Below are 288,358 nucleotides of genomic sequence, written 5' to 3'. Positions count from 1 at the left end.
ACTTATTTTTTTTTTTTAACTTAAAAAAATGATGAGGCGTAAACGATCGGATTTCCAACTTATTCAACATAGCTATGTTGAATACGTTGGAAATTGCGATTGTTGATCTAAATAAAAATTGAAACCCCTCACCCTCCTTAATCCCCCCCCCCAAGACATACCAAAACTCCCCAAGCTGGCCAAAAGTTCCGTGAGGGTCCGGGAGCGGACGCGTGGGGAATCACGTGACGTCCGCGTCACTCCGACGTGACGCCGACGTCACGTGGTCCATCGCGGTTCCGCTCCCGGACCCCTCGTTGGACCCAAACGGCACTTTTGGCCAGCTTGGGGGGGCCTCCTGACCCCCCCAAGCTGGCCAAAAGTGCCTTTTGAGCCCAACGAGGGGTCCCGGAGCGAACCCAAGGGGAATCACGTGACGCCGCGTCACGCCGACGTCACGCCGACGTCACGAGATTCCCCTCGGGTTCACTCCCGGAACCCTCGTTGGGCCCAAAAGGCACTTTTGGCCAGCTTGCGGGGGTCAGGAGGCCCCCGCAAGCTGGCCAAAAGTTCCTTTTGGGCCCAACGAGGGTTCCGGGAGCGAACCCGAGAGGAATCACGTGACGCCGCGTCACTCCGACGTGAAGCCGACGTCACGTGCTCCTTGCAAAGGAGTTCAGGAATGGCGTCCTGACCCCGCTGGACCACCAGGGAGTTTTGGTAAGTCTTGGGGGGGGGGGGCGGGATTAAGGCGGGTGAGGGGTTTAAATTTTTATTTGCACATATGGACATAGACTCAACTTATGGAATTCTCCATATGTCCATATTGACCGCAAATGGGACCCCCTTTCGACTTATGGACTTATGAACCTAAACTTTTGGTCTGCACATCCCTACACTGTACTGTATCGGCTTGTTATTCTGTATTAGGTAGGGATCAATCTGCATATGTAACTGATGTGCAGAATTTCTATTAGTGTGCAGTTTCTCTGTAGAGATTTGTAGCAGTCCAGCTTTTTCTTTTTCCCCAGTAGGTGGTGTAGTATATTATATTTTATGGCATGGTATAATATTTACATTGCTGTCTTTTCATAGATAAGATTGATGCTGTTTGAGTCCTGAGATTTAGTGCTGTTCTCGTATGGTATGGAAAGATTCTAGATGTCTTTTTTTTTTTTTGCAGTGATTTGTGTTACTTCACAAAGTGTTTAGTTTGCTGTTACTGTTATGAATGTGTATGTGTATGTGAGTGAGTGGGGTGAATGAGAAGAATGAGAGTGAGTGTGTAAGAATGAGCATTATATGTGTGAAAGGGAGTATGAGCGTTAATGTGCAAATGTGTTAGTGTGTCTGTATGTGAGGATATTTGTGTACGTGCTGCTACTGGCACACATGTGTGAGCATGACCCCCCTGCAATCCCCAACAATCTCAGGGTGACAGGAAATCAAAGGTTTCTATGTATAAAGAGGTGAGATTGGGTTTGGTGGGAATGAATATATAGTACCTTTATCACATTGCTTGGTCTTCCTGAGGAAGAAGTGATTAGCAGGTACTGTTTGAGCTCCTGGGCCATCATGGCATTATATAAGAAGCTGAAAGATAAACTGGATCTTGTCACAGGCAAGTTCCATACCATTCCAGGTCTTCTGAAATTGTTGAGCTCATTGCTTTCAAGCTTCTGACTCCTTCCAAACAATGTCAGTAGTTGTAGGGGGCATATCACAAACAAGCTAGGTCCTTCCACCTGGTGCTCCAGAACTTTGCGCTTCCATTTTCGTGATTACATCAGATTTCCCTTATAGAGGCATGAACTACAGACTTGGAAGATGGATTTCTATGCTGTTGCACAGTTTCCAAATATTTTGGGTGTCACTGATTGATTGCACACATGGGGCTCTTATTCCACTTCATGAGAGGGAAAAATCCTACCGCAACTGAAAGTTCATCCACTCTCTCAATATACAAGTTGCGTGTGATGCACTTATGTACTTCTTCAGTGTGGTGGCGAGTTTCCCGGGTACTTATTTATCTGAACTTTGAGGATGGGAATTATGATAATGGTTGGCTACTGGGTAAGAATCTTTAACACTTATTTATTTATTTATTTATTTATTTTATTTATTTATTATTTTTATTATACCGAGTTTCATGATATGAATCACATCAACCCGGTTTACAATTAACAATGTGAATAACTGCAGAGAGTAACATGGTAGAACATTTCCCAATTCAACATCAAAAATAATAAGAAACTTAACAAATAAAAACATTGTAACAATATTTAGGATGTGAGGAAGTTACAAAAAACAAGGAAAAATAACTAGGATCTGAAAGGGGAGGAAATTAAAGAAAGAATATTAACATTTTAGCCAACTGTATCAATTCATAAATATGTATAAAATTATAAAATATAGATGGGTAGGAAAGATTGACCAAATATGAATTGTAGTGAAGTATAATAATATGTTGTTGTCACTGCGTGTGAAGTTAGTGGGTTTTTGTTACAGTTCACTAACTTTTGTGTTTATGCTGATGGGTGGAGAATTTAATCCAGTTCTGGGAATGCTTTTTTAAAAAGCCAAGTTTTTAGTCTTTTCCTAAAAGTTAGAGCGCATGGTTCTTGTCTTAAGTCCGGGGGGATGGAGTTCCAAAGGATTGGACCTGCAGATGAGAGAGCTCTTGAACTGTAGGATTTGTGGTGGTAGGTTTTGGCATGTGGAACCTGTAGTGATTCTTTGTAGTGTTCCCTGATGGGTCTGGCAGATGTGTGTTTTTTAAAAGGGATTTGTAGGTCGAGTTGAGTGTGTTGATGGATGTTTTTGTAGATAATCATGATGGTTTTGTACATAATTCTGAAGTGGATCGGTAACCAATGAAGGTCTTTGAGGATGGGGGAGATGTGGTCAATTTTCCTGGAGTTTGTGAGGATTCTGGCTGCAGTGTTCTGTACCATTTGTAGAGGTTTGGTGTAGGAAACTGGGAGGCCTAGTAGTAAAGAATTGCAATAATCTAGTTTGGATAAGATTATTGCTTGTAGGATTGATCTAAAGTCATGTGCGTGGAAAAGTTGCTTTATTCTTTTCAGAATATGTAATTTGTGGAAGCAGTCTTTGGTAGTTTTGTTAATGAATGGATTGAGGCTAAGACGGTTGTCTAAGATGGCTCCTAGATCTCTTACATGTGTGGTTTGTAGAATGGTTGGAGGCTTTGAAAGTGTGTTGTTGTTTTCAGGTGCTATAAGGAGATATTCCGTTTTTGACGCATTGAGGATTAGGTTAAGGCTGTTAAGGAGGTGTTTGATTTCTACTAGGCAACTATCCCAGTATTCCATTGTTATCTTGATAGATTCTTTTATAGGGATCACAATCTGTACGTCGTCAGCAAAGAGGAAGTGTTTCAGTTTTAATTTTGTTAATAGTTGACAAAGAGGTAGCAGGTATACATTGAATAGAGTGGGTGAAAGGGATGAACCTTGTGGCACCCCTCTGGTGGAGGGGTGATATTGTGATTCTGTATTATGAATTTTAACCCTATATTTTCTGTTTTCCAGGAAGGTTTTGAACCATGTTAGTGAAGTATCTGTAACTCCGATATTAGCTAGTTGTTTTAGAAGGAGGTGATGGTTGACGGTGTCAAAGGCCGCCGAGAAGTCGAGGAGGATTAGTAAAAATGCTTTGCCTTTGTCTATTCCAGCGAGGAGGAAGTCTGAGAGTGAAAGAAGTAATGTTTCTGTGCTTGCAGCTTTGCGAAAGCCATATTGGTTTGGAGATAGAATTCCGTGATCTTCCAAGTAGATGGAGAGTTGTGTATTCACCAATTTTTCCATTATTTTGGCTATGAATGGAAGGTTGGAAATAGGGCGGAAGTTATTGGGATCGCTTGGATTTAGATTCGATTTTTTTAAGAGGGGTTTGATTGAAGCTGTTTTTAGTTCATCTGGGTAGATACCCTGGGACAGTGAACAGTTTATGATTTCGGCTAGTGATTTTGATATAGTATCAGGAATGAGAAGTAGCATTTTGGAAGGAATTTGATCGAAGGGGTGTGATGAAGGTTTCATTTTCTTCAACACCGATTGTATTTCTGTGACAGTGATGGGTTCGAATGCGTTAAGTTGGATATCTTTGTTAGGGAGAATGTGTGTGAAATCTTGAGAGCTAGTGGTTGGTGGCAATTGATTGATGAGGTCAGAGATTTTTTTGCTGAAATGAAGAGCCAGTTCGTCTGCTTTGGTCTGAGAAAGTTCTGGTGGTATATCCGGAGTGATAGGTTTAGTGAGATTAGAGACGAAGGCGAATAAAGCTTTGAGTCAAAGATGAGGTGATGAACCTGACGGGCATAGAAGTCTCTTTTTGTTTTCTGTATACTGTTTTTGTATTGGTGGAGTGTACGTTTGTATTCAGAGACTGAGGCCGGTGAGGGGGCTTTGCGCCATTTTCTTTCTTTCTGCCGAAGTAGTTGTTTGAGATTTCGCAGTTCATCATTAAACCAGGGTTGTCTTTTGGATGCTTTTGTAGAGTGTTTTTTGGTGGTCAATGGGCAAAGAGTGTTTGCTACTGATTTTGTTATTTTGGACCAAGATTGAAGAGCGGAATTCGGTGTAGAAACATCGATGGACGGTAGTTCTGGGGCTAAAACTTTGCTGAGGAGTTCAGAGTTACATGTTTTTCTGTAGAGGAAGGAGGGTCTTGTGTCAGGTTTGAGATCTGGTTGTGGTAGGGAAAAGCTGGTGGAGATTAAGGAGTGGTCTGACCATGGGACTTGTTGACATTCAGGTTGAGTTGTTTGAGAAATGCCGGCGTTTGTAAAGAAGAGATCGAGAGTGTATCCTGCTTTGTGAGTGGGTTTGTTGATTTGTTGTTTGAAACCCATAGCGGACATTGCGGTGAGGAAGGCTTCGCAGTTCGTTGAAAGGGGAACTTTGTCAACATGTAAGTTGAAGTCGCCCAAGATTATAGCTGGGGAGTCAAGGTTTAGGTGTAAAGTTATAGTTTCTAGAATGGGAGAGGTGTCTGATTCTAGAAGGCCTGGAGGGGCGTAGACTAGAAGGATTTGCAGATCTTCTGATTTGAACAATCCTAGTTCTAATTTGGTATTTGTGTTGATAGGATAGAGTGTGAACCTCAGGGATTTTTTGGCAGCTAGAAAGATACCCCCTCCTCTTTTTTTTTGTCTTGGGATAGAGAAGAAGTCGTAGATCTGTGTTGGTAGTTGGTTAATGAGTGCGATGTCAGTGGGTTTGAGCCAAGTTTCTGTTATGGCGCAAAAATCCGGTGTTGAGTCCAGCAGTAGGTCATTAAGTATTAAAGTTTTGTTGGTAAGTGATTGTGCGTTAAATAGGAAGATGGTAAATAAAGTGAGACCTAGAAACTGTGTGGTAGGGGAAATCATGATTGGGATGAGGGATTTGTAGGAGCTTGGGCGGTAGAGCATTGTCGGTTGAATGAAGGCTTGTTATAGATAACAGGGATGTAATGGCAGTATGAATGCTGTTGTGGGTTGGATTGGTGTTGGATTAATGCTGTTGAAGGTCAGATAAGAGTTGGATGTACGTTGTAGTGAGCTGGTTTGGTGCTAGTTGAATGCTGCTGAAGTTTGTCTGCGTGCTGGTTGAATGCTGCTGAAGTTTGTCTGCGTGTTTTGTCTGCATATTTGTCTGTTTGTCTGCGTATTTCTTTGAGTATTCTGTTTTAAGGCTTTCAAGTATATGGCTGGAAGAAAAGTTTGTTAGGATCTGATCAGCTATACGTTTTAGTGCCTACAGATGCTATTTATCTGCATCCCCTTTGCTGCCTATCCCAACTACAGATTAAAGCTCATGAGTGGGCCATTAGAAGCAGCACACAGAGCTGGTCCTAATGTGTTGGGTGCCAGCTGTTCCAGCATGACAACTAAGCTTCCCTCTTACGTTTGCCTCCATAATGTAATTGTTAAAATCTGTAATGCACTGTAGCTGGAGAATCAGTACATGGTAAGCTCATCAGAGATGAAAGAATGAAGATGATTGGCAAAGTAGAAGTTAGGAGTTGAAAAGTTAATGGAAGGTATAGGAACATAGCACATGCAAGGCTTTGCTTTTAAGAGTACCTCGAATGGTAAGACATGCAATGTCTCATTCCAGTCTAAAGTACTCACCACAGCCTTGGAGCTGAAGCAAGTAGGCTATGTAACACAGCTTTCAAGATGCACTCGGTGATGCCCCTTTTTTGTAACCAGTAACTTGTAGGGGATATATTTGGCTTGCTTTGTCACCCCATCACCATTCTAGGTGTTTCAGCTCCAGTTCTGGGGCCTTTATATGTCAACAGTAGCTGTTTTCTTAGTGGCCTAGCTGAGACTTTGACAATCAGAACTCTATATACTGGCATGACACAGTCCAAAATCAGTTGTGGACTCACCTGCAGTAGCCAAGAGGGGAGACAAGACAATCCTGGTGTGCAGAAAAAAGGTTGCATTAGAGAAATATCACCTGCTTTAGTATTGTCTAATCATGCCAAAGCCCTACAGTCATGTGCCACTGACACAAATAATTATTTGCATGGTATGCTTATGTAGAGACACCTTGGTCTCCACTAGTTGGCCCTAATCCCCAGTCCTTATTATAGTCATCAGTGTTACAGGCTATGCCATTCAATACTGCAGGAATAGGCAGTCTGTTAGGCATAAGGGGGTTAGACCATGTGACTAGAAGGCAGTGTAGCTTTGTTTTCAGAGAGAAAAGATGTGCTCAGTGTGCTCTCCAAAGTTAGGCCCCAGCTTAGCAAAGAAGGGAGAGGCACTGTACTGCCAGTCTTGGTGATAGATTAGAGGGAAGAGAGATTTAGAGAGTGTGGTTTTTTTCTGTTTTTATTTATTTATTTATTTAACAGCTTTTATATACCGACGAACATTGGGAACATCTCATCGGTTCACAAAGAACAAAAATTAGCAACAGGCTTTACATCTGGATCTGAGATCTGAGAATTTTACATTTTGGATCTGAGAATTAGGATTTTTGCTATTTTTGACCTATACCTTCTGGGAGGTTGAATTCCCCTCTCCAGGGGTACAAGAAGGATCTGAATACCTCTTTGTCCCAACAAGAGGAGGTTGCAGAGATCTGTAGGAAAGATACAGTATTTATGGCTAGATTAATTTTTTTCATCTTTTGGGAAGGAATAATTTTTCTACCTCTTCCTTGCTCAGATCTGGAGTGTAATAACTTTTCCATAATCGGCCCATCCTCAAGGAAGGTCAAGAGCTATACTTTCAAAGAAGAGTTGGAGAAAAATACCATAAGGAGACCTCCAATCAGAGTTTCCACCCTGGGAGACAGGATATAGACAGGTAAATATCAGGAGTGCTCATCTGGAATTTAAATACTGTGGGGAAGGGGACATCCACCCCAGTTAGAATACCCCAGCCCCTTGGGACATACATTCATACCAAACAATGGATGGAGTACCAGTTCCAAGTTTCACTTTGAAGGGATTCTTCCTCAGAGGGATACATCAGTTAAACTTGTACTACACCAAAGACAAGGAATATGATGCATTTGAAAATTGTATTTATTCACTTTATTGATTTTTCTACAGTCATTACCAGTAAATATTATTCTGAACACCCATCCAGTGAATCCTGCCTGTTTTGTCCAGGTACTTGTCCCAAACAGCAAGAATAACACACAAAAACACACACAAGGTTACAGTGTAATGTCGGGAGGTGGACCCTTGGCCTGGTGCAGGATTGGTAGGCTACCCAGTCAGATCCAGAGAGCGCCTGCCACCAGGAGGTGGACCACAAGGGGAGACAGAGGCTAACTGGAGCTTCACCAACATCAATCCAGGGTTCCCTCAGGTTGAACCCTTGGTTACCCGGGCCGCCTGGTCTTAGGTGGGCCTCGCAGGATCTCCTTGAGAGAAAGTTCAGAGGTGTTCCCACCAGGATCAAGGGTGCGCGGTTGATGTTCAGGCTAGAAGTCCGGGGTGCCAGAGAAGGCCAGAATAAAGTCTCTGAATGTATTAGAGATGAGCTTCGTTTTTCTGGCTCGGGTCGGGTTTTAGTTCGGGCGCTTCGTGGGAAAACTCGTTTTCTCATGGGTCGTTTTTCTGCAAAAATGAAGCTGGAACCTGAACCCGAAACCAGAAAAATGAATTAAAAAAAAAAAACCTGGAGCGGAAAAAAACCCACCCCAACCCTTCAATTTTACTTTCTTACAACCCCCCCACCATCCCGATCACTCCCAAGACTTATTAAAAGCCCTGGTGGTCCAGCAGGGTATCACGAGCGATCTCTCCCCCCGTGCTGTTGGGCTGTAGGGCCTGCTATGAATCAAAATGGCGCCGATGGCCCTTTGCCCTTACAATGTCACAGGGGCTACCAGTGCCATTGGTCAGCCCCTGTCACATGGTAGGAGCAATGGACAGCTGGAATACTGAGTTACTTCTTTTTCAGAGTGGTCCAGAGGAACGACTGGAGTTCTTGGCAATCTTTTCTGTTCCTTCAAATGTAGCTTAGTATGCAGACTCAGGACTTCTTCCTCCTTATAAGCCAGGAGAGACACAAAGCCATTTATGGCCTGCTTGTGTCCCCTTTCGAGCGTCTCGATCTCGGACGTCTTATGTGTCAGTTGTTCCTTCAGATGGTTGAACACTGTTCCCAAGACTTTCTTCTGAAGGGTGGTGGGTCGGGTTTGAGTCTCCTGTGACCTTTTTCCAGGAGGCAGAGACTTTGGAAGAACAGTGGTCATGGTTAAGATCTGGGGTAGTACCAGCTACTTCAAACAAGACTCCGAACATTGCGGACCCCAAAGGAGCGGACTGCCTGTGGTCCAGTCAAAGTATAGTTGATGTCTCTGCAGCCAAGCAAACCCAGGATTACCAGGCTCACTGCTGAAGGTAGAACGTGGAAGGTGTTCATTACCGGAGCGCTGCCATACTCCAGGATTTCAAAGGATGGGGCAGAAAGCCTGACCTTCTGTAATAACTCACAACTTCTTATCTTAATGAATAATCTTTATTAGTAAAATGCAAGAAATGAATATATAATTAATTTGTCTTAGAAGCATAGTGCATCTAACAGCAAAGTACCTAACCTGTCCTGCGTTCTCCTTCTCCTCTGTTTTTAAGTTACACATTACATTATTATATACAGATTTTACTAACAGTGTCTGTTTTTTGTTTTGGAATGACTTCCTTATTTGGACTAAACCTTTTACCTAAACTAATGATGTAAAAGTACCGTTATCTTGGTATGCTAGGCCTTGAGCTGGCTCCACACAAACTGCTTGCGTCTCTCATGCAAAGCTTGTTAAAAACAAATACACATTCCTTCTCTTGTGCAAAACTGTTCCAATTATTTAGTTATTTAATCCAGGTTATCTTCAAAGGAGATACGCTCCGTGTGATCCGGTCCAATTTCATAGTAAGAGGAGTTCTGATCTGAGTCACCAAACCTGGAAGAAGATCTCCATGAACTGAGGAGAGTGTTATTGGAGAAGTCAGTGAACATGTAGGAATTACATATTGATCAACGAGATCCTGCTGGATAAAGTTGGCACCAGTGCCAGAGTCAACTCAGACTTGAGTGGAAAAGCTGGTGGTGGGAAGTTCCAGGGAGGCAAGTAGTTGGCACAAGGATGTTGTCGGTGTAGTAAGGCCAAGCATTATCTTTGTGGGCATTCCCTGAGGCAGTATTCACTCCTTCTCAGAGCACTGGGACAAGAAGTGAGTGGAGTTCCCACAATACAGACACAGACCACCCTGAAGGCAACAGGATCTTTTGGCTGCCTTGAGGCAGCCGTAGTCTAGCTGCATTGGTTCCTCCGAGGCTGAGTTGGTTCCATCCGTCGGGAAGAGTAGCTCCTTGATATGACCCCACTGGGAGGAACCCTTCTCCCTGGCCTGTTCTTGGAGCCGGCGATCAATCTTCCCAGTGAGGTCAATAAGGCCTTCCAGGGAAGTAGGCAGCTCACGAGCTGCTAATTCATCCTTTATTTGAGGCGCAAGTCCCTCCAAAAAAATGACGTGCAAACTGGCCCCCTGCTAGTTTAGCTCTGATGCCAGAGTTTGAAACTCAGTAGCATAGTCATTCAGGGCACGGGATCCTTGCCGCAGGTGAAGGAGGGCAGCACCCATGGTAGGAAGTCTTGCCGGTTCCTCGAAAACTTGCTTGAAGGCGAGTATGAACTATGGAAGGTTTGACAGTAGAGGATCGGAGCGCTCCCACAGGAGGGAGGGCCATGCCAGGGCTTTGCCATCCAATAGAGATAGGATGATGGTCGTCTTGACATAGTCATCAGGAAATAGCGCCGGCTGAAGGGTGAAGTGCATTTGGTATTGGTTGAGAAAGCCCCGACATTGTTTAGAGTTTCCCAAATAGTGAGACGGTGCACGCAAAGGAATGACCGGCCAGGCAGGGCCGGGAACCAGGGGTAGGGAGTCCGCTGATGTAGGTAGTGGGATGTTAAGCCGGTGGAAGAACTCTTGTCAGGTAGCCAGGCAGTTCATGTCTATTACCACCAGTTTCAGAGTTGACTGGAGCTTCTGGATGGTCCCGGGGTAGGAATTCAGTTGACTCTGCAGACGCTCCATGGAGGAGACTAGGCCCTCAAGACATCGCTGTTGCTCCAGTATTTTGGACGCCAAACCAGGAATGGCTTGTAGCGGGGCGGGCTCCGCCGAGTCCATGGCCTTAACAACCTGTTGTGCCGGGAGGTGGACCCTTGGCCTGGTGCAGGATTGGTAAGCTCCCCAGTTGGACCCAGGCAGCGCCTGCCACCAGAAGGTAGAGCACAAGAGGAGACAGAGGCTAGCTGGAGCTTCACCAATAGCAACCCGGGGTTCCCTCAGGTTGAGCCCTTGGTTACCTGGGCCGCCTGGCCTTAGGTGGGTGAGAAAGTTCAGGGGTGTACCCACCACGATCAAGGGTGCATGGTCAATGTTCAGGCTAGAAGTCCGGGGTGCCAGGGAAGGCCAGAATAAAGTCTCTGAATGTAATGGAAGGATCAAGGCCAGAGTCAAGGTAGTGTAGTCAGCCAAAGCAGGGGTCAATACCAGTGGTCAGTCTGAGAATAGTCAGCCAAAGCAGGGGTCAGGTTCCAGGCGGCAGTCAGATGTGGTCAGTGGTCACACAGAGGTCAGTTCCAGGCAGCGTGCAGACGTGGTCAAGTAACAGGCAGAGGTCAAAGCAGGCGGTGGTTGGATGAGGTTGGTGAACGGACAGGGGTCAATACAGGCAGCGATCAGATTCCAGGAAAAAGGCAGATCTGGTCAGTGGACAGACAAGCCGAGGGACAACTAATCCAAAGAAGGGGGAAGTTGTTAAGGTGACTCCTGAGTGCTAGGAGCTGCCTTTAGTAGTATTCCGGGGCTGATGTCATCAGGAGGGGCCTGCAGTTCTGGCGCGTTGCTGGCCCTTTAAAAGGAGTGGAGGAGTGCGCGTGTCCAAGGGCCCTGGGAGAATCGGTGGTGGCGTCTCCGCCGCGAGGTGAAGGCCTGCAGTAGGAGGGCCGTTTGGAAATGCCCGGAGGCTCTCTTGAACGCCTCCCCTGTCCTGCCCCGGAGCAGGGTCAGCTCTGGAATGGCGCGGGAAGGTAGGTAAGATGGACCGGTTGTGGGCCCTGCGACCGGCCGTCGCAACATACAGTGTCTGAAACCAGAAGGATATCCTTCCCCCATAGAGAAGAATCCCCCCCCCCCCCCCCCCCGGAAAACAAAAGACTGAGAAGCTAGCCCACATAAAGAAATCCTTTTATGGCCCTTTGGAATCATCAGTATTCCCCACAAATGTGTTGCACTTATTTGGCCTAAGGCTTGAGAACACAAATTTCTATGTGGGCTTACACAAATTTGTTGTAGTAGGGTGATGAACATACCAACCTTTGTCTATTAGAATGTAGTAAAGGATACAGATACTGTAGATGTCCAGTCTTTAGTCATTTAGCTTCCATTCTGTTATTATATACTTCTTGTTCATAATAGAGAACTATCTTATAAACTGTGATTGGGCATTGCATCACAAGGTAGGGTCTGACTCAGGGAGAATTTAAAGAAAATAGTGACTAGAAATGAAATTTTTATTCACTCAAGTCAGGACTCTGTGCCTAATGCCATGGCTTTCAAGGGAAGGTATTATACAGTGGCAAAGCCTCTGGAGTCAGTCTTGTAATGTACCGTGACTGTTGAACCTACACTTCTAAGGGAAAGATAATTTATGGGCAAAGAGTCAATCCTCTGTCTATGAGCTGTCCATCACATCATATGGTCAGCAGTCACCACTTCACAGGTGCTTTATCTGTTGCTCAGATAATGCAGGACATGGCTGCCAGCTGTGGCTTCTGTATCCTGTAGCTGATCCTGCGTTACCAGCAGAGAGGAGATACAATGAGGCACACTCATCGACTTGCTCTGTAATAGAGCACACATTTGGCTTGTTGTGAAGTATGTAGATTCTGCTACTGCATACTGAGCAATTTTGCAATCAGGTATGGCATCACAGCAAAGACAGACCCTGATCTGGAAGAGGATTCAGTGCCTGCCCCCCCCCCCCCCCCACCCAAGCGTGTCATCAGGAAGTCAGATTCGCAGCTGAATCACTGAGCACTTCTTTTCCTGGAAGTCTTGATCTCACTCATTCAGGAAAGTTTAGATGGTACCCACTGTGTGGGTGTTCCAAAGTGTGGTGCCCTATAGGTATTATGTATAATTTTTTTTTTTTACCTGGACCTTATGTTATTAGGATTACTCATGGAAGGATTGCCTCTATATATATATAACCCACAAAGCTGGTCATACGTTGGACCTCATCTTCATAAATGAGGGAATCGCAACACATACCATCCCAACTTGCCTCCCAGTACCGTGGTCAGACCATTGTATCATATCTTCGGTATTAGATATAAAAAAACTCCCTATGACAGCCACACAACCAATAACTATATCTGTCCGGAAACAGTGCTCAGGAGACCAACTAAGCGAACACCTCGCCAAGGAACTAGTGCACCTAGACCTCTCCAACGCCAACTCTGCAACTTTATCATGGATCAACATCACCAAAAAGGTTGCAGATCAAATATGCCCCATGACGACCAAATATATCAACCCTAACAAAGACAACAGGAAACCCTGGTTCACCCAGGAACTGAAAAAACGTAAACAAGAACTGAGATGCAAGGAACAAAATTGGCGAAAAAACCCATCTTCAACCACTCGCCTCACCTACAAAACGTGCCTCAACTCATACACAAACGACATTAACAAAACCAAAAGAGAATTCTTCTCCAAAAAAATCCACCACCTCATCTTTGATTCAAGGGCACTGTTCTCATATGTTTCAACTCTTACTAAACCCCCTGCGCCTTCCATTCCAGACGATCAAGCTCTCAACAAAGCGAATGAACTAGCTGACTTCTTCGATAACAAAATCACAGCTCTCCTAGCCCCTCTCAAAGGAGCAGCTACTCTCCCAAACCACGTTCAACAATCATCACAATCAACCAGCCAACAATCTTTGCACGCAACAGATCAACAAACCTCGCACTCTACCGTCCAGCAATCTTCACCTTCACACATGCAACAAACATCGCACCCAACCACTTTACAACTTAACACAACTCCAATAAAGCTCGACAAGTTTGAGCCTACATCCACACTAGAAATAGAGAATATCCTCAAGAAGATAAAACCATCCTCTCACCCTGCAGACCATATTCCATCAAACACCCTGAGTCTGATCACCAACACTATAACCAAACCTGTCACAGACATCATTAACTGTTCTCTCATCCAAGGCCATGTACCTAACCAACTCAAGTTAGCCATGCTCAAACCGCTTCTGAAAAAACCCAACCTTCCCACCTCAGACCCAGCTAACTTCAGACCCATAGCAAACCTCCCCATGTTAGCCAAAACCATGGAGAAAGTTGTTAACAAACAACTCACAGAATTTCTTGAAGAAAACAACATCCTCACCCCAAACCAATTTGGTTTTCGCAAGACAAGGAATACCGAATCATTATTAGCCACTCTATCAGACACCATTATCTTTAACCTAGAAAAAGGCCATCCTTGCCTCCTCGCTCTCCTGGATCTCTCATCAGCGTTCGATACTGTTAACCACCAGTGCCTCCTACAACGACTAACGGACATTGGCATTACAGGAGCAGCATTCAACTGGTTCAAATCATTTTTGGAAAACAGATCATATAAGGTCAAGATAAACAACAATGAGTCCCACGCCATCGAATCCAAAAGGGGAGTACCGCAAGGATCATCCCTCTCCCCGACTCTCTTCAATATATATCTTCTCCCACTCTGTCAATTACTCACCAACCTCAAGCTAATTCATTTTCTATATGCGGATGATATACAAATCCTCATCCCTATAGAAGACTCACTACACAAAGCTATTTCACACTGGAATAAATGTCTCTCAGCTATCAACAACCTCCTCACCAGCCTCAACCTAGTCTTAAACACAAAAAAAATTGAAATCCTCATTATAGCGCCGGAAAACTATGTCCCACCCACAACTCTTAATACTAGCCAAAGCCTGGAACACTACAAAAGAATGTTTCTTTAAACTTCAAAACTTAAAGAAACTAAAACCACTCCTGCTATACAGAGACTTCCGCATGGTACTACAGGCCATCATACTCCCAAAACTGGACTACTGCAACTCCCTCCTTCTAGGCCTACCAGCATGCACCACAAAACCACTTCAGATGGTCCTTAATGCCTCAGCAAGAATCCTCTCAAATGCCAAAAAAAGAGATCATATTACACCAATCCTTCTTCATCTCCACTGGCTACCAATTAAATTCAGGATCCAATTCAAATCCTTAATGATGATACATAAAGCCTTGTACAACATCGCGCCTCTCAAGCTAACATTCCAAATTCAACTACACACATCCATGAAACCGACCAGAAGCGCTTATCAGAACAGACTAATCACCCAACCAGCTAAATCCGCGCTGAGAAAACGCACCCTATCCACAGCGGGCCCTTCACTCTGGAACTCACTTCCCACAGACCTTCGCCTTGAACCATGCCACTCCACATTTAAAAAGAAACTTAAGACTTGGTTATTTAAACAAGCATTCCCACAGAGCTAAGAGCAGGTAGAAAGTCAGTCACATATCATCCGTTTACCCCAGCATATTTCACAAAACTTGTTATTTACTGTTATTTTTCATGGATGTTTACTGTTAGTTACTTATTTATTTCTATTTATTTCTATTATTTTATTTATGTATTTATTGTTATTATCTATTTATTATTACTTCTTAATTGTTAACATTATTATATATATTTCCCTGTTATTTGGATTAACCATGTTCATTGTAAGCCTCTAACTTGAAGCGATATTTACTGTTCATTGTAAACCGGGGTGATATATATATTATACAGGAACCTCCGGTATATAAATCCTTTAAATAAATAAATAAATAAATAAATAAATATATTCCTGGTATATTAGAGGGAAAAGTAAAAGGAGGTGAGAGTAATTATACAAGGCGCTTTAGGGGAGAAAGAGGATGCAGCTCTCTGTGTTACCTTAGCATCCTTTATAGGCATAGAATGCCTCTTTCTTAAAAGACCTCCTATAGTTTATATTATCTCCTAGTGCATATTGTGAGGGCAGCTGCCTGCTTTCTATGTGGGGCCCGTACCACATACAGCGTATTTAGCAAAGACAGCTGGCCCACTAGGCAAACAATTGCCATCTGCCCGTTGATATATCCCCTTCTAGGTGACAGGCAAGCATCCAACATTTGCCTGTTACAGACATGGTTATCAGGTTCACAGAAGCCACATTGCAGGCATTGTACATCTGGTGTGTTCTTACTACATGTGGGGGCAGCATTTTAATGGCTGTGGGCCTTCCTGCAGAGGGGTTACAGTAAAGCATAATAATGGCTAGGCAGCCAAAGCAGATCTCTCTGATAATATGTTCTATAGTATTGGGATTGGTCCTAAAGATGAGGTCACATGCAGACACCTTTATTTTAGGGGTGATGTCAAGTAGATTGTTATATGTAACAATGATCCTCTTGCTTCCAGGTGTGTGTCACAATTCCAGAAGGGCCTTTGATTATAATCCAGAGAGTCTTTATATTTCATGATCTCTGTAATGTATGAATGGCCATTTGTACTGAAGATGTGCTGATGCATCCTGACACCATTTAATTTGTAGATCTCAGCATTCTTTGTCTTTTTAGAGCACCCTTGCAAGTGGACAAGATGACACAGCATGTGGTCAGAAATGTCAATCCTGTAGGTCAAAGTATCAGTTGTGCACTAGCAGAGGGTGAATTTGTGGCTATATGTGGTAGAGGTTAAATAACCTTCTATGGATAAGCCCTCAGAATGTCAGTATTAAAAGCCTTGACATTTTCATAGCTGATGCAAAGATTGTAGGAAGATGTTGCCCTGAAAGCATAGGAGGAATTCAAATGTTTGTGATGACATGGCCCATGATTATGAAATAGTATGTTGTTACCCTTGGGTGCATATCCTGAAGGCATATAGTGCCTCTCTACATACAAGCCACTAGAAAAGGTTAGAAAAAAATCTGAAATAGGTAGGATGCTGGACTGGAGCTGAGCCTTTATAGCTGAAGACCTCCTCACTGATCTTGAAGCCTGGTAATATCCAACAGGCAATATATCAGGGGGCATACTCTGCTACCTTCTTCTCAAAGGGAGCCCTCAGTCTCCAGGGCTAAGTAACATCCTTTGTGAAGGTAGCATAGTGCATAATGAAACTGGTCAAGTGTGAAGGGTGGCAAGTGTATGAGCCCTTTGTGTTGCAGAGTAGTTTGACATAGGCTTTAGGGAGAACCCACAAGGCCTATGCCAGCAGCTAGTGAACACGCCCTGTAGCGAGACATTCTGGAGCTCCACGTTTACCAGCCTCCTCCCCTGCAGGTTGAGCCCTTTTCATTCTGGCGGCCATAAGGACTTAGGCAGCTTTCTAGGGCCATGGAGATAACTAATGTCCAAAGGCACACTGGGATCAGGGGCAGGCTAAAGTTAGGGCAGGCTGCTAGCAAGATTGGTCAGGTCAGGTCCAGATGGCAGGCAATCGTGGTCAGGTCCAAACAAGTGATCAAAATCCAAAGAGTCAAGCCAAGGGTGGACAGAGACACACTGAAGACACTGGACAAGACAAGTAGGATAAGTGAGGGTGGGCAAGGTGGGCTGCGTGAGGAGGCCTGAAGAAGACAAGGCTGGACGAAGCAAGGTTGAAAGAAAAGGCACAGGGACCAACACTCAGGAGCAACATGCACTACTTCAGAAGTAGAAGACCCATTGCTGCAGGCCCTTAGCTTATATACGCCAGGAGATTGACATCATCTGGAGGCGCTGCTCCGGGTTTCCCATCACAGTGAACATATTATGCATGCATATGCATGGGTGCCTATGGGGAAGCAGCGGCCTGGCATCAGAGATGGTCGATGATGTTTGGCAATGGCAGGTCACCACTGCAACAGGGGGCCTCTGGCAGCATTGAACAGAGGCAGGGGTAAGTGTGGTGGCTCACAGGAACATCCCGTGAGCCACCAAATGTAACACCAAGTCTTATGGAATGGACATGATTGAGATGTGAGAGTAAAAGCTGAGAAGCAGAGACTCTTTAAAATGTAGGATGCTAAACCACAAACATATAAACATTGACAGCACTTTAGCACCAGACCAGAAATTAGAATTAACAAAATATTGTCTTTTTATTGGCGATCAAATGGTTTTCAAAACAAAGATCTTGGCATTTATTTTTTTCCAAGAACACCATACAAAAAAGGATAAGTAAGTGACAAAAGCCAAGATTTCCTCTATACCTTAGTGGCCCACAGAACAAAGGTTACATTGTAAGCATGTCATCTTATTTTTAAGAACGGAGTGCATTAAGTGAAAGTGGCAACCCAAGCGAAGAGAACAGTAGCCCTATGACTAGATTATGGAACGTGTCAATACATCTGTATAGCAAGGCACTAAAAGGTCCATCTATTTACAGTCCATAGGTACAGGGCAGGCAGCCAAGAGTGAAATACCTCATCATTCACAAAAGATAAAACTTCTCCTTAGCCCCCTGCAATATCACTTACAAAGATGTTGAACAGAACCAGCCCCAGGACTGATCCCTAAGGCACTTTATTAATTGCACTTCTTTCCTCAGAGTGAATTATTTTTATTATTATTATTTTGTTTATCACTCAATCAATTTTTAATCTAGTCTACCACCTTGCGTTCCACTTTCAGGTTGCTCAGTCTGTTAATGAGCCTCCAGTGTCAGACACAAGTGATATCTAAAAGCTCTTTGTTTATTTATCAGGTCTCACCTTTAGTAAAAGATTAAGTTTTGCTATGACTTCTGGTGGACACCAGGAGAACTGCATCTGACTTTTATTTTTTTCAGTATTGCTGTGACCTCTAATGGCAGGATATAATATTGCAGTTTTTATCAGCTCTGTTAGGTTTTCCAGCATCTACTGCCTTTTGAGTAAAATAGTATTTTCTCATCAGACATTATTATCCCAAAGTCTCTCTTTTGGTCAGTGAACAGATTTGACCAAGGGCAGTCTTGTCTCACCAATTTGCTACATTTTTTTGAAGGCATGAATAAATATGTGGATAAAAGTGAGCTAGCTGATATAGTGCAAGGTTGGCCAATTCTGGTACTCGAGAGCCACCAAAAAGCCAGGTTTTCAGGTTATCCACAATGACTATTTGTGGAAACTATTCTAAAGAACAAAATCACAGGAACATATACAAAGACATGGTTTAATAGGACACAGCCAGCATGGATTTACATAAGGGAAATCATGTTTCATCAATCTGCTGCAATTTTAGAAGGGGTTAATAAACATGTGAATAATGGTGAGCCAGTGGATGTAGTGTATTTGGATTCTCAGAAGGCATTTGACAATGTGGCCTATGAGAGATTCCTGAGAAAATTAAAAAATAATGGGATAGGAGGTAATGTACTATTGTGAATTGCAAACTAGTTAAAACATAGGAAGCAAAGAGTAAAACTAAATGCCAGGTTTCTCAGTGGAGAAGGGTAAGTAGTGGAGTGCCACAGGGATCTGTACTGGGACAGGTAAATGATCTGGAAAAAGGTACAATGACTGATATGATCAAATTTTCAGACAATACTAAATAATTCCAAGTTGTTAAATCACAAACGGATTTTGCAAAATTACAGGAGGATGCTGTGAGACTGGAAGACTAGGCATTTAAATGGCAGTTGAAATTTAATATGAACAAGTGCAAAATGATGCACATGGCAAAAATAACCCACAGTGTAGTTACACAATGTTAGGTTCCATATTAGGAGTTACCACCCAGGAAAGGAACCTGGGCATAATAGTGGACAATTCTTTGAAATCATAAGAACATAAGAAATTGCCATGCTGGGTCATACCAAGGGTCCATCAAGCCCAGCATCCTGTTTCCAACAGAGGCCAAACCAGGCCACAAGAACCTGGCAAGTACCCAAACACCAAGAAGATCCCATGCTACTGATGCCAGTAATAGCAGAGGCCATTCCCTAAGTCAACTTGATTAATAGCAATTAATGGACTTCTCATCCAAGAACTTATCCAAACCTTTTTGAACCCAGCTACACTAACTGCACTAACCACATCCTCTGGCAACAAATTCCGGAGCTTAATTTGCATTGAGTGAAAAATAATTTTCTACAATTAGTCTTAAATGTGCTACTTGCTAACTTTAAGGAGTGCCCCCTAGTCCTTCTATTATCTGAAAGTGTAAATAACTGATTCACATCTACTCATTCAAGAACTCTCATGATTTTAAAGACCTCTATCATATCCCCCCTCAGCCATCTCTTCTCCAAGCTGAACAGCCCTAACCTCTTCAACCTTTCCTCATAGGGGAGCTGTTCCATCCCCTTTATCATTTTGGTTGCCCTTCTCTGTACCTTCTTCATCACAACTATATCTTTTTTGAGATGCGGTGACCAGAATTGTACACAGTATTCAAGGTATCGCTCCATGGTGTGACTGCACCTTCAGTTTTGTGTGCAGTTTTGGTCATCATGTTTCAAAAAAGATTTAGTAGAATTAGAAAAAGTACAGAGAAGGGTGACCAAAATGTTAAGGGAATAGAAAGAGTCCTCTATGAGAAAAACTAAAGAGGTTAAGGCACTTGAGCTTGGAGCTGAGTCGAACCAGTAAATACAGATTAGTTGTTTACTCTTTCAAACTGTTCAAAGACAAGGAGACATTCAATGAAGTTACTAGGTGATACATTTTAGATAATAGGAGAAAATATTTTTTTTACTCAATGCAAAATTAAAATCTGCAATTCATTGCCGGAGGATGTGATGAATTTTATAAGTGTAGCTGGGTTTTAAAAGGTTTGCACAAGTTACTGGATGAAAGTCCATAAACCATTATTAATATGAACTTGGGGAAATCCACTGCTTATCCCTGGGATATGCAGCATGGAATATATCGACCTTTTGGGATCCTGCCAGAGACCTGGATTGTCCACTGCTGGAAACAGAATACTGGTTTTGATGGACCTCTAATCTGACCCAGTATGGCAAATCTTATGTTCTTATATTCATGTTCTCTCTGCATCTTCCTCCCTCCAACTTCACATTGTAACCCCTTATCTTGGTTCTAATCTATGGTTCTGCTAATCTCTCTTTGTACGACCCTGAGATGAATCAATTTATCTTCCTATACTTTAATTTTTATTTGGACTCCAGAATTGATGTGGTATTATAATATGAATTAAGACAGTTTATCCCCATTTGTCTCAAGTTACTCATCTATAATTGGGTAATAATGATAATTACACTGTATATTTATTTAACAAATAAATACAACGTATAAGCTCCCATACAGGTAAGACTTCAAAATTAGCAGCCAGATGTTCCACTCAGCTCAGATCATGTTCCACTCCCAGCTCAGATCATGTTTGAATTAAAGCAATATCATTTTCTTTGACCTATGCTTTCTAAAGAAGCACATTGAAAAGTTTATTTCTGCTAAAATCTTCCACTTTCATGTCAGATATTCTTTCAAAATGCCCATTGAGCATGCTAATGAGTTGACTATTTCTTTCTCCTTTCACACATTACATGCAGTCTTCAGCTAAAATACTTTTTAGATTTCTGTTTAGTTTTGCCTTTTGATTTTTGCATCACAGTAAATTGTCATTTTGTTCTGTTTGGCTGACTGCACTTGTGGTACCTTTTATTTCTCAGAAATAATGCCAGCTCTGGGGGATCTAAAAAACACTCCAAGAAATGCCTCCTACACCTTTTTGTATTTTTTAAATAATTCAGTCAGAAGTGAGAACAAAAATACTTACTAAGAATCCCACATTGTGTTCTCGTCTTTACTTCATATCTGAGGAGAAAAGCATGGACATGTGCTTCATTTAACTGCTCCTTTTGTGAGTAAAGTAAGTGAAGTGGACTTCTGCTGTGCTGATTATAATATCTGGTAGGGATGTGAATTGTTTTTCTAACAAATTGAAATATTGAATGATATTTCTAAATTCGTTAATATATCGGGTAAAAACAGAAATGATCACTTTTCCCCTGATTTTTCGTAAAAATCATTTTTCGGGTTAGCGCGCGCTAACAAAAAAACATTTATTTTTGTTATTTTTTTGTTACTTTTTGCTATTTTTGTTAGCGCGCGCTAACCCGAAAAATGATTTTTCACTAAAAAAATACAAAACTGGGATCCGCGGTCAGACGAACCCGAAAGCGGAAACGATTGGGCACCCGATTCACATCCCTAATATCTGGATACCTGGATGCAGCTTCAATTAGAGGTGGGCAAAGAAACCTTAATTAGCAAGCAAAATCTTCTGTGCATAGTCCAGGTATTTACTAGTGGACTGGATTTACGAGCCTGTGAGCAGACATCAGATTATTATCAAGATCTCATATAATAAGGGGAGAAATGATTATCGTCCCCATATTGGGTTTCACATTTCCTTTTTTAAATCATAATTTTGTGAGAACTTAAACATCTGATCTCCAATCATGATGCTGAAAATCCTACCCGCTGCAAAATATCTGTTTTGGGGACAATTTTCAAAAATCCCATCCACTTGTGTATGTATGATGGACATATATATACATGTATGATCAAAACAACGGCAAAAGAACAAAGAATAAAATGTTCAAAAATAAACAAATATCAAGTGCCAATAAAGAAAACTAATGAACCAGTTTTATATTACAATCATTTAAAAAATATGTATTAATTTTATCAAACCTTAAAAAGCTGGTCTTAACCAGATTATTTGAAAAAATTCTAATGTTGTGATAACAAAAAAACCACAAAAAATTGTTTTACAAATTTTACATAAATCATACAAACATTTAAGTTTAGATATTAGAACGTCAATAACAATTTTCAAAAACAGACACAAATGACTGCTAATGACAAAAAACCACAATACACAGGGTAGACAGATTAGACAAAGCAAATTCAATGATGTAATATGTCAAATGTTGACGACAATGAAGAACAATGGTGGTCTGGTTACAAAGACAACCCTAACATGAGACTCAAAGGTACAAATCTTCAAAGGAAACCCCGACAAAGGCCTTTTTGTTTCGCCTGGAGAGGCTTCATCAGGGGGTGAACATTTTGTCAAATTATCCTCTACAAAAAACAAGGAACCTATAAAGACCACGTAGAAAATAATACAGAACTACATAAGAATGAAAATTGTATGTCTCAATTATTTACTTTCAGTGTCGGTGTAACCAGTACATTCAGTTAAAGCAGGTGTCTGTGCAATTTAGCATAGACATTCTTAAATAAATATCTGCAAAAGATGATGGTATTAGGAACATATCTCGACAGAGGTCTTTTATAGCAACAATGAAAGGAAAAAGGAAATTTACTAGAACGGAGCTAACCAGAGCCTTCCTCTCGCTGTCAAACTGCGTGGAAACCCGAACCAGGCTACCTAGGCTGGGGCTGTTGGGTCTTTAAATATCCTAAGGACCCCTTTGTCGGGGTTTCCTTTGAAGATTTGTACCTTTGAGTCTCATGTTACGGTTGTCTTTGAAACCAGACCGCCATTGTTCTTCTTTGTCGTCAATATTTGACATATTACATCATTGGATTTGCTTTGTCTGATCTGTCTACCCTGTGTATTGTGGTTTTTCGTCATTAGCAGTCATTTGTGTCTTATGTTTTTGAAAATTTTATTGAAGTTCTAATATCTAAACATATTTTTGACTGTATGATTTATGCAAAATTTGTAAAACAATTTTATACATATATATATATATCCATCAGACAACCCTAAAATAGGGTGATACCACTAATGTTTTAGATGATTTGAAAGATGCTTAATGTTGCAAGCTTTATTACACAATGGCAAAGAATATCAAAACTATTCAAAAATAATAATAAAAAAAAAAAATTGGCACAATAACACATATATTTATCAATTGCCCTAGTCAATCATTCCTCATTCACATCGCTTCTAAACGCTCAGTAGTATTATGCATTTATAACATGTATAGAAATCGACATAAAACATTGTCAAAATATATACAAAGTGCTTGTAATGAAACAATGACACACTTGCAATAGAGCTGGACTTCAAAAGATATTTTGGGGCAGATTTTAAAACCTGCGCACGGGCGCAGATTTGTTCGCGCAACCCGGCACGAACAAATATATACCCGATTTTATAACATGCGCGCGCAGCCGTGCGCATGTTATAAAATCCAGGGTTGGCGCATGCAAGGGGGTGCACAATTGTGCAACTTGCGCGCGCCGAGCCGTGCAGCCTGCCTCTGTTCCCTCCGAGGCCGCTCCAAAATTGGAGCGGCCTCAGAGGGAACTTTCCTTCCGCCCCCCCCCCCCCCCCCACATTCCCCTCCATTCCCCTATCTAACCCACCCCCCAGCCCTAGAACCCCCCCTTACCTTTGTTGAAGAAGTTACGCCTGCCTCCCTGCAGGCATAACTTACACGCGCAGGCCAACGGCCGGCCCGTGATCCTGAACACAGCAGCAAATGGCCGCTGTGCCTGGAGGCTCATTCCACTCCCCGCCCCAAGACCACCCCAGACTGCCCACGCCCCGCCCCTTTTTGCAAGCCCCGGGACATACGTGCGTCCCAGGGCTCAGCGCGCTCAGGGGCAGGCAAGGGCAGCTTTTTGTGGGTTACGCGCATAACCCTTTGAAAATCTGCCCCTTTGTGAATTGCAAATGGGTCACATGCAAGATACCTTTATTATAAAGGGGATACAGTTGAATCATAATCCACAAGAAAGGATACTTTGCAATTGTTTCACAGGACTGTTGTTCCAATGAGTTTCTGTAGTCTCTGTTCTACTTCTGCTATATCCTGTATTCCCTCGGTCCCTACAAAAGCCTCTGTTTCACTGTCCAGGCTTCCTTAGGGGAAAGTATTGTTCATAACTATTCTTGTGTTGATATTATGGTCTGTAATTAGTGAAGAGGACTTGATCTCTTGTTGATTCTACTAGAGAAATTAAATGTTGTACACAATACTGGTACTAATACCTGTATCCGATTATTGTTGTATAAAAGATTTTTCAAACCAATCTTTTTAAGCAAACATTTGTCTAACCTTTATATCTTGATTTGCCAATTCAGTGTGTTAAGACTTCAACTGTTGTTAATTAGCAGCTTGCTAAATGCAGCATAATCATCTGTGAATTTCCAATGTCTGAAAACAAAAATGTATATCTATTTGTTAATTCTGAAACCTCTGCTTGATTGAACTCTAACTGAGAACCATTAAATGTTTAAAGTACAAGATCATAAATCATGCCTTTCACTTCTTATTGGTAGCCAGTAGCCACAGTGTTGCATTAACTCCTCATCACATTAAATAGACTGTTCTTCATCTGTTTACCAAAGCTATACCTAGCTTGGATGCATGGCTACAGTTTAAACAAGGAGCTATAAAGCAGTGTCTCTCACTCCTTACATAGAGTTGTTACTTTCTTAGCCTGTTGGAAACCTTTTAAAGTTTCTTTGCTGGAATTGTACCTGGAACAGACTTCAATACCTTTTTACAGTACAGATGCTGTGATGTAAGTGTCGCATTGGGCTCTTAGCTGTTTGTATCTGGTAGTCATTTATATAGAACTTTATTGACCCCTGTGGAGAGCTTCAGACACAGGACTCCTCAAGAGCAATTTGTATAAAGCTTTTTTTGACCCCTGTAGAGAGCTACAACCACAGAAATTCTTAAGAGTGCTGTCTTCCATTGTACATTTGTAATTACGCTGATTTGGTTTTCCTATGTTCTAAGAATCTTTTCTTGTCTGCAGGCAAGAATATTTCCCCAGCCATCTATACTGTTCCAATGTGATAACAATGCAGCTTTAGCACTTTAAGCATAATGATGATGAATATGGACTGTTATGGTTCTACTAGCCACTCTCTATTTGGTATGCAATGCTTGTTTGAATGTTTGTTTGATAATTCGGTGAGGGTAACCTCTCTGTAAAAATCTGTTCTTCATGTTGCTTGCTTCAGTGATGTATTCTTCCTTTGAGGAGCATATCCACCGACGGCGGAGGAATTGGCCCATTGGGATGTTCTCTTTCAAATGTGTAGGGTGGTGGCTTTGAAGCGATAAAATTGAATTTCTGTCTCTTTCTTTGTGGTGAATAGTAGTTTGCAATTTGTCTTCCTGTTTGTAAACAATCATGTCCAAAAAATACATTTTTGAAAAATGAAAACTGCAGATTTCCATCTTGCTGGTTCAACCACCCTTTAAACTATAGAAGATGTTTGAATGAAGAGGTCCAAATGAAAATAATGTCATCAATGAATCTGACCCACAACCTAATGTGTTGCCAAAAAGAAGAGTTATAGACAGGTGTTTCCTCAAATTTTGATACATAAAGGTATGCCACCGAAAGGATCATGGTGGCTCCCATTGCTGTGCCTTTGATTTGATAGAATAAACTATTCTGGAATTGAAAAAAGTTTTTTGTTAGGGCTATAGCTGCCAAATGTATCACAAATTGTTGATGGTCAGCTGATAAGTCAGTGTTCTGTAATGACTCTTTGATAATCTGTAGAGATGTGAATCGTGTCCTCGATCGTCTTAACGATCGATTTCAGCTGGGAGGGGGAGGGAATCATATCGTTGCCGTTTGGGTGTGTAAACTATCGTGAAAAATCGTTAAAATCGTGAGCCGGCACACTAAACCCCCCTAAAACCCACCCCGACCCTTTAAATTAAATCCCCCACCCTCCCGAACCCCCCCCCAATGCTTTAAATTACCTGGGGATCCGGCGGTGGTCCAGAACGGCGGCGGTCCGGAACGGCCCCCTCAATAGAATCGTGTTGTCTTCAGCTGGCGCCATTTTTCAAAATGGCTGCCGCAAAATGGCGGCGGCCATAGACAAAAACGATTCGACACAGGAGGTCGTTCCGGACCCCCGCTGGACTTTTGGCAAGTCTTGTGGGGGTCAGGAGGCCCCCCCAAGCTGGCCAAAATTTTCCTGGGAGTCCAGCGGGGTTCCGGGAGCGATTTCTTGCCGCGAATCGTTTTCGTACGGAAAATGGCGCCGGCAGGAGATCGACTGCAGGAGGTCATTCAGCGGGGGTTCCGGACCGCCGCTGAACGACCTCCTGCAGTCGATCTCCTGCCGGCGCCATTTTCCGTACGAAAACGATTCGCGGCAAGAAATCGCTCCCGGAACCCCGCTGGACTCCCAGGAAAATTTTGGCCAGCTTGGGGGGGCCTCCTGACCCCCACAAGACTTGCCAAAAGTCCAGCGGGGGTCCGGAATGACCTCCTGCGTCGAATCGTTTTTGTCTATGGCCGCCGCCATTTTGCGGCGGCCATTTTGAAAAATGGCGCCGGCTGAAGACAACACGATTCTATTGAGGGGGCCGTTCCGGACCGCCACCGTTCTGGACCACCGCCGGATCCCCAGGTAATTTAAAGCATTGGGGGGGGGGTTCGGGAGGGTGGGGGATTTAATTTAAAGGGTCGGGGGTGGGTTTTAGGGGGTTTTAGTGTGCCGGTTTTCCTGCCCTCCCCTTCCCCCGATTTACGATTTTTTAACGATAAATCGGGGGAATTGGTATTGTATCGTGGCCCTAACGATTTTTTGATGATTTAAAATATATCGGACGATATTTTAAATCGTCAAAAAACGATTCACATCCCTAATAATCTGTATGGCTGCCGATTGTGGAATATTTAGTGTACAGTGCTTTTATATCTGCTGTCACCAATCACTCCATTCTGGCACACCCAAAAGGCTCATCAGTTTTCTGAATGAAGTGGTTGGAGTCTATAATTTGTATAGAGGCACCAGGGGATTAAAAAACAAGTCCACATATTTGGATAGTGGTTCGAGTAGTGACTTCATGCCCAATTCAATGGGCCTTCCGGGAGGGTCCTGTAGAGATTTGTGTATCTTGAGTACCAAGTAAAAATTAGGGGTGAGTGGTAGAGATGAGTTTAGTTGTTCTGGGTCGGGTCAGATTTCAGTTTGGGCGCTTCGTGGGAAAACTCGTTTTCCCACAGATTGTTTTATGGCAAAAACTAAGCTGAAACCCAAACCTGAACCCGGAAAAACGAATAAAAAAAAAAAATCTGAATTGGAAAAAAAACCCACCCCAACCGTTCAAATTTACTGTATTACAATCCCCCCACCATCCCGATTCCTCCCCAAGACTTACTAAAAGCCCTAGTGGTCCAGCGGGGTCCCGCGAGTGATCACTCCCTCTGGGCCATCGGGCTGTCGGGCCTGCTACGAATCAAAATGGTGCCAATGGCCCTTTGCCCTTACGATGTCACAGGGGCTACCGGTGCCATTGGTCGGCCCCTGTAACATGGTAGGAGCAATGGATGGCTGGACCACCAGGGACTTTTGGCAAGTCTTGGGGGGTCAGGAGGCCTTTTAGATGAACATTTCTAGGCGGCCCCCCAAGACTTGCCAAAAGTCCCTGGTGGTCCAGCGGGAGTCCTGGAGTGATCTCCTGCACTTGCACCGTCGGCTGCCAGTATTCAAAATGGCGCCGATAGCCTTTGCCTATACTATGTCACAGGGGCTACCAGTGCCATTGGTCGGCCCCTGTGACATCGTAAGGGCAAAGGCCATCGGCACCATTTTGATTCGCAGCAGGCCCGACAGACTGACAGCCCAGAGGGAGAGATTGCTCGCGGGACCCCGCTGGACCACCAGGGCTTTTAGTAAGTCTTGGGGAGGAATCGGGATGGTGGGGGGATTGTAATACAGTAAATTTGAAGGGTTGGGATGTTTTTTGTTTTTTTTTAATAAATGTGCCCCTCCCCCACACACAAACCCAAAAAACGAATTTTCCCGGAAGTTCAGGGAAAATCTGTTTCTTGGTTCTGGTCCCCCAAGCCACCACAAATTATGCAATTTAGTTGAAATTGCCTAATTTGTGATAAACAAATGCACATCTCTAGTGACTGGATGTTTTTGAAGCAGAAACTCAAAATCTTTGTTATTAATAAAACCTTGTTGTTCACCTGATTGTAGCATGACCAAGATGTCTTGGCATAGCTGCTCAGTTGGGTCCTCTGTTAATAGAGTATAGAAACGTTCATCTAAAAGTTGTTGTGGTGCTTCTGCTTCACATCTTTCTTGAAGTACAGCTCCGTTGCAAGTGTATCATTGTTTCATTACAAGCACATTGTATATATTTTGACAATGTTTTATGTTGATATCTATACATGTTATAAGTACATAACACTACAGAGAGTTTAGGAGTGGTGTGAATGAGGAATGATTGACTAGGGCAGTTGATAAATATACGTGTGTGTTATTGTGCCAATTTTTCTTTAAATTATTTTTTGAATAGTTTTGCCATTGTGTAGTAAAGCTTGCAACATTAAGCATCTTTAATTTTTTAAAATTTAATTTAATTTAATTTTAAAAACTCTTCTATACCGTCATTAAGTTAGATAACCATCACAACGGTTTAGATAAAGGCAAGATAAAGAAAAATATGAATGGTATAGATTACAAATTAATCATGCGCCATCATAGTACGGTAACATATTAGTACAAAAACTATTTGTTGAATTTAGTCTTATCTGTTTGGTAGAAAATTGCTAAGCTGTTCAAATTTAACATTAAAATGCACTTATATGTTTAAAAAACAACAACTGTTTGTTCTGTGTGTCCTTATCAATCAATTGTTTTTCTCCTTCTCCTTGTCTTTATAAAAAGCTTGTTTAAAGAGCCAGGTTTTCAGATTAAATTTAAATATTTTCAAATTTCTCTGCAGCCTTAATTCGAGAGGCATGGCGTTCCATAGCACAGGACCAGCCAGTGACAGGGCTCTTTCCCTTACTTGAGTGAGTCATGCTGATTTAACAGAGGGGACAGTTAGTAGAGCCTTATTAGCAGATCTTAGGTTTCTATGCGGGACATGTACGTGCAGTGCTGTGTTAAGCCAGTCGGCTTTTTCATCACGGATTAGCTTATGAATTATACATAGGGCCTTATATTGTATTCTTTGTTCAATTGGGAGCCAGTGTAATTCAGCAAGTGTTCCTGTAATGTGGTCACTTCTTTTTTTGCCAGTCAAAATTCTAGCAGCGGAATTTTGTAGTATTTGCAGTGGCCTTAGCGTAGATTGTGGTAGCCCTTGTAGCAGTGAGTTACAGTAGTCTGTGCTTGCGAATATCATTGCCTGAAGAACTGTGCGAAAATTGTTTAATGTTAGCAGGGATTTCAGTCTTCTCAGGGTCATTAGTTTACCGTATCCTTCTTTTAATTTCTGTGAGATGTGCTGTTTCATATTTAACTCAGGGTCCATTATTACCCCTAGATTCCGTACTTTTATTGCTAATTCCATGACTTGATTATTTTTTATTGTGATTGTAGTTTGTGTAGGGTGTATGTTTTTTCATTCAAGATGTAGGAATTCAGTTCTGTCAATATTAATTACTAGTTCCATCTGGTTTAGGAGCTGTTTGATTATTTCAAGATACATATTGGCTAGTTTCATTGTTTCTTCAATGGAGTTGTATATTGTCTGCATATATGTAATGTGTGATTCCCAGTCCTGCTAGTAAGTGACAGATTGGCAGTAGGTAAATATTAAAGAGTGTTGCAGACAGGGCTGATCCCTGTGGGACACCTGTTAGTAGTTTAATTTTGTCTGAAAGTTTATTTTTGATTTGTTCTTGGAAATATCTATTGTTTAAATATGACTCAAACCAGTTTATTGTTTTATTAGTGAGTCCTATTTCTTTCAGTCTATTGATTAGAATTTTATGATTTACAGTGTCAAAAGCTGCGGAGAGGTCTAATAGAACCAGAATGTAGTGTGTTCCTGTGTCAAAGCCTCTTAAGATAGTATCTGATAGAGCTAATAGAAAAGTCTGTAATGTTTGCGAAATCCATGTTGAGCTGGGTATAATATGGTGTTACTTTCAAGGTGGTTTGACAGTTGTTTTTGTACTGTTTTTTCAATAAGTTTGGCTATTAGAGGTAAGTTGGAGACTGGTCTCTAGTTGTTCAGGTTTAGGGGATCAAAGTTCTTTTTCTTACTGATTGGTTTGATTATAGCTCCTTTCAAGGTATCTGGCATTACTCCTTCATTTAGTGAGAGGTTGATGATGTTGGTTAATGTTGGTGCTACAGTGTTGGCTAGTTTTTTAAATTCTGTAATGGGTATGGTGTCAATTACATGATAGCAGGGTTCATTTGATTTATCATTTTCTCGACTTCATTGCATGATATCTCCTCAAATTCTGACCATTTACTGATGTCCCTAGTTGGCATCTTAATCTCTTGTTTTGTAGTGTTCGGGATTTTTTTTTCTAAGGTTCTCAATTTTATCTTTAAAGAATTGAGCTACATAATTGCATTGGTTCTTTTGTAGGGTTGGTTGATTGTATTGTCATTAGTTAGGGTTTTCACTATGTTAAATAGTGTTCTGGTGTTATTTGCAAATTTTTCTATTTTTGAACTGTAGTATTTTTTTTTGGTGTCTAAAATTGTTTTTTTGTAGTAGGCGAGTTGTTTCCTGTACTTTGTTAGATTATCCTTTTTGTTATTTTTCCATTCTTTTTCTTTCTTTCTAAGGATTCATTTTACTTCTTTAATTCGTTCACAATATCATGGATTATTTAGTTTTGGTTATTTAATGTGGGCTATTTTTAGAGGGTTTAATTCATTAGCTAAAGTGTTGGTTCTGTTTATCCAATCTGTTGTTGCGTTGTGGCTATTTGTGTAATTTATCTGTATTAATTCTTCATTTAATTTGTCTTTAAGAATTTCAGTGTTGAAAGGGGGGCAGTATGTGAAATCATCTGGTTCCATGTTTTGTTTCTTTATTGGTCCTGTGTATTTGATTTGTGAGTTAATAAGAAAGTGGTCTGACCAAGGGATTTGAGTGTATTCGGTTTTAATGTTTTCAAGGAAGTTACTGTTAATAAAGGTAAGATCTAAAGAGTGCCCCGCTTTGTGTGTTGGTTTATCTGTGATAAGTTTGAAACCAAGTGCAGTCATTATGTCAAGTAGTGTTTGGCAGGTGTTAGATAGGGGGTGAACATCCATGTGAAGATTAAAGTCACCTAATATTATGGTGGGTTTAGAAGGGTTAAGATAGGTTGTGAAAAAATTCTATTAGTGGGGAGATGTTAAGTTCAAGGAGACTGGGTGCGCAGTAGACCAGGCAGATTTGAAACTGGTTGGTGTCAAATAGGGCAATTTCGTAATTTGCTGGGGTTGTTATCGAGAGTAATTTAGTTTTAAATAATTTTTCAATAATTAATATTAATCCACCCCCTCTTTTGTTTGTTCACCGGGATCGAGAAGACCTCATAGTTTTTGTTTGGTAGCTGATTTTTCAAAACTGCATCTAATTTTTTTAGCCATGATTCTGTTATTGCTATGAAATTAGGTTTCATGTCATATAGCAGGTCCGTGACCACTTCAGATACTCCAGAACACTGCAGCCAGAATTTTAACAGGAAAAAAAAGAAGGGACCATATAACTGAAACTTTAGCAGAACTACATTGGCTACCAATTGAATACAGAATCAAGTACAAAGTCTTATGCACAATACACAAACTAATATATGATAAAGAAGCTGACTGGCTAACTACAGCTCTAAGAGTCCATGTACCGCAAAGGAACCTTCGTTCGGCTAACAAGGCACTACTAACAATCCCCACAGTAAAATCAGCAAAACTAACCCAAGTAAGAGAAAGGGCTTTATCACTGGCTGGGCCCTTTCTATGGAACACAATGCCCACTGAACTAAGATTAAAGAGTGACATCAAATCTTTTAAAAAAACCTTAAAGACATGGCTCTTTAAGCAAGCCTTTCCAAAAGAAACAGTGGGGTAGAGAGGGAGAGAGAGAACGAAAAATACAGGAAAACGCAGCCAGAATAAATGGCACCACAATATTATAAATACATAGTACAGTAGAGAAATAGACCAAAAGAAAGTACCACAATAAACCTTCCCAGAACTAATTCATCACTACCCAAAAATGTATCTTTATTAATGTTATTGTAACAGTTTTTAGCTGGCACTTGTTAGAATGTACGATACCCACCTATATATACATTATTTGTGCCTATTTGTGAACCGTTGCGATGGTGCATAACTTAGCGACGGTATAGAAAAGTTTTTAAATAAATTTTTAAATAAATAAATAAATGATAGGAAATTTTTTTGTCACTGATTAAGCATTAACTAGAAGAAAAGAGATCATTAGTAAGCTTTTTAATTTGGTACTGATGGTATGTTTTACTGGAATTAGGTTATTTGCAGTTGAATCACTAATTACTTTTTTGCTGTGATGCTTTTTGTAATGTGGTCTCTTTGTGTCATCTGCATACTTACCATATCCTGTGCATGCTTGGATAGTGAATGTAGAATATGAGTTCGTTGGTATGATCCTGTTGCTAGGTGATTGTTGGTCTTTATCCATTCTTGATCTCATGGGGTGTATGAGGGGCTATACAAAGGGGCTTACAAAGGGGCATGCCCCTTTGTTGTGCCCCTTCGGTGCACGCCGCCGGCGCATGGCGCCTTCCGGGTCTTGGGCGCGCTTTTATCCTCGGTGCCCTTCGGTGACATCAGCCGCATCACCGAGGGGGAGGAGCATGGCCCGGATGCCGAGGAGGTCTCAGGAGCACTGTCGGGCCTGTGGAGAGAGCAAAAAAGAGAAGGGGAGACAAAAGGAAGAAGAAAAATCAATTAAAACAGCCTCTGGTGGTTCGGGAGGCAGGTGGGCACGTCGGCTTCCGGGTCTTGAGTGCGCTTTTATCCTCGGCGCCCTTCGGTGATGTCAGCTATGTATTAAATTAAAACAATGTATCTTTCTTGAAGTCTAGCTCTATTGCAAGTGTGTCATTGTTTCATTACAAGCACTTTGAAATATATAATGAAAAAACAGAAGTGATTGTCAGATGCATGGTTGCTAGTGACCGCAAGAGCCTTGGAGAAGCTCCTTGTGGTCCATGTTGAGGAAAGACAACTTCAGAAGGGATAGTGATTGAGAGGGCCAGGAGCAAATAGCTGTTTCAGCTATTTGCTGCTGCTTCTGATCACGCACTCAGTGTTGGGGCTGCAGCAGTGACTTTTAAAGTTCAGTATCACCAGGCATTTGAAAGTAGAGCAGGGAGAGTATAAGGAGGCATCAGGGGCTTTAGGCAAGCCCCCAGTGCATGGGAAGGCCATCAGCAGTGATGTCACTGGGCAGCACCCAAGAAGCACCCCAATGAAACTGGCAACAAAACATTAAAAAACAGATTAAAATGCCCAAATTTATGGAGTTTGCTGGTGGTAGTCAAGTTAGTGGACTCTGTTGACTTGACTACAGCAGGAATTTGGGTTTGAAAGTGTTTATTTTAGCTGGAATTTTACCCACTTTTCTGAAGGGATTCCTAGGATCTAAAAAGTGATTAAACACTTCAGAAAAAATGGATTTGCTGGTGGTGATAATGATTTAAGGAGGCAATAAAAATTCATTTTGGACCATTAGTTTGAATCAAAATAATTTCATGTTTGAATTATGGGCATAGTTGCCTCTGAAGGTGCTTGAAATGTCTTTTATGGGTTTGTGAGAATATAGGACATTTGTAGGTGATGCTTGGATGGTGATGAGTTGATTTGGTATAGTTTTTGAGTTGTTTAAGTGGGCTTTTTTTAGTTTTATTTTATTGGATTTTTCCCATTCATTTTTAATTAACAATACTGGGGTAGCTTAAAAATTTGGTCTGTCAAGTTCATAAAGGTAAAAAAGTTAGAGTTCTTAAGCCATTTCCAAGGTAATGTCATTGCAACTCCATGGTAACCAAGTGCTCACCTGAAGCTGACAGTTAAATTGGTCAGCGTGATAGCACTTTTATATGTTAAAGCACAGTACCAATTAAACAATTTCACTAAAAGGAAATTTTGAGAACAACTAAATTTCTTCTCATCATATTTATTTGTACCATGGGGGGTTTTTTTGGGTTTCTGGGTAATAAGTGGGTTTTTGAGTAAGAAAGGAACTATTCTTTATAGTAATATCAGCAAAGCAGGGCTTTTTTGACAGAATACCAGTGACAGTTTTAGAACTGAAGGAGAGCTGTACTGAGTAGTGACAAGAAAGCAACTGTGTCACTAGTCTCTGTCATAAAGGCCTACTTTTGAACTAAAACCACCTAAAAACAGCTAGAAAACTGCCTAAGGTATGACTGTGTGTTTGTGATATTGTTTAATATAGAAGCCTGGAAAAGAAAAGGTAGAGAGGATAGTCAGATTGAACTTAAAAAAAAGCTGATGTGTGGTATTTATTCAGTTTAATTAGACAGCTGAGAGAAAGAAAAGGAATGCTAGGGCATTAAAGACATTTATTTTAAGAGGAAGCCTGGTATCCAAAATTAGTTAAGTGACATAAGTGCCCCCTGTTTTATCTGAAAACCTTAAATAAGCCTGTAACAATTTAAATATTGTAAAGGCTTATTTATATCAGATCTGGCCATATATAAGAGGGGTTTTGGAAGTCCCAGAGCAAAAAGCCATATCATTCTGGAATAAATCTGAGGCATATTGAAATGGTTAGAGTTATATTAAATTTCCCATGTTTCTAAGTGAGTAATTAGTACCAGTGCTAATATAAAGCATAGTAAAATCAAAGGAATAAACTCTCTCTACATATAAGTAAGGGAACATAAAGAGATAAATCAAATTAAGAAATGGAGAAGTAACTAAAGTGAGTGCATGGATATGTTACAATTTGTGAGAGAACAGTATTCTTGACAGTGATAGTTCATTAAAATATATCACATATTTCATTCCTGATTCTCTTGTTACTATACTTCTTATTGCTTATCCGTTGGTACCACACAGTCATACAGACTCAAGCCTTAAGGCACAAGTGTTAGTTCCCTCCCTGTTTCTTTAGTTAGTGTAATACAATTATTCTTTGCTTTTATTAGTTAGTGTATAAGTTCAACAAGTTGGTGAGACATACATTAGGAGAAATTATAGGCTATGTAAGAATATTAGTGGCAGGAAGTTAGTATTTCTTTTTTTGTTGATGAAAGATAATAGTAGGTAGAAAATTTACTATATTAGAGAGGGAGACAGCATGTCCAAGATAAAGGGTTCCAGACATCACTCACTAGCTGTGATTTCCAGCCCCACTAACAAGCTTCTAAAGCTTCTCAGCTTCCATAGATAACCTGACCCAGTGCTCTCTTTAGTCACTAGTCAGCTCCATTCTCCTGCCACTGTGTTAAGGGAGTCCTAAATGTTCCTAAAAGGATTCACCTGAGAGAAATTATTCATTGCAAACATACCCCCTCATTTATCAAAATGCTATAAGGTTTTTGCATGCGTTAAGGGCTTATCACATGTGAAAAGTGTCGTTAATGCATGCAAAAATGCCTTTAATGCATGCAATAGCACCATATCATATGGAGTGATGCAAATCTGAAAAAGAGGAGGAGTTAGGGGCAGGGTTTACTGTTTTGTGAAGCCCTATCACCATGGCTTTAATTCTGATTTTAGCTACACCTTTTAGTAGTTTGAAGCTCCCAGAACACCAATCTAGGAGAGAGAGAGAGAGAGAGAGAGAGAGAGAGAGGAGACTAGCCATAATGCCACCTTGACATCCAAAGTGAGACATATGAACAGAACAGTGCTCTCTAGTGAAGATTTGATGACCCTCGGAGTGAGGGTCATCAACCTAGCTTGAGAGAACATTGCACAAATCTCATCTTTGGGTGAGTTTCCTCACTCCGAGGGTCATCAAATCTTCACTAGAGAGCACTGTTCTGTTCGTATGTCTCACTTTGAATGTAAACATGGCCCCTAACCCCTACACTAATACCTAAACCTCACCTCGAGTTACTAGGTGGGCCTCCCATAGAGATATAAATACCTATCTAGGGTGAGAGAGCATTGCACAAATCTCATCTTTGGGTGAGTGTCCTCCCTCCAAGGGTCATCAAATCTTCACTAGAGAGCACTGCTCTGGTCATACATCTCACTTTGAGTGTCAACGTAGCCTAACCCCTACACTAATACCTAAACCTCACCTTGAGTTACTAGGTGGGCCTCCCATAGGGATATAAATACCTATCTAGGGTGAGGGCATTATGGCTAGGTGCTCTCTCCCTCCCCCCCCCCCAGTGGTTGCATGTAGGAAATACCACATTCTGGCACTTATCTCAAAGTGCAAAAAAGTTATCACAATTTGCAGTAACTTAGCTCTTCACATAGGTATAATTGCAATAAACTGCCTACTACCATAAAACGCATCCCTTTTTCTATCACAGGTGATATTTAGTGAATTTTGATAAATCCAGGCCATAGCAATGAAAAAAGAAGAGCTAGAAACACTGACAGTGAAAAAAACAAAACAAAATACTTAAAATAGCTACCTGCTGGAAAAATCTTCTTGAAGTTTAACATGATCTTCAGGGGAGGTCTGGAACATATAACAACACAAAAAGGAGTAATTCCTAACATTAAAATTAGAATACACAGAATAACAGAAAAGAAAATAAAGTAACAACATAATGATTACCTGAAAATAACCTTGCTGAAAACTGTCTTTCTTGAAAAATATACCTGAAATTAAACAATAACTGAAGGCTTTGATCAAATTTTAAGTTTGAAACACAGTACTTAATATTGATAGTTTAACTGTATAACAACTTTATGGGCCGGATTTTAAAAGGGTTACGCGCCTAAGGTACACGCGTAACCCTTTTAAAACCCCCCTGCGCACGCCGAGCCTATTTTGCATAGGCTCGGCGGCGCACGCAAGCCCCGGGACGCGCGTAAGTCCTGGGGCTTGCCTGGGGGGGCGTGTTGAGAGTTATGCGGCATTTTCGAGGCATGACAAGGGGCATGTTTCTGGCTCGGGGGCGTTTCGAGGGCGTGGTCGAGTGCCCCGACACAGCGGCCTGTGTTGGGGCCTGCCGCGCCGGCGCGCGTAATTTGCTACTGCCCGGAGGCAGTAGTAACTTTTAAGATAAAGGTAGGGAGGGGGTTTAGATAGGGCCGGGGGGGGGGGGGGTTTAGGTAGGGAAAGGGAGGGGAAGGTGCGGGGGGGGGGGGGTGAATGGAAAGTTCCCTCCGAGGCCGCTCCAATTTCGCCACTCTCCCCAACACTGACAAGGCAACAAAGAGCATTAAATAAAATGGCCCCACCCCTTTTCATAGAAATAAGGACTGACATGGTCCCCCTCCAACCCCCACCTCAATGGTCAAACCAAATCATTGGGGTTATAGGGGCCACACCAATACCTCCCCTCTCCCATCCCAATTGTACCAAAATGACCAAAACTGGTTTCAAGTTGCACCCACACCACCAAATCCCACAAACCCCTGTCCCACAAACCTAAACCTCAAAATGTTGAAAATGATCACACAGTAGGGTCTAGGGAGCCCCCTATTCCTGGTTCTAATTGGCGCCATTTTTTCAAAAAGACGCCAACATGCCCTTCCCCCAGTCACATAAGTCTTATGCAGCTAACTTTAGATCTGCTATTGAACAGGTCTAATTTATCTGGTTAACATAGCTGGATACATTTAAATATCATTATTTACCTGGTTATGGTAACCAGATAAGTAGCTCCTACCCACCACTTAGATGGATAAATACTTATCCAGCTAAGTACTTATCCAGATAAGTGGCGGTCACTAAATACAGCCAGATATTTAGCCTCTGCCCTCTGCCCTTAGCTAGATAAGTCAAGCATTCCCTTAACTTACTTAACTTACTTAACATTCCCTTAACTTACTTAACTTACTTACTTATAGATAGGTCAAGCATTCCCTTAACTTACTTACGGGTCTATCCAGTACCGAGCGGTAGGAAGAGCTGCGTTAGTGCCTACGGCACCCGCGGTTACCGCATGCACAGTGCAGCTCACCTACCGCTCGATCCTGAACTCTAATTTCATGCAAATGTAAACCGCGGCTAAGAAGTGCCCGTGAAGCGTTAGGCCCGCGCAACCCATTTTACTGGATAGAGCGCCTATACAGTATCCTGGGTGCGCGGGCCTAAGGCTTCACGCCACGCTGGTATCTGTCATTTCAAATGTCATTTGAAATGACAGATACCAGGAAGTTGCTTCGCCGCTGTCAGTGTCTGTTCTCCCCTCCTCCCGGAGCAGGGCGCGAAAAGCAGCCTTGCTCCGGGAGGAGGGTAGAATAGACACTGACATCGGCGAAGCAAAAAAAAATAAAACGAAAAAAGCCCCGGCCGCGATCATGGGTGCCGGTCTCCATGGCAGCCCCAGTCCTCTCCCCTACTCCCAAAGCCAAAAAAAAAAAAAAGCGAAAAAAAACGTTGCAGCCCCCCTCCGATGTCCGGACTGGGGCTGCCACGGAGACTGCAACGGCAAAGAAAAAAAAAACCAAAAGCAATTTTGGGTTTTTTTTTTCCAAAAGCGACAATTTTGGTTTTTTTCCAAAAGCGACTTACTTTTGGGATCTGTCAAGATCCCAAAAGTAAGTCGCTTTTGGACGCCTGCAAAACTTACTATTCTGAAGTCATCAGCAGGAAGACATTGCGATCGATTCTCCTCCCGAGGAAGACAAAGATGGCCACCTGCACGGGGGGAAGCTACAATTGGCCGCTCAAGACGTGGCGTCACATCACGTGACGCCAAACGTCGTGACGTCACGTCTTCAGCGGCCAATTGCACGCGCTTTCCCCGTGCAGGCGGCCATCTTCGTCGGGAGGAGCTACGATTGCAATGTCTTCCTGCTGATGGCTTCAGAATAGTAAGTTTTGCAGGCGTCCAAAAGCGACTTACTTTTGGGATCTTGACAGATCCCAAAAGTAAGTCGCTTTTGGAAAAAAAACAAAATTGTCGCTTTTGAAAAAAAAAAAAAAAAATTGCTTTTGGTTTTTTTTTTGCTTCGCCGCTGTGTCCCTCCTTCTCCCGGAGCAAGGCTGCTTTTCGCGCCCTGCTCCAAGAGGAGGGGGGACACAGTGGCGAAGCAAAAAAAAAACCAAAATAGCTTTTGGTTTTTTTTTGCTTCGCCGTTTTTTTTGCTTTGCCGTTGCAGTCTCCGTGGCAGCCCCAGTCTGGACATCGGAGGGGGGCTGCAAGGTTTTTTTCGCTTTTTTTTTTTTTGGCTTCGGGAGCAGGGGAGAGGACTGGAGCTGCCACGGAGACCGGCACCCATGATCGCGGCGAGGGCAGGTGAGCGGGGGCTGGGGGAAAGCTTTCCACCTACCCTTACCCATGCCTCTACCGCCTGGGTCAGGGTAGGCGGTAAGTTTGCAGGTTAAACGCGCGACAAAACGGCAGGGAAAGATAGCGATAGTCGGGGCGCGGGTTATGGGATGCTAGGGAATAGCTAATTCGCTCGTTTGCATGCAATATTGAGCTAATTCGCTCGTTTGCATCCAATATACATGCCGCGGGCGGAAGGGGTTGCCCGGGGAATTTAGGACGCGGTAGGAGTAGGTTAAAGGGGATTCGGGATCACAGGAAGGGCTAACGCGGCCGGAAACGGAGTAAAAAGCAGCTTAGGAGCAGGGTAAACGCGGCCGCACTTTACAGGATAGACCTGTTAGTCTTCCACAGTTCCCATAGACTGTTTTCATACTGTTGACGTCCAGAACCTATGCTCATGTTTTTACTCATCAATAAGAAATTTCTCCTTCCTCCCCCCCTCCACGAACAACCTTCCTTCCCCCTCCCCCCCCCATTAGCAAACCTCCCTCCCCATGCGCTAGTTTCGCTCTAATAGTGCATACTGCTACTGTTCCTAGTTATGTTATGTTATATTATCCAAGTTGTTCACTCCCTTGTTCATTGTATGACATATGTTGTCATTGTTTTCTACTTGTTATAATGTAAACCGGAGTGATAAGTAATTCTGTTACCTGAACTTCGGTATAAAAAAAAGCTATAAATAAATAAATAAATAAGTTTTTATTATCCGGCTAAGTGGCATTGAAAATCGACCTCAGTATGTCTTCCTCTTGTTTTTAGCTTCTGCCTGCAATTAAGAACATAAGAACATTAGCTGAGTCCTTACTCTCCTGGCTGCGTCCAGGAAGTATGGGAGCAGAGCCTGTATGCTGCTATTGATTGAATTTGATCTTTGTGCCTGCCTCAAGATACGAGGGAGTGTAGTTGGAGCCTGCTCTCTTCTGCTTACTTTCTTGTTCCTACTCCTAGCAGGCACTCCTCACAGCCCAGCACCCAGGGGCTTTGACCTCCATGCCCTTCTCCCTTCGGTATGCCAGTGAGGCCCACCAGCCAGATAACCTTTACCCCAGCAGATCGGATGTTCCTGGGCACTATATCAGAGGCTGAAGTATGAAGGTTTGGTCACAGGACACTTCACACCATTGTGATCTAAATATGAAATGATGGTGTATAAAAAAAATGTTTAAAATAAGTAAATACTCTGAAACGAGTCAAGGTGAGAAGTCTTTGTTATAAAGGCATTAAAACACTGCCATGTAGGACCTATTATTGTTATCTATCTATTTATCTATCTATCTATATGTACCCCACTACTTCTGGGCTGTGACTCTCCCACTACAGTGGCTAAGGTGGCTAAGAGTATGGCAGTATGAGGTTTCAGATGTTACTTCAGGAGTCACTATAACTACAAAACAGGGGATAAGAGAGCAAAATTACCCTACTTCCTGTTGGGTCTTCCAAACAAAAGGAACCAAGGGGACTGAAACCCACTCAATGAGTCTCCCAGGGGAAGGGAGGGAAGGCAGGGTTTTAAAGTAGAATGCTCAGATAAATTCAATATTAAATTAAAGAAAACTATTTAACAATGTTGTTCACCAAGCAAGTAGTATAAATCAGCAATTCACATTTTTGGAATTTTTGAAAATAACATTCAAAACAGGAAGTATATTTTCACAATAGCAAATAACATTAAAGAACCTCTTTCTCTATCTCTTTTCTTCCTAGGATTCTTATTTCCCTATCTGGCTATAACAGAACTCTCATCAGATAAGTATGTGTGCTTACTGTATCTCTACAGCTCTGAGAGGTAAAGTGTGTTCCAATTGAAATAATGTGAATGTAAAGCAGATGTTTGTTTTACAAGAGTGTGATTATATTCTTATACACCGTTTCACTGGGTTTCAATGCATTTCCTTGCAGCAGATCACAGTAAGTATGTATTTTGTATATGTTCCTTTCTTTCTTAGCATTTCTCAAGTTTGTCTGAGTTCTTTAACACTGACACTTTGTCCCCACACACTCTTTTGCTTTTACTGTGTGTGTCTCTGTATCTCTTTCTTCCTTGCTCAGTCTAGCTAAACACTTAAAGGTGAATTTTAAAAGACTGGCACTTGCATTATTTGAGGGATATGTGAGTAAGTCAGGCTTATGCGCCCCAACCCTATTTTAAAAAGCGCCCTGATAGGCACATAAAACCCATTGGGGGAAGATTTATAAAGTTATGCGCAGGCGTAGATTTCTTCGTGCAACCCGGTGCGAACAAATCTACGGCCGATTTTATAACATGCACACGCTGCTGTGTGCATGTTATAAAATCCAGGGTCGGCACGCGCAAGGGGGTGCACAATTGTGCAACCTGCACGCGCCGAGCCGAGCAGCCTGCCTCCGTTTCCTCCGAGGCCGCTCCGAGCCGGCACCCCGCCCATGGCCCTGCCCCCGGAATGCCCATTTTTTCAAGCCCCGGGACTTACGCACGTCCCGGGGCTTGCGCACACCGCCGAGCCTATGCAAGATAGGCTCAGCGCGCGCAGGGGGAGGTTTTCCGGGGTTGCGCGCGTATCTTTCCCACTCCTCTAGTTTGCCCAGTGACACACACACACACACACACACACACCCCTCCAGTTAGCCCCACTCAGACCCACTCAGCAGACACACACACATGCTCTCTAAGAAATGCAGTGACATTCACTGTAATGAAACAAGCCTTGGGACAGACAGGACAGATCCACATACAAAACTAAAATGAAACACCAAATAAACTTGTGGACAAGGGCAATGATTTCCCAGTTAGTGTCCTACACCCTCTGCTTCTACTTCTAGCAAGCTGCCCTTTCCATTTCCAGAAAAAGCCCACACACCAACCAAACACCAGGTTCAAAGAAAATAAAAGTTTAAATTTGTGCACTAAGCAGCAGGTGTAAAAGCGAGCATGCATTCTTGATCACATACACATCTATGTTCATTATAGAAATAGCAAAGTTTCATACAAGCATCCAAACTTTGCCCCGACACACCCCAATCCTGCTCACTTTGTAGTGCTTACTTTCCCATGCAAACACATGAGTTTCTGCATACTCTGCTTGTTTTTAAGATTGCTTGTAGGCACGCACACTAAATGTAAATGCGTACAAGACAATATTCCCACCCGAAACCCCTTTGAAAATTTACTCCATCCTTCAAAGTGGAGTAGTAATTTTACACAAGTGAATGTGGTGTGCACTTGGTCAAATACCTATTTCCTAAGTGAACTTAGGTACATAAGTTCATTTTGAAAATATTTTGTAAAGTCTGTGTGTACAATGTATATGCACACTTTACTGCTATATGGGCTGTTTGAAACTTACCCTCACATTGAACAAGACAGACAAGTTAATAAGTTAAGTTGTTAATAGAGTCATGGACAGTTAAGCAGACCATAGAGATGCTGAAGAGTAAAACAGAACTTAGAGATGCCAAAGATCTGAGATTAAGAGCATAAGAAATGCCATGCTGGGTCAGACCAAAGGTTCATCATGCCTAGTTGCCAGCCCGGGTCACAAGTACCCAGCAGATCCAATATAGTTTCATGAAGTGTCCCCTAGTTCTAATTAAGGATGTGCAAAGCCCAAACCTTTTGGTTTGGGCTTCGTTTTTGGCCCACTGTGGGAAATATTGTATTTCCCGCAGTGCGGGTCTTTGAAATTCGGGGGAACCCGAATTTCGGGTTAGTGCGCACTAACCCGAAAATGAATTTTTCCCGAAATTTCGGGAAAAATTTGTTCAGGTTTCGGGGTCCCCAAACCAGGACGAATTAGGCGATTTTGTTGAAATTGCCTAATTCGTTCTAAACGAATGCACATCCCTAGTTCTAATACTATTTGAAAGGGTTAATAATCTTTTCCTAATTACCTGTTCCAATCCATTCATAGAGATGATCTAAACTCAATTAATGCATTCATATAAAATAAAAACTTAAATAACACTGCAAAATTCTGCAAACAAATTTATAGAAGATCAAAACCTGTCTTACTCTCTTCATACTTAAGAAAAGAAAAGGCCTGCGTGAAGAACCAGACTATTAATCCCTTTCAGAAAGAAAGATAAAAATCCAGATTTCTCAGCGCCAGAGGACTAGGCTTCCATAGTGAAGGACCAGCTACACTAAAGACCCTTCCATGCATAACAGTTAGTCTCACATCCTTCATTGATGATTTCAATAAAATAATTCCCTGTGAGTATCTCAAGCATTGCAGAGGAATGTACAGCTGTGGCTTTTGTTTTAGAGTCTCTGTCCCCAATAGGTTTTATACATAAGGTTCAGAAGTTTAAACATCCCCTTATATTCTATGGAAAGCCAATGCAGGTTTTTCCTGACTTAGTTATATGGATCCTTATAATTTGCAAAGCCATTTATGTTTTTAAAACACAGGTTTATGTGGGCAAATAGCTGTTATAAAATTAACTTGTCTTTGTGCACATACAAGTATTGTGAAACCCAATTCCTGGAATACATTTATGCACATAGAAGAGAGGCATTACTGGAAGCAAAGTTTGAATTTATATCTGTAAGTTACATGCACACTTTTTAAAATCAGACATAGCCCTAACAAATTAGGCCCTGCAAAGAGTAGATGTAACTTTGTGAAGGTGAGTTTGTGCATGCTATTTTGGATAATTTTTAAAGCAGACATAAGTGCATAAGTTTGCTTTTAAAATGTGCATAACTTAATGTGCATTTTTGCTGACTTCCTTGTGTGGGCTGTCTGAAAATTACTCTCCTTGAGAACAACTTGTCACAGTTTGGGCAGTAGCATTCTGAATATGTTGGAAACAACAGAGGTATTTTTTGGAATACCCATTAACACCACATTACAGTAGCCTAGGAATGTGGTAATGAGTGAATGGATAGCACTAATCAAATCCTTCTTCAAAAAAGGTTTCATCTGATGAATAAGTTTTAATTGCATACAGCTAACCCAACACACCTGATTGATGTGAGCTTTTTAAGTAACAGATCATAACCCTGAGATTTAACTGCAATTTCTAAATCCTTTTGCATAGAAAGGCAACAGTTGGCATGCCTATCTGATTGCTTGACCTCCAGAACTTATATTTTAGAGTAGTTTAATTTCAGTATATTTGAACCCACCCAGGTCTTGGTCTTGGAAATATATTGTTCAAGTTTTCTTCTAGCCAATGCCCACTCCACCTTATCCAAACAAAATGACAAATACAATTGTATGCCATCTGCAATTTACATTCTCCTGTTAAACCCCACTGGACAGAGATACTGTAAATGTTAAGGAAAATGGGTGAGATCATGGAGCCCTGGCACATTCCCCATTGTAATGTCCATCAATACCAAAGAAACTAATTGCTCCCTATCATTAAGAAAAGAAATAAACCAGTTTAATGCAATATTTCTGATGCACAAAATTTCAATAAGAATAGCATGACCTATGGTGTCACATGCTGTGGCAGGATCAAGTAATACGATCATTGTATTTTGAACTGCCCTGCCAGTATACCTGTTAGAGCAGTTAAAGTGATTTCTGATCCATGCCCTTCTCTGAAACATAATTGGTAACTATCCTAATCTCAGAGCTGTTGAAATATGGCTTCTCTGTTACCATGCTTATTAAAAAGTTATTTGCTACTGAGTGATAATTGTTACAGTTATCAGGATTCAGGTGGGTCTTTTTGTGCAGATGTTAACAAGTCTAGAATTCTACCTGTTCTCTTACCTTCTCCTGATTTCTCAGCTCGCCTTCTCCTTTTACCCCATCCACCCCTCCTCCCCTCCTATACCCCCCACCCCCTCCCCATTCCCCCTCCTCCCTTATAACTCTACACAATCGTATTTCCATGGCATTGCTGTATTTATGAATACTTTGTACATAGTGATACTCTATATATATTTGTAAATTTTGCTCATAAGTTTTGTTTAATTATTTCCCTCCTCTTTTCCCCCTCCTCATTTGTTCATATGTTAAATTCGTTATATCTGTTCGATGTAAACCGCCATCCCAGGCGCCTGTTTCAGTTACACTGTAAACCGATGTGATATCCCGGATGAACGTCGGTATATAAAAATTTTAAATAAATAAATAAATAAATAAATAGGTGTAGACTATATTCAGTGCCCCTATCTTCCTGCGATTATGCAGATTTGGGTGAAGCCGCACAATTAGCTTATTGCCACATATTTCATGATCTGCAACAGAATCAATATTCCTGAAAGCTTTCACACCTCTTAATTCAATCTTTGAGTAAAACTGCAGGGTGCCTGCGTGCCTTCAATCTGTGTTTTAACTGACTATTCTCATTCACTTCCAAATGAGCACTGTTTGTATTTTTAACTACCTCCTGTAGCATAAAAGTCTGGCAAGGTTATTATTATATTTTCTATTCCAGCAATCTCTTATAGGTATTGCTGACAACGGGCATATACTGTCTCTCTTTTTGTGAGAGTGGCAAAGAATGTCAGAGACAAAATGTAGCTGGGTGTTCCTGGTATTATTTTGCTTTTTTGTTTTTTGTTTTTTACCAAGTGTTATCACTCCAACTTGTCATTTCAGTCACTCTCTACTTTGCTAAAGCTGTCTCTAGTCACTGAATGACAGCTCTAGTATTATTTTTAACTACAAAGGCTTTCACCTTACCTTGATACAGTGCTTAAACTAACTCACACACACTGTTCATTCACTTCTATGGGTATATTTTACTATTCTTTCCCTTTAAATTATGATTTTTTTTTTTTACTTTCTAGGGCATTTGGAGAGAGCACTCAGACAGTGCTTCTGCCTTATTCAGCTGCAGCCCCTGATCTCACTGAATTCTAAACTGTCTCTTGCTTTTGCTGTGTTCTTCAAATTCTTGCCCTGTGATGTCCTTAGGTGTTATTTATTTATTTATTTTTTATTAATGCTGAGCAGTCTTACCTTAGCAAGGGTTGATCTACATTTTCCCTACTCTGAGTTGCTTTGCAGGATGTCTAGAATGTTTCCATACTTTTATTTTTACTTAATAATAATTGATGTTTTAAATCCAAATGGTGCTTTGACCTAAGCTAATGGCATTATGCTGACCAGTTTACCCATTGTTAGGGAAGCCCTGGGTACGGTTTTGGAATTTTCCTGGTTACTATAGCAGCCTTTGCTTATTTTGGGATATCTTGACCAGTCACCGGGATTAGAGGTGGATGGACGATACCAATGGTTTTAACTTATTAATTGTAGAGATGTGAATCGTGTGATCGATCGTCTTAACGATCGATTTCGGCTGGGAGGGGGAGGGAATCGGATCGTCGCAGTTTGGGTTTTTTAAATATCGTGTAAATCGTGTAAATCGAAAACCGGCACACTAAAATATCCCTAAAACCCACCCCGACCCTTTAAAATAAATCCCCCACCCTCCCGAACCCCCCCAAAATGCCTTAAATTACCTGGGGTCCAGAGGAAGGGTCCCGGTGTGATCTTTTACTCTCGGACCTCCATGCATTGTAGAAATGGCGCCGGCGCTACCTTTGACCTGTCATATGACCTGTCATATGACAGGGCAAAGGTAGCGCCGGCGCCATTTTGTTTTTTTGTCTCCCGACGGCAGGAGCGTAGGAGATCGCTCCCGGACCCCCGCTGGACCCCCAGGGACTTTTGGCCAGCTTGGGGGGGCCTCCTGACCCCCACAAGGCTTGCCAAAAGTCCAGCAGGGGTCCGGATGGCGCCGGCCGTACGGCAACACGATTCGACTGCAGGAGGTCGTTCCGGACCCCCGCTGGACTTTTGGCAAGTCTTGTGGGGGTCAGGAGGCCCCCCCAAGCTGGCCAAATGTTCCTGGGGGTCCAGCGGGGGTCCGGGAGCAATCTCCTACCGCAAATCGTTTTTCTGTACGGAAAAACGATTCGCGTGCAGGAAGTCGTTCCCGGCCCCCCGCTGGACTTTTGGCAAGTCTTGTGGGGGTCAGGAGGCCCCCCCCCCAAGCTGGCCAAAAGTCCCTGGGGGTCCAGCGGGGGTCCGGGAGCGATCTCCTATGCTCCTGCCATCGGGGGACAAAAAAACAAAATGGCGCCGGCGCTACCTTTGCCCTGTCATATGACAGGGCAAAGGTAGCGCCGGCGCCATTTCTACAATGCACAGAGGTCCGAGAGTAAAAGATCATAACGGGACCCTTCCTCTGGACCCCAGGTAATTTAAGGCATTTTGGGGGGTTTGGGAGGGTGGGGGATTTATTTTAAAGGGTCGGGGTAGGTTTTAGGGTTGTTTTAGTGTGCCGGTTTTCCCGCCCTCCCCCTTCCCCTGCCCCTTCCCCCGATTTACGATTTTTTGACGATAAATCGGGGGAATTGTTATTGTATCGCGGCTCTAACGATTTTTGATGATTTAAAATATATCGGACGATATTTTAAATCGTCAAAAAAACGATTTACATCCCTAATTAATTGTGGTTTTGTTATAGACTTTCAAAAACAATCTTCTCAATATCAAATATATTATTTTGTCCTAATAAAATTTATATATTTATGTTGTTTTCAGTCTTAAGTCATTTTACAGCTGTCCATAAATGTTTATTATTCTCGTTTAAAATTTTTAAATTCTGTCCTTCAAATTTCATCTGGACTGGGGTCTTCAGAATCTCTCCTGCCGCACATAATCAAAATTTCCTGGGTTCTAGGAAATTTTAAGGAGTTTTATCCCCTAATTAGTGAGTTCCCTCACATGGATCCAGCAGTCCCTTCAAAAGTTACCCCAGATGTCAGTAAATAGGGTCCTATATGTGGTCAGAGCCTCCTCTCCTGGCCACCTCTGCTATTTTACCCAAATTTCCATTAATTTTTATTATTTTTTACTAAATTGGATGCCCCCCCTCTTGGAGCAACACCTATCTTGCTGATGACATTGCTGATGTCAGTGTAGCAGGCTTGGCAATCCTAACCGCAACTTTGGGACTCCCTAATACCCCAATGCTGATTCCCATTTTTTTTTTTTAATTCGCAACAGCAATGAATAAAATATCGGGCAACTACCCAATTGCAGCAAAGTCGGTGTCATTGATGTCTGCAAGTCTGCTGGGCTGTTGGCAGGACAAGGAGTTAGGCTCAGGCTGTAAGCCGGCTAATCTTCCCGCACTCTTCCTCTCTTCTTTGGCTACAGCGGCAGTGGGGAACCAGCAAGACAGAAACAAGACCTGCAGGACTGTGCCATGCTGCCTCACACAGGGACCCTCCCTCGGAGTATCCAGCTCCACACAGGCCTCCCACTCAGCTAGGGGGCGTATAAGTATGCCTCACCAACACCTCAGCAACTTCAGCCTTTCCCACCAGCACCGAGGCAATCAAGGCCCAGTTAACTCATTTTTTGTTTTAAACAAATGCAGCAGCAAAGAGAAAAATCGTTAGCAGCCACCAGACCCGTGCCTCAAAACAAAAAGATAACTTGATCTAAAAAACCCCCCACTATCTCTGAAGCCCTGTCGGACCGCACCAGCCGTCACATAAATATTCATTTTATTTATTTATTTACTTAAGGAGATACCTAGATCTCTATTGTATTAGAGAGAAGCCCTTTTATAGAGTTGGCTGGATGAAATCATCAGAAAGGGCTGCAGAGCTTTTCCTGCCATGGGCCCTTTAAATTATGAACAGGGGCTCACGTCTGCCTAGGAGGACGTTGGATGCAGGAGCAGCAACAAGGGCAGGAGCAGTGAAGTGGCAGCGTTTCCAAGCTGCACGAAGAGTTAGCAACGGCAGCATCCAGATCAGGAAGAACACAGCAGCAGCGGTAGCATTCCTCCGCAGCATGATAATAGAGGCGGCGTCTAGGGAAGTGTCGCTCCAGGCCGTGAGGCCATTTTCTCCCTGCCTACACATTAGCATAGCTGTAGCATCTATCGTAAAAGGTGGAAGCACACTATTGTGTGCTAATTGGGTACACTCATAGTGCATGCTCTGGTATATGCATTGCTATGGTAAAGCAGATTACAACGAGCCCAGCATCGCCACCAGACACAGATATAGACAGAGGCTAACACAGCACTTCACTCACCCAGACACACACATCAGTTAGGACATTGTTGTTTACAGTCTACCTATAGAACTTTGATTACCTACTGAGGCTCAGTTTTTCTGTTCCTGAACTGTTCATCATCAGCCATAAATGATGCCTGTGCCAAGCTTTTCCCTACCTGCTAGTGAGGTAGTCATAGTCATTATTCCTCACTGAATATTGTCTATAACTGCAGCCTGACAGGATGTATAGCCAGGCCTCAGGTGCCTATGATTACTTGTCTTTCTACATAACGACACTGAAAGTGCAGAAGATATCATGCCTACCACATGATACCTCTGGAAGCTATTGGCCTATACATTTTACACAGTGGCTTGCTTCTGAAAGAGAATTGTTGTTGGCTCATCTCATGCATAGAGCTTATTATTGAGAGTCTATCAGCACATCTTGGTCTTGGTCTCAGTATCTACAAAGTCAAAATATCTCAAACATCAAAGGACTCCCATCCTATTCGACATAAACTCTGCTATGTTGGCCACAAGTCATGACAGCTATGCAGGCAAGCAAGAACCTCATACCTGAAAAGACCTGAAAGGTCGTGACTCAGTGTGAAAAATTACCATTTTGATAGCTTGTGTCATCATAAAATGACCTTTGCATTTCAAAGGTGACTTTCTACAACATTTGAAGGAATGACACCATCCTATTCTCAATTATGCCTTCAGATAGTCAGACCAACATCCTTGTATGGCCTTCCTGAGCAGCTAACATAACCAGAATGAAAGGCCAAGGGCCAAGGCCTTCACCATCTGTACATGAGAGTTGACTGTTTGCTTAACTTGGTGTATCAAGGCCTAGCTGTGTATGGTCATGTGCTTCCCCTGTGCTTCCCATGTGCTTCCCAAAAGGCTGTAAGTGAAGGCTGTCAGAAACAGCTAAGGCAGTGCTGACAGCTGTGTCTTTGCAGGCCCATACGACAGTTTGCATCCCATGTACATATGGTAGGGATGTGCATTTGTTTTGAATGAATACGTAATCTGCAATGTATAGGTCCCTATTCGTTGCATTCATGGGGTTCCGAAATGTATAGCGAACCCCCACGAATGCAACGTATCACTAGCAAATAAAAACCCCCACCCTCCTGACTCCCCCCCCCCCCAAGACTTGTCAAAAGTCCCTGGTGGTCCAGCGGGGGTCCTGGAGCGATCTCCTGCACTCGGGCTGTCAGTTGCCGGTATTCAAAATGGCGCCGATAGCCTTTGCCCTTACTATGTCACAGAGGCTACCGGTGCTTGGTCAGCCCCTGTCGCATGGTATGAGCACAAGATGGCGCCAGCCATCCATTGCCAACGGCCCGAGTGCAGGAGAATGCTCCAGGACCCCCGCTGGACCACCAGGGACTTTTGGAAGTCTTGGGGGGGGGGGTCAGGAGGGTGGGGTGTTGTAGTTAATTAAATTTAAAGGGTTGGGATGGGGTATTTTTTAACTTTAATGGGAAACGAATATCATACGTAACTAATGAACGAATCGGGGTCCCCCAAAAACGGATGTAATGGATTTGGGTCCTGACGAATACGAATACCGAATCAAACGTATTCGTCCCTGCTGCACATCCCTAACATATGGACGTATTGAGATGCACATGGATGTCATCTACGGAATCTGGCTGTAACATGTCAAGTCTGTGATTGATGATTGTAACTGACAAAGTGTAGCTTCAGGATGAGCCTTAAAGCAGCTGAGCTACTTCTGATTTCTATGTCTTAAAGAGCACTGCTAGTGCTAGTAACATTAGTACTGAGTGATGAAACTTCTTGAAAATTCAGACAGTGCTGCTTGATGTGCTGTGCTTATGTCTGTATATCAGTACCCCATACCATAAAAGTCAGGGCTTGTGTTGGTTGTCGTCTGAATCCAATTCCTCTTGCCCTGACACCGTCAAAAAGGGGTAGTAATCCCCTGACTTCTGTTAAGGGTAGTTAATGCTGCTCTGAGCAGATTATCCACTAGGGGTGTGCATTCGTTTGCAACGATTTGGCAATCCACAAAGTATAGGACCATATTCGTTGTATTCGTGGGGAAGCTAAACATATCGTGATTCCCATGAATACAATGAATCTTCACCAAATTATTCAGCCATCTAAAGGAGTGAATTTAAACAAAACCCCCACCCTCCTGACCTCCCCAAGACTTGCCAAAACTCCCTGGTGGGCCAGTGGGGGTCTGGGAGCCATCTACTGCACTCACGCCGTCGGCGTTGCTCCAGCAAGTTACCCCCATGCACCTTTTCTTCATGTCCATCCTCTAGTCTAAGAATCCATGACTTTTTAGTTTTCTTAGAAGCCTCTCATGCAGGACTTTGTCGAATGCCTTCTGAAAATCCAAATATACCACATCTATTGGTTCACCTTTGTCCACATGTTTATTCACCCTTTCAAAAAAGTATAGGAGATTTGTGAGGCAAGACTTCCCTTGGGTGTGTCGCATCAAATCATGTCTATCTAAATGTTTTGTGATTTTATTCTTTATAACAGTTTCCACGATTTTTCCTGGCACTGAAGTCAGGCTCACCGGCCTATTTATTTATTTATTTATTTTTAGATTTTTATATACCAGTGTTCCTGTAAGAAATACAGATCACATCGGTTTACATTGAAACAGAACATAAATTTCACCTAGAGGCAGTACATGGTTTATCTATAGTTTCCCGGATCACCCCTGGATCCCTTTTTAAATATATGGGTTACATTGGCCATCTTCCAATCTTCAGGTACATTGGATGATTTTAATGATAGGTTACAAATTAATTGAAATAGATCTGAAACTTCTTAGACTTCTGGCATTGGCATATAGACATTTCAAAGTGTGGTTTGTTTGTTTTTTTTTTAATTTAATATTTTTATTGTGATGCAATAAAACAGTACAACAAAACCAGAAATTGAGTGGTACAATTATTGCAGATACCGAAAATACATGCATTAGAAAACCAGACTAGTTACCACTGTCAGAGAAAAGCATCCTATGTCCCTTAGAAAGCAGGCAAAACTTCATATATGAAAATCGCCTAGTATATGTAATGAAAAATGCATCACGTTTAAATAATAATCCCCAAGACCCCCCCAAATCCCTTCCCCTGCTCAGATATACAATGAGCATACAAAAAGAAAATGGTATAATGTATCGGTATCCAATAGGCTGCAGGGTGTTCCCTTGCCAAATGCAAGTATCACATGTCAGGCTGTAACCTTTGCATCACCTACCGTAAGGTGAGTTTTAACAAACATTACGCAGGTACTCCCAATCCCCCACGTATTCTCCAGTTATCATATGGCTCCCACACGGTTTTGAAGGCATGAACCCTTTTATTTTTAAATGCTGTAATTTCGCTCAGTCTATATATTAAAGAGACCTTGGCTTGCACCTCAGACAATTTAGGTATAGTGGATGAGCCCCAATATTTAGCAATAGTACAGCGGGCAGCCACAAAAATATAATAGTCAATACTCATCCTGGGTAAAGATGTTAACGACTCTGATACATTGAGCAAAACTTGGCTAGCAGAAAAGGATACGTTAGAGGAGCTCATCTCCGAGATCCATAAGAAGATCTGCTGCCATAACTGTTGTATATAAGGACAAGTCCACCACATATGCAGGTAAGAGCCCTCCTGTTGGCATTGTTTCCAGCATTTCCCAGATGTACCAGGGTAGAATCTGTGTAGTTGCTGGGGACTATAATGCCAGCGGAATACCATTTTATAGCAATTTTCAATCAATGAGGCAGCTATCAGACCTTTTCCAATTTTTTTATACACTTCTTGCCAGCTCTCCGCGTCACCGGTTAGGCCAAGGCCTGTTCCCAAGATTTAATAAAATGGGGTGTATCCGGCAAATCCGCATTTAAAAACCTATATAACTTGGATATGATTTTTGATATCACATTGGCCCCTTTACACAACCCCTCAAAGAAAGTGGTCCCTTGAATTAGACTGTCACGAATTGGATTAATCGACAGGAAATGCTTTAGTTGTAAATAATGATACAATTCCTGAGGGGGAAGGTCATATGTAGCACTTAAGTCCTCAAAAGAATACATCCCCTGTGGTCCCCACACCTGTGAAATGGTATATATTTGCCTTTCTTTCCAAAGAGAGAAAGCCTGAGAGGGGATCCCCGGGGAGAAGAATTTATTGTGAAATAAATAAGATAGGGTGGAGTAGCTCCTGGAACCCAAGAATCTCCTTCTCCATCTGTCCCAATTCCCAAGGGTGATCTGCGTAGGTAAGGGAATCTTGTGGAGTTCCCGCCATGAGGTTCGTGGCTGCCATATAAGAGCTGAGAGAGGCATCTGTCCCACCATAGCTTGTTCCATTTTCACCCAAACTTTATCAGCCGGCCTTTTATGCCAATCTACTATAGCCCGAAGGTGGGCAGCCGCATGATACCACATCAAATTCGGGACACCAAGACCCCCCTGACCTTTAGATAGATACAGGATTTTCTTAGACACTCTGGGTTTTCTACCTTTCCATATGTATTTCAGAAACCGTCGTTGCCATTTTAGCAAATCCCGGTGGGGTACCAGGAGAGGGAGAGTTTGAAAAAGATACAGCAGGCGAGGAAGAATATTCATTTTCAGTACAGCAATTCTGCCCAGCCACGATATGTGATATCTATCCCATTCTTCTAGTTCTTGAAAGATTTTCGTTAATAATGGGGTATAGTTAAGATGAAAAATATCATCAAGGTTGCCAAGGTATATTCCCAAATATTTAATCTTTTTGGGAGGCCATTTAAACGCATAAGCCGACTTTAGGGCCATCACTCGGTCCGTTGGGACGGACAAATTCAGTATCTCCGACTTATCCCAATTTATTTTAAAGCCGGAGATAGAGCTAAATTTAGAAATTTCCAGGACAATCTCCGGTAAGGTGGTATCGGGTTCAGTTACAGAAAATAAAATATCGTCTGCAAAAAGGGCCATTTTGGCGGACAGATCTCCGATGCACATGCCGTGTATCCTTGGGTTGTTACGTATGCTAATGGCAAAGGGCTCCAAAAATAGTTCAAAAAGTAACGGCGACAGAGGGCACCCTTGTCGTGTACCTCTCTGTACTTGAAATGGAGCTGAATACCCTCCATTCACCTTTAAGCATGCCATTGGGGAAGTGTATAACTTAGAAATCCATTGAATGAAATAAGGACCAAATTGCATGCGCTGCAGCAAATGAAATAGATAAGGCCAGTGCACTAAATCGAATGCCTTTTCAGTGTCGATTGTTAATAATAAAGCAGATACCTTCTCCATTTGAGCCCACCAAATAAAATCGATTGCCTTCCGCACATTATCCGAAGCCATCCGCCCCGGGATGAACCCTGCCTGATCGGGGCAGATGAGATCAGTTACCACTCCCTTCAATCTGTCCGCCAGGATCTTGGCCAGAATTTTTAAATCCAAATTAATAAGGGATATCGGGCGATATGACCCACACAGGGACGGGTCACGTCCCGGTTTAGCCAAGATTGTAATGCCCGCTGTATTAGCCGTCTTAGATATTATACCGCTGTCCCGCAGAGAATTAAACATCCTAGTTAGAGGAATCGTGATGTCATTTACAAAAGTCTTATAAAATTTTGCGGTGAACCCATCTAACCCCGGGGATTTCCCTACCTTAAGATTTTTGATAGCATCCCGGACTTCCAATGAAGAAATTTCCTTATCAAGACCAGAGCGTCTTGACTCAGTCAGCGAGGGGATTACTAGGCCATGTAGATACTCATCTATAGCCTCCTTGTTTATATTACCATCTGCACTATATAAAGCGGCATAGAACTGAAGGAAGCGTTGCCTGATATCCCTGGCCCCAGTCAAAATCACCCCCTTGTCGTCTTTTATTTTGATGATATTATTTTGTGTTTGAAACTTTTTCAGTTTACGGGCAAGAAGCTTCCCGGCTATATTCCCACCTTCGAAAAACTTCTGTCGAAGAATATCTAAGTGAAACGCTATCTCTGCAGAATCTAAATTCGCCAATTTTTCTCTAATATCATTAAGGACCTGCCATTTCGCTCGAGATGGATGTGCTTTGTGTTCCCGTTCCGCCTCCCTCAACTGAGATAATAAGCAATTCCTTTCTTTATCCTTCTGTTTTTTAACAAATGATGCTCGGGCAATGATGTGTCCCCGGGTGACAGCTTTCAGACTATCCCATAGTGTGGATGGAGCCACATCCCCATTATCGTTAAAATGTAGATAATCCTGAATGATGCCTCTTAGATGTGAAACAAAGGTATCATCCCCCAAAAGAGAGTCATTCAGTTTCCAAAATAATTGCCCTCTGTCTAGAAACTGCAGCGAAAGGTCCACCCAAACCGGACCATGGTCCGACCAGGTAATACTCTCTATATCCACCCTCGAAATGTTAGTGATCAGGCCCTTGTCCACCATTAGCATATCTATTCTGGAATAGGTTTCCTGAGCACGGGAATAAAAGCTATAGTTCCTAGATTTAGGAAACCTATTGCGCCACACATCCACCACATTTAAGTCCGCCATCAGGGCTTTTAGCGCTTTTCTGTCTTTACGAGCGGCTACAGCTGACCCCCGAGAGTTGTCCAGTAGTGGGTTCAAAGTAATATTGAAATCTCCCCCTAAAATGAGGTGTCCCTCCCCGTATTGTTGGACAGTCTTCCCTAGATTTTGGAAAAATACCCCCTGATGATGATTAGGAGCGTAGACCGTGATTAGGGTGAACTTGCGCCCATCAATGGCGATGTCCAAAACTAGGTATCTACCGTCCTTGTCTCTGACACACTTGATCTCATCAAATACACAATCTTTCCGGAACAAAATCCCTACCCCAGCGTACTTAGAGCATTTACCCGCTGCGGCCCAGTATTGAATGGGATATTGTGGAGACTTCAGTAAGCCTAAATACCGGGCTGTAAGGTGGGATTCCTGGATCATCGCTATAGCGACCTTTTGACGCTGTAAATCATTGAGGAGCAGTTTACGTTTACGGTGTGAGTTTAGTCCCTTGACATTCAGGGACATTATCTTATATTCCGCCATTCCTAAAACAGAGAGAATATAACACTAGTGCAATAGGCACTCCCCCTAATAACCCAAGAACAATATCCCTGCGAAACATACCATAAAAGCAACCTTCGCCAACCCGTGGAACCTGGCCCCGATTGTCATAGTTACAGATTTTTCCCTTTACAACCACATTTCAAAGTGTGTTTTTTTTGTTTGAATTAACAACCTGGTTTTCAGTTGACAGGGATAATTTGGAATCTTTTATCTCATGTGATTCTTTACTTAAAGTCACATGGACTACTTTTGCTTTTATTGGAACCTCTATTTTGGGATGCCCTAACTCTTCTGCTTTATTAGTATCCTTCAAAGATACCTCCCTCTGAACCATGTGCTGCTGGGCAACTGTCAGCTTTCCCCTGTGTTCTATTTTAAAAGCTGCTCTACCTCCTTTTTAAAGGTTAGTGCTAGCAGCCTGGTTCCACCCTGGTTAAGGTGGAGCCCAGCCCTTTGGAAAAGACTCCTCCTTCCCCAAAAGGTTCCATACTTCCTTACAAAAATAAATCCCTCTTCAATGCACCATTGTCTCATCCACGCATTGAGATTTCCCTGCAAGCAGAACAGGGAGCATTTCAGAGAATGCTACCCTGGAGGTTCTGGATTTCAGCTTTCTACCTAAGGGTCTAAATGTGGCTTCCAGAAACTCCCTCCCACATTTTCTTATGTTGGCTCTTCCCCAGCACTGTCTAAAATCTTATCTAGATGCGTTACGTCGTGCCACCTTCTCACCAAGTAGGTATATTATCAGGTGATCCTTGTGCCCACCAGCCATCCAGATATCTATATTCCTAATAATCAAATTGTCAGTGCCACTGCTCCAAGCCAGTCTTGGTACCTCAGGGTGCTTTTTCCATTGCTCCAGCTGTCTTGGTGTTTTCCAAATTCATTTTCCTCTTGGTAGTTGTCAATTCTTTGTCATACTTTGGTCATTTGATGCTTTATACAGGCCTTACCCACCCAGTTATCTTCAGAAGTTTCATGCCCCCTTGAACATTTTCATCAAACTCCATTCCCTTATAGTTCTTGAAATTATTGGTCTCATCCAGTATTTAACCTTTGATTTTACCACAGTAAAAGTGAGGGCTGCAGAAGTGCATCACCCAGAACCAGGATCATGCTCCTCCATGATTATTGCTTCTGAGCTAATGGAGGTATTATTTATAGAAAATTAATTCAGAAGAAGAATTGGGCCCTGGCTAAATAGTATTAGGTGCCTCTAGTCAGTAGTATCTTAGTCTCTAGTGAAGACCAATTCCAAATCCTCTGGCATCTCCCTACCTGTTGCTTTCTACCAATTTAGTTGGTGCCCTTTGCCAAATCCTCTGGCTTCTCCCTACCTGGGGCTTTCTACCAATTTAGTTGGTGCCCTTTGTCCCTCATTTGAAGCCTTGTGTTCTTGATACTCTGGGTGACAGCTTTGTTGCTCTTATGATGTTTTGAGTCTTCACGCCACTCACTTGCTTTTACCCTTTATCATTGCATTGGGGGTTTTCTGCCTCTTTTGCTGCTTTATTCCCTTTGAGCTATTTATGTCACACTTGGTACCACTTTGTCCCTCCCATACAGCTTAAGGGGCTTCATTTCACTGTTGTTGGTGCTCTTTGCCCCATTTTTACAGCCTTAGGGTAATCTGGTCACTCTTGCTGCTGTTTTGCTCCTAAGATAGTACATTGGAGAACTCCTGCCATTGCTGGTACCATTTTGCTCCATTGAACTCTTCATGCCACTTTTTGTGCCACGTTGACATAGTGTTGGCGCATCGGCATGCCTTTACCTTTCCAATGATGTCTACCCACCAGTTTCATTAGAAATGAATGGAAAATCCTAATCTGGAAACCCAGTATAGCCTGCATTGCTTTCCTCATTGACTATAATGGCAAATGAATGAACAAATAATATGAACAAAAGCATTTTTTTAAAATTTGTAACAAAACAAATAAATGACTGCTAACTATAAAATGAATAAACAAACCAAAACATTTTTTTTTTTACTCTAAACATGCCTAATAAAAATGTTCAGCCAATCAGGTACATCAATCCCTTAAAAATATCCCAGGCAAATAAGTTAATACTCAGCATCTCCCCTCCCATCAGCTATCAGCCTTGTTTTAATTAATATGCATTCTCCCAATTAATTCCTTAAAACAAAATGTATATGCAATTATATGATTTCTGAAACATATTTGTATTATATGAATATGCACAAAACAAAGTTCAATATGTAAAATATGGAATCCAGTTATGTTTTTTTACAGAATTGTTCTAGGGGGGACCTATGGCCTGAAAGTCAATTGAGGGGGGAAGACAGAAGGCTCAAGGTTAACCTAGGGTGCCTAATAACCTTGTACTGGCCCTGTCCATAGCATAAGGTCATTAACACCAAGCTCCTGCCAGCCCATATGGGCCTGAAGAACAAAGCTAATGCTACACTTGAATGTGCCCCTGCAGTCCAAAAGAAGGCAGAGGCATGCTCGTGTCAGCCCACATGTGCCAGAAAGAAGAGGTGGTATGCAGCTGCCCTCCCATCAGCCAGTGCAGAGAAGGAAAGCTGCAGCACTGGGTCATCAGAATAAAATTAATCAGAGAGAGGGAAGGAGGATATGCAGGGGTTACAGATGAGAGGGACGGTGGTGGTCAGTATGGAAAAAATAAAAAGGGGTCCATACACAAAAGTTTGTCCTGTGCCCCTTAAGTGGTTAAAACAATCCTCTTCTTAGTTCCAAGGAAGGAACAAAGAGAGAATGTGCTCATTGTTAATAGAGGGAAACACTATCAGATCTCCAGAGGCTATCTGGATCCCAATGCAGCAGCCAAAAGTTAGGACCAATGGAAATAAAGCATGACTAATGTGCATCATATTTTCAGCATCCAATACAATCCAGTGATGATAAGAGAAGACTTGCCTACAGTCTGTAACGTGAGTGTTATAGCCGCGCTCGCCGGGCCCTTACCTCCTCAGCGGGGTCCGGTGTTCGGCCACGAGTCGCGGGATCCAGGGCCGGCCTGGCCGCATGGTTACGGGCTCTCCGCATGGGAGACGCCGCCGAGCCCCACAGATGACTCCTCCCCCAGGGGGGAACACGCACGCGCGAAGGGCGGGCTTTTGACGGCCCAGCACCCGGATGTGCTGAATCGCCTCCTGTCTGACGTCAGCACCAGCGGGGAATTTAAACCGGCTTCTGTCCTTCCTGCTTTGCCTTGCAACGAGTTCACTTCGGTGGGTTAGTTGCTGCTCCAGGTGCTCCTGTTTCTGCTTGTCAGTCTCAGCATTCCAGTTTCGGATTCCTGTTGCCTGTCTTGATCCCGGATTGTCTTCTCGCTTCTGTTTCCTGCTGCCTGCCTTGACCACGGATTGTCTTCTCGCTCCTGACTCCAGCTGCCTGCCTTGATCACGGTTCGTCTCTCTCTCTCCTGCCTTCACTCCTGTTCCAGTTCCGGTCCGGGTTTTCTTCCACGCCAGTCCTCTCCTAAGTCCCAGCGGTCCGGGTCCCTACGGGCTCCTCCTGGGGGGACCCTCGGACTTCCAGGGTGAAGCTACCTAAGTCCTAGCGACCCGGGCGTTCACAGCTCCTCTGGGGGCGTCACGGGTTTCCAGGCGAAGATCCATCTACGGCTGTGCGTGTCTGCCTCCTGACCGCTTCCCAACAAAGGTCGGCCCAAGGATCCACTTCCGGATCATAACAGTTTGCAAGGCCATGGATCCGGCAGACCTCGCCGGCCTACAGGCCATCCCGGGTCTGGCTCAGCGTCTGGTCCAGCAACAACAAGTGTTAGACTCCCTGGCTGCCACCGTGGAACGCTTGGCTGCGCGCATGGACGCCGAACCTCAGGCTCCGGTTCCGGTACCTGCACCCGCACCAGTTCCAGTGGTAACACTTCATTCGCCTACGCAGCTTCCGGCTCCGTCCCGATACTCCGGAGATGCCAAGGCTTGCCGCGGTTTTTTAAACCAATGTTTCGTGCGTTTTGCTCTCCTGCCCAATCAGTTCCCATCGGATGGCGTCAAGGTGGCCTATATCTTTTCGCTCCTGGATGGGTGGGCATTGAATTGGGCATCTCCCATGTGGGAGAAGAATGATCCGGCATTGAGTAATTTAAATCGATTTGTGGAGGATTTCAAGGCAGCTTTCGATGAACCTGCACGTCTGACGTCTGCGACCTCAGAGCTGCTCCAGCTCCGGCAGGGCTCGCGGCCCCTTGCAGATTATGCTCTGGAGTTTCGCACGCTCGCCCTAGAAGTAGGCTGGCAAGATGATGCTCTCCGAGGCGTGTTCCTGGAGGGTCTGGCAGCCCGGATCAAGGACGAGTTAGCGGCCTGCGACCTCCCGGAGGACCTTAAAGGCCTCATCGACTTGGCAGGACGCATTGACCAGCGGCTTCAACAAAGAGCTAAGGAGGGGCGTCCTCCTCGACGATTGCCCTCATTCTCTTCTGTGCCGTCCAGGTCAGCGAACTCGGGGTCTCGGGGTCCCAACGCTCCGGCTGAAACTTCCACGGAGGAACCCATGCAACTTGGGAGGTCATCTTTGTCGCCCGAGGAGAGGCAGCGTCGTCGCGATCTGAGGCTGGGCCTGTACCATGGCGGTAAAGGTCACTTCCTCGCACAATGTAAGGAACGGGCGGAAAACTCCCGCGCCTAGGTGTTCGAGAGGAGTGTTCCCTAGGCTGCCTCAATGCAGCTCCTCAATGTACTGTACCAGTGACCTTGAGATATCCCGGTGGTTCTTTTCAGACCCAGGCCCTCATCGACTCCGGGGCTGGAGGGAACTTTATTACGAAGGATTTGGTACAACAGCTTCAACTCGCCACACAGCTTCGAGAACCCTCCTTAAGGGTTACTTCGATTCAGGGTACACCCCTGTCTGGCCGTATTTCCACTGTTACCACACCACTTATCCTTCAGACTGGCTTGTTTCACACCGAGAAGATTTCATTCTTGATTCTGGAAAAATCGGTACATCCGGTGGTTCTTGGATTACCCTGGCTTCAGCAACATTCTCCTGAGATCCGCTGGAAGGATTTTCAGATCACCCGATGGAGTCCCAAATGTTTCCACTCTTGCATTCGACCTAAGAAGGGGCAATAGTTTCTGCTGGCAAATACCGGACCCTTATTACCGTCTCCGTATGCAGACTTCGCAGATGTGTTTTCCAAAGAGAAAGCGGAACTGTTACCACAGCATCGACCCTTCGATTGCGCTATCGACCTGCTTCCAGGCTCCACTCCCCCTCGTGGAAGAGTATATCCCTTGTCTCAGCCCGAGACTCGGGCAATGTCGGACTATATTGCTGAAAACCTTGCGAAAGGGTTCATCCGGCCTTCGAAGTCTCCCGCAGGGGCGGGTTTCTTTTTTGTTGCCAAGAAGGATGGTACCTTGAGGCCGTGTATAGATTACCGCGGACTCAATGCCATTACTAAGAAGAATCGCTACCCGCTTCCTTTAATTCCTGAGTTATTAGACAAACTTCAAGGAGCCCGAGTTTTCACTAAGCTAGATCTCCGTGGGGCTTACAATTTGGTCCGTATCCGTCCTGGGGATGAATGGAAGACGGCTTTCAATACCCGGGACGGGCATTATGAATACCTAGTGATGCCATTCGGGTTGTGTAATGCCCCCGCTGTGTTTCAACACTTAATGAATGAGATTCTTCGGGACTTACTGCACTCATGCGTTATTGTGTATTTGGATGACGTCCTCATTCACTCTTCAGACTTGTCCTCCCACCGGCAACACGTTCGACAAGTGCTCCAGATCTTGCGGGACCATCATTTATATGCAAAATTTGAGAAGTGTCTCTTTGAACAAGAGTCGCTGCCCTTTTTAGGGTATATCGTCTCAGCAACCGGATTCCGTATGGACCCCAGCAAAGTGTCCGCCATCCGGAAATGGCCCCGTCCGGTGGGTCTAAAGCCCCTGCAACGCTTTTTGGGGTTTGCAAACTTCTACAGACACTTCATTCCTCAGTATTCCCGATTAGTGGCACCCCTAACCGCTCTGACCAGAAAGGGTGCAGACATTCGAGTATGGCCTCAAGAGGCTTGTAAAGCCTTTGAAGACTTAAAAGAGGCATTCCTCCAGGACACCTGTTTACGACATCCGGACCCAACACGGCCTTTCTTCGTAGAGGTGGATGCCTCTAGTATAGCCGTGGGGGCGGTCCTGTCTCAGAACTCTAGTTCCGGACACCTTCTACCCTGCTCCTACTTCTCCAGGAAGTTCACCCCAGCTGAAGGCAACTATGGAATAGGAGACAAGGAGTTGTTAGCGATTAAATTGGCGCTGGAAGAGTGGAGACAGTGGCTGGAGGGGTCCCTTCATCCAGTGACCATTTACACGGATCACAAAAATTTAGAGTTCCTGAATCAAGCCCAACGGCTTAATCCGAGACAGGCGCGTTGGTCGCTTTTCTTTAACCGGTTTGATTTCGTCTTGAAATATCGTCCAGCTTCAAAGAACGTCCGGGCGGATGCTTTGTCTCGTTACGAAGTACGGGAAGAGAAGGAAGATGTCCTTCAACACATCATCGACCCTGCCAAGATCCAGGTAGCCAGTATCACAGTGTCTGCTCTAGGGCAGGTAGTGGTCGCTCGCAGAGATCGCAAGAAAGTCCTCGCTTGGGCTCACGACTCCCTCTCCAGGGGTCACGCCGGAAGAGAAAGGACACTCGATCTTCTAAACCGCTACTATTGGTGGCCCAAGATACGACAGGATGTGCGCCTGTACGTAGATTCTTGTCCGGTCTGTGCAAGACAAAAACCTCCCAGTGGACGACCTTGGGGTCTTCTACAGCCATTACCCATACCCACCGAGCCATGGACCCACATCGCCACAGATTTTGTAGTGGACCTACCACCTTCTGAGGGTAACTCGGTGATATGGGTCACCGTGGATCGCTTCTCAAAAATGATTCATCTGGTACCACTGCCCAAACTACCTTCGGCGCCTGAGCTAGCGCTACTATTCACGCAGCACATCTTTCGGGCCCATGGTCTTCCGCAAAGCATCGTATCTGACAGAGGACCGCAATTCACCACCCGTTTTTGGCGTGCCCTCTGCAAGAAATTTGGGGTACAGCTGAATTTGTCCACTGCATTTCATCCTCAGAGTAATGGACAAACGGAGCGCACAAATCGATCATTAAAGACTTTCCTCCGAAGTTTCATCTCCGAGAAAGGGACTAACTGGGTTTCCCTGCTTCCCTGGGCCGAGTTCGCCTATAACAATCATACACACTCAGTTACTGGGCAAACACCCTTTCAGATAGTATTCGGTCGCCATCTAAGACCTCCAGTACCTGTTCCTATTACCGTTCCTTCACCAGCTGCATTGATAGTAGCCCATCAGTTCCATCATCTCTGGAAAGTAATCCAACGAAGACTTTCCATGGCCGCGGAAAGAGCTCAACGAAGCGCCAATCGCCACCGACGACCAGCGCCAGTGCTTTTACCTGGTACCAAGGTATGGTTAAGTACCAGAAATCTACAGTTACCTAACCGATCTCGTAAGTTGGCACCGAGATACTGCGGTCCCTTTCCAATAGCAGAACGTATTGGATTGGTCTCCTACAGACTTCGTCTTCCTTCTTCTCTCCGCATACATAACGTGTTCCATGTTTCTCTACTAAAGCCTGTGGTGCTCTCACGGTTCCATCGACCAACTACTGATGCGCTATCTTCTTCTTCCACTGGAGAACCCACGTATCAAGTTCGGGAAGTACTGGATGTACGTTTCCACGCCCGTCGTTGGGAGTACCTTCTAGCTTGGGAAGGTTGCGGCTCCGAGGAGAATTCTTGGGAACCGGCTCGGAACATCTTGGACAAGTCCCTCCTCACTCAATTCCATCAGGACAATCCCGGAAAGCCAGGGCCTCTGCGGAGGGGGCGTAAGAGAGGGGGTACTGTTATAGCCGCGCTCCCCGGGCCCTTACCTCCTCAGCGGGGTCCGGTGTTCGGCCGCGAGTCGCGGGATCCAGGGCCGGCCTGGCCGCATGGCGACGGGCTCTCCGCGTGGGAGACGCTGCCGAGCCCCACAGATGACTCCTCCCCCATGGGGGAACGCGCACGCGCGAAGGGCGGGCTTTTGACGGCCCAGCACCCGGATGTGCTGAACCGCCCCCTGTCTGACGTCAGCACCAGCGGGGAATTTAAACCGGCTTCTGTCCTTCCTGCTTTGCCTTGCAACGAGTTCACTTCGGTGGGTTAGTTGCTGCTCCAGGTGCTCCTGTTTCTGCTTGTCAGTCTCAGCATTCCAGTTTCGGATTCCTGTTGCCTGTCTTGATCCCGGATTGTCTTCTCGCTTCTGTTTCCTGCTGCCTGCCTTGACCACGGATTGTCTTCTCGCTTCTGATTCCTGCTGCCTGCCTTGCCCACGGATTGTCTTCTTGCTCCTGACTCCAGCTGCCTGCCTTGATCACGGTTCGTCTCTCTCTCTCCTGCCTTCACTCCTGTTCCAGTTCCGGTCCGGGTTTTCTTCCACGCCAGTCCTCTCCTAAGTCCCAGCGGTCCGGGTCCCTATGGGCTCCTCCTGGGGGGACCTCGGACTTCCAGGGTGAAGCCACCTAAGTCCTAGCGACCCGGGCGTTCACAGCTCCTCTGGGGGCGTCACGGGTTTCCAGGCGAAGATCCATCTACGGCTGTGCGTGTCTGCCTCCCGACCGCTTCCCAACAAAGGTCGGCCCAAGGATCCACTTCCGGATCATAACAGTGAGAACCAGTTTATCAGCCTGGATCTCCAGGTAGTAGAGTTTTGTAGGAATGGTGACGGAATCCATTATGAAGTTTTTCCAATCAGTCTACCAATTTTGGAAAGAGCAGGAATTACAGAGGCTCCCAGAAACTATCCCTGGGTTCTTGAAAGGTAAGATCATTGATCTGAGAAATTCCAACAGAAGTATCTTGTTGCTTTCTAATTGGAGGAGGTTAAAACAAATAAATCCTCAGGGAGACAAAGTGAATAAGAAAGATGATGCATGGAAGATAATTATTGTTGAAGAAGTTAATTTTCAGAAAAGTATTTTCTTTTGAACAAACATTACTGTGTGGCTTCTGCTATTTTCTCAGTGAAAACCTGTGGGGCCCTGAAACTTAACTTCCCCAATGGGAAAGAATCTCCTTTCTGGTATGGACACAGGAGAAAGGGGGCTATATTGCTAAAGTATGCCAGCACTTTTAGAGCATGTACTTTGCACTAATTTTGAAAGAGAAACCCTATGTACCTGCTCTTTTGTGTGGGCTGTCAAGAGGGATAAAATAACAGATGTAGTTGTGAAAATGCTATGCACATGGGCTGTTTTCCTCCCCCTGACTTAAACACACTTCTGGGATTACTTATTGATAGCCTGGCTAAAAGGAATCACACTATGGATGAATGTGCAGTCTTTTAGTTGGCTAATTTTCAGTCATTTTACCTCGGTAAACATCTTTGAAAATTGCACTATTTATAGGTGGCATTTGACATCCTGGATGATTTCAGTGGAAGAGACAGCAGTGTTGTGATGCACTCAGCAGGTAACTTTCATAAGGATTTATTCACATAAAACTAGGTTTTATGTGCGTAAATAGACTTTTGAAAATTGCTTTGTTCATGCGCAGAACTACTTTGAAAATTCACTCCTCGATCCACAAATTCACAGTTACCAATTGTGACTTTTAAAAGCCTAATTCCTTTGCTTATGATAATAAAACATTTATTTAATGTATAGCCATTATGCATTCTTTATTTTGTGTGCTATTTCTTTCCAGTATTGAAAGGTATTCCTTTGCAAGCATTTATCTAATAATGGAGCCCACCACTGTTGGAGTGGTCATTTGATTACAGGAGGGAATGCTGATGGCGGCTAGTCAGCTGTGAGCACCAGAGAGTCTGCTCTGACAAGAACAATCTGCCAAAACAGCACTGAAAACAAAGACAGAGGAAAAAAAAGCTATTTTTCACTCCTTTTTTATTTTCAGTTCCACTCCATTCCATAAAAGCAATAGCAAATGTCTCACATACATCAACTTAATTTTACAGCAGCAGGGGCATTCTGTCACTTTAATTATTGCAATGGCTAAAACACCCCTTCCTCAGCTGGTATCATGAAACCGTCACCGGGCAGCTTCTTGCAATGTAATGGTGATGGGACTGTTTCAGTATGGGTTAAGGGGGAGCTTTTCCTCATGCTAGACCAGTTTTTTTAAACATTATTTTCTAAAGAATCTAAAAAAGAGAAAGTTATTGAAAGTTATTGTGCTGTCGTGAAATTGCATCATTGTACACAATGACAGTGAGAACTATATATTTGGATAAACACAAGGTCTAATTTCAAGGTAAAAGAACTATATTCTAAAAATTTTCCACATAGTTACAAAATGAGAAAAAACGCTTTAGTACACCCAAAGTGACATATGTATAATGGAAAATAGCAAGTCATTATATGAGGGTTCTACTGCATTTTAAATAGATACTATCATATTCTGAGTCACCCAAATTATATATAAAGCCAACAGCGCCTACTGAATGATTAATGGCCAAAATATATCATGAGTGTAAGAGATTTAGAAAGTGATTTAACCAGCAGACTGCATACAGATGCCTTCATAGAGATGCACTGTGGGCTGCCTTGATGACCCAGCTTCAGTTCCCAGACTTTGTTTATTTAATTTATTTATATTCCACTTTTTCAGGCACTTCAAAGCAGATTACATTCAGGTACTGTAGGTAGTTCCCTATCCCCAGTGGGATAACAATCTAAGGGGGTCATTTTCCAAAGGTATCGCACGCGAAAAGAGACTTTTCGCGTGTGATACCTAGATCGGGGTGGGTTCTGGGTGGCGTCCACACCGGAAGGGGATAAGTCGGGGTGGCACTGGGGCGGACGCCGCAAAGACATTGCTGATGGCGAAAAGGTAAGGAGCCTTATCGCCGTCAGTAGCGCAGACAATAGCATTACCTTTCACGGTGGCGCTATTGGTTTGTGAAAGCCGGCAGCGATAGCACCGTGGTGGTGCAATCGCTGCTGGATTTCGCAGGCCCGCCCCCCGCTTCGTCCCCCCACCCCCCGTTACCACCGGATTTTCTAAGTTCTGCGAACTTAGAAATTCCAGGCCTAAGTTCCCGATTCACTAAGAGTTTTTCCCATAGATACAAAATGGGAGAAAAGCCTTAATGAATCTATCCCTAAGTTTGTACTTGAGGCAATGATGGGTAAAGTGCCTTGCCCAAGGTCATAAGGAGTGGCAGTTGGGATCTGAAAGCTGGTTTCCCTGGTTTGTAGCCCATTGCTATAACCACTAAGCTATTCCTGCACTCGACACATTGAATTATTTGATTGCATTAGGATCACTGTTGTCAAGTTGGCCCGCCACTACTTTTACCTCTCACACCAGGTCCTGTTTTTTTTCACAAAGAATTAGGTCTAAAATGGCTCGCTCTCCCATTGGTTCCAGGACCAGCTGCTCCATGAAGCATTTATTTCATCTAGAAACTTTACCTCCTGATATAACATTTACGCAGTCAATATTTGGGTAATTGAAATCTCCCATTTTTACTATTCTGATAAATATGTTAGCTTCCCTAATTTCTATTAGCATTTCATCATCTATCTGTTCATTTTGGCCATGTGGATGGTAGTATACTCCCACTGGTATACTCTTCATGCAGAGACTGAGAGTCGTTGTAGAGTTATGGCCAGTGTTTTCATGATGGAGTACCTGTTGTCACATAGCAGTGATATTTCTGACCAGCTTAAGGGCTTTGTCACATTTCAGGAAGGTAAGCCCTAGGACCACTGTCAAATTGGTGCAGCCCAGTTCATGCGGACGCAGAATAGACACTGACAGCTGGTACTGGAGCCAATGGTAATGAAGGGGCAGGCGGCACCATGCTCCTGGAAATCTGTAGATCATTCTACAGATTCACGAGCTGAGGCTCCAAGGAGGAAGACTAAGAACCAATGTCAGGAAGAATTTCTTCACGGAGAGAGTGGTGGATGCCTGGAATGCCCTTCCGGAGGAAGTGGTGAAGTCCAAAACTGTGAAGCACTTCAAAGGGGCATGGGATAAATATTGTGGATCCATCAGGTCCAGAGGACGCATAAAATACTGTAAAATACTGCACGGAGCGGCAGTAGCCACAGAGGCATTCACGGAGCGGGATGCCAGTGGCCAGTGGTAGGTGTCCACCTTCATGGAGCGGAAGGATGTAGGGCTGTCATCTCCCAATTAAATAAAAACAAAAACAAAAACAAAACAGGGATGGGATCCATCAGGTCTAGAGGACACATATAAAGAGCGGGTAGTAAAATACTGCACGGAGCGGCAGTAGCCACAGAGGCATTCACGGAGCGGGATGCCAGTGGCCAGTGGTAGGTGTCCATATAAAGAGCAGGTAGTAAAATACTGCACAGAGCGGCAGTAGCCACAGAGGCATTCACGGAGCGGGATGCCAGTGGCCAGTGGTAGGTGTCCACCTTCACGGAGCGGAAGGATGGAGGGCTGTCATCTCCCAATTAAATAAATATAAAAAAACCCAGGGATGGGATCCATCAGTTCTAGAGGACGCATATAAAGAGCAGGTAGTAAAACACTGCATGGAGCGGCAGTAGCCACAGAGGCATTAACGGAGCGGGATGCCAGTGGCCGGTGGTAGGTGTCCACCTTCACAGAGTAGAAGGATGAAGGGCATCCATCTCCCAATTAAAAAAAGAAAAGAAAAAAAGAAAAAAAAACAGGGATGGGTTCATGGGCTTATAGGTATTACCAATTATTAGGCTTTTCAATATTTGATGATAGTTAATGTGACTTTCAAGGCATTCTTCACTTTCGGTGCATGTCCGGCATGACTCCTTGCTTCAATGACAGGGGAAAGAAAAACTGATACTTCACACATTTCCAGCATTGCCCTCTGCTTCATGGCAGAGAGCTATGCTGCCGCTTACCCAACTAATCAAACTTAATATTTCACTTGGAAGCAGCTCCAGCACTGCTCTCTACATTAATGGTGGGGGTGAAAAGGGAATTAGAACATAAGGTTACTAAGAGCCAAGAGAAACAGTTAAGTATGAGAACAAATGTGTGAAGCTTGCTGGGCAGACTGGATGGACCGGTTGGTCTTCTTCTGCCGTCATTTCTATGTTTCTATGTTTCTATGTTTCATTCATGCAGAGCGTCAGATCTTGCAAGAGTCCAGTAATATATTCCAGGTGCCACTGCTGTCATTGGACCATCTGTGCCAGGCCTTGCAAAAACTCAGACAGAGGCACATCAGCAGAGCCCATGGCCTCAGCAAACTGTCACATTTCAGGAAGAAAAAACCCGAGGAATGCTGTCAGATTTAAGCCCAGTTTGTGCAAACATGGACTAGGCCTCAACAAGTGGCAGGCTACAGTTATGACGGCCAATGTCCAGGTGGAAATGGAACGAAAAGGTAAGGGCTGGCAGAGTTCAGGCAGAGATGAAAAGCAGATTAAGTGAATCAACATGAAAGGGATAGGCTGGTTCATGCAGACATATCCCCTCCGACCCCCAACTGCGAAGCCCTCCTTTCCTCCTTCACAGCCATGGGTTTCAAGCAAATCATCAATAAGCCCACCCACAAAGCTGGACACACCCTGGATCTCATTTTCATAAATGCAACCCTCACACTCACTTCCCCTCCCTCCTGCACTCTGATCCCGTGGCCTGACCATTCAATGATCACCACCGAGCTCTCGATTAGGAAAAACCCGACCCCCCCCCCTCCTCAAAACGACCATACACTTCAGAAAACCTTGCTCCAGGGAGGACCTCTGCTCCCATCTCTCTATGGACCTACAAAACCTTGAACTTTCTAAGGCAGACTCTGCCATGACCTCATGGCTCAACATCACTAACTCAGTAGCTAATAAAATTTGTCCCATGACAACTAAAGAAATCAACTCTGCCCTACAAAACAAAAAACCTTGGTTCTCGCTAGAACTGAAGAACCTTAAACAAGAGCTCAGACACAAAGAACAGAGATGGCGCAAGGACCCTACCCCCATTTCACTGTCAGCCTACAAAGCCTCCATGCACTCTTACAGGATCACCATTCTTCTTACTAAGAGAGATTTCAACACCAGCAAAATCCATAACTTCCTCCACGACGCAAAGGCCTTGTTCTCATATGTCTCAGTACTTACTAAATCCTCGCCTCCATCTATCCCAGACGACAAAGCTCAAATTAAGTCTAACGAACTAGCAATGTTCTTCGAGAGGAAAATCACCAACCTTCTAGCCCCACTCTCCCTCTCGAATACCCAGCCTCCTCCCCTCTACACCTCCCCCTACAGCCATAAAGCAAATCTGGATTCCTTCGAACTCACTTCATCCATAGAAATCGAATCTATCCTCAAAAACATGAAACCCTCCTCTCACCCCTCCAACCACATACCCACACAACTCCTACTCACCATTCCCAACTCCATTTCCAAACCTCTGGTGGATATAATAAACTGCTCCCTTTCCCAAGGATCAGTACCAGACCCCCTGAAACTTGCTACACTCAAACCACTACTAAAGAAATCCAACCTGGATCCAGCAGACCCCGCTAACTTCCGTCCCATCGCCAACCTTCCTTTAATCGCTAAGCTAATGGAGAAACTGGTCAACAATCAACTCTCTGACTATCTAGACAGTCATAAGATTCTCTACCCTTCACAGTTCGGATTCCATAAATACCTAAACACCGACTCCCTCCTAATCTCACTCACAGACAGCATCCTACTGGGCTTAGACAAAGGACAATCCTACCTACTGGCCTTGCTTGACATTTTGGCCGCCTTTGACACCGTGAATCATTCCATCCTCATCAACCGCCTGGCCGACATTGGCATCTTGGGCACCACCTTCAGCTGGTTCAAGTCCTTCCTCGGCAACAGGAACTACAAGGTTAGGATAAACAAAGAATCCCTCCCAATCAGCTCTTCTCACGGAGTTCCTCAAGGATCGTCTCTCTCTCTCCCAATCTCTTTAACATATATCTCCTACCCCTCTTCCAGCTCCTCGCAAATCTAAAATTAACACATTTCATTTACACCGACGATGTACAGATATTGATACCCATTACAGAACCCATCTCCAAAACCCTTAATTTCTGGAACAGCTGCCTACATTCCATCAACCTTCTCCTCTCAAGCCTCAATCTAGTCCTCAAAACTTCCAAAACTGAACTCCTCCTCATCTCTCCCAATGACCATAACCCCCCTTCCAACAACCTCAATACACCATTAGTGACCCAAGTGAGAGATCTTGGCGCCATATTAGACAACCGACTGAACTTCAAAAAATTCATCAATAACACCACAAAAGAATGCTTCTATAAGCTACATATCCTGAAAAGGCTCCGACCCCTCCTACACTTTCACGATTTCCGCACGGTTCTTCAAGCCATCCTATTCTCAAAAACCGACTACTGTAATTCATTACTCCTCGGCCTCCCTGCTACCACCACTAAACCTTTGCAGATGCTCCAGAACGCTGCCACAAGGATCCTAACCAACTCAAATAGAAGAGACCATATCACACCCATCCTCAAGAATTTACATTGGCTTTCCATCAACTCCAGAATCCTGCATAAGTCCCTCACCATTATACACAAGACCATCCACAATCAATCCTCACTCCAGCTAAAAATTCCGCTCCACCTACACTCCTCCACGAGACAGATCAGAACTGTCTACAAAGGGACCCTTCACGCTCCCCCCCACCAGAGCCACACTTCACCCCTCCATTCGGAAACGTGCATTCTCAACAGCTGGACCATCTTAGTGGAACGCATTACCTACAGAGCTACGCCAGGAACAATGCCCAATCACCTTCAAGACCTGGCTATTCAAACAAGCCTTCCCTTAATCTATAAAGCCGCAAATACTGACTCTTGATGCGTCCTTCTTCTCCCTCCATCACCCCTAGTCTTCCTCCCTCTAAGTCATCCTAATGTTTCCTGCGCTTAAATATGCCTTTCTACCGCCACCATTGCCTAGTTTCCTTAATTTCACTCCCCCGCCCACCTTTGCCATACCCCCCTACCCCCCTTAGCCCCTCCACACTTCGCCACACCCCTCCCCCTTTAGCCCCTCTACCATTTAAGCCCCATCCTCACTCACGATTTGAGTTAAGTTTTTTGAGTTAAGTTCTGATTTAATTTCTGTGCTTTCAGTTATCCCAATACTAAGTTATCCTGAATTCATCTCCCTGTTATATGTAACTTTCTCATGTTTCGCACTTTTCCCCTTGTTTGATGTAAACCGGTGTGATAAGACATTTTGTCCTGAACATCGGTATAGTAAAAAGAAGTAAATAAATAAATAAATAAATAGCAAGAAATCAGACCACAGATGAAAGAAGACCAGGCAAAGCAGGAACCTGAACATATGAGGACTCAGGAGCAGAGCAAGATGGGTAAATTGTAAGGATTGGTATGGAGGCTGGAGCAGGCAAGCAGGCAGGAAGATAAGCTGAAACAGGGGACAGAATCAGGAGCAATGACAACACCATGGCAGAGAGAACCACGAAGGACCTAGCTAGGTGCACCTAGCAGAGGCACTAGCTAGGTGCACTGAGATTACTTATATCTCAAGGCAGTGATGATGTCATCAGCCAGCACCACAGGAAGACCCAGATGCAGGGCCAATAAAGGCTGAAGGATTGTGATCTGCCTCTTAGTCAGAGCTACTAGATGCAGCATGGTGCAGGGAGCTATGTAGGAAAAGCCTGTGGCCAGAAGGCACCACTGAAGAAGTATGGAGCATTACAAGCTCATATATACCAGACTCAATGGGAAAAGAAAAATCACTGTGATGGCTGGGCTGAGCGTGGAGAAGCCTAATGAGGAAAAGTTCTTTGGAATCTGAGCCTCATACTCTTACATCATAAATGATACTGAGCTAAACTAGAGCAGGTCTCGACTGGGCTACCATTCAGGAACTGGAAAAAACACAGCCAGACCCAAAAATAATGTACTTTAGTGAAAATAAGAAACTCTTCAAAATAGGCTTATCAAATAAGTCAACTAACAGAAAAATCTGGAGTGGATTTTATCACTTGATTTTTTGATTATGTAGATTTCCTTCAATTTTTATTGAGAGCTTCTGGAGAAAATTTGATGAATTTGCCAAATAGATGTGAGGGAAATCTCACATTTCCACTGGGCTCACATCAAGCTGAAATCTACTCAGCTTGAGTTTGACTGAGAACTGTTTGCACATCACAGTGAAAAGGTATAATGCCACAGTGGTCCTAAAACCTGTCCTCTGAACCTATTGCCACAGCAGGGATAAAAAATTTGTGAATTTTTTGTTTTCAGGTAGATAGTATGCTCTATGAGCAAAAAGAAGGGTCTTGGATGGAATCAGGCCTGACCTAGTCCTGTCCACAGGGCTTAGACCAGACTGTCACGAAGACCATGCCTGAGGTTTATGCCTAGGCTTAGGTCTGATGCTAGGGCCTGACAGAGGACAGGTCGCATTGGCAAAGCCTGGACCTAGGCCTAGGCTCTGGCCTCAGCCAGGCTCTTGCATTGGGCTTGGGAATGGTTCAATGCCTAGGCCTGGACCTTGGCTATGAGCCCAAGTCTCATCCAAGCCCAACATAAAGCCAGGGACTGGGCCTAGCTCTCATGTTGGGCCTTGTTGAAAGGACCCAGTGATGGACTTAGACTTCTGGATTGGGCCTTGGCATAGCCCTAGTCATAGGCCTGGGCCTTGGCAATGAGGCCTGGTCTTTACTGAACCTCAGTATCAAGCCTAGAAATAAGCTTTAGGCCTGGCCTAAGCCCATGCCCAAGCCCCAGTATCAGGCTTGGGCCTGGAACTAGCTTTTGGCCTGGCTCTTAAAGATGGAACTTGGCCTGAGGCCCCAGTGTTGAACATATAACTCGGGTTTGGGCCTAGGTCTAAACCTGAGCCTCAGCAATAGGAATCGGCTCCGGGTGGGCTCCAGCATCGGGCGTAGGTTTCAGCTATAGGATTTGACCTCAGATTGAGTCCCAAAGCTAGGTCAAGGCCTCGGTTCTGGACTCAGCCTCAAGGCCAGGCACATAATCTAGACCCCAGTCCTAATCCATTTTTGTTAACACTGGAATTAATGGGGCCCAAGGATTGTTTCTAGCATTGACTTCAATAGAAAACAAATGGTTCAAATAAATGAAAATATTTTTTTCACTTTCACTTTTTACTTTGCATTATTTAATTTTGTGATTTTATGTATGTTACATTGTAAACCATTTTGATTACATTTAGTATAAAAAACGGTCTATAAAATATTTAAAATAAATAAATAAATAAATAAATATTATGAAACAATCAAATGTAGGTAACCTACAAAATGAATGAATGAAGTGAAACTAATATTTTTCCTCTACACATCCCTAATAGACAGGTTTTTGGGCTATCCATAATGAATATTCATAAAATTATAACAATAGAGGAAATGACATGCTGCGTCAGACCAAAGTTCATCTAGCCCAGTATTGTGTCTCTGACAGTGGACAATTCAAGTTGCAAGTACCTGGTAGTTCCCATAAAATAATCTTTTTTCTATTACTCATTTCCAGGGATAGCAATAGCTTTACTTAGTCTACCTGGCTAATAGTTTTATGGAGTTTTGCTCTTGAAACTTGTCCAACACTCTTTTAAATCCTGCTATGCTAGTCTCCTTGACCATGTCCTCTGGCAACAGATTCCACAGCTTGATTGTGCACTGAGTAAAAATGTACCTTCTACAATTTGTTTTAAATCTTCTGGTGGTCAGTTTCATGTAGTGTCCCCTTGTTTCAGTATTTTTTTGAAGGATTAATTACCATCCTTTATTTACTTATTTCATCCACTCATGATCTTATAAACTTCTATCATGTCCTCTTTCAGCTGTCTCTTCCAGGCTGAAGAGCCCTAGCCTCTCATTGTCATTTTTGTTACCCTCCTCTGCACCTTTTCTAGTTCTCCTATGTGTTATTTGAGATGGGGCATCCAGCACTGCACACAATACTCTAGGGGGCGGATTTTCAGAGCCCTGCTCGCCTAAATCCGCCCAAATCCGGGCGGATTTAGGCAAGCAGGGCCCTGCGCGCCGGTGAGCCTATTTTACAAAGGCTCACCGGCGCGCGCAGACCCCGGGACTCGCGTAAGTCCCGGGGTTCTCCGAGGGGGGCGTGTCGGGGGCGGGCCCGAACCGCGCGGCGTTTAGGGGGCGTGCCGGGAGCGTTTCGGGGCGGGACCGGAGGCGTGGTTACGGCCCGGGGCGGCCCGGGGGCGTGGCCGCGCCCTCCGGACCCGCCCCCAGGTCGCGTCCCGGTGCGCAGGAGGCCCGCTGACGCGCGGGGATTTACGCCTCCCTTTGGGAGGCGTAAATCCCCCGACAAAGGTAAGGGGGGGGGCTTAGACAGGGCCGGGGGGGTGGGTTAGGTAGGGGAAGGGAGGGGAAGGTGAGGGGAGGGCAAAAGGAAGTTCTCTCTGAGGCCGCTCCGATTTCGGAGTGGCCTTGGAGGGAACGGGGGTAGGCTGCGCGGCTCGGTGCGCGCCAGCTATACAGAATTGATAGCCTTGCGCGCGCCGATCCAGGATTTTAGTGGATACGCGCGGCTCCGCGCGTATCTACTAAAATCCAGCGTACTTTTGCTGGCGCCTGATGCGCCAGCAAAAGTAGGCCTATTCGCATAGTTTGAAAATCTACCCCTAGGTGTGGTTGTACCATGGCTCAATGCAGAGGCAATATGATATTTTCCATTTTATTGTCCAATCTTTTTTTTGATCATTCCTAACATTCTATTTGCTTTTTTCACTGCACACTGAGCTGAGAATTTTAATGTATTGCCCACAAGACCTCCAGTGTTCTTTCCCTGGTGACTCACAATACCGAACCAAGCATTGTGTACCTGTAATTGGAATTATTTTTCCCTATATTCATCATTTTCTATAGAGATGTGAATCCGTACTGGACTCATTTCTGGTATCGGGTTCATAGTAAAACTGTGGGAAATCTTCATTCGCGGTTTCGAACGCTTTTTTTTTCGGCTGTCCAGAGCCAAAAAAAAAAAAAAAACCACCCGACCCTTTAAATCTCATTATTTATTTATTTATTTATTTATCCCCCACCCTTCCAACCCCCTCAAAACTTTTCTAAAGTACCTGGTGGTCCATCGGGAGGTCCCGGGAGTCATCTCCCGCTCTCAGGTCGTCGGCTGCCAGTAAACAAAATGGCACCTATGGCCCTTTGCCCTTACCATGTGACAGGGGCCGGCCAATGGCACCGATAGCCCCTGTCACATGGTAAGGGCAAAGGGCCATCGGTGCCATTTTGATTAGTGGCAGCCGATGGCCCAAGAGCGGGAGATCGCTCCCGGGACCCCCGCTGGACCACCAGGTACTTTAGAAAAGTTTTTAGGGGGGGTCGGGAGGGTGGGGGTATCTCATAATTAGATTTAAAGAGTAAGGGTAGGTTTGGGGGTTGTTTTTGTGTTCCCTTTCTTCCCACCCCACCCCCCAAATGATAAGAGAACCTCACGAAAAATGTTGTGGGGTTTTCCTATCGCTTTCAGGGACCCCCGATTCCTGACGGATGAGAAAATATCGTATGATATTTTCATCCATCATAAAAACAATTCACATCCCTAATTTTCTACTTTTCCACTTTAAATTTCATCTGCCATTCAGTTGTGCAGTCGCCTAGTTTCACAAGGTGAGTACAAGGTGAGTACAAGGTGAGTACTCACCTAGTTTCACAAGGTGAGTACATTGAAATCCACAACTGGGCTCCAGGGGCGATCTGGGAAACTACAGACCGGTTAGCCTGACTTCAGTGCCAGGAAAAATAGTGGAAAGTGTTATAAACATCAAAATCACAGAACATATAGAAAGACATGGTTTAATGGAACAAAGTCAGCATGGCTTTACCCAGGGCAAGTCTTGCCTCACAAATCTGCTTCACTTTTTTGAAGGAGTTAATAAACATGTGGATAAAGGTGAACCGGTAGATATAGTATACTTGGATTTTCAGAAGGCGTTTGACAAAGTTCCTCATGAGAGGCTTCTAGGAAAAGTAAAAAGTCATGGGATAGGTGGCGATGTCCTTTCGTGGATTGCAAACTGGCTAAAAGACAGGAAACAGAGAGTAGGATTAAATGGGCAATTTTCTCAGTGGAAGGGAGTGGACAGTGGAGTACCTCAGGGTTCTGTGTTGGGACCCTTACTGTTCAATATATTTATAAATGATCTGGAAAGAAATACGACGAGTGAGATAATCAAATTTGCAGATGACACAAAATTGTGCAGAGTAGTTAAATCACAAGCAGATTGTGATAAATTGCAGGAAGACCTTGTGAGACTGGAAAATTGGGCATCCAAATGGCAGATGAAATTTAATGTGGATAAGTGCAAGGTGATGCATATAGGGAAAAATAACCCATGCTATAATTACACGATGTTGGGTTCCATATTAGGTGCTACAACCCAAGAAAGAGATCTAGGTGTCATAGTGGATAACACATTGAAATCGTCGGTTCAGTGTGCTGCGGCAGTCAAAAAAGCAAACAGAATGTTGGGAATTATTAGAAAAGGAATGATGAATAAAACGGAAAATGTCATAATGCCTCTGTATCGCTCCATGGTGAGACCGCACCTTGAATACTGTGTACAATTCTGGTCGCCGCATCTCAAAAAAGATATAATTGCGATGGAGAAGGTACAGAGAAGGGCTACCAAAATGACAAGGGGAATGGAACAACTCCCCTATGAGGAAAGACTAAAGAGGTTAGGACTTTTCAGCTTGGAGAAGAGACGACTGAGGGGGGATATGATAGAGGTGTTTAAAATCATGAGAGGTCTAGAACGGGTAGATGTGAATCGGTTATTTACTCTTTCGGATAGTAGAAGGACTAGGGGACACTCCATGAAGTTAGCATGGGACACATTTAAAACTAATCGGAGAAAGTTCTTTTTTACTCAACGCACAATTAAACTCTGGAATTTGTTGCCAGAGAATGTGGTTCGTGCAGTTAGTATAGCTGTGTTTAAAAAAGGATTGGATAAGTTCTTGGAGGAGAAGTCCATTACCTGCTATTAAGTTCACTTAGAGAATAGCCACTGCCATTAGCAATGGTTACATGGAATAGACTTAGTTTTTGGGTACTTGCCAGGTTCTTATGGCCTGGATTGGCCACTGTTGGAAACAGGATGCTGGGCTTGATGGACCCTTGGTCTGACCCAGTATGGCATTTTCTTATGTTCTTATGTTCTTAACAACTATGAATAATTTTATGTCATCTGAAAATATTATCACCTCATATGTCATTCCCCTTTTCCAGATAATTTATGAATATGCTAAACAGTACAGCTCCCATTACCAATACCTTTGGTACTCCACTAATGACCATTCTCTATTTGGAAAACTGACCATACCAAACCACAATAGGTCATTGCCTCTTATCCTATAACTTGGTAATTTCCTGAGGAGTGTCTCATAAGAGATTTTCTGAAATACCTTATCAAAATCAAAATCCATCTTTATCTACATGTTTTACACCTGCAAAAATTTTTAAAAATTTGGTAAGGCAAGACTTCCTTTTACTAAAACCATTTTGACTCTTCCCCATTAAGCCATGTCTATCTATATTTGTTTTTAAGAATGGCTTCTATAATTTTGTCCAGCATTGACATTAGGTTCACCAGTCTATAATTTCCAGAATTGCTCCTGGAGCCCTTTTTAAAAAGTGGTGTCACATTGGCCACCTTGCAGTCTTCAGGTATTGCAGCAGTTTTAAATGATAGGTTAAATATTACTAGTAACTAGTTGCTATCTGCTTCCACGGCAGGGGGAAATGTAGAAAAGTGGATTTGCATTCAGACAACAACCAATAATGACTGAACTTCACAATCTGGGTAAACAAATAAGCGTGGGGGTAGGTTGCTTATTGCGGCAGTTACTACCCTAAACCAATTAAGCCTGATACATCACTTTGAATGCATATACACAGCATGCTCTCTGCTTCAATGGCAGGGGGAAATGTGGAAAACAGGATTTACATTCAGACAACATCCAATAAGGCATTGATCTGTGCAGTCTGGGTAAACAAGCATCAGGGTAACTTGCTTGATGCGGCGGTTACTACCCTTAACCATTAAGCCTTATGCTCACCTTTGATGCAACTCCAATAGTACTCTCTGCATCAATGGCAGGGGAAGGCAGTAAATTTGAATCAAACAGTTACCAACAAGGGCCCTGAACTTTGTGGTTGATGAAACAGATAAGTATGGGAAAATAAGTGTGGGAGCTTGCTGGGCAGACTGGATGGGCCGACTGGTCTTTTTCTGCCATCATTTCTATGTTTCTATGTTTCTTGTCAATTATGATCACACCAGTCCTAAAGCACCCAATTAAAAGGGGGGAATGGCTGCCCAGTAATACAGAAATTAATATCAGCCAAGGACCCAAATTCTAAGCTCAATAATGGTGTAAATACACAATGTAGTCTTATATATAGCAGACCTCATACAAGATATACGTATTTCATGCTAATTAGCATACGCTATGTTTCTTGTAACAGGTTTGCAATTTCATGTTTTAGTTCTCTTAGAACTCTCAGGTGGATGCTATCTTGTCTGAATGATTTGTTAGTTTTTATTTTGTCAATCTGATCAATTACATCCTCCATTATCACAGATATTTGTGTTAATTGCTCAGAATTTCCAACATTAAAGAATGTTTCAGGTATGGGTATTTTCCCAACATTCTCATTAAAGACTGAGGAAAATAATTCATTCAATTTTTCCACTATTTCCTTGTCCTACCAGAGCAACCCTTTTGCCCCTTGGTTATCTAGTAGCCCAGTTGATTCCCTCACAGGCGTTTTGCTTCAAATGTCCTCCTTGGCTAGCATCTTCACAAATTTTTTCTGGGCTTGTCTTACTACTGTTTTACATCTAACTTGCCATTGAATAAGCTCTTGCCTACTTTCATTTGCCACTGCTTTCCATTTTTTAATTATAAAAATAATGATTGGAGTAGATATCCACACTCAATGTAATATCACAAAAGCAGGTAGAGTATGGAGAAAATGAGGGTTCTTATACATTTTAAATATCACTCAATTCAGTTTATTATGTAAGCAACTCCTTATGTAGAAATAATCCAAGTTAACAGATTCTCGCCAAAGTCCCCCGACATGGACCCCGTGATTCGCCCATAGACTGCATTGGGGGGATGGCACCATTAGTATTAAACACTAGGGGGCAGATTTTAAAAGGCCTGCGCGCATAAATCCTTCCAGATTTACGCGCGCAGGGCCCTCGTGCGCCGGCGCACCTATTTTGCATAGGCCGCCAGCGTGCATAAAGCCCCGGGAAGCACGTAAGTCCCGGGGCTTTCGAAAAGGGGCGGGAGGGAGCGAGTCCGGGGGCGTTCCCAAAACGACCCGGCGTTTCGGGGGCATGCCGCAGTGTTTCGAGGGTGGGCCCGGGGGCGTGGCGCCGGCCCAGGGGCGTGGTCGAGGCCTCTGGACCAGCCCCCGGGACCGGAGGACGGAGCGGGGCTGCCGGCCGGCGCATGCAAAGTTACGCCTGCTTTCAGCAGGCGTAACTTTGCTGACAAAGGTAGGGGGGGTTTAGATAGAGCTGGGGGGGTGGGTTAGGTAGGGGAAGGGAGGGGAAGGTGGGGGGAGGGCGAAGGAAAGTTCCCTCTGAGGCCGCTCCGAAATCGGAGCGGCCTCAGAGGGAACAGGCAGCGCGCGCTGGGCTCGGCGCGCACAGGTTGCACAAATGTGCACCCCCTTGCGCGCGTCGACACCGGATTTTAGAGATTATGCGCGGCTACGCGCGTATCTTATAAAATCCAGCGTACTTTTGTTCGCGCCTGGTGCGCGAACAAAAGTACACGATCGCGTATCTTTTAAAGATCTACCCCTAGGAAACAAAAAGAACAATTATTTAAAAATAAGAACCACACAATATGGGAAAAATACAACTTAATAAATCTGTGATATACCTCTTAAACTGCATTGAAGGAAATGGAGTGCAAACATGTTTCCACATCTAACAGATATTTAAAGAATGCTGAAAAAAGGGCACCAAACAGGAGAACCAATCAGATAACTCAAAATGGTAAATTGAGTAGCCAAATTGTGAGTAAAATATAGCAGGGATTGACCTGACCGAGAACGTCAGTGTCACTACCAATTCAAATTATAGCAAGGAAGGACCTGACAGGAAACTCGGCATGAGTCAGGGATATTAGCACTATCATCCGACGTCATTGGTCATTACTTTCTTTGCACAAAGGGCCAGATTTTAAAAGCCCTACACATGTAAATCCAGAGGATTTATGCATGTGGGGGGGGGGGAGGGGTTACGCGCGCCGGCCTATTTTAAAAAGACCCGGCGATGCGTGTAAAGCCCCGGGATGCGTGTAAGTCCCGGGGCTTGCAAAAAGGGGTGGTCTGGGGGGCAGGGCATGGGCGGAGCGGGGCCAGAGGACTCCCACACAGTGGCCATTGCCGCTGTGTCAAAGGATCGTATGCCGGCAGGCTGCTGGTGCACGCAACTTGCGCCTGCCCGGAGGCAGGCGCAAAAGGTAAGACAAAGGTCGGGGGGGTTAGAGTAGGCCTGGGGGGGAAAGGTTAGGGGAAGAAGTGGGAAGGTCCTGATTTTATAACATGCGCATGCCTGCCGCGTACATGTTATAAAATTGGGTGTACATGTGCGTGTGCCGGGTAGCGCATGCACATGTACGCCAGCGTGCACCTTTTAAAATCTACCCCAAAGTTTTTAATGTCCCACTGAGATTTACATACCATCGTGGCAGAAACTTAAGAGATATATTGAGTCACTCGGAATTATGGATGCCACATTGACCAGAATCCATGACACCAAGACATTCCTCGTGTGGGAACTACTCTGTTTGCATGCATTCTCTTGCAATCTAACTTTTTCGACATCCTGATACTAATAGATTGTTTCCTTTAAAGTTTTCTACTACATGCTCCTCAACACGAGTCATTTATATTATCCTTTGTCCATGTCACAAAATTTATGTTTAACACTATTTGTACTCAGAAACTGTATATATATGATGTATCAATGAACAATTATTAAATAAACATCATAATGACAAGCTGAAAATCATTTCATGCCGGGTAATCTATTAGGCGAATGTGGACACCTCATATATCAAATGAGCTTCTTTATATTTTAAAAAGAATGCTCACAAACAGGTGTAACATTTTGGATGCTACTTGCCAGTCTATTGTGTTGCTCTGAGACTGGATAACCTTCTTTTAATCATTGGTGACCACATTCATTATTTCCATTTTTTGCTTTTTTTGAGGAAATTTTTAAAAAGATGAGACACTTATCATTGCATTGCATTGGTCGGACAGCATATAGCAACACCGGCCCGACCTGACACAATTTTCGTGGGCTTCGCCAGGGGCGGTAAAATTCTGCAGTGTGTTCTTAAGGACTGTCCCACTGTGAGCGCTGCTGCTCAGTCTCAGCTTTAACTAAATTTTTGTTGGCAACACTTTACATCCTGTTAAAACTAGAATTATTGAACATTGGTCTATTATTTTATTTATTTATTTAAATTCTTTTAATATACCGATGCTCAAGACCAGGTCTTATCGTACCGGTTTACAGTAAACTAGGGGGGGTCTAGTATCCATAAACTAGGGGGACGTCTAGTATCTATAATCGTCGGGAATCAGCCCCTTTAGTTTCACATTGGGACACGGCATCACATACTGTGGATGATATGAAATTTTTTGTGATCGATGTACTAACTCCTCCTTCCCGTGGTGGTTACTTCTCTGAAATGGTAATTAGATGTGAAGAGAGGTGGATTTTTACCCTTCAGAATATGTATCCCCAGGGTCTCAACAATAAATTGAATGGATCTTCTTTAGCTAATCACATGATCAATAGCATGAAAAAAGAAATTGAGTGGATTCACTTTAACTAATTACATGACCAGTAGTATCACGATTACTCTGTTTTCTGCAGTGCTTATTCCACTTGAACTATGCAATTTCTTTGTAGAAAATTTAACCCCAAGGTCAACATAAATTGAGTGGTTCTACTTCACCTACATAATTTATATTATTACGAGTATTCTGCTTTTTGAAGTGTCTTTTAGACCTATGCAGCTTCATTCAAAATTTATTCTTTTAGAAACTGAGTTTCTGTATTGAATGTTGTTCTATCTATTTATGAATTAGATATCCTCTGATGTTGAGATGTTGTGTTGTGCGTCCAGGCCGCGCTGGTGCCATGACCAGGCCTGCTCACTTCGCCCTTCCCTCCACCAGCTCTGGCTCCTACTCCTTTGCCACGGCTGCCAGCTCCTGACGTCCCCTACGCTCACCTCCGGCCTCTCTGGTTTCCTCCAAGCCACAGGCCTCTCAGCGGAGCTCCCGTAGGGCTCCACATCTTTGACTTCCTCGGCCCCGTCCCTAGGTGCGTGCGTGGCCGACGCAAGAACATTTAAAGGGCCCAGGGTGGGAAGTTCATCTCGGACATTGCCCGATGATGTCACATAAGGCTCCTACGTAAGGCGAGGCTCTGTCCCCAGAACCTCGCCTTGGCAATCGAGTCAACACCTTCAGTGTAGCTAGTTTGCTGTTCCTCGTTCCTGTGCTCTTCTTCTTCCTTGATCCAATCTTGTTCCAGTGTTCTGCTTTCCTGTCTTATTCCAGTGCTCCTGCGTTCCTGTGTTCCTGTGGTCCTCTCTGTGTTCCAGTGTCTCGCCTGATTCCTGCTCTAAGTTCCTCCTCTTGTCGTACCTTCTCGGACTGATTCTCGGTATTGACCTCTGCTTGCCTGACTACGTTTGACTGCTGCCTAGAACTGACTACCGCCTGCCTTCTGACCATGTTTGACTGCTGCCTGGAACCGACCACTGCCTGCCTTCTGACCACGCTTGACCACCACTTGGAACTGACCTTTGCTCATCTTGACTACTTACGGACTGATCTTGGAACTGACCCTTGCTTTGGCTGACCACCCTCGGATGGATACCCTGACTTTGACCCTTGCGCTACAATCGGATACTCTCTTCACTCCTGTGACCACCAGACCAGCCTGCTCGGACAGTGCCCACGGCCTACATCTGACTAGACCAGTAGGCGCTGCCTATCATGCCCGAAGGACCTTCACTTCCTGTCTCCTTCCTGAGCTCTCCGGTGATCCTGGTCCTGGTCTAGCCCATCCTTTCTTCACCAGCCGTGCACCTTTGCGTGGTGGGCACACCTCTCCGTGATCTCTCTGGGAGACCCTCGGAGGCCCACCTAAGTCCAGGCAGTCTGGGTACCCAAGGACTCAACCTGCAGAAACCCCAGATTGCTATTGGCGCAGCTCCAGCTAGCCTCTGTCTCCTTGTGTGCTCCGCCTCCTGGTGGCACGCTCTCTCTGGGTCTGACCAGAGGGCCGTACCAATCCTGCACCAGTCCAAGGGTCCACCTCCAGCACAACAGGTTGCCAAGGCCATGGACTCGGCAGAGTCCCCCGCCTTACGGGTCATTCCTGGTCTGGTTACGCGTGTCCAGGAGCAGCAACAATTCATTGAAGCATTGGCCACCTCAGTGTTAAGACTGCGTTCTCAACTCGAGTAATCTGCTATGGCCAACCCAGGGGCTCTTGCCCACAGCCCGCCCGCTGTCTCATCACCCTTGCAGGCATTGCTGGCCCTCCCAGCTCCTCCCCATTTCAATGGGGATTCTCGTCTTTGCTGAGGTTTTATCAATCAATGCTACATGCAGTTCTCACTGCAACCTACTCTCTTTCCAAATGAAATGATGAAGATCACGTTCATTCTCTCTCGTGTGGAGGGGAAGGCCCTGGCAGGTGCCTCCCCACTTTGGGAACACTCCGACTCCATATTACAGCAGCTTCCACAATTTATCTCAGCATTCTGACACACCCTTGAGGACCTAGTCTGACAGGCGGTCGCCAGTCACCATCTCCTACATCTCCACCAGGGATCACACTCACTCTCTGAATATACTGTGGTGTTCCGGACCCTGGCAACCGAGTTGGGATGGCAGGAAGACTGCCTGTGGGCACTCTGTCTAGAGGGGTTATCTCTGTTCTAAAGATGAATTGGCTGCCCAAGAGATCCCTACATCCTTGGAAGAACTTATATCCCTGATTGGGCAGATAGACCAGCGTCTCCTGGAACAGTACTGGGAAGCAAAAGCTCTCCAACCTCCCACCCTATGACCACCCCGGTCTACAAGCCCCAAGTTAAAGGCACTACCCGGCGGGTTCTCAACCTCCGGAAGAACCCATTGTTGTGAACTAGCTCCTACGGAGGGAGGAGTTAGCAATCTGTTAAGAAGTAGCTCCTAGGGAGGGAGGAGTTAGCAATCTGTTATGCTTCGACTCCTGAGGAAGGGAGGAGTTAGCAATCTGTTAGGTTATGGCTCCTATGGAAGGAGGAGTTAGCAAACTGTTTTGATCTACTTCTCAAGAAGGGAGGAGTTAGCAATCTGTAATGAATCTGCTCCTGTGGAAGGAGGAGGTAGCAATCTGATATGCTCAGCTCCTGTAGATGGAGTAGTAAACAATCTGTTAGGGTTTAGACTACAGAGTAGCAATCTGTTCTGTTGCTGAAGACTCCTGATGGAGAAGGAGTAGAAATTAGGGATGTGAATCGTTTTTTGACGATTTAAAATATCGTCCGATATATTTTAAATCGTCAAAAATCGTTAGGGCCACGATACAATACCAATTCCCCCGATTTATCATCTAAAAATCGTAAATCAGGGGAAGGGGGAGGGCAGGAAAACCGGCACACTAAAACCCCCTAAAACCCATCCCCAACCCTTTAAATTAAATCCCCCACCCTCCCGAACCCACCCCCCAAATGCTTTAAATTACCTGGGGATCCAGCGGCGGTCCGGAACGGCGGTGGTCCGGAACGGCCCCCTCAATTGAATCGTGTTGTCTTCAGCCGGCGCCATTTTCCAAAATGGCTGCGCAAAATGGCGGCGGCCATAGACCAACACGATTCGACTGCAGGAGGTCGTTCCGGACCCCCGCTGGACTTTTGGCAAGTCTTGTGGGGGTCAGGAGGCCCCCCCAAGCTGGCCAAAAGTTCCTGGGGGTCCAGCGGGGGTCCGGGAGCGATTTCCTGCCGCGAATCGTTTTCCGTACGGAAAATGGCGCCGGCAGGAGATCGACTGCAGGAGGTCATTCAGCGGCTGTCCGGAACCCCCGCTGAACGACCTCCTGCAGTCGATCTCCTGCCGGCGCCATTTTCCGTACGGAAAACGATTCGCGGCAGGAAATCGCTCCCGGACCCCCGCTGGACCCCCAGGAACTTTTGGCCAGCTTGGGGGGGCCTCCTGACCCCCACAAGACTTGCCAAAAGTCCAGCGGGGGTCCGGAATGACCTCCTGCAGTCGAATCTGTTGGTCTATGGCCGCCGCCATTTTGCTCCGCCATTTTGGAAAATGGCGCCGGCTGAAGACAACAGGATTCAATTGCAGGAGGCTGTTCTGGACCGCCACCGTTCCGGACCGTCGCTGGATCCCCAGGTAATTTAAAGCACAGATGCAGCTTTGATTTCCCTAAGAGAAGCGGGACACGGGAGTTGGATAAACCTGTCTTACACAAACAGTGCAGTTAGCCACCTTTGGGCAAACTCAGCTGGAGCTAAGCTAATGAAATATATTAGGGAAAAAATTAAGTAGAGCAAGAAATAAGACCGCCGCCGTTCCAGACCGCTGCTGGATCCCCAGGTAATTTAAAGCATTTGGGGGGGGGGGGGTTCGGGAGGGTGGGGGATTTAATTTAAAGGGTCGGGGGTGGGTTTTAGGGGGTTTTAGTGTGCCGGCTCACGATTTTAACGATTTTCACGATACTTTACACACCCAAATGGCAACAATACGATTCCCTCCACCTCCCAGCCGAAATCGATCGTTAAGACGATCGAGGACACGATTCACATCTCTAGTAGAAATCTGTTACCAGCGGAGTGCTTGGAGAGAGCACTCTGCTGTAGAGGAATGTAGATAGGTGGATCCTTGGGCCAATGGCAGATGACTAGAGATGTGAATCGTGTCCTCGATCGTCTTAACGATCGATTTCGGCTGGGAGGGGGAGGGAATCGTATCGTCGCCGTTTGGGTGTTTAGAGTATCGTGAAAATCGTTAAAATCGTGAACCGGCACACTAAAACCCCCTAAAACCCACCCCGACCCTTTAAATTAAATCCCCCACCCTCCCGAACCCCCCCCCCCAAATGCCTTAAATTACCTGGGGGTCCAGCGGCGGTCCGTAGCTAAATCGGGGGAAGGGGGAGGGCAGGAAAACCGGCACACTAAAACACCCTAAAACCCACCCCCGACCCTTTAAATTAAATCCCCCACCCTCCCGAACCCCCCCAAATGCCTTAAATTACCTGGGGGTCCAGCGGCAGTCCGGAACGGTCTCCTGCAATTGAATCGTGTTGTCTTCAGCCGGCGCCATTCTGCGCCGCCATTTTGCAAAATGGCTGCGCAAAATGGCGGCGGCCATAGACCAACACGATTCGACTGCAGGAGGTCGTTCCGGACCGCCGCTGGACCCCCAGGTAACCCCCGCTGAACGACCTCCTGCAGTCGATCTCCTGCCGGCGCCATTTTCCGTACGGAAAACGATTTGCAGCAGGAAATCGCTCCCGGACCCCTGCTGGACCCCCAGGGACTTTTGGCCAGCTTGGGGGGACCTCCTGACCCCCACAAGACTTGCCAAAAGTCCAGCGGGGGTCCGGAACGACCTCCTGCAGTCGAATCGTGTTGGTCTATGGCCGCCGCCATTTTGCGCTGCCATTTTGCAAAATGGCGGCGCAGAATGGCGCCGGCTGAAGACAACATGATTCAATTGCAGGAGACCGTTCCGGACCGCCGCTAGACCCCCAGGTAATTTAAGGCATTGGGGGGGGGGGGGTTCGGGAGGGTGGGGGATTTAATTTAAAGGGTCGGGGGTGGGTTTTAGGGTGTTTTAGTGTGCCGGTTTTCCTGCCCTCCCCCTTCCCCCGATTTACAATTTTTTGACGATAAATCGGGGGAATTGGTATTGTATCGTGGCCCTAACGATTTTTGACGATTTAAAATATATCGGACGATATTTTAAATCGTCAAAAAACGATTCACATCCCTACAGATGACTGCGCCCCCAGGAGGATATTCTGAGAGGGACCACTGGCTAGGCTTGGGTTCGGAGAAAGACACAGATAATTATTTTATTAGACAGGTTAGTAGAACCACCAGAGGTGGCAGTGGTGAGCTGATATGCCCAGCAGGGCTGAAGTCCCTCAGGTACTGGAACAGCGATCCCAGGGTTGCTGAGCTGTAGAGAAACTATAGATAGTGAGTAGACAGGGTATGCTGTGTTCATAGCCAGAACTAGATGACAAAACTCACATAAGGTCTTTAGGAAGCTCAGTAGCTGGAAAGGGTTAGGCCCTTAAGGAGCGAGTACCTGGTTCCAGGGAAAGCTCTGAGAGAATGGTGGTAACTCACAAATGTTTGTAACTGCGATAGTTTCCAGGCAGTAGAGAATCTTCAGAGTGTTCAGGAACATGGGCCCTCGAGGAGCGAGTACCGGTTCCTATCGGCAATCTGAAAGAAAAGAGAGCGAGGCCCCAGAGGAGCGGGTACCCCTGGTAAGTCCGAGGAGGCAGAGTTGCTTAGATAGAGTAACCCTTGCTAACTCGATGTGTTAGCAATTTCTGAGACCTTTTATATTGGAAGCGGATAACGTCATTTCAGGGGGATGCCCCTGAGGTTCGCACCCTTGCTGGTACATCAATTGGAGTGCGCATGCGCGCCCTATGTCTTCAGGAACATGGCAGATCCACAGCATTGTGCCAGTCCGGGGATGCCGGAGAGAGACGGCAGGAAGACACCGCGGCAGCTAACCGTCCATCAGACCCGGAGGGAGTCGCCACAGAGGTAAAGAGGGCGGAGTGAGAGCGTCGAGCAACGATGGACGCAACACCCATGAAGATAAACTGCGGTCGCCTTACTTCCGAGGAACGCCTCCGAAGAATAAAGTCTGGTCTCTGCCTCTACTGTGGGGGTTCTGGCCATCTTCTCCAGACTTGTCCAGTACGTCCGGGAAACTACAAAGCCTGTGCCCGGCGGGGGTCCCGAGCTTGGGCAGCACAGTTTCTGGCCCTCAACTGCTGCTGCCTGTCTCCCTCCTTTTGGAGACGCATTCCTTCACCACCACTACCCTCATAGACACTTGCGCAGATGAGAACTTCAACCTTGAGGAGATAGTCACTCTCCTACAGATACCTTTTCAACCACTGGAGGTGCCGTTGCGCATTGCCTCCATCCACGGATAACCTCTACCTGACTGTATCACTCACCGTACTATGTCTATCCGACTGACCATGGGGACACTCCACGAAGAAGAAATTACCTTCTTGATCCTAAAACTGTTAGTACACCCCATAGTCCGTGGCCTCCCATGGCTTGACTTACATTCACCCCACTTCGACTCGCAGTCACTTCAATTGACCCAGTGGGGACCTCAATGTCAAACCCAGTGTTTACAATGGGGGTCCCCATCCGTTCCAGTACCAACTTCCACAACCCTTCCCGGGTTACCTATTCCTTACATGGAATATCAGGATGTATTTTCCAAGCAGAAGGACGATATTATGCCCCCACTCCGGAAGTTTAATTGCCCTATAGAACTCTTACCTGACTCCACACCACCCAAGAGCAGAACTTATCCTCTCACTCCCGGAGACCCAGGCAATGTCTGCATATATTAAAGAAAACTTAGCCAAGGGTTTTATAAAACTTTCTACCTCCCCGGCAGGCGCCGAATTCTTTTTTGTAAAGAAGAAGGATGGTAGTCTGAGACCCTGTATTGACTACAGGGGTCTGAATGCCATTACCCGGAAGGACCGGTACCCACTCCCGCTCATCAGTGAGCTCTTTGATTGGCTGCAAGGAGCTCAAATCTTCACAAAGTTAGACCTACGTGGAGCCTATAACTTAATCCTGATTCAGCCTGAACACATATGGAAGACCGAGTTTAATACACGGGATGGACATTCAAGTATGTAGTTATGCCCTTCGGGCTATGCAATGCCCCCGCCATCTTCCAGAAGTTGATGAATGAGATCTTTTGAGACCTTCTGTACTCATTCATCGTAGTGTACTTGGACGACATATTAATTTTCTCCAAGGATCTGGATTCCCATTGCTCCCATATCCAAACCGTTCTCCAGTGACTCAGGGACCACAACCTCTATGCCAAACTAGAGAAATGCCTTTTTGAACAATTCAGGCTTCCATTTCTGGGGTACATTATCTCAAGTCAAGGGTTTACCATGGACCTGGATAAGCTCCAAGGTATCCGTGATTGTCCCCAGCCAGTAGGTTTGCGGGCCCTGCAAAGATTCCTGGGATTCACGAATTATTATCGTCACTTTATAGCAGACTACTCCACGCTAGCTGCTCCACTCACCGCCATGACAAAGAAAGAAAGTGACCTTCGGGTCTGGAACCCCAAGGCCCAGTCTGCTTTCCAAGTGTTGAAAGAAGCCTTCCATATTGGTCCATGTCTCCGCAATCTGGACCCAAGCTGCCCCATCATTGAAGAGATCGATGCAGGTGCCATTAGAGCCAGGGCGGTCCTTAGTCAGTACTCTACCAAAGGAGCCCTTGTCCCATGCTCCTTCTATTCCCATAAGTTCTCACCCACAGAATGGAAATATACTATTGGGGACCGCAAACTTCTGGCCACGAAACTCGTCCTCCAAGAATGGCACCCCTGGCTTGAAGGGGCGCAACACAGGTTTACTATTTTTACTACCCATAAGAACTTAGAACACCTGAAAGAAGCCCAGCTACTCAACCCGAGACAAGCCTGCTGGGCTCTCTTCTTTGCACACTTTAATTTTGAGCTTCGCTACTGCCCAACAGCAAAGAACCTCCACGCAGATGCACTCTCACGTTCCTTAGAGCCGGAGGATACTCCTGAGACTCCGGAGCATATCATTGACCCTGCCTGCATCTCCATCACAGTCATTACCACTGTACCAGCCAGTAAGTCGGCGGTGACCCGTCGCTTCAGAGAACGTGCACTCCATTGGGCCCACAACTCCAAACTTTCTGGCCATCCCGGCTGAGCCCGAACTCTCGAAATGCTCCGCCAGCATTATTGGTGGGCTAGTATGGTCAAGGACTCCCGAGACTATGTTGACTCATGCCCCGTCTGCACTCAACAAAAGCACCCTACTGGGCATCCCTGGGGTCTTCTCCAATCACTTCCTGTGCCCACCAAACCATGGACTAGTATATCTATGGACTTTATCATGGACTTACCCCCTTCCAAAGGGCATACTGTAATCTGGGTCATAATAGATGTTTCTCTAAAATGGCCCACTTTGTCGCTTTACTGGGGCTACCATCAGGCCCTGGAATTGGCTAGTCTCTTCTTGACTCATGTCTTTCGTCTCCATGGTCTTCCACAAGAGATAGTTTCAGATTGTGGCCCTCAATTTGCTACAAAATACTGGAGGTCCCTCTGTAAACAGTTCATTATCACCTTAAATTTAACTTCAGCATACCATCCACAAGCTAACGGCCAGGCCGAGAGGACCAATCGGTTCTTTAAAGATTTCTGATCAGCAAGACAATTGGGCCGACCTCCTTCCATGGCAGAGCTGTCTCACAACACCCACGTCACCTCCGCTACAGATATTTCTCCATTCTCAGTGGTCTTTGGCTGTCAACCCCACCTACTTCTGCCAATTCCACTCAGTGAGCCTTCACCAGCAGCCCAATCCACAGCCTAGACCATTCATCATCTGTGGGACCAAGTAAAAGAGTGTTTCCGCCAAGCGGATGACCGAGCCAAATGTGGGATGGATGCCCATCGCCGTGCCACACCAGTGTTCCTGCCTGGGCAACGAGTCTGGCTCAGCACCAAACACATTCATCTCTGGTTGCCCTCTCAATGGTTGGCTCCTAAATACATGGGGCCATTCTCCATCATATGGTGGGTGGGAGCTGTCACATATCAATTAAAATTACCTCCGAACCTTGGAATCCATAACACTTTCCATGTGTCTCTGCTCAAATCCCTAGTACTATCAAGGCCGTCTTGAAGACCTCCACCACCGACACAACTCTCAACAGAGTCCGAGAACACCCTTCAAGTGCAAGAAGTCCTGGACGTCCAACACCGTAGAGGTCACTGGGAGTACCTCCTTTCGTGGGAGGGCTTCGGCCTAGAAGAAAATTCATGGGAGCCCTCTCACGACATCCTTGACAAGAACTTCCTCCTTGACTTCCATCTTCAGCATCCAGACAATCCCAAACTGGTAAGGGGGAGGCCTAGAAGGGGTGGTACTATTGCGCATCCCGGCCGCCTTTGTGCCACGAGTGGGCCTGCTCACTTCGCGCTTCCCTCCACCAGCTCCGGCTCCTACTCCGTAGCCGTGGCTGCCAGCTCCCAACGTCCCCGATGCTCACCTCGGGCCTCTCCAGCTTCCTCCACGCTGCAGGGCTCTCAGCGGAGCTCCCATAGGGGCTCCGTGTCTTCGACCTCCTCGTTCCCACCCCTAGGTGCGCATGCGGCTGACGCAAGAACATTTAAAGAGCCCAGGGCAGGAAGCTCATCTCAAACGCCGCCCAATGATGTCACACAAGGCTCCTACGTAAGGCGAGGCTCTGTCCCCAGAACCTTGCCTTGGCAATCGGGTCGACACCTTCAGTGTAGCTAGTTTGCTGTTCTTCATTCCTGTGTTCTCCTGCTTCCATTATCCAGTCTTGTTCCAGTGTTCCTGCATTCCTGTGTTCCTGTCATGTTCCAGTGCTCCTGTGTTCCTGTCTTGTTCCAGTGCTCCTGCATTCCTGTGTTCCCGTGGTCCTGTCTGTGTTCTAGTATCTCTCCTGATTCCTGCTCTACGTTCCTCCTCTTGTTGTACCTTCTCGGACTGATTCACGGTATTGACCTCTGCTTGCCTGACTATGTTTGACCGCTGCCTGGAACTGACCACCACCTGCCTTCTGACCACGTTTGACTGCTGCCTGGAACTTGCCACTGCCTGCCTTCTGACTATGTTTGACCGCTGCCTGGAACCAACCACTGCCTGCCTTCTGACCATGCTTGACCGCCAACTGGAACTGACATTGCTCATCTTGACTACTTACGGACTGATCTTGGAACTGACCCTTGCTTTGGCTGACCACCCTCGGATGGATACCCTGGCTTTGACCCTTGCGCTACATTCGGATACTCTGTTCACTCCTGTGACCACCAGACCAGCCTGCTTGGAGAGTGCCCGTGGCCTACATCTGACTAGACTAGTAGGCGCTGGCTATCTCACCCGGATAACCTTCACTTCCTGTCTCCTTCCTGAGCTCTCCGGTGATCCTGGTCCTGGTCTAGCCCATCCTTTCTTCACCAGCCACACACCTTTGCTCCTGGTGGGCACACCTCTCCACTATCTCTCTGGGAAACCCTCGGAGGCCCACCTAAGTCCAGGTGGTCCAGGTACCCAAGGGCTCAACCTGCAGAAACCCTGGATTGCTATTGGTGAAGCTCCAGCTAGCCTCTGTCTCCTTGTGCACTCCACCTCCTGGTAGCAGGTGCTCTCTGGGTCCGACCAGAGGGGCCATACCAATTCTGCACCAGGCCAAGAGTCCACCTCCAGTGCAACATGTTGTGTATGTATAACAGTTTAACTAGGCATGGCTTTAAGTAATAACGATAATGTAGACTTTTTTTATGGTCCCGATTTGCCATCTATTTGCAATACCGTTTCAGGCTACCATTGATGCAGCCATGGGTCTCTGTTAGATTTGTTATTTTAAGTGATATCCGAGTTGTCTTTTAAGTCCACCTGCTGTATTTTTTAATGAGTTTGGGTTGCTATTGAGTTAGCCATTGACCTTCGTTAGGTTCATTACCCTTTATTGTCAGCAATAATAAAAGTAATTCCTCAGGTCAACTTGCACTATTTTTAGAATAAAAACCAGTAAAATTGATATGAGCATTCCCTTCTTAGAATTGTTTTTGTTCTGATTCATTTTATGCACTGTTAGAGTATTTCCTCTTAACTTAAGTTTAAAAATGGTATAATTTACCGGAGTACTCCCTTGCACAAAAGCATTATAACTATTTGAATTTCTGAGGAACCGCATGGCTTTGAATAAATTGTTTATGGTTCCCTATCAGCAACCCTAATTGTTATTACAGTTCAAGTGATGACCGACACATCCATAGTTTCCTGTTAGGTCCACACTACACCTTAATTGAATTGGTAGTTACATTGGAGTTCTCGGTCAGGTCCATCCCTCCTATATTTTACTCACAGTTTGATTGGTTTTTCAATATATTGTTTTGAGTTATCTGATTGGTTCTCCTGATTGATGCCCTTTTTTCAGCATTCTTTAAATATCTGTTAGATGTGGTAACATGTTTGCACTCCATTTCTTTCTATGAGGTTCAAGAGGTATGTTACAGCTTTATTAAGTAATATTTTTCCCATATTGCATGGTTCTTATTTTTAAATAATTGTTCTTTTTGTTTCCCAGTGTTTAACACTAATGGTGCCATCCTTCCCGATGCAGTCTACAGGCAAAACATGGGGTCCATGTCGGGGGACTTTGGCAAGAATCTTTTAACTTGGATTGTTCCTACATAAGGAGTTGCCTACATAATAAATTGTACTGAGCATATAAGAACACTCATTTTCTCCGCACTCTACCTGCTTTTGTGGCATTTTTAAATTATGCCATTTAGCTTTAACTGCCCTCTTTACCTTAGCATTAAACAATTCTGTTAGTTGTTATGTCTTGCTTTGACCTTTTTTAATGTATGGAATACATTTTATCTGGGCTTCCAAACTGCATGAGAATCATGTGCAGTTGGAAGCTCAGAGTCTTTAATATATACATTTATTTTTTTAAACTATTTGTTCACTGAAAATGTCAGAATTTATAAAAAACAAAAATCCTTGTAAATAACTGAAATATAGAAACCTTGTCAATAGAACTCAAAAGAACAAAGGGCAATCTAGAGGGGGGAAAAACCCAGCTATTTACCTGACAAGTATATACACATTAGAACAGAAAATTAAGATGGAGTTGGGAATCATAAATTGAGGAAACATCAAGAAAATAGGAAAAATAGAAAAAATACTGAAAAAACTTAATGTGGCAAATAGAAAAACAATTATATTGCCTAACCTTCACTGATATTTCCCTTCACATGTGGATTGACTTTGGCAATGCTCCTAGCATCAAGAATTGATCTTAACTTGTCAGGGATAAAGAATACATAACTCACTTTACAGTAATTAATAATATATTTGCTAGGGATGTGAATCGTTTTTTGACGATTTAAAAAATCGTCCGATATATTTTAAATCGTCAAAAATCATTAGAGGCACGATACAACAGGAATTCCCCCGATTTATCGTCAAAAATCGTAAATCGGGGGAGGGGGAAGGGGGAGGGCGGGAAAACCGGCACACTAAAACAACCCTAAAACCCACCCCGACCCTTTAAAATAAATCCCCCACCCTCCCGAACCCCCCCAAAATGTTTTAAATTACCTGGAGTCCAGTGGGGGAGTCCCGGTGTGATCTTCCACTCTCGGGCCACGGCTGTGTTAATAGAAATGGCGCCGGCGCTACCTTTGCCCTGTCATATGACAGGGCAAAGGTAGCGCCGGCGCCATTTTGGTTCCTGTCCCCCGACTGTCACGAGCGCAGGAGATCGCTCCCGGACCCCCACTGGACCCCCAGGGACTTTTGGCCAGCTTGGGGGGGCCTCCTGACCCCCACAAGACTTGCCAAAAGTCCAGCGGGGGTCCGGGAGCGACCTCCTGCACTTGGGCCGTATTGCAAAATGGCGCCGGCCGTATGGCTGTATTGCCGTATTGCAAAATGGCACCGGCCGTATGGCCGTATGGCCGGCGCCATTTTGCAATACAGCAATATGACCCGAGTGCAGGAGGTCGCTCCCGGACCTGAGTGCAGGAGGTCGCTCCCGGACCTTTGCCCTGTCATATGACAGGGCAAAGGTAGCGCCGGCGCCATTTCTATTAACGCAGCCGTGGCCCGAGAGTGGAAGATCACACCGGGACCCCCCCACTGGACCCCAGGTAATTTAAAACATTTTGGGGGGGTTCAGGAGGGTGGGGGATTTATTTTAAAGGGTTGGGGTGGGTTTTAGGGTTGTTTTAGTGTGCCGGTTTTCCCGCCCTCCCCCGATTTACGATTTAAATGATTTTTAAAAAAAACAAAACCGCGACGATCAGATTCCCTCCCCGCCCCAGCCAAAATCGATCGTTAAGACGATCGATCACACAATTCACATCTCTAATATTTGCATGGACAGTAAATTAAAAAGTTGCTCTAAGAGCATGAGTTTTTTGGTGCATGGCAAGAAAAAACTTCCTTCTTTCCTATGTCATCCTATCAAAATCAGGAAATATCCAAATTCTTTATCTCATGAAAAGAGTTTTAGTCTTCTGAAAATAAAGATGCATGATCATATCACACCAAGAGAGTGGCCCTATCATATACATTTTGCCTAGCACCTTCCAATAAAGCAATTTAAAGTTAAAGATCCTCCAGAACCCAAAAGTACAATTCCATGTCTTTTTTTTAGGCAGGTAAAATGACATCTATCAGGGGACACATTTCTGAAGTAATATTTAACACCTCCATGAAAGATGTTTTAATTAAATCCCGAAGTAAAGTGCCCTGAACCCTAGGAAAATGTAAGAAATGCAAATTTAGATAGCAAGCATAATATTCCTTCTCTTCAACCCTCCAAAGTAACAATAGTTTATCTTAAATTAGGGCAATATTGAGAGATCTCAAATCTCCTATATCTTTTTCCAGAGCTTTTAGTTTCTCCTAAAATTCCTTATAGCTATTCTCTTGGATAGATGCCAGGGCCTTTACATTCTGAGCTAAAGAGGAATTATATGAAGAAGAAGTAGAAAGCCAGGTCTCAGGTCAAGCTGTCCATATTGAATCAAAATAACCACCAGAAACATGATGAGTGAAAAAGGAGCTCAACCCACCAGACCACCTTGTGACACTTACAACTCTCCTAGTCTCTCCACAGCTCCAAAACATCTTTCATAATACTGGAGACACCATCCAACAGTGGGCCCAATCCTTCGGCAAGAGAACATCAAATCTCCAACAAGCCCATAGTTTCTTCTTTAAAAACATTTCTATACCACTTTGTCCATGGATTGTTCAATGCAATTTACAAGTAAAGTAACATACATAATTCTTTTAAACTAATTAATAATAATATTAGATAAAGTAAAATTAAAATAGCATACATAATAAACATTAACTAAAACAAAACAAACAAAATGCAAAGTAAACAAATGCAAAGTAAACAAATGCAAAGTAAATAAAAACTCATGAATACTACTAGGTAAAAAAGAACACAACTCTGGGGCTCAATCAGCATATGCTTTCCACCAGTACAAATATGATGACTAAATTCTAACTCTTTAATACTGAATAAATCCTATTAAGGTAACTAATAAGGATAATTCACAACTCCTCAAATGCCTGTTTAAAAAGATATGTCCTCAAAGTATTTTTGAAATCTTTTAAATTAGTGATGTCTCTTAAGGCATCTGGGATTTCATTCCAAATTTTGGGCCCAGCAACTGAGAAAGGATGATGTCTGGTGATATCTAATCTTGCTGTTTTAAAGGTCAGAATTTCAACTAAATTATTATTTTGGGAACGAAGTTGTCTGGTCGGTTTATAAATACGGAGAGATGTATTTAACCAAATGTAAGATTCTTTATGTAATAAATTAAAAATTAAAGTGAGTATTTTACATGGGATTTTGAATGAGATAGTTAACCATTGTAAAGAATACAACACCAGTATAATGTGATCCCTCAGTCTTGATCCAGTTAAAATTCTAGCTGTGGTATTTTGAATAAATTGAAGAGGACGGATTGAAAATGTAGGTAAAGGTGCTGGTGATTATGGACTGGCAGTGAGTCCAGGGCTTCCTCGTTCTTCAATTGTTGTACTTTTATAGGGTGACTCAAATGTTTCATGATCCTGCTGTAGGGGAGGGGGCCTGAGACAAATAACGAGGCTGCCTAATAGCTTTGTCCTTGATCCCAATAATAAAGAGGTTTGGATTGCAATATCTCTACCTATTTCTATTTAATTCAGTCAGAATGTACCTACTGTCATCTGACCTAAGCATCAATTTTGATCTATTATTTTTGCCTGTGTGAGGCCATTAACTAGTGCTGGGTACCCAGTGCAGCACTTTCAGTGCTAAATGACATTCAAGAAGCAAATTCAGCACTCGCCGCTTGCTACAATTTAAACTGGAATTTAGCAAGAACACCAAGAACTTTCATCTTATAAAAGTGCTAGGGGACTGCTAATGTCTATGGGAGTTTAAGATAACAATTCATCTAAATGGAAGTGCCTTCAGCAGCATAATGCTTCCTAAAATCATACAGTGACACTGGTTCAATAACAAGTCAGGAAGAAGAGAGTCTCCAAACACCATGCCAGGGTGCTGGGTTAGTACTGGCTCTGCAGAAGGAGTGCTCACTAACATGAAATTGGGACAATGGGTCAGTGCTGGCCAGGAGGGAAGACTTATACCCCAAAACAAAGCTGGGATACTGAATCACAGTGACTCAGAGGAATGAGTGCCCACAAACGCCATGGAAAAAAGAGCCTGAGTCACTGGATCATTACTTGCTTTGGGAAAGAAATGATCCCCACATCCTGCTGAGACATTTGTTTATAAAATTTATAAGGATGTGTTTTTGTTTTTAACAACATAAGCAATGCTAACATTTTCATTTCATGTCGTTTTAAACTGAAACAATAAAAAAATTCACAAAATTTCATTTTTTAAAAATCTTTTGATTAATGCACACAATTTCAATTTAGTGCATACTATTTGAGTTAGTGCACTCTAACTCAAATAGTGCACACTAAATTGAAAATAGCGTGCACTAAATCTAAATAGTGTGCACAAAATGAAAAATAAGAAAACAAAACAAAATCCTAACAAAACAAAAAAAAGAAAAAGTAAAAGGGGGAAAAATAAAATAAAACAAAACAAACGTTTTATCGATGCATATGCCTAACAATTTATAGATCACCTCCCTGGCCAAGGTCACCTGAAGTGGTGTACAACAGTAAAATAAAACGTAACAACAAAAGCATAAATTAAAAACTATATTCATATCAAATACATAGATATCTTAAATGGTACCACTCCAGTGATCAAATAATCAGTCTTTTTTAAAACCAATGTCAACCCAGCAGTAATATACCAACAATTTAGTTAACATCCTGATCTCAAGAAGGCGACTCAACTCAGAAAAAAAAAATCCCAAACCACCTATCCTTCATCCTACCATCACATGCCTGCCTACCTGATATATTAATTTGACCCCGCTTCAGTACATATCCCTCTATCCCAGCTTCAAGATAGTATAACCTATTTCATAGTAGAGTAACACCAATTCAGAGTATATGCTAAATTCTGATGGGACCATAAAAATCCCAGGACTAAGCCCTAATGGTACAGTTACTAGCCCTTTTGCCCCAGGGTGTAAGTTTTTTTTTTATCTCTGGGGATAAAGCTGTCCTTCTAGACCCAGGGTAGGTAAATTGAATCTCTTCCACTTATATGTTACAGCAACCTCTCACAGTGATGATGCTGCAGGGAACAGACAGGACACTGTTGTGGGTGGTCCAAAATTAAAGTTTACTGTGATTTTTTCAAGTACAATAGTCCAGTCACTGTCCAAATTGCATTTGTGTACAAACTGGGTTCCTTTCTCACATAATTCCTCTTCTCTCTTTGTGTGTATGCGTCCCTGGTACAGGCTCCTGGGGTATGTCTTACCCTCCAAGGAGTGGATGGATAAGTGTCCCAGGAGGAAAGGGAACAGGATCCCCTTTCCCCAAAAATATCATACCTGAAGTCAAAGAGAGTCCAGGTCTTCAACACACCAGTCAGTGTCCTGTGTCCCAAGGGTGAAAACCCCAGTGGTGTGTCTTCAAAGGTTTTGCTCTTCTCTCTTTTGCTCAGCTCTCTGACTGCTCCTATAGACTTCTCTGGGGAAGAGGTCTTTTGCTGGAAACCTGAGCTTGTTCTGACCTAGCTTTAGGGTGAGGAAGGGTGGTGTAAAAACTTCATCACTAAACTTAACCAAATTCTACAGCTTCTCCCTCCAAGGTGGCAATTCATTGCTACTCCTACTCTGAAGGTGAGAAGGACACAACTGGTCTTCATGCTCCTGGTCTTTGGATAGAGGGCATGTCCCTACTCCAGGTAGGACCAGGGTCTACCTAGAGGTATAACCAGAAACTCCCCAAACTTCTAGAAATAGTCGCTTCACTAAACTGGAAGCAGATCCTCATAGGTAAGGAGCACTCTGCAAGAAATCTTTTTCTCAACACAAGGTTAGGTCAGGAGGCCCAAACTTAAACTCGGGAGTAAAAAGCAGTTCCTCACTCCTAAAACTCAAATTCAAACTGTCTCCTAGCCATCCCCTCCCCCTTTTGCCCCAGAAGCTCATCACTCCAACAAAGCTTCAGAGGAGGTGCTGATTTAAATTGTGTGTTTCTCTCCTATTTGCTAACCCCAAGGCTTGGGACAAGGGAATCTGGGAGACCTAGAGAGTCTCTATATTAGTGTGGCTGGCATTCATATTCCTTAGCACAATGTTGGGACATAGGTTCTAGGGATGTGAATCGGGCTTCGGACGATTGAAAATAGCAGACGATATTTTCAAAATCGTCAGAAATCGGGGGCTCCCCTAAAACAATAGGAAAACCCCACGATATTGATCGTGGGGGTTCTCTTATCATTTTGGGGGAGGGCGGGAAAAACGGCACACAAAAATAACCCCTAAACCCACCCGGCCCTTTAAAACTAATCCCTTAGTTTCCCCCAGCCTCCCGACCCCCCCAAAAACATTTTACAGGTACCTGGTGGTCCAGTGGGGGTCCCTGGAGCGATCTCCTACTCCTGGGCCGTCGGCTGCCACTAATAAAAATGGCGCCGATGGCCCTTTGCCCTTACCATGTGACAGGGTATCTGTGCCATTGGCCGGACCCTGTCACATGGTAGGAGCACTGGATAGCCGGCGCCATCTTGTGCTCCTACCATGTGACAGGGGCTGACCAATGGCACCGGTAGCCCCAGTGACATAGTAAGGGCAAAGGCTATGGGCACCATTTTGAATACTGGCAGCCGACGGTCCGAGTGCAGGAGGTCACTCCCGGACCCCCGCTGGACTTTTGGCAAGTTTTGTGGGGGTCAGGAGGGTCCCCCAAGACTTGCCAAAAGCCCCTGGTGGTCCAGCGGGGGGTCCGGGAGCGATCTCCTGCACTCGGGCCATCGGCTGCCAGTAATCAAAATGGCGCCGATAGCCTTTGCCCTTACTATGTCACAGGGGCTACCGGTGCCATTGGTCAGCCCCTGTCACATGGTAGGAGCACAAAATGGCGCTGGCCATCCAGTGCTCCTACCATGTGACAGGGTCCGGCCAATGGCACGGATACCCTGTCACATGGTAAGGGCAAAGGGCCATCGGTGCCATTTTGATTAGTAGCAGCCGACGGCCCAGGAGCGGGAGATCACTCCAGGGACCCCCACTGGACCACCAGGTACCAGTAAAAAGTTTTTTGGGGGGTCAGGTGGGTGGGGGAAGCTAAGGTATTAGTTTTAAAGGGTTGGGGTGGGTTTTTTGTTTATCGGCTCGGGCGCAGCCGATAAACAAAACCGCGATCGGGCCTGATGAAAAAAAAAACACATGTGAATCGGAACCGGAATCCGAACCGATTCTGGTTCCGATTCACATCTCTAATTGGTTCATTGCAGTATCAGAAAAAAAAAAGTATTCTTTTAATACCATACTAAGCTACTGAGTGAGTACTAGCCTAGAGGGAAAAGTGGAACTATATCCTGGACAGAGTCAGGATTGGATCATGGAAAAATACTTCATGATACTTAACATAACCAGAGCCGGTGAGTCCATTAGGTGAACTTAGGCGGTCGCCTATGGCGCCGACCCTTAGCGGGCACCGAAGAGCAGCCAGGTGGTGCCACGATTGGAGCCGCTCATGGCTCATGGCTCTCGGCCCTAAGAAACATACTGTGGGTGGCGCAAACAAGGTAGGAGGAGTCAGGCCCAAGACCGGCGTGGTGGTGCGAACAGGGGGTGTGTGCGATACAGCACAATCAGAGGGCAGGCACAAGGCAGAAGTCACCTAGGGCACCTTCTATGCTTGTACCGGCCCTAAACATAACACAATACACTGTACACAACACACTTGTAATAAAGCACCAAATGCTGCTTAGCCTGTCTAGTGATGACTAAATATCCCAAGCTCAGTAATTCTACATTTAGGCTGCGTCAGTCTGTGTCCAGTGGTTCTTCAGCATCTAGGTGTGGTCCGTACCAGCTTTCTAAGTGAAGGTTGCTTCCTTAAATTTAAATATAAAAGACAACTCATTTGCTTTGCTTTGCCATCCTACTACCCCAAATCTGAACAAGGTGTCTTAGAATTCAATCATGAAAACGTGCAGGGAACCTTATAAACACAGAACACATCAGATAACAAGAGTAATTTTAAAACTGTCCTAAAGGCTGATATACTAAAGTGCAAACAATTTTGCAAGGTTTGTTTTGTGCACAAAAATAGCAAATAGTGTGCATTATTTGCAATACTACACATGTTCCCTTTTAGCTTTGAAAGTAGACTATGCAAAACTTTTCAGCTTCACAATTAGTACATTTTCACATATAGTTTTACACAAATGATTCAAGGCAGCAAAGTCTTACCAGAGGTAGGTCTTGTCATACAAATTTGATCAATTTCTTTGATTGGGTGATCAGAGATTTGGATCAGAGAGAGCATTAGATGTAGTCGATTTCAGGAAGGTGTTTCACACAGTATCACATAAGTGACTTAAAAATAAATTGAATGCCATTGCTATGGGCCCTAAAGTAATTGGCTGGATTACAACCTGGTTGAGTGAGAGATTGATATGGGGTCGAAGTAAATAAAGTTCACTCCAAGGAGAGAGGCCGGTTCTTTTCAACATTTTTGTCAGTGATGTTTGTCAGAAAAGTTTGTTATTTTGCGGATGATACCAACATCTGCAACATGAAGGGACTATTGGGGAGAGGATCAGGTGTGAGGGAAACTTCCCTTCCATATCTAGCAGTCATTAAAGCAGCTGTTCCCAAATGGTGGGTCGTGACCCCAAATGGGGTCGCAGAATTCTCATTTGGGGTCACAGCTGCCTTCCAATGGGAAAAAAAAAACCCCATCCAATTTGTAAAAAAACAAACACTTCTGGGAAAACAAGCCCATGCATTCTGAGCCTCGTGCTGCAACAGGGCCGGATGGACCATTCAGGCAACATCTCATCCTCCCTTGTCCCACACTACCCCCTCACCTCCCACCCGCTGGGTCCTGGGTTGATAGGCACCGGCGGCAAAGGCGATTATAGGTTTCCTTCACCTTCCTCTGCTGGCATGAGGGCCTTTCTGCTACACTGCGTCCTGCCTCCCTCTGCTGCAACTTCCTGTTATCGCGCAGGCAGGGCGCTGTGTAGCAGAAAAGGCCCTGACGCCAGCAGAGGAAAGTGAAGGTGAAGGAAACCTTTAATTGCCTTTGCCACCGGTGCCAATCGACCTGGGACCCAGCAGGTGGAAGGTAAGGGTGGATCTGAGGGTGGGGAGAAAGAAAGGAGAGGACAGTGTGTGTGTGGGAGAGCTGAAAATGTGTTGGACCTGAAGGGGGGTGTGTGTGTGTGTGGGAGAGCTGCATAAGGAGGGGACACAGAGAAGTTGCCAGAGGGAGAGAGTTAAAGTCTGTTTCAGTCCATTCCAGCTTTTACAGACACCCATTGTAAATATACTGACAGCAAAAATGGTGGCATCTGTGAGTGGAAGTAAGATGAGAAAAAAACATAAAGTTGATGTCGAAAACCACGTATTTAGAATTTCATGGACAGATGACTATTTTTGTGGTGGAACATGTAGGTAAATTTTTGTGTTTGATTTGCCAAAAAAAAATTGCTGTTCAAAAGGAGTACAACATAAAGTGACATTACACTACAAAGCATGTAGGTAAATTCAATAGCCTCATTGGTCAACCACGAACTGATCGCTTCAACTTATTGAAACAAAGCATCATCAGCCAACTGTCTTTGTTTAAAGTAGCCAATCAGAGTTCTGAAGCAGCAACAAAGTGTTATGCTTGGAGGTGGACCCTTGTCCTGGAGCAGTGTAGAACGGCTCCCTGGTAGGGACCAGGTAGCATCTGCCCCCAGGGGGCGGAGCACTGGAGGAGACAGAAGCTAGGATGAACTTCACCACTGGAAGCCCGCAGTCGCCCCGGGTGGAGCCCATAGGCACCTGGGCTGCTTGGACTTAGGTGGGCCTCGCAGGGTCTCCCAGAGAGGTAGTAGAGAGGCATGCCCACGAGCAGCAAGGGAGCATGGTCAGTCATTAGGCTGTAGAACCAAGGAAGGCCAGTACAGCATAGGCAATGACAAGGCAAGGGACAAAGCCAGAATCAGGAGATGTGGTCAATGGCAGCCGGGGTCAGAATCCGAGGATCAGTCCGAGGAGTAGTCAACGAAGCAAGGGTCAGTTTCCAAGGTCAGATGAGGTCACAAGGCAGGCACAGATCAAGATCCAGGCAGTGAGCAGAATGGTCAAGGAACAGGCTGAGGTCAGTACCAGAGAGACAGTCCGAAGGTACTACCTGGGGAGACAGGAGACAGATGCTGGAACAGACGGACGCTGGAACAAGGCTGGAACAAGACTGTGAACACGGAGGCAAACTAGTACACTTACAGTGCCGACCCGATTGCCAAGGCAAGGAAGTGCAGGCCGGGACTTCCTTATATCATACGTTCAATCAGGGCGCTCTGCGGAGCTAGGACCCGCCCCGGGCCCTACAAGAGTACGGGCGGTCCACGCACGCACGCGTAGTGGCGTGGCCAGTGCCACTGAGGACGCCAGACTCCGGCGTGAGGCCTGGTGCGCAGTGGAAGGCCCAGCGATCGCCGCCGCAGGACGCCGAGGCCTGGAGAAGCTTGCGTCAGCGCCTAGGCTGCGGTCAGCTTTGGAGGACTGGAGACGTTCCCGTCGGCCCTGAGGAATCACGGCGGTGTCTTCCTGCTGCCATGAGAAAGGGCAGCTCAGCTCTGGGGTCCTGGCGGGTAAGGGAGGCCAGCCGCACATTGCCACGTCCAACGAGCATAACACCCAGCACCCAAGGGCTCAACTAAAGGGGAACGTGGGCTGGTATTGTCAGAGCTCCATTTGGGCCTCTGCTACTGCCAGATCTGCCTGCCAATTGTGGGAACCCTATTGGTCTAAGGATCCACATCTGCAACAGATTGACAACGCCATTGACCCAGTAGACATCTCGGGCCTCCAGGTCATTCCCGACCTGGCAGAGAAAATCCAACAGCAGCAGCAGCAGCAGCAGCAACAGTTTCTTGAGCTCTTGGCGGGCTCCATGGAGCAACTCAGTGCCCACCTAGATGTCACATCAGCCTCAGCTACCACTCCACTTCCTGCAGCCACCACAGCCCCTCCAGCCATACTGGCGCCACCCATGATTCACCTACCAGTCCCTGTCCCCCCCCCTCCCGGGTACACTGGACACCTGAAACAGTGCAGAGGGTTCTTGAGCCAATGCTTCATACACTTCTCCCTCCAGCCAGCATTGTTTCCCAATGATTCTATCCAGACCACCTTTATGCTCTCTCTGTTGGATGGGAAGGCCTTGGCTTGGGCCTCTCCTTTGTGGGAGTGAGGAGATTCTCTTCTTCAAGCTCGTTTTTGATGAACCTAGCCGACTGGCCATGGTGGGTTCATACCTCCTTCACCTTTGTTGGGGGCAATCAGCCCTTAATTTACTATGCAATTGAGTTCTGGACCACAGCCACAGAGTTGAACTGAGGAGAAGACAGATTCCGTGTCATTTTTATGGAGAAGCTGTCATCCTGAGTGAAGGGCGAGCTAGCTGCTCGTGAGCTTCCTGAATCCCTAGATGGTCATCGATTTGACCAAGAGAATCAACCACCATCTCTAGCAACAGGCCTGGGAGCTCCAATCACTATACAGACAGTTTGCCTGGCTCCTTCATTTTCACGCCTTCTCTCTCCTGCTTCATCGGCATTCCCAGCCCAGGCATGACTGGAAGAACCAATGTAACTTGGACAGGGATGCCTTACCCCTGAAGAAAGGGTCCGCCAACATCATCTGGGACTCTGTTTCTACTGTGCCAGGACTGGGCACCAGCTTGCGCACTGCCCACTGAAGCCAGGAAACTAACTAGTCTAGGATCTAGTGGGGAGGTGATCCTAGGCTTCATGACTTCAGTTCCTCAATTGACTCTCCTGGTAACTATTTCTGTGAATAACCAAGAATTTCCCACCCGGGCATTGGTTGACTTTGGCACAGTGGTGAACTTCATAATGAAAACCCTCGTTGACCACCTACAACCCCGTGGTTACCAAAAAGATGCCCCTTGTCATCTCCTCCATGCATGGAGAACCTCTTCCTAATCAGATCACTTTGGCTACAGCACCCTTGTACCTCCACACCAGCACGCTACTCGTGGAGTGTATAGTCTTCCATATCTCAACAAGGTGGTACATCTCATTGTGTTGGATTTATTTTGGTTGCAACTTCACTCTCCATACTTTGGGGTTCATTATAACTGACGAGCTGGGGACAACTCATGCCTGCAATGCATTGAACCACTACCGCGCTTGCCCTTGGTAACAAAACTGGTAGGGCTGCCTACACAGTATACAAATTACACTAATGTCTCCTCCAAGAAAGAGGATGAACGTCTGCCTTCTCATAGGCTGTATGACTGTGCCATTGATCTGCTACCTACACCAAACTGCCTCAAGGGAGAGTATATCCCTTATCCGCACTGGAGACGAAAGTGATTTCAGAGTACATCAAGAAAAATCTTGATCGGGGTTTCATCAGGCCCTCCACATCTTCTTCTGGGTCAGGGTTATCCTTCGTCTTCAAAAAAGATGGCTTATTACACCCATGTATCAATTATAGGGAGCTTAATGCAATAATTAAAAAGTACCAGTAGCCCTTACCACTCATTTCTGAGCTATTTGACCATCTCCAGGGATCTAGAGTATTTACAAATCTGGACCTCTGCAGTGCTTACAATCTAATTCAGATCAAACACAGAGATGAATGGAAGATGACATTCAGTTCGCGAGACGGGTACTACGAGTATCTAGTGATGCCCTTTGGTTTATCTAATGCTCCCACCATATTTCAGAAAATGATGAAGACATTTTTTAGAGACCTTCTCTATATCAGTGTGTCTCAATGATATTCTCATCTTCTCTAAAGGATCTCAACTCCCACCAGAATGTTCACCTAGTCTTCCAGAGGCTATGAGATAACAAACTGTACGCAAAGTTGGAGGAATTCCTTTTCGAGAGAGTCTTCCTTTCCTAGGATACATCATCTACAGCAAGAGCTTCCATATGGATCCACATAAGGTCAAGTGCATTCAAGACTGCCCACAACCTTCCAGTCTTCATGCTTTGGAAAGATTCCTAAAATCTTCCAAAAATTGAAGAATGCATTCCTTCAAGAGCAATGCCTCCATCATCCAGACCCCGCACGTCCCTTTTGACTCGAAGTTGATGCCTCCTCACTTGGGGTAGGAACAGTACTGAGTCAACACTGATATAGGAGTCCTTCGTCCCTGTTCCTTCTTCTCATAAAACCTCTGCCCCACAGAATGCAACTATGGGATCAGGGACAGAGAACTATTGGCCATCAAGCCTGCACTTAAGGAATGGAGCCATTGGCTCGAGGGCACTCAATATCGCACTACTATTTACACAGATCAGAAAAACTTAGAACATCTTCATCATGCTCAACAGCTGAATGTCCGCCAAGCTCATAGGTCACTGTTTTTTGCACATTTTGCACATTTTGATTTTGATTTTGATACCGGCCAGCCACCAAGAATGTCCAAGTGGACACCCTCTCCCAGTCTTTCCTGGCAGAGGACACCCTGGATCCATCCAGGTACATTATTGATCTAGCTCAGATCTTTCTGGCCTCCACCATGACATCTCACCAGGGAAGACTGTTGGTCCATGCAAACTCTGAGAAAAAGTGTTAAAGAGGTCCTATGACTCCCATGTCACAGGTCATTTAGGATGAGCCCAAACTGTTGCGCTGCTCCAACAGTTCTACTGGTGGCCCCAAATGCAGAGAGATGCCTGAGCTTATGTGGTCTCATGTACCACCTGTGCTCAGCAGAAACCTTTAGTGGGACGACCCTGGGGGTTGTTACATTCGTTGTTAGTCCCCAGGGAACTCTGGACCGATGTGTCCACTGATTTTGTGGTGGATCTCCCCCTCTCCAACTGCATAATTATTTGGGTCATAGTCGACCGGTTCTCAAAGAAGGCTCATTTTATCCTTCTTCCTGGTCTTCCAACAGCCCCAGAGGTGGCCCGGCTATTCACTCACCACATCTTCCACCTGCATGGCCTGCCCCAACATATTGCCTCAGACTGGGGTGGGGGGGTGGGGGCTCAGTTTACAGCCAAGTATCAGAACTCCCTCTGTAAACATGTAACATCTCCTTGGACTATACAATGGCATACCACCAGCAAGCAAATGGCCAGTGCGAGAGGACTAAATGGCTTCCTCAGGGTCTATGTGAATGATCACCAAGACAACTGGATCGCTCTCCTTCCATGGCGGAGTTTTCCCAGAACTCCCACATCAGCATTGCCATAGGGTCATCCCCCTTTCAAATTGTGTACGGAAGACAGCTGTCACCTCCTTTGCCTATCCCACTAACCGTCCCCTCGTTGATGGTTCAGTTGATAGTTCAGGAGCTCCAAGAACTCTAAATCCACGCAAGGGAGATGCTTCAGAAACTGGCTGAAAGGGCTAGAAAAGCTAAGGATGCACAGCATAGGCCAACACCATAATTTAAGCCTGGGGACAAAGTCTGGCTTGGCACCCACCAAATTCGGCTCTGGATGCCCTCCATGCAACTTGCTCCCCAATACATCAGGCCCAGTAACCTACCAGCTATGCTTACCAACCTCACTGGGAATTCACAATATCTTCAACATTTCTCTCCTAAAACTGTTGGTCCTCTCATGGCCCTCCAGGAGTCCACCAGATCCTTAAGATGTCTCCTCAGAGGATAACATTACCTATCAGGTAAAAGTAGTCTTGGATGTAAGATGACGGGGCAAGAAATGGGAGTATCTTGTCCCCTGGGAGGGATATGGCCCAGAAAAAAAATACATGGGAACACGCCTCTAACATTTTGGAAAAGAATCTGCTAACAGAATTTCACACCACATACCCTAGGAAACCTAAATCCTCAGCAGGGTAGTTTAGGGGAGGGGGTACTATTGCATTCGGCGGTCCATGGGCCTGGCTCGCAGACCGCTGCTCTTACATACCACTTGGACCCAGACGTGCAAGTTCCTGATGTCACCAATGGCCTCCCCAGTGAGGATGCGGCCGTCCAACTCAGTGTGGCTAGGCCAACGCCACTGCCACTTTGACATGCTGGAGGGATTCCCTCAGTGCGCACGCGCCTGACTTTCAGACATGCAAAGGGGCCGTGGTGGGAATTTCCCCATGGTGCCCATTAACAACATCAAACTTCCTGTATTTAAGGCAACACCTCCTTGCAGCCTGCGCCTTGGCAATAGCTCAACTCCTCCAGGAGTAGTGCTTTGCCTCCATGTTCCTGGTTCCTGCTTTCCACTGTGTATTGTTCCGGTGCTCCTCTGTCCTTGTCCTGGTTCCTTGTCAGTCTGGTCATCTCCTGAGTTCCTGTCTTCGTGGTCAGTCTTTCCTTTGTCTGTCTTCAGCATCTTGTCTTGCTCCTGTAGTCCCTTACCCACTTCAATTCTCTTCGTTCCTTGTCTCTTTGGATTGGATTACTGGCTTTGACTTCAGGCCGGACTACTGGCATCGACTTGGATTGAACTTCTGGATTGACCTCGGCTTGGACCTCAACACTGCTTGACCTCCACCTGCCTCTGACCATGGCCTGCTTCTGCTCCTGACTGAACTCTGCCTGCCCAGACCTCTGCCTGAACATGACACTGTGAGTATGCTGCCTACCTCTGACCATGGTCTGAACCTGATCCTGTTGACTACTGCCTGTCCCAACCAATACTTGTCCAGCTCTGCTTCCTGCTCCATACTGGCATACAACAACTTCATCAGAACATCTTCACCTCCACAGAGGCCCGAACCTAAGACCAACTGGCTCCAGAACCCGGAAGCTTAACCTAAGGGGAATGTAAACTGGTACTGGCAAAGCTCCAGTTGAGCCTCTGCTACTGCCAGCTTTGCCAGACGACGGTGGGGTCCTGCAGGGCTCCTCCCTGCGGGTTGCGCCAACTCCCCCTCGGTTTAAGGGTCAACATGTGCAAAACTTTACTCACTTGAAATTGGGTTTTACATGTGTAGATGCACTTTAACCGTGTAAGTGGGCTTTTGAAAATTGCTATAATATGGGCCTTTGAATTGTTCATAGGATATTCACATGTAAGTGCACTTTATGCGTGTAAATGGCTTTTTTAAATTGCTATGATTGTATGTCACATTTACACATGTAACTCCTTTTAAAATTATCTAGGTGTGCATATGTATGCACCTAATTTTGCAATGGGCATGCATGCAATGGGCGTGCAGGCAGGATTGAGCTGCGCAAGGTGGGAGAGTTTTATAACAGGTGTGCATCCATGCCATGACCAGTTTCACCAATTCGTCTATCAGCTTGCCCAGTCTAGAGCTAGGCCCTGCAAACCTGCTGGGTTCTTTAGCTTGCACTCCCCCTATTAACCTCAGACCCCTTAAACCTCTCTGTGATGCCTGTTCTATTTTTTTTATTTTTTTTTTAAATTACGCCTTTTCCATAGCAGAAGTAAATTTACGCAGCACTGGACCTGGGCACATGCCCAGGCATATAGGTACTTGTGCATACATCTCTTGGCTATGCTCTGGAATGCCCAGGTTCTGTCCACACCACACCCCCTTTTTTTTCCTCTGGTGTGAGGTGTGTGCACATCGGCACATGCACGTGCATCCGCCCACTTTATAAAATCGGGCGGACAGGCGCATGTGCTAGATGTGTGTCCATCTCTTGATCTTGACGCGAGCATCTCTTTTAAAAATCACTTTAAATTATGTACCAGAGGAAGTTAGGGTTTTAACGTATGCTGTTTCACAAATAGGGCTGGATTTTAAAACCTACACGTGTGGGGTACATTTGTGCGTGCTACCCGGCGCACACAAATGTACACCTGATTTTATAACATGCACGCACAGCCACGCGCATGTTATAAAATCTGGGGTCGGCGTGCGCAAGGGGGTGCACACTAGTGCACCTTGCACGCTGAGCCCTAGGGGATCCCCGATGGCTTTCCCCGTTCCCTCCGCCCCCTCCACCTTCCCCTCCCTTCCCCTACCTAACCCGCCCCCCCAGCCCTATCTAACCCCCCCCCCCCCTAACCTTTGTTTAACAAGTTGCGCCTGCCTCTGGGCAGGCGTAGGTTGCGCGCGCCGGCCAAGTGCTGGCGCACGATCCCCCGGCACAGCCATTGTGCCGGAGGCCTCGATCCCGCCCCGCCCCACCCCTTTCACAAAGCCCCGGGACATACGTGCGTCCTGGGGCTTGCACACGTCGCCGGGCCTATGCAAAATAGGCTCAGCGAGCGTAGGAGCGGGTACGCACGTAAATCCTGAGGATTTACGAGCGTAACCCTTTGAAAATCTGGCCCATAGTGCGCAAAATTTTTCTCAAGTAAGTGCATCAGCCTTGTAGTCAGAAATGTTTATAGCCCAATAAAAAGGTGTTTTACCAGCAACTTGCTAGACATTTATTTCTTCAAAATATGAAACCTTTAAGATGAATATTTTCAGATTTTGTCCTACCTTGACCAAATGACTTTCATCCTATACAGTCATGCTTAGTCAGGATTTGGCTTATCTAGATGTGACATCCAATTGGCAAATATTCTGCTAATGTGAATCTGTGCTTCTCTTTCTGAATATTTTTTAATCCTGATCCAGACTGAGTTTACAAACATTTGAGGATTAAGCAGGTCAGCTGGAGTCTTGTTTGTGAGAAAGATCATCTCACTTGATTTCCCTGTACATTACTGTGAATTATTTTACTCTGTGGTTGCTGCATCCCAGGACAGTCACACATGAGTTTGCAGAAGGCACACAGCCGACTCAAGCTGTGGCTCTCTGCTGGCTGTAACTGGGCATGCCATGAAAGAGGCGCTTATAGGTGAGATGAAAGAGAAGGATCACCAGGGCCACGCTGATAACAGCCTGAGCCATCCAAGGAGAGTAGGGCCAAGGAACAAAGCCCTGCTTGCCAGTTCAGGCACTGGCTCACCGGAGCGATGGGGGGGTTTGAACCTGATGACCAAAGCCCAGGAATCTACAGCACCGTGTAATGATTGTGAGCCTTGGAATTTTTGCTGCTACTTCTGTCTCCAGTAGCCGTATTACAGTGCAGAATGGAGTCACTGTGGCAGACATAGGGCTGCCGAGTAAAGCAAGGCTGGAGGGGGTAAATCAATGTGTGAGACTAGGCAGGAAGTTCTGATACAAATTGAGGATAAAGGAATTGATATGAGAAAATAGCCCGGGGAATAGGTTTAGGAGTAGCATTAGGGAATATTTTTCTGCAGAAAGCATGGTGGCTGCATGGAACAGTCTCCCAGACAGAATTCAAGAAAGCCTAGGGATAAGCAGAGAGGCAAGGAGGATCCTTAGTCAAAGACCAACTGAGGGTCTATGGTAGTGTAACAGAAAGTAAAATGGACGGACTCGCTGGCTCTTTTGATTCTTACCTGCAGTGATATTACCTGGTTTTAAATGTATCCCAGCTCGGAATACCAAAATCTGGACAAACTCATTTTCCATGTAGCAAGCAAGAGAGAGAAAGACTTGTCTGAGGGTCAGAGGAACAGATAATGCACTTGGGGTACAGACAATGCTGAATCTAAAGAAGAGTCCAAGGCAGAAAGAAAGGAAGTAAAGGAACCAGATTGGGAAAATGCTTATTTTAATTTTTGTATGACTGCAAGTAAATTGAGCAGTAATCATGCCTCAGTGAATGTCAGCTAAAGGCAATGAATATTTCTGTCTGGCTTTTGGGACAGGGACTTATTGTAGCACTGTTTTATCTTCTTTTTTAATTACCAACAATTTTTTCTCATGCACACTTTTAAGCAATGATTATAGGGATGCTAAACTGAACACAAATTACCTCTCCCCCCCAATCCCTCTTCCTGACACAGAAAAAAAAGGGTGTCAGGTCAATACTAATACTAATTATTTTCTTTGTTTTGTTTGTTTTAATTCTTTATGAAACCCTTAATTGCTGTTTGCATTGGTGCAGGGGCACATTGGAGTATGGATAATGGCCCCAAGAATCCTGTCTCTCTCACACAAGTCTCTTTAACCTTTAGGCTGGGTTCTTATACTAGCGGGGGGAGGGCACTTCCTCTCCAAGGTTGAGGGAGGTGGGGGTGAACCTATCTCTTTCTACCTGGGAGACGTATAAGTTCTCGTTCTCTTCTGAGGACGTGAGCACTAATAACGACACAGGAAGCTCTAGGTGAGTGTCCAAAATAAACTTTCCTGAAAGTGTGTTTAGATGAAAAGATTGGCACCATTCACATGAGTTCTTAGCACAACATCTGGATACTACACTTCCAGTCTCTTCTCTGTCTATGCAAGAGAAACATTCACCTCCAGGGCTTGAAAAAGTTAAGGTTCCCAAGTGAGCAGGGGTAACCTTGTTTGGGCAGTAAAAAAAACCCTCCAAAAATGGTAAGAAACATGGTAAATCTCAGTCTTTGCAGAGAGTCCCAAAATCTCTCTTCCACAGGGTGGAGACGCCTGATGGGTGTCCTTGGAATATCTCAAAATGGTCTTACAGTTCTACAGAATGTTTCTCTCACTCTCAGGGTCTTTTGCAGAGAAAACGTCGAACTGGAACACCTCAGTTCTCATGATGTTCCTCCTTCAGCACAGATAGGGGACAGCAAAATCTTTCTCCCAGGTCTTCCAACTCAAAATTCTCTTTTCTCCAAACTGGAGTCCAAACACTGGAAATCACTTGCAGCAGGTCACCACCATACCTCTGTCCTCTTTGCGGGTGGAGAGGTGCAGGTCTTCCCTATCCTGGCCCTCCATGGAGAGACTTCCCCATAATCTCTCTCCAGGCTCAAAACCAGGGGTCTCACAAGGCTTCCCATAACTAAGGTAAAAATCCCCACCACCCCCCCCCAAAAAACCAACCTGGAAGACAGTTCCCAACCAGCCAAGGAGTGGACTGGAAAAGCAGCTTCATGATCTTTCCCCAGGGATGACAGGTTGGAATGCCTGAGTCCCAAAGATAGGTCCAAAAACAACCGAGGCTAAAACTCTTCTGCTTCTTCTGACTCCAGAACCCAAGCTACACTGCCCCACTTTCTCAGGGAGAGAGACATTTTTATACCAGTTTGGGGACCGCCATTCCAGCACCCTGAAAGGAAGGGGCTGTACCAAATGGTGTCTCCCCTAACTCACTAGCACTGCCTTTTCCTAGCTTAAGGAGTTAATTAAGGCTTTCTGGTAATGAGCCCAAAGGGTCATTACATTAAAAAAAAAAAAAAGAATAAATGAAATGAAAAAAAGAAATGGAAAACAAAAGATTGGTTTTTTTTTCTTTTTTGCTGCATCTGCTTAAAGAAACTACATCAATCAACAAATAAATAAAACAATAACTTAAAAATGCTTATTATAATGAGGCAGACCTGGGAGCCGAGTGTGTGTGTGAGTGTGGGGGAGGAGGGGGGAATCATTTACGTGCGTACTTTTGATTTTCAGTTATATGCACGTATAAGTTCACAAGGACTTATAGGCCTGCTCTCTAACAGCTGTAAGTGTGCTGCCAATGCCTCGTTAAGGTACCTATGATTCGGCTAATTTTCAAAGCAGACTTATGCGCAGAGAAAGTACAGGCAAACTTCAGCCCAAAATAGTCTGTTATAAAATTACTCTCTAAAATAACTGAAAAATGAAAAAAAAAAACCCAACCCTCTCCTGAAATGAGAAAATACACTGACACAAAAAATGTGTGTGCGCATATTTCTAGTATTTTTAGGTTATAATAGCTTTTTTGTGGAGTCTTTCAAATGTATCACAGCTTACAAAGATTCCCTTGGAACACTGGAATATCTTAAGAAAACTGATCTGGGGGGGTCAGCAAATTTCATGTTATACTGCTTCCACATGTACTTTTATGCACAAAACCCCCAGAGTAATTTTTAAAAAGTCCATTTATGCATTTAAAACTGTTTTACATGCATACCTGCTTTTGAAAATATCATCTTAATGTTTATTTCAGTTTTCTTCACTTGCTAAACTGAAGTAAACATTAAAAACCCTCAAACCCCCTGAAACAAAAAAACAAAACAAAAGAGAGCCTTTTCCTACCTCTGCCTCAGTTCATGGGGCTCCCTTTAACCTCCACCAATAAGCCAGGGCCTCCCCAGGCTCCCCCAAGCCCTACACCAATAAGCCAACGCTGGGGCCTATCCAACTGGGCTAGCTCAAGCCTGTCAGAGTCTCCCTGGGCCCCTCCAATCCCCTTAATTCCATCAAATAAGCCAGGATTAGGGACAACCCTCAACCTCTACTTACTCCTTCTGTTGGGGTCTTCTGCAAGAAAAAGGACAGGGACAATCCAGTCACTCCTTTATCACCAACATCCTTTCAAAAATGGCACCGGCCGGCCCTAAGATCAGTGCCAGTGTTTGACATGTACAAAATGGCACCAGCCAGCACCATTTTAAAGGGATGCTAATGGGGCAGGAGAAACTGGGGATTATTCTTGTCCTTTTCATTGCTGAAAATCCTCATAGAAGGTTTAAGTGGAAGTCAGGAAGGTCCCCACCCTAGCTTATTCATGGGGATGATGGGGGTGGGGGGTGGAGGGGTCAGAGGGGACCACGGACACCTTGGCTGGGCTTGGCTCAACCCAGCTGACTAGGCCCCACCCTGGCACTGGCTTACTGGAGGGAGTGGAATCAGTGCAGGACCCAAGGCAGAAGTTGGAGGGCTCTTCTAAATTTTGTTTTTTCTTCCCCACAACAACTTAAAAATTATTCACAAATTTTTGGATGTCCATTTTCAGTTCATTCCATTCAGACCAAACCAAACATAGATTTTTATGTTTAAAAAAACCCAAAAAACATTTGTTTTTAAATGAAAACACATCCCTAAAAAATACTTCAGTTTTTTCAGGACAATATGGCTTCTTGAGCTCTACTCCATTGTCCTGATGAAGAAATCCCAGGCTTCACATACCCTCTATGATATATTAAGATAAAAACAGAATTTAATATTCCCAAGCTAATGCCCATTAAAGCCCAAGAACAAAGCAAAATGTTCTTCTCCCTTTCTATTGCATACTAATCTCTCTACTCCTATTCTGCCAATTTATCCTGTAATGTGACAATTATGAGGGCAATTTTCATCTGCATAAGTCAGCACATATGCATATAAGTTGGTGCGACTAAAGGTACAGCAGTATTTTACAAACTGTGTGGCGGGAGCAGCACAGCTTATAAAATACCACATATATCACATGCATAATATCTATAACAAGTATGCAAGAATCCCTGAGTTATAAGCAAGGCATGCATTTTATAAAGAAAGCATGCAGTCTGCTTAAGAAAGAGCTACTTGTGTGCATACATGCAATCCCCAGTTTGCCAACTCCTCCACTAGTTCATCCTAAGCCCGTCCCCACTGTTTTACCTAGACCTCCCATCCAAACACTGCCGACAAACGACAAGAGCAATTTCATTCCACGACTTAATGAGCAGGTGTTACAGCAAATGGACAAGTTCGGTAATGAATGTGCGTTTGGCAGTTCCAAACCCCACCCAGGAATACTCGGAAACCATTCACATTTACAGGCAACACTGCCAGCTCATACAGACTTGGGGCTCTTGCAAAATACTACTGATGTGTGGAACTTCCCGTTTTATACAGGTAAATGTTCTGAAAATGTACTCAAATACAATTTTAATAAAACAGTTTCCATATTTTTGTTTTTCTTAGTCATTTATTCTCTTTAGAATCTTCATTTATGTTTCTTTCTTGATCCCCCCTCAATCACTTTATTTAGATTTCTTCTTATTCTTTTGCTTTTTTTTTCCTTATTCATTCATTTTTCTTCTTTCCATATTCCCTCTCTCCTCAGATTTCTAAATTTCCTTTTACTCTTAACCCTGTCTGTGAACATAAAAACATAAGAACATAAGATATGGCATACTGGGTCAGACCAAAGATCCATCAAGCCCAGTATCCTGTTTCCAATAGTGGCCAATCCAGGCCACAAGAACCTGGCAAGTACCCATACCCAACATTAAATAGATCTCAAGCTACTATTTCTTATTGAGTAATAGCAGTTTATGGATTTCTCCTCTAGGAACTTATCCAAACCTTTTTTAAACCCAGTTACACTAACTGCTGTAACCACATCCTCTGGCAATGAATTCCAGAGCTTAACTATGCGCTGAGTGAAAAAGAATTTTCTTCAATTTGTTTCAAATGAGCTACTTGCTAACTTCATGGAGTGCCCCCTAGTCCTTCTATTATCTGAGATATTAAATAACCAATTTACATTAACCTATTCAAGTCCTTTCATGATTTTGTAGACCTCTATCATATCCCTCCTCATTCGTTTGCTCTCCAAACTGAACAGCTGTAACATCTTTAGCTAGGTCATAGGGGAGCCGTTCCATGCCCCTTATCATTTTGGTTGTCCTTCTCTGCATTTTCTCCAGTTCAACTATATCTTTTTTTGAGATGTGATGACCAGAATTGCACACAGTATTCAAAGTGCGGTCTCATCATGGAGCAATACAGAGGTATTATGACATCCACTGTTTTATTTGCTATTCCCTTCCTAATAATTCCTAGCATTCTGTTTGCTTTTTTGATCACCACAGCACACTGAGCTGACAATTTCAAAGTATTATCCACTATGATGCCCAGATCTTTTTCCTGGGTGGTAACTCTTAAGATAGAAGCTAACATTCAGGCCAACACAATATCGGCATGTGTTAAATGGGTGCTCATGACTGAGTGCCCATTGTCTTGATGCGCGCCAATCCACCTCTCCTGGGTGCCCGATTTAACATTTGAATCAGGTGCCGTGGTAAAAAGGAGGCGCTAGGGGAAATTGCGCGCCCTTAAGGGTAGATTTTAAAAATATACAGTACATGCGCCACTTGGCACGCGCACATGGACACGCGATTTTACAACATGTGCGCACCAGCGCACATGTTATGAAATCCGGGCCGGCACACCCGGGGTGGGGGTAGATTCGGCCAGTTTACACGCGGCGACAATATCGGGCCTCCCCCAGTTCCCTCCCAGTCTGCTCCAATTAATGACTCCCTCCCTCTTTTCCTCCCTCCCTCTTCCCCTCTCTTCCCCAACCCCTTTTCAGGGCCTAGCTTTTTTATTTTCTTTATTTCAGAACTTACACCAGCTCCTGAGCTGGTGTAAGTTGAGCGTGCCAGCAGGCTGTCGGCACGCGATCCCCCAGCACAGTGGCAAATGGTCGCTGTACCAGCCGACTCCAGCTCCGCCCCTCCCCGCCCCTTTTACCACCCCTCCCCGCCCCCGGACCGTCCCTTTTCTTGGGACCGGCACTTCTGCACATAACGGGAGTTACGCGCGTGGTCAGGCTCCTTTGAAGATACGCGCAGCACGCACAAGGCCTGGCCACGGGCGTAACCCCCATTTTCCCCACACGCAGGGGATTTAAAATTTTGCAATTAGTGCATTCTCAGCAACAGGTGCCTGAGAGAGGTGCCCCTCTAATCGCTTGATCATCTAACAGTCCAATTGACTCCCTCATAGGCTTTCCACTTCGGATATATTTTAAAAAGTTTTTATTATGTTTTTGCCTCTATGGCCAACTTCTTTTCAAATTATCTCTTAGCCTGTCTTATCAATGCTTACATTTAACTTGCCAGTGCTTAGACTTTATCATAATTTCTTCTAATGGATCCTTCTTCTAATTTTGAATGAAGACCTTTGGCTAAAATAGCCTCTTTCACCTCACTTTTTAGCCATGCCGGTAATCATTTGACCTTCCTTCATCCTTTCTTAATGCGTGGAATACATCTGGACTGCACTTCTGAGATGGTATGTTTTAAACAATGTCCATACCTGTTGCACATTCTTAACCTTAATAGCTGCACCTTTCAGGTTTTTTAAAACAATTTTTCTCATTTCATTAAAGTTTCCCTTTTGAAAGTTTAGAACTAGAGCCATGGATTTACTTACTGTCCCCCTTCCCATCATTAATTCAAATTTGATCATATTGTGATCACTATTGCCAAGCGGTCCCACCACTGTTACCTCTCTCACCAAATCTTGTGCTCCACTGGGAATTAGATCTAAAATTGCTTCCTCTCTGTTGCGAAAGGGGACCCTTAGAACGAGATGAGGTTGGCACTACCACAAAGAGGAGCCCTGCAGGTCCTCACTGTCAGCAGGCAGAGCTGACTGGAGCAGAGGCCCAACAGGAACTTCACCCAATACCTGCCCTCATTACCCTTAGCTTGAGGCCTTGCATGCCGAGGCTAGCTGGACTTAGGTGCGGGTCTCTGTGCAGAGATGAATCTGTCACAGAAGAGACTGTTGGCCAGTAGGAAGAGAAGTCAGAGATTGGGGCAGCCAGCAGACAGCAGAGACGAGAGCAGGATGAGGTCAGGGTGGGCAGCATTCAGCAGGACGAGAAGCAAGCAGAGGTCACAAGGCAGGCAGAAATCCTAAGTGGTCGAGAAGAGGTCTGAAGTCGTCAGGAATTGAAATGAAGATGAAGCCAGAGGTCCAAGCTGAGGTCAATTTGAGGAGTCAATCTGAGGGAAGGAAGCAAAGCAGAACAACAGGAAGACATCGAAGACATCGAAGACAGACAAGGGACCACCAGATGAGAACACAGGAACTCCAAAGAAGCAGGAAGTTACCGGAACATGAAGACAAGGCACTGGAATAGAAGCAGGATTAGGAATCAGGAATGACTTGGCAAACAGCTACTCCAAGAAGTTCGACCTATTGCCGAGGCATCTGAGGAAGGTCCAGGCAGGCTTTATATTCCAGAGGTCCCAGGACATCATCAGGAGGCTCTTCTGCAGGATTCTTGCCACTGGCCTTTTAAGAGGGCTCAGTTGGTATGCAATGCATCTAGGGAAAACCCAGGGAGCAGAAACAAGGAAGGCTGCCTGCTTCAGCAGGAACAGCTGATGCCGGTGGCTCCTGGCACACCAGACACCCTTGAGCAGGAACCCTCCCCAGATGCCAGGGAGTGCCGTGTCAGGCCCGGAGCCAACTGGGCTTCCACCGTGGGCAGCAGCACAGTGCACAGGATGCTGCCCTCTATGCCAGGACATGGTGCGCCCACCCAGCCAGCTTGAGGGTGAGTGCGGCGGTCCATGGGAATAGCATGCAGACTTCCGAGCATAACAATCTCTTGTCTGTTCCTAAATCAATTACCACATAAATTGTCATTTATTCCATCCAGGAACTTTATCTCTCTAGCATGTCCTGATGTTTCACTTACCCAGTCAATATTGGGGTAATTGAAATCTTCCATTATTCCTGCACTACCAATTTGGTTAGCTTCCCTAATTTCTCTTACCATTTCACATTCTGTCACATCATTTTGGCCAGGTGGATGGTAGTATACTCCTATCACTATACTCTTCCCCATCACACAAGAGATTTCTATCCATAAAGATTCGATTATGCATTTAACCTCTTGCAGGATCTTTATCCTGGTGGAGTCTATGCCAATTGGACATAAAGCGCCACCACACCACCAAGTTGCTTCTCTCTATCATTGCGATATAATTTGTACCCTGGTATAGCACTGTCCCATTGGTTATCCTCTTTCCACCATGTCTCTGAGATGCCAATTAAGTCTATGTTATCATTTACCGTTATACACTCTAACTATCCCATCTTACTTCTTAGACTTCTGGCAATAGCATACAAACATTTCAAAGTGTGTTTTTTGTTTGTATTACCATTATGCTTTTCAGTTGACAGGGATAAATTGGAATCTTTTAGCTCAAGTGAGTCATCAATTATAGGCACTTGGACTATTTTTTCTTATTATTGGAACCTCTCTCTTGGGGTGCCCTAACTCTAATGCTTCATTAGTATCCTTCGAAGATACCTCCTTGTGAACCATGTGCTTCTGAGTGACTGTCAGTTTCCCCTTTTGATTTAGTTCAAAAGCTGCTCTATCTCCTTTTTAAATATTAGTGCCAGCAGCCTGGTTCTACCCTGGTTAAGGTGGAGCCCATTCCTTAGAAAAATACTCCCCTTAACCAAAAGGTTCCCTAGTTCTTTACAAAACTGAATCCATCTTCCTTGTACCATTGTCTCATCTAAGCATTGAGACACCTGAGCTCTGCCTCCCTCTGGGGACCTGCACATGGAACAGGAAGCATTTCAGAGAATGTTACCCTGGAGGATCTGGATTTCAGCTTTCTACCTAAGAGCCTAAATTTGGCTTTCAGAACCTTCCTCTCACATTTTCCTATATCATTAATGCCCACATGTACCACGACAGCCGGCTCCTCCCCAGCACTGTCTAAAATCCTATCTAGGTGCCGCATGAGATCCACCACCTTTGTATGAGGTAGGCATGTACCAGGCGATCCTCATGCCCACTAGACACCCAGCTGTCTACATTCCTAATAATCAAATCACAAACTCTGATGGCCAACCTAACCCTTCTCTCCTGGGCAGTAGTCCTGGGAGATACATCCTTGTTGTGAGAGTACAATGCACTGCCTGGAGAGAAGGTCTTTGCTACAGGATCATTTCCTACTGCACCAAGTTGATGCTCTCTGATCAGGAGACCTTCCTCTTCCTAGGCTGTACCAGGTCTACCAGACTGGAGTTGGGACTTCGCTACTATGTCTCTGAAGGTCTCATCTATATACCTCTCTGTCTGCCTCAGCTCCTCCAGGTCTGCCACTCTAGCCTCCAGAGATTAAATTCATTCTCTGAGAGACGGGAGCTCATTGCACCGGGTACACACCTACAACTTCTCACCGGTGGGTAAAAAATCATACATGTGACACTAAATGCAAAAGACTGGGAGGCCCCCCCCCCCCTCTTGCTGCTGGATTGCTGTATTCATCTTAAATTTTTTCAGTTCCTAGTTAAGTTTAGGTTGCTATGAGAGTAGGAATGCATACAATTAGGGTCCTGTAACTGTATTAGTGTATCCACTATTTATCTGGTAGTGGCCTACAAGGGAAGGATTAAACTCTTGATAAAACAATAGGGAATTTCTGAATTTAAGTTAAAAGGCTGATTATTAATATTATTTTTTTTAGTGTGAAAGTGTCACCTGCCTATTAATTAAAGGATGAGCTAGGGATGGGTGGGAGAGGAGTAGGAGGAAGGAAATCAAAAACTTCTGTTTTTTGCCTGCCCTCTGACTAGCTATTTAGTACAAACACACAAAACACCTGGTTTTTGCCTACCCTCTGTCTTGCTATTTAATACAAACACATAAAACTCTTGGTTTTTGCCTGCCTTCTGACTAGCTATTTGATACAGACACACAAACACACTATAGAACATTCCCCACTAGTTTACTTCTCTCCAAAATTTTTAAGTTCTAAAATTTCCCCAAGCAGTGCTCCCTCTGTGCTCTCAGTTTCTATATTTTCCATCCCATTGCCCATTTCTTCTTTTGCTGATCTCATTCCCATTCCAGATTCCTTTTCTTTTCTGCTGTTACTTTGGGGGGTGGGGGGGGGGGGAGTATTTCTCTATGTTCTGCCTCATGGTATTTTATCAGATTTTTCCATATTACCCTTCCTCTTGTTTTCCTTCCTTATACACACACACACACACACATTGTTCCTCACTTCCCCCAACACTTCCATCCTTTTTGTCTCTCACACACTTTCCTCTTGCTTCTTTCTTACACATCCCTCATCTCCTTCCCTCACCCTTTTTCTCTTTCACCCCTTCTTGCCCCTTCATCTCTTCTCTTCCACCTCTTGCCACACTGGGATAGTGAAATGACTCCAAATTTTCAGGACAAGCTGATCCAGACATGATTTTACCTCAGTGATTCCCAACTTTTTAAAACCCAAGACACACCAAGTGTGTGCATAGAAGAGAAGTATCTTTAATTGCTGCATGGCTCTGCCATGTAGCAATTAAAGATTGCTACATGGGCTGCTTTGTTGGTTGCTCTTTAATAGTTTAAAAAGGAGAACCATCTAGAGAGGGTGTGGATTTTGAGTTGACATTTGAAGAGACAAGTTGGAGTTTTTCCTGCTCCTGTCTTGTCCCTTTTCAATTAGAAAGGTGTAGCCTTGTACCTTCAGGAGTAAGGTCTGGTTTGGAAAAAAAGGAGGAGCAACTCTTTTTGCCTTTTGAGAAATTGTTTTTACCCCTTTTTGGACTTTGCTGTGGAGACAGTTACGTCCACCCTTCCTTCATCTTCTGTTTCTTTTAGAAGTCTGGATTGTTACTTTTCATCCAGCAACTAAATTCCCCAAGGCCAAGGGAATTTAGACACTGTCAGGAAGAAAAGAGTTTTTAAGGAGTCTCTCACTCTGAGAGATCCAGGGGCCCATCAAAGGTGAAGCAGAGAAGTGGATTCACATTTATTTCTGGGAGGTGAAGAGAAAATGGAGCAATGACAACTATGGCATCTATACAGTGTTAAAAACACCTATCATTAGGATATACTGCAGGAGCTTGGATAAGGAGAAGTCATCTGAATAAAGGTATCACAAGTGAGATGCATTGTATGTCATCTACATCTATTCTACCAATTTTGGGAAAGAGCTCCAAAACTAACCCTGCAATTGGAAAGGGATATGGAAACAGAAGAGTACATTAAAACAGTAGTAAAGAGTCACAGATGTATTGGAACCAAATTATGTAATGGATTTCATGGAACAAAAGACTTGCATATTTTCAATCACTTAATTTCTATATTAGTTACCAGCAAAGTTATGTTGGAACTAGGGATGTGCAGAGGGACACCATACGTTGCATTCGGGATACGTATTCATCGGATGGCAGATACGTTGTATACATCCGTATGGCGTTCCGAGACAGTTATACGTCTAATCCTATTCGTTACCCGGCTAAAATTAAATTTACTACAATCCCCCACCCTCCTGACCACTCCAAGACTTACCAAAACTCCCTGGTGGTCCAGCGGGGTTCCGGGAGCACTCTCACACCCTCTGTACCAGTTCAAAATGGCGCCGATAGCCCTACCATGTCACAGGGGCTACCAGTGCCATTGGTCAGCCCCTGTCACATGGCCATCGGCGCCATCTTGAGCTCCTGCCATGTGACAGGGGCTGACCAATGGCGTCGGTAGCCCCTGTGACATAGTAAGGGCAAGGCTATCGGCGCCATTTTGGTTCCTGGCACCCGACGGCACGAGTGCAGGAGATCGCTCCCGGACCCCCGCTGGACCCCCAGGGACTTTTGGCCAGCTTAGGGGGGGCCTCCTGACCCCCACAAGACTTGCCAAAAGTCCAGTGGGGGTCCGGGAGCGACCTCCTGCACTCGGGCCATATTGCCAGTATTCAAAATGGCGCCGTGCTAGCCTTTGCCCTCACTATGTCAAAGGGGCTGACGGTCGGTGACATAGTGAGGGCAAAGGCTAGCGGCTGCCAGCGGCTGCCAGTATTCAAAATGGCGCTGGCGCTAGCCTTTGCCCTCACTATGTCACAGGGGCCGACAAGGGTCTCAGATGCACATTTAGCTTTCAGTTATTAATGCCTGCCTGGAGCAGGCATTAATAGCTGAGCGCATTGAAAAGAAGTACAGAAAAGCATAAAAAACTGCTTTTCTGTACTTCTTTAAAAGTTAAAAAAAAAAACCCTCAGCCGTCGTATTGAAGACCGACACTGATATGCTCTGGATCAGTTTTCATAACCAACCAGCTGCATTGTGAAAACAGACGCCGATAAACTCGGCTTTGGTGTTCATAACCGGCAGACCGCCGGTAACCGCGGGGTCGCATTAGCAAGGAGGCGCTAAGGTCATGCAAGCGACTCTAGCGCCTCCTTGCTAGCGCGACCCCCTAATTTGCTTATAGCATGGCGCCCCCCTTGTGGGCACCATGTGCTCATTTAGAAAGCGGGTGCTGACTTTTCAGCGCCCACTTTCTGCATTTTTTATAGCATCAGCCCCTATGTGCTTCTCTCTGAAACAGGAGAGGGAGGGAGGTGGAGCAGCGGGAGCCAGCGGTGTCAAGCATGCTCAGAGTCTCCACAGGCCACCCTGCTGTGACTGCTCTCTGCTGCTGATTGACAGGCTAGAAGGCAGGAGCAAGCAGTCGGGTGGCTGAGCTGGGTCAGGCCATCAGCCTACCTCGAGTTGCCCACATCTGGCAGGAGTTCCCTGCTCCCAAGCAGGAGAGTGGGAGAGAGATTCCCAATGCAAGGGACTGCTGCCAGATGCAGAAGATTTGGTTCATATAAATTATGGAGGATGCTCACTCACATAAAGCAATCACAGAGCTGGTGACCATGGTTTTGTTCATTGTACAAGTGGTTTGGGGTTTAGCCTTCTACGCGGCTCTTGGTTCTTAGCTGCAAACTAGTACTTTGCGTTTGTGTTAGTAGTTACAAAGTGACCGCTGACTGGTTTCATTAACAATCACCATCACTCTGTGACTGTACAGCAGAGTGTAAACCAATAGTACTTTATTAATTAATCAATCATTGCCCTGTGACTGTAGAACACTATGCGCACTGGTGCTTATTAACAATGATCATTGTAGTGGGTCTGCACAGTGCTATATGCATTGACAGTGCTCATGCTTCATTGGGTTGATGTACTAAACTGCATTATCCTAGGCCCTTGACATGCATAAGCATGGTGTTTATTGTTTATTAAAGGCTGCTATTAATGAGATGCAAATGAGGCACACAGTACCACAGACAGTAAAGTAGACATGTAAATGTGGACATAACACAAAAAATTAACTACACCTACACGAGTTAAGATTTTTGCATAAATGCATCTGTGAAGAATTTTGTGTGCTTTAACGTGCTGAATTTCTCACCATGCTAATAGGTAATCAGCTATTTTGCATATGTTTATTTCTCATTATCTGATTACCAATATACAAAGCTACTTAGTTGGGTAAGTAGCAACTTCTCTAAGTGGTGGCTGTTGAATATCCGGCTACCTTCAGTGATTGCCACTTAGCCAGATAAGTCGCTTATCTGGCTAAGTACTTAGCTGGACAAATCAGGGGTAGGGAATGATCATATCAGGGTGGCGCCAGATAAAACTTATCTAAATAGTGCCAAATACAGGGATATTCACTAGAATAGCAATGCTGCTGAATATCCCATGTGTAACCAACAGCCAGTCTGCTACCATTAAGGCCTGGGTGAGCACTTAGTAAGAACATAGGTTAATGCATGGGGGGGGGGGGAGGGGAACCATTCAAATGCAGCCCTTCCTTTTGAGGGGCTGGAATGGCCATCCCCCCTGAGAGGCTTTATAACAGCTCCCTCCTGGGAATTTCGGAAGCAGTCCCTTATGGTTTACTGAGAGTTAGGAGATAATGAGGGAGTTTTTCCTGATTTGTATTTTTCCGGCCCAGTCAGAGGAATCAGGCTAACCCAGCCTGGGGATCCTGACTCGAGTCGGGAGGTTGTTTCCTTCCAGTCTGTTGGGAAATCCCTCTGGGTTGTTTTGGGGGTTCTTAGATTTTTCTTGATAGGTTCCTTGTGAAAGCCTGTAATCCCCTGCACATTTTAAGCCACAAAAATGAACGCCAGCCTGGAGCAGGCGTTAATTCTTGAGGAGCCCAAAAAAAGTTACAGAAAAGCAGAAAATACTGCTTTTCGGTTGCTTTTTTTGGTTTCTCTGACTTAATATCGTCGCGAGAAAGGAGAATTTAAAAAAAAAAAAGTGTGCTGGCGGTCAAGGGAGGAAAAGGGACGCTCAGTTAATGAGGGTCCATTTTCCTAGCCCGTGGCTGTACACAGGTCAGGAAAACAGATGCTCATAAAATTGAGTGTCCATTTTCCTAACCGGCTGATGGCCACATCTCCTGGGAGCCCAGTGCCCTAGCGCCTCCTTTTACCACAGCACCCGATTTAAATATTAAATTGGGTGCCCAGGAGAGGTGGATCGGCATGTGTTATGGGAGTGGGCGCTCATCATGAGTGCTCGTTTAACATGCACCTGTATTGCACTGGCCTGACTGATGTTTTTAAGCCCTGATTGAAAGCCCCCTCCCCTTTTGTCCCACACAAGTTAGTATAAAGTGTGTTCCCTGCTTTGCCCGCTCTGCTTTCTCCTAAACTACAATTTTCTTTCAAACTTGTAATTCTTCTGGAATTTGCACTGGGCAAAGCAGGATTGCTCTGTCTCAAGGGAAGATTTGCTATTATAACTCGTGTGTTACATTATTGCAAGGTTTTTTAATAATATTAAAAAAAAAAAAAGTCTTAACATCCTGAACAGCTATCACAAATCAAACAAACAGGAGCTTTTCTGGGCAATTAACGCCCTGCAGTCCCATCAATCAGACTGTTTAGCATGGAACTGAACATTTCTCTTTAGTTTATAATTTTCAATAATTATTCTACTATTCATTATTACAGATGCACATGCAGTACCCCAGCTGAGAGCTCCCCTGAGCTACCGAGTCATCTGCTATTTCCAGAGCTAGCACATGTCTAAAGATGAGTGTTTTGTGCATATCTGTAAGATTATTTCTATAAGTACCCCATTACTTAAAAATATCACATAAATCATATGAAAAGAGGAACATAATATGCAAAAGTTTTGGCAAGTTAAATGTAAGACATTGATAAGACAGGCTAAGAGAGAATTTGAAAAGAAGTTGGCTGTAGAGGCAAAAACTCACAGTAAAAACTTTTTTAAATATATCCGAAGCAGAAAGCCTGTGAGGGAGTCAGTTGGACCGTTAGATGATCGAGGGGTTAAAGGGGCACTTAGAGAAGATAAGGCCATCGCGGAAAGATTAAATGATTTCTTTGCTTCCATGTTTACTGAAGAGGATGTTGGGGAGGTACCCGTAATGGAGAAGGTTTTCATGGGTAATGATTCAGATGGACTGAATCAAATCACGGTGAACCTAGAAGATGTAGTAGACCTGCTTGACAAACTGAAGAGTAGTAAATCACCTGGACCAGATGGTATACACCCCAGAGTTCTGAAGGAACTAAAAAATGAAATTTCAGACCTAGTAGTAAAAATTTGTAACTTATCATTAAAATCATGCATTGTACCTGAAGACTGGAGGATAGCAAATGTAACCCCAATATTTAAAAAGGGCTCCAGGGGCGATCCGGGAAACTACAGACCGGTTAGCCTGATTTCAGTGCCAGGAAAAATAGTGGAAAGTGTTCTAAACATCAAAATCAAAGAACATATAGAAAGACATGGTTTAATGGAACAAAGTCAGCATGGCTTTATCCAGGGTAAGTCTTGCCTCACAAATCTGCTTCACTTTTTTGAAGGAGTTAATAAACATGTGGATAAAGGTGAACCGGTAGATATAGTATACTTGGATTTTCAGAAGGCGTTTGACAAAGTTCCTCATGAGAGGCTTCTAGGAAAAGTAAAAAGTCATGGGATAGGTGGCGATGTCCTTTCATGGATTGCAAACTGGCTAAAAGACAGGAAAAAGAGAGTAGGATTAAATGGACAATTTTCTCAGTGGAAGGGAGTGGACAGTGGAGTGCCTCAGGGATCTGTATTGGGACCCTTACTTTTCAATATATTTATAAATGATCTGGAAAGAAATACGATGAGTGAGATAATCAAATTTGCAGATGACACAAAATTGTTCAGAGTAGTTAAATCACAAGCAGATTGTGATAAATTGCAGGAAGACCTTGTGAGACTGGAAAATTGGGCATCCAAATGGCAGATGAAATTTAATGTGGATAAGTGCAAGGTGATGCATATAGGGAAAAATAACCCATGCTATAATTACACAATGTTGGGTTCCATATTAGGTGCTACAACCCAAGAAACAGATCTAAGTGTCATAGTGGATAACACATTGAAATCATCAGTTCAGTGTGCTGCGACAGTCAAAAAAGCAAACAGAATGTTGGGAATTATTAGGAAGGGAATGGTTAATAGAACGGAAAATGTCATAATGCCTCTGTATCGCTCCATGCTGAGACCGCACCTTGAATACTGTGTACAATTCTGGTCGCTGCATCTCAAAAAAGATATAATTGCGATGGAGAAAGTACAGAGAAGAGCTACCAAAATGATAAGGGGAATGGAACAACTCCCCTATGAGGAAAGACTAAAGAGGTTAGGACTTTTCAGCTTGGAGAAGAGATGACTGAGGGGGGATATGATAGAGGTGTTTAAAATCATGAGAAGTCTAGAACGGGTAGATGTGAATCGGTTATTTACTCTTTCGGATAGTAGAAAGACTAGGGGGCACTCCATGAAGTTAGCATGGGGCACATTTAAAACTAATCGGAGAAAGTTCTTTTTTACTCAACGCACAATTAAACTCTGGAATTTGTTGCCAGAGGATGTGGTTAGTGCAGTTAGTATAGCTGTGTTTAAAAAAGGATTGGATAAGTTCTTGGAGGAGAAGTCCATTACCTGCTATTAAGTTCACTTACAGGTCGATCCAGTAAGGCCGCGGTAAAAACAGTGAGGTAGTGTCAGGCGCACCCTTCCTCCCCGCACGCACAGTTCTCTTCACTAACTCCCCGATACTCTCCTCTAATCGCATGCAAATGCATGCCGCGGCTGTGAAGCGTTAGGGAAGGGTTATGCCCGCGCAACCCATTTTACTGTATAGGCGCTGTAACAGCGCCTATACAGTAACCTGGGTGCGCTGGTACCTGTCATTTCAAATGACATTTGAAATGACAGGCACCAGGAAGTGTAAAAAAGTTTAAAAAGTGTAAAAAACAAAAAACCTGTGTGTTATATAAAAAAATAAAACAATTTTAAATACCTGTCGGAGGGCCGTGGGTCCCGGTGGGCGGCGGGCAGCCATCAGCAGCATCCAGTAGTCCCTTCTCCCTTCCTCCCTCCCTCCCCTGCCTGGATGAGCGCCAATATCGCACGGGCGGGTCGGCAGCGGGGGGGGGGGCGGCAGCAGGATCGGGGAGCGGCGGGTAGGCGGCAGCGGGGTCCGGGGGGGCAGCGGCAGCGGGGTCCGGGGGTGGCAGCGAGATCCGGGGAGCCAGCAGCGGCAGCATGTTCGATCGGGCAGGCAGCTAGGTGGCAAAGTAAAGATGGCCGCCTGCACGGGAAAATCGTGCAATTGGCCGCTGAAGACGTGACGTCACACCCCGTGACGCCAAACGTCGTGACGTCACGTCTTCAGCGGCCAATTGCACGATTTTCCCGTGCAGGCGGCCATCTTTACTTTGCCACCTAGCTGCCTACCCGATCGAACATGCTGCCGCTGCTGGCTCTCCGGATCTCGCTGCCACCCCCGGACCCCGCTGCCGCTGCCCCCCCGGACCCCGCTGCCGCCTACCCGCCGCTCCCGGATCCTGCTGCTGCCCCCCCCCCGCTGCCGACCCGCCCGTGCGATTTTGGCGCTCATCCAGGCAGGGGAGGGAGGGAGGAAGGGAGAAGGGACTACCGGATGCCGCTGATGGCTGCCCGCCGCCCACCGGGACCCACGGCCCTCCGACAGGTATTTAAAATTGTTTTATTTTTTTATATAACACACAGGTTTTTTGTTTTTTACACTTTTTAAACTTACCATAGCAGGCCCGAGCCTTGCTACTTTTTCGTTTGTTTTTTTTTGCCCTGGTCCCGTCCGGTCTCCTGCAGCCCCGTCCGGTCCGGACGGGGCTGCAGGAGACCGGACGGGACCAGGGCGGGTAAGCAATGTTTTTACCCTACACTACACTACACTAACTCCTACTAGGGGGAGGCGGTAAACTAGCAGGTTAAGGCCGCGGCAGAACAGCGGGTTACGGAGGAGATAATATCAGCGCCCGTTACAGTATCGCAGGGGAATAGCTAATTCCTTCATTATACAGCTTTTTCGTTCATTTACATGCCGGGTGCGGAAAGGGTTATGCGTCTATTTTCAGAAGCGATACGGACGCGTGAAACTGGAGACTGTATCGCCGAATTGCCTTGCGCGCCCGAATTGTGCGCTACGAGCACGTTACAGACGGGCAATCCTCGAGCGGACGATACTGGATCGACCTGTTAGAGAATAGCCACTGCCATTAGCAATGGTAACATGGAATAGACTTAGTTTTTGGGTACTTGCCAGGTTCATATGGCCTGGATTGGCTACTGTTGGAAACAGGATGCTGGGCTTGATGGACCCTTGGTCTGATCCAGTATGGCATTTTCTTATGTTCTTATGTTTTTATGTTCTTATCTGTCTAAGGATCTGTTCCGTTTTCCCTGTCCAAAAGTTGTAATCATATGTTCCAGATTAATTTTATGCAATTGACATTACGCTCTGTAAAAAACACCTGGAAATAATGCTAATACAAAAATAATTTAAAAATACTTCCAGAATATGTTTTTCTAGTGTCCTTTTGGAAGTATTTTTGTAAAAATTACCTATTTAGCATCATTTTCAAGTTATTTGCAAGTGTAATGTAATTTACATAAAAATTAACTGGGAGATAAGATTACAGCTCTTGGACAGAGAATATATATATATATATATATATATAAAAAAAATTTTTTTTACAGATTTATATAATTATAATTAATGAATTGTTAACAGATTTCTATGAGATAAGAGAATCCTTTCTACACTTTTACATTTTTGTTTCTCTGAATAATAAAAGTTCTTTTTATATGATTTATGTGATATTTTGAGGTGCACAAAATTTGCATGCTTTTCTACCATTTTTCTTTCTTAACTATATAATATGTGGGATTTTGATTTAATCCTTCTTGTGAGTAATGCACCTTTATTTATTTATTTATTTATTTATTTATTTATTTAAAGTCTCTTTTATACCAATAGCCGTTCGCACATCGTATCGGTTCACAAAAAACAGAAACTATTAGGCGGAGCCCTTACATATAACAGAGTAAAAGCAAATTAACAAATCCATTAACAGTTAACAGAATAAATACAATTAACAGGGAGGGAGGATAAGGCTGGATGGCAGCGTACAATCAACGAATCAATAAATAGATACAACAAACTATAAACATAAAGTACAAGAATCAGCAGTCATAAAGCAATTATTAGTCATTCTTAGTCTTAGATCGGTGTATAATATACAGAGGACTTAAGTAACATTCACATTCACTTCCAGGACATGGTATTGTTTCATTACCCCCCCCCCCCCCCTGTATCTCAAGTATCTTGAGTTTTGCATCGTTTTTGACAGTCAGACAGCGTTTATTTAAAAAGAGGTAAAAACTCTGGCAGACCCGAGCTCCAGCTGGGAGTAAGAAAGTGATCCCTCTCCTGGATGCTAACCTGGGTGATTGCTTAACTAAGAACGAGAAAAAGCAAATGCAGCTGCCAGCCGATGCTTAACTGCTTCAGGAGTGTTGACGTCCTGTTTCTTGTATCCAGATTCGCAGGGGGGACTTGGCATGTCTTGCAGTTACAAGGGTTTAATTCTTTGAAAGTTGGGGGGCGGGGAGAGAAACCCCTTGGTTTACTGTAGCAGATTATGCATGTAATACCTACAGTCCAAAGCCTTTTGATTGCTTGAAAGTCCCCTGTAAGTGGCTTAGGGTGGAGAGAACGCAAAATACACTTTTGTCCCCCGAGGCTGGTGCTTGGAGCTCAGCGTTCCACAACATGCAGAGAAGCCCAGAATACTGTTACTAATACCACGGGCGATTCTCTCCCAGATAACTAACCATACACAGGTTTATTAACTAGTGTCTTGTGCATTAGTGACGCTAGTCTTGAAGTGAAGCTGGAAGAGATGTGGGCGGACCTTACCCAGCTCCTTCTGTCCCTCTCCCTCCCTCCCTTGCTCTCTCTCTCTCTCTCTCTATAGTGCAGGCAGCAGGATTCTCTCGGCATCCAGGAGCAATGCCTAACACCAGCAGAGCCTCCGCGGCCAGAAGCAGTGATGGTAAGTGAGCTCGGAACCGACCAAGCCTGCTCGGCTTCTTCCTGTCCGAGAGACCCACAGCTGCATTCTGTTTCTCCATTCTTACTCCTTTTCCCCCTCCTTCTGCGGTATGCTGCTGCTGTTAGAAGCCAGGACGAGCTTTTCAGCAGGCAGGTGCTTTCCAGGCAAAGGGTGTACGTCTGGATCTGGAGCCTCAGAGGCAGAGAATGTCCCTGCCCTTCGTTGGGAACCCAGTGCTGTTAGTTTTTCCAAGTGGGGTAAGTGGGAGAGGCTGGCAACTATGTCCGAGCAATTTGCTCCAGTGATTGTAGGCGTCCATGCCTGTGATGAGTGCAGAGTACTGTACCCGTTATGCCGGGGGGGGGGGGGGGGGGATCTTTGGCTAGGCTTCCTGCCTGGGATCTTTACCACTACGAATGCTGAGCCGTCAGGAGCCCAGCTGCAGTTGAGAAAAGGGTCTGGGGGGGGGGGGGGGGCGATGCTGCCGCCTCCCCCGGCCGCCCCCACTTTGCCTTTTACAACCAACTGGCACATTGAAAGGAGGAGATTCATTCTGAGTCTCCCTCTGGTATATTTCAATTGTCGTTACCCTTCTGTTCTAGTTTCCAGTGTCTTTAGAAGCACTTTTCCAATTGGGGGCTGATTCTTTCCATCTGATCCCTTTCTTGTCATCCCCCCCCCCCCCCCCCCCGGTCTCTGTCACTGGAATTTACAGTGTAAATATCCTGCAGAGTGCACAGCTCATTATCAGTGTCCTTAATCATTTCTGCTTTCATCTGTCCATTTATTTTTTTTTTTTACCATCACAGGACTCCTGGACATGGTGTGCAAGGCTTGATTAAAACTCAAGGAATTTACATAATGATGGGGATCGGTCCTTGAAAAGCTGCCTCCTCCTTCCATCCCTCCCGGCATTGTTTTTACTGCCTGGTTTCTTCACACAGGAATTATCCCCTGGAATTTTTCCCCTTCATCCAACTTTGAAGTGCGAAAACCTGCAGGATTAAGGGGATTTTTTATTCTTGTTGCCACTTTTATTGTATTTGGAAGAGGGTCGAATCTCCCGGCGGGGAGTGGAGGGGGGATCCGTGAATAAACCTTTCCTCCCCTTACTATGGCTTTATGGATACTGATCAGATGGATTGGATCTCGTATGTAAGAGCCTGGGAAGCCAGCTGAAAGGCGAGAGAGAGCGAAAGGGAGAGAGACTTTGGGGAGGGGGACACAGGATCAGATGTTTTGCATCCTCGGCAATCGAGGATAAAACTTGTTGCTTCTTCAGAAGAGAGGGATCTCTGGTCTGTATCCCTTTGCCAGAAGAATCCAGGGCAAAAGGGAAAAGTGGGAGGTGAATTCAGCATGGGGCTGCCGTACATTTTGCTTCTGCTTATTTACCTGGATCCTCTGAACCTGCTGAGTAATTGTGAAGCAGGAACAAGGACAAAGAGTAACAAGAACTTGGGAGCTTCCAAAAGACCAGGGAACCACCCCAAGGGGAAGGATGTGAACAATACAGCTGTGCCTGCAGTGGCTGTGACCAGGAAGGTCAAACCCCCCAGCATTGCCACCTACGACAAATGTATGGGATACTTTGATGTCAGCGGACAATGGGACAAAGAGTTTGACTGTAACAACACCTCCTACAGGTACTGTTGCGGGACCTGCTCGTATCGATTTTGCTGTGACACCAAAAGCAAAAGGCTGGATCAGAATGCTTGCAAGATGATCTTGGTGAAAGTAACCACCAGCCCCAATGTGGTGGACCCAGAGGACACATATGATCCAGAAAAGGATAAGACCAACACCACTGTCTACATCATCTGTGGGGTCATTGCCTTCATCATTATCGCCGGGGTCTTTGCCAAAGTGGCCTATGACAAGGCAAAGCGCCCGCCCCGAGAAATGAACATTCACAGGTAGAGTGGGGATAGGGGGGAGGTGGTCCGACCTTAAATGCCGCTGCCCGTCCCGAGGCTCTGCATGCACCTCACCAGACGGTACAGCTAGTGGCGATACCAAACATGCATTTGGCCTCCTGTCCTGAGCTTAATTATGTGAGACATTTATGAGTTAAGAAACACAATTCCCAGAGAAAGGTTATCAATCACTATCAGATGTTATTGTGTTATCGCTGTAGGCATGAACTGCAGCAAGGTCCCTTCTTTTTATTATAAATATTTCTAGCTGCTCCTAGTGCTATTTTGCAATCTGATGGTGCTTTGCACCTTTCTGTGCTCCCGCTAATTACTTACTTGCTGATTATGTGTTACCCCCTTATTCCTTCTACTTGCCCTTTCTCTCCCAGCAGTTGCCTCTCTCCCTTTCCATTCAACACCCACAGGGTCTGGATGCACCTTCCAGAGATAAGGGGAAGTTAAACAGAAAAAGGAGCTCAGGGGCAGCAACCATCAGAGTAACTCAAGCCACGCAGACTCTCACAGCAATAGGAAGGTGGGAAAAAAAAAAAAGAGATCAGAAACGCTTAGAGGAGGGCAATGCACAGAGATTGTGGGGCAGTTGTATTTATTTAAGAAAATTTGATTACATATTCCTCATTAAAAACATCAAAGCATGTCACATGTAATCAAAGTTTTGCTCTTCTGAAAACATAGTTCCAGATTTATCAATGAAACCAACCCAGTCTCTAAACAGGACAAAAGTCGGGGCAGATTTTGCAACTTTTGGCACAACTGCTCCGGTAAGCTCTACTTTGAAATGAGAGTGAAAGAAATACACTTATTGCCATGCAGGGCTGTGAGTGTAGAAACTGCTGGGCACTTTCCAAAATACAGAAAACAGAAGTGCACAGTTTGCTGATTGACTCAGGTTATTTGCTCTTCTTCCTTCTGAAATCACAAAATTGAAGTGAAAAGTCCCAGGATATGAGAAGAACCAGGATACTTCAGCAGAGAATAACACTTCTGCTGAGCTACTCTGCTCAGCAGTGCCCATGGGAACTTGTCTTCTCTGAGCCTTCCTTCTGTAAGAGTGCTCTTTTCACTGTCCCAGCATGGAAGTAATTCCTTTTCTAAAAACTGCCCACTCCCAGTGCCAGCCTGCCTCTTCTCTTCCTGTGATATGTTATAGATGTGTTCCCCCAAGCTCCAATTTTCTTCCCCTGGATTCTCTGCAGACTCTGAGACCTTTTTTCTTGAACCAATACAAAAATTAGCCCAAGCTCCTTTTGGCTGCGAGCCTTCACAGAACATGTCGCTTCCTGGAAAAGACCTAGGTAGTTCTGAAAGCTGCTGTCCAGTCTCCACCGTCCTCTTTACGTGATTCCAAGGATCGCATCCTCCATGGATGCAATCCATGGCTGCTAAGAATATCTTTTCACGAGCTGTGTGTACATCTTTGTGCAATCCCCTGTATAAGAACATTCTGCTTAGAAGAACTGCTTTTTACAGCCCCAGCATGTTCCTTTTTGTGTAAATAATTCCTGTTTGAAGAATGTTCTGTCTTTACTACATTGCATCTGGTCCCAAGAGGATTCCTACAATAGAATGTAATGCAGTAGGAACAGCAAGCAGTGCATTTTAAAAATGAGGAAAAAAAAGCCCTGTTTTCAGTCACCATTCCAAAATTTCACTTATTTATACAGGATAAATCTCTTTAGCATTATTTGCTGGCATTGCTTCTGCAGAAATCAATTTGCTAGGTGGGGACAAAGCGAAGGCATTATGCTGATGCATTTTTAATTAAATGTACCTAGACAAGTTCTCCTTATGTGGAATTTAAAGGATTCCAGCTCTTTTTATTACTATTTCTTTTTGTCCTGCTTGTTTCCTGCTACTCCTTTCAGTTTGGTGGGAATCCGCCACTTTAGTGATAGGGCTCCTTGAGCATTAATTTGCAACTGTCTGAGGGTTTCTTCTCATACACTTTTCTCTTGCTGTCCCCTCCTGCTCAGCCAGCACAGCGACAGTGACTCAGGGGCCACAGATCATAGCTTCTTCTTGAACCTGACACATGTGTATCCTAAGTCTGACCACTAGGTCTTGCTCTTGTGTGATAGCTTAGACTTCCCTCACCAGGAGCTGTGAATGCTACCACACCATCCCTATCCCCAGCTAATTCAAGGAACAGAAATCAGGATCAAGAATCAAAGCCAAGCGTCCTGCATGCTGATCTATTGCACTGCCACAGGTTTCCACCTCTTTACGCTACACTACATTTTCTTACTCCAGAAGATATTTTGCAAGAGAAGATTGTCTATTCAAACAACTGTACCCAAAAATCCCAGTCTATTTTGGTCATAATCTGATTTAGAGTATAGTAACATATACAGTAACACAGTAGATGTTAGGGATGTGCAGAGCAAAAGTTTAAGTTCATATGTCCATAAGTCGAAAGGGGATCCCATTTGCGGTCAATATGGACATATGGAGAATTCCATAAGTTGAGTCTATGTCCATATGTGCAAATAAAAATTTAAACCCCTCACCCTCCTTAATCCTCCCCCCCCCCAAAGACTTACCAAAACTCCCTGGTGGTACAGCAGGGAGTCAGGACGCCATTTCTGCTCCTTTGCGAGGAGCACGTGACGTCGGCGTCACGTCGGAGTGACGCGGCGTCACGTGATTCCCCGCACGATCGCTCCGGGGGACCCTCGTTGCGCCCAAAAGGAACTTTTGGCCAGCTTGGGGGGGCCTCCTGACCCCCCCAAGCTGGCCATGGCTTTCTGAGGGCCAAGCTCACATCCAATACATATTATAAAAAGTCTAATTCCATAAGAGCTCCAAGTGTCTTTATTGCAGAGTTTTCTGGTTGACACCACAGGAGTGCATGTAAATATAATATGCATGTTGTAAGTGATATTTCTGCCTCAGAAGACTGTACTCTTGAATGTTCTTTTTCATGTAAAATTTGTTATAAATGCATAATTTAATTGTATGTGTCTATAAAGGGTGTGGGAGTGTGTGTGTATGGGGGTGGTATGTGTGCAAGACTGTAGGGTTTGCCAAGGGTACTTAATATACTAGGGGGGGGGGGGTCAGTTTAAAAAAAAAAAAGATTGCAGGACGGAGCTGGACTTTATTTGAATGAATCAGGAGGGGACAGCACAGTAATTTTTCGCACAGGGCAGAAAAAAAACCTAGCACCGGCCCTGTATGCAGAAGAAATCATATTGGGTGTGTGAAGAAGATCCCTATAATTTCATTTGAAGCCTCTCAGCTTTTATAATTTCTTTCTCGGAGCTGGTAATGTGGGAGGGCTGCATGTGTGTAATTTCTGGATGGGCTGGGAGTTTAAGGAATGCTGCTGACAGGAACATTTGTTTTTTTCCCTGTGATAAGACAGATATTCAAAGGCAAGTCTGCTTCTAATTAACATCAGACTTTCTTGGCTCCTTCTGACACTGGCCTCCTGACCCCCCCCCAAGCTGGCCAAAAGTTCCTTTTGGGCGCAACGAGGGTCCCCCAGAGCGATCGCGCGGGGAATCACGCGACGCTGCATCACTCGTGACGCCGCATCACGTGATTCCCCGCGCTCAGGAGGCCCCCCCAAGCTGGCCAAAAGTTCCTTTTGGGCGCAACGAGGATCCCGGAGCGATCGCGCGGGGAATCACGTGACGCCGCGTCACATGCTCCTCGCAAAGGAGCAGAAATGGCGTCCTGACTCCCTGCTGTATCACCAGGGAGTTTTGGTAAGTCTTGGGGGGGGGGGATTAAGGAGGGTGAGGGGGTTTAAATTTTTATTTAGGATCAACAATCGCGATTTCCAACTTATTCAACATAGCTATGTTGAATAAGTTGGAAATCCGATCGTTTTCGCCTCATCACTTTTTTAAGTTAAAAAAAAAAAAAAGTTGCATTTTACATTTAAGTTCAAAACGAATGCACACCCCTAGTAGATGTTTTAACAGAAAGGCCATTTGGCCCACCAGGTCTGCCCAGTTACACCTGCCTATGCTATTCCATCTCCAGTGATCATCCTCATTTGCTCTGATGAGCATCTTCTGTATCTGTCGTTAGCTTGAATTTAGTTGGTATTTTGTTTGTTGCCATTTCTGACAAGTCCAAGCATCTATCACCCTCTCAGTAAAGACTGTTATTGAAAGAATCCTTATTTAGAAAAAGAGCTTGCAAAAAAGTAATATAGCAAATGCTCATGCTTTAAGTTAATAAAAGGGTTTTGATATAACTTCTAACGATTTCAAGAACAATTTTGGAATCTAACATGCTTTAAAAGCATAAAGTTACAAAGAGATTAACTGCACTACAATGTAATCAGTACAGGTTAATAATTTCCTAACTATGCATTTATCTGTATTCTAATATTCTTTTTTTTTTTTTTTTTTTAATTAGGTGGATATATTTGATTTCAAAGATGCTGTATACCTTTTTGTCTTGCAGATAGGTACTGTTAATCAGATCCAGACATTTTGAAGGTTCCACTTTACAAATTTATAATGGGATGGTAGTTACCTCTCTGAGAAATGTGCAATCTGTGTAACATGCACATTTCACAATTACTGTAATGATGCTCAATAATAGGGCGGTAACGGCACATAAAGATGTTTTAATTCTGGGGTTATTGCACATCATCAGATTTGAGGTGACTTATATGCACTGGGTCTAGACTGCTCGCATTTCACCAACCAGAGCTAGATTTCATTAAACTTCTATTTCTGTGGACACCTCCTTAGTACATGATAAATTGCTTCATATCAGAATGGCTGTGTCTTGGGCTAATCTACAAATAATACTATTTATTATAAAAATAAGGTGAAAAAATATAATTTAATTTACACAACATATACATTAAGTAGCATCTACTTCCTCAAAGAATGTTAAAGTAATAGACCTTTATCAATAATTAATGGTATCAGTGTGAATGATAAATCAATAATGCTCTTGTCTGGAAGAACTTATCCTCACTGATATTATTAGTACTATTTATGTTCTATTATTACTGATAAACAATTCTAGTTGGGTAATAATAATATAATTTTGTCCCACCTGTCCAGATAAGGATCAACATATCTTACAGTATTTTAGAATCCAGGTCCATTAAATCCCTGTTCCAGTCTAAGTGGTTATCTGAGGCAATGGGGAAAAGAGTAACTTGCCCAAGGTCACAAGGAACAGAAGTGGTGGAAGTGGGATTTGAATTCTAGTTTCACTAGTTCTTAGCCCATCACGCTAAACGCTAAGCCACTCCTCTCCTAAACTGATTCACAGACAGATAACGTGATTTGACAAAAGTCACATAATCAGAGAGAGAACCAGGATTAGAACTGAGGTACAAGAAAGAAAATGATTTACCTAAGCTTACATCGAGCTGGGATTAAAATGCACATGGGCTAGATATACTATACATTTTTCCATAGACACAGCTGGCCCAATCTCCGTCTAAACATTAAATGAAGTTTCCTCCCCAGTCATCTAATTAAAGAACTCCCCTCCATGAAGTAAATGTTATCAATGAGGATTAATATACAGAAGGAGTAAAATAGAGACATTTTAGAATTGCTGACATTTTCTTGCCATTTTAGTGGAATTCATTCTTACTTTTTGTATAAGCAACAAAGTTCAATGTGAGCTGGATTTTTTATCAGCTTTTCACTGAGTGCTCTAGCTTTCCAGATAGTTGTACAGACACATACATGCACCTCCATATTCTAAGAAATATGCATATACCTCACACACACACATGCAGCACAATGTAATAAAATGTGAGTTAAAGTGTGCTGAACTTGACATGCACTTTTTTTATTCGTACACTAAAAAAGACTTAACTCTTAATGCAGTGAGCTAATGCTATGCCAATGCATCTGGAATTTTTTAATAAAGCATGCTAACCCATAAATGTGCACACAAAATGTGCTTAGCCTGCAGAAAACATGATCTATGTGCATCAATAATGTTTCATGTGCAAAAAATAAGATTTGTGCATAAATCATTTTCTGTGCATTAGTGATGACAAGGACAGGATCTCTGCAACATGAGCTCCAGGTTCAGCCCCATAAGCTTACGCTAGCCTCAGAAACTTTACTCCATCTCTGACCAACAGTAACATTTCCAGCAGTAAGACAACTTGAGTTATGCTTACACATTTCTCGGCATTGGGAAGTCATTGCTAAATCCTGGATTAATAAGGGATTTGTATGCAGGAGCACTGATTTGTGCACACAGTTTTATTCATGTGTGTGCACATTTTTTGCTAGCTAAATTTCTTGTTAAATCAGGAGTAAAGTTGTACACATAAAAAATGTGTACACAGGCAAGCAGATCTTATTATATACTAAAGGAGAAGCATTCTTTGACATGCTGTAGGCTCTGTTTCTCCTGTTTCTTTCAATCTGGCCACAGCTTATCCTTATTTTGGTTCCCTGTGGTTTTATTTCTTATATTTTGATGAGGAAATAGAAAGTCTGCTGGGCACTTTATATCATTCTTCAGATTTTTTATATTACATTCAGACCTTGCATAAGCTATCACTAGCAAATGACGATGAACAGCATCTCTGCACCTTAATGACGCTGGCTCAGCAATTGTGAGCAGGGACAGCTTTCAAAAACTGTTTATTCATCCTCCGAAAGAGAAAACAGATCTGAAAAAACGATGCCAGAGTTATAGCAGTAGCAAATTCTCCAGGCATCCACAGCACATGCATGCACACAGAGTCCCATCACAGAACAGCTACAGCACAGGCAGCGCAGTGCAAGCTTCCCTCACGCACACCCCAGTAGGGTGTTTCAAATGGCGTAAGAAATAATGATAATATTTCTTAAGTTTTTTTCTTTTGCTTCTCAAAACTAAACAAGAAACCTTGAAATTTCTGCTTATTTATATTGTTTTGTTTTTTTTAATAATACGGGCTATTTTGAAAAAATGAAATGAATTAGAAAAAGAAAGAAAAACAATGTCGGCGTTGTAGACTCTTACACATCGTGCTGTTGTAAAATAGGTACAGCATGGGCAGCAGTAGTGCAAACTTCTCTCATAACCCTGCTTCACCACAGAACTGATACAACATGGGCAGCAGTAATCTAAGCTTATCACACACCCACATACACACAGACAAGCACACACACTCTTACTACCCCACCATAAAGCAGGTACAGCACAAGCAGCCACTGTGCAAGCTTCCCTCACACATTACTCCAGTGGAGAACAAGTACAGCACAGCAGCGTTGCAAGTTTCCCCTCACACACGCAAACACTACCTCACACACAGAACAGGCACAGCATGGGCAGTGTAAGTGCAAGCTGTGCTCTCTCCCTGAGCCCTCCGATCCAAGAGGAGAAAAGCTCCATGTCTCCATGACAATCCAATAGGAAAATATAAGCTTAATTATTCAGAAGGTGATAATGCTAATGTATAAATTATTAGAAAGTGCTCATCTGCAGTGCAAGGTCTAGTTCTAGAGGCTACATCTCCAGAAAGATATTGATACTGTTGGTCCAGAGGAACTTTATGAAGTGAATATTGAGGACCTAAATGTATTTATCCTAAAGGAGAGGAGAAACAGAAGAGATATGATAACCTTCAAATAGTTCGATGGTATAAATATGAAATAATGAACAAAAAGCCCTTTTTTTTTTCCCAGTGGGAAGGATGTTCTAGAAAAAGGGGTCATGATATGAGGCTTAAAGGGGGTAGGCACATGAGTAACATAAATAGATCCATATTAGCAGTGGAAGTGGAGGCATTAACAGTAACATAATTCAAGAAAGCCTGGAATAAGCCCGGAGGATCCTTAACTGTGGAGAAGAGGGCAAAGCCAAACCTTAAGTGGGGCACGTGATACTGAAACATGGAGGGAAATGGACAGAGGAGAGGGAACTTTCCAGTCTTTATCTCCCATCATATTCTATAGTTCCGTGCTTTGCTCTAAAAGAAACCAAACAGGGAGAAGTGAGGCTGGAGAAATGCTTTGCAACTCCATTCCTGCAGACTACAGAGATTGAAATGTGAGAATTAACTGTTTCATTGCAGCTCTGGGCTATAGCAAAGCCCTCCAACCTCAGGAGACACTGTATTAGGAGCCTGATGGCAACTTATGTTTAAAGCAAGAGAAATTCATGTCTGTCGCAAAGTAAAATATTTCTAATATCAGTATATTTTCATTATTGCTTGTTCATATTGCTCTTACTAAGAACTGGTCTGAGGGTTTCTTTACATGAGTGATTGAGAATAAAATGTCCATTTTGGGCTGTTCTAGTGTTTGGGTTTGCAGATACAGAGAGTGAGCGAGCGAGTGTGTGTGTGTGTGAGTATGTTTATCCATCTATCTGATGGGCTAATATATATAAGATGGCAGCATGGGGCTATTGCACTTTAAGACTCTCATTGCTGAATTATAACAATAGTCATGTGGGTACTTATGGAGTGGCTTTCTCCAAAGTGCTTTCCACAGGGAAAGTGTAATTATAAATAACCAGTGATTAAATGTGTGAGAATGACTGCTCATCACTACAAACAACATGCCTTGACCGTCTCTGCACTTTTCATGAGACCTATCCAAAAATAAGAGGTCTGCCTGTAATTTATGTGCATAACTGGTTTCACAAGTGATATTATTAGTTAGCAAGCTCTCTGGCAGTTATGTCATAGAAATATAAAATATGGACCATAAGGCCCATTTGGTCTGTACAATTTTACTCCTGGTGCAGTGCCATAGACCCGCAATTGATCTCTGGCTTTCCCACTTCTTCTTTGCAGTTAGGGAACCGCTGGGTCTATTCCAGGCTTTCTTGAATTCTGTTCCTGTTTCGGTCTCCACCACCATCCCCTTGGAAGCCATCCCATCACTATTTTTGTGCAAAACCATTTCCTTATGTGATTCCTCTTATTCTAGAACCCCCTCTAGAAAATGCTTCTTGTGCATTCTATGCTTTTGAATTATTTGAATGTCTCTATCATATCCCTTTTCTCTCCTCTACATATTTAAGCCCTTAAATCTCTTTTAGGGGGCTTTTGTTGCAAACTCTGGACCATTTTGAGAGATCTTTTCCAAACTGTTTACACTCTTTCTATATTCTTTCCAAGATAAAACCTCTGGAAATGGACCAATGGCTTTCTTTTTTTTTTTTTTTTACTGGTTATAACAGTTTCTATGCACTCTGTCTTGTCACACTGTTTTGCAGCCCTGAGATCATCGGATATTATCACCCTGAGATTTCTCTACCATTTGATACAGCTCCTCCTCCCCTTCATCATCTACTGCTTCCTTGGACTTTAGCACTTCACTTTTTTTATTTCATTTTAGCTTTCAAGGACCGCTCCTCAAGTTTTTTTTAAAATGATGCCTCATGTTGTCTGTTCTATCAGGCATATACACCCTGTTGCAGATCTTAATGTCATTTGCAAAATGATAAATCGTTCCTACTAACCTCTCTCTGTGATATCACTTCTGAAAATATACTGAACAGAATCAACCTCAGGATAGATTTGTGAGGCATTCCACTGACCACTCTTGTTTCTCAGAGTGAACACATACTCTCTTGTTTACCATTCAAACATTTTTTAACCCAGTTAACCACTTCGGAGCCCAGCCCTAGACTTCTCAGTTATCCTATGTGGGATAGCACCAAAAGCTTTACTATGTACAGATTGTAGGTGATACCTTTATACTGGACTAACTCAGTACCTTTTTGACTAGCTTATGAGAGCCATGCTTCCTTTATCAGATCCTCAATACAGGCTTCACTTTATAGCTCTGATTACTGATGCTGCTAAGTAATAGGGAGTGCACTAACTTTTTTAAGCAACTGAAATGAATTACAGGTTAACCCTGTGTAATTTATGAATACCCTTAATAGAAAAGTGTGATTAGCAAAGCAGCAACATAGGGAGATCTTAACTTTTACATCTTCAACTTTCTAAAGCATATATTTTTTAAAGAAAGCTATCTTGCCCTACAATATTCCTCCTAAACCATTGTATCTGCTGTCACTGCAGAACAGTCTTCTTTTCACCTAACTCAAAGTTCTTGTAAAATCATTTGCATCTGTTGGCATGCCATGTGTTGATCGTGCAGCACACTGCAAGGTTCCTTGTTGCAGGCCTAAGAAAACATGTAAATGAGTGGCCAGTGTACTGGAACTAGCAGGGGTATCCTAAGGTAGGGCTCTCAATGAGGGCTGTCAGCAGCGCTGATTTTCAGGATACCTACAATAAATTTATTTATTTAGAATTTTATATTCCACTTTTCACAGTTATCAGAAGTACTTTCATATCTATGCACGGCTGGCGCATCCAGATAGGCGAACTACCAGATGCCTAATGTGCCAGCCATTAGGGGACAGAAAAGAGCCGCCATATGGAGCCGAAAGGAGTAGACTCAGCAGGCCGTGAGCAGCACCCATCCTGCTCGTGGCTGAGAAATGCAGACACTCGGTGGGCCGCGAGCAGTGCCCATCCTGCTCACAGCTGAGATAAGCAAAGCATGGTCTCGGCAGGCCGCAAGTGTGTGTGTGTGAGTGAGAGAGATTGTGTGTGCATGAGATAGCAATGGTCTTAGTGAGTGAGAGGGAGGGAGCCTAATCAAGGGTGCGAGTATGAATGAGACAAGGAACCTAAGTGTGTGTAAGAGAGGGGGCCTGTCTGAGTGAATGAGGTCAGGGCTGAAGCCAGGACCAAGGAATGGGGTCGGGGGCAGTCAAAAGGCAGAAGGTTCGCCTAATACCCTTGCACCAGCCCTGTATCTGTGGTCTTAGAAAAAAGTTAATTTGCATGACTTGATTACACTGCAAGCCATATCTGTTGAGGCCCTCAACAGGAATTGAGAATGAGAACCTATCTCCAGGTCATCATGATTTAGTGATAGTCTTTTTTTTTTTTTTAAAAAGCATGGATATGCAGATCCAGTCCTCCAAGTCACAAACAGGTCTAGTTTTTAGGGCATCCACAATACATATTTATGAAATACATTTGTATACATTTGACCTAAGAAACAAATTAAGGGGCCTATATAGAACAGTGCCCTAACACTGGAAGGTAACTTTCCATATATAGAGCTTGACTTAAAATGTATTTCCTCCCCAGTTGTAAAAAGGTAGACCACAGTTGTTCTTGCATGGCCATGTTAAAGGGATCACAGCCCATTGGGTACAGCCTAGCACTATATAAAGCTCCCACCTGGTTCTTGTGCTAATCAGCCTAGAGTTAAATGGCTGGTTAGCACTACGGCAAAAAAAAAAACTTCTGTAACTGGATGAAAGATCTGGTTGGGGTGAGGAGCTGTGGAGCCTCTCTGATTCCTCTCCCCCCCCCCCCCCCCAGATCCTCTTCTGACCAACAGTTCCTATTCTCCAGAATTATGCCCCCTTTCCCCACACCGATCATAACTTATCACCTCTGTACACCAAACTCCTGAAACGGTGAGCGGGCAGAAGGAGCACAGCAACTTAACCTGTACCATGTCAGTTCACTGCCCTCTTCAAAATGGCGGTCTTGATATTTTGCACTTTGATCTGTACATTGGGGATCAGGAAGAAGGATTGTTGTCAGATAGAGGCTGCCTTGTTGTGCAATGTAGGGAGGGTTGGCTCCCAAGCTCCCCAGTGGTAAACGATAATACTCCTATCCAGCCATACAGGGTTCATGCACTAGCTTTTGTTAGGATTTGTAGGTATGTGGGCCCTAGGCTGAGATGAGAGATGGTACTAGGGGTGTGTATTCGTTTGCAACGTATTGGCAATCCGAAACATATAGGGCTATATTCGTTGTATTCGTGGGGAAGTGAAATGTATCGCGATTCCCACGAATACAACGAATCTTCACCGAATTATTCGGCCATCTAAAGGAGCGAATTTATATAAAACCCCCACCCTCCTGACCCCCCCCAAGACTTACCAAAACTCCCTAGTGGTCCAGCGGGGGTCTGGGAGCCATCTACTGCACTCACGCCGTCGGCTGCCGGTATTCAAAATGGCGCCGATAGCCTTTGACCTTACTATGTCACAGGGGCTACCGGTGCCAATGGCCACTGTGCTGGGGGATCGCGTGCCGGCAGGCTGCCAGCACATGCCCAGAGGCAGGCACAGAAGTTAAAATAAAAGTAGGGGGGATAGATTAGGGGAAGGGGTGGGAAGGTAAATTAGAGGAAAGGGAAGTTCCCTCCCAGGCCGCTCCGAAATCGGAGCGGCCTGGGAGGGAACAGGTGAAGGCCGTAGGCGTCGGCGCATGCAGGGTGCACAATTGTGCACCTCCTTGCGCGCGCCGACCCCCTATTTTATAACATGCGCCTGTTATAAAATTATAACAGGCGCATATTGGGAGGTGATTGGTAGGTGCTCAGAATTATATATTCCCTGTACGTACCAGGATCAGTCCAGACGGTGGGTTATGTCCCCCGTCCAGCAGATGGAGTCAGAACAGAGCTCGAGAGTGTCACCTCATATGCTAGCGCACCCTCTGCTGGAGCTCAGTATCTTTCTGACTCCAGCAGATGCGAGTTGGGGAAATCAGGATTTCCCAGAGGGACAGGTTTTCGTCTTTCTTTTTGCTCTCCTTTGAGTTCTTCCTGTCATTTTTTCCTCTTTTGCAAGTTTGGATCAAGCTAGTTATAAAAAAAAAAATAAAAAAATAATTAATTAAATAAATTTCTGTTCACGTTGATTTTTGAGGAGGCGTTCCTTCGAGCTCTATTCTGCCTCCTCCTGCTATTCTATACTTACGCTTTGGGGTAAGTGTGATTTCGTTTGTGTCTTTGTCTTTCAGCTGAGTTGGCTGGTGGAGCCGGCTCCTGCGCGCGTCTACTGACAGTCCCGCGGCCCGGCACGTTTTTCCTCGGGCCTGGGCGCACCGGCTGGGGGTTTTCCCGCCAGTGCCTGGGGACTTGTTGGGCGGGTTGTGAAGGCCACTCCGGCCCCCCCGCGGTGCGATTCTTTTTCGGCCCCCCCCCGAGGCGTCTCTTTCATCGCGGCATTCGATGCCGCGCTTCTCTAGGTGCGAGACCTGCGGAGAGCAGGGGTCTCGCTTCTCGAGGGAGGGGGTTTGCCCGCGCTGCCTTCCCGAGGAGGAAGGCGCCGCGCACGGCTCGGGCGCGCTCCCGACCCCCCCCCTCCCCGTTGCCCGGGAAGCGTGGGCCGGCCATTTCCTCGCCAAGGGCGGGAATGGCGGCCATTTTGGAGAGGGATCTTGGCGCGGAAAACGGCCAGGAAGAGGAGCCCGCGGCTCGGGGCGTCCCTCGCCTGCAGTGTAGCCCCGAGGAGGGCTTGCCGAATCGTCTGCCTCAGGAGCCTTCTCCTTCTGGCGCGCCTCCCGGCATGCCGTTTTTCTCCCCGGATTTTATTTTAAAAATGCACAGGGCATATTTACAAGGCCTAGCAGAGACGGGGGGTGCTACGGCTGGACCTGCTCCTCCCAAGATCCCTAAGCTAGCATTGCCGCCCACCGGGTCTCCGATTCCGGCTGGGGCAGTCCCAGGAACCTCTGCTCTGCCATCCCCGCCTCGTGCTGTGGGAGCGGCTTCCACCTCGGGATTCGACCCCTCTGACCCTCCGGATCCGGCGCACGCGGATGGACAGACGGAAGGAGACGATCCGCGCACCCTACGAATATTCCACAAGGAGGAGCTGCAGGATCTGCTGCAACAGACGCTGCAGGAGCTGGATTTGGATCCCCCGCCGGATCCGCCGGTGCCAGTGGCTCCGGCGGTTGCGACGTGCTCCAAGAAAGGGGATCCAGTCCTGGCCGCGCTCAGGCCTCGGGCGAAGGCCTTTCCGGTTCATGAGTCTTTCCTGCAGCTACTTACTGGAGAATGGGACGCCCCGGAGGCGTCCCTGAGGGTCACCCGGGCCATGGAAAAATTGTATCCGTTGCCGGAGGATTTCTTAGATCTCGTCCGGGTTCCTAAAGTGGACTCGGCGGTCTCAGCGGTGGCGAAGAGTACGACAATCCCGGTCACGGGCGGTACGGCCCTACGGGACACGCAGGACCGCAAGCTGGAAACGTTCCTCAAAAGAGTGTTTGAAGTCTCGGCCTTAGGCATGCGTGCCGTCATGTGTACCTCGTTGACTCAGAGGGCTAGTCTCCTCTGGGTTCAGCAGCTCCTGACGTCCCAGCAGTTGCCTCCGGAGGAGGCCGCTCAGGCCGACAGCCTGGAATCTGCCATTGCGTACGGGGCGGATGCTCTGTATGACCTCTTCCGTGTACTGGCCCGGTCCATGGTCTCGGTGGTGGCAGCTCGTAGGCTCCTATGGCTTCGGAATTGGTCGGCGGACGCCTCTTCGAAGTCTAGTTTAGGATCTCTTCCGTTCCGGGGGAAGTTCCTATTTGGCAATGAGCTGGATGAAATCATCAAATCATTGGGAGAAAACTCGGTGCATCGGCTACCCGAAGACAGACAGCGGACTTACCGACCGTTTGCTTCCTCCAGAACCCGAGCGAGGGCACAGCGACGTTACAGGTCGTACCGACAGCCGGGACCTCGAGCCGTCCCCAACAGATCACAGCCGTGGTCGCGTTCCTTTCGCGGACGGAGGCCCGCGAGAGACGGCTCGGGGCAGGGGAATCCCCCCGCCAAATCCACCCAATGATGCCAGGGTGGCCCACTTCTCCAGCCCGCCCATCGGGGGCCGACTCACGGAATTCTTCGAGGAGTGGGCGAAGATCACCTCAGACCAGTGGGTCCTGGACACCATCCGGCACGGTTACGCCTTGGAGTTTGCCCGCCCGCCACGGGACAAGTTCCTTTTCTCCCCGTGCGGCTCCGAGGACAAACGAATGGCGGTTCACCAGACTCTAGACCGCCTTCAGGCTATAGAGGCTATTGTGCCCGTCCCCTTCGCCGAGGTGGGCTCGGGGCATTATTCCATCTACTTCGTAGTTCCCAAGAAGGACGGCTCGTTCCGCCCCATACTGGATTTAAAGGAGGTCAACCGGTCACTCCGGGTCAGCCGTTTTCGCATGGAGACACTGCGGTCGGTAATTGCCGCAGTGCACCGGGGAGAGTTCCTGGCGTCCTTGGATCTGACGGATGCGTATCTCCATATTCCCATACGTCCGGACCACCGGCGTTACCTTCGCTTCAAGATTCTCGGACAGCATTTTCAATTTCGGGCCCTGCCCTTCGGGCTTGCGACAGCTCCTCGGACCTTCACCAAGATCATGGTAGTGGTGGCGGCGGCCCTTCGAAAGGAGGGTATCTTAGTGCATCCCTACCTGGACGACTGGCTGGTACGGGCAAAGTCCTTCTCACATGGTCAGGTCTCGGTTGCCAGGGTCTTGGAGGTCCTGCGCTCCCTGGGCTGGGTTGTGAACCTTCCAAAGAGTTCACTCGTGCCTTCTCAACGCTTGGATTTTCTGGGCGCGACCTTCGACACTCAGCAGGGCATGGTATTTCTGCGTTCCGACAAGGCCCTCTCTTTAAGGGAGCACATACGTCAGTTCGCGGCCTTGCCGGAGCCCACCGCTTGGAATTATCTGCAGCTCCTGGGAGTGATGGCTTCCACGATCGACATGGTGCCCTGGGCTTTTGCACACCTGCGTCCCCTGCAGGCGTCTCTGCTTTCTCGTTGGAAACCGGTCTCCCAGGAGTATCAAGTGATTCTGCCTCTCCCTCAGGCGGCTCGGGACAGCCTAAAGTGGTGGTTGGTTCCGGCTCACTTGGCTCGCAGCGTTTCGCTCGAAGTCCCCACTTGGGTGGTGGTGACCACGGACGCCAGTCTAGTGGGCTGGGGCGCCGTCTGCGATTGCAGCGCCACACAGGGACTGTGGGCGCCGGAGGAGGCTCGGTGGCCGATCAATCGACTGGAGACCAGGGCGGTACGTCTAGCGCTCCAGCACTTCCTCCCTCTGGTTCGGAACAGGGAGGTGCGGATTCTCTCCGACAATGCGACCACCGTGGCTTACATCAATCGCCAGGGCGGAATGAGGAGCGAACACGTCTCCGCCGAAACCACACTGCTGATGGCATGGGCGGAACTACATCTCGCGCGGCTCGCGGCCTCTCACATAGCCGGGGTGGACAACATCCAGGCGGATTATCTCAGTCGGCAGCGCCTGGATCCCGGCGAGTGGTCTCTCTCCGACGCCGCGATGAAACTCCTAGTTCAACGCTGGGGGATGCCGCGACTGGACCTGATGGCGACGGCGTCCAACACCAAGGCACCGCGCTTCTTCAGTCGCAGAAGGGAGCGCGGCGCGGAGGGAGTGGATGCTCTAGCACTTCCGTGGCCAGAGGACCAATTGCTCTATGTCTTTCCACCCTGGCCCTTAGTGGGCAAGGTCATTCGCAGGATAGAAAATCACAGGGGCCTCGTGATTTTAGTGGCTCCAGAATGGGCCCGACGTCCCTGGTTCGCGGACCTGCTACTCCTGGCGGTGGACGGACCGATTCGGCTGGGTCACCTTCCCCGGCTCCTGCACCAGGGTCCGGTATTTTTCGACCAGGCAGAACTCTTTTGTCTTGCGGCATGGCTTTTGAGCGGCGCCGACTTCGCCGCAGAGGCTACCCGGAGGCGGTGATCTCGACGATGCTTAAGGCCCGCAAGCCCTCCACGTCCGTGGCCTATGTTCGAGTGTGGAAAGTCTTCGAGTCATGGTGCGCCGGTCGGGACGTCCGGCCCACGGAGGCGACGGTCGCACTAATCCTTCAGTTCTTGCAGGACGGACTGGATAAAGGTCTCGCTTATAATTCTCTCCGCGTACAAGTGGCGGCCTTGAATATCTTGGTACGGAACACGTCCTCGCTTCTTCTACATCCGGACATCGCCCGGTTCCTGAAGGGGGTTCAACACGTCCGGCCGCCGGTCAGGGACCCCTGCCCGTCGTGGAATCTTAATATAGTACTTCGGGCACTGGCGGGTGCTCCATTCGAACCTCTCCAAGGGGCCACACTTAAAGATCTCACTATGAAGACAGTCTTCCTCTTAGCGATATGCTCCGCCCGACGTATCTCGGAGCTTCAAGCACTATCCTGCAGGGAGCCCTACCTGCGTATTTCGGATGCCGGGATCTCGCTCCGCACGGTGCCTGCCTTTCTGCCGAAGGTGGTGTCGTCCTTTCACTTGAACCAGACGGTTGAACTCTCGGCATTCTCTCCAGAGGATTCTCGGGCGCTTCGACATCTGGACGTGAAGCGAGTGCTCCTCCACTACTTAGAGGTTACCAACGACTTCCGGGTTTCCGATCATCTGTTCGTCCTCTGGTCGGGACCTAAGAAGGGTTCCGCCGCGTCGAAGACGACCATTGCCCGCTGGATTAAGGATGCCATCTCGGCGGCTTACATTGGTTCTGGGCGGGACCCACCCAGGGGCGTTCGAGCCCACTCTACTCGCTCGCAAGCAACATCCTGGGCTGAATCTCGTTCCGTATCTCCTCAGGAGATCTGTCGGGCGGCGACATGGAAGTCGCTGCATACCTTTGCCAGGCATTATCGGTTGCACCTGGCACCTTCGGGATCCGGTCTCTTTGGAGATCAGGTCCTCCGAGCAGGGCTTTCAGGGGCCCACCCGGTTTAGGGAAGCTTGGGTACATCCCACCGTCTGGACTGATCCTGGTACGTACAGGGAAAAGAAAATTATTCCTTACCTGCTAATTTTCGTTCCTGTAGTACCATGGATCAGTCCAGACGCCCACCACGCTGGGATTTCAAGCTCCTGCTCGGGTTTGCGACTGTATGGCTGTCTTGTTTGCTGTCCTTTTCCATCAGCTATTTTTTTTCTTTCGGGGTTACAACTCCTCACAAGTTGACTGTTACGACCTGAGTTGCAGGTCGTCTCTGTTATCGTTCTTGATGTTTTTACTTACGTCTGGTTTCTTGATCCAACTTGTTCCTTACATTGCTATTTTCAGCTTTGTTATCCATGATACTGAGCTCCAGCAGAGGGTGCGCTAGCATATGAGGTGACACTCTCGAGCTCTGTTCTGACTCCATCTGCTGGACGGGGGACATAACCCACCGTCTGGACTGATCCATGGTACTACAGGAACGAAAATTAGCAGGTAAGGAATAATTTTCTTATTGGAGCTGCCTGGGAGGGAACAGGTGCACAGAATTATATAATTTGCACAGAATTATATAATTCTGTGCACCTACCAATCACCTTTCAGCTTCTCCTCACAACAAGACCCTTGTGCCTCGTGCTTGAGCACTATTCCAGAGATGGCCAGCTCTGGTCCTCGAGAGTCACCACCATGCCAGGTTTTCAGGACATTTACAATGAATAGGTATGAGATAGATTTGCATGCACTGCTTCCATTCTATGCTAATCTATCTCATATACATTCATTGTGGATATCCTGAAAACCTGGCCTGTTTATGGCTCATGAGGACCAGAGTTGGCCACCCCTGCACTATTCATTTTGCCACACTAACCTAGCCCCTCTGAAGGGAAAACACCACCCCTCTTAAGAAATGCTTGAGCAAAATTCACTAAACTCTTCTGCAGAGAAAAAGGACCTAATCTCTGACAAGTTCCTCTTAACGACCCTTGACAAGGTTACAGTGAAATGATGGCTACATAGTTAATTTCCCTCATTTACATATTTAGCATACATGGTCACAATAAAATGTAATATGCCTTTGTTACATTTAGTACAGCTACATTCATGCATATTTTGCCTTGCATTAGGGGCTTTGTACATAGTGCTATATTTAGCTTGCATGTTAAACACATTTAATAAACCCATTATAAATAGCATAGGTTAGAACATAGGCCTCTACATTACATGATATGGTTACCCAGGAGACAGGACTGGTTTTCAGTCCTGGAGGATCAGCGTTATGGACCTCTGCTTGGGAACAAGAGACTGCATCTACACACATAGATGCAGTGCGGTACAACCAGCTTCATGCTAAGAATCTGAAGTCATCTGGCAATTCTACAAAACGAATGCAGTGTATTGTGGAAAATAAAGCACTTTTTATATCCAAAAGAAGAAAATAATCTTTATATTTAAAGTGGTATTCTCCAATACTAGGGACTTGGTGCCTGTGGTGGCAAGAGAGCCCTTGTTCAAGCCCCCCTGCTGTGCTATAAGCGCCCAGGAAGCTGTGTGCCCCCTAATTGATAATCATCATGAGGGGAAAAGAAGGAGCCTAGAGGGAGCCAGAAGCAAGCTCTAAATCACAGAGAAAATAACCTCTTTTAAAATACTTTGTTTTTTCTTTTGAGGGCATATAGTGCTATATTTTGAGAAGTATTTCTGGCTCCTGATGTTCTGAATCAGAGTTAGACCTGCAGCTTTGAAAATAATATGAAATGATTTCCCTGCATTGAATTGTCCGATTTTTTTTTTTTAAATCACAATTTACCTCTTATTTTAGAATTTATTATTAGGCAGTACCTGGCTGTACTAAATAATGTCTAAAAAAGCTGCCATCTGCTAATTTTTTTTAAAAAGGGCTAACTCACTAACAGGCCGATACAGTGCGCGCAGCTCTCCCGGCGTGCGCACAGGCCACTCTCCTGGGTGCGTGATTTAGGAGGGTGGCCTATGCAAATTAGGGCCCGCAGTGTCCCTAGCGCCTCCTTTTTGACAGGAGCGGCGGCTGTCAGTGCGTTTGACAGCCGACGCTCAATTTTGCCGGCGTCGGTTCTCAAACCCACTGACAGCCACGGGTTTGGAAAACAGACGCCGGCATAATTAAGCGTCCGTCTTCCGACCCGCGGGCCACAGGCTGATTTAAAATTTTTATTTTTTTAAAAATTGTTATTTTTTAAATTTTGGGGTCTTTGCTGTACACTTCCCCGGCGCCGGCAGAAATTAACGCCAGCCTTTGGGCAGGCATTAATTTTTGAAAGCAAAATGTGCGGCTTTGCTGCACATTTTGCTTTCTGGATCGTGCAGGAATAACTAATAGCGCCCGCAACATGCATTTGCATGTTGCGGGCGCTATTAGTTTCGGGGGGGTTGGCCGCACGTTTTCGACGCACTATTACCCCTTACTGAATAAGGGGTAAAGCTAGTATGTTAAAAACATGCGGCCAAACCTGGGCTAACAATGCGCTCCTCCGGGGCGCACTGTACTGTATCGGCCCGTAAGAAAGGCTTAGACAAAGCTCAGTGTACTGCATGTCTGGGCTTTGCCATATTAATGGCACTTCTTCCTCCCTTCTTCACAGTGAAGCTTGAGCCCTTGACAGTTCTCTTTATTTTGGGGTCCTGTACTGTGACATGTTCTGTTACCAGATACAGTAAATATAAATACAAAATATGTCATGAGATATTTTTGTCTTCTCTACATCCCCCCCCCCCCCCCCTCCCGTGATATTCTTGCTCTTCCAAGAATGACTCTAGCCAGTTTTTCCCATCTTTTTGTCATTCATGCATGGGAAGAATCATTTCAGGTTACTTCGGATTCACTAACAATCTTCTTTTCAATTTGCGCCTTGGCTGTCTTGTTTGCTGTCTGACAGCATCTGTCGGCTATTCCATGTATCTTCAATGTGTTTTGTTTTTTCATAATCATTGGTAGCCTTTTTCTGCTCCTTAGATTTCCAACACATTCAAAACCTGCCCCAACCCTGCTCACTGCCATTTATGATGGAGGTCAAGGGGTCCTGCGTTGAGATGCCATGTGGCCTTCACACACCAGCTGCCTGAGGGTCCTCCCCCCATCTTTAATCCCATTCCTCTCTTGTCTAGCCCAACAGACCTTTGGCTGGCGAGCAAAGACTGCTCTTAAGCCAACACAGTGTTTCCCAACCATCTCCTGGGGGTACACTTAACCAGTCAGGTTTTCAGGATATCCATAATAAATATGCATGAGATAGATTTTCATACACTGGAGACTCGGGATATGCAAATCTGTCTCATGCATATTCATTGTTGAAATCCTGAAAATCTGATTGGCTAGGTATGCTTCCAGGAAAAGGTAGGGAAACACTGATCTAGTGAGTAGGTGTGATTGTTGAGCAATGACTGGATTCCCTTCCTCATGGAATGGGAAGAAGGTGAACATTACCTCTATAGGGCCCCTAGCCCTTGCCTGCCCAAGAAACAGGAGAAGAGTCTGGAAAATCAAATCTGACCAGAGTGCCACCTGACCCAGGTCAATCCTGAGAGGCCCATCCATTCCTGGTTTTGCCCCATACATGGGCTTGTAGTTCTGATTTCTTTAGGAAAGGCAGGACTACAAGTCCATAAATGCAATGCAAAACCAGAAATGGATCAGGTGGAAACTGTAAAACGCGGACTCCTTCAGGGCCAGTCCACTGTCAATAATTTTGAAACCGCTCCTTCTCTTTGATTTCACCATTCTTATACCACCATAAATCTCATCGGTTTCCTTCAGCTGCTTCTACATTTTTCCTTACTGATTAAGGCCTACACTTCCTGCAGTATTTTTAAAATTACCTTCCATTCCCTGTCAGTACTGTTATCTGTAAGCTCTTCTTTTCTCCTTCTATCACCGCTGGTGCACTGCCAGAGACATTTGTGAAAATATAACTGCAAAATGGCAAAATCAGGATGAAAATTCTATGTAATAACTGATAATTGTTGCTCTTTTATACAGCATTTTTCTGGCTTTCATTCATATACACACACACACACACACACACCACCCACATTCTGTTTCTTTTTAATATAAAAACAAGGATGTTGCACAAACTTCAGATTTTGCTGATCGCCACATTTTTGTGTGAAAATGTTCTCTGTATAGGGTTAAATATATCACAACCAGGGTGCTGTACAGGTGCTTTCCCCAGAGAGTTTATAGTCTATGTGGGTATTTGAAGTAATAGGAGGTAACACCTCTTGCCCAAGGTTACAGAAAGTGTTGATAACAGAAGCAGGATTTGAGCCAAGGTTGCCTAGTTCCTAGCCCAGTGCTCTAACAACTAGGCTACCCCCTTTAAGAGCAACCTTACTTCAAAGTCAGTTGCAGAAGGCTGAACATAAGAAAATGTAGGTCTCTGGCCAGCCTAATCTACATTATAATGCTTCTATCCATAGATCTGTGCATTCAGATCTAACTTTGATGACTAATTAAGCACCAGATTCAAGATTTGCTGTTAAGAGTTACTCCAGTTTACATTTTTTTTTTTTTAATGGGAGAAAATCAGTAGAAAAAATAAATTCCATCTCATTTTACATGGAGCTGGCAGGGAGAAAAATAGAGACAATTTATTTTTGAAAATTCAATGCTGAAACCAGTAGGTCTATTGGTCCCAAAGAGAACTGGATTCTTTGCAGGCTGTGACACCTTTTGTCAGAACAATATAAGAATTATCCATAGACGATGCTGTGCCTGGGCTTTTGAAATGGCATGTAACCCCCAGCTCCCTGTTACACAGAAAAAATGCAGGGTTTCTTTTCTCAATGGGGAATGGGAAAATAATGCTTTAAGGCCCTTCAGTGAATTGTAGACTGTTCAGTTCACCTGCACAATCAAGACACAACACACAGGATGTGTAGTCCCCTAAACAAAATCTTTTTCGTGAAGAAAGTATCAAGAAAAATATTTTACAGTCTATTTATATTTCCCCCAACGAGACAGTCAAAAAGATGAACAAGCTCAAGTCAACAAATGCATAGAGTAGATGCAGTAACTAGAGCGCCCATCTCTCTTCTCTTTACTGCCTCTTATAAGGTTAAAAACTTCTTCACAGCTGCTTCTATCACAAGCCTCTAAGCAATCAAGTTTACTGTCTTGGATTTTCAGCACAGTCCACACAGAGATTCACCTAATTGGAAGTTTTTAGATGCGTGCTATTGAGTGTCTGGCAACTTTTACAGTTCTTTAGAACTATTATTACTTTCCACAGTTTAAAACACCATCAGGCCAATGCAATAAAATGCGCGCAAAAATGTGCATGCAAACTGGACAGGTGTTTTTTGAACGCACGCACAATCACTTCTCCTAAGCACTCGGCGCAATAGGCAAATGAGCTGCAGCACTAAAAAGGACGTCCTAGGGATACATTGTGCATCCCTAGTGAGTCCATGGCATCGGGCGCCCCGGAGATGAGGCTGTGCGCCAGTTAGGAAAACAGACGCTCAATTAATGGGCATCCATTTTCCTAGCCTGAAAAGCAGTATTTTGGGCTTTTTTGTTGCTTTATGGAGCGTTTTTCAGATGGCTCAGAGCACATAAAGACTTAATGCCAGCCCTAGGGCTGGCGTTAAGTTTTCCATGTTAAAATGTGCACATCGGGCGCACAGTGATTTTTTTGTTTCGGGGGGGGGGGGGGGGTTAGTCGCTAATAGCCTCATCCACATGAATTTACATGTGATGAGCGCTTTTAGCTATGCGCTGGTTTGAACTCACATTTTGGATGTGCTAATCCCCTTATTTCATTGGGTGTTAACTAACACATCCAAAACATGCATCCAAGTGCTCGTTAACCTGTGCATTAGGGTCAGCACACAATATGGTATCAGCATGCATGTAAATTGTTTCTTTAGGTCAAACATTTCTGTACTCACATGAACCTTCTCTGGCCACTGCTCCCAGGATTTCCTCTTGTGGTTGATGGCAAATCCAAACTGAAGAGTCCTGAATCCTCTGACATAGTAGTGAGTCCGTCAGGACATGCAGTTAAATTATCTACATGCGAAAACTGATCTGAATAATGTGAGTTTGCTTGTGCTTGGTTTTCCTTGGCAGACCAAAAGTGTCCCCATGGTTTGGGAATAATTTGAATATGTGCTAAAAGGGGAGGTTATTGAAATCATGATGAAATTAAAATACTCAGTTTGTCCATTAAATGTTTGCCCATTTAGGGATGTACTGGATATGGCCTAAAGGAGGACATCTTTTCAGGGGTATTAGGTAAGATAGTGAATCTTTCCTTAAAAGAAAGTCTGGTCCCTGATCTGTTAAAATGCGCTATAGTACACCCAGTCAATAAAAGAGAGGGCCTTCCCATTGATAGTTTTGATCTGTACTATAGGAAACATTTTGTAAAAAGCATTTTTGATGCAATTCAATTAACTTTCGGCAGATCGTAATATATTTATGCCCCTATCAGTGTGATTTTAGGACTGGGCAAAGTACAAAAACTTTATTGTTATCATTATGTGTAACCCCTTCTTCGGTTTATGGGCTAGGAGGGCAGGGGTACACAAGGGTCCTGGGTCCAATTCTTCAGTTTTTCCCCACTCTGACACAGTTCAAAGCCCTGAACTGGGGTTGGGGTTTTTTTTTTCCATTGGGGGAAAGAATAAATCGTTCAAGGTCCAAGATGACTGGAATGTCTCTTTGGTTGTTGCTCTGGGGAGATAACAGTTCTCGTTCACCCTGAGCGGATGTGAGTACCAACAAAAAACTCTGGAGGCTTGGGCTAATTGTCAAAATTAAATCTGTACTGCAGAAATTCCTAAATGTCAAATTGGCAAAGTTTGCATCAGTTCTTGGCACAATGGTGGCAGTAACAGTTCTCGTGCAAGTGTCTTTCAAGATTAGGGCCAGGGAAAACTCTCACCCTCCAGGGCCTGGAAAAGTAAAGTTCTCAACTGTAAACCGGTATCCTTTGTTGGGTGAAAAAATCCCTTTCCAGAACTGATGGAAAAATATAAAAGATCAGTCCTTGCACAGTCTCCCCAACGTATCACTACCCAGGGTGAAGGCACCAGATGGATGCCCTTAACATAAAATTTTAGGTCCTACTCACAGTTCTCCTCTTCAGTTGACAAATTCAGTTCTTTCTTAGGAAATATCCAGTAGCAGGGAACATAGCATCTCTCTACGGATGTCCCCTCATCAGGAAAGAAGAATGGCCACAAACTTCCTCAGAAAAATCTTCTCGGGAAATGGTAAACATTTCAGGAAACCTGCAGCGGGTCACCTCTGGTCCAGCCCCCTCTGTGAGGGTGGGAGAGCATTGGAGTCTTCTTTGCCCCCAATCTAACCTGTTGGAATCTCCAAAATATTCCAGTCAGGGGTACCAGTGCTCTCACAAGCAAAAACATCCAAAAGTCTCCAAACAAAATATGGAACTAGCACCAAGCTAGGCACTGGACCTCCTTCCCACTAGAGTATTGGCCCAGGCTGTAAAGCTCTGTGCCCAAGAGGGGAACATGTTCATAAGGAAGTAAAGGAACACTCCTACTCTCTCAGACTCCCTACCAAAGTGCCACACTGTGAAATGCTGCAGGTTGCTTTTATATACAGCAGGGGGGGAGGGGGGCTAGCCATTCCAGCAACCTCGGAGGAGCAGCTGTTCTGAATGGTGTACCCCTCCCTCCACTACCTTTTCTATCCTAGCTCAAAGGGTTCAAGACTAGGACCTCTACAGCGACAATCCCAACAGATCATTGCATATGTGATTTCCTTCTAAGAGAGATAGATTGCGTAGGAGCAATTATTTTGACCCTATTCAATATTTTGGCCACCTTTGATACTATAAGTCATTTTATTTTGCTTAATTGATTAATCAATCTTTGGATATGTGGGGCTGATATTCCCTGATTTGATTCATTTTTATCCAGCCAGCAGCAGTAGTAGGTCAGAGCTGAAAAGGGCAGTCAACCTTGAGATCTACTGAAACGGGGGACTACACTGTTTTCAGTATTATTTAATATGTCTGCAGCCACCTTGCCAGGACACGGAAAATCTTGGGTTATTTTATAAAATCTATGCAGATGACACAGAATTGTATTTTTCAGTACAAGGCAGTTGATCATTGATGTTAGATTTTCTCTCCCATTGTTTGCAAGTAGTAACTAAGTCTGTGGATGAAATAAAATAGGATATGCCTTAGTCTTGCTAAGACAGAGGTGATTTGGGTTAGCCGCAATCCCATTCCTGAAGGGATTCCATTCTCTTTAAGCACATCAGGGATTTGGGAGTCTGACTAAAATGACAGATGGTGGCTGTTTTAAAATCTGGCTTTTTCAAACTAAGTTTACTGCAGCAACTTAAATACATTATTCTGAGAGATAATGATTGTTCATTGTAACTCCTTTTATGTGGACCTGCCTATTTGTCTAGTCAGGGCTTTGCAGGTACTGCAAAAGCTTCCACACATCTCATGTTAGGTAGATCCGCAAGGGTGCATGCGACTCGAGGGTTGGAACGATTTCATTGGTTGATCAGAAAACAAAGATGAAAGTGTTAAATATTAACCATGGCTTTCAGGGCCATCAATGGGGAGGGGCTGGCCTGTCATGCCAACTTGTTAGCTCAGTATATCCCCTCCTTACATTTACGTCCAGTAGATAGATGGTTGCTAATTCTTCCATCTGTTAAGCAGGATCATCTTCAAGAGACTCGGCATCAGCCTTCTGTATTGAAGGACCTGTCATGTGGAACTCTTTGCTATCTGGGTTTCAGTTAATAACTGATTCCTTTTAGTTTTGGAAAAGTCTGAAGACATTTCCTGAAGCTTCTTCTCGAGGGCACCATTTATAATTATGTTTTGCAGTGGACTGGATATCGTTTCTTCAGCCATTGACTGGAGCTCCTGGGACAGTTTGTTTGCTTTATGTTATTTACTTTAGAATAATGGTGTATATGTTTTTATGTAATCTTCCTAACATATCTGGGCTGCAATAGATAGAACATAAATATTTTAAGTAATTATTTGTTCTAGAAACACGTCTAGATCCACAGTGCTTTATTTCAGTACCTGTAAATCATCACTTACAAAAGAATAGTTCTGGTGTAGCTTTCTCCCCAACATTCTCAACAGTGAAGATCAAAGCAAAGAATTTTGTTTTTCTGCTATGCCATTATATTTATCCCCTCTCCGAGCACCTCTTATTCCCTTCTCATCCCATGGTCAACTTGACTCCTTGGCAGGCTTCTTGTTTTTGATGTTCTTGAAAAGTTTGTTATTATTAGTTTTGCCTCCTTGGCAAGTCTCTCCTTCATTTCTTTCTTGGCCTGCCTTTAATAATGTTTTACATGTAATTTGCCAGTGCTCATGCACTCCTCCATTTTCCTCAGAGCTCCTTTCCATTTTTTAAAGGTTGCTTTTTTGGTTTTAATAGACTCTTTCTCAGCACCATTTAGCCATGCTGGAAGATGTTTAGTTTTCTTTTGACCACGCATAACTTGTGGAATATATTTTATCTTTTTTTTTTAATTTATATTTTTCTATTGCCTTTTCATTGGTAGATCAAGGCAAGTTACATTCAGATACTGGAGGTATCTGGGCTTCCAAGATGATATTTTGAATCAATCTCCAAGGCTCATGTAGATTTTTAACCTTTGCAATAACTGCTCCTTTTAATTTCTTCATTTCTTCATAGTCTTCCTTTTAAAATGTAGCCCCTGTCCCAATCTGGTCCTGGGCATGGGGGCACACAGGGAGGACCGGAGTACAATACAATGGCAGACTACGTGCAGCTGGTTACAGATCCTACTGCAACTGTAGCGCCAGACCAGGACCCTTTTGATTTCAAGGTGTTGGTAGTAGGGCCTGATGGAGAGATGATTAGTCTGGCTGAAGCCTTGACATTCCAGGGATATGTCTAAGTAAGTTTGGAAGACAGTATTCCTGTGATGAGTTGGGACTTTGTGCGCTGTCATGAGCTGACAAACTCTCAAGAGTTTGAGCCTGTGTGTTCAAGTTGCTTAGCTTCAATGTTTCTTGATGTCTTGGATCCAAAGATGGCTGGTTATTATGAAGTGTGCCTCGCTCCAGATCCAAAGATGGCTGGTTATTATGAAGTGTGCCTCGCCCCAGATCATAGGTTGTTCTCAGGAGTGGAGAAATAGTGCATGAGACTCCATAGGTGGATGAAAAATTAGATGTTTATTCACCCAGCAGCTCGGCCTCAGAGAGAAGATCCTTTGCCTCTCAAGGGAGCAGCAGAAGAAAAGTGACCTGTTGTTTCCTTAAGATAGACTAGTCTAAATGATATTTTTTAATATTGTACTTTGTCATCTATACTGTTTTTTTCCTTTTGTAGGTGCCCTGTTGGTGTTTGCCCCAAGAAACATGCATTTTGAGGTTTCAGCAGGTTTGCCTGCCCTCAGTATGATAGAGGACTCATTTGCCCTTGCCCTATGTGTGATGTCAGTGTGCCAAGGAGGAATACCACTTCTTATTGGAAGGAGTTGAAGGGAGGTATAAAAGCTTCTGCATCACTGGTGAGATGGAGCTAAGAGGAAACATCAAAAAGAGAGGATTCTAAGAACTAGAATCCTGCTGGTTTTGGATTTATCCCTTCCCAGAGTGGCACCAAAGGTGTGTATCTCCACAGAGAGAGAAGAAGGATTCTAGGAGGGAGATCCTTGGAACTCCAGAAGAGTGAAAAGAGAGAAGGTCCTGAAGAACTAGGAATAAATGTATTGGGAAGTACTAGAGGAGAGGCATACTGCCTGGGAAAGTCTGCCAAAGAGGAATTGTACTCCAGCAGCTCATCGCAGATCTGCACAACAGCACTTTGTAGCCTGTCTGCCTCAATTTCTTCCAACAGTTCATCAGGAGTGATGACTCATAGCTGTGACATAGCAGTAGCTAATTACTCTTCCCTTTAAATGGGTGCTGGGGCTGGAGCTTCCATCCATTTTATGATATTGTTATAGCCAGCCTCATCTGTGGCTGATCTCACTGGAAAACAGCCAGGATGTACTCCATGGAACACAGCAGCATCTACCCCCTGCCTTCTGGCCATACCCTCCCTATCACCAAAATCACTCACCCCAGGGAATTCCTGAGGGTTAGGCCCTTTTCCTTTTGGATTCCTAATGGGTTCTAGTTCACTACAATTTTTGGATGGTTCAGTTGTTGGCACATAGATTGGGACATGGCATGCAATATACTGCAATACCATAGATCCGGGTTATTGCAACTCATGGCAATGGGGACACTCTTCTTGACTTACAGTATCCATCCCATCTAACAAGGCCCAGGAAAGATGGAACTGCGAGCAATATGGCTTCCCCATCAAATATAGGGAAGACCCTCTGCTTCCTCTCAAGGCTGGTCCAACTCACCCATGGGAAAAGTCCCAGGCTTCACTGACCATTCAAGTGATAGTGCCATCTCTCTCTTTCTCTGTTGATTCAACCCCTTACCAGGCATGCACTCTGTCACTATGTTCACACATGCCAATGATGTCACTCTGCTCCTCATAGGCTGTTCCCAGATCACATGGCAAGTCAATCTGGCATCCCTCCCAGAAGGCTCCTCATTGGGGGGAAAACTCAGTGGGTCAAATCCTTGACACTGACATGGCAGTGGCCATCTTGGATTTTGCAATTTCCATAATTCTTCAATCTAATTAGCTGAAATATTAGGGATGTAGTCCTAGGTATGAGGGTCATGTCTTCCAGCACCACAGAAGCCCCATAAATCCTGCAGGTCACACGTTGGGTACACTTTCTGTGCAGTTCCCATCACAATCAGGTTCTGAGGATGGGCACACAGGCAAAGCCATGAGCCACTCAAGGCCTCATTGGGTTCTTGCACAGGGGGTGGGGGAAGCAGAGAATTTTCAAAGCCCTTAAGGTTTTTGCTTCTCTGGGGAGCTTCTGTACACCTGCTTCATATAAATGCAACAGACCACACTTCACGCCTTTGTGTGTTGTTCAAAAACAAAGTCTTTTCTGTGAAAATGGTATCAGGAACATAAAGACCATCCTGATCTGGTCCTGGGCATGGGGCATACAGCTTTACACAGATTCAATAGACCATATTTCACTCCTTTGTGTGTTGTTCAAAAACACAGTTTTTACTGGGAAATTGGTGTCAGGAATAGTGTCCAAAAGTATACCAATGCCTGGTACAACTGCAGGAAATCAATCCAGAAAAAAAAAAAATCCTCATAGCAGTCTCTCTACTTCCTCACACTTCTTCTCCAGAGGTAAACTCTTATAGGCAAGTAACCCTTCCATTCTGGGCCCTCCCAATACCTGGTGGGTAGGGGTGTGCATTCGTATTGAACATAAATGTAAAACGCTACTTATTTTTTTTTTTTTAACTTAAAAAAGTGATAAGACATAAACGATCGGATTTCCAACTTATTCAACATAGCTATGTTGAATAAGTTGGAAATCGCGATTGTTGATCCAAAATAAAAATGTAAACCCCCTCACCTTCCTTAATCCCCCCCCAAAGACTTACCACAACTCCCTGGTGATCCAGCGAGGAGTGAGGACGCCATTTCTAAAAGCCTTTCCGAGGAGCAAGTGACGTCGGCGCCACGTCGGAGTGACGCGGCGTCACGTGATTCCCCGCGGGTTCGCGCCGGAACGCTCGTTCGGCCCAAAAGGAACTTTTGGCCAGCTTGGGGGGTCAGGAGGCCCCCCCAAGCTGGCCAAAAGTTCCTTTTGGGCCGAACGAGGGTGCCGGAGGGAACTCGCGGGGAATCACGTGACGCCGCGTCACGCCGACGTCACATGATTCCCCGCGGGGTTGCTTCCGGGATCCTCGTCCAAGCTGGCCAAAAGTTCCTTTTGGGCCGAACGAGGATCCCGGAAGCGACCCCGCGGGGAATCACGTGACGTCGGCGCCGCGTCACTGCGACGTGACGCCGACGTCACGTGCTCCTTGCAAAGTTGGTCAGAAATGGCGTCCTGACCCCGCTGGACCACCAGGGAGTTGTGGTGTCTTGGGGGGGGGGGGGATTAAGGAGGGTGAGGGGTTTAAATTTTTATTTGCACATATGGACATATACTCAACTCATTGAATTCTGTTTATGTCCATATTGACCGCAAATGGGACCCCCTTTGGACATATGGACATATGAACTTAAACTTTTGCTCTGCACATCCCTACTGGTGGGTACATGAATTATTTTCCTTAATGGTTCTTTGTCTTGTCCTCACCTTTGGAATCTCAGGCTGACTGTAGCTGAATTAGTCTCTGACTCTGGTGAACTTTCCCAGGCTGAATGTCTCACCTCGGCACCTCTTAGTAGACTCGTCCACATACTTTCACGGAAATCCTTTCCTCCTCGGGCTCTCAGTTCCACTCTGGTAGACTTTCCCACTCAGGATGCCTTTTTTCTGGCACCTCCCAGTACAGTCATCCACTGAGCTTCAAGACCCTCTCTCTCTTTTCACTCCTCTGGACACCATGAATCAATTTTCTCAGAACCCTTCCTTTGGAGAGATATGCCCTATGGTTCTACTCTGTGAAGGGATGTATTCAATTAAAGCAGGACTCTAGTTCTTAGAATCCTCTCTCTTTGATTGGTACCCCCTATATAAAGATAAGAAGTGGCGTAGCCTTGTGATTGTAATGGCAGCTGAGAACCAGGGAAGTCAAAGTTCAAATCCCACTTATAATCCTTATCCCACTTATAATCCTTGTGACCTGAGGCAAGTCACTTCACTCTCTAAGGACTGGGAAATACCTGAATGTAACTTGCCTTTAACTATCAATGAATAGGTGAGAGCTAAAAATAAAATAAAAGCTAATTTAGTATGAAAGATGGGTGGATATAATAGACTGAAAAGTATCAATGATGCAAAAGAAGCAAATATTTTTTCAGAAGAGAAAATGCACTAGATCAAGATGTCATGGTATTAAACTCCAAAGGAGCACCTTCAGGAGCAACATCAGGAAATATTTCTTCTCAGAAAAAATGATGGATGAATAGAATAATCCCCCAGTGGAAATGGTGAAGTCAAAAATAGTAAAGGAATTCAAGTAAGTCTGGGATAAGCATAGAGATCCCTATGGATGGATCTTATGATCCTCATCTACAATTATATTTTGTGTTTCTATGTTTCCTTGACTGATAGAAAAGGCAGCAGTAGGAACAGGGTTAAAACACTGGGTAAAAATCAAGACATGGGAAAGCAGGTGTTGATTTAAGTATGGAAATGTATATGCTCATCTACCCAAAGTGGTAGAGAATCAGAAAGGAAAAATTTAAATCAGGCAGATTTTATCTGCCATCATTTGCTATGTTAATAACATAGGTCTATGGTTGCTACGTTGCCCAGGTCAACCCTGACAGGCTAATCCAGTCCTAATTTTGCCCCATTGCCTGTGTGGGACTTCTCTTAGGGAAATTAACATAGAAACATACATAGAAACATAGAAATGATGGCAGAAAAGACCAATCGGCCCATCCAGTCTGCCCAGCAAGTTTCGACACTTATTTTCCCATACTTATCTGTTTCACCAACCACCAACTTCAGGGCTCTTGTTGGTAACTGTTTGATTCAAATTTCCTGCCATCTTCTGTCATTGATGCAGAGAGTAATGTTGGCGTTGCATCAAAGGTGAGCATAAGGCTTATGTTTAAGGGTTGTAACCACCGCATCAAGCAAGCTACCCCGATGCTTGTTCACCCAAACTGCACAGATCGATGCCTTGTTGGATGATGTCTGAATGCAAATCCTGTTTTCCTCAATTCCCCCTACCATTGAAGCAGATAGCAACGCTGTATATGCTTTCAAAGTGATGTATCAGGCTTAATTGGTTTAGGGTATAACAGCCATAATAAGCAGCTACCCCTATGATTGTTTACTCAGATTGTGAAGTTCAGTCCTTGTTGGTTGTTGCCTGAATGTAAATCCTGTTTTCTACTTTTTTCCCCCTGCCGTAGAAGCAGAGAGCATCACTGTATATGTATTCAAAGTGATGTATCAGGCTTAATTGGTTTAGGGTAGTAACTGCCGTAATAAGCAAGCTACCGCCACGCTTGTTTGTTTACCCAGATTATGAAGTTTAGTCCTTGTTGATTGTTGTCTGAATACTAAAGCTCTTTTCCACATTACCCCCTTCCGTAGAAGCAGAGAGCAATGCTGTGTATGCATTCAAGTGATGTATCAGGCTTAATTGGTTTAGGGTTGTAAATGCCGTAATAAGCAAGCTACCCCCACGTTTATTTATTTACCCAGATTGTGTAGTTCAGTCCTTTTTGGTTGTTATCTGAATACAAATCCTCTTTTCCACATTTCCCTTTGCCGTTGAAGTAGAGAGCAATGTTGGGGTTGCAATAACCGTGCAAGGGATTTTTTTGAGTAAGAGTAGTAATCACCCTTTTGAGTAAGGGCAGTAATCACCAGTAATTCCAGCAAGCCACCCCCATGGCTCTACTCTTCATTCCCATCCTCTAGCCTTTATGGATCCACAATTTCATGCATGCAATAGTTGTAAAACCATGACTGAATAAGCCTGATTGGATTGACTTCAGTAAGATGGCAGCCCTGAATGGGTCTCTTTTCTCACCTGGAAAAAGGACCTATGTGGTCTTGAAAGCTTGTATATTATAGGGAATGGAATATAAAATGGAAGATGTCATAATGTTTATGTATCGCTCCATGGAGAGACCGCACCTTGAATATTGTGTGCAATTCTGGTCACCGCATCTCAAAAAGGATATAGCTGCACTGGAGAAAGCGCAGAGAAGGGCAACCAAAATGATAAGGGGCATGGAATGGGTGCCCTATGAGGAAAGGCTAAAGAAGTTAGGGCTGTTCAGTTTGGAGAAGAGACGACTGAGGGGGATATGATAGAAGTCTACAAAATCATGAAGGACTTGAACAAGTTAATGTAAATCGGTTATTTATTCTGTCAGATAATACAAGGACCAGGGGGCACGCCATGAAGTTAGTAAGTAGCTCATTTAAAACAAATCAAAGAAAATTATTTTTCACTCAGCATATAGTTAAGCTTTGGAATTCATTGCCAGAGGATGTGGTTACAGCAATTAGTGTAACTGGGTTTAAAAAAGGTTTGGATACTTTTCTGGAGGATAAATCCATAAACTGCTATGACAGTAAATAATAAGAAATGGCTGTTGCGTTGGGAGTGGACCCTTGACCTGGTTCAGGATTGGTACGGCCCTCAGGTCGGACCCGGAGAGCGCCTGCCACCAGGAGGCAAAGCACAGGAGGAGACAGAGGCTAGCTGGAGCTTCACCAATAGCAACTCAGGGTTCCCTCAGGTTGAGCCCTTGGTTTCCTGGGCCGCCTGGTCTTAGGTGGGTCTTGTAGGGTCCCGAGAAAAAATGTTCAAGGGAGTGCCCACCATGAACAAGGGTGTGCAGGCGGTGTTCAGACAGGGAAGTCCAGAGATCGCAGGAGGCCGAAAGAGAGTGTCCGAGTGTATGGCGAGGATCAAGGCCAGAGTATTGCTTCAGAATGGTCAGACAGGCAGGGTCGGTAACAGTGGTCAATCTGGGTGTTGTCAGGTCAAGCAGAAGGTCAAGTTCCAAGTGGCAGTCAAGAGTAATTGGAGTTCCAGGCAGAGGTCAGGTGGCGATCAAAGAGTAGTCGGGGTTCCAGGCAGATTTCAGGGCAGACAGCAGTCAAAGAGTAGTCAGAGTTCCAGGCAGAGGTCAGGTCAGGCAGCAATCAAGAGAGTAGTCATAGAACAAGCAAAGGTCAGTACCGTGAGATCAGTCCGAAGGATACTACCAGGAATGGAGAGACGAAAGAGCAGGAGACTCTGGAACAGGAGACACTGGAGATGCTAGGACAGGAGACACTGGAGACACTGGAACAGGAGACGTTGGAACAGAAGACTGGAACAGGAGACACAGAAGCAAGACACTGGAATGCAAGGAGGCAAACTAGAGACACCGGAGTGTACAACCCGATTGCCAAGGCCCCGAGCTAGGAGCCGGGCTGTGGTATAAATACCTTGCTTGAGTGATGTCAGAATCGGGTGCCGCCCGAGGTCTTCCCGTGCTTGGCTCTTTAAATAAGACTGAGTTCCATGTGCGCGTACACTAGGGGGGTGGAGCCAACACCGAGGAGGACGCCGAGCCCCGGCGCAAGGAGAGCTGTGATACGGGAGGCCGTGAGGGAGCCGGGGATGCCCGTGGAAGATGCAGTCAGGGTTGGGCAGAGCAGGAACCCGAGGCAGCGCTGGTAGAGGGTCGCCCCAGGTAAGCAGGCCCATTCGTGGAGCCAACACGGCCGGGAAATGCAACAATAGCAGCTTGTGATCTATCCAGTGTTTGGGTACTTGTGACTTGGATTGGCCACTGTTGGAAACAGGATACTGGGCTTGATGGACCCTTGGTCTGACCCAGTATGGCATATCTTATGTTCTTATGTAGATGGATAATACTTATGATGGTCCAACAAAAGGTGTCCTGTCCTACAGTTGTAGATACTGACATTAATTTCTTGTGGGAACTCTGCTAAATTTGAAGACTTCAGTTAGCTGTTAAAATTCTTTTTTTCTCCAAGTTTGATAACTTTGGGAAATAAGAAAGACTGATATTTAGAGAAAACTGCTAAGAATACATCAAAAACAAAGAAATGTAAATGTGAAAATTTAAGGGTAGGAGATAATATTAAATAATGTTAGTGTTTTAGTGCTCTGTACCTTCCATTTACTGTGCACTGGTTGAAAAATACACACTGCACATATCAACACATCTGCCAGATGTCCCCAAGACATTATACTAATGGAGTTTTCTGTATAAGTTTTGCCAGATATAGGCTATTTGTTGAAATGCTCTGCATTAATTCCTATTACAAATATTTTCACAAGAAAGCAAAAATACTAAATTCTCACAGTTATTCACTAAGCATGGCATGTTCTATTTGCACATCTTTAACATATTAAAAGACTAGTTATCGGCTAAATTTATGTATAATTAAATAGCTAAATGAAATAATTTTTGAGCCTAGTCCAGACTGAAATTCTGGGCCATACTTGTCCCTTTAAACACGATAAGATTAATCTCTTGGACTGACTGATTTAGGACGTACACAAAGGCAGAATTTTAATAGGATCAGTTGTGCAGATGCTAACCAGTTTTGACTTGGCAAGTCTTTGCTTCCCTGGGAAGGTCATTGTGGCTATGAATGGAACTAATCAAGTGTTGACCATGGTTAAGTTTGCTTGAGCAGAACCTCTTCACTAATGCAACGAGGCAGCAGAGCCTAAAAGGACCCTCTTCTCCTAGTAGTACATGGAGCAAATAGCTCATTGAGTATGGCACTGAATGTACTTCATCTGTTCCTGCCACTGATACTCCAATTCTTACCTTTTATCCAGCCCATCGCTGCAGTGACATATGCATCCATCATCTCCTGGAAGTCAGTTTATATTGTGTTATGGCATGTGGAGGTAAAAGTGATCATGTTATTTACACCCTCCTGACTATGCTCATCATTCAGCTTTATCTTGTGATCCTCTTTGTCGATCATGATGTACATTTTAATTATAATTCATCCTATAAGGCACATGGCCAAAGGCATGCAAGAAGTGTTGTGATGTCCTAGCAAAGTACATCCTGGAATGCCTACATGCTGAGGTAATAAGGGCAATTTATGCTCATTTTCTTGATTTTATTTCGATTTGTGTTAGTTACATTAGTGATTTACGTTGTTTTATCATTTGCCTTATCACAGATTTAGGCTATCAGTATCTAAAGTTATTTTGGAGTGAAAATTATTAGTTGGGTAATGTAAAGAAAACATCAAATTCTGTAACCAAATAAAAAATGATCTTTTTCTTCCATATTACTATACCATATTGACAGCATGATAGCATAAGAATGATGGGTCAGAAAGTTGACCTGACAGCATTTTACAATGGTTATAATGAATTAATTCTAAAGGATATCAATGGCAACTCAGTGAGAATATGAGCAAAGAATGACAGAAACAATTGGAATGCATTACCTAAGGATAGTATGATATAATAGTGTAATCACACCTTAGTAAAATGATGGTAGGAGGCTATTGTATGATGCACTTTGATAATAATGGAGGTATAATATAATGATAGAATGACAGTATAATGACCATTTAATATTATAATGATAGCATGATCACATACAATAAGATATAGCATGGTAAAATAAATATATCATGGCAAAGGGATATAAGGATATGATAGTAGGAGGTCAGTATGATATAAGGATTTCATGATATGATAAGCACCTAGATAGGATTTTAGACAGTGCTGAGGAGGAGCCGGCTGTCATGGTACATGTAGGTACCAACAACATAGGAAAATGTGGGAGGGAGGTTCTGGAAGCCAAATTTAGGCTCTTAGGTAGAAATCTTAAATCCAGAACCTCCAGGATAGCATTCTGAAATGCTCCCTGTTCCACGCGCAGGTCACCAGAGACAGGCAGAGCTCCGGAGTCTCAATGCGTGGATGAGACGATGGTGCAAGGAAGAGGGATTCAGTTTTGTTAGGAACTGGGGAACCTTTTGGAGAAGGGGGAGTCTCTTCCGAAGGGATGGGCTCCACCTTAACCAGGGTGGAACCAGACTGCTGGCTCTAACCTTTAAAAAGGAGATAGAGCAGCTTTTAAACTAGAACAAAAGGGAAAGCCGACAGTCACTCAGCAGTGCATGGTTCGGAGAGAGGTATCTTCAAAGGATACTAATGATGCACTAGATTTAGGGCATCCCGACAGTGAGGTTCCAATAATAAGAAAAGTAGTCCAAGTGCCTGTAACCAAAAACTCACCTGAGCTAAAAAATTCTAACTTATCCCTATCAATTAAAAAGCAGAATGAAAATACAAACAAAAAACAAACTTTGAAATGTTTGCATGCTAATGCCAGAAGTCTAAGAAGTAAGATGGGAGAATTAGAATGTATAGCAGTGAATGATGACATAGACTTAATTGGCATCTCAGAGACATGGTGGAAGGAAGACAACCAATGGGGCAGTGCTATACCGGGGTACAAATTATATCGCAATGACAGAGAGGCGCACCCGGGAGGCAGTGTGGTGCTTTATGTCCGAGATGGCATAGAGTCCAACATGATAAACATCCTGCACGAGACTAAATGCACAATTGAATCTTTATGGGTAGAAATCCCTTGTGTGTCGGGGAAGACTATAGTGATAGGAGTATACTACCGTCCACCTGGTCAAGATGGTGAGACTGACAGTGAAATGCTAAGAGAAATTAGGGAAGCTAACCATATTGGTAGTGCGGTAATAATGGGAGACTTCAATTACCAAATCACCAAGAATGTGGAACCCAAATAGTAATTCAAGGAGTTAGCCTAAGAAGGTGTCAGCAAGCCTTGACGTTATGTGTCACTTTCAAGCAGACACTAACCGGTCTTATCTATCATTCACCTTCATCATAATTTTAATGCAACAACATATTTTTTCTTTTCTTTTTTCAAAAATTAATTAAAAATGTCCTCCATTATTATTATCCAAATGACTCTTTCATATACAGTTGGTAGGTAGGAGAGCCCTACACAGGCCGGTGTTTCGCTGAGTTAGCTTCCTCAGGGGCGTATAAAAGTACATCAATGCAGAGCCACATATCTAAAAAGGAGTATAAATGAGAAAGCATTGCACATTTTATGAAAAAAGGTGAAAACAATTCTTATCTCAAGACACCACAGCTACCATGTTAGACGGGACCAGACGTCTCAACCATCTCAGAAAGAAACAAATGGAGGAACCCGAACCGAGGCTAGCGTCCCTTTAAATATGCCATCTTTAATGACGTCAGCCATCAATCATGATTTGGTATCAAAACATCTGTCAGTGATCGTGAATTAGAAAACAGTTCAGAAATCAACCCAAAAAACATGTAGGTCCAGCTCAGTATTTAATCCTAAAGGGTGGACAGTTTTAAGGCGATAGATCCACCGCTGTTCGGACTGTAACAAAATGCGTTCTCGATTGCCTCCACGCCAATGTACAGGGACATGATCGATAGCGCAGAAAAGTAAATCTGCGCTATCTGCGCTATCGATCATGTCCCTGTACATTGGCGTGGAGGCAATCGAGAACGCATTTTGTTACAGTCCGAACAGCGGTGGATCTATCGCCTTAAAACTGTCCACCCTTTAGGATTAAATACTGAGCTGGACCTACATGTTTTTTTGGGTTGATTTCTGAACTGTTTTCTAATTCACGATCACTGACAGATGTTTTGATACCAAATCATGATTGATGGCTGACGTCATTAAAGATGGCGTATTTAAAGGGACGCTAGCCTCGGTTTGGGTTCCTCCATTTGTTTCTTTCCGAGATGGTTGAGACGTCTGGTCCCGTCTAACATGGTAGCTGTGGTGTCTTGAGATAAGTATTGTTTTCACCTTTTTTCATAAAATGTGCAATGCTTTCTCATTTATACTCCTTTTTAGATATGTGGCTCTGCATTGAAGTGCTTTTATACGCCCCTGAGGAAGCTAACTCAGCGAAACACCGGCCTGTGTAGGGCTCTCCTACCTACCAACTGTATATGAAAGAGTCATTTGGATAATAATAATGGAGGACATTTTTAATTAATTTTTGAAAAAAGAAAAAAGAAAAGAAAAAATATGTTGTTGCATTAAAATTATGATGAAGGTGAATGATAGATAAGACCGGTTAGTGTCTGCTTGAAAGTGACACATAACGTCAAGGCTTGCTGACACCTTCTTAGGCTAACTCCTTGAATTACTATTTGGGTTCTACATTCTTGGTGATTTGATTATATGCTGTGGTTAACCGCTGACTCCCTTGTGTGAGTAGACTTCAATTACCCCAATATTGACTGGGTAAATGTATCATTGGGACACACCAGAGAGATAAAGTTCCTGGATGGAATAAATGATAGCTTTATGGAGCAATTGGTTTATGAACCGACAAGAAAGGGAGCAATTTTAGATCCAATTCTCAGTGGAGAACAGGATTTGGTGAGAGAGGTAACGGTGGTGGGGCCGCTTGGCAATAGTGATCATAATATGATCAAATTTGATTTAATGTCTGGAAAGGGGACAGTAAGCAAATCCACGGCTCTTGTGCTAAACTTTCAAAAGGGAAACTGATAAAATGAGAAAAATAGTCAGAAAAAAACTGAACGCAGCAGCTACAAAAGTAAAACATATGCAAGAGGCATGGTCATTGTTAAAAAAAATACCATTCTAGAAGCACAATCCAGATGTATTCCACACATTAAGAAAGGTGGAAAGAAGGCAAAACGATTACCGGCATGGTTAAAAGGGGAGGTGAAAGAAGCTATTTTAGCCAAAAGATCTTCATTCAAAAATTGGAAGAAGGATCCAACAGAAGATAATAGGATAATGCATAAACGTTGGCAAGTTAAACGTAAGACATTGATAAGACAGGCTAAGAGAGAATTTGAAAAGAAGTTGGCCGTAGAGGCAAAAACTCACAGTAAAAACTTTTAAAAATATATCCGAAGCAGAAAGCCTGTGAGGGAGTCAGTTGGACCGTTAGATGATCGAGGCATTAAAGGGGCACTTAGAGAAGATAAGGCCATCGTGGAAAGATTAAATGATTTCTTTGCTTCGGTGTTTACTGAAGAGGATGTTGGGGAGGTACCCGTACTGGAGAAGGTTTTCATGGGTAATGATTCAGATGGACTGAACCAAATCATGGTGAACCTAGAAGATGTGGTAGACCTTATTGAGAAACCTAAGAGTAGTAAATCACCTGGACCAGATGGTATATACCCCAGAGTTCTGAAGGAACTAAAAAATGAAATTTCAGACCTAGTAGTAAAAATTTGTAACCTATCATTAAAATCATCCATTGTACCTGAAGACTGGAGGATAGCTAATGTAACCCCAATATTTAAAAAGGGCTCCAGGGGCGATCCGGGAAACTACAGACCAGTTAGCCTAACTTCAGTGCCAGGAAAGATAGTGGAAAGTGTTTTAAACATCAAAATCAAAGAACATATAGAAAGACATGGTTTAATGGAACAAAGTCAGCATGGCATTACCCACTTTTTTGAAGGAGTTAATAAACATGTGGATAAAGGTATACCGGTAGATGTAGTGTACTTGGATTTTCAGAAGGCATTTGACAAAGTTCCTCATGAGAGGCTTCTAGGAAAAATAAAAAGTCACGGGATAGGTGGTGAAGTCCTTTCGTGTATTACAAACTGGCTAAAAGACAGGAAACAGAGTAGGATTAAATGGACAATTTTCTCAGTGGAAAGGAGTGGGCCGTGGAGTGCCTCAGGGATCTGTATTGGGACCCTTACTTTTCAATATATTTATAAATGATCTGGAAAGAAATACGACAAGTAAGGTAATCAAATTTGCGGATGATACAAAACTGTTCAGAGTAGTTAAATCAAGAGCAGATTGTAATAAATTGCAGGAAGACCTTGTGAGGCTGGAAAATTGGGCATCAAAATGGCAGATGAAATTTAATGTGGATAAGTGGAAGGTGATGCATATAGGGAAAAATAACCCTTGCTTTAATTACACAATGTTAGGTTCCATATTAGGTGCTACTACCCAAGAAAGAGATTTAGGCGTCATAGTGGATAACACATTGAAATCGTCGGTTCAGTGTGCTGCGGCAGTCAAAAAAGCAAACAGAATGTTGGGAATTATTAGAAAGGGAATGGTGACAAAAAATGTCATAATGCCTCTGTATCGCTCCATGGTGAGACTGCATCTTGAATACTGTGTACAATTCTGGTCTCCGCATCTCAAAAAAGATATAACTGCGATGGAGAAGGTACAGAGAAGGGCTACCAAAATGATAAGAGGAATGGAACAGCTCCCCTATGAGAAAAGACAAAAGAGGTTAGGACTTTTCAGCTTGGAGAAGAGACGGCTGAGGGGGGGATATGATAGATGTGTTTAAAATCATGAGAGGTCTAGAACGGGTAGATGTGAATCAGTCTTTTACTCTTTCAGATAATAGAAAGACTAGGGGGCACTCCATGAAGTTAGCATGTGGCACATTTAAAACTAATCAGAGAAAGTTCTTTTTCACTCAACGCACAATTAAACTCTGGAATGTGTTGCCAGAGGATGTGGTTAGTGCAGTTAGTTAGCTGTGTTTAAAAAAGGATTGGATAATAGGGATGTGAATCGTTTTTCAACGATTAAAATTATCGTCCGATAATGTTAATATCGTCTTAAATCGTTATAGAACACGATACAATAGAAATTCTAACGATTTATCGTTAAAAATCGTTAAATCGTGTTAGTGCGCACTAACTCGATTTAGTGCGCACTAACTGAAAATGATACAAATAAACACTTTCCAGGTCACTGAAGGTCAGTTAGGAATGAATATGTGTTCCTATTGGCTGGCTGCCCTCTTATCTATTGATGTTACCAAGGTTACCACTGAGGTGATGGTTGGGGGGATGGGAAATGGAACTGGAAACTAACGAACACCAACAGAAAATGAAACAAAGTGTTCACACTTCCCAGGTCAGTAAAGGTCACTTAGGAATGAATATGTATGTATGTATTCCTATTGGCTGGCTGTGCTCTTATCTATTGATGTTACCAAGGCTAACACTGAGGTAATGGTTGGGGGGATGTGAAATGGAAACAGTTGGAAGCTTGACAAAAAAAGTAATGTAATGATCAGCACTCACCTGACTAGAACTTGTTTGTTTATTATTTTTGTTAGCAGGCACCTGAAATGCTAGTGCATGTTGAATTTGCCAATCACTGTGCATTTTAGAAAGGTGGTCCTGGCTGGAACTGTACACAGTTCAAATATATGTAATTGATTGTTGGTAAGTGTATTTTTTAAGTAGCCACACTGGCACAAGTATGTTTACTTTTCCTCCTACTTAACTCACTATCTCAGCTTTGTAAGAAGGGCTTCTCTGCTTGTGTGTTGTTTTTGTTTGGTGTGAGGAGAGCAGAAACATCAGATCTTTATTCAATCTACTACAGTCATCTCTTACAGTGCCCTATCCCTATTAATACCAGGAGTGTTGTGATCTTCCTGCACACAGTGCCCTAACCCTGATACCAGTCTGAGACAGCTCCCTCCCTGCATTACTAGTGAGAGGCTGGCTTCACAGACAGGGGGGAGCTGCCTGACCCTCACTCCTGACTTCCCCCATGTCCCAGCTAGTGAATGGTGTGTGGGTGAGGGGGGGGGGGAGGATGGTGAAGTCTGAGACAGCTCCCTCCCTGCATTACTAGTGAGAGGCTGGCTTCACAGACAGGGGGGAGCTGCCTGACCCTCACTCCTGACTTCCCCCATGTCCCAGCTAGTGAATGGTGTGTGGGTGAGGGGGGGGGGGGAGGATGGTGAAGTCTGAGACAGCTCTTTCCCTGCATTACTAGTGAGAGGCTGGCTTCACAGACAGGGGGGAGCTGCCTGACCCTCACTCCTGACTTCCCCCATGTCCCAGCTAGTGAATGGCGTGTGGGTGAGGGGGGGGGGGGGGAGGAGGATGGTGAAGTCTGAGACAGCTCCCTCCCTGCATTACTAGTGAGAGGCTGGCTTCACAGACAGGGGGGAGCTGCCTGACCCTCACTCAAGCAGAGAAGCCCTTCTTACAAAGCTGAGCTAGTGAGTTAAGTAGGAGGAAAAGTAAACATACTTGTGCCAGTGTGGCTACTTAAAAAATACACTTACCAACAATCAATTACATATATTTGAACTGTGTACAGTTCCAGCCAGGACCACCTTTCTAAAATGCACAGTGATTGGCAAATTCAACATGCACGTGTCTGCTAACAAAAATAATAAACAAAGAAGTTCTAGTCACGTGAGTGCTGATCATCACATGTCAAGCTTCCAACTGTTTCCATTTCACATCCCCCCAACCATTACCTCAGTGGTAACCTTGGTAACATCAATAGATAAGAGCACAGCCAGCCAATAGGAATACATATTCATTCCTAAGTGACCTTTACTGACCTGGGAAGTGTGAACACTTTGTTTCATTTTCTGTTGGTGTTCATGAGTTTCCAGTTCCATTTCCCATCCCCCCAACCATCACCTCAGTGGTAACCTTGGTAACATCAATAGATAAGGGGGCTGCCAGCCAATAGGAACACATATTCATTCCTAACTGACCTTCAGTGACCTGGAAAGTGTCTATTTGTATCATTTTGAGTTAGTGCGCACTAACTCGAGTTAGTGCGCACTAACGGGGAGTTAGTGCGCACTAACGGGGAGTTAGTGCGCACTAATCGGAAAAAACGATTTTTAACGATTTTTCAACGAAATAATCGTGCCAAACACGATTTTCTTCTCCTGCCACACGATTTCTATCGTTAAGACGATATGGAAAACGATTCACATCCCTATTGGATAAGTTCTTGTAGGAGAAGTCCATTACCTGCTATTAATTAAGTTGACTTATATAATAACCACCGCTATTACTAGCAACTGTAACATGGAATAGACTTAGTTTTTTGGGTACTTGCTAGGTTCTTATGGCCTGGATTGGCCACTGTTGGAAACAGGATGCTGGGCTTGATGGACCCTTGGTCTGATCCAGTATGGCATGTTCTTATGTTCTTAATTTAAAACAATACTAATATGAAGTAATACTTTTATTTGATTAACAATACATTTCAGCTTACATAGGAGTGAATTTTTAAAGGAGTTATGTGAGTATTGCAGCAATTTTCAAAAATCCATTTATGCTTTTAAAACCTTTTGAAAATTCAGCCTTCTGAAGTGAATTTTCAAAGAAGTTAAACATGTAAAAGTAGCAATTTTCAAAAGCCCATTTTCATCTGTAAAACATAGTTGTATGTACATAAATCCTTTTGAAAATTACCTCCATGGATTTTAAGGCAATTGCTCACATACTTTATATACCAGCTTTCAAATGAAAAATATATGCATACTTTCCCTTTGAAAATTGTCTACCTGCACACATTTTACATAATTTACTTCATGTAATCCATTTTGGACCTAATTTTTGGAAAATGTGGAATATCAAATGCTTAGAAATAAATAAAATAATAAATACAATTTACACCTGCTAATATGTGTGCACAGATTTTTCTGGAAAATTGTCACAAATAGTTTGTAAAAACCTCTTCAGAGAAGAAATGTCATTTAGATGTACAGGTAGGAGCCTCATTCACCTGAAGCTATCTGCAGCAATTTCTAGTCATTTACCTCTATATGCCAAATTTTGATGATATAAATGAAATGTAAAAAATCTTTCTTACCCAACAGTGATGAAGGGCTTTCTGGAGTAATACATGTATCTGATGTTGTTATTACACCAAGCCTAATCTTCTCCCTGCTCCCTGTCTTTCCTCCCTGGTAGGACCAAGATTACTTCCACAAGGCCCTCATCTTCCATCTGCAACTTTCTTCATTGCCATGCCCACATTTATATCTCTGAAAAACACACCTTCCAAAGGAGATTTGCCTTCCAAAACACAGGTTTCCCTGTTCATCTGACCATATAGACAAAAGTTTTCAGCTGTGCACTATTGGGGACTCCTTGATATTTCCATGACCTTGCCTGCTCACCCACCTATACCATTTGTAATTGGGAAAGGGATACAGCAAGCCTTCAGAGCTTGGCTGTCACCTGAAGCTGGATCAGAGTTATAACTTCCCTCAGCTGCTTTCCATCTAGACATCAATTACTCTGCATGGCGTTTGTAGGGCATATGTACTAGTTAATTATACCTAGTAGAAACTTATTGCCTGACATATCCTAATACATAGGACACATACACTTTCCAATTGTTAGTTGCTGACTGAAGGTTCTCTTTCTTAATGATAAAATACCAGATACAGGGGTAGATTTTTTAAAAAAGCGCGATTGCGTACTTTTGTTTGCGCAGCAGGCACAAACAAAAGTACGCTGGATTTTATAAGATACGCGCATAGCCGCGCGTATCCTCTAAAATCCTGGATCGGCGCACGCAAGGCTGCCGATTTTGGGCAGCCTGTGCGCGCTGAGCCGCGCAGCCTGCCTCCGTTCCCTCCGAGGCCGCTCCGAAATCGGAGCGGCCTCGGAGGGAACTTCCTTTCACCCTCCCCTCATCTTCCCCTCCCTTCCCCTACCTAACCCACCCCCCCCGGCCCTATTTAACCCCCCCCCCTTACCTTTATCCCTAGATTGACGCCTGAGAGAAGCAGATGTAAATCTATGCGCGCCAGCGGACTGCTGGTGCTCCGTCTTCCGACCCAGGGGCTGGTCCGGAGGTCTGGACCACGCCCAGGGGCCGGCGCCATGCCCCCGGTCCCGCCCCCGAAAAGCCATGTCCCGCACACGAAACGCCACGTCATCCGGTCTCGCCCCCCGACACGCCCCCTTCGAAAAACCCCAGGACCTACGCGCGTCCTGGGGCTCTGCGCGCGCCGGCGGCCTATGCAAAACAGGCGCGCCGGCGCGCAAGGCCCTGCTCGCGTAAATCCACCCGGATTTACGCGAGCAGGGCTTTTAAAATCCGCCCGATAAGGAATAAAAACAAAGGCAAAAAAATAAAAATTCAAGGCTTCATCCACACATGTGTTGCTATCCTTATTATCAAATACATAGCTTATGGATTTGGGCTAGCTTCAGTCTTCATGTCATCAGAGACAGGCAGAACTGGTCCAAGTGTTACTCCCATTGAAAGCAATATGAATAAACCCTGAACCAACTCTGGCTGACCTTGATGACATGGAGCCTGCAGCTATCCCAATTATGGACCAACTCTACACACATTTATGGGGAAAATAAAAATATAAGCAAATACCACAACTCTACAATGATTGAACGCATGTATGTTCAGCCAATATACACAATTACAATTTTTGCATGAATTTTTGCTATTTATTTTAAAACATTTCACATGAAAATTATATTCATGTAAACCCTGCCCCTTTATATGTGTATTCTCATGCCTTTTACTCACAAATTCATATATAGAAGGTCAAGTATCATTGCCGGTCTTCCTAACAGCATCATGTCTGGAAGAAGTGGATCCCTTCTTAGGCTTCTTTCCAGACAGAGAAGGTACAGCACACCTTATATAGGAAGGAGTCATGGAAAGCAGGATCTTACCAGAAAGAGTGGACCTGGGAGAAAATCTTCATTGACTTAATATGTTCTTCAGTAGGGGTGTGCAAGACCTGAATCACAAGTGGCCAAGATAGAAGTGGTCAAGAAGAAACGTGCCAGGATGAGGGAAGAGGAGCCTGCAAGCCAAATTATTTTCACCCAGGCACAACGGATAGCCCTCAGCACCATTTCTGAGATTGCTGTGAGTGGTATGGGAGAATTGGATACCTCACATACTCAAGGCCAGCAAGATGAGCAGTGCTTTTAAGAAAGACATTTAAGGAACTTGCATGTCATCATTTTAATAATGTATAAAACCATACCTATAAATACATATGTGCATTTGATGGAGAATGAGAGGAAGGTGGCTGCAGATGCAAGAGCAGAGGGCCACTTACTACAGAGGTAGTGTGACATGCTGGAGATTTATTTATTTACTTTTACTTTTTATTCATATTTATTAATTGCCTAAATAAAACTAGATAATGTACAAATAAAAAAACATACATAAAATACTGATAATACATTACAAAAATCTTTCAACAAAAGACATGGGAGCTTCTATACCGCTCCTCCAAAGGTCATATCGGTTTACAAAAATAACATACATAATAAAATAAATATATGCATTTATAAAAATCACATCAGTGAACTAAAACAATATACAGAATTTAACAGAAGGAACCATACTAGGCTGCTGAAATGAGATCAGTGCCAGAGTTTATTATACAGCTGCAATATCAATTGCAAAATCCTGTTAATATAACCAGATTTTTAATGCCTTCTTAAATGCCTTTGTGTCTGTAGCATTCTCAATTGTTTCAGCAGGGTATTCCACAGTATGGGGCCGGCAATGGAAAAGGCCTCACCTCTCACTTGGAGATGAGAGGGAGGCTAAGCACTATGAAGAGGGCAGCTTCTCTGGTAAGGAAAAAGAGGTGCCTTGCACTCAAGCAGAAACCTGTATGCTGCAATTAAATAAGAGTATGGCAGATCAGATTGCGACCCTTTGGCAGCACATCTAGGGCCTGAAGGAAGTGATGCATGAGAAAATGCAGAGTGACATCAGAAGATCCAGGGCATTGGCAGAATGCATCAGGTGGAACTGCAGGGTATGACTGCATGGCTGCTGCCTGGAGGGAGATGTTCCAGCAGTTGCTACTCTGCCAACTAAAGCCAGTAAGGAATGTTCCATGGCAGCCAGAAGTTCCCTGGATGCAGTCTCCCCAAGCATTTGCTGCAGCACTAGTACCACCCTGGATGGTTCCACTGCCTGCTGTTCTTCCACCAGCCCAGTAGGAGGCTCTTGCAATGGGTCCACCACCACCCATAATGGGTGGTGGTGGAAGATGCATGGTACCATCTTCCACCAGCCCAGTAGGAGGCTCTTGCAATGGGTCCACCACCACCCATAATGGGGCTTCATCCTGTACTACAGTGGTCCCCAACCCTGTCCTGGGGGCCCACCAGCTGGTTGGGTTTTCAGGATATCCACAATGAATATGCATGAGGGAAAATTTGCATGCACTGCCTCTATAACATGCTAATTTTCTCTTATGCATATTCATTGTGGATATCCTGAAAACTCGACTAGCTGGTGGGCCTCCAGGACAGTGTTAGGGACCACTGTTCTACTGGGTACACCACCTGCATTGATACATTCTCCAACTGCATCTCCACCATCACAGAGGACGTCTGTGATGGTGGAGATGCATGGTACCATCTCCATGGTAGCAGAGGGTCTACTCCCTCTGCTACCATGGAGATGGACTCTTCATGTGCTGCTGCTGCTGCTGCCGAAAAGGTGAAGCACACCACAACTGGCAAGCCTTCAGCCTCTGGCCCCACAGACGTCAGCACTGAGGAACTCTCCTCCCACCTCTCTTGCAGCTGTCATCCTCTAACACTGCTCTCAGTGTCCATGTCCTCCGAAGGCACTGTGAGTAGTGACCAGACACCACTACAGAGCAATACCAGACAGAGCCAGTTCAAGGCACTGGAGCCATTCCCCAAAAAGAGAAGATGACCTAGGAAGGAATCATTTATTGTATTCTATACACAAATATCACCATTGTCTTGTAAATAAATGTACCTTGCCCATTGAAAATTTCTATGGTTCAGAGGACAGGTGGCAAACTCCGGTCCTCAAGGGCCACAAACAGACGAGGTTTTCAGAATATCTTTAAGAAATAGCCCCTCTTCCTATAGCATGCGATAGTTTGATTAATCTAGCCCTTAGCCTGCTACTGCACCCACCCACCACACATGGATATGATAGTATGATACATTCATGACATGGCAACATGGTATCCTGGTAGTGAAATGCTTTTATGATAGCAGTTGAATATGATAATTTTATTATATGAAGAAAGTATGATGGTATTTGATATATGGTAATATATGATAATACAATCATAATATGAAATCATGATAGTATGATATAGTTTAGTGTGATTTGCATAATAATAGTATTAATGTGTATGATAATGTGATATAATAATGTAATAGTGTAATGTATATAATATAATGCTAAACTATATTGAACACAAGAGCAAAATATAAAATATACCAAGAACATACAAATTTCACTCAAATTTATGCACACAAAGCCTATGCCAAAGTTAATATACTGCAGGTGATTTCAAATGTCCATCATATTGGTGCCAGTGGACTGTATTATGTATTTCAATGACTGATGTCCAATAGGGTGTGAGCAGTGTAGTCATCGGTCATTTAAATTCTTATTGGCTCCAATATGCTAAAGGTTTTTAAAAAAAGATTTTATGTCAATGAAATAACAAATGTGGAAATATGAAGCATTTATCTGCAGGAAATCTAGATGTTAAATATGACGAATCGAGTCCTGCATTGATTACGGTGACTTTAAAAGTTTCACTTGCAGGTTGTCAACAGTCCAAGGTCAAAACTGCAGCATTTCGAGAGCCAATGCTCTCTGCTTCAGGAAGTGAGACAATTATTATGGAAATCCTTCATTTCAAATAGTGCACAAACTACAGCATTTACGCAGATCTAAATAAAAAATAGAATGTTTATGAGCCATAAATACATTTTATAAAAGGACAGTGCTCATTGGAAAAATCCACTCATAGGAGCACAGCTGGCCATTTGAAGAGTGTGCATGCATTTATTGAATGGACCAGGAAGATAAAAGGAACAAGTCAAATGTAGCAAATATTGGAAATAATAACATATTATGCAAAGATGGAAAACTTACTAGCTGCAGCTTCTTAATCATGTGTCTGGAAAGCCAGGAAACGCTCTGACAGCATTCTACGTAGCTCCAACAGTCTGCTATTGAAACATGATTACCGTAATGCAACACCAAAAACCTACACCCACTTATCAATTTTTTCTTTTTCTTCTATTTTTGTTTCTATCTTCTTCAATGGTAAATCTCTAAACCAGAGTAAAAATTCACAAATTTTTCTATGTAGACAAAAATCCTTTTTCAAAAGGTTTTTTCAAAACATTTTTGTGATGGGCAGTGGATGTTTCACAAACATTAAAGAGTACCATCCAGGTTACCCTTACTTTTACTTTTAATCACCAACAAACCACTGACCACCTTACTTTTCTTTATTATGTATTTTCTCAAAAAATTGTTTTTTTTAAATTCTTAGAATTCATTGTGGGGTAGATTTTATAAATGTACGCGCAGGCGTACTTTTGTTCGTGCAGCAGGCATGAACAAAAGTACGCTGGATTTTATAAGATACGTGTGTAGCCGCGCGTATCTTATAAAATCCGGGGTCGGCGCGTGCAAGGGGGTGCACATTTGTACAACCTGCACGCGCCGAGCCCAGCACGCGCTGCCTGTTCCCTCCGAGGCCGCTCCGAAATCGGAGCGGCCTCAGAGGGAACTTTCCTTCCACCTCCCCTCACCTTCCCCTCCCTTCCCCTACCTAACCCACCCCCCTGGCCCTATCTAAACCCCCCCCTACCTTTGTTGGCAGATTTACGCCTGCGGAAAGCAGGTGTAAATCTGTGCGCGCCAGCGGGCTGCTGGCGCGCCATCACCCAACCCAGGGGCTGGTCCGGAGGCCTCGACCACACCTCGGGCCGGCACCACGCCCTCGGGCCCGCCCCCGAAACGCCGCGTCACTCGCGGCACGCCCCCCGACACTCCCCCGACACGCCCCTCCATGCAAGCCCCGGGACTTACGCGTGGCCCGGGGCTTGCGCGCGCCACCAAGCCTATGCAAAATAGGCTCGGCACACGCAGGGGGGGTTTGGGGTAGGTTTTCGGGGGGTATGCGCGTATCCCTTTGAAAATCTACCCCTGTGAATTTTTATCTAAAAAATGGGAACAGTTCACCACTTGACTATTTTGGAAGGCAAAAATCGTCATTCAATATTAATCACTTCCCATTTATATATTCACCACAACTTGCAAAGTACTTAGCTCAATCCAGTGGTGTTTATAGTTCTCAACCAGGTCACAACGTACTCAATCCGCGGTATTAAGTGAACCGCTGAGGAAATAGTCCATGGTAGCATTTTAGCCCGATATGGCTAGGTTTCGAAATATCTTCTTCAGGGGAAACTACTTACCCACAACTCCTCTCAGCTCACCAATATATTATTCCATCAGTTTTTCTTTCATTTTTCTTCTTACTCGCTAAGGGGTAGATTTTTAAAGTTATGCATGGGCGTAGATTTGTTCATGCAACCCGGCACGAACAAATCTACTCCCGATTTAATAACATGCGTGTGCTGCCGCTCGCATGTTATAAAATCCAGGGTCAGCGCATGCAGGGGGGTGCACAATTGTGCAACCTGCGCGCGCCGAGCCGAGCAGCCTACCTTCGTTCCCTCTGAGGCCGCTCTGAAATCGGAGCGGCCTCGGAGGGAACTTTTTTTTCTGCCCCCCCCCCACCTTCCCCTCCCTTCCCCTACCTAACCCACCCCCAGCCCTAACTAAATCCCCCCCTACCTTTGTTGAGAAAGTTATGCCTGCCCAAGGCAGGCGTAACTTGCATGCGCTGGCCGGCTGCTGGCGCACCATTCCCCGGCCCGGGGGCTGGTTCGGAGGCCTCGGCCACCCCCCCAGAACGCCCCGGGCCGGCGACATGCCCACGGCCCCGCCTCCGGAATGCCCCGAATGCCACACCACCCCCGACACCCCCCCGACACGCCCCATCATGCCCCCCCCCCCCCAAGCAAACCCCCGGGACGTACACGCGTCCCGGGGCTTTGCATGCGCCGGCGGCCTATGCAACATAGGCACGCCGGCGTGCAAGTCCCCTGCACGTGTAAATCCAGCTGGATTTACGCGCACAGGACTTTTAAAATCTGCCCCTAAGTGCTGAATCAACCTGATTACAGTTTTTGAGAAAATAAATAATAGTAAGGTGGTCAATGGTTTGTTGGTGATTAAAAGTAAAAGTAAGGGTAACCTGGATGGTACTCTTTAATGTTTATGATGTTTATGAAACATCCACTGTCCAAGTGTCCATCACAAAAACTTTTTGAAAAAACATTTTGAAAAAGGATTTTTGTCTATATAGAAAAATTTGTGAATTTTTACTCTGATTTAGAGATATACAATTGAAGAAGATAGAAGAAAAAGAAAAAATTTGATAAGTGGGTGTAGGTTTTTGTTTTGCATTACAGTGATTTTGTACGTACATTGGTGGATTTTTTGGGTTGGTGTGAAACATGATTACCAGCATGATGGCCATTTTTAAAGGACCAAACCATGAGAAAACTGCTGAAACTGTCGATCAATATGCAAACAGAGATAATAATAAAAAAAACAGCTTAAAAAATTAAGGAGTATAGCAACTGAAATGTTCATTAGACCAAAGGGTGTCACTGAATTTAAAAAATATATCCAGAAATGTTTTTGCTTGTTGAGGGGAGATGTAAGGTCCCCTCCTCATGCTGACAGCTGTATCCACTCTAGCACAGTCCATCATAACTCCGAGAATGTATGTTGATGAGCTATACTGTCATGAACAATTGGGGCACAGGCATTTCTGGGGTTGAGCTGACTTCGGTGCTCTATTAAATGTATTCTTACTTTTTGCAATGTGTGACTAACATAAATACTGGGACAGGGACATTGGATAAAACATATGACTGCATTTGAATTGCAGTCAGTCTGTGTTATGGCGTCTGGCCATGACCGGCCAGTTCTCCCTAGCTTGGGTGTTCCCCCAGTGCGGTCGCCTCCTGTCTGCGCTGGGCCACGGGTGCCAGGCCGCACGGCTGCAGCAGCTTCTCTCTCCCTGCCTGCATTAGGGCCTCCCTTGATGCGCGCGCATGGGAGGCACCGCCTCTTAAAGGGGCCAAGGCAGGAGATTCAAGCTGGCCCCGGATGATGACGTCTCTACAAAGGGGTATTTAAATCCCGCAGCTGCTTTCTTTAATTGCCTTTGCAACAGACTCCTTCTGTTGCTCTTGGGCTGTGCTTCCCTATGCCTTTGGCCATGTTCCTGTGCCTCCGTATTCCTGTGTTTCCGTGCCTCCAGTGTTCCTGTGCTCCGGTGTCTCCGTGTTCCTGTGCCTTAGTGTACCTTTGCCCCTCTGATCCTCACCTCCGAAGTTTCCTGCCTTTGTCCTTGGATCCTCTCCTTGGCTTGTTCTCCTGGTCTGACCTCGGCCTGTCTCCTTGTCTTCACTTGTCTGCTGCCCGTCCTGACCTGTAGCCTGTATCTTCGTTCCGCCTCTTCACTGCCTGCCCTGGACCTTCTGCCTAGACTCCACGCCATCTTTTGTGAAGGTCAGTTCCTATCTCGCTGGTTAAATGCTCCGAGTACCCGCTCCTCAGGGGCTCTTCCACGTTCATAGGCTATCCTCTCCTCAGAGGGCCGTCCTGCCTGATTCCACGGAACCAGTCCTTGTGATTCCTCCTCCTCACCTACACCACCTCCCGGAGACGAGTCCCACTGAGGGGATACCTCAGCGGTCTTCACCTCTCGCTCTGATTCAAGGGTCCACATCTTCAACAGACTGATTGTGGAGATAGATCACTCATCCTGTTTCTGGATGTTCCCATGTTTGGCCTTGCATGGTATGTGTCATCTATTTGATCCAATGTCCATCCCAGTATTTTTCTGCATAAAAAATAATTAAAAAAAAAACAACAAAAAAACACCTTAATACTATGATACAGCATGGTAAAATATAGCAGTATGATATGGTAATTTGAAATAACTATGTAGTATGATATTGTAATATGATGATCTGATGATGGTAGGATGGTATACCAATAGTTTAATATGAGTAACATATGACATGCTATCAGGCAGACTGGGTAAGCCAACATCTACTATGTATAACGGTGTCACCAAGATGGGAGGTGTTTTATAAAACTCATAAGTTCACTTTGTCTCATGTTCTACTTCTCTATCTCCTTTCCTAGGAGTGTGCTGAGGCTCAAAGAAGGAGCACTTGGGTAGTCAGGATTTAGGGAGGTTCTTGGGCTCCCAAAGGAAACTGAGAGCTGAGATTGAGAAGACCCAATAGTACAAAAAAATGAACTGTGGAGTTTGTCCCATACTCATAGCATTTCACTTAAAAGTTACCTTAAATGTCCAAAGAGTGACTTTTTGGTTTGAGTCAGAGTAAGGGTTGCCAGACTGGAAGATCTCTGTATATACTTGTGACATTTATGCTGGAAAATAGGCCCAAAAAAGCCAGTTCGACTTATGCACACATACATCTGTTTTTCTCCATATACTATAAAATCCCTGAGGTATGCGCATACCTATGCACGAACTGCCAAAACAGAAAGAAGTTAGCCACATAAATTAAGTGGCTATCTCCAATATTCAGAGTTAGCCGCTTAACTTATGCAGCTAGCTCTGGTCATGACACTGACCTGTCCTAAAGTTAGCACGCCGCATGATGTGTTTTAATTTGGACATGGCTTTCATTGAATTCTTATCTTCCTGATGGTTCACACATTTTAAACCTCGACTTATTCACAGGCCAATGCATTTCAATAGATTTTGGTCTCAAAATCACCTATCGATTTATATATGAGATAGTACCACAGATCAGTCCAGAGTCCTGCCCGGGGGAGGCAGTTTAGAATTGGAGACCCTGATTGATCAGCTTTTTAATCTATGATTACTTTGAAGAATGGCACAGGTTTCTGTTTAGTCCTTAATAAGAAAACTATATTATAAGAATTGTTCCTCTTTCCCCGCTCATTGGGGCATGTTGGGGAGTTTAAGTTATAAGTTTGTTTGTAATGGTTTTCTGCTTGGGTATTGTTTAATACTGAGGAACCTCAGGTGGCCTACTGGGTTAAGAGGAGGTGCCTTTGAAACTTTCTCTGTTTCCATCTGCTGGAAGGGAGGCAAAACCCAGGAGTCTGGAGTGATCTGTGATACTACAGGTGTTACGGGCGCGTCCGCCACGCCGCTGATGGGCCGAGGGTTTGGAGGCCCTCGGGTATATCGTAGACGCGAGGAGCATGGCCATCTCTAAAGCAGGTGGTATGAGCCCTTGGGCCACGGCGAGAGCTAGGGAAGAGCCCCAGCCACACCGTGGGAGGTGAGCCGGTGCAGGCATGGTGAGTCAGGCGGGAACTGAAGCGGGGGTTTAAGGAGCGGAGTCTGACCCTCAGCCGGACCTGCACGCTCATGACAACCAGCAACGCAATGTTGGTTGATGAACGGTCCTCCGACTGTTCCAAGCCCTTTCGGACCTGCCGCTGGGTAATGGCAAAGGGCGGCAGGCCGGACAGAGGACGAGGGCAGACAGAGTCCTTAGTGCACGGAAGACATCTTAGACGAAGGCTAGTGCAGACATCGAGGCAAGGCTGGTGCAGAGTCATCAGAGGCAAGGACTGGTGCAGAGACATCAGAAGCAAGTGCTGGTGCAGAGACATCAGAAGCAAGGGCTGGCACAGAGACATCAGAAGCAAGGGCTGGCACAGAGACATCAGAGGCAAGGGCTGGTTCAGAGACATCAGAGATGAGGGCTGGAAGGAGACATGGGCACTGTCCCTCAGGGCGCCCTACTCAGCCCACCCGTGGGACTGAGTCGCAGACCACCCTGTCCCATACGCGCCCCACTCAGCCCAGGAAGGCTGGTCACGGACCACGCTGAGAGCGGAAGAGCGCAGGGAAGATCCAGGCGAGAAGGAACTCCGATGCCGGGAACAATGACATCCGAAGCCCCATCAGCTGGCAGAAAGGGAAGCTCCAGAGCACAGGGACGAATCCCTCCTGTTGGCCACTCCGGGGACCAACAGGACAGAAGGCTCAGGAGCCAGACGAAGACGTAGGGCAGAACAACCGGAACTGGATCAGGAACTGGATCAGGAAACATCAGGAGCAGACATCAAGGCAGAGACAGGACAAGAAGCCATCAAAGCAAACGAGACCACGGAGGACCTGGATCGGGAGAGATTACAGGCAACTGTAGAACCCAATCCGAAGGCAAGTAGCAAGTGAAATGAGAGTCCTTTTATACTGCAGGATGTAGGCAACTCCCTGGGAGGAGTTTGCCAGGATCGCCCCTTGCTGGCCCTATAACTGAGGTGGAGAGCTGCGGGCCGGCCCCTAGGGAGAAGGGCGTGGCCAATCAGGAAGTCCAAACGCAGCCAAGCAAGCCACAGGCAGGCCTCAGGAACAGCTAGGCCTCCCAGGCCCTGGAGCAAGTCCTGGATGGTGCACAAGCGAGGCCCTGGCTTTGGAGCGGCCTCCGGAGGGAAGGTAAGATACCTCCTGTAGTGCAGCAACAGCGGGGATCATAACAACAGGAGCGAAAATTGGCAGGTAAGAACCAATTTTCCTTTCCCTGTACGTATCCAGATCAGTCCAGACTCCTGGGATGTACCAAAGGTTCCCTAACCGGGGTGGGACTGCGAGAGTCCTACTCGAATGGCAACATCCAGGGCCTGGACGTCCAAGCGGTAATGTCTGGCAAAGGTATGTAAAGACTTCCAAGTAGGCGCCCTGCAAATATCTTGCAGCGAGACCAGTTGGCAATCTGCCCAGGAGGCCACCTGAGACCAGGTAGAATGGGCCTTCAAACCCTCCGGTTCAGGACGCCCACAGCAAATATAAGCCGATTCAATAGCCTCCTTTAACCAACATGCAGTCATGGCCTTTGACGCTTTCTGTCCCTTTTTGGCATCACTCCATAGCACAAAAGTCTAAAACTGTTAGTGACCTCTAGGTAGTGTAACAGAGCCCTCCTGACATCCAAGCACCTCATATCTTTTGCTTGAGGCATCCCAACCTCCAAATTGGTAAAGGCTGGGAGCTTCACCGACTGACTCAAGTGGAACTGAGAAACCACCTTTGGCAGGAAGGATGGAACGGTTCTTAGCAAAACTCCAGAATCCGAAATCCGCTAAAAAGATCCTCTACACAACAGAGCTTGCAGCTCAGAAACCCTTCTGGCCGAACATATTGCCACCAAAAAAAAAAACACTTTCAAAGTCAAATCCTTTAGCGTGGCCCTTTTTAGGGGCTCAAATGGAGTCTCACACAGTCTCTTAAGGACTAAATTAAGATTCCAGGAAGGGCAGCCCTTACAAACATGAGGGTGCAGATGCTTTGCCCCTCAAAGAAAGCTTACTATATCAGGATGTGCACCCAGAGCTGCCCCATGAACCTTTCCCCCTAAGCAGCCCAGAGCTGACACCTGGACCCACAGGGAACTAGCTGACAATCCTTTTGAAAGGCCTCTCTGCAAAAATACCAGAATCTGCACCACTGAAGAATGCTTTGGATCTATCCCTAGCTCCGAAGACCAAGACTCAAAAACTCTCCAGATCTGAGCATATGCCTTGGAGGTAGAAGCCTTTGAGCCTGCAGTAGGGTAGCAATTAGAGATGTGAATCGGAACCGGAATCGGTTCCGGTTTCGGATTCGTGGACTATCGGGAAATTATTTTTCCCACGGTCCAATCGTTTTGTTTTTTTTTTATCTGCTGTGCCGAGCCGATAACCCAAAAACACAGCCTGACCCTTTAAAATTAGTTCTTTAGTATCCCCCACCCTCCGGACCCCTCCAACCCCCACAAAAAAATTTTAAGTACCTGGTGGTCCAGTGGGGATCCCGGGAGCGTTCTCCCGCTCTCGGGCCGTCGGCTGCCAGTAAAGAAAATGGCGCCGATGGCCTTTTGCCCTTAGTATGTGACAGGGTATCCATGCCATTGGCTGGCCCCTGTCACATGGTAGTGCTCCTACTAGACATAGAATGGGAGAAAAGCCATAGTAAATCAGGCCATCAGATTCTCTGTGGCATCTTTGAAGGGCTTTGGGATTTCTATCAACTGCCTCATCACTCCCCATTCATGATGTACCAGAGGGTGATCCACACTTATCTCTATTTCCAGGAGACAGATCATGAAGCGGTGTCTGCTGCTCCAGTGGGTGTCAACATCTTGAATCAGACACTTATGAAATATCCCAAATTCATCCTACTTTTCATGAAAAAGCTGCCCACCCTTCACACTTTGGTGAAAAAATAACTTGTTTCTTTCCTGCACTTCTTTAAGAGGTTCTTCAGAACTGGAATCCCATGTTCTGTGGGCCCCAGCCCTAGGGCATCACTCACTGTAGCTGCAGCAAGTATGCAAAGCAACAGGTCCCCCAAAGAGCCTCCAACGTCCATTGCCCTTATCATTTTTTCATCACTGTCTATGAGAAATCCTGCCTGAAGACTCCTGCCTCTCCGGCCCAACTGCCAATCCACCTGAATATTTCTTATGGCTGATAGGATACCACACTAAGTATCAGGGCTATCTATCACCTGGGTTTGCAGCATAGCCCAACTACACCCTTATGCTCAGTTCCCACTAGACCTGCTTCCTGCATCTGCCTCAGAAAGATCCCACCAGTGTGCTATTAGAGATATGCATGTGTAGTTTTCATTCTATTCCAGATGTCACTGGTGAGATGCACACTACTTCCCTCTTCCTTAGCCAACTGCACCTGTATGTGACTAGAGCAGTGGTTGTACAGGGTTGGAATAACCTGCCTCTTAAGTACAATCCTGGATATTACTTTGTAAATGGAGGCTTAAATGAACAGCAGATGCTTAAAGCCCAGGTTCTCCACTACCAGCAGGGGCTGGTCATCTAGGGAAATCATTTCCCTGATGTACCTCATTAATACTTTTGATGCTGCCTGTTTCTTGCCCCAGGTCAATGATATAGAATATCACCCCATTTCCCCTATGGTGGGTTGCCTCTGCAGATGCAGGACAGGGGAATGCTGGTCTGCCACCTGACTGGTGGAAGGGACTGTGGTATCATCTTGGGCAAATGGGGTGATATCTGATACTGATTGTGTTGCGAGCAACCTTGAGTAAGTGCAGGTAGAGAGCATGAGTGGTGCTCCCGGCCATTTTCCTTACAGGCCACCCTTAACCTCAACTCCAGTGCCAGCTTTAAAGTGAGTGAAAACCTGCATTTTTCTCAGTGAATTCACTGCAATAAGAATATCAGTAGAGGGAAGGAACTGGGGCATCTGACAAACGCTGGTTTGCAGTGTCACCTGTAGAAACAGTACCCGCTAGCACTGGCATCAGGGTAGAATGGCAGTACTTGCCTGGGGACCTCAATGCACATAGGTAAAAAGAACCTTGATTTTAGATGTACAAGGTTGGATTCTGCATGACGAATAACCACCCAGGGAAAAGGTCTAGGAGTCACTGTGTAGACAGTACATTGAAATCCTCAGCTCAGAGCATTATGGTAATCAGAAAAACAAAGAGAATGCTAGGAATAATTCAAAAAGGAATGGAGAATGAAACCAAGAACATCATACTGCTTCTGTATAGATCATTGATGTGGAGGCATCTTGAATGTGCAATTCTGGTCACCACATAAAAGGTATAGAGAAAGGCAACAAAAATAGTTAAGGGGTTGGAACATCTCCCTTATCTAAAAAGGCTAAACAAGAACATCTCCCTTATCTAACAGGCTAAATAGGCTAAACAGGCTGTTCAGCTTGGAGAATACATTTTACAATTTGTTTTTTAAAATCTGCTACCTGTTCAGTTCAGTGAGTATCCCCAAGTCCTAGTGTTATTTGAAAGGGTAAATAGCTGTTCCTTATTTACCTGTTCTACTCCACTCACAATTTTGTAGACCTTAATCATATCCCACCACAATTGTCTCTTTTTTCACTCGATGCACAATCATGTTATGGAATTCACTGCTTGAGGATGGGATCAAGACAGCTAGCATAACTGAATTAAAAAAAAAGTTTGGAAGAAAAGTTAATAATTATTAGAGATGTGAATCGTGTCCTCGATCGTCTTAACGATCAATTTCGGCTGGGAGGGGGAGGGAATCGTATTGTTGCCGTTTGGGGGGGTAAAATATCGTGAAAAATCGTGAAAAATCGTGAAAAATCGAAAAAAACGTAAAATCGCAAAACCGGCACATTAAAACCCCCTAAAACCCACCCCCGACCCTTTAAATTAAATCCCCCACCCTCCCGAACCCCCCCCAAATGACTTAAATAACCTGCGGGTCCAGTGGCGGTCCGGAACGGCAGCGGTCCGGAACGGGCTCCTGCTACTGAATCTTGTTGTCTTCAGCCGGCGCCATTTTCCAAAATGGCGCTGAAAAATGGCGGCGGCCATAGACGAACACGATTGGACGGCAGGAGGTCCTTCCGGACCCCCGCTGGACTTTTGGCAAGTCTTGTGGGGGTCAGGAGGCCCCCCCCAAGCTGGCCAAAAGTTCCTGGAGGTCCAGCGGGGGTCAGGGAGCGATTTCCCGCCGCGAATCGTTTTCATACGGAAAATGGCGCCGGCAGGAGATCGACTGCAGGAGGTCGTTCAGCGAGGTTTCCGGCGCCTCGCTGAACGACCTCCTGCAGTCGATCTCCTGCCGGCGCCAATTTCCGTACGAAAACGATTCGCGGCGGGAAATCGCTCCCTGACCCCCGCTGGACCTCCAGGAACTTTTGGCCAGCTTGGGGGGGGCCTCCTGACCCCCACAAGACTTGCCAAAAGTCCAGCGGGGGTCCGGAAGGACCTCCTGCCGTCCAATCGTGTTCGTCTATGGCCGCCGCCATTTTTCGGCACCATTTTGGAAAATGGCGCCAGCTGAAGACAACAAGATTCAGTAGCAGGAGCCCGTTCCGGACCGCTGCCGTTCCGGACCGCCGCTGGACCCGCAGGTTATTTAAGTCATTTGGGGGGGGGGTTCGGGAGGGTGGGGGATTTAATTTAAAGGGTCGGGGGTGGGTTTTAGGGGGTTTTAGTGTGCCGGCTCACGATTCTAACGATTTATAACGATAAATCGTTAGAATCTCTATTGTATTGTGTTCCATAACGGTTTAAGACGATATTAAAATTATCGGACGATAATTTTAATCGTCCTAAAACGATTCACATCCCTAATAATTATTAACCACGTGACTCAGGGAGAGGTACCACTTGTCACAGGGAGGTAACAGAAAGAAACCGAACCTACTTTTGAGGACTGGCCACTGATGGAGATAAGATACTGAGTTTGATGGACCTTTATTCTGAGCCAGCTTGTTACTTCTTATGTTTTTATGGCTTGATGCCTATTATAATGCATGTTGGGTGTGGGCCTGGACCTCAGAAAGACTTGGGTAAACTGAATTACAAAATAGTAAACCTCCACACCAAAACAGCACTATCTGCTAGCACGCAAAGAGTTACAACCCTACCTATAAAAAGACAACACGGTAAGTATTACACCAGAACCTAAAACACCAATACACCTCCTATTGGGAAAAGAAAGCAAGTCAGACTGTTATAGATCCCTAAACAGAAACTAGCGGGACATGCTAGCAGAATACTTCACCTCTGTTACACGTGCAGAGCACAGACCCTCAAACCCAGAATAAAAAAAGACTATAAAGTATAAACAGAAACATGCCGATAAAATCTGAACTTGGAAACCGCAACAATGGAAAAATTGAATCACTATATTTCCTCATAAAATATCAGACAATAAAATAAAAAAAATATATAAAACTTCAACATAGTAGTAAAACATACTAAAAAAAGAATAAATATTTCAAAACAGCTGACAAATAGAACATCCAATAATTTGGAACCAGTAAACTATTTTAAAACAGCAGACAACACATTTAATAACAACTAATAATTTAAACTAATAAGGATTAAAAATCCCACTCTCTTTATACCTTTGAACTTTTGATTCCTATCACCCTGGGATTGTCGTTGATCAGGCAGGTATGAGGGGCACACAAACTCTTCTCTCTCTTATATACACACATGTTCATTCTCATACATAATCTGTTATATGCGCCCTTACAAACATGCTCTCACACACATTCTCACTGACTCACACATGCACTCACGCATGCTCACTGACTCTCACACATAAATGTGCTCACTGACTTACAAACGTACTCTCATGCTTTCACACATGCTCACTCACATGCACTCTTGCATATGCCCACTGACACACATGTGCTCAAAATTCACACCGGCTCAAATACGTACTCAGTGACTCATTCTCATGCTGCCTCTGAATAAGTTAAAAAATATATCTTTTACTTACTTTTACATTGGTAGTCAGGGGGTATTCAGGCAGGGCCCCAAAAGAATAGGTAGGGTCTGGGTAGGTGCCTTATTGCTGCTCCAGTAGGTAGTGATGATCCCTAACCGTAGTTTTTTGGGTTTTTTTCGTAGCTGTTGTGCCTGGGAGCAGCAGGAAGTGCTCAGCTATGGAGAGGTAGCCCCAGGAGGTGTGTGGGTTCGTGTCTCTGGCAGAGGAGACTCAAGACCAGGCGAGGCAGGGCAAAGCAGGTGTGAGGGAGGCAGCAGTGCTGGCAGGGGTGGAAAGGTAGAGAGAGCAGGCCCATGGAGCCGCCTTACCGTTGCTGTCGGGGAGCTGAAAAAATACATAAAACTGCTGTGGGGCCCGGTGGTGGCCTTCAGTTGAGCAGCTCCCATCTTTAGCCTCGCTCCTGAGGTGCCCCACAGCAACTGTCTTTGGTCCCGCCTGTGGTCCACAGCAGAGCATGGCTGCGATGGCATGGAAGACAGAGGAAGCGGCCAGACTGTTTCCCGCTGCTGTGGTGCTGCGTGGGGGAGGAGCGCTGGGAGCAGGTCCCAGAGCCACGCTGCCTCTGTGCTGAATATTAAAAGGCAGCCTTGAGCGGAGAGAAGAGCTGCTGCAGGATGGTGTTGGGCACAGTGACTATGCAAGCAAGGGGCCGCTGTGACCAACACCAAACACGTGATTGGGCTGATCTGCCTACTGGGGCATGTCCGAAGCCCTGATAGGCCAAACCACCCCTATTCATTGAATATTACCTATTCATTAAAAATGAATGCACATCCCTACTAAATATGACTCCAGGAATGCCTCTTTTCTATGTAGGAAAAAGTATGCATATTGTAGCTGCATAGAGGGAGGACAATTTACCAAGATAAATAGTCTTTGAATATTGTCCTCTGTTAGTTGGCAGCCCTAACTGTAGGGCTACATGCCAACATTAAAGTAGTATGGATGCCAAGTTAGTCCATTTGGATATGTAGAAATAAAGGTCAGCAACAAGCTTTAGGCACGACTTTTTATTAGACTTTTAATACACTCATGGTTAACTTTTAGAGCTACATCCCCATCATCAGGGAGTACAGCTTTTGATAGTTATTCAGAAATGTATTGTCATTTATAAATATTTTAAAAAGCATCAGTCCCAGAACAGATCCTTTGGGCACTCCACTATTTACCTTTCTCCACTGGGGAAAATTTACCATTTAGCCTTAGTTTATGTTTTCTATCTTTTAACCAATTGGCAGACCACAATTGGATACTGCCCCCTATCCCATGACTTTTTAATTTTCTAAGAAGTCTCTCATGAGGGACTTTTTCAAATGCTTGTTGGAAATCTAGATACACTTTATCAATTTGCTCACATTTATCCACATGTTTACTTACATCCTCAAAATTAATGTATCATCGGTGAGGCAAAACTTCCTTTGGCTAAATCCATGTTTTATTTATTTATTTATGAACTTTTAATATACCGATATTCGTAGGTCACGTCATACCGGTTTACAATCAACTCATGGAGAAAAGAAGAAGAAGTTACATATAACAGGGAGGGGGAAGGGGAGCAGAGAATGAAAAGGGAGAGAAGGTGGTCGGGTGAAAGCAAGCGCATAGGGAGCGTGAATAACAGAAGTAGGATAGAGTGAGAAAAATAAATAGGAACTGTAGTAATAGGATTAACATAATCATAACATTTCAGTGGGTTACATAATCAAACATTTCTTTAGGATACATCATTGTTGGTGGGTGAAATAGCAAGACGCAGTAGGAAGGGAGCTAGGGAGTTTAGGTTTGATTGGCATCATGGTAGGCCTGCAGGAAGAGCCATGTTTTGATGCCTTTTTTGAAGGTGAGTAAAGAGGGTTCAAGGCGGAGAGAGGTGGGGAGTGAGTTCCATAGGATGGGGCCAGCTATAGTGAATGCTCTTTCTCTGGTGAGGGAGAGATGTGCGGTTTTGAGGGGAGGGGTGCGGAGGGTGCCAGCCAAGTGCCGAATGTAAGTGAGCAGTTGATTAGGTCCACAAGGAGTTTGGCTATGGAAGTGGGTATGGAGAGGAGGGTTTTAGAGGAGATGGTGTCAGCAGTGTGGGAGGCAGGTTTCATCTTTTTTAGTGTGGTTTCTATCTCCAGGGTAGAAGTGTTGTCAAAGGAGTGAAAAGTGATTCCATTGGCTTTAGTGGGTAGGGGAGAGGTAGAAGAGGGCTTGTTCATGAATCGGAGGAGAATATTATCAATTTTATTGTGGAAAAATTTAGCAAGCTCTCATTGGAGTACATTTCTCATTTCTCATGTTGGCTTTGTTCCATTAAACTATGCCTATCTATATGTTCAGCAATTGTGTTCTTTAGGATAATTTCCACCATTGTACCTGGCATAGACATTAGACTCACTGGTTTGTAGTTTCCTGGTTTACCTCTTGATCCCTTTTTTAAAAATTGGTGTTAGATTGGCAATCTTCCAGTCTTTAGGTACCATAGACAATTTTAATTATAGTTTACAAATTACTAAAACAGGTCCACAATTTCATTTTTCAGCTCTTTCAGAACTCTGGGATGTAAACCATCTGGTCCAGGTGATTTGCAACTCTTTAGTTTATCAATTTGCCCTATTAAATCTTCCAGCTACACTGAGATTAGTTCCAGTTCTGCTGAATTTTCACCTTTGAATATCATTTCTGGCATGGTATATCTCTTACATCTCCCTCAGTGAAGACCGAAGCAAATAATGCATTTAGTCTTTCTGCTTAGACTTTGTAATCTGTAAGTGCATCTTTTACCCCTTGATCATCGAATGGTCCAACTAACTCCCTCACAGGCTTATTACTTTAAATGTACCTGAAAAAGTTTTTATTATGAGTTTTTGCTTCCACTGCATGCTTTTTTCAAATTCTCTCTTTACCTTGCTTGTCAATGCTTTTTATTTAACTTGCCAGTGCTTATGCTGTTTCTTGTTTTCTTTATTTGGATCCATTTTCCATTTCTTAAAAGATGTTCATTTAGCTATTATAGCCTCACATCACTTTTTAACCATGCCGTTTAACCTTCACCTTTTTTTCTACCTTTCCCCCCTTTTCTAAGCACCCTGTTTGTTGTGGTATATAGCAAAAATCTTTGAAACTTAAAACTAATAATACAATGGTCCAGCTGAGTTCATGTCAGTACTTAGCAAGAACAGAGCCAAGTTGCTAAACAGAGATAGCAGTAGCTTGTTAGTGGTGGTACAAACTCAATCTGTCTTTCTAGGGCTATCTCTCACAATGTGTGAAACAATGTCTCTGTCTCACAGACTCAAACACATATACAGTGCTGACTGACTCTTTTTGCACACACATATTTAATTATTTATTTATTTATTAAATACTAGCTGTACCAGGCCACGCGTTGCAGTGGCAGAGCCAGGTTAAGTGGAAAAGAAAGAAAAGAGAATGGGGATAACTGCCCCCTGCCCCCCCCCCCGAACATGGACGCAAGAATATCCCCACGCCCCCCCCCCCCCTGCAGGCCCGCCGATACCTGTCAAAAATGGTAGTCGGTGGAGCGGGCGTTCGTTCTGGCATGGAAGTATTAGCACCGGGCCCTTGGCAGCCAGCACTAAAACTGTCTCCGATGGCTGTTAGAACTTACTCTGTCAGTGGGGTGGAGCAATGGGAGCGGTCGTCTCGCTCAGATAGTAAGGGCAAAAGTGCGCCGGTTGCCAGTCCAGAAAATGGCGTTGACGGGCCCTCGTCCTTCCTATGTCACATGGGCTACTGCCGCCATTGGCGTTCCCGAGTGTCCTGGTAAGGGACAGAGCCGTCGGCACCATTTTGATTGCTTGCAGCCGACGGCCGTAGTGTATGCGATGTGTCCCGGAGTGGTGTTGCCCCTCCCCCGCCCCCCCCAGCTGGAGCAGCCTGAACTATTCTGCCGTTTTGCGTGCGTTCTGAGGGTGTGGGCAGTAAGTAGAAAAGTCATGGGTTGGGGGGTGTGAGGAGGGTGGTTTTGTGTGAGTTCGTAGGGTATGGGAATAGCAAACATGTGGCATGTGAGTGGGCTCCCGGTGTAGCATGCTGGAATTTTGTGGGTTTTTGTGTGTTTTGGGAGGGTGTGTGAAGTAAATACAATTGGCATGTGTGCGGGGGGGGGGGGGGGGTGAGGAGGGTGTGAGGAGGGTGGATGTCGCTGTTTTGTGGAACCACATTTTAAAACTTTTTTACCAGCCCCCGGTGTGACATATATGTAACGTAAGTGTAGAATAACCTTGCCGTATGTGAGGTGAAGCTTGTGTCCAAATTTGAAAGCAATCGGTTCACGCGTTGCTGTGGCTGAGCCTGGTTAAGTTGAAAAAACAGAACAGAGCAGTAAAGGTTACAGTTTGTGTTTTTTTTTTTTGTACCCCAAATGAACAGCACCAGCAAAGAATAGTTTAAATATGCAAGCACACCTTCCTGCCCCCCCCCCCCAACCCGGCGAAATAGAGCAACCCACGCTACAGCCCCCCTCTCGGGAGATGTGGAGAATGAGTGCCCCCCCCACCCTGTGAAAAACGCGTGGCGGAAAATAAGAACGGTCCCCCACCGTGCTCCTCCCTGGCTACCTGTGTAAACTGCCAGCCGGTGGCGAGGGTGTGTGCTAGGGTTTGTTCTACCGGCTGCCATGTCGCAAAACATCACCGGTGAAAGATGTGCGTCAGGATTCCTGACCTAGTAAGGGCAAATGTCCGCTGAGGATATGGTGCCGACGGGCTCTTGCCCTTACTATGTCACATGGTGTACCGACGTCGTTGTTGTCTCCGTATAGCATAGTAAGGGCAAGGTCCGCCGGCGCCATTTTAGTTGCTGGCATCCGACGGCCCTACTGAATGCGATGTGTCCCGGACCGTTCCTGTGGTGCCGGCGGAGAAGCACGGACTTGTTTCAGGTGTAGTGTGTGATCGGAGTGCAGTGCGTTGGTGGGTGGAAGAGGGTACGTTAATTTAAATTCGGAGGGTGTGTGAAACGCGTGGCTTCCCAATGTAGCAGCCAGGAATCTGTGTTTTGGTATGTTTTGGGAGGGTGGGTGAAGTAAGTGACATTGGCAGGCATGTGGGTGGGGGTGTGTGGTGTGATGAGTGTGGATTTCTGTGTGTTATGAGGGAGTGTGAATGAAAGACAATAGCCCTGTGTGGGGGTGGGGTGTGGTGTGTGAGTGTGTGTTAAAGATGTAAGAGGTTGCGCTTGCGCTGACGGCCACCAGATGTCGCTGTTTTGTGTAAGCAATTTTTAAAATTGTATTACCTGTCACAGGTGTGACCTATCTGTAATGTAAGTGTATAAGATCCTTCCCGTATGGGAAGTGAATGTTGTGTGCAAATTTGAACGCATTCGGTTAAGCGGTTGGCGAGATTGTGACGACGTACAAACTATTTAACATTTTTATTTATATAGATGTACCCCATTTATCTACAATACTAAGGGGGTTAAAATTTACATACTCAGTTGTTAGAAAACTGAAAACCAAAACTCAAATGATAAAAAAAAATAAAACCAGATTAAAAATGTGAAAAAAATAAACATTAGAAAAACCTTTGACAAAAATACCAAAATACAATACAGACAATAATAAAAATGTTATCAAGTAAAATAAACTACATACAATAAAAGTAGTGACCCAGTTTAAAAACATACCTCCTGGCTAAAAACATGATGAAAGCTGTGAGCTATAGCAGTAAATGGTACATCATTCCTTAATCAAAGACAAAAGTAAATGAATGAGCCTTAAGTTTCTCTCTGAACTATAACAAACTGGTCTCTACCTTAAATTTCTCAGGAAGCCCATTCCATAAAATTGGGCCTGCAACATAAAATATATGCTCTCTACTAGGGATGTGAATTGTGTGATCGATCGTCTTAACGATCGATTTTGGCTGGGGGGGGGGGGGGGAATCTGATCGTCTTAGTTTTTTAGGTTAAAAAATCGTTTTATCGGGGGAGGGTGGGAAAACCGGCACACCAAAACAACCCTAAAACCTACCCCAACCCTTTAAAATAAATCCTCCACCCTCCCGAACCCCCCCAAAACCTGGGGTCCAGTTGGGGGGGGGGTCCCGGCGCGATCTCCCGCTCTCTGGCCACGGCTGCGTTAAGAGAAATGGCGCCGGTGGCCCTTTGCCCTTATCATATGACAGGGCAAAGGTAGCGCTGGCGCCATTTTGGTTCCTGTGACCCGACGTCACGAGTGCAGGAGATCGCTCACGGAACCCGCTGGACCCCCAGGGACTTTTGGCCAGCTTGGGGGGGCTCCTGACCCCCACAAGACTTGCCAAAAGTCCAGCGGGGGTCCAGGAGCAACCTTCTGCACTTGGGCCGTATTGCCAATATTCAAAATGGCGCCGGCGCTACCTTTGCCCTCACTATGTCGACATAGTGAGGGCAAAGGTAGCGCCGGTGCCATTTTGCCCTCACTATGTCGACATAGTGAGGGCACCATATTGGCAGTCTATCGCCTTTGCCCTTACCTTGTCACAGGGAGCGACCGTCGCTCCCTGTGACAAGGTAAGGGCAAAGGCGATCGGCACCATACTGGCAGTCTATCGCCTTTGCCCTTACCTTGTCACAGGGAGCGACGGTCGCTCCCTGTGACAAGGTAAGGGCAAAGGCGATCGGCGCCATTTTGAAACCTCCAGCACCGGCACCGGCACGATTGAAGGGGTGGCTCCTGGACCCCCCGCTAGACCACCAGGTACATCTAAAAGGTTTTTGGGGGGGTCGGGAGGGTGGGAGAAGCAAAGGGGTAATTTGAAAAGGGTCGGGGTGGGTTTTTTTTTTCGGGCCATCGGTGCCTTTTTATCAGTGGTAGCCAAAATGGCGCCGATGGCCCGAGAGCGGGAGATCGCGCCGGGGACCCCCCCCAACTGGACCACCAGGTAATTTAACATTTTTTTTGGGGGGGGGGGGTCGGTGGGGTTTTGTTTATCTGCTCAGGCCTCACTAAAAATTTAACAATGTGAATTGGAATCGGAACGATTCCAATTCACAATCTCTAACGATCCGATTTTTCCCTCCCACCATCCAAACCTGATCGTTAAGACGATCAGGCACAAGATTCACATCTCTAGTCATTACTGCCAAGATGACTCTGTGCTTCCCCGCTCTGCGGGGCTGCCTACATCACTATTGCCAAGATTGACTCTGTGCTTCCCTGCTCCTCAGGTCTGCCTACATCACTACTGCCAAGATTGACTCTGTGCTTCTCCGCTCCACGGGGCTGCCTTCATCACTACTACCAAGACTGACTTACGTCTCCCCCTCCTTGGGGTCTGCCTCATGGCACAGCTCTGGGCTAGTCCGCAATCACGTGGTAGTGACGCAGGATGTTCTCTTTCTACTGAACTACAGTCGTGATTCCTGCTGCAGCTCACCTCGCCTCCCGGTGGTGTGCACCTGTGGGGCTCCACCCCTCAGGCTGTAACAACCTACACCTCGAGCCAAGGGTCCATGAAACCCACGAATCCTAACAGATTGCCAAGTTCATGGACCCGGGAGAGGTCTCAGCTATCCAGGCCATTCCTGGCCTGGCACAAAGAATCAGTGAGCAACAAAAGTTCCTGGAAACACTAGCGGCAGCCATTGATAATTTGAGCACTCACTTAGACGCCGCTGTGAGTTCTACCACAACGTCTCCCAATCTCAACCCTTCTACCTCTATGCCGGTTCCTTGGCCCACCGTGCCCTTACCGGCACCTCCACGTTTTTCTGGGAATCCTCTTATGTGCAGGGGGTTCCTGAATCAGTGTAATATGCATTTCTGCCTGCAATTGGCTTATTTCCCTGATGTGATTATTTATTTATTTATTTATTTATTTAAGTTTTTTTATATACCAACATTCAGGACGATAGTCCCATCATGCTGGTTCACAAGAAACAGGGGTGCAATAATAATAAAACTTTACAATTTGAACAATAGTGCAGAAAAGCAGTTACATATAACAAGGAAATCAATAACTTGGAGTGAGAAGGAAAATGAAGATCATCCTTTCTCTCCTGGATGGTAAGGCCTTGGCCTGGGTGTCACCCCTTTGGGAACATGCAGATATGGTTTTTCGTGACCTGCCTAGGTTTCTTGCCCTATTCCACTCTGTCTTTGACGATCCAGGCAGAAGATCTGCTTCTGAAGCCTCTCTTCTCCACCTTCAACAGGACACCTGGCCACTAACTGACTACATCATAGAATTCAGGACCTTGTTGTCAGAACTCCATTGGGACTCAGATTGCTTACGGTCCATTTTTCTCGAGGGACTGAGTTCCCGGATCAAAGATGAGTTGACGGCTTGGGAACTGCCTGCATCCCTGGACTCATTGATTGACCTCGCCGGTCGCATCGACCGCCGGCTGCAGGAGCGCTCACAGAAGTCTAGAGCTTCCAAAGAATCAACGTCAAGCTCGTCCCAAAGTCAACACTCATCTTCACCCAGGCTGAACATGGCCCCAGGCAAAACTGAAGATGAGCCCATGCAAATATGCCGTAGCAGACTTTCTCCCAAGGAACGATGACGCCACCAGCAATCTGGTCTCTGCTTATACTTTGGCCAACCTAGACATGCCATAGCCACATGCCCTGTCTGTCCGGAAATTCCCAGGCCTAGGTTCAGCAGGAGGACTGCTCCTTGGCCTGACTTCGCTTTCTCCTCCATTGACATTACCCATCTCAATCAAGCTAGACAACCAGGAGTTCCATACCCTGGCCTTAGTGGACTCCGGGGCTGGTGGGAACTTTATTCTTAAACAATTGACTGAGCACCTCCAGATTCCCACCATCCGCTCCCCAGTGTCTGTACTTCTCTCGTCCATCCACGGAGAAGAACCACTACCTGATGAGGTCACTCACACCACGGCTCCTATCCTGCTTTGCACAGGATCACTGCACGTGGAGTCCATTTCCTTCCACATTCTGGACAAAGCCATACATCCAGTAGTTCTGGGACTGCCGTGGTTACAACAGCATACCCCGCAGTTTGACTGGGCCACTTTGCAGCTTTCCCACTGAGGCTCCTCCTGCCACGCCAACTGTCTGGAGTCCGTCTCGCCTCTGCCTTGCCTGACCACCTCACTTTTTCCTCCCGGCCTTCCTCCGCAATCCTCATCATATGCAGATGTGTTCTCCAAGAAGGCTGCGGATGCTTTGCCCCCGCATCATTCATATGATTGTGCAATCAACTTGTTGCCTAATACAAAGCCTCCTTGGGGTAGGATCTACCCATTTTCATTCACAGAGACTCAGGCTATAACAACCTACACCTCGGGCCAAGAGTCCACGAAACCCATGAATCCTAACAATCTGTTGTGCTGTGCAGGCTATCCCCATGTTTCTTTTAAGGGTAGCAACTGCTGCTCCATGGAGTTACCCCCAAGCCAAGCCATATGATAACCAATAATAACATTTACTACAATATTTTTACTTGGTGATGAGCCTTCTTGAAAATTCAGACAGTACTGCTCAATGTGCTTTGCTTATGGTCATGGCCGTAGAATCAGTCCTGTGCTTTTTCCTTATCTCTGCATATCAGTACCCCAAACCATAAAAGTCAGGGCCCATGTTGTTTGAGGTCTGAATCCAATTTCTCTCCCCCCCCCCCCCCCCCACCACCACCACCACCACCACCACTGTCAAAGTGGAGAGTGATGCTGCATTTGCATCAAAAGCATCAAGGCCAGGATAGTAATCCCATGCCTTCTATTAAGGGTAGTAACCATTGCTCTATGCAGATTATCTCCATGCTTATCAATTCCCCAGACCGTAAAAGTCAGGGCCCTCATTGGTTGTTGTCTAAATCCAAATCCCCTTTTCCTTCTGCCACTAAGCTGAGAGCAATCTTATTATTGCAGTTGTATCAAAAACATCAAGGCTTATAGGTTAAGGATAGTAGCCGCTGCACCAGCAAGTTACCCCATGCATTGCATCCTTTTCTTCATTTTCATCCTCAAACCTTTAGGGATCCACAGAGTTTATCCCATGCCCCTTTGGATTCTTTGACTGTTCTCTTCTTCTCCACCTCCTCTGGAAGGGCATTCCAGGCATTACCACATTCTCCGAGAAGAAATATTTCCTGATGTTGCTTCTGAGTCATCCCCCTTGGAGTTTCGTTTTGTGATCCTTAGTTCTATTGTTTCCTTTCCAATGGAAAAGATTTGAAGTTCGTGCACCATTAAAACCTTTCAAGTAACTGAAGAACTGTATCATATCTTTCCTGCACCTCCTTTCTTCCAGAGTAAACATACTTTAGATCCTTCAGCCTCTCCTCATAAGTCTTCTGATACTGACCTCACACAATTTTGGTCTCCCTTCTCTGCACCGCCTCCATCCTATCTCTACCTTTTTTGAGATACAGGCTCCAGAACTGAACACCTTATTCCAGGTGAGGCCTCACCAAGGATCTGTACAAAGGCATTATCACCTCCTTTTTCTTACTGGTTATTCCTCTCTCTATGCAGCCCATCATTCTTCTGGCTTTAGCTATCACCTTTTCACATTGCTTCACCATCTTCAGATCACCAGGCACTATCATCCCAAAATCCCTCTTGGTCTGTGCACATCAGTCTTTCATCCCCATCATGTACAGATCTTTTGGATTACTGCACTCCAGATGCATGACTCTGCACATCTTGGTATTGAATCCCAGCTGCCAAGTCTTCGACCACTCTTCAAAATTTCTTAAATCTCTTTTCATTCTCTCTACTCCTTTAGATGTAAATATTCAGGTGACAAGTTTATTATATGAACATTTTAAATTAGAAAGAGATGGATACTGCCAGTAAAAGATGCCTATACATTTGTTCTTTGAATCAGCATAGCTCGAGTAGGCTGAGATTGGGAACTGACCTTAAAAGTGATTCATATTGAAAATGTTGTCTGTTGTTTGGGATGGAGAATCAAATGACTGGTCTTGTTTGAAGTTTGTGATCCAGTGCTTGAAATTTGAAACACAGAAATAAAGGTTAACATAAAAACAAAACAAAAAAAATAATTGAATATGTTTTGGATTAATTTATTACATTTTTTGACCAGCTTTTGGGAGCTAATACTTCCTTCCTCGGATAAGAATAGACTGAGCATAAGAACATAAGACATACCATCCTGTTTCCAACAGTGGCCAATCCAGGCCATAAGAACCTGGCAACCAATCCAGGCCATAAGAACCTGGCAAGAGGTGATATTACCAGAAAATAATTAAATCATAAAATGTATTCCAATGATATTGTGAAAAGGAAGGAGGTTTGGGCAAGGAAGGTTTGATGAGTAATCAAAAGGTGACAGGCAGGATAATTTTATGGCTCATCCCCTTTACACTGTCATTGTATCCATGTATTCAAGTGGACTACTACTGCAGCCATTTTGCTTTAAATTTGAAAGTAAATATACATCTTGGGAATCTCAAAACCTGTATATGGACTTGTTCTTGAAGAAGCAGAGTGGTATTGTATTGATCCCCACCACCACCATCATCATGGGTTTGAAACATGTGTTTTTCTTCCTATGGACAAGAACCCTGGAGTTGCTGCCACGTGCATCCTTAGAGGAGAAGGGCTACAGCTGATTTATCACTGGACATGGCAGTTATCTCCTGGTATAAGTATTTGAAGGGACAGTTATGTTACTTGCAAGATTTACTGATTGTTTGGCTTGCTCCTCAGAAACCAGATCTCTCACATATCTATCCAGCAACAAGCTCTCTTTCACCACAATTGTTATTCTGTTTTAATTGTAACAGCATTCTCCCTTCTTATACTCTTGGAAGCAAGATCTACTTCTCCAGTTTAAAATAAGGTGATTAGTTAGCACTATGTCAGTCAGAACAGGCTAAGCTTGTCCTTGTTTTACCCCCATTACACTGGTGAAGATATAGCCCTGCTTTTCTTAGAGAAATCAGAACTGTATCTCCATACATAAAATGAAGGAACAAAACAGGATCCAGTCTGTCTCTTTTGTCATGGAGCTATGTTGTTGCGACGGTCGGCCATGGAACCCTTGGCCGGTCCCTCTCACCTCCTTTCTGCGACCCTGCCTGCTTCCCTTGCCCTCGTGGCACGGTAGAGACGCCACCGCTGGCCCCCTTCTGGGCCTGTATCGTGGCTGATTCACAGCCGCCAAGTTCCCCTCCCTTCCGGGTTTCCCCTGGCGCGTGCGCATGCCTCTCCATGTGATTTAAAGGGGCCGCGGCGCGCTAGGGCTGCCAGGCCCTCCGGTTGATTTCACTCGCTGGACCTATTTAAGGCAAGCTCTAACAGTCAGAGCTTGCCTTTGTAACAAGGTTCCTTTTTCCTAGTTGCTTCTGGCCCCCTCTCTTGTTCCGGTTCTGTTTACTCTGGGACTGCTTTTGGATTCAACCTCTGTTTCGCCTGACTACTCTCGACCTTCTCCCAAACCGACCACTGCCTGCCTGACCATCCTCGTCTGCTGCCTGGAACCGACCACTGCCTGCCCGACCACGTAATGGCTGACCATCCTTGGACTATACTCTGGCTTGACCCTTGTACTACACTCCGACTTCCGCTTCACTACTGCTCTGGGAGACCCCTGGAGGCCACCTAAGTCCAGGCGGTCCGGGTACCCAAGGGCTCAACCTGCGGAAACCCCGGACTGTTATTGGCAAAGCTCCAGCTAGCCTCGTGTGCTCCGCCTCCTGGTGGCAGGCACTCTCTGGGTCCGACCAGAGGGCCGTACCAATCCTTCATGAGGCCAAGGGTCCACCTCCAGCGCAACATATGTGATCACCCTAGTTTAAAGTGGGTCACCAAAATTAAAACAGGAGACTTTTGTGTTGCCTATATAAGGCAACACAATTTAATTTAAGGGTTTTATCTTCCCAGTTTAGTTAAAGATCCTTTGTATACATGTTCCACTGGTAAAAAAAAAATGTTAAGACTGAACATCAGTTCTTCAGGAGCTGATACCACTGACCCACCTTCCATATTGTCTGATGTAGTCACTTGAAAGAATCATCCTGAAAACTGCATTTTCTTGTAGTTCCTTTTATCCCTAGAGGATCCATTTAAGCTATGTAGAACATTCAAATAAACATCAACTTTTTAGTGAGTGAGTTGTAAAATACCTGTGTACCCCGGGACCTTTACTGTTTACTAAGCCAAATACTAGTGATTATTAGCTGTTCCCTCCCAGTCTCCCTCTAAAAGCACACGGAGAGAATATCAGGCAGCTCTAACAGAATAATTTGCTATTTGTCAGGAATAATGCATGGAGCAAGGCCGTATTCATTCAGCCATTTCTGTTTTCAATAAAAGTACTGCTAGGCCAAAAAGAAATTTCGGAAGGTAATGAGGAACAAGTGAAGAGGCTGCAGACACAAGCTGTGCTACTCCATCTGCACCAAAATAACCCAATTAGTATTTGCTATCACACTTGCTTCCCATCAAGGGATGGAATGGAATGTTTAGAAAACATTCAATAGCAAACTTCTTTTAATCCAACACACAGGCTACGTAGGAACACTGCATGGCGACTTTCCAATATTTTCATCCACAAAAGCATTTCAATGATTTCAACACAATGCACTAATCCAAATTACTAAACAAATCTATAATTATTTCATAGTTCATTTAAAGAATATATGTCATGGCTAATCAGGCGTGAAAAGTTAACACTGTGCACATAGTTGCATATAATAGGGCCTTAATACATCAAGATGCCTAATCACTAACCTGCTCCAAAAAGACTTTAGCAGATATTTGCTCCAATTAGTATTTACACATAAGAAGGTAGATATTTAAAACAAACCATTTATGTAAATTAGCTGGAGAAAACTTATCTGGCTAACTTATATCGAATATTTAGCAGTACATCTATGTGGTGAATATTCCAATATTCTGCACTACTTATCCAGATAAGTTATGGCTAGCTAAGTTAGACCTCCTCTAGGGCAGGATCATTTATCAAAATGTGTTAGGGCCCTAACGCACTTTAAATGGTGTCTAATGCGCATTTGAGAGTGTGATAAATATTGCAGCAGAAGTTAACATGCAAATTTTAATTTGAGTATGCAAGCAAGAGGAGTTATTGCAAATTAGGATCTCCGGTCACATTCTGTGATAGATTAACGTAAATTAACATGGAATTTAGCATCAGAAATAACTACATCTTTTTTTTTTTGCATTACAGAGGAAAATATTTTTTATTATGCAACCGTGGCCTTTATTGTGGATCGCAGCTATTATCGCTCATGATAAAATGAGTCCATCTGTCAGTCACATCTACCATAGCCTCCTGGGCCAATAAAAACACCTTTTCTTACCTGGCCTGTCTTCTTAAACCTATTATGATTGTGGCAAGTTTACTTGTTGGGGGGTACTGGCTGCTTCAGGTACTGGCTGTCTCAGGCAACAACAAGATCAATAGACCAATGGCTGGAGCCCAAAGCCATTGGCCCCGCATGGAGAGGGTCATGGATCACGGCAGTGCTTGGCACATTGGCAGGCATTCCAGAGGAGATACAAGGAGTGCATCTTTCCTCCACAAGTCTCATTGCTGGGCATGCCAGAGGATTATGTGGTTAGCAGGTATCGCCTCAGCTCTCAGGCTATCCTAGAATTATATGAATAAATCAGAGGGGATCTGGATCTGGTCACGGAAAGGTCCCAGGCTATGCTGGGGCTCACCAAACTATTGGCCACCTTGCATTTCCTGGCATCTGCCTCTTTCCAGATGAGAGTAGGGGTCATTGGAGAAATGTCCCAAACCACTTTTTCCTGCTGACTGAACCAGGTCATAACAGCTGTATCTGATTGCATTAATCGCTACATAGCATTTCCTTAGGACAGGTAGGACTTGCTGGAATTGAAAAGAGGCTTTTATGCCATAGCTAACTTTCCCAATGTTCTGGGAGCTATCAGCTGCACTCACATAGTCATCATCCCACCCTGTGACAGGGAGGAGATCTTCCGCAACAGAAAGCTCTTCCGCTCCATCAGCATGCAAAAAGTATGTGATGCTCAACTACACATCCTCGATGAGGTGACCAGGTACCATAGAGCTGCTCATGATTCCTTTATACTATTTGAGTCTCTTTGAACATTTTGAGGATGGCCTCTACAGTGATGGTTGGCTCGTAGGTAAGAGAGATGCAGCTTTCTCTATTCTCTCTCTGCTATGTGTTTTCAGCAAATGCCATGGACAAGGGGGAGGCTGGGGGGGGGGGGAGGAAGTAACAGCATCGTGAACATGACCAGTGGCTTGTACTGTTAGATCTACACGCCTATGCGTCTGGGCCTGGCTTTCTCTCCCCACACTTGAAAGGCCTGCTAATGTTGTGAGGCCAAACAATGCATTTGCCATAAAGCTTTGTGTGTGAGCAGACACTACACACTTTCTACAGGTTCACATTAAACATTAACCTTTTTCGATCTTCCCATTTGGATCAGTTGAAATGTCACAGGTTAAACACAACTTTTAGTGTCCCTATTGCTGGCACTCCCAGATCAGGTGTGTCTTGTTAGTGATGAGTCAGCCAGGATATTAGGCACAGTTTGGCTTGCCCATCACACAGGTAAACCAGAAGCTGCGGCCGGTGCATTTTTGGGCCTAGCATATTCACTGCATCAGGTCAGACAAATTTGTATCTCTGGAGGACATACTGCAGAGCAGCAAGAGGCTTGCACATTCGGACCATGAGGTACAGGTTTTTCTGCTAGGACAGCTCTAATGTTTTGTTTCAGGATTTGATGACTGCTATGAATGAGTAGCCTTAGCTTGGTTGTGAGGGACAGCCACACATTTGGTGGAATCCCCAGATAAAGTTTCCTAGTCTAGAAGATATGACACAGATTAAGCTAGTGCTATCGTGTTCATATAATGTCACAGAAAAGGTGGCATGGACTTAGGGTAGGGAAATTGGCTTTTAAAGCTCATGCTAAGCTAGAGGTTAGCTTTTACTGTTTAATAGCATGCAGTGGGTTGCCAGACATATCTCAACATGACATGGTGTGAATAATGTACCCATTCTGTCTTTGCCACAGGAGATTCAGAATATGGTTGCAGGACCTGGCTTCTCACCCCCATTGCTATTCCCAACAAGCTGGTGGAGACAAGGTCCAACAAGGCCTTATGTTCTACCTGCTGTGTTATAGAACACACCTTCAGAGTTCTAAAAAGTATATTTCGCTGTTTGGACAAAACAGGTGGAGCTTTAATATATGCTCCACCCAGAGTGGCAAATATAGTGCTGCTCTGCTGTATATTCCATAATCTCGCTCTACGCCATGGGATACCAATGGAGATGCTTCCTGATCTACACTAGGATTCCCCATGTGCACCCGCAGAAGCCGAGGACACCACACTGAGTGGCAGCCAGCTTCAGCAAAACCCCTTAGAATGTTACTTTACCTGTTAGGCCTCAACTATCCCTTCCCCTTCCATGGAAGGGAGGCCAGAAGAGTGTTTGCAGCTGCTCTCTTCTCTATCATCTTTCTTTTACTCACTGGTCCTCTGTCTGAGTTAGTGTGTAACAGAAACCATGTATGCCTACTTAGGCTTCAACTCGACAATGGAGTGGTAGTTTTTAATGGAAAAATGTAGTTAAAGTTAAGATAACACAAAATACAGGTGACTAGCCTAATGTTTTCTGACTGTTAGTGAGTCCAAAAGAGTCATGTGTTACAATAATGTTCATGTAAGACTGCCAAGACAGTGTATAGAGCTTAGCCTATAGCCTAGCTTGCGGCTTTTTGCTCGGTGGACCTACACCTGGGACCCTGTCCTAGCCGTCACATTAGGGTGAGATAGTACCATAAGTCTGATGGAACTCCAGTAGGGCCTTGAAAATGGAGATCAACTGCTCTAGAGATCCTATTAATCACAAGTAGCTCTGAAGCTTAAAGGCACAGCCTAAAGCTACAGGTTGACAGTTTAAAGTATCAATCACAGAGTTGCCATTTTACAGCCTCATCCCATAGCTGACAACCATGTGCATGTGAAGTTATGCACCTGAACATGGGATGCTTTGTGACACATGGGCCTACAAAGACACTACTGACTGTACTGCCTCAACTATTTCAGAGTCAGTGCTGACTTCAGAGTGCTGACCTAACAGGACTTCAGTTACATGCTTTAGTAAAGCACCTGTCCAAGATTGTGGCATTCCCACAATGTTCACAGGTCATTGTAAGCTAGCATACCTCTGGGGTTGCACGCACCCTTACACAGATTCACCCTTCTACACTTATCTAGGCAAAATGTCAACTATCATGTACAGATTGTGAGGGCCTTTGCCATTGGGATGTCATGTTGGTTATGTTAGCTTCTCAGGGAGACTAAGTAAGGATGCTGGTCAGATTGGAAATCAGAAGATGTCATGGCTTCACTTGTATTTGAAAGTGTCTCTGTAATGTCAAGGGCAGAATCTACTCTATAATGACTCTTTTAGCACCCAGATGTCTCCTAAGAAAAGGTTCACTTCATTGAACCCAACTCAAAGGTGTGTTAGTAACTATTTGCCTTGCTTGACACGTCACAGGTAGCCTTTGCCAAATATGGAAATGTCACGGTGCTGCAAGGCCCTTGGCTGATGCAGTTCAGGGCTAGTCATGTGATGCTGCTGTATGAATGTACCTAGAAAATATGCAGAGTAGTTTGTTGTGATAGCTAGTAGCAATTAAATTCCATATGCTATCTATGGCCACCACTAAAGCACATAGACTGAGGACTCCTTGGGTGAACAGCTTGCAGAATGGTCAGTTTCCAAGGTGACTCACTACCTTTCTGGGGTTTTCTGTTTGGAGGTCCGTGCTGGTCCACATGGCTGCCGTGACTTGTGGCAAAAGATAGAAGAGTTGCTGTCCTATAGGTGTTTGTTAGTTTTACAGTTTGTGGTCAGCAAGGCAGGTGTGCTGAGAGACTCTCAATCATCAGCTCTGTGTATAGCAAAAAGACTACAGAAGGTGTCACCAGCTTATGACCTCAGGAGCCTACATCCTGCCTCTTTCTGAAACCTATCAACAATACTGAAGGTAATCCTCTTCAAAATTTTCTCTAAAAACAATATGTCAACCCACCCACAGAGAAAATACAAATTTAAATATTAATAGTATTTATTTATGCAAAATCAAAATTCCTATCTATACAATTAAAAACTAACACACTCATACCAACCCATCCATTCATACAATAAATACATATCCTATCAAATACAAATATTATTATTCTCCTTTAGTATTTTGCACACATTTATTACATGAATTCAAAATTCTCTAACCAACATAAATAAATATATATGGCAATCCTTTAATTAATGCCCAAGTGTTAATATAATCCTCCCCTCATGTATGTATGAAGTAATGTTCCTATGATATAATATCCTTTAATCTACATGATACTCCTTCCACTCATTGTCCTCATATAATATCAAAGAAATCTCTGTTTCACCCTCACAACCAAGGGCTTCCTCAGGGACCAATGCTCAATGTTATACTGATACTTCTCCACTGCTGCGAATCTTTTCAGGACACATTCCGTAACTATTAGGGGTGTGCATTCGTTTTGAACTTATATGTAAAACGCTACTTATTTTTTTTTTTTAACTTAAAAAAGTGATGAGGTGAAAACGATCGGATTTCCAACTTATTCAACATAGCTATGTTGAATACGTTGGAAATCGCGATCGTTGATCCTAAATAAAAATTTAAACCCCTCACCCTCCTTAATCCCCCCCCAAGACTTACCAAAATTCCCTGGTGGTCCAGTGGGGAGTCAGGAAGCCATTCCTCTATTCCTTTGCGAGGAGCACGTGACGGGGCCAGCTTGGGGGGGCCTCCTGACCCCCCCAAGCTGGCCAAAAGTTCCGTTTGTGTCCAACAAGGGGTCCGGGAGCGGAACCGCGGTGGACCACGTGACGGCAGCGTCACTCCGATGTGACGCGGACGTCACGTGCTCCTCGCAAAGGAATAGAGGAATGGCTTCCTGACTCCCCGCTGGACACCAGGGAATTTTGGTAAGTCTTGGGGGGGGGGGATTAAGGAGGGTGAGGGGTTAAAATTTTTATTTAGGGAACCGGTGCACGTATGGACATAGACTCAACTTATGGAATTCTCCTTATGTCCATATTGACCGAAATTGACCCCCCTTTTCGACTTATGGACTTATGAACATAAACTTTTTGTCTGCACATCCCTAGTAACTATTACAAAACACACATATGTCCACTCATCAACTATTCCTAACAAATTTCTTCATAAAGTAAATAAATCTACTCCACTAAACAACTCATCATATTATTTGTAACCACCACTAATCTTTACATCTCTCAATATATAAATGCTGGCACCATATTTCAAACTCTTCAATCTCAGATATTTTTGATTTGTAGATGGTTGCAGTTTACGTCCATGCATTGACTATCGTGGGTTAGAGAATAGCCACTGCCATTAGCAATGGTTTCATGGAATAGACTTAGTTTTTGGGTACTTGCCAGGTTCTTATGGCCTGGATTGGCCACTGTTGGAAACAGGATGCTGGGCTTGATGGACCCTTGGTCTGACCCAGTATGTCATTTTCTTATGTTCTTATGTTCTTACTCATTAGCGAACTCTTTGATCGCCTCAAAGGAGCCCAGATCTTTACTAAGCTAGATCTTCGAGGGGCATACAATCTGGTGTGAATACAGCCGAAGATATCTGGAAGACCACTTTCAATACTAGGGATGGTCATTACGAGTACATAGTAATGCCGTTCGGACTTTATAATGCCCTGCGGTTTTTCAGCCCTTCATGAATGAGATCTTCTGGGACCTACTCTATTCGTTTGTCGTGCTATATCTAGGCAATATACTGATCTTTTCTAAGGACCTGAAGTCCCACCGTTCATACGTCCAGGCAGTCCTCCAACGTCTTAGAGACAATTATCTCTATGGCAAGTTGAAGAAGTGTATTTTCGAACAAACGCGTCTTCCCTTCCTGGGTTACATTATCTCCAATCATGGTTTTACAATGGATCCTGAGAAACTCCAGGGGATTTGAGACTGGCCCCATACAGTAGGTCTCCGCGCCCTACAGAGATTCCTTGGATTTACAAACTATTATAGGAACTTCATCGCTAACTACTCCACGCTTGCTGCTCCACTCACAGCCATGACTAGGAAAGGTAGTAACCTTCAAGTCTGGAGCCCCAAGTCTCCACACCTTGAAAGAGACCTTCTGCACCGGACCTTGTCTACGTCACCCAGATCCTATCCGCCCCTTTGTCGACGAGGTAGATGCCTCCGCCATTGGGGCAGGGGCAGTCCTGAGCCAATATTCTCCCAAGGGGGTCCTCATACTCTGCTCCTTCTACTCTCACAAATTCTCGCCCGCAGAGCAAAACTACACCATTGGAGACCATGAGCTCTTAGCCGTCAAATTAGCTCTTCAAGAGTGACGTCCCTGGCTAGGAGCCCAACATAAATTCACTATCTTCACAGATAATAAAAACCTTGAACACCTGAAGGAGGCTCAACTCTTGAATCCCAGACAGGCCTACTGGGCGCTGTTCTTCAAGTGCTTTCATTTTGAACTCCGCTATCGCCCTGCATCCAAGAACACCCGAGTGGATGCTCTCTCTTGCTTTCTTGAGCCTGAAGATAAGCCTGAAACCCCCAAGCACATCATTGACCCAGTCTGTATAAACCTCATGGTTACCCACACAGTGCCAACTGGGAAAACGGTGGTCCCATGCCGTCTCTGAGAATGCATCCTCCGCTGGGCCCATGACTCAAAATTGGCTGGCCATTCCGGTCGAGCTAGCACTTTAGAAATGTTGAGAAGACATTACTGGTGGCCCAACATGGTCAAGGATTTCCACAGTTATGTTGATTCCTGTCCTATCTGCGCACAGAAGAAGCCTTCTACAGGCCGTCCTTGGGGACTCCTTCAGCCTCTTCCGGCTCCCACTTAACCCTGGTCCAACGTCTCCACCGACTTCATCGTCGACCTGCCCCCATCAAAGGGCTACACGGTCATCTGGGTTGTCATCGACTGCTTTTCAAAGATGAATCATTTCATCCCACTCCAAAGTCTTCCTTCAGCTCATGAGTTGGCAAAGCCCTTCCTGCATCACATTTCAGATTACATGGCCTACCCAAGGAGATCATTTCCGATCGTGAACCACAATTTGCAGCCAAGTATTGGAAGTCTCTGTGCACAAAGTTCGACATCAATTCTGGGACTCCTGCTTAGCCTCCATCAACGTCCTCTTAACCAACCTCCAACTCGCACTCAACACAACCAAAACAGAAATTCTCCTCATATCCAACAATCCTGAACTCACATCTCAAACCTCACCCAACGTCCTTACCCCCTCCCACTCCCCCCCTCCACACTCCCTCCCCCTGGTTCCATCTGTAAGAGATCTAGGTGTAACATTAGACCAACACCTCAATTTCAAACCCCACATAAAATCACTTCTAAAAGGGGGTTTCTTTAAACTACAAATTCTCAAAAAAATAAAACCCCTCCTCCACGCCAAAGATTTCCGTCTAGTTTTGCAGTCCACCATTCTGTCAAAACTAGACTACTGCAACTCCATCCTCATAGGCCTCCCACACGCCACCATCAAACCCTTACAAATGCTGCAAAACTCCATGGCAAGAATAATCACTGACACCCGAAAAAGAGAACATATCACCCCAGTCCTAAAGGATCTACATTGGCTCCCCATCACCTTCCGCATAAAATATAAAACCCTCACCGTCCTTCACAATGCTCTCTATAACAACAACCCCTCCTGGCTCAAGGAAATGCCACGCTTCCGTGCATCCAATCGCCCATCCAGAGCCACCTTAGCTGGCACCCTCCACACCCCACCCCTCAAAACTGCTCATCTCTCCTCCACCAGAGACAGAGCATTCACCATTGCGGGACCCACCCTATGGAACTCACTCCCCACCGCCCTCCGCCTCGAACCCTCCCTACTCAACTTCAAAAAAGGCATCAAAACATGGCTCTTTCTGCAGGCCTACCCCGACTCTAAGTAAACCTAACCCCCTCCCCTGCCTCACCTCCCTACAAGAAAAGGTTAACTATGCAACCTAATAAAAGGTAAAGATTTTGTTAATGCTGTTATCCCTCTTAGAATATTGTTAAGACAGTTATTGCAGTTCCTATCCACTTTTCTCCCTTCTCTCCTACTCTTGTTCTTCTCGCCCCTCAGGCTCTAACTGTCTCCCTACCCCCCCTCTCTCCCATTTCCTCCTCTGCTCCCCTTCCCCCCTCCCGGTTATTTGTAATTTCTATTTCCTTTTCTCCAAGAGTTTATTGTGAACCGGTATGATGTGTCCCACGAATATCGGTATATTAAAAGTTCTTAAATAAATAAATAAAATCACCCTGAACTTGACATCGGCCTATCACCCTCAGGCGAACGGCCAAGCCGAGAGGATGAGCCATTCATTAAAAACCTTCCTGGGATCCTACGTGAACGATCAGCAGGACAACTGGGCCGACCTCTTGCCCTGGGCCGAGTTGACCCACAATACTCATCTCACCTCCACCACCGATGTATCTCCCTTCCCCGTGGTCTTTGGACGCCAGCCACGCCTGCTCCTTCCAGTACCACTCTGTACCCTCACCTGCAGCCCAATCCATGGCCCAGATGATTCGCTGCCTCTGGAATCAGGTCAAGGACAGACTGGGGCAGGAAGCCAAGTTAGCCAAATGCGTTGCGGATACCCACCGTCGCATGGCACCTCTATTCCAACTTGACCAGAAGGAGTGGCTTAGGTAAAAACACATCAAAAATCTGCCTTCTCAGCGCTTGGCTCCCCGGTTCATTGGGACATTTCCAATCATCCACAGGATTGGAGCAGTCACTTACCAGTTATGACTGCCTACCTCTATGGGAATCCACAATACCTTTCATGTTTCCCTGTTGAAGCTTCTAGTCTGGAACTGGCCTTCTTGTAGACATCCTGCTCCTTCACAGATCTCCACTGAACCGGAAGATGTCCTCCAAGTTAAGGAAGTGTTGAACATCAGGCGAAGATGAGGACATTGGGAGAACCTCTTATCGTGGGAAGGCTTCGGTCCAGAAGAGAACTCCTGGAAGCCCTCCCACCACATATACGACAAGACTCTCCTCGTGGAGTTCCACAGGACTCATCCTGACAAACCAAGGCCGGTAAGGGGGAGGCCTAAAAGGAGGGGGTACTGTTGTGCTTCCTGGCCGTGTCCGCTCCGCGGCCATTCCTGCTCACCTGGCCCGACCGTCTACCAGCTCCGCTATGAGTCCCTACACTGCTCGGCCGCGGCCTCCACGTGCATCCCTGGCTCCCTTGTGGCCTCTCTCATCACAGCTGCCCTCTTGCTGGGGTTCAGTGTTGTACTCGGCATCAGCCCCGCCCCCTAGCGCATGCACGCACGGAGCTCTCCGAGAGTTAAAGGGACAAGCACGGGAAAACCATGGGCAGCGCCCGAGTCTGACGTCACTTGAGCTGGGTATTTAAACCTCACTACAGCCCATAGCTCATTGCCTTGGCAATCGGGTCGTATACACCGGTATGTCTAGTTTGCCTTCCAGTGTTTCCTGTTCCAGTGTCTCTTGTTCCAGTGTCTCCTATTCCAGTGTCTCCTGTTCCAGCGTCTCCTATATCTCCTGTTCCAGCATCACCTGTTCTTTCGTCTCTTCATCCCTGGTAGTACCCTCTGGACTGATCTCACAGTACTGACCATTGCTTGCTCCTGACTATCCTTGACCGCTGCCTGGAACTGACTTCTGCCTGAACACTGACCATTCTTGACTGCTGCCTGGATTCAACCTCTGCCTGGACAAAACTTCTGGTTTGACTACAGGTACTGACCCCTACTTCGGCTGACCATTCTGATCTACTACTCTGGCCTTGATTCTCGCTATTCATTCGGACTCTGTGTTCTGGCTTCCTGTGACCACTAGACATTCTGGTTTGGACCTCGACCGCACATCCTTGTTCGTGGTGGGCACACCTCTACACTTCCTCTCCAGGAGATCCTGCGAGGCCTACCTAAGACCAGGCAGCCCGGGTAACCAAGGGCTCCACCTCAGGGAACACCCGGGTTGCTATTGGTGAAGCTCCAGCTAGCCTCTGTCTCTTCCTGTGCTCCGCCTCTTGGTAGCAGGCGTGCAAGCCGGGTCGGACCAGAGGGCCATACCAATCCTGCACTGAGCCAAGGGTCCACCTCCAGCGCAACAATTATTACCTTAAAGGGATTGTGATGGATAGATTTACACAGCGTCTTTGACAGCAAAATAATGGCAACTGCAAAGGGAGTCAGAGCTGAAATCGTAACCAAAAAGGTTATGGGCAATGCTTAAACTATAGATGCTCCCAAAATGAATAAAATTAATTAAGGGGTATATACCTTAATTCATTTTCCATTTTGTACCACAAATTAACAGCAGTGTCTGTTTCATGAAAAAATAGGTGGCACCCCAGATAACTTCTACGTCAATCTTTGCACCAAAAATATTAAAGAAAAAAAAGAAACCAAAAAAATGACAGAATGGATTTCTAAAAGACATCAGACTACTAAATACATCTGCACTCTTTGTACCACATATTAATTAATTTTAAAAAGACTATGCAATAAAATATAGTGACTCCAAAAAAACAAGTAAAATATCAAACAAAATAATAATTGACAAAACTTCAACTATGCGAAAATAGTGATAAGCTATACAGAATTAAAACGATTAAATACCAAAATATTCAATATGTTCGCAACAACAATGCTAATTGGAAGTACTTTTAGAATTAATATATGTTTGTATGTATCTATAAATATTATAGACTATAGCATTGAAATGGCAGATGAAATTTAATGTGGTTAAGTGCAAGGTGATGCATATAGGGAAAAATAACCCATGCTACAGTTACACAATGTTAGGTTCCATATTAGGTGCTACCACCCAAGAAAGAGATCTACGCATCATAGTGGATAACTCATTGAAATCATCGGTTCAGTGTGCTGTGGCAGTCAAAAAAGCAAACAGAATGTTGGGAATTATTAGGAAGGGAATGATGAATAAAACAGAAAATGTCATAATGCCTCTGTACCGCTCCATGGTGAGATCCCACCTTGAATACTGTGTACAATTCTCGTCGCCGCATCTCAAAAAAGATATAATTGCATTGGAGAAGGTACAGAGAAGGGCAACCAAAATGATAAGGTGAATGGAACAGCTCCCCTATGAGGAAAGACTAAAGAGGTTAGGACTTTTCAGCTTGGAGAAGAGACGGCTGAGGGGGGATATGATAGAGGTGTTTAAAATCATGAGAGTTCTAGAATGGGTAGATATGAATTGGTTATTTAGTCTTTCAGATAATAGAAAGACTAGGGGGCACTCCATGAAGTTAGCATGTAGCACATTTAAAACTAATCGGAGAAAGTTCTTCTTCACTCAACACACAATTAAACTCTGGAATTTGTTGTCAGAGGATGAGGTTAGTTCAGTTAGTATTAGAGTTGTGAATCATGTGCCCGATCGTCTTAACGATCGGGTTTGGCTGGAGGGAGAAAAAAATCTGATCGCTGGAGATGTGAATCGGAATCGGTTCCGATTCACATCGTTAATTTTTTTTTAGTGAGGCCCGACCCTTTAAAATTGACCCCTTACCTTCCCCCACCCCCTGAACCCCCCCAAAACTTTTTACAAGTACCTGGTGATCCAGTGGGGGCGCGGGGACCGATCTCCCACTCTCGGGCCATCGGCGCCATTTTGGCTGCCACTCAAAAATGGCGCCGATGGCCCGATTAAAAAAAAACCCACTGACCCTTTAAAGATGACCCCTTAACTTCTCCCACCCTCCCGATCCCCCCAAAACATTTTTTAATTACCTGGTGCTCTAGTGGTGGCCGGTGGCCATCTTTACGATGGCGGTGGCCATCTTTAAAGATGGCGCCGGCCAGCCAGTGCTCCTTCCATGTGACAGGGGCAGGCCAATGGCACAGATACCATGTCACATGGTAAGGACAAAGGGCCATCGGCGCCATCTTTATGATTGGCAGCCGACGGCCCGAGAACGGGAGATTGCTCCCGGGACCACCACTAGAGCACCAGGTAATTTAAAAATGTTTTGGGGGGAATCAGGAGGGTGGGAGAAGCTAATGGGTCATCTTTAAAGGGTCGGGTGGGTTTTTTTTTAATCGGGCCATCGGCGCCATTTTTGAGTGGCAGCCAAAATGGTGCCGATGGCCCGAGAGCGGGAGATCGGTCCCCGCGCCCCCACTGGACCACCAGGTACTCGTAAAAAGTTTTGGGGGGGTTTGGGGGGGTGGGGGAAGGTAAGGGATTAGTTTTATAGGGTCGGGGTGGGTTTAGGGGTTGTTTTGGTGTGCCGGTTTTCCCACCCACCCCCCAAATAACTCCCGTTAGTGGACACTAATGGGAGTAACAATTTTTCATGATAAATCGTGAAAATTTCTATTGTATCACGCACTGTACCGATTTTTGATGATTTAAAAAATATCGGACAATTTTTTTAAATCGTCAAAAAATGATTCACATCCCTTGTTAGTATAGCTGTGTTTAAAAAAGGATTGGATAAGTTCTTGGGGGAGAAGTCCATTACCTGCTATTAATTAAGTTGACTTAGAAAATAGCCACTGCCATTAGCAATGGTAACATGAAATAGACTTAGTTTTTGGGTACTTGCCAGGTTCTTATGGCCTGGATTGGCCACTGTTGGAAACAGGATGCTGGGCTTGATGGACCCTTGGTCTGACCCAGTATGGCATGTTCTTATGTTCTTATGTTCATAAAGTGTCACAAGTCATACAGATTGATGCTGCACAAAAAACTAGAACAAACACAGAGTGGCGTGGGGGTTTTGGTAACTACGGCAGTATTTCAGAGCATATAATTTATAAAGCATACATAGATACATAAAAATATAACAATAACACTACACTGAAATACTCATTCGAGAATCTTTTAGAGCTAATGATTATAATTATATGTATCTACTAGCGGACCCCTGCCACGCGTTGCAGTGGCTGAGTCAGAATCTTTGCCCTCCCTGCCCCTTCCCCTTGCTCATTTAGCTGAGTCACTCATCTTCTTCCCCCTTGGTCACTCCCCCCCTTCCCCCCCCCTTCCCTCCCCTGTCCCCACTCCAACTCTGTCCCCTCACACTCACCTCTCACCTCATTCTTCCTCCCCTGACAGTTACCTCCCTCTTCATTCTCCCTCCCCTCACTGTCACCTCAGTGACTCCCCACCTGGTGAGGGCTGTTTTGTAACCTTTCGGAGATGGTGCACATTTTGTGTATGTGTTTGTGTGTGCCCTCCCCCTTTGCACCCCAAAGTAATCCCCACAGAAACGTGTTTCTCTAAGCCTCCCCCACCCTCCCTTCCCCCCCCCCCAGGCCGGCAAAATAGACTAACCCACAAGAGTTGCAGAATCTCGGAACTTCCCCCTGGCCCCCCCCAGAACATGGACGCATGAACATCCCCACGCCCCCCCCCCCCCTACAGGACCGACGATACCTTTCAAAAATGGTAGTCGGTGGAGCGGGCGTTCGTTCCGGCATGGAAGTATTGGCGCCGGGCCCTCGAGGTGGAGCAATGGGAGCGGTCGTCTCGCTGAGATAGTAAGGACGAAGGTGCGCCGGTTGCCAGTTCAGAAAATGGCGTCGACGGGCCCTCGCCCTTACTATGTCACATGGGCTACTGCCGCTATTGGTGTTCCCGAGTGTCCTAGTAAGGGAAAGAGCCGTCGGCGCCATTTTGATTGCTGACAGCCATAGTGTATGCGATGTGTCCCGGAGCTGTGTTGCCCCCCCCCCCCCCCCCCCCCGCTGGACCAGCCAGAACTATTCTGCAGTTTTCCGTGCGTTCGGAGGTTGAGGGCAGTTAAGTAGAAAAGTCATGTGCGTGAGGGGTATGAGGATGGTGTTTGTGTGTGAGTTCGTAGGGTGTGGGAATTGCAAACATGTGGCATGTGAGTGGCCTCCCGTTGTAGTATGCTGGTATTTAGTGGGTTTTTGTGTGTTTTTTGAGGGTGTGTGAAATAAATACAATTGGCATGTGTGCGGGGGTGTGTGAGGAGGGTGGATTTGTGTCTGCTCGGAGGGTGTGTGACTCGCAAACATTGGTCATGTGTGTGTGGGGTGTGAACGTTTGTGCAAGGTGTAAGAGCTTCCGCTTACGTCCACCAGATGTCGCTGTTTTGTGCAACCAAATTTTAAAACTTTTTTACCAGCCCCCAGTGTGACATATATGTAATGTAAGTGTAGAGGATCCTTGCCGTATGTGAGGTGAAACTTGTGTCCAAATTTGAATGCAATCGGTTAAGTGGTTGCTGAGATTAGCGATTTGGTACAAACTATTTAACATTTTTATTTATATAGATGTATATTTTTATCTTAAACATATATGCCTGAATTTTAAAAGGCCCACAAGCGTAACATTCGGGGGTTACATGTGTGGCCAGGCCCTGCGCACACCACATGCATTTTCAAAAGGGCCCATCCATGCACGTAACTCCTGATGTGCGCAGAAGTGCCAGGCCAGCTAAAAGGGGCGGGCCGGGAGGCATGGTCTATGCAGGGAGGGGTGGGATGGGGGCGGGCCAGGAAAGCGCCATTAGACACTACCTTGGGAAAACGCGAACCGGAAGCCGGCTGGTGCTTGGAGTTTACTTCTGCTCTGGAGCAGCAGTAAGTAGGAAACAAAAAAATCGGGGATAGGTTGGGTAGGTTTACTGGTCGAGGAGAAGAAGGGAAGAGGGAGGAAGGGTAGGATTAGGGTTAGGGAAGATCCATCCCAGTCCGCTCCTTAAAAGGACCGGGAGGGAACTGGGAAAAAGGCTGATCACATTGCCACGCGTAATTGAAAAATCCCTCCTCTGTGCACGCAAATGGGGCACCTGCCCGCACATGCACATGTCGATTATAAAATCGGGCACGCAGGTGCGCATGGATATCATATTTTATAACACATGCACGGCGACATGCGCATGTTATAAAATCGGCACGTCCACGTGCGCCCACTGGGAATCGTGCGCACGTGGACGTGCATTTGCGGGTCTTAAAATTGGCCCCATAATGTCAGAAGCCACACAAGCTAATGCCGCACTAGAAACGAAAAGAGCAACCAGCGCTGAGTGAGGATAGTTCATTCATTGAATATAGCTGAAGTGATTGATAACGCGTGAGGGAATCATTAAAAATCGAAAATAAAAACTAAATTCAAATATTTTTGCAAAAAGAAACATATCATTCCATAATTTACTATTGGAAAATCTAACTAAATCTTTTATTTAACAAAAGAAAGATTTGAAAATGTTGGTGTCGGAGGAACATCCTTGTAAAAATCACACATGATATAATAAATATCTTCCCCTGCCACCTCAGTCATGGGAAACAATGCATTGCATTCTCCAACCATGACTTTAATAGATTTCACTGATGAAAAAACACTAGTTCTCCTTTACATGGGTAAACAAGCAACTCCCTGCATAAATACTAGGCAGTCAGGAACTCTGTAGCTACTTGGGACACTATTTATTCCTACTTCTCTTTTGGATGACAAGTTGACAACATAAAAAGCTAATTAGAAGTTTGATAAGCTGCATTTTTTGGCTGTGGGTGATTAACTTGAAGGCGTATATGAAGGGAATAACCCTGGGACAGAATCTGAAGTTTGAAAAATAGCCCTTTTTAAAGATTGTTGTGCAAGTTAAGAGAAGTAGGTTACCGACTGACTTAGATAGATCAGCAGCCTCAGCAAGTGGACAACAAATGAGCTTCAGCATTTACAAATATAAGATACTGTACCTTAGTAACTAACAATTGTGCTTTTTAGCCTCTGGATAATAGGAAAGGTGCCAGTTCTCCTTTAAAGCATTAACAAGTCATTGATAATGACAAGCTTCAATTGTTAAACTGCAGCATAAAAAATGCCAGAAGAATTATACAGATGGGGATTTTGTGCCATTGCTCTAGAGCTCTACATAATCCCAGAGAGAGAGAGAGGATCTAAAATACAGTATATTGTTTGGGTCCCTTTTTTCAAGAGGATATGCAGAGCTAGGAAATGTACCGCACGATATGGCTTCTTTGAGCAGAGAAATGAAACACATGTTTGAAGATTACTATATTTGTATATAGTTGTACCCTGCCCCAAACTTTGGAGGGCACAGGATACAAATATCTTAAATAAATAAATATGTGCCATCTAAGGCAAGATCAGAATAGTAAGAGATGTTCATAATTTGGCAAGGTAGAGGCTATAGAAACATACAAATATAATTGCAGAGAAAGACCATTTGGCCTATCTAGCCTGCCCAGCCACACCAACTGCTCAGTTCTACAATCCTTAGTACTGTCTCAGAAATACTCTGTGCTTGTCCCATGCTTTCTTTAATTCAGATAATGTCCTTGTCTCCAATGGGAAACTGTTCCATGCATCCACTGCACTCACTGTATAGAAATATTTCCTTAGATTACTCCTCTGTTTACACACTTTCACCTTCATCACATGACCTCCCTCCCCCATAGCAGAGCATCGTTTCCATTGAAAGACATCCTCCTCCTATGCATTGACACCTTGGAGGTATTTAAATGACCCCATTATATCTTCCCTATTTTCTATGATGTACCCGTTTTAATCTTTAAGTCTGTCCCCATAACCAACATGGGTCCTGACTTTTATGGTCTGGGGTACTGACACGCAGACACAGGGGGAAATGTACAGGATGGCTTCTACGGCCAAGTCCTACAGCAAAGAACATTAAGCAGCATTGTCTGAATTAGCAAGAAGGTTTCTCACTCAGTAAAAATGCTGCTAGCAGTAATTTATGGTTTGCAGGAGGATGTGGTTACACTAGTTAGTGTAACTGGGTTTAAAAAAGATTTTGATGCGTTCCTAGAGGAAAAATCCATAAAATGCTATTAATTAATAAGCAATAGTAGCTTGAGATTTAATTAATGTTTGGGTACTTACCAAGTACTTGTGACTTGGATTGGCCACTTTTGGAAACAGGATACTGGGCTTGGTGGACCCTTGGTCTGACCCAGTATGGCAATTCATATGTTCTTATGACAGTTGCTTGACTTTTATTGACTGTAAATATTACTACTCATCATAAGGCTTGTGAGTAACTGCACAGAGGAGCAGTTACTACCCTTCAGAGAAACATGGAGGTATCCTGCATGCAACGGCAAATATTACCATAAGAAGTTCACTGGGCAGAGTGGATGGACCATCTGGTCCTTTTCTGCCGTCATTACTACTGATGTCTGACCATTTTAGTAGCCACCCTCTGCACCAGTTCATCTGGTTTATAGCCGTTTGATGGTGCAGTCTTCAGAAATCTACATAGTATTTCAAATGAGGTTTCACCAGGGATTTATACAGAAGCAACATTACTTCCTTTCTGCTGAACATTCCTCTACCTTGTTACAAGTGCAGGCTGTGGCAGACCCGCGGCCCGGCCCCCTCACATCTCTCTGGCCAATCCAGTGCCTGGTTCCATCCTCGGGCCGCCCCCGGTGCCTCAGCTTCAGCTAAAGATTCCTGTGCTCCGTGTCGGGCCTCTCCATGTGGCCTGCGGAGAGACGCCGCCGTCCACCGCTGTGCCCCTCCCTAGGCGCGCACACGCATCTCTGACTCTTATGAAGGGCCCGCGGCGGGAACTTGGCCATGGCTCCAGATGATGATGACGCCGGAGCTCCGGTACTTAAGGCCGGGCTCGGCTTCCAATGATTGCTTTTGTAACAGGTCTCCACGCTGGTCGTGTACTCGTTGCCTCCTGGTGATCCTCCTGCATTCCTGGTTCCTGATCCTCGCAAGTTCCTGTTCCCCTTCGTTCCTGCGTTCCTGATTCCTGACCTCTCCTCAAATTGCTTTCTCGGACACGACCTCTGCATTGCCTAACTACACTATTGACTCTCTCCAAGCCCAGACCTCTGCATTGCTTGACTACGCTACCGACTCTGTCCTCGTCCAGACCTCAGCCTTGTCTTGCCACCGCTTCTTGATTACCACTGGCCCTGACTCCAGCTTGCTCTACAATGGCTCTTCAGTCTACGTCCTTGACTTGGCCTATTCAGGCTTCGGCCTATTCTTGCTCAGGCGCCCCCGTCTGACTTTGGTTCTATTGGCGCCCGGGTCTCCGGGACTCCGCCTCGTCCAGTACAGACTTCTCCACTCCACTGTTGCTGCCTCTGGGCTGACCTCTCTGTTCTTCAACCGACGACGACATATGGAGGCCCACCTAAGTCCAGCCAGCCCCGGTACCCAAAGGCTCAACCGCGGGGAATGACGGCTGGTATTGGTGAAGCACTAGCCGTCCTCCGTCCTTCAGCCCACTCTGCCTGCCGATGGTGGGGACCCGGAGGATCCCTCCAACGGGTTGCATCAACCCCATCTCGGCCCAAGGGTCCACCTCCAGCGCAACATACCTATGCACTCATCTGGCTTCTGCTATTGCGTTATCTACTTGTTTGGTCACCATGAGATCATCAGATACAATCACCTCCAGATTCCACTCATGTTTTGTGTTTAGAAGAATTTCATTCCTTACACTCTACTGCTCCATTGGGTTTTTGCAGCTCAAATGCATGACCCTGCATATTTTAGCATTAAATCTTAGCTGTTAATCTCTAGACCATTCTTCAAGCTTTGCTAGATCCGTCTTCATGTTTTCTGTATCTTCTTTGGTATCTGCCCTGTTGCAGATTTTGATATCATGAACAAAAAGACAAATCTTTTTTTATAGTCCTTCTGCAGTATTGCTTGTGCAAATGTTGAAAAGAATTGCTCCAAAGGCCAATCTCTGCTACACACCACTAATAACACATATCTCCTTAGAATGAAGTCCATTTACCACTACACTTTGTAATCTCCCACTCAACCAGTTTCTAAACAAATCTATCACTTCAAAGCCCAAACCAAGAGCACTCAGTTTATTTATAAGTTGCCTATGTGGAACTGTGTCAAACGCCTAACTAAAATCTAAGGCCTGGACCGGGCCTTATGTGCTCTGGGCCAATTTTCAAAGGCCCGGCCATGCACGTAAACCCCTGGGACGTGCGTAAGTCCCAGGGCCGAAGAAAAGGGGCAGGGCGGGGGCGCGACGGGGTTAGAGGCCCCCGGCACAACAGCCATTTGCCACTGTGCTGGGCATCGCGTGCCGGCAGGGTGCCGGCACGCGCTACTTGCGCCTGCCCCGAGTGTTACGTGTGCCGTCCGTGGCAGACCCGCGGCATGGCTCTCTCACCTTCTCATGAGGACTACAGCCTCTGCTTCCTTCTCACTGGTGGTGGTGGGCCACCTGCTCCGTTCTCGGGCCTCCCCCGGTGCCTCTGGCCCCACTACAGTCTCCAGCGTTCCTGGTCCCAATGCCACTACTTGTCGGGCCTCTCTGCGTGGCCCGCGGAGAGATGCCATCACTTGCGCTGCGCCTCTCTCTAGGCGCACATGTGTGCATCGCTGATCCTTATGAAGGGACCATGGCGGGAACCAGTCCGCGGCCCCGGATGATGACGTCAACCTCAGCATAGTATTAAAGCTCAGGCCCTGCTCCATAGTGTTGCCTTTGCAACAGGTCTCCTCACTACTCAAGTATTCATTGCTGCTAAGAGATTCATCTCTACTCCTCATTCCAGATCCCCAATGTTCCTGGTTCCTGTTTTCCTCACTCCTGACCTGCCTATGCTTCGGATTGATTACACGGACTTTGATTTCGCTTCACCTGACTACGCTACAGTCTATCTCCAGACCCAGACCTCTGCTTTGCCTGACTACGCTACATCCTATTCCAGACCCAGACCTCTGCTTTGTCTGACTACGCTATTGACTTCTCCGTGATCAGACCTCAGTTTCGATTGACTACACTATTGACTATCTCTGTGATCAGACCTCAGCATTGCTTGCCGCAGCCCCTGGATTGCTGCCAGCCCTGACTCAAGCCTACCATTGGACACCTCTTCTGCCTACTCTCTGGACGTGGACTTATTAGGTTTCAGTCTACCTTTGCTCGAGCGCCCTCAGTCTGCCTTTGTCTCATTGGCGACCGAGTTTCCAGAACCTTACCCAGTCCTGAGTAGGACTACTCCATCCCTCGCCTGCTGTCTCTGGGCTGAACCACTCCTCTTGCTGTTCTATCTCGAGGCCCACCTAAGTCCTGTCGGCCCCGGCATCCAAAGGCTCAACCTGCGGGGAATGAGGGCTGGTATAGGTGAAGCTCCAGCAGCCTCTGCCTATCAGCCCACTCCACCTGCCGACGGTGGGGACCCATAGATCCTTACCTATGGGTTGCGTCAACCCCACCTTGGCCCAAGGGTCCACCTCCGATGCAACACTGAGGTAGGCGCAAAAGGTAGGACAAGGGTTTAGGGGGGGTTAGAATAGGGCTACGAGGCAGGAAGGATAGGGAAGGAGTAGGAAGGAGTAGGAAGGTCAGGCTAGGGGGGAGGGAACTGGGGAAGGCCACGGTCATCAGCGCACACAGGTTGCACTAATGTGCACCCCCTTGCACGCGCCGACCCCTGATTTTAAAACATGCGCACACCTGTGCACACATGTTATAAAATCAGACATCCATGTGTGTGTGCCGTGTAGTGCGCACCCATGGACACGTGCATTCTTTTAAAATCTACCCCTAGGTACATTACATCTAAAGCTCTTGCCTGATCCAACTCTCTGGTCACTTAGACAAGGAAATTGTTCAGATTCATCAAATATGACTTATCTCTGGTAAAATCATGCTGCCTTGGATCTTGTAATCCACTAGCTACAAGAAACTATACTATCCTCTATTTTAGCAGTGATTACTATAATTTACTCACCACAGAGGTCAGCCTAACCTGATTGTAGTTCCCAGTCTCCTCCTTACTCCCACTTTTGTGAAGAGGAACTGCATCCGCTTGGCTCCAGTCCTTTGAAACTACACTTGACTCTAAATAAGCACTGAAGAGCTCCAAGTTCTCTTCTAGGTTCTTTAATTTCCCATAAAACTCTAGGTGTATTCCATCTGGACCATCACTGTCTACTTTTACTTTAGCTAGCTCTTCATGAATACAGTCTTCTGAAAATCATCTGAGGTTTACCTCACTTCCAATTCTATTTGTGTCCATTTTCTGTGGTCCTACACCTGACCCTTTGTCAATGAACATCAAACAGAATTATTTGTTAAGCAATTCCACTTTTCTCCCTGTCGACCTCTAAATATTCCTCTCCTCCACTTCGGAGTATCACAATGCTACTTTTGCCCTTCCTCCTATCACTAATATATCTATAAAAGCTTTGTCCCATCTGTTATACCATATTTGATAGTTTTTCTTCCATTTGTATCTTTGCTCTCTTGACTACTTTCCCAGTTTCTCTTAGCTTTTCCAGATATTATTGCCTATCTTCCTCTTTCTGCAGTCTCTTGTATTTTATGAACTCTAACCTTTTTTTTCTTACCTTTTCAGCAATTTCTTTAGAAAACCATAGTAACATCTTTTTCTGATTTATTTATTTATATTTTTATATTCCACTTTTTTTGGCACTTCAAAGCAGATTATGTTCAGGTACTGTAAGTATTTCCCTATCCCCAGAGGGCTTACAATCTAAGGCCTAGATTCATCATTTTTCTATAATTAAAGCAGAATGATGAGTCGCAAAAAAAAAAAAAAAAAAGGGGCGGGGGTGATAGTGCCACTCAAAAAGGTGGTGTTATTTCCGGTGCCACTGCCGGTGATAATGTATAAAGCATTATTACCTGCAGCGCTACAGGCCGAAAAACATTTTTTACCCTGCTCCTTTCTCTAATTTACATCTTATTGTCAAGATGTGGTAGTTATCATATGTGTTATGGTCTTATTGATGCCTTAACACCCTAATGCATGTGATAACTGCACATTCTGTTTTAATGACTAAGCCTATATGTGCGTACCTGAGGCAAGAGAGGGTAAAGTGACTTGCCCAAGGAGCAACAGTGGGACTTGAATGCTGGTCTCCCCAGGTCATAGTCCACTGCTCTAACCACTAGGCTATTCCTCCACTCCTATTCTTCCTTTTATTTACTTTCTGTGATGAGCATCATGCCTGTGAGCCCTTAATGCTATCTGTACTTGACACAGCCTTGTATGTGAACCTACGAGGCCTACGCCAACAACTGGCGAATGCACCCCGAAATGAGACAGACTGGAGCTTCATCTATACCAGCTGCCTCCTTCACATGTTGACCCCTTGGGTTCTGATGGCTGGCAGGATTTAGGTGGATCTCTAGGGCGGTTGAACAAGTGAGAATCTAAGAACAAGCTGAGTCAGGGCAGGAAGAAGATACAAGGACAGGCAAGCAAGCATGGTCAGGTCTGAGGCTAAGGTCAGGTCCAGGAGGCAGGTAAATGAACTCAGGTCCAAGTCTGAAGCAAGAGGTCAATATCAGGAGGTCAAGCCAAGGGGAGGACAAGGGTGGACAAGGAAAGCTGGAGAGGCAAGGATGGAAACAGGTACAAGAATGCAGAGCAGTACATACTGCAGCTAGGCAAGAGACCTGTTACAAAGACATCTAGCTGGAGTTGTGGCTGGATTTAAATACCCAGCCGCGTGACATCATCCTGCGGCGCCAGGACCTTGGTTTCCTGCCACTGTGCATGTAAAGCATGCATGCCTAAGGAGGATGCTGGCGCAGCTGAGGGGACGACAGGGCTGTGTGGCATGGTGGGCCCAGGTGGTAAGTGCAGCTGGTCGTGGGCCAACTCTGCTAGTGGCCAAATGTGACAGTAGCCCCCTCCAAAGCCCTCTCCCCAGCCTCCTAGATTTGGACTTCTGGGGAAAGCATCTGTGGAAGTTTTTCAGCAGTTGAGGGAACTGGAGGTTTGAGAATTTTCTTTGGAAATTTTCTTCAGAATTTTCTTCAGCGCCAAAGCCTTTCTACGAGATGAGATACTACATTTTGTTTCTGATTCTTCTGAAATACAAGATTTCTTGAACCTCATATGGAGTGTCTTCTTCATTCACCACCTCTGTGGGTTTGAGTGGGGGGGTCTCAATGGCATTGACAGGATGGCTGGTTTTATTAAGTTTATTTATCATGTAATCAAAGTGTGGGAGGCAATTTCAATTTATAGGCCACAAGCCCAACCTGCCAGACTATAGACACAATACTCAGGTTTGATTGTACCATAAATCTATACATTTGTGTTTGTTTTAGTTTTGCTTTGTCTAAAATGAGGACCTAGCTCTCTAGTTTATCTTTATACCTACATCATGACTGAGAAATGAAAGTCAAAATGTGATATGTGGCTGATATGTGATCACTTCATGATATCAAATTGTCTTATAATGGTTGGGTGATAACAGTGTTGTAACTTTACAATTCCTTAAAAAATAAAATAAAATTGCATGTTGTGTTTTCCAGGACTTTGTATCAAAGTAGAGTCAGTCAGCTTTTGCTCTCATTCTTTACCATATGCTAAGGAGATAGGTTGATGAACGTCAAAAAGACCAAATTGATCATTCTATCTAGATCATCCATTGACAATGACCCTTCATTGCTTCATGTTGGTGATTGATTATTTCAATCTACAAATAAGATAGGAATCTAGGTGTCATATTTGATACCTCATTGTCTTTTCAGTCACAGGTAAAAGCCATTATAAAATGCTCTTTTTATAAATTATGTTTGCTACAGAGACTGAAACCTTTTTTAAGTCACAATAATGTTTGTTCAGTTCTTCAGGCTGTGATACTCATAGGCTTAGATTATTGTAATGCTATATAAAACAGTATATACTGGGTTTCCAGCAGCCACACTGACAGCATTGCAGGCAGTACAAATGCTACAGTTTGGTTTTTAACAGGTGCCTGGTTTTATAATCACATACATCCTTAGTATCCTGCATACACTAGCTTACTATTTTGTAAACTTTAAATGAAAATAATCCATTTTGTATTGCCTCCAACCTTTCTGGGTAATTTTAAAAGGAATGCATATCCATAAATACGCTGAAATTTTATATCCTGCGCAAAAGTACATGCATATCATTTAAAATCCCCCTGCTGCGCATATGTGTGCACATATTCTTAAGAGTAGACTTGAGTAAATGCCCCGCACATATTTTTGCTTGGGCTTTAGCGGCATTTACTTGTGTATGCAAGCGCATTTTAAAACATGCTCATGCGAGGGAAAAAACAGTTTTTCAAATTAGTCCACCAACTTGTCCAGATGATATTAAGGTTACAAGTCCCCTCTGGTTTTTCATCCTGTAAGCCCCCCACTTGACCCTGAACCTTCATGTTATGCTGAAAACCCTAATACCCGAGGTCTCTAGACTTGCTCCTCATCAGGACCTGAAGTAAAGTTACGCAGATAACATGCTGATGTGCACCTTAGTCAGGTGTTTTTTAAATTTGTAGTTGCACACTTAAGTCTTAGCCCCACCATGGAATAGGAAATCCCCACCCCTTTTCCATCCCCTTGTACTTGACGCACGTGTGGGTATGAATGCATGTACTTCACGGCTTCTTAAAATTTATATTGCTCGCGCACGGCCCACATACGTGCATATGTGGCTATTTTTGTGTGAGCAACACTTTTAATAGTCAGAAAGGCAGTGAATAAACAAGTTAGACTGTTTGTATTTTTAAATAGTCAGTCAATAAGGTAGCTAGTAAGCAGTAGGTAGTGTGTTTATTTTTAAAAGTCTGCAGAACTGAGTGTTCTGCAGACTTTTAAAGAACTGAGTGTTTGTATTTAATACAAACTGAGTGTTTGCATTAAAAAAAACACACAAAAAAAAACAAACCCCAAAAAGCAGCCAGAAGCTAGAAATAAGCTAGGAGCAGTGTATACCTAAGTAAAAAAGTTGAATAGTTCAGCTCAGTTACTCACCTTGGAAAGGTGTTGAGGTAGTGTGACTGGGTTTGAATAGGGACCAAAATTTGTTAATCAAGAGAGCAGTGAGTCACTCAGGAAAACTAAGTGAAGTGTAAATTTCTAAAGGAACTGTTTTGTACTAATTTACCTTAGAAGCACATTATAAATTAGAAGGGAAGAGCTCAGTAACCCACATTCCAGTGGGAACACTGAGAGGAGAGGATCACCTTGCTGGTGGCTGAAAGGAATCAGTAAGTTTTTCCTTGGGACATTGTCTTTTTTAAAAGTATTGGGGCAAAGTTAACTATCTGGGAATATTATTTAGTGTGTTTGTGTGTTTGTGCCTTTAATAGTCAGAAAGGCAGTGAATAAACAAGCTAGACTGTTTGTATTTTTAAATAGTCAGTCAATAAGGTAGCTAGTAAGCAGAAGGTAGTGTGTTTATTTTTAAAAGTCTGCAGAACTGAGTGTTCTGCAGACTTTTAAAGAACTGAGTGTTTGTATTTAATACAAACTGAGTGTTTGTATTGAAAAAAAAAACACATAAAAAAAAGTACCCCAAAAAAGTAGCCAGAAGCTAGAAATAAGCTAGGAGCAATGTTTGCCTAAGTAAAAAAGTTGAATAGTTCAGCTCAGTTACTCACCTTGGAAAGTTGTTGAGGTAGTGTGATTGGGTTTCAATAGGGACCAACATTTGTTAATCAAGAGAGCAGTGAGTCACTCTGGCTGACTAACTGAAGTTAGACTCTTTGCCCAGGAGGGAAGGGTTAGGTCGGCCGTCATAGTTGGTGATTTGATTATTAGGAATGTAGATAGCTGGGTGGCTGGTGGGCGTGAGGATCGCCTGGTAAAATGCCTACCTGGTGCGAAGGTGGCGGACCTCAAGCATCGCCTAGATAGGATTTTAGACAGTGCTGGGGAGGAGCCGGCTGTCGTAGTACATGTGGGCACCAATGACATAGGAAAATGTGGGAGGGGGGTTCTGGAAGCCAAATTTAGGCTCTTAGGTAGAAAGCTTAAATCCAAAACCTCCAGGGTAGAATTCTCTGAAATGCTCCCTGTTCCACGCACAGGTCACCAGAGGCAGGCAGAGATCCAGAGTCTCAATGCATGGATGAGACGATGGTGCAAGGAAGAGGGATTCAGTTTTGTTAGGAACTGGGGAACCTTTTGCGGAAGGGGGAGTCTCTTCCGAAGGGATGGGCTCCACCTTAACCAGGGTGGAAACAGACTGCTGGCGCTAACCTTTAAAAAGGAGATAGAGCAGCTTTTAAACTAGAACAAAGGGGTAGGGATGTGAATCGTTTTAGGATGATTAAAATTATCGTCCGATAATTTTAATATCGTCTTAAACCGTTATGGAACACAATACAATAGAGATTCTAACGATTTATCGTTATAAATCGTTAGAATCGTGAGCCGGCACACTAAAACCCCCTAAAACCCACCCCCGACCCTTTAAATTAAATCCCCCACCCTCCCGAACCCCCCCCAAATGAGTTAAATAACCTGCGGGTCCAGCGGCGGTCCGGAACGGCAGCGGTCCGGAACGGGCTCCTGCTCCTCAATCTTGTTGTCTTCAGCCGGCGCCATTTTCCAAAATGGCGGCGAAAAATGGCGGCGGCCATAGACGAACACGATTGGACGGCAGGAGGTCCTTCCGGACCCCCGCTGGACTTTTGGCAAGTCTCGTGGGGGTCAGGAGGCCCCCCACAAGCTGGCCAAAAGTTCCTGGAGGTCCAGCGGGGGTCAGGGAGCGATTTCCCGCCGCGAATCGTTTTCGTACGGATGAAGACAACAAGATTGAGGAGCAGGAGCCCGTTCCGGACCGCTGCCGTTCCGGACCGCCGCTGGACCCGCAGGTTATTTAAGTCATTTGGGGGGGGTTCGGGAGGGTGGGGGATTTAATTTAAAGGGTCGGGGGTGGGTTTTAGGGGGTTTTAATGTGCCGGTTTTGCGATTTTTCGATTTTTCGATTTTTCACGATTTTTCACGATTTTTCACGATATTTTACCCCCCCAAATGGCAACAATACGATTCCCTCCCCCTCCCAGCCGAAATCGATCGTTAAGACGATCGAGGACACGATTCACATCCCTACAAAGGGGAAAGCCAACAGTCGCTCAGCAGTGCATGGTTCGGAGAGAGGTATCTTAAAAGGATACTAATGATGCATTAGAATTAGGGCATCCCAACAGTGAGGTTCCAATAATTAGAAAAATAGTCCAAGTGCCTGTAACTAAAAACTCACCTGAGCTAAAAAATTCTAACTTATCCCTATCAATTAAAAAGCAGAATGAAAATGCAAACAAAAAACAAACTTTGAAATGTTTGTATACTAATGCCAGAAGACTAAGAAGTAAGATGGGAGAATTAGAATATATAGCAGTGAATGATGACATAGACTTAATTGGCATCTCAGAGACATGGTGGAAAGAGGATAACCAATGGGACAGTGCTATACCGGGGTACAAATTATATCGCAATGACAGAGAGGAGCACCCGGGAGGAGGTGTGGCGCTTTATTTCCGGGATGGCATAGAGTCCAACAGGATAAACATCCTGCATGAGACAAAATACAAAATTGAATCTTTATGGGTAGAAATCCCTTGTGTGTCGGGGCAGACTATAGTGATAGGGTATACTACCGTCCACCTAGTCAAGATGGTGAGACGGACAGTGAAATGCTAAGAGAAATTAGGGAAGCTATCCAAATTGGTAGTGCAGTAATAATGGGAGACTTCAATTACCCCAATATTGACTAGGTAAATGTATCATTGGGACATGCTAGAGAGATAACGTTCCTGGATGGAATAAATGATAGCTTTATGGAGCAATTGGTTCAGGAACCAATGAGAGAGGGAGTAATTTTAGATCTAATTCTCAGTGGAGCACAGGACTTGGTGAGGGAGGTAACGATGATGGGGCCGCTTGGCAATAGTGATCATAATATGATCAAATTTGATTTAATGACTGGAAGAGGAAAAGTATGCAAATCCAAGGCTCTTGTGCTAAACTTTCAAAAGGGAAACTTTGATAAAATGAGAAAAATTGTTAGAAAAAAACTGAAAGGAGCAGCAACAAAAGCAAAAAATGTCCAAGAGGCGTGGTCATTGTTAAAAAATACCATTCTAGAAGCACAGTCTAGATGTATTCCACACATTAAGAAAGGTGGAAAGAAGGCAAAACGATTACCGGCATGTTTAAAAGGGGAGGTGAAAGAAGCTATTTTAGCTAAAAGATCTTCATTCACTCAACCTACAATTCAATATTTATGCAGACGACATTCAATTTCTGGTCCCCTACAAAGCTTCCTGGTCCGATACTCTATCTTTAGTTTCACTCTATCTTTCCACCATTAACTCTTGGCTATCTCATAATCGTTTAAAATTAAATCCATCAAAAACTGAATTAGTCCATTTAACATCCATTACAGATTCCTCTATAGGCCCACCATCTCATTTCACTTTCAATGGCTCAACCATCCCAATTAACTGCCATGCCATAAATCTAGGTGTAACCATAAATACAGACTTATCTATGAAACAACAAATCTCCTCCCTAACAAATAAATCATTCTACAAATTACAGCTTCTGAAACGTCTTTGTCCTCTTCTTTTCTATCGTGATTTCAGGACTGTTCTACAATCTCTTATATTTTCTGGTCTAGACTATTGTAACGCTCTTTATCTAGGTCTATCTGACTCATCAATTCACCCGCTACAATTAGTTCAAAATAGTGCAGCTCGCTTATTATCCGGTACCTCCATTCGCAATCACATTACACCTATTTTACATTCCCTTCACTGGTTACCCATAAAATACAGGATAAAATACAAAGTAATCTCAATCATCCATAGTTTAATTTACAACTCTACATCCACTTGGCTTTGCAACTTACTCCGCATTTACAAACCCACCCGACACTTAAGATCACTTACTCAAAATCTCTTAGACATTCCATCACCACGACAGGCTAGATTAGATATCACCAGGAAAAGAGCTTTTTCAGTAGCAGGACCATCTCTCTGGAACTCTTTACCCAACCCACTCCGTTTAATATCAAATCCTCATCATTTCAAAAAGGCTTTAAAAACATTCTTTTTTCAACAAGCATTTAATACTCCCACTAAGCATCTCCCCGATCAAAAATGAAACTCCATCCCCTAAATTTCTCTCATCAGATACATATTACTTTAACGTCTCTCCTCTATTATCCCATCCGTGTTCTTTCTAGGACATTACAATTCGATAAGTTGCTACCCCCCTTCCTCCCCCCCTCCATCCCTTTTACCCTCCCTACTCTTTACCCATGGCATGTTACCATTATTATTATTTTGTTATTTAATAATTTGTTTTAGCTAACATTTATCTAGCTATTTAGTTAAATTTATGTATTTTAAGTTTATTTTAGTTATATTTTATTTTTACTTTATTTTAACATGTTGTAAACCGTTTTGATAAAATTTTATTTTAAAAAGTGGTATATAAATACTTTTAAATAAAAATAAATAAATAAATAAAATAGGATAAAGCATAAACATTGGCAAGTTAAATGTAAGACATTGATAAGACAGGCTAAGAGAGAATTTGAAAAGAAGTTGGCTGTAGAGGCAAAAACTCACAGTAAAAACTTTTTTAAATATATCCGAAGCAGAAAGCCTGTGAGGGAGTCAGTTGGACTGTTAGATGATCGAGGCATTAAAGGGGCACTTAGAGAAGATAAGGCCATCACGGAAAGATTAAATGATTTCTTTGCTTCGGTGTTTGCTGAAGAGGATGTTGGTAGGTACCCATACTGGAGAAGGTTTTCATGGGTAATGATTCAGATGGACTGAATCAAATCATGGTGAACCTAGAAGATGTGGTAGGCCTGATTGATAAACTGAAGAGTAGTAAATCACCTGGACCGGATGGTATACACCCCAGAATTCTGAAGGAACTAAAAAATGAAATTTCAGACCTATTAGTAAAAATTTGTAACCTATCATTAAAATCATCCATTGTACCTGAAGACTGGAGGATAGCAAATGTAACCCCAATATTTAAAAAGGGCTCCAGGTGCGATCCAGGAACTACAGACCGGTTAGCCTGATTTCAGTGCCAGGAAAAATAGTGGAAAGTGTTCTAAACATCAAAATCACAGAACATATAGAAAGACATGGTTTAATGGAACAAAGTCAGCATGGCTTTACGCAGGGCAAGTCTTGCCTCACAAATCTGCTTTACTTTTTTGAAGGCGTTAATAAACATGTGGATAAGGGTGAACTGGTAGATGTAGTATACCTGGATTTTCAGAAGGCATTTGACAAAGTTCCTCATGAGAGGCTTCTAGGAAAAGTAAAAAGTCATGGGATAGGTGGTGATGTCCTTTCGTGGATTGCAAACTGGCTAAAAGATAGGAAACAGAGTAGGATTAAATGGACAATTTTCTCAGTGGAAGGGAGTAGACAGTGGAGTGCCTCAGGGATCTGTATTGGGACCCTTACTTTTTAATATATTTATAAATGATCTGGAAAGAAATACGACGAGTGAGATAATCAAATTTGCAGATGACACAAAATTGTTCAGAGTAGTTAAATCACAAGCAGATTGTGATAAATTGCAGGAAGACCTTCTGAGACTGGAAAATTGGGCATCCAAATGGCAGATGAAATTTAATGTGGATAGGTGCAAGGTCATGCATATAGGGAAAAATAACCCATGCTATAATTTCACAATGTTAGGTTCCATATTAGGTGCTACAACCCAAGAAAGAGATCTAGGCGTCATAGTGGATAACACATTGAAATCATTAGTTCAGTGTGCTGTGGCAGTCAAAAAAGCAAACAGAATGTTGGGAATTATTGGAAAGGGAATGGTGAATAAAATGGAAAATGTCATAATGCCTCTGTATCGCTCCATGGTGAGACTGCACCTTGAATACTGTGCACAATTCTGGTCGCCGCATCTCAAAAAAGATATAATTGCGATGGAGAAGGTACAGAGAAGGGCTATCAAAATGATAAGGGGAATGGAACAGCTCCCTTATGAGGAAAGACTAAAGAGGTTAGGACTTTTCAGCTTGGAGAAGAGACGGCTGAGGGGGGAAATGATAGAGATGTTTAAAATCATGAGAGGTCTACAACGGGTAGATGTGAATCGGTTATTTACTCTTTCGGATAGTAGAAAGACTAGGGGGCACTCCATGAAGTTAGCATGGGGCACATTTAAAACTAATCGGAGAAAGTTCTTTTTTACTCAACACACAATTAAATTCTGGAATTTGTTGCCAGAGGATATGGTTAGTGCAGTTAGTATAGAGGTGTTTAAAAAAGGATTGGATAAGTTCTTAGAAGAGAAGTCCATTACCTGCTATTAAGTTCACTTAGAGAATAGCCACTGCCATTAGCAATGGTAACATGGAATAGACTTAGTTTTTGGGTACTTACCAGGTTCTTATGGCCTGGATTGGCCACTGTTGGAAACAGGATGCTTGGCTTGATGGACCCTTGGTCTGACCCAGTATGGCATTTTCTTATGTTCTTATGTTCTTAAAATCTGCCTTTAAGGATTTATGCTCCATCATGCCCATTAAGGTCAGCAGGGAAGAATCTTCTGGAGATTTCCTCTCTTCACTCTATATATTTACAAAACAAGAGACAAAACGTTTATGGTGGCAGGCCAAACACAGTGGAATACTTTACCATCCAGTAGAAGGACAGAGCTGTGTCTAAAGTCTTTTAGGAAAAATCTCAGGGAACGTTTCTTTACTCAAGTTTTTGGGAAGATGGGAGTTGCTATGAATTAGGTTATATATGCATTAACTTTAATTCCCTCTTTGGCTATATACTTTCTGACTGGTTTTGCTTGCTTATCAGAATTGGCTGTTTTATTGGGTTTGAATAGATTAACTGTTATACAATTTCTCAATGTTTTGTCATGACTTGTTTTACTATTAAAATTTTATGGATATTAAACCTACCTAGAAGAGTTGATAGGTGGGAAGCAAATATGCTAAATAAATAAATAAATAAATAAATAAATAAATAAAATATATTTTTTTTTTATTTTTAATTTTTATACACCGACATTCTTGTATAATATAGAAATCATACAATATTGTAATGTTGTAAAATGTTTTCCCTGTCACAGCTAAATGCCATATGAAGGAAACCATATTTTATGATTTACTGTGTAATTTATTTTTGTTTCAGGGCTTTGGCGGATATCTTGAGGCAGCAAGGCCCAATCCCAATATCACATTGTGAAAGAGAGACCATCTCAGCAGTTGATAACTCTCCCAAAGAAAACACCCCTGTTCGAACATCCTCCAAAAACCACTACACCCCAGTGAGGACAACAAAACCCAATCATGGTAAGAAGTAATATTTTATTGTGAAAAATCTCTCTCTAACATTTATCTTTTGAGAGATAAGGTGTAATGTTCATGTTGCTGGATTCCGGGGTATAATATAAAAATCCCCAGGTGCTGTAGCACAAGAGCTATTTAACTGTGTTACTGGATTAGTGACTTCATTTGAAGCCCACTGGCACGGGAAAGGTACAAAGCTGTAGATCCCCACAAGACGACCATAGATCTGTGATCTACAGTCTCTCTGGTAAGCTCCTGTATTGCTGTTAAGACAATAGCAGAATGCTTGCATTACCTAGAATCAGACATCTCCATAGAGGCAGGCTGAAGTTTCAAAGCCTTTTAAATGCCTTAAACTTGTTTTATGTGAACATATGGCTGTTAAGAAATTACCAAGCAATCAGAGTGTGTAAAATTACATGTGTATTTTTATGCACACTGGGGAGAGGCATTCTGAGGAGGGGCAGAGTTGGGTAGGAATTGAAACTTAGAAGCATGTAACTTGATAGAGCTTCACTTATATGGGAATTTTCAATTAAAACCTAAGCACTAATCTTGATGAGAAATGACTACAGTTGATAAGATCATAAGAACTCATGAACAGAAGTGCCGTGCTGAGTTAGACCAAGGTCCAGCGAGTCCAGCATCCATTCCAAGTGGGTAACAAGTCCACATTTTTACAATTCAATACATAAATACAATATCAGCAAATACGTTTTTGCCGGCATATAGGACGCAGTGGTGTAAAAGACGAACCCCCTTTTTTATACACATTTTTAAGGAAAAAAATAACTTGCTGTTTCCGATACTCCTGCCACATTTCTGAGCTCGCTATGGCGCGTACGTCTTTTAAAATCTGCCCCTTAGTCTACTATGTGTAGATGTTTTGTTTTTTTTAATTCAAAATGAATGAGTTACTGCATTGCAAAAGTATGCAAAACAAATCATTTATTTTGAATTTAATGAAAATGTTTTTGCTCACCAGTTTTTACAAAAAAAGATAATTCCATCTCAGGAAGATGTAGTTATTTTTTTCTGCTGGTCCTTTAGTATCATTTTGAAAGAAAGTTTGCTATGGAGCATATTGGCATCTGGCAAACCTTTCCGGGATAGAAGCCACTACCTCAAGGGAAATACCACGAGTTAGTAAATCAGTGTCTATGGCAGAGTTTTCCAAACTTGTCATGTTGGTGACACACTTTTTAGACAAACATAATTTCACGACACGGTAATTCAGTCTACTAGTAAACCAGAGGTTAAAGGTTAAACGAACGAAACATATTTCGACAATTTATGTATGTTTCCTTAAATATATACATAAATAAAATGTTTCACGACACAACCTATCTCATGAAAACCTTAAATTTATATTAAAAATATATATTCCAAGATTCATGTTATTGTTATAATTTATGAGAAACAATAATAAAACAAATTGTCTGTCCCCCACACACTCATCTCTCTCCTCCCCCCAGCACATGTCTGGCCCCCACACACTCATATCTCTCCCCCTCAAGCACATGTCTGTCCCCCCAGCACGTTTGCCCCCCACTCACTCATCTCTCTCCCCCCAGCACATGTCTGGCCCCCACACTCATGTACCTCGTCTTTTTGATTGTTGCCAGTTAAGTGCTTCACTCCCTTCCATGATCACCAGACACTGCTGCTTGCAGTCAGTACTCCTCATGGCCAGGCCTCATCGGCAGCAGCAGCCAATGCAAGGATGGCTGGGCTTGTTCTACCCACCAAGCCCCCCCCAAAAAACACGATTGACAGCAAAAATCACCCAATAATAAGCAACCCATAAACTGAGAAAAAAAGTGAATCTCTAGAAAAAAAAAAGCCCAAACTCGCATCAGAGTTGACCGGGCTTGCGCGACACACCTGCACACTGCAGGCGACACGCTAACGTGTCCCGACACACAGTTTGGAAAGCTCTGGTCTATGGGTTGTTTTGTTTTGTTTTTTTTTCGGGGGGGGGGGGGTATTTAAGCATTTTTATATTCTGCTACCTCCAACACATTGGTGGAAAGAACATAAGAACATATGCCATACTAGGGTCAGACCAAGGTTCCATCAAGCCCAATATCCTGTCTCCAACAGTTGCCAATTCAAATCACAAGTACCTGGCAAGTATATAAACATTAAATAAATCCCATGCTACTAATTCCAGCAATAAGCAGAGGCTATTCCCTATTGATTATTAGCAGTTTATGGAATTCTTCTCCAAGAACTTACCCAAACCTTTTTTAAACAAAGATACACTAACTGCCTTAACCACATCCTCTGGCAACGAACTCCAGAGCTTAATTTTGTGTTGAATGAAAAAGAATTTTCTCCAGTTTGTTTTAAATGTGCTACTTGCTACCTTCATGGAATGCCCCCTAGTCCTTATATTTTCTAAAAGAGTAAATAACCATTTCCCATTTACCCACTCAAGTCCTTTCATGATTTTCTAGACCTCTATCATATCCCGCCTCAGCCATCTCTTCTCCAAACTGAACAGCCCTAACCTCTTCAGCCTTTCATCATAGGGGAGCCATTCCATCCCCTTTATCATTTTGGTCACCCTTCTCTGTACTTTCTCCAGTGCAACTATATCTTTTTAAAGATGCAGCAACCAAAATTACACACAGTATTCAAGGTGCGGTCTCTGCATTGAGTAATATAGAAGCATTATGACATCCTCTCTTTTATTTGCCATTCCCTTCCTAACATTCTGTTTGCTTTTTTGACTGCCACAGTACACAGAGCTGACAATTTCAATGTAATATCAAGTAAGTGGCACAGAGATTTTTGCCTGGGTGGTAACTCCTAAAGTGGAACCTAACATTGTCTAACTACAGCAAGGGTTATTTTTCCTTATATGCATCACCTTGCACTTGTCCTCATTGTATTTCATCTTCCAGTTTTGCATGCTCTTCCTGCAATTTATCACAATCCACTTGTGATTTAACTACTCTGAATGTCAACTGCAAATTTGATCACCTCACTCGTCGTACCTCTTTCCAGATCATTTATAAATATATTAAAAGCACTGGTCCAAGTACAGATCCCTGAGGCACTCCATTGTTTACATTTTTCCACTGTGAAAACTGACCATTTAATCCTAATCTCTGTTTCCTGTCTTTTAACCAGTTTGCAATACACAAAAGTACATCTTCTCCTATCCCATGACTTTTTAGTTTCCTTAGAAGCCTCTCATGAGGGGCATGGTCAAACGCCTTCTGAAAATCCAAGAAGACACCACCCCATCTAATTCATATATTTGGGAGGTATCATTTTTTAGTTGCACTGATCAACCCCTATGCAAGTTCAAGAGTGCAGCAAGGTACAATTATGCAGGACTTTGTGTTCTAATGTAATAATTAGTGAGGTTTGGGTGAACCCTTGGACACTGTGGCAGCTGACCATGCCCACGGGGGGACGTCCCGTGAGGGGCCACAGGTCAGGCTCAGCTTAGGACACACAAACACAGAGATTGATCTTGTATTAGACAATGTAGTGAAGCCACCAGAGGTGGCAGTGGTGAGCAGCAGAAGTAGCCTGGCTGGGCTAGTATCCTTCAGCACTGGAACAGCGACTCCTCCGGTAGCAGTGCTGTAGTGGAAAGAACTGAGAATAATGAGTTCAGTGGAATATGCACACAGCCCCAGTATGGAGAACCCCATAAGAACATAAGAAATTGCCATGCTGGGTCAGACCAAGGGTCCATCAAGCCCAGCATCCTGCTTCCAACAGAGGCCAAAACCAGGCCACAAGAACCTAGGAATTACCCAAACACTAAGAAGATCCCATGCTACTGATGCAATTAATAGCAGTGGCTATTCCCTAAGTAAAATTGATTAATAGCCATTAATGGACTTCCCCTCCAAGAACCTATCCAAACCTTTTTTGAACCCAGCTACACTAACTGCACTAACCACATCTTCTGGCAACAAATTCCAGAGCTTTATTGTGCGTTGAGTGAAAAAGAATTTTCTCCGATTAGTCTTAAATGTGCTACTTGCTAACTTCATGGAATGCCCCCTAGTCCTTCTATTATTCGAAAGTGAAAATAACCGAGTCACATCTACTCGTTCAAGACCTCTCATGATCTTAAAGACCTCTATCATATCCCCCCTCAGCCGTCTCTTCTCCAAGCTGAACAGCCCTAACCTCTTCAGCCTTTCCTCATAGGGAAGCTGTTCCATCCCCTTTATCATTTTGGTTGCCCTTCTTTGTACCTTCTCCATCGCAACTATATCTTTTTTGAGATGGAGAAGGTACAAAGAAGGATAGGGAGAGTAAGCCCTCGAGGAGCGAGTACCTGATCCCTGAGAGCTGAGAGGCTTGAAGGTAATGCACTCACACAGCAGTTCCACGTAGAAGATAGCACTAGGGCTGGAATGGAGGCAGGCCCTCGAGGAGCGAGTACCTGGTTCCAGGGAACAGCTCTGAGGTGAAGATGGTAGTACTCACTGGTGTTGAAGATAGCGAATCCTTCCAGGCAGAAGAGAAGGTAGGAGCAGGCAGGGAACATGGGCCCTCAAGGAGCGAATACCGGTTTCCTGATAGCGACCTGAAAAGCAAGTGAGGCCCCCCGAGGAGCGGGTACCCCGTTAGCGTTAAGAGTCCAATGGAAGATTGGAGAGGCAGAGTAGCTGGGTAGGAGAGCGAATCCCATCCGTAGAATACCGCTTGCTAACTCAAAGGCTAGCAAATATCGTAGGCTTTAAATATCCGGCAGCATGACGTCATCACAGGGGGACACCCCTGAGGTTTGCGCCAAGTAGGAAATAAGAGTGAGGGCCAGGCGGCACGCGCGCCCTAAGGTACCAGTGGAGCATGGCGGGAGGCAGCGCCCAAGCCGGTCTGGGGACACTGGAGAGGACGGCAGGCAGACGCCACAGCAGCCAGGCGTCCATTCATAGCGAAAGGAGGTGCAAAGAAAGAAAGGTAGGCGGAGTGAAGCCATCGGGAAGGGACAGTTGCAACAACTAAAAGCAGAATTCCTGTTCCGTTGCTTTCTCCTCAACAATTTTTATATCTTTGCCATTTCTTCACTACAAAATTACAATATACCCGTCAAACATCAGCAGCCTGTGAGAATGTATTCTGTCCTAACTCCCTTGCGAGCTAAAATCTGTATATATTCTGTATATTATTTGTAGATAACTTGTTCTTAGTACCTCCTTTTAAGCATGTGATGATAAATATAACCAAACTCGTCTCCCTATCCCTTGTTCCATACTTCCTCCTCCTCCCCCTCCCTACCTGTCCTCCACCCCGCCTGTCTTCCTCCCCTCCTAGCCCCTCCCTCCCCCATGCTCCCCTTAAATTTCATTCAGTTCTATTGTTTACTAAGATTATATTCCCCTTCAGTTCTGTATTCACTGTAAAGCCTGTTGCTAATTTTTGTTCCCTGTAAACCGATGAGATGTTCCCAACGTTCGTCGGTATATAAAAGCTGTTAAATAAATAAATAAATATCTGTAACGCAGGATTTCCCAAACCTGTCCTGGGGACCCCACAGGCAGTTGGATATTCAGGATATTCTTAATGAATATGCAGAGATAAATGTGCATATACTGAGTCTCCAGTGTATGCAAATTTATCTCATGCATATTGATTGTGGATATCCTGAAAACCTGACAGGCAGTGGGGTCCCCAGGACAGGGTTAAAAATTGTTCCATTGGGGCATTAAAATGTTACATGCACCATTTCCCCCCTGACTTCCTCTTAAAATTTCATGTTCTTTGCTTTCAGTGGGGGACAGCAAGCTCTTATGTCCTCTCAACAAACTGCCCTCTTAAAAGCTTTCACATGTTGGTTTGTGTGAAAATACTTCCACCACTGTAAAGTTCACATATTTTCCATTTTTTTTTAAAGTAGAATATTTATAAAAAAAAATTCCTTACAATTACATGACAGTGTCAGTTCTCTGAAATCTATGAAACTCAGTCAAATTCTGCTCACAATTAAACATGCCCGCTACACGCATGAGCTGGCACATTCAGCATAAAGAAGCTTATTTCTTTTATTTAAAATTGGCTTGTGCTGCATGTACTTATGGAATAAAACATTATCTGAATTGAAAAATGTAGTCCCTGGGCTTCCATTCTAATTACAACGAGAAAAATAGATTCATCAGAGGTATGCTGAGCTATATGCTGATAACAGCCAACCACATGCTGCTGCAGCTTATGCTCATTGTATCCAAAAAATGCAAATACTTAAAGAAAAACAGCAAAAAAGTCCAGACCTATCACCCATGTTAACCATAAGCAACATATTCCGCTTTTATGCCTTCAAACAGCTAGAAAAGAATAGGAAGCACCTGTACCGAAAGGTAACATAATAACATACAGGCCGATACAGTAAAAATTGCGGGAGAGCGGGCAAGCGCCCGCTCTCCTATGTGCGCGATTCAGTAAATTAATTTATTTAAATTAGGGCCCGCGTTAAAAACAGATGCTAGGGACACTAGCGCGTCCCTAGCGCCTCTTTTTGGACAGGAGCGGCGGCTGTCAGCGAGTTTGACAGCTGACGCTCAATTTTGCCAGCGTTGGTTCTCAAACCCGCTGACAGCCACGGGTTCGGAAACCGGACGCTGGCAAAATTGAGCGTCCGGTTTTCAACCCGCAAGCCGTGGGCCGATTTCAAATTTATTTTTTTTTAACTTTTTTTAACTTTCGGGACCTCTGACTTCATATAGCTATGATATTGAGTCGGAGGGTGCACAGAAAAGCTTTTCTGTGCACTTTCCCAGTGCCGAGAGAAATTAACGCCTACCTTTGGGTAGACGCTAATTTCTGAAAGTAAAATGTGCAGCTTGGCTGCACATTTTACTTTCTGAATCGTGCGGGCATAACTAATAGGGCCATCAACATGCATTTGCATGTTATGGGTTCTATAAGGGTTAAGCTAGCAAGTCGAAAATGCAGGTCCAAATGTGGGCTAACTGGAACGCACTGTACTATATCGACCTGATAGTAATGATGGCAGAAAAGGACCAAATGGTCCATCCAGTCTGCCCAGCAAGATTCTTATGGTAATATCTACTGCACCATGTAGGTCACATGCAGGTTTCTCTTAAGGGCAGTCCATGCAGTTACCCCCAATCCTTATGATAAGGTAGTAATATTTACAATCAAAAGCCAAAAACCAAGCAACTGTCAAGCCCATAAAAAATGTCTGCCTTCCTGAATATTCCGGCAGTGCTGACTTGTTCTGCTTTTGGATTTGGCTATAGAAGCAGTCCTGTGCTTATCTCCTTATCTCTGCATATCAGTACTCGCAGACTGTAACAGTTGGAGCCCATGTTGGTTGCTGAATCCAATTTCCCTCCCCCCCACCCCCACCCCCCCCTCCCAGCCATCAAAACAGAGAGTGATGTTGATGTTGCATCAAAAACATCAAGGCTTATTCGTCGAGGGTAGTAATCCCTGTGTAGCAACTGTCACATTCAGTGGGCTACCCTCATGTTCTCTTTTCTTCATTTCTGTCTTCTGGCCTTTAGGGATCCACAGTATTTATCCCATGCTACTTTGAATTCTGTTTTTCTCTTCACTGCCTTCTCCAGAAGGGCATTCTAGGCATCCACCACCCTCTCACGAAGAAATATTCCCCGATATTGGTTCCGATTCATCCCCCCGAAGTTTCATTTTGTGACTTCTTGTTCTACTGTTTCTTTTCCAATGGAAAAGGTTCAAAGTGAATGCATCATTAAAACCTTTCAAGTAACTGAAGGTCTGTATCATATCTTCCCTGTACCTCCTCTCTTCCAGGGTATACATATTTAGGTCTTTCATCCTCTCCTCATAAGTCATTTGATAGAGATCCCCTACAATTTTGGTTGCCCTTCTCTGGACTACCTCCATCCTGTCTCTATCCTTTTAGAGATGTCTCCAGAACTGAACACAGTATTCCAGATGAAGCCTCAACAAGGACCTGTACAAGGGGATTATCACTTCCTTCTTTCTACTGGTTATTCCTCTCTCTATGCAGCCTAGTATTCTTCTGGCTTTAGCTATTGCCTTGTCACATTGCTTTGCCATTGTCAGATCTATAGACACTATCACCCCAAAGTCCTCCTCTTAGTCCATGCACAACAGTCCTTCATCCCCCATCACACACAGCTCTTTTGGATTACCATACCCAGATGCATGACTCTGCACTTTTTGGTATTGAATCCCAGCTGCCAAATCTTCAATCATGCTTCAAGCTTTCTTAAATCTCTTTTCATTCTCTCTACTCCTTCCAGTGTGTCTACTCTGTTGCAGATCTTAGTATTAGCCACAAATCGACATACTTTACCTTCTATCTCTTTTGCAATATCGCTCACTAAGATATTGAACAGAATCGGTCCAAACTCCAATCCCTGTGGCACTCTACTTAACATCGTTCTCTCTTCAGATTAGGTTCAATTTATCATTACATGCTGTCTTCTATCCATTAACCAGTTTGTACTCCAAACCACTACCTTGGCGCTCACTCCCAAGATTCTCATTTTATTCACAAGCCTCTTATATGGTGTTGTATAAAAAGCTTTGCTGAAATCCAATTATATCATATTGAAGCTTTTGATACGGTACCACATAAGAGCACCAGTGAGTGGGTAAGTTATCCAGATAAAATTATCTGGATATTCAACAGGTCTAGATAAGTACACAGAAAGCTCTACCCAGATAACTTTAGGACAGCTATTTTATGATCACACTTACACATGTAACTTTAGCTGGATGTCGTTCAATATCTGCGCACACCAGTTAAAGTTTATCCCTTCCCCCAGAATGCCTCTTGTGCCCCTTTTTTTTAATCCAGATAAATTTTGTGTGCACAATGAATTGTGTGCACAAACAAGTCAATTTTAAAAGTGCTGCTCATGCAAAAAATACCCACATATGCACATAAGGGGGTGGAAAAGGGGGTATTTTAAAAATGCAGCGTGCATATGTAAAATATGCACATAACTTTATGCCACTCCTGATGAGAAGCAAGTCTGTAGATCTCGAGTTTTATGGCTTACAGAACAGGATGAGGGGTCTGGGTCAACTAGGGCAAATACAGTACGAAGAAACAGAGGGGTCTGAAAGACCTCGATATTAACTGGACAAATCGATGGACTTATTGGAAAACTGGGAATGTGTTTCGCTTGAGCATGTTTTAAAATCCGCTTGCATTTGCGCATAAAGGCTGACAAAGTCCTGTGGAAGACATGCACACTAGCTGTGCTCAAGTAACCTCTTTAACATTAGGAGAATGCTTACCCATGGTTGGTGTATTTTAATACATAAGCACTCAAGTGTGTGCACAATTTAAAAAAAGCTAACATATCTTCACTCGCGCACCAGTATGTGCATGCATGGGCACATAAGCACTCATTTTAAATTTACCATCATAATATATCTGCTCATCAGGGAGAAATATTCAAATCTTGGCTTTTGGCTGGTTATCTCCAAAAGTTCACCGGATAAACACTTTCAACAGCAACCTACTTATTCTTAAATTACTGGTATACAATCATAAATCTAAAATGGCAGCAGCATTCTTGTGTGTGATGTTCAGGCTTGGGAATCCTCTAGTGATAACAGGGAGAATTGCAACTGAAAAAGTAAGTACTGCCTCTACCAGCTTCTGCCCAAAGATGTTTTATCAAATGAATAATGCCAAGACTGAGCTGTATTTTGCCAAGCTGGGGATTGGGAAGGAAGAAAAAGGCCCTAACGGCAGGCCAAGTGTAAAGAGAAGTCCTCTTTTGGCTGGTAGCACTCATACACGCTGACACTTGAATCGTACAAGCCAAGATGCTTCCACGTGTACCTATAAGTGTGATTCTGTCTCCCCTTCAACTCAACCTCCTGAGTCACTAAGAAATAAGGATCCTATCACTTCATTTTTTCGAATGGGGTAATTTCGATATCGGAAGAAAATTATACTTTTGAAATCTGCAGAGGTAGTTGGCATGGTTAGGATGATAATTGTCCTGTGAGGATGCCATCATTGAAAATGATATCTCCACAACTGAAAATTAATTTGTTATAACACACATAAATATCACACACATTTCTGAACCTAGCCGGAGAAACAATCTCCCCCTTCTACTACCTGTGCAGAAGAGCAGTCAGACTGCCACACCCTTGACAATACAGAATAATAGGTGAGAAATATGTCAGGCAATAGGATGCTCTTTTGTGCTCTATAATCAAGGATTTCAAGTTAGTAAGGTGAATAATCCTATGCTTGAGTTAGTGTATGTGGGGGACTGTCTGATACCCAAACATGGCCCTGCACTGAGAAGTCTGATACAGCAGGTATTAGATGAAGAGTGGCTTACTCCTTCAACCCCCAAAGAAACTAACTGTGAATATACACTCAGAGCTGAGAGTAGTTGAGGTTAAGATTGCAGCTGTGGTGAAGATAATACAGAAGACTTCAGACTGAATGGGCCCATCAGTTGCTTGCGACATCCTCCCTCCCCCCCCCCGGCCCCAGTGGATGGCTACACTCAATGGGGCTGATGTAATAAGGTGCACTGAAGCTGCTGCGAGTTTTCCCGTGCAAAGCCGTATATAGGGATGTAATAAGGGTTTTGTGCATGGAGAAAAATGCATGTATGAACGCGCTCACAGACCCGTGGTTTTTCTTGCACGAATGTTAGCATGCAAAGGAGGTGATTAGCTAATCATAGGCAATGCAGGGAGCCACGCTAATGCTAGGGCGGGTTTTATAATGTGGGTTTTTACTGCCATGGTCAGGGTACGAGTTAAGTGTCAGCGCCGATTTGGGGGGGGGGGGGGGGGAGGGGCCTATTTTGGTGTCCAAGCATCCTGAAAACCATCTTGCTGAGCACCTATCTCAGCATCCGAGTGGCCAGCTTAGCTAAGTGTCTTTCTGGGTGCCCGGTGACATACATTCATGACCAAATAAAACGCCTAGTTACTATTGCCACTCAGGCTCTCAGCTAGGTGCTTGCTTGGCCTAGTGGCATACATTCACAACCAAGTAAGCGCCTAGTTCAGCGCCCCAAGCGGCAATAGTAGCTAGGCGCCGAGGTAGGCGCTTCCCTGGGCAGACAGATATACGGCCAGAATTGCGGCAAGATTGTTCTGAATTATCACCCATGAAAATATTTGCCCTGTTTTCTGCAGCACAGTTAATCGAAATATTAAAAATACTTTCCAGGGACATACTTTCACTTAATAGGGAGACCCGTTCGCTCGCTCACTCGCTTTTATGCGTGGATTTTTTGGCGCGGGTTTTGAGTGCAGATGCTGCCACTTATTACATATACCCTGTACATCGCTTTGGTACACGCATTTTTCCATACGTGCGCAGATTTCTTCACGCAAATCATTTGCATAATTTATTTTTTTTACATCCCGTGGAAGCAGCAGCTTTAGCTGCGCACGGTGATCAAAACCTGTGCATATAACGAGTGCCAGTGATTCTATAGTTTGAAAATATCTAGATAAAGTAAGAATCCTGGATGCCATCAGAGCAATGGATGAGGTGAAATCACAACAACACCGGATTTCTTTCTACCCAGACTTCTTGTTTGCTGTGAAAAAAAAAGAGGGATGGACTGACTCACCATGATCAAAAAGTCCCTTAGGCAATGCAGCTTGCAGTGTGCCCTGATTTATCAGGCCTGACTAAGTGATTATACTTTATAAGCCAAGGATCTCTGATTCCCCAGCAGAAGTGCAGCATTTTCTTGATCGAGCAGGAGAAGCACTCCGTCATAAATGTAAAGCCAGCAGCAGTGACAGCAGGCGCTCCCTGGAACATTGGGAGCAGGTTACTCCTGGCAAGCAAGGTTCCAGTGGCAGTGAAAGCGACTAGGGCTGAAACTGTGTACTTTTTTGCATTCCCTTTTTATCTTACATCTGGCCTACTATCATTACCATGCGTTGGGGACCTCCGAGTGCACTAAGCGACCTGATCTTTTTGACTGTGACCACCTCAGGATCGTGCCTTTTTTTTTTCTTTAATAATAGGTTCTGACATTTCAAGTCTGGATGGAGTATGGGTAGGGTGGGGCCAGGGGAGAAGAGGGGTACACTTTGAGAGAATTTGGACATGCTTTGCCTCCTTTCATTAACATATTGAGTCCAGCTCAAGATGAAGCTGCCACATACACAGAGTGGAACAAGATAATGAGTTATGGTCTCTTATCTGACGTACTGAGAAATGTATCAGCTTACATTTTATCTCGCGAGACAACCAGCCCTGTGGACACTCTTTTTGTTCTCATACAGCATTGCTAGGCATCAAGTCAGCCTTGAATCGCATTGACCGAGCCAGACATGTGTTTGTATTTAAATGCAGGCTAATGAATTATGAGACCATAATGCAGCTTTACTGTTTAATGTTGTTTGCTATTTTCACATTGGGGTTTTTTTGACAATATTATTGCTGCCATTTCATAACTGCGGAGTGCAATGATGGTTACAGTTCTATGCCCATGGACTTCCTGCAGCGGGTGGGGGGGTGTTTCAGATAATACGTGGGAGATATTTTCTAGTTTCCATCTTTCGGGATATAGTCTGCAGGATGGGAATTTACTGTTTGGCTACAGCAGAGGTGTCTCCTGCAGGGGCAGTATGCTTGTGGGGAAATGGCTGAGAGTTATGTTTGGAGGGGGTAAATGATTGTGGAGGGAAATGGTGGTGGTGATGGGGGGGGGGGGGGGTGTTCTGTACAGTCCTCCTTGAGCCCCTGAAGTTGTTGGGGTTATGTAGTTAGGGAAGAGTTAGGATTGGAAAGAAGTTATTTTATTTATTTATTTATTTTAAAAAACTTATCTTCCACAAACTTCCAAGCAATTTAGTGTTCAGAGCAGTTATATGTTGAACTTATGGTTAAAAATTTGAAATGCAGATGTAATCTTCTCTGTATGGGCAATTTTAGCCCAGATGGCACTCAGGTTCTCTCTGGTATATGCCATACCCTTTGTAGTAGTAACATGACAACAGGCTGATGACTGGGTAACAGGTGAAATTCATAATCACTTAATATGTGTGGTATTGCCTCCCTCATTAAGAGGAAAAGGATTTTTTTTTTTTACTTTAAGCAACAAATGGTACAAGTGGCACTGTGGCAGGAGACCCATCTCAATGACAAGGAGCATGAGAAGCTTAGTCGGGACTGGGTGGGAAAGGTGTACTATGTCTCACATAATTCCAAAAGCTGGGGGGTATGTATCTCAGAGTCAACAGAACCAAGCAATACCTTAATGGTAGATTTTTTTCGTATAAGGGATTTTATATGCACAGAAATTGATTATTGTGCATATCTATAGTCCCAATAAACATCAGAATGAATTTTATAAGAAAATTCAGAGGGAGCTCCTTGAATTTTCCTCCAAGCCTGTAATAGCAGCTGGCGGTTGAAATGGGTGTCTTTTAATCCACCATAGACCCACACAGGTTTGGAAGGCCCCAGAGCAGAACAAGAGCCTGCAGTGCTGGTCCGGAGGCTGAGCCTGGTAGATGCTTGGCGTGTTCAATCACCTGGCTGTAGGGATTATATTCACTTCTCATAGGTCCATGGTTCATACAGCTGACTAGACTTTTTTCTGTGCTCTGACTGTTTCTTAGGAAGATTGGATTTGGTTGAAATATTACTGTATTCAATCTCCGACCATAGCCTGGTGGTGATGTCATTGAATATTTCACAGGTCCTGTCCACGAAGCATATCTAAAGGCTGAATTTTCAGTGTTGGGAAGAAAATATTTTGCTACTATGATTCATGAGGCCATTAAGGAATTCTCAGAGATATATTCCTCTGCTGATCAGAGCCCTTTGGTAGTGTGGGAAGCGCTTAAAGCTATACTGAATGGTAAGATTATAAGTTATACCATACATCTTAAAAAGACCAGACAGAAAATGGAGAAGTCCTTAGAAACATTTCGACCCTAGAAATAAAACATAAAATGACTTGTTCAAGGACTATATGGAAACAATTGATAAAATGCCATAGAAAGCTGGATAGTCTTAAAATTAACCAAGTACAGAAATCTTTTAGATTCTCTCATCAAAAGTTTTATGAACACAGAAATACAGCAGATAAATTGCTTGCAAGTGCCCCACAAGAAAACCATGGGCAACATCAGGTGTCTCACAAGTTACTAGACATAAATTGCACTTTTAGGTCCTTCTTTGCTGATTTATATTCAGACAAGGAAAAATGTTAGACTGCTAATACTACCACTCTCCCTGGACTCAGGCCCTAATGGCTTTCATCTACATTTTTTCAAGATGTTTCTATCAGGACTGGCAACATGGATGCATGGTTATTCTGAGCATCACCAAGAGCAACTGTTGCTGCCACACAGACTGATGAATGCTAATATTGTTCTGATTCACAAGAAGAGCAAGGATGAATTGGACCCTGGCTCTTATCAACTGATCTCACTTCTGAATGCAGATGTTAAGATACTAGCTAAGATCCTTCAATTCAAACTGGAAAATTATATTCCTTAATTTGTTAAGGATGAACAAATGGGGTTTATAAAAGGGAATCTTTCCATAGTTAATATAAGAAGGGTTTTCAACATCATATCTCTGGATAAGAGATTTAAGATTCCGGGGCTCATCTAAGAGGGCAGAGTTGAATAAACAGTCAAGGTATCTATCTACTGAACAGGTACTGGAGGGTTCCCAGAAAAGGAAGGACCCTACCCCTGTGGGCTGACATTTTGGAAGATGGCTGAACATTTGGTGAAAAGAAACTGAGTTTAACGTTTTGAGTGCTGTTTTCTGTATTTTTGTTAACCTGCTCAACAACATCACGTAAAGAGTTTATTTTTTAACAATAATCTGAGCATATTTTGGTGATTTGAAGAGACACTGGGTTGTAAGAACAGAAGAGTTCCAATGTAAGTAAAACGTTAAAGGCCTTGAAAAGCAAGTTGTTTTTCCCCTGTGCAGGAGCCTTGAGAGATCATGGGGCCTTGCATGGTCCATGACGCTCCCCATATGTCCCCATGCCCAAGAGCTGACAAGGATGGGGGCTTCATTTGCAAGCACCTGCCCCCCACTATATGCAAATCTATCTCATGCATATTCATAAAGGATGTCCTGAAAACCTAACCTGTTTGTGGTCCTCAAGAGCTGATAATGAATACCATTGGTCTATATCATGCTTATCTGTGTACATTCTAGTTTTGATCATCAAACATTGTGTATAACCTTCCTATAACTTACATTAAAATAATAAAAAAGAAATTAACAGCAGGTAAAGACCATCAGGGCCATTCAGACTTCTATTTCTTCTCTCTAGTGCAGCACAGCAGACTTTAATTGATCTCCAGTTCTATCATCATTTTCCCACCTTTGTGCTTACCTCATACCTTCTTAATTACTATGCTATATTTGTCCTCTCTGCCTCTCAGGACAGTCCTGAACAAAACAGCATCCCAGGCAAGAGCAGCTTTCAGGCCTGGATTTAGGCATAGGCAACATAGGCAACGGAACCCAGCACCAAATTTTGATAGGCTCTGGAGCACTGCTGCTGCCACTATGTCAAGATCCAGGCCTGCCTCCCAGCCAATTAACTAAAGTGGTGCTTACCCACTTTTGCTTGGTGGCAGCAGTAGCAACCTAAAAGCAATTCAGCACAGGGTCTGTAGTTCACAGTTGCACGCTCAAGCCCCTGCTCTCACATGGGTTTCCATAGTAACAGGAAGCCCCTGTGGAAAAAGGGGGCAGGACCTTGAGTGTGTAACCGTGGACTCTAGGTCCCTCGCTGAGTTGCTTTTAAACTGCTGCTGCTGCCGCCTCGCAAAATCGAGACAGCTTCAGTTTAGGTAAGCGGTTGGGCCTTGGAGTTGCCATCCTCTACTGGTATCACACTCAAGGCCTATGGGCGCCAGCAATGTAAATCTGGCCCTGGCTTCTTTCAACCCTCCCCCTTTCTTTCAGTCTGGCATGCTCTCGGAATGGTTCAAAAGCGTATGATGGGATTCCCCTGGCTTGGTGACCAGGCAGTTGCTTTTCTTGGCCAGCTCTTGTGACAACCCTGATCCCTCGTTTCTATGGAATTGCTGTTCTTTTCATCCAATATCCTTTCTTTGAAGTTACATTTCCTTGTGTTTCTGCAGAATGAACCCCCTTCTGACTTTATGACATTACCCCTGTTCTACAACTTTGTTCCACCAAAAAAGACTATTTGCCTAATTGTGTCTTCTACTGTTTACCACAACTCTGCGCCATCTCTGAAATACAACAGGAATATCAGTCAATCATGCAGAACAGAGTTAAAACTGCTCTTCACCATCAAACTCTTTTCCTAGCAATTTCTAGCACTGTCTGAGGTGATCTCAAGTGCTTACTGTAATATCCATAAACTGAAAGACAGACATGAAAAGTGCAAAGTTATCGCTTTGCAAGAAGAAAATGCCATAGCATTTGCGAGCTGCTTATTTCCCTGGAGAAGGACAATTTTTAAAGCAATTTACTTGAGTAAGTAGCAATTTCTGAGTGTAAAGTGATCGAAAATAAAAGTGCACATGGGCTTCCATAGCTCGCAAACCTTTAGCACCGTTTAGGGGAGGAGTTTGCGGGGACATCATTTCGGCAGGATTAGGAATAACATAGGTAGATTGAATTTTCAAGTCTATTCACATTATTTTCCTTATAAAATCTGCCTGCAGAGGCCAGCCCGACGGCCCATGTGGGAAGTTTCCTGGTTCGAACTCTGGGACTGAGATTCCATTCCCGGGATCGGCTAGGTCTGGGATGTTAAAAGTGGTAACTTCTGACTAATTAAATCAATTAATACCAGTTTCAAATAGTTTAAAATAGATTTAATAATGAAGGAAGACATTGATTCCTTCATGGAGAAGCGACACAAAACAAGTGGAATATAATTCTAAGCTTGCTCAAAGATCTGACGTGAGTGCTCAACCTTATAAAGGGATTCCATCAGCCCATCCCAGAATGTCTGCAAAAGCCAACCCATTTACCTTACAGCCAATCAGTATATTTTAGCATGTGTCGTGCTCTTACTGTAGGGGCCTCTTGTTACCAGAAGTAGAGAATAAGAACAAATTAGTTTCGTTTTCCTAGGAATTATGTCATCTGTGCTGGCTGATTCTCTGGTAAGTTTAGTTATCATAGTGCTTCATAGTGCTATCAATCCACTCAGCGCTGGGTATTCTTACATCTTATTTTTTTTTTTTTTTGTTCTTTGTTTCAGAGTAGTGGGACAGGGAGCGGGAGAACTTCCCCTCTGGCCCCCCTTCTTTGTATCAGGCAGAGAGCAGGTACCATTAGTGTGCTTAGCCCCCCTTTCCCCCCTCCTTTCTGCTCATGTCAGTGCCTGCTGGTACCTGGCTTTCTTTGTTTGCAAGCCCTGTGGGCATGGCGCACCCCCCCCCCCCTCTTCCTGCAGTGTTAAGCTGTGAATTGAGAGCCCCAGGTACTGGCCTTGCCTCCTGGGATTGGTAGTCATTTTCTTGTGTCTCCTCCCACCCCCTTGCCCCCTTCCCCGGTGCTTGGTGGGCAGTGAAGTTTTGCTTAAAGATTCCTTGCTCCTTATATTAGTGCCTCTCGGTGCCTGTCTGTCTTGGCTCACGCTGAGTCCTCTGGAGGCTGACGTCATGACACCTCCTCCCTCAGCCATTCCCTTTGTTCCTGTGTTCACTGCTCATTATTATCTGCATGCATTGCTCTGGCCCGTGCTCTGTCTTTACATGGAAACAAAAATAAAACAAAAAACCCTGACCCTTGTGCGCTCTCTCTCTCTCTCTCTCTCTTTTTCTGTTTAAAGTTGCTTGTTTTTTCTTTCATAAACGCACATTCACGGACATTTGTCCTCTGTCCTGTGCCATCCTTTCCATTGCTCCCAGCTCTGCCTGCACAGCTGACTTTTAAGGCATCATCTGCTAGGACATATTTTCAGGATACTACACGCAGGTCATTTCTTGGTCTTAGGTATTATATAGTTCTTACATTTTATTTGCAACAGCTATATTTTCTAAGTTCCGCCCACACAGGGCTTTGGCCAGTGCTGAGGCCATCCCTAGTCTCCCTCTCTGGTGGGACAATTTACAGGGTGCTGCAGATTTGCAGCGTTTCCTTTCATCATCCTTGTACTACACATACCGGACATTTACTGTTTTTAGGTTTAATTCAATTCTTACCTTTCATTTGACTACGGAAACACAAAAAAAAAATAAAAAGACTCCATTTTACTGAATTGATCAGTTTAGTTTACAAACTTTAGTTTAAAAACAGATTGGTAAGGAATTAAAAGCTTTTGAGACTTATCATGGTAGTTCTTGGGACATTGGGAAGCAGTTACTCGTCCTGGCACACTTCCAGTACACCAGCCTTTTCTCGCACACTTCCAATTGCCCTGGTGTGTAAGTCACATTCCCCGGTTAATAATGTTTTGTCATTTCCCAGAGAGGAGTGCCTTCCCCAGCTGCAAAGGAGTTGTCTTCCCCTGCTGTGACAGAGTGGCAGGACTGTCTTCCCGAAGACAACCATTACACGGAAAGAAAAAAAAAAAAAAAAGAGTAGCAACTGAATATTCATGAGCACAGTGCCTCCTAGTGGCGCAGCCATATTAAAGAACCAACAGTAGCTTTATGACTGCAGTTTGCTGAATTCATATCAGGATATTTAGTTTCAATTGAGCTGTAATTCCTCTAACCTTTATCTGTTCTCAGATTTTATATTTCCCCAGGTCAATAGCGGATGAACCTTTGAAGATTGCTGAAGATGCATTTTCTCCTTTTTCCAGTTTTTTGCTTTTTGCTTTTTTCTTTTGTTTTTATTCTAGATCGATCTAGACATTATCTCAGTACTTTTTCACATTTTTTTTTGGCCTACCTTTATTTTTGATCAAGGGTTTGAGCTCATCAGAAGTAAACCATGTGTTTCTTGTTGTTTGTTTTCTGTGTCATGTGACCTTGCACCTGATGAATGAGTGACGTTGTGTGCCAAAGTTTAATGTTCTCTGTGATGGGATGTCTGTGGTGGACTCTTCTCCCTAATCAATCTGAATTTGTTTTGCCCTTATGGTAGATTCTGATCAAGTAACCTACCTACGGTTGAACTGCACGGCTGTGCCTCCTGTCCTTGACGTGCACTAAGCTGAATGACCTGTTTTCCCTACCTGCATCATTGAATTCAAAGATTATCCTGACTTGGACTGTTTTCAAAGAATGCCATCATACATCATATTCATTGTTTTTGTCTTCCTCAGATGCTGTTTGGACCTATTTGCAAATTGCCATTATCTGACAGAATTACTGCTGTTTTTTTTCCAAGTTTTGTAGTATTTTCCAGTCTAACCCCAACCTCTTATATCCTTATATGTTTATGTAATATGCCCCAGTATGGTCAAATATTTTCTTGAATCCCTTATCCTTGGACAAAATTCTGTCCACTATTGGGCCAACAGATGCTTTGTCACATGACTGCACTTGCCTTATGTTTCAACAGCCCTTTTTCTTTGCCTTCTTTTCGTTGTTACTATCAGTTTGCTTTTGTATTTCCAGTTTGGTATTGACTTTTTGCAGTAATATGTTTATTCTTTTTTGTGTATTATCCTTTTGGAATGGCATACTCCCTGTATGCACCACTGACCCGAATTGTAATGCTTGCATTTCAGTCACTATAGATGGTACGACACTTCCACTCTGCTATACAAATCCCATTATGATTGTCAAGGGACAGTTACATATTTTTCCCATAATTCCACACAATACAGTGTATGTACCGACAACTATTACCTGTTTTGACCCTACTGAAGCCCCCGCCCAACAATGGATACAAGTCCACAAATGAGACACTCCTCAAGGTCTAGTTATGACATCTGCCCTTTGACTCTCCACCGAAAGGTCGGTTTCCCTCATTTTTAAGTATGTCCCCTGCCCGCATCCTGGGATGTGACCTATAGATGTGGTAATGATTTGGCTTGGCCATACACACCCTTATTCTTTAACTATCTGGTTTTTCTCTGGATCTCCCTTTTCTTATGTATATATATATATTTCTGCTACACCAGTGTATGTTAAATACATGCTGTCCTATTTGCTGTAAGCTATTTCTAGCATTCTTCCACTCGTCTTACTGTTGGTACCTCTGCATCTCTTTGACTTATTCTTTCTTCTTCAGCCTGTACCTATAGTAATTACTTTGCTGGCCTTTTATATTCCAATATCCTATTCCTGTTGCGATCCCGGGCCGTCCCCGGGACCGCCACTTACCCAGACGAGGTCCACCGCCTGCCCCGACCTGGTTCCGGGCTTCCCCGAGCCGCGTTCAGGCTGCGCAGGCCCCGGGCTCGGCGCTCCCACGCCGAGCTAGCTGTCGGCGTCCTCCCGCGGCTGGCCCCGCCCCCTAGCCACGCGCGCGCGGCAGGCCCCTGTTCTTAAAGGGGCCAGCGCGGGAAATGCAGGGAACCAGCTGGTGACGTCCGACGCTGCAGGGCTATTTAAGCCCTGCAGTCACAACGTTCCTGGCCTTGCAACGAGGTTCCCAGGTTTTCCTGTTCCCAGTTGCTGTGTTCCTGTTACGTTTTGGTGTCCCATCGGTTCCTGACTCCGGATTGGCAAGCAACGATTCTCTGGTTTCTGACTCTGGTTTGGCAAGCAACGATTCTCTGGTTTCTGACTCTGGTTTGGCAAGCGACGATTCTCTGGTTCCTGACTCTGGATTGGCAAGCGGCGATTCTCTGTGCACGACCCTGGACTGGTGAGCAACGACCCTCTGGCACTCGACCTAGGATCCCTTCGAGACTCGGCCCCCGCGGGCCCTCCTAAGTCCCAGCGGCCGGGTTCCTACGGGCTCCTCCTGGGGGGACTCCGGCTTCCAGGGTGAATCACCTAAGTCCCAGCGGCCGGACTCCTACAAGCTCCTCTCGGGGGAGGACCGGCTTCCAGGGCGAAGACCCTCTCACCACCGTGCCAGCCTCACCATCTCCTCCCGCCTCGCCAAAGCCCTTGGTCGCATAGGACTTCCGTGGTTCCTCCTCCGGCCATCCACGAGTCTGTACTTGCCGCCTCCCGGTCGGGACTACCGCTGTGACCTCTCACAGCGTTCCATCCTTCGGTTCCGATCGGCCCAAGGGTCCACGAAGCTAACAATTCCCTTTATACTCTGATTTCTCTGTAACCTTTTTGAACATTTCTTCCTGTAACACTTCCTCTCAGATTTTACCTGGAGTTTGTTTACACCCTCTCAAAAATATTTCCTGGTAGTTTTATGGCCTTTGTGCTTATTCTGAGATTGATCTCCTTGTAGAAATTTCCATTCTAACTGAGGCTTACTCTTACAAGGATGTGCAACTGTACCTACTCCTACCTATGACCAGAACGTGCCTTATGTTTTTGTTTGTTGTTTTTTCCTTCTCCTCCTTGTCTATTCCAATGGATTACCTCTTAATACTATCTCTGTACCTTTTAAGAATGATGTCCAACTGCTCTGCTAGGTTATCCCTCCTGATTGCTATATTTGTGACACCCATGTGCAAAAGCACCGATCCTAACTCAAATAAAGCGCAGTGGATATTGGCCCACTCCATTGTTGCAACAAAGTGCATCCATAGCCCTTACACAGTATTACACACTATGGCTATAGGCAATTCCTCTTGTTTGTCTCAATCTTTTCTCAACTATACCATGTAAGCTCAAATGGTAAATTCTTATTGGCTCAATATTTTAACCTATCAGAATGGCTCTTGGGGTTACAGAACTCCAATTTATATGTTAAATCGTATTATAAGATTGCAAGCTGTTGTTGAAATAATTACTAATGAAACTGCTAAAGCACTGAGAATATTAGTCGCTCAGCAAAAGGGTTTCTGGAATACCATTTACCAGAATCGTCTAACATTAGATAACATACTAGCTGCAGAAGGAGGATTATGTGGTAAATTTAACCTCAGTAACTGTTGTCTTCAAATGGACGACGAGGGTAAAGTGAAGAAATCACCCGCAACATGATATCAATTGCACATGTACCAGTGCAAACTTGGAAAGGACTTGATGTCAGTGATCCATTTGGATCCCTTGGCTCATGGTTTTCTAGTTTAGGTTCAGGATTCAAAATTCTAATTGGCTCCATGTGTACGATTGACTTACTTGGGCTTGTAGTCTGCCACTGTTTACCATGCCTCTGTATCTGCCTACGAAGATGCCGCGATCAAGTCTCTGAAATGCTGATAACACAGACCAGCACTCAGATCATGCTCAATCAAGCTGAAACCTTGAACCTGATGCTTCTGGATTCCAACGATGACACTGAACCATTCCCCACCACCTGTGACGACTATCTGTGAAAAACGAGCATATTGGCCCATGACGTGTAATGTCTCTAGCCAGTAAGGATTAGCCTTAACTAGGCTGGACAACCTAAGACAGGCGATATGCGACGCAGATAGGTGTGAAGGGCTCCTAGCCGTCACCCTTCAAAGGGGCGGATGTAAGAATACCCAGCGCTGAGTGGATTGATAGCACTATGAAGCACTATGATAACTAAACTTACCAGAGAATCAGCCAGCACAGATGACATAATTCCTAGGAAAACGAAACTAATTTGTTCTTATTCTCTACTTCTGGTAACAAGAGGCCCCTACAGTAAGAGCACGACACATGCTAAAATATACTGATTGGCTGTAAGGTAAATGGGTTGGCTTTTGCAGACATTCTGGGATGGGCTGATGGAATCCCTTTATAAGGTTGAGCACTCACGTCAGATCTTTGAGCAAGCTTAGAATTATATTCCACTTGTTTTGTGTCGCTTCTCCATGAAGGAATCAATGTCTTCCTTCATTATTAAATCTATTTTAAACTATTTGAAACTGGTATTAATTGATTTAATTAGTCAGAAGTTACCACTTTTAACAGGATGCTGCAGAGGCAGAGTTCACAGTCCCCAGGGATATGGGGAGGGGGAAAGTATGATCATTGATGAAGGCTGACACCTACTGGCTAGATTCAGGGCCTCTGATTACAGGGTTTTAGAAGGAGCCATGGTTGGTGCATGGCCCTCAGCCCAGGATCATCATTGCAATGAGTAAATGAGTGGACTAAAACCAATGGGGGTGGGGGGGGAGGATATAAAATCAGGAAAAATATTTCCTAGATAGGTGTGAGGGCCCATGATACCTGATCCCAGCCCTGGTTCCAACTGAGTAGGAAGTACAGAGGAGCAGGATGAACCTGATAGATTAAAAAAAAAAATCTACCCCCTCAAAAAACAGGTGCAAAAGTCCATACCCATGGCACATTTGAAAGAGAGAGTTGTTGCTTCCTTTTTCTTTGAAACTTGGTGCAAAGTCCTTAGGTAAAAAGAGCTGGTAGACTTTTTTCCAAAGTGGACAGTCTGAGAGCACCTCCCAGGATACATAGGCCATTGTCACCCTGGCCTAAAACATGAAGTCTGGTGAAATTTTAGTGAGATTTTCTGTATGGAATTGTGTACCAGTTTGTCAGCAATGTGTCACATACACAGATAATTAGTACAAGATTATTTACTTTATGAACAGAGCCAGCCTGGCACCCCTTGGGAAGCACAACATGACCAAGCAGGAGATAGAGACTCAGAGCTCTGTGAAGAGATTTTTCTGCCCCAAAGCAGTGCTTAGTTCCTGTAAGGAGCAGGGATGCTCCAAATGCTGGTCCTATAGTGCCCACCCAAACTATAAGACAGAATGAAGCTCTGAGCTGCTTCAATTGCCTTTTCTATCAGCTCCCTCATTTTAAGGTCCGCAAATCATTAAGCAGTGCTGTGTCTGCACGTAAATTTCTCTAGTCCCTGGAACATTTCAACTCTAAAATTTATCAACCTGATATATGTTTCAGACATTCCAGAACACTGAAGACACAATGTAATTTCCTTACTGATAGTAGGGTGCATGCTTGTGTGCAAAGAAGCCTAACAGCGGTACAGAACAGTTGGCAATTTTAACAAGCAGCATCCTCTTGACAGGGCAAGAATCAAGTAAACCTTGTTTCATTCACCAGAGAAGAGGGCGGAGTGATTGTTCCCATAGCCCAATTTCACTTTCTCTCAATTCTGTCAAAGTGCACTTACCCAAGCATTTTAATGTAATGTACTGGCAAAGGGCAGGCTCCCCCAACCTCCGTCCTCAATGAGGTCAGCCTGTGTCCTCATAAAATCTCAGGAGTGAGAACAGTGTTTAAATGATCTGCACAGCTTCTTCTTTTTTTTTTTTTTTTTTTTTAATTCTTTGCTGTTCTGGGATCTTTGTCAAGGAAGAGATCTACTATAGTCCTAGACTGAGCAGTTCAGATCAGATGGCTCAAGAACCCTTGCCGATAAGGATGAGTGACTTGTCAAAAGCAAATAAATAAATCACTTGCCAAACAGCAATATCATATAGGGTTATGCTCTGTGCATAGAAATTTGCCCAAAGAATTGACAGTAACAAAAAAATAAAATAAAAAAAAATAATAATAATGTAAAAGACCATCATCTGGTGGCAACATTCTCCACATTCTCCACAGGCAACATTCTCCACAGGCAACATTTCCTGGCCGGGTGCTCCATACAAACTAACTATTCTTCCCTCCAAAAGTCTTTCACAAATTGAAAATCAAGTCACACAAATAAAATAAATTATAATTTATTCAGGAGCCAGAATGTTGGTGCTGATTTATTTAAGAAGGTGGGCCTAGTCATGTATATTTTCAACTGATAAACTTTTGTATCAGCTTGTCATGGGCTTCCATCATTTGTGAAAATTTGTGGATGTTTTTTCCTAGAAACTTTCTGTGTCTGTCTCACAGGCCTATGCATTAAAATGTGCACTCAAAACGGGTGCCTGCATTGAGTGACCATTTTCCTAACATACATGCAGTCACATCCCCTGTGTGGTCGCTGCAGTATTTTAATAAGAGTGAAATAGGAGCAACATAAAAAAGGGCACACTAAGGGAGAATTGTGTGCAATGCCCCCTTAACTACTGACCTGGCAGGAGCCCCCCCTAGGACAGACTCTGTCGGTCCTCACATTCTTAGCGCCTGGTGCTTCCACCTGGGCAAGAAGGTGTTACTGGGTGGGATTTCCCTCCCTTCCCCAGGGAAACAAATGGAACTGTGAACAAGACAGGCAGTATGTACAAATATTTACAGGTTTATTAGACTTTACAAGCATATACATTTCTACATGACTATGTACATCGCTAAAAGGTTGTCAAACAGCACACTTATCTACTCATAGTTAATAGTCTCAGGCCACACAACTATATACATTTCTACAAGGTAGCAAGATCATTTAATATTTGGCAATTTGGGGTAGTTGGCCCCCACAGTATACCACTATATGAAACAGAAGGGGCCCCTTTCATTTTTACAAGCATTATTATTATCCTCCCTCTTTTTTTCCCAAGTCTCACCCATGTAAAAGATGCAACTGGGCTGGTAGGCAGTGTTGGCCTGGGGGGTTTGTTGTATCTAAACTGTCTCCTCCTGCTCCACTGAGAGGTCTGTTCTGCGGAAAAGTCCTTGCCAGTCTTGGGATCCAAGCCCTCCTGGGGGACCTGATTCTGCCTTCTGGACTGCTGCTGGGGTCCACGACCTCCTGGGGGACCCAACTCCACCTTCTGGTCTGCCGCTGGGGTCCTTGCCCTCCTGGAGGACCTAACTCCACCTTCTAAACTGCCGTGGTGGTCCACACCCTCCTGGGAGACCCAACTTCCCTCCTGGTCTGTCACTGGGGTCCACACCCTCCTGGGGGCCCCAACTCTACCTCCTGATCTGCTGCTAGTTATCCTTATTCCCTGGGGATCACTCATCTCCAGATCTGCTGCTGTCCTTCTGTTCTCCTCCCTTGGTAGGAGAGTTTTCCCTGGCTTAGGTTTTTCAGCTCTAGTAGGCTCATTTCTGTTTAGCATTCAGTGATTCGGGCCTTTGCAGTCTCATTTTTCAGTTATTTTAGATTTGCTAAGCCCATGACTAGTCATTCGCTATTAGCCAGCCTGAATAAGTCACATTCTCTCAGCCAAAAGACTAAGTTTTTCTTTCTCTGTTGTCTGACTCTGTATGGGTCATCTTCTCTAAGCAAAAGGCCAAGGCCCAGGCAGGACAACAGAAAGCAACTGTGTGCAGGTCCCTCCATTCTGCCTGGCTGCCCTTCTGTTGTCTGGGAACTTGCCACCCAAGTGTCTGAATACCATTTTTAGTCAGAGTGAGAATATGTTTGCTTCCTAGGACTGTTCTCCAGTACATTTCTCTCATAAAGCTCTTTCACAGTCATAGTTCTGTAATTTAGGAGTTTGGATCCTTTGATTTTTAGTGATATTTCATTCAAAATTACCAGCAGTAGTCCAGGGGACTGTGACATGCAAATTCCTTACATGAATCTCTGACTAATCTACTCAGTGGTCATTTAAGTACCTTCACAGTAAGGAGTCTAGCAATCTTTTCAATTTCTTGGGCTGGCGGCTTAAGTTACATAGTTGCATTGTCCTCCTTTTTTTCTCTGCTGAACGTCACTTAAATAATAGTAGCATGCTCAAACCTCCATCTTTTGTGAGGGGGGTTCATATGACTTTCTGTTGCTCAAAGGAGTTTTTTGCATCGGGTGCCCATTGCAATGGGCACTCAATATGAGTGTCCATTTTGATCATGTTTCTTTTTGGTTATTTTGCAGTCATAAGAAAAGTGTGCTTCTCTTTCAATGTATTTATATTTTTCTCCACCAGAATCAGTAAATTCATGATTCAGGATGATACTAAGGAGGAGGATCATATTTTTTTATGTTTCTCATGAGCCCTTGACTGCGAGTTAACTTTACTCCACCTCTGGAGTGGGAGTTAAATTCCCCATGTTAAAAAAATGTGTGTTGGGCCTGCAACCTTTGGGTAAGCTTTGCTGCATCGGGTGGTAATAAGTAATATCCTCATCTACATGGAATTTAAATATGATGGGCGCTATCTGGTATGCTTTTGTTAGGGTGTGCATTTCAGACACGCTAATCTCCTTCCTGCATCGGATGCTATTTTTACACATTCGAAACACATGCCCAACCACAAGTAAACACATATGTTAACCTCCTTATTGCATCGGCCTGTCAGAGTGGACTGAATACCCAAACTATAAGCCTATGGCCTAGTGTAGGCTACTCTAACCTAGCCTTTCCCTTACATAGAGGACACACAGGAGTCACTGCCCAGATTTATACTGTTCCTGCAGCCTCAGAAAAACAAAAATCCTCTAAGCTGGAACAGGAAGACAAATAGCCACTCTATACAAATTACGGCATAGACTTTTTTCTTTCAAATCAGATACATTTCAGTAAATTATTCACGGGACATCCTTGGCAGCACCCACAGCGTTTGGTTCGAGGAAATGAATAATGTACCCACAGAGGGAGATACTTTCTGAAAAACATCAGGGTGGGACAAGCACATCCCTTGAGCCTGCAGTGCAACACAGTATCAGAGAACCATATTGCATTAACTGGAGGGGACATGTGAAAATGTTCCCATAGTCAACCTGTTTCTGCTGGAACTTTTCATCTGCTGTTCAGAAAGAAACAATGAAAAAACAATCAGGAGAGATTCTCCCGGCCATTCCAGGTGTCTGAAACTGTAAATAATACTCAGGATTAGACCATTTTTGAATTCATTATATGATCCCCAAGTCTTATGAGATCCATTTACTGTACAATGGCATACTATAGTCTTTTGCTAATGCTGAGAGGTTCTCACGGTGAGCTAAAGGGCCACCTGATCTCTGAATCAGGCATTCAAATGACTAAATGCCCATCATAACAAATCTCTCGTCTTCCTTTCCTCCAGCTTCTGCCCATTCCTCTCTCCTCTCCTCCTTCCCTTCATTTTATGGTTGCCATCCACCATGCTGTGCTGCTTTGTCACCTCACTTTTTGCTTGTCTTTCCTTAAGGTAACTTCCCTTTGTGTTGTGCCTTGCTTACTGATTCAGCTCTTAATCTTCCTGTCATCTTTTCTTGTTCTTACACCCTCTAATGCAGAATCTTTTCTCTGGTTTCAGGGCCCATTCCCTTTCCTATGTTCTCTCATCCCCCTTTTTTTCTTTTCTGTCTTTACCTTTTTATTACTTAATTTATTTTCAATGCTGTTTGCAGGAATTAATCTGCACAGATATAAAGTATTACAGAGCAAATCAGAATGACATCTCAGTAGGTAAACACGACTGAAAGGGAGATCATTCCCTTAATGACCTCACAATCAGGTATTTAAAGGTACCTTTAGAAGAATATGAGAACGGAAAACATTTTACATCAAGATTTATTTATTTATTTATTTTTTACTTTTATATACCGATCTTCTTGCATTCGATACAAATCAAACCGGTTTACAGTGAAACAAAAAAATGCTTGCCCTTGAGCAATTACATAGAACATCTAAACAATTTTGATTTAACATCTCAAATAAAACAACTTAGAGTAACAAGGAAAATGCGTTAAATAATAGCGAGAGCAAAGATTAGAGTGAAGAAGCACTAAGGAAAAAAAATATGCGTTGGAAAGTCTAAAACAGTTTGGGTAGGTTGCCAGGGGGGGGAGAAACGGAATGAAAGAAGGAGAGCAACGAGCTTGAAAAGAAGGAGACGTGAAAAAGGCCGGACCAGCAGGGATCAATGGTCCTTGTCGAGGGAAGCAGGGTGAGAAAATGAAAAGGAGAGTGGGTCTGAGAGCAAAATTAACAACAGGATATACTTAAGAGGGGAAATTGGAAGGGACTGTGTAGGCTAAGAAGAGAAAGTAGTTGGTTAACAAGAGGGCTCTGGGAATGCTAGGCTGAATAACCATGTTTTGAGTTGAAATACTTTGAAACAAACCCAAAAGAACTTAATAAGGACATTGGCTTTCTCACCTATTATCAGATATAGGCCCTTTCAACTGCAACTATGTCATCACCTTTGGATTCCCCCGCCCCTGCCCCCCTCCTCCCTCCACCCTTTCCCTTCATTGAACTGTAATGACATATGCACATACCTAGGATCTAGATGACTCTGTACTCTTAAGCCCAATGTAACAGCGTTGTTTCTTCACAGACCTGGAGGAGAGAAGATGGCTCTCAAAAGCTTGTCACAGAGTGTACATAGTCTAACAAACAGGGAAGAGAGGCAGGGGCATTGATTCTGAGCCACCTGAAAGGGAAGCTGAACAAACTGAAAGGGCTTGCTTGCTTTCCCAAGCCCACGCCTGCAACGCTGCCCCTATCGATCCAGACTGGACCTTAGGGGTTCAAAAGGGGAGCTGCTGGGAAAAAAACCCAGTATTCTCAGCAATGCAATCCAGAGGAGACCATGCGTCTTGTATTTCTGTAGATAAATGTATTTATGCTTGAAACTATTGAATCTCTGTGTTAACTGTGTAACCTGACCTGAACCAGGCTAAACTGTGAGTTTGCCTTCTTAAGTTGCTATTGGACCTGAATTCCCATGTTGTCTTCGAAGAGAAGGAATCTATTAACCCAATACATAATCCTGCAAGTGAAAACCAGGACATACTTACTCTCTGTTAAAGAGTACACTAAAATAATTCCCACTTGAAATCCTGGATTGGAGCCATTTATTTGCAGGTGGACCCCATATCCTGACAATTTGATAGGAACTAATACTCGTCCCTCTAGCTTTTGCAGTCAGCTGGCCAGAGTAAGCCACATTAAGCATCCAGAAGATAAAAAAAGAAAGGTGTGTAAAAAGTTCTAATTGTTTTTACCACGATAAACTGCAGTCTTTATTTTCTTTTAGAGAATAAAAGGGTTTAGTCCTTCTCTGGTGTATAGTTAGGGAATTAAATCAAGAAAAGTAACTGCTCAGTTAGAGCTAGACTTTATGAGTTCAATATTTAAAAACTAAACATTAAATAGATATTTTGTCTAGCTACCCATAGATAAGAACATAAGAACTGCCATACTGTGTTAGACCAAGGGTCCATCAAGCCCAGTATCCTGTTCCCAACAGTGGCTGATCCAGATCTAAAGTACTTGGCAGGATCCCAAAAAGTAGATACAATCCATGCTACTAATGCCCAAGGATAAGTAATGGCTTTCCCTCAATCTGCCTGGTTAATAACTATGGACTGTTCTTCCAGGAACTTGTGCAAACCTTTCTAAACTCAAGATACACTAACTGCCGTTACCACATCCTCTGGCAATGAAGTCTAGAGCTTAAATGTGCATGCAATGAAAAAATATTTCCTCTGATTTGATTTAAATCAGAGGAAGTGTCTCCAAGTCTTTTCATTTTTTGAAAGCATAAATAACCAATCCGCATTTACCTGTTCCACACTATTCATGATTTTATAGACCTCTATCATATCTTCCTTAGCCATCTCTTCTCCAAGCCAGAGAGCCCTAACCTCTTTAGCCTTTCCTCATAAGGGAACCATTCCATCCCCTTTATCATTTAGGTCACCCTTCTCTGTACCTTTTATAGTTGCACTATATCTTTTTTGAGATGTGGCAACCAGAATTTTACACAATACTCTAGATGGTCGCACCAAGGAGAGATACAGAGGTATTATAATATTACCCAATTTATTCTCCATTCCTTTCCTAAAAATACTTAACATTCTATTTGTTTCTTGACTGTTGCTGCTGCACACTGAGCCAAGGATTTCAATGTATTGTCCACAATGACGCCTAGATCCTTTTCATGGGTGGTGACTCCTAATATGCCACCTAACATCATGTAGGTCTAGTTTGGATTATTTTTCCCTATATCATTCAGTTTGCATTTGTCCACATTAAATTTCATCTGTATTTGGATGCCCAGTCTCCCATTCTCTCGAGGTCCTCCTGCAATTTCTCTCAAGCCAACTGTGATTTAACAACTTGGAATAATTTAATGTTGTCTGATATTTGATCACTTCACTCATTGTTCCATTTTAAAATAATTTATAAGTGCTTTAAAAAGCACCAGTGCCAGTACATATTCCTGGAGCTTTCCACTAATCACCCTTCTCCATTGAGAAAATGGACCATTTAGCCCTACTCTCTGTTTTCTATCTTTTCACCAGTTCATAATCCATAATAGGGCCTTATCTCCTATCCCATGACTTTTTAATTTTCTAAGGAGTATCTAACAAAAGACTTTGTCAGATGCCGTCTGAAAATCCACATACACTATAGCTTCTCCAAATAAAGAATAAAGAGACCATAAAGTATAAATAGAAACATACAGACAAAAACCAAACTGGAAACCACAATAAGCTCTCACTCACACACACATACACACATGCACACACACGCACACACACACATACACACACACACACAGGCTCTCATCATGCTCTCTCTACTTGTTCATTCTCTCACACACTCCCTTTCTCGTACACATGCCCATACTCTCACACACTCCCTCTTCTCACATGCACAGGCTCTTCCTCACACACACACACACACACAAACAGACTTCATTGAAGTGGAATGGGAAGGAACTGGAAAAATGGTCGATCGCGTCGCCGCATGTAATTTGAACATCCCCCCACCCTTGTGTGTGTGAGTTGTGGGTTGCTGCCGAGAAACGCACACATATGGACACATGTGTGCTTCTTTTAAAACTGACCCCATTATGTGTGTGTTTGAGAGAGAAAGCCTATGTGTGTGTGCATGTGAGAACCTGTATACGACAGAGGCTCACACACATGCCCACAAGCTCACGCTCCCTCTCTCAAACACACACACACACATTTATACATATTCATTCTCTCACAAACTCCCACTCTCAAGCATATGCCCATCCTCTTACACACATTCCCTCTTTCACATACACAGGCTCTCTTTCCCTCACATATACAAACACGGGCTCTTATACAAACACACAGACTCACAAACACACATAAACATAGGCTCTTTCTCACACACAGACATGCAGAGTGTCTCCCTCCCTTCAGTCTGATACAGCTCCGCTATCCTTCTCTTTTCGAGCTGTGACAGGATGGAGTCTGCCATAGTCTCACTGGGCCGGATTTTAAAAGGGTTACACGCATAAGTTATGCGTGTAACCCTCTTAAAAGGCCCCTGCGCGCGCCGAGCCTATTTTGCATAGGCTCGGCGGCGTGCGCAAGCCCCGGGACGCGCGTAAGTCCCGGGGCTTTGCAAAGGGGGCGTGTCGGGGGCATGTCGGGTGGGTGGCGCGAATTTCGGGGTGGGGCGGGAGGCGTGTCGGGGGCGTAACGCCGGCCCGGGGGCGTGGTTGAGGCCTCCGGACCAGCCCCCGGGTCGGGTGATGGCGCGCCAGCAGCCCGCTAGTGCGCACAGATTTACGCCTGCCTCTGGCAGGCGTAAATCTGCCGACAACGGTAGGGGGGGGGTTTAGATAGGGCCGGGGGGGGTGGGTTATGTAGGGGAAGGGAGGGGAAGGTGCAGGGGGGTGGAGGGAACGGGCAGCGCGCGAGGGCTCGGCTCGCGCAAGGTGCACAAATGTGCATCCCCTTGTGTGCGCCAGCCCCGGATTTTATAAGACACGCTACGCGCGTGTCTTATAAAATACGGCGTACTTTTGTTCGCGCCTGGTGTGAGAACAAAAGTACGCGCACGCGTAAGTTTATAAAATCTACCCCACTGTGTCTCCTCTCTTCGAGCCATGGCAGAATGGAGTCCACCAAGGCTCTGCTGGCCTTCTCTTTCAGTCTGCAGCAGTATGGAGTCTACTGCAGCCCAACCAGGCCTCCTCTCTCATTGGGTTATGGCTGGATGCAGTTCACTGTGGCTTTGCCGAGCCTCTCCTCAGGTCATGATGCCCCCTCAGTCACAATGCCCTGTGCGGTCGCACAAATCGCACACCCCTAAAGCTGGCTATGCCTACCACCTGCCTCCCCCTTTCCTCAGTATCTGCCTCCTGGGGGAGTGGTGGAAGGTGAATGGCAAGGTGGTGTACACTCTCTCAATTCACGCACCCTCCATATACTCTTGCTCTCTCAACTTCACTCCCCTTTCTACCTCTTTCCTCCACCCCCTTCTTTTCCTCTCATTCCCTTTCTCTCCTGTCTCTTGTCACCTCCTCACTTGCACTCCCTTTCTCTAATCACGCCTCTATCACACTCTCTTCTTCTGCCCCTCTAGCCACACTTTCTTTCCCTCTCCTCATTCACACTTCCACTCCCTTTCTCTCACCCTCATCTCTCTCACACTCAGTGTGCTGTGGTGGTTAAAAAAGCAACAACAGTGGCCAATCCAAGTCACAAGTACCTGGCAAGTACACAAACATTAAATAGATCTCAACCTATATTCCTTGCTGATTAACAGCAGTTTATGGACTTTTCCTCTAGGAACTTATCCAAACCTTTTTTAACCCCAGTTACACTAACTGCCATAACCACATCCTCTGGCAATGAATTCCAGAGCTTAACTATGTGCTGAGTGAAAAAAAAAGTTCTTCAATTTGTTTTAAATGAGCTACTTTCTAACTTCATGGAGTGCCTCCTAGTCTTTCTATTATCTGAGACAGTAAACAATTGATATACATTAACCTGTTCAAGTCCTTTCATGATGTTGTAGACCTCTATCATATCCTCCCTGAGCCGTCTCTTTCTCCAAACTGAACAGTCCTAACTAGGGATGTGAATCGTGTGATCGAGCGTCTTAACGATCGATTTTGCCTGGTGGGGGAGGGAAATCTGATCGTCATGGGTTTTTTTTGTTAAAAAATCGTAAAAAATCGTAAATCGGGGAGGGCGGGAAAACCGGCACACCAAAACAACCCTAAAACCCATCCCGACCCTTTAAAACAAATCCCTCACCCTCCCTCACCCCCCCAAAATGTTTTAAATTACCTGGAGTCCAGTGGGGGGTCCCGGCGCGATCTCCCGCTCTCGGGCCATGGCTGCGTTAATAGAAATGGCGCCGGTGGCCCTTTGCCCTTACCATATGACAGGGCAAAGGTAGCGCCGGCGCCATTTTGGTTCCTGTCACCCGATGTCACGAGTGCAGGAGATCGCTCCCGGACCCCTGCTGGACCCCCCGATTTACGATTTTTTGACGATAAATCGGGGGAATTGCTATTATATCGCGGCTCTAACGATTTTTGACGATTTAAAATATATCTGACGATTGTTTTAAATCGTCAAAAAACGATTCACATCCCTAGTCCTAACCTCTTTAGCCTTTCCTCATAGGGGAGCCATTCCATACCCCTTATCATTTTGGTTGCCCTTCTCTGCACTTTCTCCAGTGCAACTATATCTTTCTTGAGATGTGGCGACTAGAATTGCACACAGTATTCAAGGTGTGGTCTCAGCATGGAGTGAAATAAAGGCATTATGACAGCCACCATTTTATTTTCCATTCCCTTCCTAATAATTCCTAATTCTGTTTGCTTTTTTGACTGCTTAGCACACTGAACCGACAATTTCAATGTATTATCCACTATGATGCCTAGATATCTTTCCTGGGTGGTAACCTAAGAACCTAACATTGTGTAATTATAGCAAGGGTTATTTTTCCCTATATGCATCACCTTGCACTACTCCACATTAAATTTCATCTGCCATTTAGAAGCCCAGTCTTCCAGTCTCACAAGGTCCTCCTGCAATTTATAATAATCTGCTTGAGATTTAACTACTCTACTTAATTTTGTGTCATCCACAAATTAAATCACCTCACTTGTCGTACCCCCTTCCAGATTATTTATAAATATTAAAAAAAAACACCAGTCCAAGTACAGATCCCTGAGGAACTCCATTGTTCACCTTTTTCCACTGTGAAAACTGACCATTTAATCCTATTGTTTCCTGTCTTTTAACCAGTTTGCAATCCACTAACCCATGACTTTTTAGTTTACTTAGAAGCCTCTCACGAAGAACTATGTTGAATGCCTTCTGAAAATCCAAATATACCACATCTACTGGGCCACCTTTGTCCGCATGTTTATTCACCCCTTCAAAAAAATGTAGGAAATTTGTGAGGCAAGACTTCCCCTTGGTAAATCCATGGTGGCTATGTCTCATTAAACTATGTCTATCTAATTATTTTGTGATTGTATTCTTTATAAAAGTTTTAAAGATTTTTCCCAGCACTGTCAGTCTCACCGGTCTACAGTTTCCTGGATCACCCCTGGAGCCCTTTTAAAATATCAGGGTTACATTGGCCACCTTCCAGTCTTCGGGTACAATGGATGGTTTTTATGATAGGTTAAAAATTAAGGGGCAGATTTTCAAAGGGTTATGCGTGTAACATATGTGTGTAACCCCCGAAAGCTGCCCCAAACTGCCCCTGCACGCACCGAGCCTATCTTGCATAAGCTCGGCGGCGCACACAAGCCCCGGGACTCGCGTATGTCCCGGGGTGTCGAAAAAGGGGCGGTTCCGGGGCGTGGCGGCGGTCTGGGGGCGGTTCTGGGGGCGTGGCAGCAGTCCGGGGGCAGTCCTGAGTCCTCGGCACAGCAGCCTATGCCAGAGGATGGCGCGCCGGCACGCGCAAGTTATGCCTGCGTCAGGCAGGCGTAACTTCTGAAATAAAGGTAGGGGGGGATCTAGTTAGGGCTGTGGGGTGGGTTAAACAGGGGAAGGGAGGGAACAGAGGCAGCCTGTGCGGCTCGGTACATGCAAGTTGAACAATTGTGCACCGCCTTGCGTGCGCCGACCCTGGATTTTTTAACATGCGTGCGGCAGAACATGCATGTTATAAAATCGGGCGTATATTTGTTTGCGCTGGGTTTGGGAACAAATCTGCGCCCGCACGCAGGTTTTAAAATCTGCCCCTAATTGTAATAGGTCTGAAATTTTATTTTTTAGTTCTTTCAGATCCCTAGGGTGAATACCATCTGGTCCAGGTGATGTACTAATCCTCAGTTTGTCAATTTGGCTTACCACGTCTTCCAGGTTCACTGCGATTTGGTTCAGTTCATCTGAATCATCACCCTTGAAAACCGTCTCTGGACTGGGTATCTCCCCAACATCCTCTTCAGTAAACACCAAAGCAAACAATTTGTTTAGCTTTTCTGTAATGGCCTTATCTTCCCTAAGGGGTAGATTTTTAAAAAGTACGCCCGTGCGTACTTTTGTTCGTGCACCAGGCGCAAACAAGAGTACACTGGATTTTAATAGATACGCGCATAGCCGTGCATATCATTAAAATCCAGGGTCGGCGCGCGCAAGGCTGCCCAAAATCGGCAGCCTGTGCGCGCCGAGCCGTGCAGCCTGCCTCCGTTCCCTCCGAGGCTGCTCCTAAATCGGAATGGCCTCGGAGGAAACTTTCCTTCCACCTCCCCCCACCTTCCCCTCCCTTCCCCTACCTAACCAACTCACCCCCCAGCCCTAAGTAATTCCCCCCCTAACTTTATTTCGAAAGTTATGTCTGCCCGAGGCAGGCATAACTTGTGCATGCCGGGCCGGCCGCCAGCGCACGATTCCCCGGCCTGGGAGCAGTTTCGGAGGCCTTGGCCACACCCCCAAAATGCCCCTGGGCTGGAACCACGCCCACAGCCCTGCCCCCGGATGACGCGCCACCGCGACACGCCACAGCACGCCCTCGACACGCCTCCCCAGGAAAGCTCCTGCACTTAGGCGTGTCCTGGGGCATGCGCGCGCCGCCAAACCTATTCGACATAGGCTCGGCGCGCGCAGGGGGAGCTTGGGGCAGGATTTTGGGGAGGTACGCACGTATCTTACGCGTGTACCCCTTTGAAAATCTGCCCCTAAGTGCCCCTTTAACCCCTCGATCATCTAACAGTCTAACCGACTCCCTCACAGGCTTTCTGCTTCAGATATATTTTTTAAAGTTTTTATTATGAGTTTTTGCCTCTATGGCTAATTCCTTTTCAAATTATCTCTTAGCCTATCTTATCAATGTCTTACATTTAACTTGCCAGTGCTTATGCTTTATCCTGTTTTCCTCTGATGGATCATTCTTCCAAGTTTTGGAATGAAGATTTTTTGGCTAAAATTACCTCTTTCACCTCACTTTTTAGCTATGCTGGCAAACATGTGACCTTCCTTCTGCCTTTCTTAATGCATGGAATATATCTGGACTGGGCTTCTAAGATGGTATTTTTTAACAATGTCCATGCCTGGTGCACATTCTTATCCTTTGTAGCTGCAACTTTCAGTTTTTTCTTAACTATTTTTCTCATTTTATCAAAGTTTCCCTTTTCAAAGTTTTGTGCAAGAGTCTTGGACTTACTTACTGTTCCCCTTCCAGTCATTAATTCAAATTTGATCATTTTGGGGCAGATTTTCAAAGCCCTATGCATGCTGGGCCTATTTTCAAAAGGCCCGGTGGTGCGCATAAAGCCCCAGGAAGCGTGTAAGTCCAGGGGCTTGAAAAAAGGGGCAGGGCGTGAGTGGGGCTGAAGCCTCCAGGCACAGCGGCCATTTGCTGTTGTGCCTGGGATCGTGGGCCGGCCATCGGCCGGCGCGCACAACTTGCGCCTGCCCAAGGCAGGTGTAACTGGGTAAGGGGGGTTTAGCTTAGGGCTGGGGCCGGGAGTTAGGGGAAGGGAAGGGAAGGTGGGGTGCGGGGGTAGGGAACGGAGGAAGGCAGTGTGGCTCAGCGCGCGCAAGGTGCACAATTTTGCACCCCCTTGCGTGCACCGACCCCTGATTTTATAACATGCGCACGGCTGAGTGCCATTATTATAAAATCGGGCATACATTTGTGCTTGCCGGGTTGCGCACACAAATGTACACCATGTGCGGATGTTTTAAAATCTGCCCCATTATGATCACTATTGCCAAGCGGTCCCATCACCATTACCTCTCACACCAAATCCTGCACTCCACTGAGAATTATATCTAAAATTGCTCCCTCTCTTGCTGGTTCCTGAACCAATTGCTCCATAAAATTGTCATTTATTCCATCAAAGAACTTTATCTCTCTAGCATGTTCTGATGTTACACTTACCATGTCAATATTGGGGTAATTGAAATCTTCCATTATTACTGCACTACCAATTAGATTAGCTTCCCTATGTTCTCTTAGCATTTCACTGTTTGTCTCATCATTTTGGCCAGGTGGTTAGTAATATACTCCTATCGCTATACACTTCCCCAACACACAAAGGATTTCTTTCCATAAAGATTTGATGATGCATTTGGTTTCTTGCAGGATCATTATCCTGTTGGACTCTATGCCAACCTGAGCATTGCTCCACTCTATCATTGCAATATAATTTGTACCCTGGCATACCATTGGTAATCATCTTTCGACCATGTCTCTGAGATGCCAATTAAGTCTATGTCATCATTCACTGCTATACACTCTAACTCTCCCATCTTACTTCTTAGACTTCTGGCATTAGCATACAAACATTTCAAACTGTGTTTTTTGTTTGTATTAACATTCTGCTTTTCAATTCACAGAGATAAATTGGAATCTTTTAGCACAGGTAAATCTTTAATTTTAGGTACATGGACTATTTTTCTTATTATTGGAACCTCTCTGTTGGGAGGCTTCATTAGTATCCTTTGAAGATACTTCCCTGTGAACCATGTGCTTCTGAGTAACTGTCGGCTTTCCCCTTTGATTTAATTTAAAAGCTGCTCTATCTCCTTTTTAAATATTAGTGCCAGTACCCTGGCTGTACCCTGGTAAAGGTGGAGCCCATCCCTTTGAAAAATACTCCCCCTTCGCCAAAAGATTTCCAGTTCCTTACAAAACTGAATTCCTCTTCCTTGCACCATCATCTCATCCATGCATTAAGACTCCGGAGCTCTGCCTGCTTCTGGGGACCTGCACAACAGACACACAAACTCTTTGTTTTTGCCTGCCCTCTGTCTAGCTATTTAATACAAAACACACAAACTCCTGGTTTTTGCCTGCCCTCTGTCTAGCTATTTAATACAAAATATACAAATTCCTGTTAATTTTGGCCTGCCTTCTGACTAGCTATTCAATACAGACAAACACACTTAAGAATATACCCTAATAGTTTACTTCTCCCCAAAACTTTAAGTTCTAAAATTTCACCAAGCAGTACTTACTGATTCCCTTCAGTCACTAGCAAGGTGATCCTCTCCTCTCAATGCTCTCACTGGGTTGTTAGTGCTTCCTACCTCCTCTCCTCATCTCTTATTTCTCCTACTAGCCCCCTCCTTAATATGAAAATAAAGTCTCAAGAATATTTTAAATTTGAAGATTAAACAAATGTATACACACAGTTCACTAGAGCTTCTGACATATGATACATGTTTCCACAAGGCTACCCTATGACACTGTTTGCAATAAGCACTATAAAATATAGATGTCTTGCAATATTCTAGGTTGAAGTAACATGTCAAAGCTTGCTGTATGGTGTGAACTGCCTCCTACAGTGCCAGTGTCTGTTTCCATTTACACTTCCATTGACTTTCAGGGATAATAACTCCTGGGAACATCGGATGGCATGTTCTTCTGTTTCAAGCTCAGTTATATGAACCAAAACAAACAAACCTAATGATAAGACTGATATCTCTTCAGGATGAATTACCATTTTAATATGTTTGTCTTTTTTCTTTTTTAATTAAACCTTTGGGATTTAAAAAGTAAATTATAGAAGAAATGTCTTTTCTCTTGTCTTTTTTGGTGGGTAGGGGTCTGGCAGTTTCTTTCTGCTTCTGGTCTTCCTGCTTAATGAGAACTAGCCTTGGGTTATGGCGCCATGAGCTTTCAGTTGCAACTACAGGGAGCATTTTCCCTATATTGACCCACTTCTGTCTAGACCAGCTATCACAGTGACAGTCCTGAGCCATAGAATGCAGCCCCTACAGAGCCCGCTACACATCTGGTCACTAAACATTGCCATAACGTAATGCCAGATGCTACCAGACCCCACTATCACCAGCAGGGGCTGTGAGCACTGCCTCCTGAGGAGCAAAAGCCACATCTTGTAATCAAACTCAGGTCTCCCATACCAACATGACTGTGCTCAGCACTGCCAGTGAGCCACCAGACCTGCCTGGAATATCTTCTATTTTTGTTAATAAAATAAAGCCCTATTCTATTGTTCAAATGTAAGGATTCACACAGTCTGTCACATCATACATTTACATAATCCACCCCATGTGGGAGGACTTTTCCATGATTTATGAGTAACATCACTAGAGAAAGTGGTAGTTATTGACAGAAGAGGGTGGCAGAGTGCACGGTGGCTTCTCTTCTCCCTGGAAAAGAGAGGCAGCATTTGGCTGGCCTGCTCTCAGGAAAGAGTGTTAACCTTCCTGTTCCAGTCTGGAGAAGAAGGGTTACACGTCCAGTGAATCAGGCAGTGTTATTGGTGCACTATCTGCGGCGAAGTGAAGGGTTCACATCCACAGGTGATCTGCCAAATCTAACCTGAGGAAAGGAAATGTGAGACATCCTTAGGAGCTGCTCAGCTTACATGTGCAGGGGTAGTTAGCAGAAGTAACTAGCAAGTCTCAGTTGAATTAGGAAGAAAGTCCAGGAGGCAAGGGAAGCCAATGGTATCTCAATAATTTGTAGTTTTGACTGATTTGTGTATGGTATGTGTAATTTTGAAACATTTTCTTCTTACTTTATTTTTTCCATTTTGCTTCAGTAAATGTTATTGGATTGGAGCAATATATTTGTATTGTACTGTATGGTGACTTTTCTTTTATTGACTGTATCTTTAAGAACATAAGAACATAAGAAATTGCCATGCTGGGTCAGACCAAGGGTCCATCAAGCCCAGCATCCTGTTTCCAACAGAGGCCAAACCAGGCCACAAGAACTTAGCAAATACCCAAACACCAAAAAGATCCCATGCTACTGATGCAATTAATTCTATAACATATACCAATACAAGGGATGCTTGTGTCCTGGTATTACTTATGTACGGTGGCTATTGTTCAAGGACAGCCAATTTTATGGGTGTCCTTCTTTTTAGCCCCGTCTATTAATCTTTATTATCCAAAATTCAATGTAGATTTTCTATTTTGTCTTTTTCTTTTTTATCTAAAAAGATCCCCTTATCTCCCCGTTTTATGAGGCGACCCGCTACTTGTTTGTCAATACTTATCAGGACATCCGTCTCAATTGCTTCTCGCGGGGATCGCGTCTGCCGCGATCCCCGCGAGAAGCAATTGAGACGGATGTCCTGATAAGTATTGACAAACAAGTAGCGGGTCGCCTCATAAAACGGGGAGATAAGGGGATCTTTTTAGATAAAAAAGAAAAAGACAAAATAGAAAATCTACATTGAATTTTGGATAATAAAGATTAATAGACGGGTCTAAAAAGAAGGACACCCATAAAATTGGCTGTCCTTGAACAATAGCCACCGTACATAAGTAATACCAGGACACAAGCATCCCTTGTATTGCTATATATGTTATAGAATTATTATTGAAGGGAAGAGGTTGGTTGATGAACTGATGCAATTAATAGCAGTGGCTATTCCCTAAGTAAATTTGATTAATAGCCGTTAATGGACTTCTCCTTCAAGAACTTATCCAAACCTTTTTTGAACACAGCTACACTAACTGCACCAACCACATCCTCTGGCAACAAATTCCAGACTTAATTGTGCATTGAGTGAAAAAGAATTTTCTCCGATTAGTCTTAAATGTGGTACTTGCTAACTTCATGGAATGCCCCCTAGTCCTTCTATTATCCAAAAGTGTAAATAACCGATTCACATCTACCCATTCTAGACCTCTCATGATTTTAAACACCTCTATCATATCCCCCCTCAGCCGTCTCTTCTCCAAGCTGAACAGCCCTAACCTCTTTAGTCTTTCCTCATAGGGGAGCTGTTCCATTCCCCTTATCATTTTGGTTGCCCTTCTCTGTACCTTCTCCATCGCAATTATATCTTTTTTGAGCTGCGGCGACCAGAATTGTACACAGTATTAAAGGTGCGGTCTCACCATGGAGCAATACAGAGGCATTATGACATTTTCTGTTTTATTAACCATTCCCTTCCTAATAATTCCTAACATTCTGTTTGCTTTTTTGACTGCTGCAGCACACTGAGCCGACAATTTCAAAGTATTATTGACTATGATGCCTAGATCTTTTCCTGGGTAGTAGCTCCTAATATGGAACCTAACATTGTATAACTACAAAAAGGGTTATTTTTCCCTATATGCAACACCTTGCACTTGTCCACATTCAATTTCATCTGCCATTTGGATGCCCAATCTTCCAGTCTTGCAAGGTCCTCCTGTAATGTATCACAATCCGCTTGTGATTTAACTATGAATAATTTTGTATCATCCGCAAATTTGATAACCTCACTCGTCGTATTCCTTTCCAGATCATATATATATATATATACTGAAAAGCACCAGTCCAAGTACAGATCTCTGAGGCACTCCACTGTTTACCCTTTTCCACTGAGAAAATTGACCATTTAATCCTACTCTCTGTTTCCTGTCTTTTAACCAATTTGTAATCCACGAAAGGACATCACCTCCTATCCCATGACTTATTAGTTTTCTTAGAAGCCTCTCATGAGGGACTTTGTCAAACACCTGAAAATCCAAATACACTACATCTACCAGTTCACCTTTATCCACATGTTTATTAACCCCTTCAAAATAATGAAGCAGATTTGTTAGGCAAGACTTCCCTTGGGTAAATCCATGTTGACTGAGTTCCATTAAACCATGTCTTTTTATATATTCTCTATGATTTTGACCTTTAGAACATTTCCACTATTTTTCCCAGCACTGAAGTCAGGCTCACTGGTCTATAGTTTCCCGGATCGCCCCGAAGCCCTTTATAAGTATTGGAGTTATATTGGCCACCCTCCAGTCTTCAGGTACAATGGATGATTTTAATGGTAGGTTACAAATTTTAACTAATAGATCAGAAATTTCATTTTTGAGTTCCATCAGTACCCTAGGATGCATACCATCTGGTCCAGGTGATTGGCTACTCTGTCAGTCTGGCCTACGACATCTTCCAGCTTCACCGTGATTTGGTTCAGTTCGTCTGACTCATCACCCTTGAAAAACAACTCCAGAACTGGTATCTCCTCAACATCCTCATTAGTAAACATGGAAGCAAAGAATTCATTTAGTCTTTCTGCAATGGCCTTATCTTCCCTAAGAGCCCCTTTAACCTCCTTATTCCTCAAGGACCTAGAAACACTGGTTTCCACCTGACCAAAGAACCCTGGGGCTATGATGATATTGTTTGGCCTCAGCAGCCCCAAAGGTGTGTCCCTTTACTAAAGGAAAGATTGGGAAAAGGGGTTACAAAAAGGTACAGTTTTCTTCATACCTAAATCAACATGCAAAATAAAAGCTTATCAGCATTAAATGCCTGTGTTAGATATAGTAACACAGTAATTGTTTGGACCCTCCCTCTTGGACAACTAGTTAACCACAGACCTTATTTTATCTATGGCTGTATCGTTCTGTATGTGTTCCAGACACACTTTGGTTCTGCCACTGTTTTGGCTACTACCTTCCCTGCTGGTAGTCCATTCACAATTACTGTTTTCAGAATCACACACTGCATACCTGGGTTACATAATTTGCATTCATTCTTCATACTGTTTACACCAAGAAATTATTTTAGGAATTAAAATGAATTAGTTGACCACTCTATTCTCTCTTAGGGCCAGATGAGCCACACATTTTTTCCATGGACACTTCCCTAATTTTAAATTTTCCAAAGAGTGAAATATAATAAATCAAAACAATGGGGTAAATTTTAAAATGTTACGCGCAATTTTATAACATGCGTGTGCTGGCGTGCACATGTTATAAAATGCCAGGTCGGCGTGTGCAAGGGGGAAACAGATATGCAAGTATGCATGGCGATGCATCGGGGCCTTCCCCAGTTCCCTGCCAGTCCACTCCAATTAAAGAGCGGACTGGGAGGGAACTACCCAACCTCCTAGCCTAAACTCCCTTTCCCTTCCCCTATCTGCCCTCCCACTATCCTATCCTAAATGCCCTCCCCCTATCCCTATCCTAAATGCCCTCAAATTCCTTATCTTACCCTTTGCTTCTGAGCAGGAGCAAGATGCATGCACAGCACCCTGCCGGCGCGTGATCCCCCAGCACCGCCCCTTTGGTTAGCCCCGGGACTTACACTTGTTCCGGGGCTTTACATGTGTGGCTGGGCCCTTTGAAAATTGGCCTGGCACACGTAAGGCCCGGGTTTTACTCACGTAAGTTTTGAAAATCCGGCCGAATGTTTCTAGCAAAAAAACATAAACACACAATACTAGCAATAACAAATACATACAAAACCTTCACTGAAAGACATACTACCACCCACTGGCCTAAGTTCTTTTATAAGGAAACCATTATGCAGCAAAATAAAAGATAGTCAAACAATGAGTTTCTTTACTCAGATTCAAATGTGGCCACTCTTTATTCATCCCCAAGACCAGCCAACCCTATCTTCCCGAACTTGCCCAACCTCAGACTAAATTAAAACCAAACATAGACAGCTAGACCTAATAATTCTGCAACTTCAGATGTCATCACAGTGGGAA

The 288,358-nt window shown here is 44.5% G+C and overlaps 1 protein-coding gene across 1 annotated transcript; it reads left to right on the top strand.

The window, feature by feature from the left end:
• Positions 1-133,851: 133,851 nt before the first annotated feature.
• SHISA6 (shisa family member 6) lies at positions 133,852-264,764 on the top strand. The gene is made up of 4 exons (XM_029600241.1): positions 133,852-133,932; positions 134,742-135,848; positions 243,868-244,028; positions 263,047-264,764. The coding sequence occupies exons 2-4, from the start codon at positions 135,292-135,294 to the stop codon at positions 263,112-263,114; spliced, it is 786 nt and encodes a 261-aa protein (XP_029456101.1). The 5' UTR covers positions 133,852-133,932; positions 134,742-135,291; the 3' UTR covers positions 263,115-264,764.
• The last annotated feature ends 23,594 nt before the right edge of the window (positions 264,765-288,358 follow it).

The sequence above is a fragment of the Rhinatrema bivittatum genome, chromosome 4 (assembly GCF_901001135.1).
Source record: "Rhinatrema bivittatum chromosome 4, aRhiBiv1.1, whole genome shotgun sequence".
In the NCBI taxonomy this organism is placed as follows: Eukaryota; Metazoa; Chordata; class Amphibia; order Gymnophiona; family Rhinatrematidae; genus Rhinatrema; species Rhinatrema bivittatum.
This window is presented reverse-complemented; position numbering and strand designations above follow the sequence as displayed.

What these genes read in the sequence shown, in the direction of transcription:
- SHISA6 (XM_029600241.1), top strand. Translation starts at nt 135,292, where the DNA reads ATGGGGCTGCCGTACATTTTGCTTCTGCTTATTTACCTGGATCCTCTG. An exon ending in CGAGAAATGAACATTCACAG is followed by an intron (nt 135,849 to 243,867) that starts GTAGAGTGGGGA and finishes TTTTTGTTTCAG; the next exon opens with GGCTTTGGCGGATATCTTGA. An exon ending in GACAACAAAACCCAATCATG is followed by an intron (nt 244,029 to 263,046) that starts GTAAGAAGTAAT and finishes CCCTTATGGTAG; the next exon opens with ATTCTGATCAAGTAACCTAC.